Below are 272,413 nucleotides of genomic sequence, written 5' to 3' on the forward strand. Positions count from 1 at the left end.
AGTTTGCAAAATATGAAATTTGTTTTTTTGATGTTCTTTTATGTTGGTTATTTAATTTAAAGTATAAGAAAGTGCACTTTAGAACAGGTTCAACAATTATTACAGGACCTTAATAGGACAACACGAGGAAAGTAAGGTAGAGGTGTTTCATATTTTGGTAACTTAAACAAAGCATTATACTTTCACTTTGAAATTTGTTCTTAGACCATAAGAGGCTATTGTTCCAAAATAACTTCCCACATCTTTTCTGCAATCTTCAGACTGCAGTATGAACAGGAATCACATCCTTATTCAGTCCATACTAGTCAGACATATAAATTTTGAATTTTTCAAAAGTTAATAATTTCAACCTATTACATTTATATTTCCAGGGAATATCAAAAAAGTCAAAGTTGTGTTGCCAATATAATGTGTGATTAGGAAATTAAAGGACAAGCAGTATATGCAGTTCAATGGAGTCCTTGCAAAAGTCAAACTAGTCATAACTTGTGTTGCCTCTTTTCAGACATACAAATAGAATGGATTACAAGGCTATTTATCTGAAATGGATTCATAAAATTCTGAAATGTTATCACTACTTCTGATATGAAACTACTCATTGGTCTGGTAGAACAGACTTACAATGCATGCCATGCAAGTTAATTGACCTAGTGTCCTCTGACAGTCAAAAACTTCCATATTTCTGAATAATTTCCTGTCTGTTCTGCACTTGTCTATTCTGCATGGATTACTAAAACATGCCACACCATTCAATATAATGGCACTGCTTAGGATAAAACTCCCCCAAAACCACTGATAACATAAAAATATTAAACCTTAGCTTATACTATTTATACTATACTACATTTATACTATACTTATACTATATCACTTAGGGCACAAGTGATCTTCATTGTGGAGAGGAAACAAATGGACTTACCACACAAATCCAAACTAATCTAAACCACGTTTATGTCCTAGCCATTTAAATTAAATCTGCAATATTTTGAAAGCTCAGATCTATTCTAACAAGAAATTCTTCTGCTCTGTTAAACTTCATGTTCCCTGTGCAACTCTAGTACATGCCTTTCCTAATGTATTCTTCCTGCCATTTTGACTGTAAGTTTGGTTGTCCAACATGTAGTCTTGCTCTTCATGGAACTTCCAAATAGTTCTTCAGATTTGCAAAAATATGACAGAAAAGAGGAGGTGGGTGAGTTGAGTAGAAAGCAAGAGAGCCTAGAGACACTTCTCTCTGACATAAAAGGAAAACAGGAAAGCACAGGAAATTTAAAGATACAGAAGTAGTGCACAGAAAAAAAAAAAAAAAAGGTACAGATGATGTTTCTCTGAGCTCCTCCTAGGAGCTCCTTTCAGGCTGTAAAACCTCAAAACAAAGGCTTCACATGTTTAACACAGAACTGCAGCATTAGACTCCTCTCAGTGAATGTAGAACAATATAAGTAGTACAGAACATAACAAAATGTTATACTAAAGCATTTATTTTATGATTATATTAATAATCATAATATATTAATAATTCCAAAGAAAAAAATTCATAGGGTTAGAAGGAAGGAGTTATATTAAGCAAAGAAAAAATATGCACTTTGAGAAGATCCCTTATATATGCTATATATAATTTCTTCTTTTTTATTTAAGTTTTTGGTAGGAAAGAGTAAAGAGTAATAAAAATGGGCAACTTTTTATGCCATTGGTACATCCCAAGTCATTTCAGCAGGACAAATGCTATAATAAATTCTATCAGACACTCAGAGTACAAAGCCCCCGTAACTAGGACAGCAATATAATACTTCCTGAATACCATTTGGACTTGAGTCACAAAACATTTATCTCCATTCATTTCTGTTAAAATCTGCACATACAGACAGATATAGAATTCTGGAAATTAATCTGGTGGCTATGTAATATGTTCCCTTTCTATCCTAAAAAGTAGATTACAAATCAATAGGGGGTTCAGTCAGAAGGAATAGATTCTGCATAAAACAGAGTATGATAGTGGATTTATTAGATCTGGTTTAGTAGTAGTAGAATTTTGGTACATATTTTCCCTTGACAAATCACCTTGACAAATGACCTGAGAAGAAGACTGATCTATGTGGTCACCTGCTAGCTTGAAAACATATGTGGAAGTCAACATTTCAAAGAAAATTACTAGTGTTAAGCATACTCAACACTTTCAGCTTATTTAATGGGAACTTGACACTGTACTGAAAGCTGTTCCTAAGTCTTTTACACCAAGATTTGTACAACCATATCTGTTTAAAACCAAAATGTGACTGTGGTCAGCAAAGTGGCTATATACAAATGACATCTTCCAACAGCCTTACTCCTGATCTTCACTTAGTCACAGCTGCTTTGTCTTCTTCTATTTCTCTGTGATTAAAACATATTTTTTCACAATTTTTAATTTCTGCTAATTGTGTAGCATCAACACAGCTGTGAGAGAACAAGCTAGACACTTTTCCATTTACGTTTAATAAGTAGATTTAGAAAGTAACCTGTGATTCTTTAATCTTTATTATCTGTGGAATGGTCTGATCATAAAAAAAAAAAAAAAAAAGAAGAAATCTTTGATTTTAGAGACCAGATTAGGTTGTCAGGAACTGCATTAGACAATTTCAAATTTTTCAAAATAATATGTGCATTATAGAAAATATAAGAGATAATGAAAAACACAACCTTCAGTACTGTATAGTAATAGTCACTAAAAAACATATTTTTGTAAGATTTTCCAGTGTAAAGTCTGTTTTAAAAATCATAAGTATTTGGTACCTGCAATGCTCAATTACTGGACTCATCTAAAATGTATTTTTTTTAAGTACACACATGTTTCACATAGTCTTACAAATCATGGAAATAATGACACAAGAAGAATGGAATTAAGGTTTCCTTTTCCTAAACTTTGAAGATTTCATTTTCTACTTGAAGAAAGATCACTTACTAAATATCCCAGACACTTTCAAAACAATCTGGAGAATAGATGCTGAGAGTAAAAGGACTTGACTATATAAAACATTTAAAACAATATAATCTACAAAGAGAAATGAACCAGCCTTTTGGTAGCCTTTTCAAGAAACACAACAAATTCCAAAATGGGCTGAGAATACTCCTATAAGTTGTCTATAAGATAGGAGTTGGAAAAAAAAGATTTGATTTATAAGGTAGGAATACCTTCAGCATCCATAAAGAATGCAAATAAGGCAACTTGGTGCTATTCCTTTCTGGAACCAATGACTGGTGATTTAATTTTACATGTCTTTGTTTTACATCTTCAGAAAAGCTGAGCAAAAGGCCAGTGCTAATAGACACTGTGCTGCAAAATGAAGTGGTCTAATACTTAAACACCTAAGCAGACCTGCCAAACTGTATAGAACTAAATTATACATGGGCAGATGAATGCCCAGTAGACAGTGTTGTACACATAAAATGGCCTGGAAACTAACAAAATGACACAAAAGATGTGCACTGAGTCACAAAGACTGAAAGAAACAGGACCTAAACCTGTATGTATCATGAGTGGTGTGCTCAAAACTGTATCAAATAAATAGGTTGAAACAGGATGGCTGAAAAACCATGAGACTTCAGTAATGATACCCCTTTCTTCACTGTATGCTGATAGCTTGGCTTCTGCACCCAGGCTAACTACTTTCCCCAATAATACAAGAGGCAAACTTTCCTGCCTCTTTCTGCCTGCAACAAAGTCTCTGCAGAGACACTAGTTCTCATTCACCTCTAAAAACACTTTCATATCTTATGAGGAAAAATGGTTTACATGCTAGGTATTATAACTATGAATAGAATTACAGTGAATAAACCCACAATTAGCCAGGAGAGTTGGTTATTAATCATCAGATCACCTTTGCTTGCCTGTTTTGTGGTACGGTGTATGCAAAATACTTGTGAGTGTGTGTGCCTGTGAACATGTCATGAGAGAGAGGGACAGGAAGAGAATATGTGCATGATAGATCTCAATGAAAACCGGAAAAAAAAATCAATCTGAGTTGCCAAGAGACCTAATATTCTATTATGATCAAAATAATGCCAAAGGAAATCGAGAGGTTAAGCAGCAGCAGCAAAAATTCATCATCAGTCAGGGTACAAAGATCAAAAATAAACTCTTCAGAATATTGTTTTACAGTGCAGAGGACAGAGTCCAGCCTGAAATGAAGCCAAGACACATTCTTTGAAAGATATTGCCACATTTGCAGTGTGCTACAATCACAAAAAAAACAAAACCAAAAAAAAGAATGATGATTGAGTATTACATGGCAACATGCTGGATCTTCTACTGGTAGCAGATTTTTTTTCTTAAAACTGGACTGATAATTGTTTTACTTTGTGTCATTATTAAGAAGTTCCCCACCATCAAAGAAAGATTAACAACGTGAGAATCCAGTGGGATTAGAGAATCAAGAAAAACTGTAACTGTTTAGACCAAAGATTTGGCAAAACATAATAGTGCCCTGAGGTGTTGGAGCATAAAGTGCCAACAGTATTTGTAGCTTGAGAATTTTGACAGGCTCAAGATTTGGGATTACAGAATTGTTAGTGTTGGCAGCTTCGTTAGAGGGCAGCTAACTCACAATGATCTTAATTTTGTTCTCAAAGTGGGATGTGAACAGTTCACAAAGTTCTGTTGATGGAGGAAGAGCCAGATTAGTCAGCTTCCCTGCAATAAAAAGTTACAAGAGAATAGGGCAGTCTGCCCGTTCAGCAATTAAGTTGGAAAAATAAGCAGATCTGGCTTGTTTCAAAACATTTCTGTACACATTTATATAGTCCAAACTTATAAGCGTATATGCAGTAAAGGAGTCCTCAAACAGCATTTAACTTGCAGCCCAGAACATTCACTTTTGAGTACGTCTGCCAAAAAGAAGTGTACAGAAGTGATATGCCCTTCAGGACATTATGAGGATGGTTCAGCTATTATATATTTAGAAGAAATCTGGAATAGCCTGAAGGAATCAGTAGTATAAAAGGAAGGTGTTTTGGTCAGGTAGACAATTACATTTGGTTAAAAATTAATAGCAAGCTAGGATAACATAGACCTTTTTTTTTTAGTTTTACTCTGGTTTTATTCCATTAAATAGTTAGGGAGGGAGTTGTTTGTTTGAGGTTTTTTTTTTCTTTTCTGAGTGTGGGTGGGTTTTACTGGGGTTTGTTTGTTTGTTTTATTTGTCCAAGAATAAATGCTAGTAATATGTAAAAAGAAATAATGGCAATTAACAGCTCCTTCAGAATTTTTATCTACAAAGCATCTCTTATCAGCATCACTAACATAGCAGATGGCTATACTCCAGATGAAGAAACCATGCCAGTGAAAAAATTAGTCTTGATCCTACATGGATTAAATATGGCTTTAGACTTCATACATAAAAATATATTCTTTGATATCAGTAGAATAAATGTCATGTGAACAGCTAAACATTCAGAGGAAAGTGGTCCAGAACTGAATGTATTTCCTTTGCCTGTGCCCTTAAATTTGATGAATACAGCCTCTGGTAAAAATACTGAAAGTTCTATTTGTGGCAGATAGATCACGGAGTACAGTGTTGTTCTTGGAGCTGATTCTGAGAATGGGACATTTAAGATTTGGGGGTTTAACTGTATAGTCCAAAATATTTCTTAAATTGCCTTCACATCCATATAGATTTTGCCTTATTTCTCTTACACTTTTTCCATATTAATTACTAACAGAGAATTCTTCAGTTATGCATGATGAAGAAGAGGCTAACATGTTGCTGTTTGTTCTATTTTAGGAAACTGAGCAATTTGCTTCACCCTCAATGCCTTTAGTGTTTATTTTGGTAAGATTAAAGACAGAGTGCATATGGCAGTAATTCTGGTATTCCTTTTTGTGGATGAATCATACAGAACAGTCAGACACATTGGGAAATCATATTACTCTGTAATTTATGATCGGAAAGGGTTGTAAGCAGTAAATGATAGAAGTTCAAACTCTCAGTAAAAACAGGAGATTAATAATATCATGAAGTAGATATGATGGAGGTCATCAGGTCCAATGCCCTGCTCAAGCATAGACACCTACAACCAGTTGTCCAGGACTGTGGCCCACCAGTTTATTAATATCTCCAAGGGTGGATACTCCACTACCATTATGGGCAACCTGTGCCAGTGCTCAGTAGTTCTCACAGTGACAAAGTGTTTCCAGATGTTTAGAGGAAGCCTCCTGTATTTCAGTGTGTGCCCATTGCTCACTAGGAAGAACTGAAAAGCATCTAACTCTCTTTGCACTCTTCTTCCAGGTATGTATATACATTGGCAAGATCCCCCTGAGTGTTCTCTTCTCCATTATGAACAGCCCTTCAGTCTTTTTTCATAGGAGAGATGCTCCAGTCCCTTCATCATTTTCATGGCTGGACTCTCTCTAGTATGCCCATGTCTCTTTTACTGGGGGGTCATGAACTGGGGTCCAGTCATTCACTCCAGAATTAAATAAAACTTTTAAAACTAAAAATAAGCCAAATAGTAGCTGGTTTCTTGATTAGGTGTGTTAATTAGTAGAAATTAATAATTTTTATTAATTAACTTTATTAATTAACTTTAAGTGATGTTACTGCGAAGAGTTCTGAGGAAAAAAGCAAGAGTGGCAAGAAAGTTATTCGTAGGAATTTGCATGTGTGAGCACAGTTGCATGCCTTAGCTCAACTACATAAATGCTGTGATCAAGCCAAGCCCAACAGCATTATTTACCACCTAGATGGCTCTTAACCTTTTTGTCTCAGTCCTCCGTTGTGTGATAAAGAGGATTCAAAGCCCACTGCAGTCAGCCCTGTTCTGCAGGCCTAACAAGACACCAGAAGTGGTACATAAGCAGACAGAAGGAATATGGCAAAAGCATGGGAGTGCTATGTAGGCAGGTCAATACCAGAATCTACAACAAATCCTAAGAGGAACTGTGTTGTTGAATTAGTCAACTGCTTTTGCAATGTTTCAGAAAGAAAAATCAAAAGCATTCTCTTCATCTATTGGGAGAAGAGGAAATAAGTACAGAATGGTCCAATGGACTATGAGTTCCTAGAACTGATCCTAGAACTCCCTGTCCTAAAGAGCTACCTGCTGTGTTTTAGGATGCATCTATGTGATCTGTTTAATTTTATATAACAGCAGGTAGCTCTCACTAAACCACTTTTCAACCTTCTGTCTTTCCTTCACCAATGTAAAACTGGATCTATTAATTATGAAGCTTTAGATTGCGGTGTTCTGGTTCACTGACCCACCAAACAACAGATCTACAACAAAGATTACATTCTTCACCAGATCAGCATATTTATCTGACTTGCTGCATATCTGTATAAATATTTCATGTGACATGAAGGACCAGACAGAGTTTGCCACTTGTGATGCACAGGAAGAGAGAAGAAAAAACGGGATCACCTCTATTTGGCAATGGCCCACAATTAAGTCAGATTAGCTACAACACAAAAGGGTCCCCTCACAGAGCAATAAATGTGTTTTCTGAATCTGGTTTGTCCTGTGGCACCCACAAGGACTCCCATTATTTTGGCATCTTTATACCACATCACAGACCCTGCCTCCCCTAGAAGCTTTATCACTGATAGTTCCATGTTATGGGCTATGTTAGTCCCTGCACCATCTCTGAGTCATACACGCATATCAGTTCCCCTTTTCAATGACTGGGGAAAAGGCCTTGAAAAAAAGCAAGATGAAATAGTGGGGACTGTGAAAGAACAAAACACATAACTACAGTTGTAGAGAAAGAGGACAATCTTATCAATGTTATTAATCGTTTTTCCCTCAATATCATACAGTAACGTGCAGAGACAGAATGTCAGATGTGGGGCTAGTATTATCATTAGTGAATTACTCAGACTTGTTATTTTGCTCTAGAATTCTAACTACTGCAGAGTTCTTCTGTAGAAAACTTCTCAGTAATTACGAGTAAATAGAAAAAGTCTTGATCTTGTAATGCCCCTTTCTCTTCCTCTGAAATTCAAAAGGAAATGCTCCTTCGGATGTAATGCAATAATGAGAGCCTTATAACTGCAGCTATGTTAAAGTTACGTGTTGGGCTGATCAAACCATGAAGACGTCTGGGAGCTCTCATCTTGCTAAATAATCATGATTCTTGGCCACTAGACATTACATTCAGGAAAGAAAAAAAGGGGTCAGTAAAAGCAGTTGAACTCCCTATCTACAATACTAATCTCTCAGGCTCCTGTCATGCCATACTGTGAGAAGAGGAAGGTAGCTCTGTTATTAGCTTTTAGGTGTCTCTTGACTTCTGAAACACCTTCTTCAGTCCTTCTGTAGAAAAAAAAATCCTTTGGTAACCAAGGAGTGTTCCAAACTAATCAAAGAGATTTCTCCCTATTTCTCTACATTTTTCTCAAAGTCCAGAAGTGCTACTCCTGTTTCCTATGTGGTTGAATCAAGGTAGGAAAATGAAATTAATAAAATTTAAAATAATGCAAATAGGCAATCTATAATCACATTTACAAAAAAAGGTTATGACTACATGGTTCATACCAAAAATTCTTGAGCATATTAATTTCTGATACTGTATGAATCTGTTTCTTCCTACAGCAAAGTACCTCAGCAGTATTCTGTCAACTAGAATTTCAATAAAGACTGCATTTTATGTCATCCCTTCTGATACTTACTCCTTTCAGGTCAATCGTAGTAGCCATAAGTGCTACGTGTTGTCACTGGGAAGCTTTAATAACACTTTTTCATCCAAGTGAAAATGGAAACAGAAGGCAGGGCTGAAAGAAAGTATTCCTTAGTATACTTTGGTCTTGTTCTTATTACTTTGTGCTGTTGGTATTTCTTAGGGGGGAAAAGCCATACAAAATAAACACGAACTACTTGTCTTTTCACTGAGTCTTCTCTTCATATTTGTGCCTTTATTTCCAGGGTAAACAAAAGTCTGTTCTCCAGGTTCTATTGAATTTACCACACCAATCATGAGATGGGGAAAAAAGTGTTGTTAAGTCTCTAAGTACCCAGTATTTGATGTAGGTGATTATCATCTTTGCTAGTGTTGTGGTGATACTAGTATGAACTAGGTCAGCATGCATCTCTTGACACCAGACTTTTACTCCTGATTCATGGCCTTCAGAGGTAATGGTGGCTTTGCTGTCACCTGAAGTCGAGCCAGGCATTCACAACTTCTCTTCGCTCACTCAGTCTACTCCCATGTGTATCTGCTGGCTATGTTTTTTAGACAATTTCTTTCAGAGTTTCCTGCAGCGCTTTCCAGGTTGGTACATAAAATTCTGACTCTGTTTTGAAAGTCAAATCCTGCAGACATCAAACTCTCTTTTCAACTGCCAATATTTTTTATAAGACAAATGGAACTACGATGAAACTTCTGTGCTTTTACAAGTAGCTGGGTCTGGGTTAGGGATATCTGTAACAGTGTGCAAAGCCTTTTTCCTGCTTCCCCAGTCCTCTTACAGGATTATAATAATTTCTCCTGTTCCAGGACTGGCAGCTGCCAAAAACTAAGGTCTGGTAAAGTTTAAAGTTTAAAGTTTAAAGTTTGTAGAGACAATGTTCCTGATAAAACAGCAAACAGCTTATGACCTATAGCTTTCTATGATCATTTCTCCTGAGAAGGGAGCTATTCTTTAAAAGACATCTTCTTCCCTCCCCAAGCCAAATTTGAAAAACATCCCCTTTGAAAGCCAGGAGTTCTGTTAACAAACAAGTCTATTATTCTGAAATACAATGCCTTCCAAACACATCTGTTATTCACAAAGCAAAATACAGATAATTTGCAAGTTGTTAGTAGACTACAATTTTAGAATCAAGTAAGTAATTTAATTAATTCAGCTATTTGCCCAGAATACCAAGAATGTGCTCAGTCTTATAGACATCACCTGCATAATATTACTGACAACAAGTGATATTCCTCACAGCAGCTGCAATTGCTCATGCCAAAATACTGGTTTATTTTGTTGCTTTCCCCATTACCCCTCACAAGGCATCACTTTAGCTTCTGTAACTTTCAGTGCCTATGAAGATCCTCTGAAAATATGCTTTCTATTAAATTTGCTTGTCTTGCTGACATTACTGTTGGGTTGACACATAAAGGCAACATTTGCAGGAAACAAAAGAATGAGTTTGGGACAACTGCTTTCTACCTCATTCCACTCATTGAGACAATTCATGACTTTGAGGATGATTCTGCTGAAAAAGTGGATGCAAAACTGGATCGAAGCTCAACGACTGATGGGTTCATCACAGCCTCAGCCAGCCAGCTTCCACTGAAGCAATTGAGATTGTTCAACATCTCAGCAAAACTCACTGCTTGCTTTATCAGCCCAGCAGGGAGAGACAAAGTCTCCAGGCAAGATAAATGTTAAATAAAGCAGTTGTAGATACTGATGTTACCTGATTATCCAGTTTCAGACAGGATGCCAAGGCTTCACTCAGTGACACAGAGCTTTGTATACTGCTGGAAATGGTATCATCTCAGACAGGTAGTCAAAGCAGCATCTCAGCACAGTTTTGACCTTACTGTGATACAGGATGAGCTAGTTGCACTTGATTTCTTGTCAGCATCCTGTCTTAATAGATGAGGCAATAGCATCCACCGGAAGATGGAGACACAGTTGTTGTGGTACTGCTGGAAGCTGCTTCAGAGGGGACTCATCCTTTTCTCTCCTAGTGATGACTTCTGAAAAACACAGATGGTGCCTGCAACTGATCCACTGATTAGTGTGTAGCAATGAAGTAGTGATATAAGTCACTGTGCAGACAGATGAGCTAAAATTTTTTGTAAATCTCTGAAGAAGTCTGTGGGAAAGGAAGAGAAAAGAAGGAAAGGGAATGTGAAGCCTTAACTTCATGTTTATATGAACTTGTGCTTGTCTTCTTAGCTGTCCTTCACAGATGATCTGCTCCTGTTCCAGCTTCCACGAGTTCTTTCTAATTATTTTATCTGAAAGCTGTGGTCATCTTGTTTTCCTCTAGAAACCAGGATTTCTCACCTATCAATTTTTCTTATTCACATCATAGCTGAAATATGAATTGTGGTTGCATCTACAGTCATATAGACCTATTGCAGATGTGATGGAAGAAGTATGAATCACACCTCTATCTTTGAACTGGCAAGAGTTCAGACACAGAGATGGATAAGATTCATTTAATCAGATCATAGCTGTGAAATGTCTCTTCTACCACTCATACCTTCTGGCATAAAAGACCACATGTGGACACTCTTAGTCTCACTAGAAAAAACATCCTTAGTCAAGTTGATCCTTACAGGCTGCCAAATATATAAATCTTACACTACCAAACGTAAAAATCCTACTCAGACAGAAAATGCAATTAATGGGGAAGCATCACAGACAGAAGACAGAGAGAAGAGAAGGTCAGCCAACAAGGACACCCCTGCTGGAATGCTTCACCAGCAAGCTGTTCCTGTGCTCTGGAGTATCCTGCTTTGACAGAGGCAAACACCACTTTGTAAGAACTGAGTTTACACTGACGTTAAAGAGGCAGAATAAAGATCCAAGTTCTAATTTACATTTCACTCACTTTTGCGGTGAACTCATTTTGCTTTTGTAAATAGTTTGAATCTAATTTTTTAATGACATTATAATTTATGAACCATGCCATTAAAAGACAACACTTTAGCTGTGGATGACATTGTTTATCCTCTAGGGGAACATTTGCTGCATTAGACATAATATACATAACCAATGTGTTTATGAAACAAGTACCAATTTTGTCTTCATGTTCAGGAAGATTTACTGGTTCAAATTTACAGATTGGTGCCCTAAGTGTGAAAACAGTAGTTTGCATGTCACATCACATATTGGCCTATTTTTATAGCAATGTATAAGCACAACAGTTGTGAATAAACTCTGGATTTACAACACTACTGAAGTCTTCTAAAAGAGATACATATAAAGCTGTCACTTCCTTGCCTATGTTGTCTGAAGTTAGAAAATTCTGACACAGAGCATTGCTAAATCTAAAAAAGTCCTGGCTTTTCTGTCAATGGGGAGAATGAAATAGTCCCAAATAGGAAAAAAAAAAATTTAAATCAAATTTTAAGCATTCGTTGTAATCCCTTGTCATCAGAAGCAGCCACAAGTGGCAATTTTAGGGCTGACTTTTTTCTTGCTTGTCAGGTTGATGGAAGGAAAGATGTGAAAGAAGAGATCTGTAAAAAGTGAGTTTCCTAGAAGCCTGCAGTGCCAATGAAATCATAAGAATGCTAATGTTTAAAGAAGCCTGAACATTTTGGAACAAAGCAGTACATGGACTTTATCAATCTGATGTTTTAATGAGAAGAAAAACGCCACCAGTAGTTTGCCAAGCCAAAATTTGTCTATTTCTAAGAATACCATTGACATATCCTTAGATACAATCGGAGTAACATCTGCTTTGTTTCTACTTTGACGCTGCTTCTGCTAGAAACCAAGGCCATATTTTCAGATATGTAAAAACTGACATAAAAATAAATCAGCTTCCAGGTAGCATTTGTGGGATTCCATTTAAATCCACCAAGGTCTATTTTGAACTGAAAGCCAATAATCAGTGGGGCCTCTAATGAGGATTATCTAGAATTTAATGCATTAAATAATATAAATGGGACTCTCTAATCTGTTTTGCCATCCAAATCATTAGTCTGTCAATCAAAACTCTGTGGGATGTGCCATCCAAAACATTATGATATTAGGGTACGCTCCCAGACAGAGAGAAAATATGGCATCCAGCAAAGTATAAGCAATCTAAAGACTGAAGGAATAACAATTGTTTCAGTGGTGTTAACAGTTACACTAAGTATTTTGGCACATAAAACACAATGTGAAGTTATATTTCTGAAAGGATCTCTCAGTAAAATTCTATTAACACATCTGATCTTTAAGTTATTTATCCCAGGTTGCTTTGCTTTCAGTCACAAATTTGATTGCTTCTCATAGAATCATAGAACAGTTTGGGTTGGAAGAGACCTTCAAAGGTAGCTGGTCCAACTCCCTGCCATGAGCAGAGACATCTTCAGCTAGACCAGGTTGCTCAGAGATCTGCTCTGTTTCTTCAGACTAATTTAGATTTCCCAAACTGTTCCCACTTTTTCATGATATGTTACAGTGCTTCATATCATTTGGCGACAAAACCAAAGATGAGAAAAATACTGAATCACAACACACCAAGAAAAAAGAATACTTACACTTAAGACTTAGCAGTCTTGCTTCACAGGAAAAATGGCAGAGTGGTAAGGATGCTATCAGCATCTGTTTCTGATGAATTAAATATTGAGAAGTGACAGCAGTATGAGCAAATTTTCATTCCAGACAATTGCATTTCCATGTATTATGCATATTCTATGCATTTCATAATAAATTCTTGTTTTCAAATGCTTTGTGTAGTCTTCAGGGCTTAGGGGGGGTTGCTGACACTTCAAAAAATCATTAAACCACTCCTCTCTAACTAGCTGTTATAGAACAGTGAAGTCTGAAAACAATACTGAACATTTCCACAGTGACTGAAAGCTCCCTTCCTAAAAGTAAGCAAGGTGTTTAAAGTCCCCAGCTTTTCATGTCAGATCTCTTGGTCCCTCTTTTGGTAACAGGAATTCAATGCTGAGATTCCTCATGTACCTTTGAACATCAAAGTTGTAAATATATGTGTGTGGGGCCTGGTTGAGATGGGGTTAATGTTCCCTCATAGCACTGTGCTGTGCATTGGTCCCTGGAAAGGTGTTGATTACACACTGGTGCTCTGGCTCCCATAGCATCAGCACTGTCTCCAACATTCTACCTCCCTCAGCTGCAAGCAACTGATAGGCGTACTTAAGCCCTAATTCCCAGGAAGTGGCTGGATATTGCCTGCAGATGAGAAGTAGGGAATTAATCTTATGTTTTTCTTTGCTTCTGTGCACAATCTTTGCTTTTGTTTTATCAAACTGTCCTTATCTTAACCCAAGAGTTTTTTCTCCACCTTATTTTCTACCCACTCATCCTGCTGAGAAGGGCAGGGATAGAGTGGCTTGATGAGCATCTTGTACCCAGCCATGGCCAATCCACCACACAAAAGGGTCCTGCTGTCGTCAATGCAGCCCTCCAACACCAAGAATCAGAATTATTTCCAAATTACCTGGAGTTCCTTTATCAAAAATAACACACTCATGCTACCATTCATTACAAGCACTAAAAAAAAAAGTCTATGATGAAATATAAGGGTGACTGCTATAATAAGTTACTGGGCACAAAATGTAGAATTTGCAATTTTCTATAAAATAAATTACTTAGAAAAAGGAGAATCAATTTAGCATAGACAATGGTAAGGGGAAGAAGAATGGTGTTAATCTGAAAGTTGCAAAAAACACACAAACATCACTAAAATGTCAATACATGCAGAGTTATTGTATAATGCTCATCAGAGTATTACTTTTTTTTTTCCCCAGTGGGAGAAACCATCACACTCTCCTAGATACTGTGACATGGAAATTATTGATGAAGATCAGTGTACAGTGTGAGTGACTGCAATATTGTACAAAAAAAAAAGAGAAGACACTAAGTAAAAACACCAACTATATATACTTGCTAATAGCATTAACAATTTAATGCTCATCTTGTAAGCAGGACTAGCGTCCTTTCATAGATCCTTGCCTAATCCTGGTAGATCCTGTAGTTATTGCACAGATTTAATGTACAAAAATCTATACAAACTTATTTTCCATATAGTCAAAGGATTGTGTTGTGTATTTCTTAGAAATTTGATCACTGATTGATAACATCTACAAGAACAATATTGCAGCTCTAATAAAGTACTTTATTTACTTCAGTGCATATTATAAAGACTTGAAACATGTAACAAATAGTGTGGTATCTAAGTCAAGTGTATGCAGTCAATTGTATATACAGGAATAGCCTCTCAATCAAAGCTAAAAGTAAATATGGAAGTGAAGAACTGAACACAGATTTTTATAGGTAGCTTAAGATATTGTTTTTACATAGTGTAGTCTGTCAGATAGCAAATGAATACATCTTTTCAGTAACACTGCATCTTACTGATAAGAAATCAGAAGGAAGCTAGACAGTTGAGGTCCTTGACCAGACACTACTTTTAGCAGGTAATAACAGTACAGAACTTCAGGGACACTGAAATTACACATATCCTTTTTCTCTGTATCTTCTAACCCATATTTCCTGTACTAACGAGGCCAAGTTTGTACTTCTGTCAGCACAGCAGGCTCCAGAGTGAGTTGGAGAGAGAAATATCATGTATCCTCACCTTTCACTCATCTTGAAACAAACCACCAACATATTTTTCTCCATTTAAAACCATCCTGGCAGCAGCTTTCTCTGTTGTTCTAGATACTCAGAACTTTTCTAAAATTATCAGTTTTCACATAAAAGATCTCCAAATATCTGACTGCTTTCATTATGATTTGTAAAGGAAAAACTCTTGTACTTATCATTGCCACTTTCCTTTTGAATAGCTGCAAGTTTCATTTTCCCTCTTGATTACTACAATCTCATCTTCTATTTGTAAGGTGAGGACCAAACCCATCCACATGCCTTGGCAATGCAGAGTATGTTCATCATCTTCTGAATGTAACTTCTGGGTTGTTATTTATCTCCTAAATAATCAATGAGCTTTCATTGTTTCACTGTTTTTATTTCCTTCTTTCCCTGCCTTTACCTTGGTCCCCTCCTCCACCATCACCACCAATAACAATAACAATAATAATTGAAAATCTCACATGAAAACAACAAATCCGTATAAAATCTTCACCATAGTCATATGAAGGGATGCTACTTTTTCAGTTTCCAAATTTTATTTTTAAGGAAGGAATTATGCTTTTTCTTAAGAACCAAGAGACCTGGGCTGCGTATTCTGATTTGCACCTCTGGTCATTATCAGGCTAGAAGTATCAATTACTGGAACCTAAATTTATTGACAAAGGCGTATTTTTCAAACACCTACGTATTTTCCTTTAGGTGTGAGTAGTTCCATGAAAGAGAGACCACAGCCGTAATTAAGAGATGTGAAATAGTGCTTGGAGAACTAGGATCTTTATTGTAAGTAATAACCAGGGAAAGAAAAAAAAAAAAAAAAAAAAAGGAATTTTAAGATGCTATGCAGTTTTAGGTTTTTTTCCCCCTTCTCCTAAATTTTAGCATTTTTGCCTTGAAAACAAAGAAATCTGATACTACATTTCCTTACAGCTAGGCTTTACTGCTAGTTCTTAAATTTTCCCCTAAGAGATCCTGTGCAACCACAGATGCTATGAAAAACAGGCTTTAAATGAAGGACTATGTGCTAAATGCTCACTGCAGTGAGATGTGCAATTACAGATAGCTCTGATATCCTGTAAACATATGTGCTCAAAATGGTGCTGGCTCCAGCTGCACTATTTTGAAAACACATTGCTGGTATCACCTAAATAAATGCTTTGACCATTAGAGTGGAAAGGGTGACACTTCAAATTGTGTTTGGATACAAAATTTGAAAAGCTTAAAAACTATTCACCAAAAGGAAGACACTTATCCGGAGCATAGGACACATTTATTTTGCATAAGTGCACCAGATGACAGGAGAAGTCTAAGCCATTTTACAAGTGGTTTAATAGAAGAGACAGCACATACAATACACTCCATCTTTCTGAAGTCACACAAAGGAAAAGACAAAAAAATACAAACAAAACTCCCCATAAACCTCTTTCTTCATTATTCATGAATGCCATATACAGTGACTTACAATTTGTGGACCTCAAATTGTTTTTTTTAACTGTGGTATCTTAGAACCATATATAATCACAATGGCCTTGATATTTCATGGCTTTTAACCATTTTATAATTCAGCTGATGTTTAAGATGAAGTGGTGGCATTTCTGAGTCTTTCTGGGATTAAAGTTTGGTTTTAAACATATGACTTGATTCTGCCAGTGATACATTAAAAACCCAACACAAGTAACACGATGGCAATGTGAAACTGTATGGACAAATATCAAGCCTGAGAGGGATGATACACTTTCAGTGATTCAGGCTCTCATTTCAAAGTGAGAAAATAAAAGTAAAAGCTCAATTAGAGCACCCTTACAAGACACAGTGCTTAGTCCAATTTTTATCCTGGCAGCTGTCAAGCAGTTAACATCAATGAAAGTGCCTATAGAACCATAAAGCATTATTATTACATATATTGTGGCCAGAATTCTTCTTACCTGTATAACATGATATACTAGAGCAATCTGGATATGAAATATTTCTGTATCACTACAATAAATCATAGCTCCTACCATGCCATAGTGCTGAAGGGAAATGCTAGAATTACTGCCAATGGTAGTGCTACTAGAAATCAAAATCTGTCAAATGCTATAAGCTCCATAGATCTCTCTTCTGCACCCATTCTAAATTGTAAAGAGCCCATCAGAAGCAATAAAACATCTCATTACAGACACTATTACTTAAATTGAAGACTGTCAAACAGTTCTGAATTATTTTTTTAAAAGCTTGGTGACTTCAAAAGACAAGCTCCAAAATAATGTATGTCTGCTAGCTCTAAAATAGAACGTGTGTTACAAACACAAGATAGCCTGAACATATTCTTTGAATGGGCTACATAGTTTTTGTCACAATAGCCTCATGTCACTTGATCAACTTTAAAAAGGATTAAAAAAAAAGGGCAAGAAATGACAAAATGCGTTTATCTGTAGCTTCTACTCACATTTAAGGACAAAGATAATATTTCAGCTGAAAACTACACAGCCAGATGACGCCTGCTCTAATATTTGACCCATGTGGCAAGACTGAAGGAATTGGGGTTGTTTAGTCTACAGAAAAGAAAACCGAGGGGAGAAATGATAACAGTCTTCAGATCAGCTGCACCAAAGAGGTGAACGAATTGTTCACGGTTAGGGAAGATGGAACTGGAAAGTTTCGTTTTCGGTTGTAGAACCTCTACTGATTTTGTACCTTTTTTTTTTTTTTTTTTTTTTATGATATGTAGAAGGTGTCCCTGTGCAAAGCCATAGTGAATTCAGTGTAGTTCTCAGCAGACTGTACCCAGTTTGTGTAAAGAGTTTGCAAAAACCTCCAAAATCTTCAAGATAATTATGAATAATTAAAGCGGAAAAACAAAGAGTTTGTAACAGGCTTTTGCATATTGTTCCCTAATTTCATTGTAAGAAGTTCGTTCTTTTCACAGCTAGCATGAAGTCTACTGTTTGTCTGGCTTGTATGTACTTTCAGTTTGACAGTCATGATATCAAATTCCTACAAAAAAGAACAAGTACTTCTTTCAGCATCAGGAAGAGATTTTCTGTGTAAAATTGAGTTTTCATTGAACATATTAAGTTTCTGTCTCTTTTCAAGATTTCCTCTTTAAACATTGTTTTATCTTCTTCCAAAAATTATTTAGCAGCATCACCAGTGTGCATAAACTTTCCAAGATAATGTAAACCAGATCCTGTCTCATCTTGCTGTTTTTAAATCTCCTCGGTGCTATCAGCCACTACTTTCATTCTTCGTGCCTTATACTGCCATCTTGTACATGGATGAAACATATTTACACTTCAATAAACAGGGAAGTCATCCCTGCAAACACCAACATTTTTATTGAGAGAGAGTGAAAGGGAACTCCGGGGGGTACTGTGGCTAGATAGTATTGTTCAGCATACCTACACCAAATAGGCCCTTCTGTATTAAGGAGTATTAAACCAAGGAGGTGCCCAGACAGATAATTTTTTGTGTCTTCCCAGCTCCTTGCTCGTTCTTCTGCACCTCATGATTTGAATCAGTGTACTGCTCTGAATTAGTCTGAGTCAACACAGTCTCATCAACCAGCACTTTCAAATTCAAATTCAAATTCAAATTCAAAATTTAGAATTAGTCATGGCTCCACCTTTTTGCATATTTTTGTCAACATTCACCTAGTGACTTGCATGCAGTTGAAGTATCAAAAATATGCTGTCCCCTTCACTACAAAACTATTTCTTTCAGAGAGCTTTAACGTGCCCTCATATATGTTTCAAGAGGAACTTTCCTCCATTTTCATCATATTCCCCTGAACATCCCAAAGTCTGCTTGATTTCTTGCTTAGTTTGAGGAGAATGACTACAACATCAGGTCTGACAAATACTGGATCTGTAGCTGTAAGAAAGGTAGACTGTAGTGACAGGACTTGGGGAATGTTTTCAAACTAAAAGACTAAAACATTTAAATTAGACTTTAGGATGAAGCTCTTCACTGTGAGGGTGGTGAGGCACTGGAACAGGTTGCCCAGAAAAGTCATGAAAGTCCAGTCCCTGGAAGTGTTCAAGGTCTTGTTGATAGAGCTCTCAGCAACTTGATCTAGTGGGAGGTGTCCCTGCCCATGGCAGGGGGTTTGGAACTGAATAGTCTTTAAGGTCTTTTCCAAACCAAACCATGCTGTGATTCTATGATTCTCTAAAAAGGGACAGAAATGGTAAGTTTACATCTTCTGGGTTTTAACTATTGCTATTTAGGTGATTAGGTACATATGTGGACTGCAAAATTTTTCTGTAAGCATTTATATAAAATAGTTGACTATTTTAATCCTTAACTATTTTCTAATATATTTCTGAAAAAAACCCAGACCTTTTATACTTTATTTCCAAGTACTGCAACAAATCAGTAAAACTTTGTCACATTTCTGCCATAAATCTTTATTCCAGAGTTAGTCAAACACCATAATTATGTGTTTGCACTGCAGGGAAGGTACTTGAATCATAATATTAAATTCTCAGTACCTTATCAAAGTGTCAGAGAAAATTAACACATACTCAGTTTACTCTGAGTAAGCTCTCATACTCACGTACTCATTGAACGTGCACTGACATATCAAAAATATATCAAGAGACAGTAAAGTTTTGTGCCTGTTTTGATATTTAAAGAAGCATGTGACTGTGAAATATGGCGCTCATCAGAGAAGTGCTTTAGCCACCTCTACAGACATGAATAGTTTTGATTCACTAAAACAAACAGATCTAAATAGCTGCAGGATAACTGTCTTGAACCAGGCCCTGAAGCTCTGTAGCCGTCAATAACCACAGTCCCCATTAGCAGGGCTTAGGTAAAGCCTTCCGTTTCACAAAATGTTTTACAAAAGTTTTACAAAAGGCCAGGACACAGATGAGGTGTCAAAGTTAAGCCCTAGATTAGTTCAGGTGGGTCTTTGACTCAGGAGATACGACTGCATGTATTTTACACCTCTTAAGGGAAGAGGATCTATTTGTATCAGTCATCAGTTAAGGAAGGTGATCATTTGGTGTTTCTGCTTATGTGCCAAGTAATGTAGAATCAGTAACTGCCACTCTCTGCTCTGCCTGTGAAATTAGTTTTTACTACAAGCACCTGATGAGAAACCTCATTGCACTCAGATATGCTATAGTAGTGTAGGCAACGTGAGGCAGAATGGAAAAGAGTAGAAAAGTGACATCACCTACAAAAAACAGTCTGTGATCACCCTATATGAGCTTTAAGGTACACCTATGTTATGTTTTAGATTGGATGAATTTTTAATTTTTTTTCAACATGCGAACTTACTGTGTTTTGGTTCGTATTACAGGGAGGCCTTGCCATGCCCAAACCACATATCTGTCAAATGAAAACTACACCAGAGAACATGTTCCACATGCATGCCCAGTACTCTTCAACTGCTACTATGCATTTGATCAGCTGGACAGACCACACGAAAAGCAAACAGTGCAGACATTGTCTGTCCATGGCTTGAACAGGTGGTGCACCCTTTGCTGGGAAAAACTGGCTGGATAGCCAGACCCAGAGAGTGGTGGGGAATGGGCTTAGATCCAGCTGGTGGCCAGTCAGCAGTTGTACTTCCCAGGACTCAGTACTGGGGACAGCCCTGTTCAGTATCTTTATCCATGATCTGGATGACAGGATCGAGTGCACCCTTTCTCAGTTTGCTGATGACACCAAGTTGGGCAGGAGTCTTGATCTGCTGGAGAGTCGGAAGTTTCTACAGAAGGGTCTGGACAGGTTGGATCAAAGTGCTGAGGTTGACTGTATGAACTTCAAGAAGGCCAAGTGCTGGGTCCTGCATTTGGGCCACAACAACCTCGTGAAAAGCTACAGGCTGGGAGAGGAGTGTCTGGAAAGCAGATCAGTGGAAAACGACCTGGGCGTGCTGGTTGACAGTGGCTGAACCTGAGCCAGCAGTGTGTCCAGGTCGTCAAGAAGGCCAAAGGCTTCCTGGCCTGTATCAAAAATTATGTGGCCAGCAGGACCAAGAAAGAGATTGTCCCTGTTTACTGGGCACTGGTGAGGCCACACCTCAAATCGTATGTCCAGTTCAGCCCTTCATTACAAGAAAGACATTGAGGTGCTGGAGTGTTTCCAGAGAAGGGCAATGAAGGTGGGGAACAATCTGAAGCACAAATCTCATGTGGAGAGACTGAGGAAGCTGGGGATGTTCAGCCTGGAGAAAAGGAGACTTGGGGGAAACCTTATGGCTCTCTACAGCTACCTGAAAGGAGGTAGTAGCGAGATGGGGGTTGGTGTCTTCTCCTAAGTAACAAGACATAGGACAAGAGGAAACATCTTCAAATCATGCCAGGGGAGGTTTAAGTTGGATATTATGAAAACTTGCTTCCTGGAAAGGGCTGTCAAGCACTGGAACAGGCTGTCCAGGGACGTATTTACATACATCCCTGAGGTATTTAAAAGATGTGTGGATGTGGCACTTAGGGACATGGTTTAGTTCTGGACTTGGTAGTGTTGGATTACTGTTTGGGCTTGATGACCTTAAAAGCATTTTCCCACCTAAACAAGTATATGATTTTATGGTTATCGTGTCTACTCCTTGTGAACTGAGGCACAGACTCAAGCTCAGAGGTTCAGCAGCAATGGCAGTGTACACACGATGGTGCAGAGCAATTCTCCCTTGGGCACTGCACCTGAGCTCTGGGCTGGCTTTGCAATCAGCACCAAATGCTCTGTGCATGCTGGAGATGAGGTAGTTTATGAGGAGATGGAAAGTTCATTTGAGGAGTGGAAAGACGAAGGGAAAAGAGAAGAGTGTTTTGACAAATGGAAAACTAGCATCGACAACACCACCACTGAAAACAACAACACCAGTGTTTAAAGACTTTGTTGTGGCAGCCGTGTTAAAGTTCTAAAACCTATTCATAGGTTAACTCCCTTATTTTTGTCTCCCATCATGGACTTTCTGCCTGACAGGCATGGAGACAGTTCCTGATAGGTCAGTGTACCATGAGGTACTGACCAATCATGTTCTCCCTGGTTAACTCCTCCCTTGTTAACACCTAGTCATGTTTATTCATGTACCCTTACCCTATCACTGTTAGCAGATTTGCGTGCTCCGCCCAATCTCCGCCCTGTTTCCAGAGCCTTCTTCCCATAACCCTATAAAACCCACCATTTTGTCCCAAGAAAGTTAGATCAGCTCTGGCTGTTCGAGTGTTCACCTCTGTCGTGTCTGCCTCTTCATAGGTGCATGCGGCAAGGGGAACTTAACTCTCAGCCACTGCCTATCGCCTTTCTAACACCGAGTCTACAGGCTAGGCAGAACCCTGACGCTGGTCTGGTCCTTTCCCAGCACCGAAACTGTGACAAATGGAGCCCAACTGTGGGGCTAGCTTGTAGACTCTCTGTTTTAGGAGATTCTACACGGCTCAAACAGGGGTGTATGAGACCCTGCAGCTTCGGCAGTTTCCCCAGATGAGACTGGACTTTGCGTCCCCCTCACTGGCTACAATGCAGATGTCTCGTCAGGAGAGGTGAACATCCGGGGAATTCCCTACCTTCCTACCCCTCTCCAAATTTCCCCATTTTATTTCATTCGCCTGTTCCTTACCAACAAGATGGGCGCTTCACTGTCCAAGCCAGAAAAAGCCATCTATAAGCGAATCCGTGCCATCATAGAACTTCAGGGACATAAATATGATAAGGCGTCCTCGAAAGCGCTGGCTACCTGGCTTCATGTACATAAAACCTGTGTCCCTGAAGAAATAACTATTACACAATGGGACAAAATAGGAGCTGCAATGTGGAAAGCAGAGAAAAAAGGGGATAAATTGGCTGGAAAGGCTTTAATTGCCTGGAGACTCATTCTCATGCTTCTACAAGCTAAACATGATTCTGCTGACCATAAATCTGTCACAGCAGCAGTTATCCAACAATCCCAACATGGCGACAACTCCAGTTTTCAAGCTACACCACTCTCCCCTTCACAAGTACCCAAAATGGCGAGGGAGGACACTTCAAGGACAGAGGGACAAGATGGCGAAGGGGCGGAGGGACACTGCATGGCTGCTGACGATTTGTCATGCGGCATGAAATACCACCCCTCTTGGGACCAGCGAATGGGAGGACTGATGGGAGGAGCTGTGGGAGGAGCTGAAGGCGGAGACATCTTACTCACCACGAGGGCATTACCACCTCAATACTCCACCCACGTCACCGCGTCATCACTAATCTCCTCCCACAATGACATCACCAAAACTCCCAAATATGACATCAAACATAGCCCTTCTGCCCCGCCCCCTACTTCTGGGTTAGGCCCTCAAAATATCTGGTGTCATGGCGGCGCCCATGCACCTGGGCCTAAGGACTCTGAACCGATAGCCTATCCCTCTCTACCATCGCACCACCCAAGGCCTAAGCCCTTGCCTGACCACAAGGCCTACATCTCCTTGGCACCACCATACACTGAAATGCCCTCTGCTCCTACCTACCTTCAACCACCATCCACCACCCCACCAACAGTGACCGACACACCAAGCCTACTACCACCTGTAGCTTTTCAACCTTTTTCTTTCAAAACTCACCAATCTCAACACACATTCTCCTCTATTACTTCTGCTTCTACATACACATTGCCATCCAAACAACCCTCCACAATCAATACATCTAAACAACTATTAACATCCTCTACACAAACGTCTAATACACAAACACGATCTACACTAACATCGAGTACACAAACTACATCTACGCAACCATCCAACACCCAGATGTCCTCTCAAGAGGACTTAACAGAAGACGAAGATATATCAGTCTGCACTACTCAAACACAAACTGACTCCATAACACCACCTCCTATCACAGTCATTATTCATAAAGCCAAACAAAGAACTATCACACCTACAAAATCACTATCGTATAAGAAGTCTTCTGTAGTTACCTCTACAACCCATGCATCTGTCACATCCGGTACTCAAACATCACCCACATACAACACTCAAGATAAAAGCACCTCAGGTTCTTACCGCTCCCTACCTTTTAATGAACCTGAAGATACACATGTTTTTGCAGCTGCCACACCTATCCAGGACCATTCCACACCAGGGCCCTGGATAGATATTACACACCAAGTAGTAGAAGCCCATGAGTGCGCCTGGAAAACCTTCCACGACCAGGCCACTCTGGCTGGTGACCTAGAGATGCTACAAGCCTTTCCCATTTACAAGATCGGAAGGCAGGGCTCCTGAGTGGAGACCTTTCATGTACCCAGTCCTTAAAGATGTCAAAAAAGCAATAGTTGATTATGGTATCAGCGCTCCTTTTACCATGGGCCTTTTAGATTCCTTTTTTCAGGCATACACTTTAACACCCAATGATATCCGACTGGTAACAAAAGCGTGGCTTCCTGTAATTCAATACTTGGCTTTTGGGGCTGAGTGGAAGTCCTTAATTAAAAAATATGTGAAAGAAAGGGGAGATGTGAGAGGCATGGCACCAGACTAAGCCATCGATAGGTTATATGGTGAAGGGAGATACTCCACCAATGATGAACAAGCTACAACACATCCAGACTTACTACACAAAAGAGGCGATTTAGCTTTCAAAGCTATCCAAACAGTGGCAAAACCAACAACAACTACCCCCTCCTACGCACTTATATTTCAAGGAGTAAAAGAACCTTTCCTTGATTTTGCCACTAGACTAAAAGAAGCAATCATAAAACAAATAGGAGATGAACGGTCTCAGGAAGTTCTATTTAAATCCTTGGTGGTGGAACGGGCAAATGAGGAGTGTCAGAAACTCCTCAAACCCCTAAAAAATCCAACCTTATTAGAGATGATTGAAGTTTGCAGAAATGTCAGTTCAACCAAAGAAAAATACAAAATGTTAATGTATGCGGCCCAAGGGAAGTGTTTTAAATGTGGACTATCTGGCCATAGAGAAGAAAAATGCCCAGAAAACAAGCCTAATTGGCAACAGCCCAAATTTCCTTGCCAGCGTTGTGGACGAGGAAAGCATTGGACTTCCCAATGCCGGTCCACAACAGATATCAATGATCAACCATTACCGCCAAAATCACCAAGTTTTCCAAAATCTCCAAATTTTCAACATAAAAAGAAAGTTACCTTCTCCACCCCTCCGCCATCAAGGAAAGATTATACACACAATCAGGGAAACTTCCAGGGGAGCGCCGGGGGGGCGCTCAGACAATAAATTCCTCTCATCCATGCCTGTGCCAGAACCCCTTACTCAGGACACAATCCAATCCAGAAATCAACAACAACATCGAATAAACACCTACGGTAACATACCCCTCTACATATGTTCCCCATCCTTGACCTTCAACACAACTGAAAATACTGTAGCAGTCACACCTAATACATTTTTGCACCAAGATCAACAGTACTTACTTCTACCATCTCAAGAAGCTACTGAAAAAGGAGTCATCGCTGACGCAGAACTTATCACAGACTTTACTAATACTGACATTTTCGTAACTGTTCGTGTTCCATTCCCACCTGCTGAGATCTCCTCTACAGAGCCCATTGGCACCCTCCTTCCTCTGCAACAACTCCAGGAAAAACCTGAAGACAACATTCAGGTGAACTGGACACAGACTGTCCAGACCGCTCAACCCAAAATGACTGTGATTGTTGTTTCACCCACAGGAGAGGCTACAATTACAGGACTTCTGGACACGGGTGCTGACGTTACAATCATTGCCTCTCATGACTGGCCAGTTACCTGGCCTCTGGAGAACTCTTGGTTGAGTGTGTCAGGGGTGGGGGGAACGCAAAAACCTCAAAAAAGTAAATTGATTATTTTATTCACTGATCCTGATGGGAAGACAGCAAGCTGTAAACCTTTAGTTCTACCACTACCTATGACCTTATGGGGAAGGGATAGAATGTCACAGTGGGGAACAAAAATTGATACAAATTTATAAGAATGGCCACTGGAGAGTAGCTGCTACCCCCATTAACTTGGAAAACTACAACACCTATCTGGGTAGACCAGTGGCCACTACCATCCAAAAGGCTGCTCGCCCTCCACCAATTGGTGGAGGAACAGTTATGATTGGATCATATAACCCCCACTGTGAGTCCCTGGAATTCCCCTGTTTTTGTAATACAAAAGTCATCTGGAAAATGGAGATTACTCCATGATCTCCGTAAAATCAACGACGTCATTGAACCAATGGGACCGCTCCAACCAGGCATGCCATCACTATCTATGCTACCTGCGGAGTGGCCCCTGGTTATAATTGATATAAAAGACTGCTTTTTTCAGATCCGGTTACATCCCAATGATGTTGACAAATTTGCATTCACCATCCCATCATTGAATGCGGGAGAGCCCAGCCAGAGATTTGCCTGGAAGGTTTTACCCCAAGGCATGAAAAATTCACCAACTCTCTGCCAATTGTATGTCTCCCAAATTCTATCTCCAATCCGATGCCAAAATCCTAATTCGATCATCTATCATTACATGGACGACATTCTAATTTGTGCCCAAGTAAAACTGAAGTTAAAAACACTTTGGAGACCACTATTTCAACTCTCAAAGCCTTCCAGTTGCAAATCTCTGGTGATAAAATCCAATGGGCATCTCCCTGGTTTTACTTGGGGTGGAAAATACCACAAAAATCCATCACTCCTCAGAAAATTCATATCTCTCATGACGTTCAAAATCTTAATGACCTTCAAAAATTATTGGGGAATATAAATCGGGTAAGGCCTCAGCTAGGCATCTCCACAGATGAACTCCATCCTCTCTTTTCTCTTCTTAGTGGAGATGCCGATCTTAGGTCACCTAGATCATTAACACCAGAAGCTGAGGCCGCCCTTCAAGAAGTGGAATCTAAGATTTCAAACATGCAGAGTAATAAGAGAATCCTGCGACTGCCAGTAGTCCCAGCGGTCCTTCTTGGCCCAAAGCAACCTTTCGGTCTATTAGGCCAAATTCAAAACCAAAACAACGACTTTATCCGGTGGGAGTGGATCTTTCTCCCTCACCAATTCAGAAAAACCTTAATTACTTTACCTGAACTTATATCCAAAGTTTGTTTTAAAGGGAGAATTCGCTGCTGGGAAATGTCAGGGGAGGAACCTGAAACCATCTACCTTCCCCTGACATCCAAACAGTTAGAACAACTGCTGATAACTTCTTTAGATTTTCAATTGGCTATTGCAAATTTTACAGGACAGGTGAAATTTCACCCACCCAATCAGAAAATACTACAGAAACTTAAATTAATTCCAATTGAGCCGAAATTCATACAGTCTTTAGTACCACTTCCAGGAGCAATTACAGTCTTCACAGACGGATCTGGGCGAACTGGAAACGCTGTGATAGTCTGGAATGCTGCTGGAACCTGGGAACAAGACATACATAAGGTAGAAGGATCTTCCCAAGTTGTCGAGTTGTCTGCAGTTGTCCGAACTTTCCAAATTTTTAATCAGGAAGAAATAAATATTGTATCTGATTCGGCTTATGTAGTGGGCCTGGTTCAAAGAGCAGAAAATGCATACTTAAAACATGTAACTAACCAACAATTACTTCTTTTGTTTAAGCAACTCCTACTTTCTATCCAAAAAAGGGAGCATGCATTTTTCATCACACATGTCCACTCTCATTCTACTCTTCCAGGTCCTGTAGCTGAGGGAAATCGCCATGCTGACTTTCTAGCAGGTATGTCTGTTGTCCCTAAGACATTGGAGCAGGCACGCATCTCCCACGATTTTTTCCACCAGAATGCTAGAGCACTACAAAAACAATTCCAAATCTCCCAGAATCAGGCCAAAGAAACCATCAGAGCTTGCTCTGATTGTCAAAAAGTCACCCCTCTCCAACCTGCCAGAGTAAATCCTAGAGGATTGGAGCCCCTACAAATCTGGCAAACAGACATCACTCACATTCCTCAATTTGGAAAACTTAAATACGTACATGTATCAATTGACACTGTCTCCAAATTCTTAGTTGCTACAGCACATTCTGGTGAAAAAAGTCGAGACGCCAGAAAACATTGGCTACTGGCATTTGCACAAATGGGAGTGCCACATCAAATTAAAACAGACAATGGACCTGCATATGTGTCTTCAGGCACCAAAATTTTTCTCTCTCAATGGGGCATCAAACATACTACTGGCATCCCTCATAACCCTACGGGACAAGGAATAGTAGAACGGGCCCACCAATCATTGAAAAACATGTTAAAAAAGCAAGAGAAAGGAGGGAAAGATCTCACTCCCCAGGAAAAACTCGCTAAAGCTACGTACGTACTAAATTTTCTTAATAGACAAGATGATGGTTACACCCCCACACAGAAACATTTCTCATCAACCTTATCCCCACAAATTACTAAGGCCAGAATTCTTTACAAAGATCTGATAACTAATGAATGGAAAGGTGTTGGTGACGGGGTCTACGAGAGCATGGATGAATGGAAGAGGAGCAGAGAAAACAACACCAACTTTGACGCCTGGAAAGTGCAAAGAGACAACATGGAAATGGGACCTTGAAATCTGCCTCATGGACTGTCATGCAGTAGCTCGTGTTTTACATTCAAACCTAATGTTAGGTTGCCAATCCTCCATTTTCCCTTCTTCTCCCCCCTAGCCGATAAGCCCTGTCAGGCTTGGCAACACTCACCCCATTGGTCGGTGTACCATCAGGTACCGTCCAATCAAGTTACCCCAAGTTCTCTCCTCTCCAGTTGACACCCAGTTATGTTTATGTATTCTCCTTTATCCAATAGATTGTAGCGGATTTGCATGCTCTGCCTAGGTACTTCCCCCTTTCCAGAGTGTTCTCTCCCCGAGGGTATAAAAAGCCCTCCATTTTGTTCAATAAACGGATCAGCCTTGGCTTCCTAGGTGTTCACACCGTCTCTGTGTCTTCCTTGCGGGTCCCAGCGCGCGTGAACCTAACCTGAAAGCCCTTGCTGCTGCCTACCACAACCACTCACAAAGCAGCCTGCAAGAACCCCCGTCGCTGGTCTGCTCCCTTCCCAGAAAGCAAGACTGTGACAAATGGTGCCCAACGTGTAAGGTTGCTTTGTGAGATTTTCTTTCTGGATCTTCTCACGTCAGCCTTCACTGGGTAACAGCTGCGGGAGTGTCTGACATGCCGCAGTCCAGCAGTCTCCCCCGGCAGAGACTGGACATCGTGTCCCCCTCATCGACGGAGCAGGCGACCGCCGAGAGAGGTGAGCTGTCGGGGAAGTCCCTACCCTTCCTAACCCTTCTCTAAACCCCCGAATTCGGCGCATCTTTACAACATGGGATCCGCTCTCTGTAAGCCCGAGCGCCCAATTTACAAAAAAATCAGAGTGGTTATCGATTACCAAGGGCATAAATATGATAAAGCTTCTCTCAAAGCCCTTGCGACTTGGCTGAATGCCCATCAATTCCACATCCCAGAGGAACTTAACATCGAGGACTGGGATAAGCTTGGCGCTACCCTTTGGAAATCAGAGAAAAGAGGGGACAAAATAGCGGCCAAAGCATTAATCGCATGGAGACTTGTCTATATGCTGCTCCAAGACCGGCAGAAAAGTGGACTTTGTGCCCCTGCAGTTAACTCTGCAACAACCCAAGATGGCGGCTCCAAACCTTCTCCCCCTGCTACTAACATGGCGGGAACAAACACCAGGCGGGATGAAGGACAAAATGGCGCGGGGACACGGGACCACTGCATGCCATGCGGCGAAAATGGTGGCGTTGGGAGACATCTCGTGACGTGGGACCACGAGGGAGGGACCGTAGGCGGAGCCGAAGTCAAAGAATTCAGGGAGGGACCACCACACTACACTCCCCCTGACATCACATCCTCGTTTGTCTCCGCCCCTCATGACATAATGGACACTCCCCAACATCACCATGTCATGTCTCCGCCTTCATCCCAAGACCACACCTCATTTCCGGCAGCAGGCCCCGCCCTTCCTGATCAACATGGCCAGCGCCCATGACATCGGGCCTAGAACCTATACACCTAATGCCTATCCACCTTTACCACCTAGGCCTGTGACAAAGCCTTCCACTTCACTGCCACACTGTCCATCATACCCCACAGCACCTGAAGAGCCACACAGGCCTGAGCCCCTGGCCAAGGCTCAGGTACTGCTTCCACCCGTGGCCTTCTGGGAATTCTCTTTTAAATCGAAACACTCTCGCCGCACTACTACACACATACCTACCCCTCACTCACAACACCGATCTCCTTCTTTACCTCCAAGGGAACAACATCTACTTACCGCCAAGCACACACAATCACCTATACCACAATCACCACCTGTTTCATCCGAAAATGACACCAATTCCGAAAGTGAGGAGGAAGTGAAACCACCCCCCTCACTCAAATCATAAAGACAGCCAATTCTAAAAAACCTAAAGATAAAAAACATGCATCACAACCCTCCAAAACATCCACTCCTACCACATCTACATTTAAATATATGACAACTTCAGGGGATGCTGGAGATATATACACCTTTCTGGCTACTGCTACTACCCAAGAACCTATAACACCAGGCCCTTGGGTAGATATCACCACATGAGGTAATAGAAGCACAGGAGAAAGCCTGGAGAGTTTTCCACGAACAGGCATCGCTCGCCGGCGACCTGGAAATGCTCCGGGCCTTCCCCATTATTAAAGAAGATGGCAAGCCCCCACAATGGAGGCCAATTTCCTACCCAGTCCTCAAAGATATTAAGAAAGCAATTACTGATCATGGCTTGAATTCCCCATATACTATAAGTCTTCTCGATTCCTTCTTTAACTCTTTCGATCTAACACCTAATGATATTAGACAGGTAGCTACTGCTTGGTTACCAACACTGCAGTATGCTGCTTTCGAGGCAGAGTGGAAATCCCTGATTAAAAAATACGTAAAAGAGGGAGGAGACATCCGTGGGATGACCCACGAACAGGCCATCGATAGGTTATATGGGGAAGGGGCTTACACATCGAACGCCAGGTAAGCTATGACACATATTACATTAATACATAAGACCAGTGAATTGGTGTTCAAAGCCATTAAAAAAGTGGCCAAGGTCAGCACTACCACTCCTTCATATGCTCTAATATTCCAAGGCCCTTAAGAGCCTTTTTTCGACTTCGCCACACGCCTAAAGGAGGCGATTGTTAAGCAAATTAGTGACGTTACATCACAGGATATACTCTTTAAGTCACTAGTAGTCGAAAAAGCAAATGAGGAGTGCCAGAAAATCTTACGACCACTAAAAAATCCCACGTTACTGGAAATGATCAAAGCATGCCGTAACGTGGGATCCACTAAAGAAGACCTAAAATTGGTCATGTGTGCTGTCAAAGGCCAATGTTTCAATTGTGAGAAACAAGGTCATCTAGAAAGACACTGCCCTGACAATCAACACCCACAACCAATACCTACTAGAAATTTGCCAAGATTTAACTGCCAAAGATGCGGGAAAGGAAAACATTGGACTTCTCTATGCAGATCCGTGACCGATGTTAATGGTGACCCCCTTCCACCAAAGTCACCTAAATCCCAATACAGAAAACAGGTCACCTTCAACACCCCACCTCCACAATGAAAACTGGAAAGTGACCAGGGAAACTCTCTCCCAAGCGTCATGAGGGGCGCGATGACAACAAATGCCTCTCCAACTACCTCACAGGACCCAATCAGAGCCAAATCTCCACTAAGGACAATACAGTACATTGCACTTTATCCCTCTACCTCACCAACCACCTTGACAGGGGAAGAGTGCACAATCACCACTACACCTGACAAAGCTTTAAACAAAGAAGAGTGTTATCTAGTCCAACCTACCGAAGAAGCCTCTTCCAAGGGTATTATAGCCCTAACTGAACTTATCAATAACTGTGACACTAACACCTTTAGTTGCTACAGCACATTCTGGTGAAAAAAGTCAAAACGCCAGAAAACATTGGCTACTGGCATTTGCACAAATGGGAGTGCCACATCAAATTAAAACAGACAATGGACCTGCATATGTGTCTTCAGGCACCAAAATTTTTCTCTCTCAATGGGGCATCAAACATACTACTGGCATCCCTCATAACCCTACGGGACAAGGAATAGTAGAACGGGCCCACCAATCATTGAAAAACATGTTAAAAAAGCAAGAGAAAAGAAGGGAAAGATCTCACTCCCCAGGAAAAACTCGCTAAAGCTACGTACGTACTAAATTTTCTTAATAGACAAGATAATGGTTACACCCCTACACAGAAACATTTCTCATCAACCTTATCCCCACAACTTACTAAGGCCAGAACTCTTTACAAAGATCTGATAACTAATGAGTGGAAAGGTGTTGGCGACGGGGTCTACGAGAGCATGGATGAATGGAAGAGGAACAGAGAAAACAACACCAACTTTGACGCCTGGAAAGTGCAAAGAGACAACATGGAAATGGGACCTTGAAATCTGCCTCATGGACTGTCATGCAGTAGCTCGTGTTTTACATTCAAACCTAATGTTAGATTGCCAATCCTCCATTTTCCCTTCTTCTCCCCCCTAGCTGATAAGCCCTGTCAGGCTTGGCAACACTCACCCCATTGGTCGGTGTACCATGAGGTACTGTCCAATCAAGTTACCCCAAGTTCTCTCCTCCCCAGTTGACACCCAGTTATGTTTATGTATTCTCCGTTATCCAATAGATTGTAGCGGATTTGCATGCTCCGCCTAGGTACTTCCCCCTTTCCAGTGTTCTCTCCCCGAGGGTATAAAAAGCCCTCCATTTTGTTCAATAAACGAATCAGCCTTGGCTTCCTAGGTGTTCACACCGTCTCTGTGTCTTCCTTGCGGGTCACAGCACGTGTGAACCTAACCTGAAAGCCCTTGCTGTTGCCTACCACAACCACTCACAAAGCAGCCTGCAAGAACCCCCGTCGCTGGTCTGCTCCCTTCCCAGAAAGCAAGACTGTGACAAATGGTGCCCAACGTGTAAGGTTGCTTTGTGAGATTTTCTTTCTGGATCTTCTCACGTCAGCCTTCACTGGGTAACAGCTGCGGGAGTGTCTGACATGCCGCAGTCCAGCAGTCTCCCCCGGCAGAGACTGGACATCGTGTCCCCCTCATCGACGGAGCAGGCGACCGCCGAGAGAGGTGAGCTGTCGGGGAAGTCCCTACCCTTCCTAACCCTTCTCTAAACCCCCGAATTCGGCGCATCTTTACAACATGGGATCCACTCTCTGTAAGCCCGAGCGCCCAATTTACAAAAAAATCAGAGTGGTTATCGATTACCAAGGGCATAAATATGATAAAGCTTCTCTCAAAGCCCTTGCGACTTGGCTGAATGCCCATCAATTCCACATCCCAGAGGAACTTAACATCGAGGACTGGGATAAGCTTGGCGCTACCCTTTGGAAATCAGAGAAAAGAGGGGACAAAATAGCGGCCAAAGCATTAATCACATGGAGACTTGTCTATATGCTGCTCCAAGACCGGCAGAAAAGTGGACTTTGTGACCCTGTAGTTAACTCTGCAATAACCCAAGATGGCGGCTCCAAACCTTCTCCCCCCCCTGCTAACATGACGGGAACAAACACCAGGCGGGATGAAGGACAAAATGGCGCGGGGACACGGGACCACTGCATGCCATGCGGCAAAAATGGTGGCGTCGGGAGACATCTCGTGACGTGGGACCACGAGGGAGGGACCGTAGGCGGAGCCGAAGTCAAAGAATTCAGGGAGGGACCACCACACTACATTCCCCCTGACATCACATCCTCGTTTGTCTCCGCCCCTCATGACATAATGGACACTCCCCAACATCACCATGTCATGTCTCTGCCCTCGTCCCAAGACCACGTCTCATTTCTGGCAGAAGGCCCTGCCCCTCCTGATCAACATGGCAGCGCCCATGACATCGGGCCTAGAACCTATACACCTAATGCATATCCACCTTTACCACCTAGGTGTTGGCGACGGGGTCTATGCAACCATGGATGCTTGGAAAAAAGATAGAGATAATAACACTAATTTCGACGCATGGAAGGTGCAAAGAGACGACGTGGGACCGAGACTTTGAGATTTACCTCATGGACAGTTGTACAGTGGCTCGTGTATTGAACTCAAACCTATTGTTAGGTTGCCTACCCTCCATTTTCCCTTCTTCTCCCCCTAGCCGATAAGCCCTGTCAGGCTTGGCACCACTCTTCCCATTGGTCGGCTTATCATGGGATACCGTCCAATCCTGTTACCCCAGGTTTTCTCCTCCCTAGTTTACACCCCCTTATGTTTATGTATCCCCTGTTACCCAGTGAAATGTTGTGGATTTGCATGCTCCGCCCGGTTACCTCCCCTTTTCTAGAGTTTTCCCCCCGGGGGGTATAAAAAACCCTCCATTTTGGTTAATAAACGGATCAGCCCTTGGCTTCCTCGGTGTTCACATCGTGTCTGTGTATTCTTTGCGGGTCACAGTGTGTGCGAACCTAACCGGGAAACCCTTGCTGCTGCAAACTTCACGAAATCTCACGAAGCAGCCTGCAAGAACCCCCTGCGGCTGGTCTGCTCCCTTCCCAGCAGACAAGGCTGCGACACCTAGGCCTGTCACAAAGCCTTCCACTTCACTGCCGCACTATCCATCATACCCCACAGCACCTGAAGAGCCACACAGGCCTGAGCCCCTGGCCAAGGCTCAGGTACTGCTTCCACCCGTGGCCTTCCAGGAATTCTCTTTTAAATTGAAACACTCTCACCGCACTACTACACACATACCTACCCCTCACTCACAACACCGATCTCCTTCTTTACCTCCAAGGGAACAACATCTACTTACCGCCAAGCACACACAATCACCTATACTACAATCACCACCTGTTTCATCCGAAAATGACACCAATTCTGAAAGTGAGGAGGAAGTGAAACCACCCCCCTCACTCAAATCATAAAGACAGCCAATTCTAAAAAACCTAAAGATAAAAAACATGCATCACAACCCTCCAAAACATCCACTCCTACCACATCTACATTTAAATATATGACAACTTCAGGGGATGCTGGAGATATATACACCTTTCCGGCTACTGCTACTACCCAAGAACCTATAACACCAGGCCCTTGGGTAGATATCACACATGAGGTAATAGAAGAACAGGAGAAAGCCTGGAGAGTTTTCCACGAACAGGTATCGCTCGCCGGCGACCTGGAAATGCTCCGGGCCTTCCCCATTATTAAAGAAGATGGCAAGCCCCCACAATGGAGGCCAATTTCCTACCCAGTCCTCAAAGATATTAAGAAAGCAATTACTGATCATGGCTTGAATTCTCCGTATACTATAAGTCTTCTCGGTTCCTTCTTTAACTCTTTCGATCTAACACCTAATGATATTAGACAGGTAGCTACTGCTTGGTTACCAACACTGCAGTATGCTGCTTTCGAGGCAGAGTGGAAATCCCTGATTAAAAAATACGTAAAAGAGGGAGGAGACATCCGTGGGATGATCCACGAACAGGCCATCGATAGGTTATATGGGGAAGGGGCTTACACATCGAACGCCAGGTAAGCTATGACACATATTACATTAATACATAAGACCAGTGAATTGGTGTTCAAAGCCATTAAAAAAGTGGCCAAGGTCAGCACTACCACTCCTTCATATGCTCTAATATTCCAAGGCCCTTAAGAGCCTTTTTTCGACTTCGCCACACGCCTAAAGGAGGCGATTGTTAAGCAAATTAGTGACGTTACATCACAGGATATACTCTTTAAGTCACTAGTAGTCGAAAAAGCAAATGAGGAGTGCCAGAAAATCTTACGACCACTAAAAAATCCCACGTTACTGGAAATGATCGAAGCATGCCGTAACGTGGGATCCACTAAAGAAGACCTAAAATTGGTCATGTGTGCTGTCAAAGGCCAATGTTTCAATTGTGAGAAACAAGGTCATCTAGAAAGACACTGCCCTGACAATCAACACCCACAACCAATACCTACTAGAAATTTGCCAAGATTTAACTGCCAAAGATGCGGGAAAGGAAAACATTGGACTTCTCTATGCAGATCCGTGACCGATGTTAATGGTGACCCCCTTCCACCAAAGTCACCTAAATCCCAATACAGAAAACAGGTCACCTTCAACACCCCACCTCCACAAAGAAAACTGGAAAGTGACCAGGGAAACTCTCTCCCGAGCGCCAAGAGGGGCGCGATGACAACAAATGCCTCACACGGACCCAATCAGAGCCAAATCTCCACTAAGGACAATACAGTACATTGCACTTTATCCCTCTACCTCACCAACCACCTTGACAGGGGAAGAGTGCACAATCACCACTACACCTGACAAAGCTTTAAACAAAGAAGAGTGTTATCTAGTCCAACCTACCGAAGAAGCCTCTTCCAAGGGTATTATAGCCCTAACTGAACTTATCAATAACTGTGACACTAACACCTTTACTATTTCCCTCCGAGTTCTTCTTCCACCTGCAGAGATTATGCAACAGGAACCGGTAGCGACGTTAATACCTGTGTCTCAATTAACTCAACTGACTCAAGAGCAGGATCGACAAAAGGACACCACCAAGATTGTCAACCGGACTACCACACTCACGGATGCCCAGCCATTAATGACAGTCAACATCTCTTCACCTCTGGGAACCATCTCAATCAGAGGTTTACTTGACACAGGAGCAGACATTACGATAATCGCTACAAAAGATTGGCCAAAATCCTGGCCTATTGATGAAACAACTGTAAATGTGTCTGGGGTGCGAGGCTCTCAGAGACCTCAACAGAGTAGGCATGTTATAACATTTACCGATACGGACTTGAACACAGCCACTTGCAAACCCCTCATTCTACCCTTACCAACTACGCTTTGGGGTAGAGACATACTGGTTCAATGGGGCACCAAAATTAAGACAAATTTGTAACATCGGCCACTGGTAGGGAGCTGCTACCCAAACTCAATTGGCTTACCCAAAAACCTATCTGGGTAGACCAGTGGCCCCTTCCGAACGAAAAGCTGCATCAATTGGAAATGTTAGTAAACGAACAATTAGAGTTAGGACATATAGCCCCATCAACCAGTCCCTGGAACTCCCCCATTTTTGTCATCCAAAAAACATCAGGCAAGTGGCGATTATTACATGACTTGAGAAAGATAAATGACATTTTGGAACCTATGGGTTCCCTACAGTTGGGAATGCCAGTGCTCTCCATGCTTCCACAAAATTGGCCAATAGTAATTATCGATATCAAAGATTGTTTTTTCCAGATTCCCTTACACCCAGATGACATAGATAAATTCGCCTTTACCGTGCCATCCAGGAATGCCAGAGAGTCCAATAAGAGGTATACGTGGAAAGTTTTACCTCAGGGCATGAAAAACTCGCCCACTTTGTGTCAATTATATGTATCCAAAATATTATACCCAATTAGGCTCCAAAATCCATCTGTCATCATTTACCATTACATGGATGACATTTTAATTTGTGCTCAATCTAAAACGGAAGTCAATCAGGCCTTACATTCGACCGTAGCTGCTTTAAAAACCTTCCACCTCTATATCTCTTCTGAGAAAATCCAGTGGGACTCTCCGTGGCATTACCTGGGATGGAAAGTCTCCAATACTTCTATTACTCCCCAAAAAATTAAAATTGACCATGACATTCGTACACTCAATGACCTGCAAAAGCTTCTGGGAAATATAAATTGGATCAGACCACAATTGGGAATATCAACAGATGATTTAAGTCCCCTGTTTGATTTACTTCAAGGAAACCCAGACCTTAACTCCCCTCGATCTATGACAATGGAAGCACTGGACTCCTTGAAGATCGTTGAGTGCAAAATTTCTGACATGCAAACAAATCGCAAACTTGTTGGTATTCCCCCCGTGATTATTATCCTGTTTGGTCCCAAACAACCGCTCGCGGTTTTGGGTCAAATTACGAATAACTTTGATGACTTCCTGATTTGGGAGCGGTTTTTTCTACCTCATTGTTTTAACAAGACTATAGTGGTCCTCCCAGAATCACTTGGTAAATTAATATTTAAAGCAAGAATACGATGTTGGGAAATGTCGGGTGGGGATCCTTACACTATCTTTATCCCCCTGTCTTCGGAACGTTTCAAGCAGATGTTAGTTCTCTCCTTAGATTTCCAATTGGCGATCCAAAATTTCAAAGGTCAAATCAAATTTACAATTCCAGGACAGAAAATCTTACAAAAACTCAAATTTATCCCTATCACACTCAAATTTACCCAATCTCTAACACCAATTCCTGATGCCATTACAGTCTTCACAGACGGCTCAGGACGTACGGGTAAAGCTGTAGTAACATGGAAAATCGATGACAAATGGCATCATGACTGTCACGTTACTACTGGCTCTTCACAAATTGTCGAACTCTCAGCTGTTGTCAAAACATTCACCCTTTTTTCCAATCAAGCCCTAAATATTGTTAGTGATTCGGCTTACATGGTAGGAGTTGTACAAAGAGCGGAACACTCCTACCTAAAAAATCTGGCTAACAAACAACTCTTTTCATTGTTTCGGTCTCTAATTACACTGATTGGACAGAGAGAGCACGCCTTCTACATCACTCATATCCGCTCACATTCCACTCTCCCTAGTCCTATAGCGGAAGGAAATCTCCAAGGCGATCTTCTGGCAGGTGTGTCTGTTGTCCCCAACCTATTGGAGCAGGCACGCACTTCCCACGATTTTCTTCATCAGAATGCGAAATCCCTCCAAAACCAATTCAAAATAACCCGGAATCAGGCCAAAGAAATAATCAGAGCTTGCCCTGATTGCCAGAAAATAACCCCTCTCCGACCTATAAGGGTCAACCCCTGAGGGTTGGAACCTCTCCAAATCTGGCAGACGGATGTTACTCACATCCCCCAATTTGGCAGATTAAAATATGTTTATGTTTCAATTGACACTTTTTCCAAATTGCTAGTAGCATCTGCGCATTCTGGGGAAAAAACTCGCGATGTTAAGAAACACTTCTTAATGGCTTTTGCCCACATGGGAGTGCCTCATCAAATTAAAACAGATAATGGTCCTGCATATGGGTCTTCAGGCACCCAAACCTTTTTTCAAGAATGGGGCATCAAACACACCACTGGCATCCCTCACAATCCTACAGGGCAAGCGACAGTGGAACGTGCTCACCACACCTTAAAAAATATGCTTAAAAAACAAGAGAAAAGTACCAATTCCCTTACCCCACAGGAGAAGCTGGCCAAAGCTCAATACATTCTAAATTTTTTAAATCGCCATGACGGGGATCTCACTCCGATTCAAAAACATTTCTCCGGATCTCCCAACATGATTTCAGAAAAACCTCAGGTTCTCTGTAAAAATTTGGAAACTGAAAAATGGGAAGGCCCTTTCCCCTTAGTAACATGGGGAAAGGGATATGCTTGTATTTCAACAGATACAGGAATCAAATGGATACCATCTCGACGGATAAAAGTCTTCCTTGGCCCTACGCCTTCCTCTCCTCACCATTGTGATCATCTCTCCGACTTCACAACGTCCTGTTCCCCAACCTCCTCCCATATCACCTGCGGGATCACCTTTAAGAGGCAACGTGTGGGTGAGGCTTGCTGATGCTATAAAATCAGACAAACTCTGTCTCACAAACCATAACACTGATGACCCACTCAAATCACATGTAATTGCCATATCAGATAGTTCTAAAGTTCAAAACCTGTTTAATAATTACTACTTCACCTCCAAAATGGATTTGGAACCCCAAGAACTGAGAATTTTAGGTTCATTTAAAACCAAACTTGGCTTCAACTTCTACAAATCCACTGAAAAAATTAAACACATACTTACCCCGGATTCATCATTCTATCGTAATGCATCTTCATGGTGCGAAAACCCGAACTTCCGAACTGATATGAAATCCCATTACTATCCTGAACCAAAAGGCTTTCCTAAAGGGATATTTTTAGTCTGCGGTGATAGAGCATGGGCAGGAATTCCATCTCTTCCTCAGGGAGGCCCATGCATGATTGGCAGATTGGTACTTCTCGATCCGGCTACCCCATCGACACCCAAAAGAGTAAATGAAAATCCTGATCCCCTAAACCTGAAAACAGAAATTATCTCTCTCACATCAATTAATCTGATACAAAATTTTAATCTCTTAAGCCAATTAGATAACCTTACTTTTAGAAATCAACCCAACTGGGCATTAGTGAAGCATATCGACCCCGTAAGTATCGCCTTACAAAACATTACTTTAGACTCTTCTGTCTTTTCTCATATTTCTCCAAATTATCGTGCTGCTATAGACCATTTTATGCTTTCTCATACCATTGGATGTTCTGAAAAACCAAATTTGTGTTGCCTGAATTTCCAAAATTACCCAAATTCGACTAAATACGCCTACTATAGTATCATGGAATTAAAGAATCTACTCACCGCAGCTAAAGTACCCACCAATTTCTATTCTAAAGATATTTTTGAAAGCATAAAAATTCCTTTCCTACCGAATTGGTTCAAGCAAATATTCCTCATATGCTTATCATCAGCTTTTACCTACTCCCTCTCCTACATAAAAGATTCTGTTATTAAGCGGGTTTTCCCTGCAAAATTACAAAACAAAAAAGGAGGAGATGTTGGCGACGGGCTCTACGAGAGCATGGATGAATGGAAGAGGAACAGAGAAAACAACACCAACTTTGATGCCTGGAAAGTGCAAAGAGACAACATGGAAATGGGACCTTGAAATCTGCCTCATGGACTGTCATGCAGTAGCTCGTGTTTTACATTCAAACCTAATGTTAGGTTGCCAATCCTCCATTTTCCCTTCTTCTCCCCCCTAGCCGATAAGCCCTGTCAGGCTTGGCAACACTCACCCCATTGGTCGGTGTACCATGAGGTACTGTCCAATCAAGTTACCCCAAGTTCTCTCCTCCCCAGTTGACACCCAGTTATGTTTATGTATTCCCCGTTATCCAATAGATTGTAGTGGATTTGCATGCTCCGCCTAGGTACTTCCCCCTTTCCAGAGTGTTCTCTCCCCGAGGGTATAAAAAGCCCTCCATTTTGTTCAATAAACGGATCAGCCTTGGCTTCCTAGGTGTTCACACCGTCTCTGTGTCTTCCTTGCGGGTCACAGCACGTGTGAACCTAACCTGAAAGCCCTTGCTGCTGCCTACCACAACCACTCACAAAGCAGCCTGCAAGAACCCCTGTCGCTGGTCTGCTCCCTTCCCAGAAAGCAAGACTGCGACAGAAAGGTCCCTTCCCTCTAATCACTTGGGGAAGGGACACGCTTGCCTTTTATCAGACGCAGGTCCGTTATGGGTCCCTTCAAAAAGAATAAAGATCTACAACGATCCTGTCCTACCATCCAAGTCTTCATCTTCGTCATCCTCATCACTGTCACCTTCCTCACCTATGAACGACTGCTAGAAGACCTACCGCCATGGACCACCACTTCCATCTTCCTCTTTGCAGTCTACGACTTATCCTCCTCCAGATGCCTATTGAAAAACCTTCCATCGTGGGTTTTCATCCTCATCATCATCATTACCATCATCATCCCTCCAGCTTGTGCACAACAGTTGAAAAATCCCATGCCTTGGACTGTGTCCAGGCAAGGGAATGTTTGGGTAAAACTAACTGAAAAACTTGATACTAACCTTCTCTGTTTACCCACTTCAAATGTTAATGATCCCCTAAAAACAAGTTTAATTGGCATACCCATAAGAGAACATACCCTACAATTCTTACGAACATTTATAAGCAGAAATTCTGAACCTTCAGAGATAAATATCCTAGGAACTGTAAAAGCTGACAAATGGTTTAATGTTCAAAAAACGACCCTCTGTGTACACAGAAAAACATCAAATCACACCATTTTCTTCTGTTTATAGAAATGCATCCTTATGGTGCAACGAAATCTCTATTCTTTACACGGATTATGTTAAGGAACCTTTACGCCTCCCGAAGGAACAGTTTTTAATCTGTGGAGACCGGGCTTGGTCCGGAGTCCCAACTTTACCTTTGGGAGGACCGTGTACCATAGGGATGTTAACATTTTTCAATTCAGCTAAATTTATTTCCACTCACCATCCACCTCCCACATTAATTACAGAAATACTGAATTCCACAAGGTGTAATCCCCAAATCCCAATTCCCCTGAACATAGATTCGGTACAAAATCTCAATGCTCTAGAACGTATAAAATGCCCAATTACAGGAAAAACTTATTCTATTAGTATTACCCTCCATGATTTGGCTGAGAAATCCCTGATTGCAGGAATGTCCTTAAACTATTGAGCAGCTGTAGATTTCTTTCTACTAACCCAAATCCATGGTTGCCAAGAGATTAACAATTTCTGTTGTTTTAATCTTTCTAATCCTGCCCCATCTTCTCAACACTATGCTTTCTATACTATTTCTGGGTTAAAAAATTTGTTTAGTGCAGCAAAAGTGCCTTCGAACTTCTATTCTTCCGATATTTTTGATGGTTTACGTTTACCTTCCCTTCCCAATTGGTTAAAACAAATACTTTTAGTATGTCTTTCTGCGTCTTTTACATATTTTTCTTCAACTCTAAAACAAATTATTTCCAAGCGTGTTTTTTCAGTTTTTTAAAAAACAAGAAAGGAGGAGATGTTGGAGCTGACGTAGTTTATGAGGAGATGGAAAACGCATTTGTGGCATGGAAAGATGAAGGGAAAAGAGAAGAGTGTTTTGATGAATGGAAAACTAGCATTGACAACACCGCCACTGAAAACAACAACACCAGTGTTTAAAGACTTTGTTGTGGCAACCGTGTTAAAGTTCTAAAACCTATTGGTAGGTTGACTCCTTTTTTTTTGTCTCCCATCATGGACTTTCTGCCTGACAGGCATGGAGACAGTTCCTGATAGGTCAGTGTACCATGAGGTACTGACCAATGATGTTCTCCCTGGTTAACTCCTCCCTTGTTACCACCTAGTCATGTTTATTCATGTACCCTTACCGTATCACTGTTAGTGGATTTGCATGCTCCGCCCAATCTCCGCCCTGTTTCCAGAGCCTTCTTCCCATAGCCCTGTAAAACCCACCATTTTGTCCCAAGAAAGTTAGATCAGCCCTGGCTGTTCAAGTGTTCACCTCTGTTATGTCTGCCTCTTCTTAGGTGCGCGCGTCAAGGGGAACTTAACTCTCAGCCACTGCCTACCGCCTTTCTAACACCGAGTCTACAGGCTAGGCAGAACCCTGACACTGGTCTGGTCCTTTCCCAGCACCAAAACTGTGTCAGCTATCGTGTCTACTCCTTGTGAACTGAGGTACATACTCAAGGTCAGAGGTTCAGCAGCAATGGCAGTGTACACCCCGTGGTGTAGAGCAATTCTCCCTTGGGCAGTGCACCTGAGCTCTGGGCTAGCTTTGCAATCAGCACCAAATGCTCTGTGCAGATGCTGTGCCATACACCCAGAAACACAGTGCTGCTGGGTTTAATCCCGACTGTGTTTACATAAACCACTGCCAGCTTTCTGCTTGCAGTATATCAGTATACATAACCTCTCTTTAATATAATGGCATTTGAGAGGCCACAGAATTTCAGGGTACGCTACAGTTTGCAAAATTTCTAAGGACTGCAGGTCATGAGACAGGTCATGAATGCAAACGATTTTTGAACAGAGAAAGTAGCAGGTCAAAGACAATTTGCTAGACTGGGATCCCTCCTCCCCATCTTGGTAGGTAACGGCTTGGGAGAGACGTTTGTGTTTGATGAATTTCATTAGTATACTGCTGCTTATTGTTCAAAGCCAGGGATGCTGACGTGGATCCAAAGCAGTGCACCTCCACCACTAACACAAATGAACCCAGAAGCATTACAAGTGCCTCACAGGCTCCTGTTTCTACTCAGCACATTAAATACACCAAAGACTAAAATCACAGAATCACAGAATGTGTCAAGTTGCAAGGGACTATAGCAGGGCACCCGGTCCAAGCTCCCTGCTTAAGCAAGGTCATCCTAGAGCACATGGCACAGGATTTGCATCCAGATGGTTCTTGAATATCTCCTGTGAGGGAGACTCTACAACTTCTCTGGGCAACCTGTTCCAGTGTGTGGTCACCCACATAGTAAAGAAGTTCTTTTTCATATTCATATTCCTGTGCTCTTTGTCTCTTGTGCTATTGCTTGACACCACTGAAAAAGCCTGGCTTCATCTTCTTAGCACTCCCCTACAGATACTCAAAGACATTGATGAGGCCCCCTTTCAGTCATCCCTTTTCGAGGCTAACAGGCCCAGCTCTCTCAGCCTTTCCTTGTAAGAGAGATGTTCCAGTCCCCTTATCATCCTTGTTGCCCTTTGCTAGACCCACTCCAGAAGCTCCACGTCTCTCTTGTACTGAGGAGCCCAGACCTGGGCACAGCACTCCAGGTGAGGTGCCACTATGGCTGAGTAGAAGGGTCACCCGAATGGTCGGTGGCTCCCCCGGGATGGGTGAACTCTCCCGCCGGGTGGTCGGTGGCTCCCCCGGGACGGTGCTGCCGGGTGGTCGGTGGCTCCCCCGGGACGGTGCTGCCGGGTGGTCGGTGGCTCCCCTGGGACGGTCCTGCCGCGTGTTTGGAGGCTCCCCGGGCTGTGTCACGGCTAACTCTGCCGCGTGTCCGCCCCCGGGCCCCCCTTCTCCGGGCCGGGCGGGGCCGTGCCGGGCGCAGGCGCCTCAGCGCTCGCCCATCGCCATGGCCCGCGGGGCGCCGGCGGCGCTGATCGGCGCCGCGGCCTGTCTGTGCCTCCTGGCCCCGGCGGCGCAGGCCTTCAGGAGGAGGGGACCCAGCGTGACAGCCAAGGTGACTCTCGCCCGGACGCCGGGATCGGTCGGGGCCCCCACGCCGGGGGTGTCCCCGCGGCCGCTGCCCGTGCCGGGCTGGGTGGCGACCGCCCCTCTCCCACGGCCGGTCCGGCGCCGGCTCCCTCCGTGCCGCGCCGCACCCCGGGCACGGAGGGTTTGGGGTGGTCTTGAACGAGCGCCGTAACTTTATTGTTTTGTAAGGGTTGGGTTTTTTTTCGTTGTTTATTTTTTTTTAGCCCCTCTGGGCACGCCGCCTTTCCGTGGGTGCTGGCACATCGCGGAGTTCGGGCTAGCGAAGCCTCCCTCTATCTTGCAGGAATGGAAACCTCCACATTCCTTCCCCCACCAGCGCTGCTGCAGCCGCTGCTGCTGCCGGGGGCAGTTCGGGGCTGCTGGCTGTGCCAGGCTGCCTCAGGCAGGGGCTGTAACCTGCTGGGGCTCGGGTGTGCAGTGGGGCGATTTCCCTCCTCCCTGCCCTCTTTGCTGAAACTCCTCGAGCGGGTCCAGCAGAGATCACGAAATTGATCAAGGGACTAGAGCATCTCTCTTAAAAGGAACGGCTGAGGAAGCTGGTCCTGTTCAGCCTCTATAGGAGATGGCTTAGAGGGATCTCATCAGTGTCCTTAAGTATCTGGGGGGGGATGTCAAGAGGATGGAGCCAGGCTCTTCTCGGTGGTGCCAAGCAATAGGATGAAGGCAGAAACGGGTGCACAGGAAGTTCCACTTGGATATGAAAAAGAACTTTACTGTGGGGCTGCACTGGAACAGATTGCCCAGAGAGGTTGTGGAGCCTCCTTCAATGGAGATATTCAGGAACCATCTAGACACAATCTTGTGCCATGTGCTTTGGGATGGCACTGCTTGAGTGGGGAGCTTGGACCAGATGACCCACTGTGCTCTCTTCCAACCTGACCCATTCTGTGAAACGCTTGGTGTTGAGAGCTGAGACTTTATTGCCCCATTTCCTGCTCCCTTGACATTCCTGCTGGCGATGGGCTTGGAGTGTGCTGCCAGCAGAGCCCTGGGCAGGGCGTTGGTGAGGCTCCTTCTTGGCAGGACAAGGCTGTGCCCTAGCGGCACACATGTCCATCGCAGATAATCGCAGATTATCCTGCAGATAATGACAGGAGATGGGCTGTGGTGCCTGCCAGCAACGTGGGGATGCACCTGTTATTGCAACACGCCAGCATCTCTTTCCAATAAATCTTTGCTTGGTGCAGGAGATGGGATGTCTCATCCAACTTTGGACAAAGCAAGGATTACGTGTTTTTGCCCATAAGTACCTTTCCACCTAGACTCGAGACTGTGCTCCCAATGACACCTGCAGCCACGAAAATGTAACAGGGCAGGACAGGGGCAGAGCTGTTTCCTCTGGCATGGCCTCAGCTTCCTAAGTCACGGACTGTGCCTTTGACTCTGAACTTCACTGCCATTGTTGTCTACACCTGGGACAACAGACCTTCCTGGGATATAATTTTATGTCCTTTTTTGATTGTTGTGGCACATCAAGAATCCCAGCTGCCAATTTTCCTTGTCTTAGGCAGTGGTAAATTTACAAAGCTCATCAAATCACACCAGTTTCTTATCTTCCATCTTGCATGTCCCATCTTTCTTCATATAAAAGGTATTCCATATCTTTTGGGCATCTCTTTGGCTCATTTTTCTACATTCTTTTAGGTTGGTTTTATCATTCTGCAGTAGAGAAGCAGAATTAGATGCAGCACTCAGGGTATGAACGCACAGTACAGATGTATGCCATGGTGTAATTATGCTCATCTGCTGTCTGTATCCATTTTTCATTATTTCTAACATTCTTCTCTGACCTTCACAAGCTAAATTTTTTATTAAACTGCTCAAGGTGACTCCAGATGTTGTTTTTGACTGGTAGCTGATTTTGGACCCCTTGTTGTGGCTGTATACCATATAGAATATTACTGCATTTATCAGGAGTTCATTTGTCATTATATTACCTGGTCTGTAAGAATCATGAGATTTTCCTTTCACAGCCTTTTATTTTTTCCCCCTGAATAATTGAATACTCTAGTCCATTTTTTTCAGTTGGATGTATACCATCTTGTGTAAGTTATATATGAATATGTTAATGAGAACCAGCCACCCTTACTGGTGCATTCTTTTTTCATTTCAGTCTTGAAATTCCTAACAAACAAATTGTAAATAAGATTAAATATTTATATTTAATATTATATTAAATATTTTAATATTTATATAAATATTAACAAGACTGAAAATTTGTGTTTATTTCCTTTTGGAGTTTTTGGTGAAGAATCTGGTCAGCTGTTTTTTGAGATTTGAAAGTGCTGTGTTGACCAGCTCACTAGTGTCTGTGTGCTTATTGACTTTTCAGAGAACTTGAGGAAGTGCGCTTAAGAGACCATGGCTTTTCTAGGCAGAAATAGTTTGTAGGACTACCAGATGCTTCTGTACTTGATTTTGTGGCCAGAAATACGCACGGACACATAATGTGGTGTGTAATTAAAAAGCGCGTAAATTTCAAAAAATCGCCGAGTGTGTAAAGCAGGTTTGTGGTGTGCTATAACAGGAGGCCTGGAACTTGCTGTTTGTTATCAAATGCTTGTTATCAAATAAGCTGAAGCAATGCTTTTTGGAAGTATTGTGTTTGCTGCTTAGGCGAGCAGCAATGCCACGTGGGATGCTTTCTGTTGAGCTGGGCTTACAACATGTGACGGACTTGTCTCCGTCTGCTCTGTGAAAGTGCAGATGTTACTGATACCTGGGGTGATCATCTGGTAGCCTCAGTTGTGATACTTACATATCTGCTTATATATTTCAGGCAGTCCTACCAGAACAACATTTTCAGACATAATAGGCTGCATTTAGAAAATGCAGGCAGGCAATATCCCTTACCTAGATAACCCTGGCAGCAAAATTCAGAGAGGTTTGTTTGTAAAAATGTTAAAAAGTTAGTGAAAGTGTGCTGTTAGTACTTTAGGAACCACATATCTAAGGAGTATGTTATTCAGTGCCAAGTGCCAAGGAAATGAATGAGGTGTATCAAAAAGAATTTTATTTTCTTTTTAGTGCTTTTGTAGCGTTAGCCAAAAGTTCAACAGTCAAAACCACATGGAAGATCAAGAAACGGTAGAAATGTTTAGTAGGAGAGCGTGAAAGAGGCATTCACGTTGGAGAGACTGTGGTCATTTATTATCATTATTGGACTAATTTTTTAGCATTGCAGACAAGTAATACTTGGTTGAGTGCCACAAGGAACAGCAAATACCACATCATAGGAATACACATTGCTGTTTCCTAGAAGTTGTAATAGCCTTTATGTAACTTTTTCAGAACTTCAAAATGCCTCATTTCCTGACAGCTGTTCCTGTTTTCAGTAATTATTGGAACATTCTTGCACATTCAAATATGCATTCACAGATGCTGAATTATATTAAAATGCCTTATAACTCATTTGCCTTTCTGAGCTTGCTTTTCAGCAACATATACATTGAAGCTTTTAGGCATTCAGCTGAATAATTTGGCCTGGTTATTTCTCTGTCAGGTTTGAAATTCATATTTAGGAAAGCGATGGCTTGCTTGAGCCATAGGATTTTCTTTCCACTGTTTGCCAATTTAAAGAAATTTAGGCTTATTCACATACAGGAGATGAATGAAGATTAGGAGTGGGTAGCAAACTATCATTTGTGGGGAGTGTCAGTACTATAATTCCTCGTTATTTTTCACCACACAGGAATATCATCACTGTTCTTCCTTACTTTCATATTTCATCTTTTCCATACAGCTTTAAAGACATGCATGTCTGTGAAGAATCTTCAACACTACCTTTGAACTGGTGATAAAGCAGTCCCACCAAACCTTAAAAGCAGTAAGAATCAAAACATAGAGTCACCAGTTCTCAAAAAGTTTTCTGCATAATCTGATTTTGGTGGCTCTGAAAGGATTCTTCTCAAACAGCATCCTTAGGAATCAGAGGATACTATTAATACAGAACAGGCAGAAGTAGTTCCTTACCACCTGGTGCTTTGAAAAGCTTGGTCGTTTGTTGCACTCACATTTGTATCACTTTTGTTCTCTTCACAAAAACATTTAGGTGTTCTTTGATGTGAAGATTGGAGACAAAGATGTGGGCAGAATTGTAATTGGATTGTTTGGAAAAGTTGTCCCAAAGACCGTGGAAAACTTCATTGCGTTGGCAACTGGAGAAGTACGTTTGTGGTTTTCTTCCACTGTGTACTCAGTTATTTTTGGATTGGGAAGGCAATGTGTGTATAATCCTGTTTCAGTTGTGAACTGTTGATCTTATTTCACTGGAGACTGTGCAAGAGTGCCACCTCCAAGGCTATGCACTAATGTGTGTCCTCCCAGGTCCTTGGTTCACAAGACGTAATTATGATATGTTGGATATCACCATCTCCATCTGTCCCTGCCTTGCAGATCTAGCATGTAAAGTTACTGTGGTCAGATACCAGTCAAGTAAAGACAATGTAATACCTGCTCTGTGGCAGTGCGGTCCAGCTGCATCCACCTGCACCTCAGTTTAATGTGTTTCTTGCCAGTATTATGTCCACTGCTGGCATATTCTATGAAATCTAGCCATTCACAACTTGTGTATTTCCATATGCACTGTAAGAACTGGATGTTGTATTCATTTAAAGAATTATTTCATTTTCTTAGAGAGGATATGGATACAAAGGAAGTAAATTCCATCGTGTGATCAAAGACTTCATGATTCAAGGAGGAGACTTTACAGCAGGAGATGGATCGGGAGGTAACATGCTCAGTATCTTCCAGGTTCCCTTTTTTTTGTTCGAATGTCTGCTGAAAAGACGGGCAAAACAGTATATTCCTTCATTCTTTCAGCTCACATAAATTAAAAAAACCCACCCCACCTTTGTTTTAGAGCATTTAGTACTTTTCCAAGCATCTTGGAACATAAGATGCAGCTATTGGGATTATCTGATTATAAGTGTGTGTAGCTCTTCCTTTGTCCTCAATTTTTGCAGATAGCTCTTTTCTCTCTGTGACTTGTCCCCCTTCAAGAAGCATGGCTTTGCGTGCTGGGCTGGAGCCACGTGACCAGCTGAGCTGCTCCTACAACTTACGGTCTCCAAAAGATGGATGTCTCCACCCTTCCCCTGCTCTGGCTTTGTGACAGCGCTCCTTCCCCGAGGCACTCCCTGGTTGCATGTATACAAGAACCAGTCCAAGTCATCCAGCAGAAATCTAATCCGTGGTGAAACAGTGAAAGCGCGTAGAGGGAAGGCAGGTAGGGAAGGAGGAGGCTGTCCTCACTGCCCTCAGCTCAGCCAGGTCTGAGGAACCTTCTGAAATGTGCTGTAAGAGGGAATTTCAACATAGGGAGAGAAAAATTAGAAAACGAGGGTCATGCCCTCTCCTTTTTTTCTCTTACCAGAATTGAAACCACAAACTCACTGGTGGTATGAGTCCTGGCTATGCGTGTCAATTCTCCCTCCTGAGCCTCCAGGAGACCAGTTCAGTCCACTGAGGAGACCAATCCTAGCTCAGCATCTCTTGCATTGCATGCACTCTGGCTTCGGATTTCTTCTCTTCCTTTTCATGCACATTATTCATGTGCTATGAGTTGAACTGTCTGCATACAGTACAGTGATTTCCCTGCTGGGGTAGAATGGATAAAAAACATTCCTCTTCCTTGCAGCCAGCAATGGGGAAGACTAAAATACCAAAGACACAGTTTTAGCATAAAAGATAGGCAGTGTTTATTTTCCTGCTAATGCAGTTCACCGGGACAGTATTTGATGGTGTTGGAAGCAGTGTCCCCATTATGCTAGGTACTGCACAACTAAAGAATGAGGCAGGCAGCCTTCTCTTTTCAAAGTGATGGTGTTTTAAACATGACTGAAGTGTTTTCTCTTCTAACCTATTATAGAAACATCAAAATCTTTATGTCGTGGTTGTACGAAGCCACACCAAGTATTTTAGTTTAACTTCCATCTGGTCTTCCTATGTTTCTAAACGAGTCTGAGGCAACTTCTTGTTAGGAGGAAAAGGGATAAATACTAAAATTGTCTCAAAACATGGCAGCCATAATATTACTGGCCGTAATTATGTAATTTAAATTTGTTGAACAGGATGAAGTATACAAATTTTCAGTGGTGTCTGTAAGCACTGAAGATACTCAGCTTGCTTGTTAAATTGAAAGTATAAAGCATCATCAGCTTTAGCTATTCTCTCCTTATATGGGGTGGTTTAGCTTACCTTTTTTTCTTTACAAGCAAATTAGTTTCAGTTATCCACTGATGATGGAACAGTGATGTTGCTGTAGTCCTGAATTTATACTTTGTTTTTCCCGTTTTTGAACAAAAAAGGCTTTTTGATTGTTGTTTGGCCTTTTTTTTTTTTTAAAGTTTGCTTGCTTATTTTTTGTCATAGGAAGAAGCATCTATGGAGAAAAGTTTCCAGATGAGAACTTCAAGCTCAAACACTACGGAATTGGATGGGTTAGCATGGCTAATTCTGGCCCAGACACCAATGGATCCCAGTTCTTCATCAGTGTGACAAAGCCTTCCTGGTTAGATGGAAAACATGTAGTATTTGGCAAAGTCCTTGATGGAATGGTAAGTTGAAAGTAGTGGCAAGGTTAATACAAAAAAAATCTGGACAAATTCTGCCATGTTGTATCTGTACTACCGTAACTTACACAATTGTGGTTCAAAGCTTTTGAGTGTTCATCTAATACATACGTGGTAGAAAATTATTGTGAAGAGCTCCAGCTGGATAATTTAGAACTGAAACCAAATGCTAACTGCAGAAATGGAAACTTTAATCATGTTTTTGGCTTTCACAGCCCTTGTTTCGGACCACTAGCCACTGAAATCCACAATGACACCTTTACAGATTACAAATGGAGTAAGTTCAGGTCCTCCTTTCACTAACACTGTTAGCCATGAAATAATTGTATTTCTACAAGCTAAAATCTGATGTGTTAGCTATGGGTAACACTTTAACTGTTAGGGTTTTTAGAAGCATATGAATATAAAGTATAAAAACACATATATTCAGAGCTGTTTAAAAAGAAAAAAAATTTAGTTAATTCTCTGAAACTGTACACAGCTGCAAAACTGATGAAAGGCCAGATAGAATTTTAAGTTTAAAAATGGTACTTTCAACTGAATATATTAGTCAGATTTTCCTTTTAAATTACTCCTTTTTAATCAGAGTTTTGAAATTAATGGGGAAAATGAGCTCCTGGACAGAACAGTTCTTTGAGGAATCTGAAAATCTCATCATAACACTTGTCCCCCTCTCCCACATTCACATTGAATTCAATTTTCATGACTTACAGTAGTAGCTGCAAATTTTTGAGGAGAGACTTAGACTAAATTTTACTTTAGTCAGATTGATGGACAAATATCCAAAGCTGGGTAGTCAATATACCTAACTGAATTTTGTCCTTTAAAAATGTTGGTGGCATGGTAACATGCTTAAAATCTGTATGTATGTGTCATATGCTAAAGGTAAAAGCAGTAACCAGATTTCTGGAAGCACAGTTATGCTGTACAGTTAGAAATCATCCTTACAGTTAGATTATCCTTTCTGATCTCTGGACTCACTTTCTGCTCAAAGGCTACAGACAGAACCCTGTATGTGCTAGGTGGGCCTTCTGAACCTAAATTTGCACTTGCCCCTTCATAATGCTTTTGTTGGCTCAAAGCTTTTCTAGAGGGCAAAGAGCCTTCCCTGCTGACTGTGTTTGAGTTGTGGAGTGGCATAACTGTTAATGTGGGGGAAAAAAAGCCTGTGGGAATTCAACAGGGTAAAGGTCCTTGTTCATAAGTTGGTTAATAAACATCAATGCTGTGAGCACTTAGTTGTTTATGTGGTACAAGCCTTCAGCCACTGGAGTTTCCTTGGCTAAACTGAACTCTTCTATTTGTTTGTTTGTTTTTGTTTAACAGTCTGTGGTGCACTCCATCGAACTCCAGCAGACAGATGAACATGACCGGCCCCTTCAAGACTGTGTGATTGTGAACAGTGGCAAAATAGCTGTAAAGGAACCATTTGTAGTTGAAGTAGGTGACTGGTGAGACCAACAGTCAGAAAGAGAAGTAAAACCTAATCACTTTTCTTTAACACCTGTTTTTGACTGAATTTCCACTATCCACTGAGTTTTCTCTTCAAAACATATGAGGCTATATTTAGGCAGTACTTAGCATTTGCTGAATACATAAAAGGTAAGACTATTTCTATAACAACTTGATGGAGCTGTCACTCTTTGAAATTCAAGACATATCCCACTAAATTCTAGATCTTGCAGAAAAAGTCTTTCATGAAAAAGTATAGCAGTAATTCTGTTTTCTCAAGGCTTAAAATACAATCTTTTGTTTTGTTTGGAAATTTTAGCAATATTTGTTTCCGTCTTTTCAACTGAAAATATGTTCTGTAACAGTACCAGCATTTTTAAAAGTTAAAAAAAAAGTAAAATACAGAAGTGTTTTGAATAAATAAACTTTGATTTCAAATAAATACTTGAAATTCATTTTTTCTTCCTCCCCCCACCCCAAGATCTTTTTTCTCATCTTAGCTGACTCTGCAAAATATGCAGGGGGTTCCACTCTGGAGGAAATAGTTATAAGGTTAGAGTAGGGATGGTAAATTTACCTAATCTTAACATGTCCCTGTTAATCTTAAAGTCCCTGCTGTCTTTTGAAGAACCAGAGTATTCAGATACCATCCCGTAATCAAGAAAAGAGCAGCTTTTCTGTTATTGAGTAACATAATCAGTTAGAAACTGATGAAAACAGAGGAGTTCTTGTTTTATAGCACAGTCAGTTTTGTAACCTAGCTGATGTTACTTATTCCAAAGCTTAAGTGCTTTTTTTTTAAAGTTTTGCTGTAGGTCAGAGATGCAACTTTAGGGTTATTATATTTGTGATGCTTTTTAAGTAACTTTTAAGCTGACAACTTAACTGGCAGCTTTTAAACAAGGTTAGTGTAAGGTAACACTTTGAGACACCTGTGTCAGTGAAGTTCTTTAATGAGTTACATAGTACTCTACAGGACAGAGATGGGTTTTTTTTTCTCCGAGTTGACAGTGTTTTAGAACTTGACACAGAAGAGCTGCTGCCAAATTTCATGAAGGACGCATCCATCTGTGCAGAAGGCAGCACACTGTTGGGGAGCCCAGCTGGTTCTGGGCTCTCAGTAAACTGAGATACTGCAGATGGAACTTCTTACACCTGGCAGAGGATTAACCACAGTGGGGACTGTGACACAGTGGGTTTCCTGTGAGGAATGTCAGCCTATTGTGTTAGGACATGTGGCTGTATGTCCAATCATGAGTTGTTATGAAGTGGTAAACCAATGCTGTGTGTACATGTGTCACCCCAGAACTGTATAAAGGTAGCTGGAGCCCCTGGTGGTCTAGTGGTAAAGGCGCAGCGCTGTCACTGCCGAGGCCCGGGTTCGTTTCCCGGTCAGGGCCACTCCCGGGTAGGTGGAGCTCATTAGCCCTTAAAGGCAACCCACCTACGTCCTGAGGACCTCGCTGCCACTGTCCAAGCTCGCTTGGCCCCGGCAGATGAACCTTAGGATTAAAGGGTGGGCTCAGTTCCGCGCACACTGTGTCTCACCTAAAAAATCCAATGCGCAGGCTGGAAGGTGTAAAGACCTTCCCCGGATCTTCACTCGTGAAGACTGGCCATTATAAAGGTAGCTGCACTGTTGCAATAAAAAAGCTACGGGTATCCTGAAACCCATGTCGCCTTCCCGCCTCGACCGCGACAGCACACCACTCCTCTTTGCAGTGACTAGTTTCCTGAAGCGTGTCCTGGAGTCCATGTGAGGTATCCAGACCTTGAGTGGTGCAGCATAGGAGCTACAGCACAGAGTTGTACCTGCTGACATTCCACCTGCAAGGAAATGGGAAACTACTGGCAGGGATTTACCCCACGTCCTCCTGACATGTAATTTGCAGTTACAGGGATGTTCCTGGTTCATCATCCACTGCTCTGAGGCCTCTCCTGAGGGTAAATACTGACACTTCTTTTCAGAGACCTGTGAAAGGATCACTGTCCTCTTTAAAAACACCTAGAGGAGAACTTGGTGAGGGCCTCTAAATTTGCCTAGTGCTAGGCAATCAAGACTTCCCTTTTACCCATGATAATTTTTCTTTCTACTAACTGTTTAAAGTAAAATTCTCTGAAAAGGAGCACTGGGAAGCAGGGTTAGGAAGTAGGAGCAGGAATGCCTCAGACTCCCTTGCCCAAACAGCTTTCTGCTAGTAGCTGAAAGCTTTCCTGGAGGTTGATCCTGCGGACAGCATAGAGTTCTGCTACCTGATCAAGTGCTGCAGTGTGACATGTAGTCACAGGCCTACTCTCCCAAGTGCCAGCTTTTCACTCTCCCCAGGTGGCTTCCAAACATATTTAGTAGTCTGAGGAGACAACCCTCCTGTTTGTGCTTAGCTTTGCCCTTGCTGCTTTTGTGCAACACTCCTTCCACTGATGAGCTCAGTGACTAACTGGCTGTTCAATTACACTGAATTGTTTTTGCCACGACATAACACTTCTGTAAGCCTAGCATGTTCAGATGGTGTGGTGCTAAGAGCTTTAAATGAGCACACACAGAGGTATTTTCTCATACTTCTCATGGAGACATCTGTGAGACCCATTTCTGGTGGCAGCAGCTCAGAGAAATGTTTTGCTTCAACAGAAAAACACAAAAAAGACACCAAAGCAGTACATTCATATCCTAGTAATTTAATTTGTTATGTCCAGTAGTACACATACAAATTTCCAGTTAAATCTGAACATATGTATCAGTTTTAGTTTGATCATAATCTTAGTCATATTCTTGCTTTACCTTACCACAGAGTTGTATGCTCTGTGACATATAAAATGTTAAGATATGGAATACAGTCTGCAAGTTGATGTTGAGAGTAAACATACACATGGGTTAGATGCTGTAACTGGAGGGAGATTCATAAATGCCACATGAAAGTTCCTGGTAAGTAAAATAACTTCAACTGAAATCTAGAAAATTTCCTCAGAGAGTGCCATGTGTTTCAGAATGTGAAAGCATGTTTTCCAATTCCTCACACACTCTCTTCAGTGCTTTTAATCCATCCAGTGCCAGCCATGGGTAATGCGTTGGGAAAAATTCTGGTGCAAAAAGGTTTAGTGTTTGCTTTGATAAAAATTATAGAAATAATTAGTAAAACTTTTCAAAGGTTAGCACAATTCAGTGTATGACTTAGAACATTTAGTGTTAAATAGTTAGAGCATGTCAATATATATAAGGTATAAATAACTTCAATACTGTTGTTTCCAGATCTATTTTTTTAAAAGCAGCAACTGTAATGACAGTGATTTTATTTAAAAAGATACAATGCATGAAATTATTCTGAGGTTGTGCCTCTTGCTTCTGAGCATAATTTTCACATCACAGAATTTTACTCTTGTTAATTCTATTAAATGTGACTCAGAGACTTGCTTCAGCTTCTTCTCCCCACACATCACTTCTACCTCGGTAGTAAATGAGGATAAAATATTCCATGTAGAATGCCATCTATAACTACGTTTGGAAAGTCATCTGAAAAAAAAAGAAAAAGAAAAATGAAATAAACTTACTTTCTTATCCATATCAGTATAATATAAATGTTTTTGTGGAACTTAACTAGGTAAGGCCTCCTACACTTCAGGTTAATGTTTATCCATGTTGGGATGTGCTATTAGTAATGCTGTTTCAGCACTAAAGCCACTTTAGGGTAGCACTGGGCATTGCATGAATGCGCTGCCAGATTTGTAGCTTATTGATTTAAAGGGATGTTCTAATACTTAATGCTGCTAGACTCCAGCTCTTTATCTGAATCTTTTCTCACAAGGAAGATGGATTACACTGGCAATTCAATTTCTAACAAAATCTCAATATACTTGAAGAAATTTCAAGATTGCTACTGGGAATACTTCAAAGCTGTTTTTTGATTGTGGTTTACAGCAATGTTTAAGCTGAGAAGACAGAGATGATTATTTGAGGCAGGAAATTCTCAGGTTGTCCAATCAACATAAAATGTCATATTACAAAAACTCATCCTATAATATTTGAAGGAAAAAAATCCCCACTATTTTGTTATCACAGATGCAGAGGAAACAGGCAGTTAATTTTCATGTTCAATTTGACATGAATTACCTGATAGAACAAAGTAATAGATCCAAGCAGAGGAATGGCAGGATGTATATTACTGAAGTGAAAAGATTTTTGAAATGCACCTGAGTTTTTAATGAAGAGATTACTTAAATGACCAGGCATTAATAGTAAGAATTTCTGATCATATCTTACAACCTTAAAATTGCTAGTACACTAGGAAAATAGGTTTGCCTCTAAGAATAGACTATTTCTGATACAGAACTTTCCACACTAACCAAATCTTCAACTATCAGGTGACCGGAAATTCACAAAGAATCATTAGATACTAAATATATTAGATCAACTAATGTGGATGGGAATTAGGTTTGACCTCCAATTTTGGAGGTAAAAATACTGAGCAAAGAGTAGCTTTGGACTTTATTTACAAAAAAAAATCCTTATTAGCTTAAATGTGTTATTTCATTGGTATTAATGAGGTGATTCCAGAATATTACAGATGTTACAAACAGATATTTTAGGATGTTTTAATGAACTGTAACCTCCACTGTAAACAATACACACATAATTCTCCCCAGTTTCTCATAGTAAGTCAAATGACTTGTTAATATTTTGAATCCAATACTGTTTCCTCAAATCCTGCAAGTTCAGCTGTCCTAAATTACCCTGGAAGAATAACCCTATGCAGTTGTCACAAATGGTATTAAAAATACACTTGTAAAGGCAATCTGATGCTTTCTTTCTAAAGTAAAGGCTGCAGTTCCAGAAATCAGTTTTTATTGGTTCTTCTATAACATACAGTATACATAGGAAAATAAAGATTGATTTAAAAAATTATACACCTTTGCAACATTATAGTTATTGTGATTCTGTGCTGCTTAAAAAAATCAGGCACATCAGTTCAAGTTAAACATATAAATACATCAAAGCACAGTCTTGCAGATCTGTGATATTTGCATGGCTTAAAGAATCATCAGAACAACTTTCAAACAAGTGACAGTAAATCTCAGATTCAATTTTTTTAAAGCTCCTGAGGTATCATCTTCAATTTGCAGACTAGGTTTTTCCTTTATTTTTCTCCCCATACCCTTACACAAAAAGTGATGTGCTCCCAGACTGTCAGATACATCATGAAAAAGGGAATCTGGAAATCAATGAGGTTTGTAACCGTGAATCTTATTTTTGGAAAGTTGTTTCACAACTCAACAGCCCTTAAAGCTTGGTCATCAGCATAATGGCAAGACTATATTTTACAAAGACAAGTAACAGTGCAATGAGAGGGTAAAAAGTATTCTTTGAGTATTATTTTCCAGAAAGAGCTATTTATTTTGTTTAAAACTCACACTATTTCCTAATCTATGGAAATATGTTAACAGAGGCATTCTTGTATCCAGGAAAGACTTCTGATTGAAAAAACTGTTCACCTTCTTCTAAGAAAACATACAACAAATAGTTATTTGTTAATAGACACTTACTTTTGGTCATAGATTGAACAACCTTGGCTGTTTTTACAAGGGAATCAGAATCTGTGAAAGTAAGAACTGATCTGAGAGGGAAAATTTTAGAAAGCTCATCTATATTTTCTCTGTGCTGCAAACTAAAAACAAGAAGAATTAAAGGCAATGATAGTCATGTAAAAACTGTTTTTTTCTAACTAGACTTAAGTCAACTAGTAGAGCCTCTAGACTTAAAATTTGGTTTTCTTCCTCCTTTTTTAAACCACAACTCACTTTCTAATTTGTGTTTTAATTCAATATGTTAAAAAATGACTTGCAAATGAATTTGATGTTTTAGGGTTTTCAAACACAAAAAATATTCACCTGCCATATAAAATTCTAAATATTTTGATTCAAGGCCAGAAAATGCCTTGGCAAAAGTCAGAAATGTCCATTGTTTCAGATGTCATTAATGAGGCCAACTTAGTGTTTAAACATCTTGCACATTAGAAGAAGCTTTTATCTTAATCCAAGAAAAACACTACTTAAAAGAATAGTTACAAAATGAATTACAAAATTAAGTTCCTCATGATTTCAAAAAGAGGAAGCTTAGCCTTCCTCGGAGTACATGTTATGGAAGGAAGATAAATACCATCACAGAACTGCAAAATCCTGAACAGAAGTCTTACAGCAAAATGTTAACAGGTGCACTGGAAATATTAAGTACCATCGCACTTTTTCAGGATAACTGTATATGAAATCCATTTTATCTCTTCAGAATGATAGGGAATTAAATGATGTTCTCAAGGAATCAAGTATACCTGTTCTCAGGGAATCAAATATGCAATTAGGAGGAGCACTAAACAAGTAAGATTAATACATGCAATGTGTCTCACTCTAAATACAAGTAACAACTTTTAAAAAGAGGTAACTCTGTGGGTGCTTCTTCATCACTGCTGTCACTTGGGTCAGAAGCGGCCTTGTGAAGTGACCCTCTCTGTGCTTCAATTCACTGAGTTTGTGATTTGCGCTCCAGCCTCAAATGGACATTCAGCAGTGTGAGCAGACTAGTGCTAAGTCAAAGTCAAAACTAAACAACCCTGTAATGTGTCTTCTGTGGACCTGGGTCACAAAGGATTGGCCAGACACCTCTGCAGTCTCTCCAGGGATGGAGACTTCACTCTGGGCAACCTATGTTGGTGAAAAAGTGTTTCCTGATGTTCTTGATGTTCTAGTCCTGTCACTGGGCAGCACTGAAAAAAGACTGGCTTTGTCCTCTTTAGACCCTCCCTTCAGGTATCGATAAGCATTTTGAGAAAATCTCAAGGAAGTTCATTCCATTGGTTAAGAAACTGCAAGCAAAAAAGCATTTGTTCATAAATTTAGTCTTAAAAATTTAATGATTTTCAAGGTAGTGCAAGAATCTCTCTATTGATTTCTACACAGTATTTTGTAAAATCAAACAAAATGCCACATTATAAAAGAATCTTAATGTACAGCTCAGGGAGAAGATTCTCTCTTGAGAGCTATTACAATTTTAATAAAAGATTTAGTAGAAGTAACAGTTCAAACAAGTAAAATGACAAAAGCAGGAGGAACACACTCTGAAAATGGTATTTTTTTTCTGCACACATTTAATTTAAGAGAGGATAAGTTTTCTGAATTAATAATTCAAATAACTTTTTTTTATTTAAAAAAGGGTTATAACAAGCTATTTCAAACACTCTTTTGAACCACTCTGTATTATGAGATGAATGCTAATGTAAATGTCCTGTGAAATGCATCAACCATACTTTCAGTATATGTAGTTTTTTTTTGCTGGAAAGAGCTCTAGATGTTATAAATGATAAGAAATAGTAACAATCCAAATGGAAATACAAACATTCTTGCAGAAGATCGACTAGTGTTTAGGGAAAAAGCACTTGCAAAGGACTAGGCCTCTAAGTTCAAATCCTTCAGGCAAAATAGCCCAAAGGGTCAATAAGAAAAAAGCAACATTCTTCATCTTTTGATTTCTCAGTAGGTTTGTCTGAGGGAACAACTGGGGAAGAAAATTCCAGCCTTTTATAAATCACCCGTCCCACTTAGTGTTTTAATGGTTTCTTACACAAGAACTATTGTTTTATTGGCAGGTTATAAGATTTTGGACCAGTGTCATTTGACTAGGCCGGTATTAATAATAATGTGGTTTGTGCGGTGCAGGGTCAGTAAAGTGCTGTTAACAGATGACAGGTTTGATTACCGTTGGCTTTAGGCAAGACATATGGATCCCTTAGGAACAGCAGCACAGGCTGGTGGGACAGTTTGCTGGAAAGGTCAAGAACAGGGATGTCAGTATCGAGGGACAGCACACAGAATATTCTACAAACTAGCTTTGATAAAGTGAGGTGTCTGAGCTGCGCAGGAGCCATGCGGTGCGTTTCCACACACCAGCACTACCCAGCAGGGCCAGCTCCATCTTCGGGAAGCAAAGCTTGCTGCTCCTCTGCCACACAGTGAAGTTGGACGTAAAAGGGCTGCAATATGGAAGGGTGGCTTGCAGTTGGCTCTGAGACCTCCTGATCCTGCTCTGCTCCCCAGCACTTGGCGTAGCACAGGCTACAAAATCATCTGCAACCAGGCTCCATGTCTACAGGCTCTTCAGGACACCAAACAGACTCAAAGTGCCACCGTGTTCTTGCACCCCTAAAGCAGCAGCTGTACCCCTCACTCACAGAGAGAAAGTCCTTGTAAGCCCTTCACAGGCCTGACTCCCACCCTGGTCATGGTACAGCCTCCCTCTCCCAGCCCCCTCCTCTCTGCTCGGTACGCATGCCAAGCAGTGCAACCAGATACATACAGAGCTCTATCTAACGCATCGGGGACAACCCAAACCTTTAATTTCTTCTGCTAAATCTTCTTGTTAAGAAAAATACATTCCTAGATATATTTCAGAGCTGGCAATATTCTATTAGTTTTGCAAGGAATTTCTCAATACTAGCATATGGATGCTCAATTCACACTACAAATGGATGGATCTAGCAAAGCTGATGAAAGTAGCCGTAACATTTAACAACCACATCTAATTTTAATGCTAAACTACTGCTAATTCATAATCTGTGAGGACCAAATACAGTAACCTCCAATAATTTCAAGTAATTTGATAATCAGGTGTCCTAGAAAGAGTAGGAATCAAGCTCACCTTGATTCTTCAGATTCTGTTTCATCAAAAGAGCTGCAAGTAAAGTGAGAGGAAACTTTGGTTACAAAAAAATTAATTTTATAACTAAAAACCCTAAATTCTTTAAGAATCACCAAAGGGAGTGATCTTTATCTGGTCATTGGCTCTGTGATTCAGTTTAATGAGATGAATGTGGGAGATTGTATCATTTTACAACCACCACTACTTGAAAATGATAGGTCCATTTTACTGTAACAGGTTCACAAGCATTTCTATCTATCTGTCTATGAAGTGTTGGGGTACAGTCCCACTGAGGATACTAGCTGATGTCATTAACTACAAGTGACAACTACAAGTCTGTTAGCTTCTGAATCCCTCTGGACAATGCCCTGGGTCATAGATTCCTCCAAGTGTAAGAGGGCCTCAAAATTATCTTCAAGTCAATCAGCCTTCTTGCCACTGCAGACCTAAAGAGCCCCCTGCTAAGTGGAAGAGAATCATGCAGCTTTCTGGGGAGTAAGTTCTGGTAACACTTCTGGACTACTAAACACAGTTTACATAGCAGAAAAAAATTCTCCTTACAAAGCTCAGAGCTGCGGAGGTAACAGAGCTTCCAGCTACACTGTTTTGGGTATTTCTATAGTCTTTACTCTCATCATACTAAGGTCCCCTCCTGCCACTCTGATTAAGAACCCTTCCCAGGGGAAGGGCAGTTGGGTCATTGGGGTAGATGTCATCAGAAAGGTGAAAGACCTCATTTTCAAACACTCAGAGAGAGATCATAAAATGATCACAGAACAAACTTCTATTTTGTGCAGATACTATGACTCTAAAACACATGCAAATGCTTCCTATGCAATTTTAGTGAGTGTTCGTGAAAATCTTACATTTCAGTAGATACTTCAAGATCTATGAGAAAATCATATTTTTCTCATCTAAACTCCTTTGCTTTCCAAGAATATTACATTAAACTTCACTTCTGTCTTTGAACTATCTGGATTTATTTTATGACCTTTTGGGGATATATAAACATACTTAACATGAACCTAATGCCCATTTATTTTACAGTGTTAGAGTTGGCAGCAAGACCATTTTAAGTCAATGGAATTGCATCAGCACTGAGTGAATATGGGCCTTTTGGCCTCCATGTATTTTTCAGTAAATAAGAGCTTACCCACAGCTTTCTGCTTTTGGCAAGGTAGGTACATGGCGAACGTTCAGAAAATCAAGAAATATTTTAGGGAGCTCTTCATTTTCTAAAATGACTGTCTGTAAAAAAAAAAAAAAAAAAAAAGCCAAAAAAGAAATATGCATTTTAAAAATATTTTAAATATTGCACACTTCCATTCAAGTTACCAAAACATTTCACTCTTGCAACACTTTTCAATTCTCCATTTTTTTACACCTATTTTGGAATGCTTCATTTCAACAGGAAAACCACAGTTCTTGATGAATCACATTAAAATACATTCAGCTTATGCTAATAGATTCTATTTCACCTACCATCACTGGTGCCAAGATAGATGCCTCTCAAGCAGAGATGTCTGATTCTGGAACTAAGTTACTGGCATGCTCATTTGTGAATAAAATTCTATTTATTTAAAAGATAAAATAAAGCAGCCTCAGCTCAGTGCTTCCATGCTCACCTCACAAAAGACTCCCCTCTGGCATGTGAGTGGAAAAAGGAAGTCTCCACTTTGAGCAGTTTTATTAGCTCATGCCTTGGTGAATGACAACAAGGGGAACTCTTTGCTTCGCCTGACAGGTCAGCTTACAGTGTACTCCTTGTATCTGCACTGTGGCTCCTAAGGACAAAGCTCTGACCAAGGAGCTGCTCACCAGACCTGCCACATCCTTCCATACCAATGACAGATGGCCACATAATGGCCAGATGCCATCCTCTGTTTTTTCACTGGTAAGATTATTTACAATTTTCATAAGACAAACAAAAGCAGTTCATAAATTCAACCAATGTCTCACCTGAAAGAATAAGCACCTATTTCTTTACTGTTCATACTGCCATACACATGTACTGAAAACACATGTACTTCACATGCAAATGAAAGCCACAAGCTCTTCAGTAAAGAGCTTTCCTTCATGAAGTCCTGACCCAAAGTGACTGTGGGTATGGAAGAAACTTCACTGGATTTATAAACAGATCGACTCTTGCAAGTAAAGCTATCCATGTTCATCCTGTTCACTTTCATACCCTATGTTTGAAGAAATTCACATAGGAATAAATAAGTCTGGTGATGGGAAGAAACATTACTCTACTTACATCCAGGAGGTAACTTATCCTTCATGTGTATTTTTCTTACATTAGAGTATCACAAGGGAGACACAATGATATGTAGAGGATAACCGGATCATAAAAAAAAAAAGAAGGTTGGAAGAGACACCTAGAAGTCATCTAGATTTTATAGCAAGTTTTACACCAAGGTTATTGGTATGAGGAAAACCCACTTAGTGTTAAAAATACTTAAGAAGTGAATGGACTTAAAGAAAAAAATGCTTTTGAAAACCAAGATATTTCAGAACCAGGTTTTTTTTATGTCTACACTTCCTCAACAGCTGAGGCCATCACTAACAAATTTGAATAAAAGAACAGGGGAAAATGCAGCTTTTAAACTTTTCTGTTCTGGATTTTAATGGATGTAATGAACAAGGAGGTCTGAGGTGCTGGCAAGTGTTAAGCCTTTCAGTTCACCTCTATATGAAGATGCATTAAAAAATGCCACTTCATTTGCATTCTGCAAAATCAGCACCTTGCTGCTGCAAAATTTGTCCTGTTCTGCATTCAGGTTATGCACAAAAGGAGGGGTGGAGGTGGATGCATATTCAGAGGGTGCGTGAATTGCATAACAATGCATATCGTTGGCTCAAATAAAACCATCTTACTAATTATATGCAATAAAGAACCACAAAAAGTTGTATAAAAATGTTTAAGGGCGTCTGGTGTTTATATGCAACCTCATACTTACACCTCCTGACAGTTTTTTCCAAAAGTTGAGCTGCCTGCTGAGGCTGCTGAACAGAACAGGAAAGAAAAGAAGGATACATCATTGTATAAAAGGAAAACTCCTGACAGCTCTTACAAGCCTATTTGCTTCTACTTCCACTTACTCCAGATTAGTACCTCATTCTATTTATTCTTTTCCTTTTTTTTTTCCCCATACGTATTAAGTCAACACAGGCCCTGCTAATCCTGGCCTTGCTCAAATATACTTCAAAAACATGTAAGCAAATAGCATCTGCTTCAGTGTGTTAAGCCATAAAGTTTATTAGCTATCAATAACACTGCTTTGATGATCACTAAACTTGAAGATGTAGAATTTGCAGAGAAGCAAAGGTAATTTTGCACTCCACTGTATTTGTATGCCACCTCTCTTAGTTGTGAATTTTACAATTTCCAGAATTTTATGAAGGCAGTAATCACTGCACTGAACAGAGGAGAATTTTTCAACTGAGGTAATGTAATGTGACATGTACTTTAAACATCAAAAGAAAAAAGGAAGATGCAAGTTAATTATCCTAATGAGGGGGCAAATTATCTTCTGGCTTGACTACATTGGCTTTGATACAACTAAGGCCCAGAACATAATCTTGCCATGTAAAATACATGGTGGAAACCAAAGGAAAGGGGAAAAAAAGCCCTGGGAACAACAACAAAAAACCCCAGCCAACTGGATTAGGTGTGTCTGTCCAGATACATTTCCTATCTCTGTGGTGGCCCAAAGTGGACATTTGGAAAAAAAAGTAAGCATTCTCAACTTCCTATTTAAATTGTTGCAAAGAATACTCTTACATCAGAAAGAAATGTTACCACAAGTGGCTTAATTTACCTGGAACAACCCATAACACAACAGATTTTTGATTTCTGTCTAAAAACTTCTAAGAAATACATATTTTGCAAACCTGATATCTTTAAATGATAGCTGAGGAGGAAAGGAACCAGCAGGAAAAGTCTCTCAACCACTATCTTGATTTGTGATGTAATATGCTCAACTGTAGCACTTGTTCAAGTGAATATATGATGCTGGTTTGTAAGTATGACTACTAGCTTGTTTGCTCTGCCATTAGAAATTTAAGAGATAGAATAATTTAAGAAAAAAAACCCCAAGCATGTATATTTCCTTCCTTAAATAAATAAAAAAACCCCACAAGTAAAACATCTAACACAACCTCCATCAAATGATTTGGGAAATGACTCCAGAAACATGTTTTTCAACTCATTGATTTCAGCTGAACTAAGAGTATAAGTGCCATATTTTCTTAGAAAATTGTAAAGTGTGTTTATCTGTTACTGTCACACTTTAATGAACTACTCTGTGCTTCAGGAAAAAAACCCCACAACACAACACAAGGGAGAGCCTGATGTTTACATCAGCAGAAATGTCTTTTTCATTGAAAGGGTGCAATTATTATTATGTAACACAAATAACAAAATCCTCAATTTTTCTACCTTATCAGTTTCATAAAATCATGTTCCCTAAGGATGTAATTGATTAGTTGCACATGTTCTTTCAGTGACATCTGAAATACTTAATTGTCGGTTATCTTTTCTCCTTCAGTAAGTAAAATATAGTCACAAAATTGCAAAGGGACTTGTTCTGCCTTAACCTTAGCTAGATGCCATCATGCAGTGGAAAACAGTGCTAAAATATCACAGGATAATGCTCTCCAACAAGGGAGACATATAAACAGCATAATGATTTCCCACGAGTTTCCTTTTTAGAAAATTGTCACTAAAGCCAGGGTAAATGGTGACATATCTTCACAGAGGACACTGTGAAATCGAACACTGGCATTCTAGTTAGGCCCAAACCTACTCATCAGCCAATTATAACAGTAACTGAACATCTTGCTGAAAACCTGAACAAGACCACTTCCCTAACCTTCAGAGATCATGCCACAGGAATGCATCGTTTCACATCGTTTTATTGTTGTTGTTGTTTTTAATGAAAAAAGATTTTAAAATCAATTTCTTACAGTCATCTATCATACTTTCTTAAGGTTGCTGGAACAGCTGTTGGAAAGAGAGAAATGAGACTGGGGAGCTGAGTTACAGGGTCCTTACAGACTTTTCCATTCAATCGGGGTTTAGTTTGAAATGCAGTACTGTTAGGGTGAAGAAGTTCATGACAGTTTTTCCTCTCTTCACAGGGAAAGATGCTTCACAATACCTAATTCAGTGGTGCAGCTAAAATGGGGGAGAAGAAAATCAATACATTCCAGCTACAGTAAGTAGGCTGGAGTGTCAGTCTCCACTGGGACCAGAATCCACATCTTTTAGAACATTTTAGAGTCTATATTCTTCTATTAACCTGCTTTTCCTGAACTGCTTTACACAATCCCATGAAATGATATAAAGGTTATCAAAAGAACACATTAACTAAAAACCAAGTAGACAAAGGAACCAGACTTCTAACAGTAAGCTTTCCTTTTTTTTTTTTTTAAAGTAATAGCAGATAAAGTAATATTTTATATTATCCATTGTGAAGAACTATGAAGAAACTAATTCCCGTCTTCAATAAGGGTGTTATTATAGGTTATCAACTAGAATTACTTCTAAATAAGTTGTTGCCTAAGCTGTCATAGCAGAGACTTCCCACTTTTCATTACTACCAAAAATATTCCCATTTGTTAGAACAGAAGGAGGCTATCAAACATGCCTGAAATTCTGTATAAAGACACAAGAAGCATGCAAACACACATACCACAACACAGAAGTGATGCTCCATATGAAGCACCACCTAGCTAACAACACTCCCTTGCTCATATCAAAAGGAAGTCAACAGAAAGAGTGCCATCCACACAGTGGAGCTTGAAAGGGAATAAATATTGACTTTAGGTATTATAAGCCAAAATACGCCCAATAAAGATCCAGAAGTTCTGTCTAAACTAACTGAAAGTTAATGTAAAATCAGAAAAAGAAAAGAAAAGAAAAGAAAAGAAAAGAAAAGAAAAGAAAAGAAAAGAAAAGAAAAGAAAAGAAAAGAAAAGAAAAGAAAAGAAAAGAAAAGAGAAAAGAAAAGAAAAGAAAAGAAAAGAAAAGAAAAGAAAAGAAAAGAAAAGAAAAGAAAAGAAAAGAAAAGAAAAGAGAAAAGAAAAAGACAGAGGGGAATTGCACCTCTGAACCTTAAGACTGAAGAATAGTAAAAAAATTCCTGCACCAACTTTCAGATCAATTTGTTGTGACCTTAAAACTTACCTGATAACTCACGAGTGACAAATCTATCACAGCATTCTCAAGCTACACGATCATCACTGGAAATGTATATGCAGATATTCATGACAGTGTCTATAACTTGTTAACATTTTTACTTAAGCCCTACCTAACCTTACGGCAAAGCAGTTTACTCATTTTGATCAAAAATATCACACAGGTCTTAAGGCAGAGAGCACTTCAGTTAGAAAGCTTGTTAAAAACACATTTACAATTCCAGCTAAATGCGGAGTGGACTGACTTGAGGCTAAATGCACAAAAATAAGCCACTTGATGTGAAAAATAAAATATTGAATTTCTTTTGGAAATCTGGGAACATAAATTAGTGGGAGCAAACAGTGAATCCCTCTTCAACAAAACAAGAGACTAGCCTTGAAAGACTAGAAACAAAGTGTAACTATTGTTCCTTTAAAAAATAAAAATGAAAGGAAGCAGTCAATATAATTTCCTGAGACACTGCTCAAAGGATTGGAGGTTAAGACAAAGACGGATGAGAAATGAAGAAACCAACAAAGCAAAAGGAAAAGAAGCAGAAGGGCAGGGCAAGTTAATGATGATATAAGAAGTTAGTAGGAACAAGAAAGGCTTTTAAAAATAAGTAACAGGAAAAACTAACATAAAGAGTAACTAGAGCCATTAATGGCAAAGACAGACACAAAAGCAGATGCTGATTTCAAAATGTCTGAATTGAAGTGTCTTTTATAAGTCAATGGACCAGTAAGACAATGGACAATTAACAAGTAATTAAGACCATGTCAATAATGCTAGTGATAACAAACAGGTGCAGGAATACCTTAGACAATAATATAGATATCAATCAGTCGATCCAGAAAACACACATTCTACAGTGGTACAGAAATTAGGTAGTTAGGCTTGGAAAAGTCTTCTCAAGAGTACAGGGGAAGAAGGTTTGTAAAAAAGCAACCACATTTATAATCACAACACAACAGTAACCTGCAATACTGTTTTCTGAAAGCTTAAAGGAACTAAATGCGAATATGTTGTAGTGAAAAAAAACACCCATCATTCAGGGGAAGCAAGATGCCTCACTCACCATGCTCTCTGCCAGTCCCTCCTTCAGGGAAAGCTCCAATGGGCAGTGTCATGAGCACCAGCATGCTAACCTGAGACAAGCAGCGTCTGAGTTCCTCTTACACCACCCCTCAGACCAACATGGCCACTGGAAAATGCCAGAATTTCCTCATAAAACACTGTAAATACAAAACAGCCACGAGAACTGCACACAGTGCAATTCCCATATTTGGGAAGTTTCTGTTGTCCACTATCAGAGCTTTATGAGACACCAATTGTCCATAAATTACTGTTTGAGAAACATTAAGGAAAGGGACCTCTAAGACAACAACAACAGAAATGCAATTGCAAACTACAACACCTGGAAAGTAATTGATAGGTTTTTGTTTTCTCTCACAGTCAGATGCTGCCCTCCTTCTATGCTGATCCATGTGATCCTTGTGCACTGGGAGGAAGATTGCATGGGAAAAAGAAACAAAACCCTGCAACAGAATGTGATCACATAATCAAATATGGTCATAAATACATCATCTACTTTATGGTGGATAAGCTGGTAGTGGAAATGTGAGTTCCAGATTTTCCAAATTTGCATGCCCTAACCTTCTTTAAACATCAGGGTTTAGTGTATGTTCCTGTCTTCCTAGTATGCAATAACCCTTTCTTGGAACTGTAAAATCCTTTAGGTGGGAAAAGGCCTTTAAGATCATTGAGTCCAACTCTTAACCCAGTACTGCCAAGGCCACCACTAAATCAAGTGCCTAAGTGCCACATCTAAATGTCTTTTAAATACCTCTAGCGATGGTGACTCAACCGTTTCCCTGGACAGCCTGTTTCAATGCTTGAGAACCCGTTCCTTGAGGGAATTTTTCCTCTTACATAATCTAAACCCACCCTGGAACAACAAAAGGCCAAATCATCTCATTTTGTTACTTGTTACCTAGGAAAAGAGGCTGGTCTCTACCTGATTACAAGCCTCCTTTTGAGTAGTAGTAGAGAGTGATAAAGCCCCCCCTGAGCCTCCTTTTTTCCAGGCTAAACAACCCCAGCTCCCTCAGTCTCCCCTCACATAATTTGTGCTCCAGATCCTTTACCAGCTCTGTTGCCCTTCCCTGGACATGCTCCAGCACCTCAATGTCTTGTACTGAGGGGCCCAGAACTGGACACAGGATATGAGGTGTGGCCTCACCAGTGGCAAGTACAAAGGAACAATCACTGCCCTGGTCCTGCTGGACATGCTATTTTTGATACCAGCCAGGAAGCAAGTCTTGGCCACCAGGGCACATGCTGGCTCATGTTCAGCCAGCTGTCAACCAGCACTCCCAGGTCGTTTCCCACCTGGCAAATTTCCAGCCACTCTGCCCCCAGCCTGTACCTCCACATGATTTTTTTGTGACTCAGATGTAGGATCCAGCACTTTGCCTTGTTAAACCTCACATAATCAGCCTTGACCCATCAATCCAACCTGTCCAGATCCCTCTGCAGAGCCTTCCTACCCTACAGCAGATCAACACTCCCATCCAACTTGGTGTCACGTACAAACTGACAGAGGGTGGACCTTGATCCCCACATTCAGATCATGGACAAAAATAGTAAACAGAGCTCTCTCTGATACTGACCCCTAGAGAACACCACTGGTGATCAGACACCAACTAGATTTAATTCCATCACCTCTGCTCTCTGGGCCCAGCCACCCAGCAAAGAGTACATCCATTCAAGCCAGGAGCATTAGGTCACAAAATACATAGAAGTGTATTTGTTTGTTGCAGTAACAAGTCAGCAGGATCACACAGTATCCCTTCAAAACCCTAAGAGAACTGAACTGATGGATTTTCTGAATTAACAACTCTGTACACCATACTGTTTATGGCTGCGTTACAACCAGAGAACGAAAAAATTTATAATAATGATGATGATGATAATAATAACACCAACAATAAAGTACCATGAGAGAACTGGCATGCCTGTACCAGGGAAGTTAGTAACAATTACAAGAAGGAACAGAACTATTGGGCATAAATATAAACATATCTTAATAGGGCTACTGAATTAGAAATTGCCAAAAAAGAGACTCTGTTCAAAAACTTCCTGCAACCCCTTAAACAATCAACAAGTACAGATAAAGGTGGCCCAGTTGATAGAGCCTACTTTCATTTCCAAAAGGCTTTTGACACTCCCTCCTCCTCCACCAAAGACTTTAAGGTAAACTCAGCAGTCATGATCCTTGTGAAGAAAACTAAGTTGTTACAATTCCTGAAAGAGAGGATAGGAGAACACATCTCCAAGTGATGCATATTGGAAAAAAAAAATATAAAAAACCAATGGTGGACTTTAGAATGACCATTAGTAATTGGAGGACTGAGATGCTGGGGGCTACAATAGCATTTTCACTTTTTTTTAGCTTCATAGGATATCTCCCACAGCTCTAATTCATGTTGCTGATTTTGCTGAGAAAAAGGAGAGAGTCAGATGGTTGATAAGGTGTGAGGAAGTTAACTATGAAAAGAAGTCTTCCTCTCCACAAGGATGACAATTTCATGGAAAAGTCATATAAAAATTTAGAAATCATCTGAGGATGCTTTTCTCATCTGCATTGTTTCCACAAGTTACTGTAACAGAATGCTATTCAACTCCACAATAACTTCTTATTTTGTCTCTCTGATATTTTCTTGTCAGATGTTTTGGGTCAGAGTAAACTCTTGAGAAATGACTCGACATTCCCTCTGAAACTAATTAGACTAAGCAGCAGGTATGCACTCCAAAGTCCAAAGAAAAGAATGCAGAAAGGACAGGGAATTCACTGCATCTGGGGTTAATGAACTCAATTGTGTAATTTCTGAAGAGGTAAAGTAGGGGTAACAGAGCTGGCAAAATATATTTAGATTAATACAGTGGCGATTTTTTGGGGCTTTGTTTTTTAGTTTTGAGTGTTCACAGCCCTTTCAGCACAAAATCTGATGTTGAATAAGGACTCTAAGATATTTTGTAATGTTGGAAGAGTAATTGTGAGAAAACTGTTAAGCTTTATTTTAAAACTCTGAAGCTTACTCAAATTTTAATCAGCTTTATTTATTAGCAAAAGAAAGGTAAAAATCTGTGTATAGGACTGTTTTGGTTTTTTCCCCCAAACTGTTAACATACTAGCAATTTACTCTGATACCCTAATCTGTACTTAATGAGGTGGTTGCTTACACAATGGCAAAGAAGCACAAAGTAAGTTTTGACCACTAACAAATACAGAAATGACAGAGACAGAGGGGCTGTAGAAAACTATAGTCAGTCCTAACAGGAACAGGATAGATACCACAGGAATAGAACATGGATGTATTTGTTTAAATCTGTTTAAAGCAAAGGGCTTTCTCGTAGCAACACTCTAACAGAAAAAAACCATATTTTAAAACATATGCTTTTCCATGTTTCATTATCTTACTCCTGTTTGTAAACATTCTTATGTTTAAAACATTTTTCTAGCCCCACAGGAGAGCAAGACCAAATCAACTTGGAACAATGTGGTAAATGTTGTGCTGACAGCATTAGCCATTGATTAAAAAGCATCTGTTTTCTGAAAAAATCACCACAGCTTGTTTGCTTTGAAATACACTCAGAAGAAATCTCTAATCTGGATGAAAACCAACAGGTTAAAGTCAAAGATTCAGGCAATCTCTTCTGTCCTGCTTATGCCACAGAAGCAGCATAACAAATGGTCGAGATGTAGGGACACATAACAACATGGATATTAAAAAAGCTTAGACAGCATTTCATAAATTACACAAGCAAGTTAAAATCAATGTCAGAAGCAGAAATTTGAATAGATGAAGTAGGACATTTTTTAACAGATGCTAATATGCACGTTTAAATTAAATTCTTGATAAATAAATAGCTACTAACTATGCTGTGACAATGTTTTGCCAGGGGTCATATCTCATTTACTATTTTCATTAAAAGGAACACCATATAAAGAACACGGAGGACAGCAGGGCAGTCATAATGCAGTACCCTATTTTATTTTCCCAGATAACATAAGAGCAGGAAGATGTTCAAGACTGTTAAAAAATAACAGTAAGCATTTCTGGCAGAAAGAGTCAGTGCAGAACAGTCAGGTGGGCAAGAAAGGCTTTAATATGTGTTGTCAAAACACTTAACGGGTCCAGTTTTGTCATCAAGAGTCTGAATTTGTTAATTCTCATACTACCCCACTTGTGGATCTTGACAGATAGGTTATTTCTGTGTCCAAACAGCCTGACTGAGGACTGCACACCGCTCCTCAGTAACCCCCACCATACTACCCTTCCAGAAATAAGACTTTGAATTATCTAAAATGTTTTGTCTTAGAACAAACATGCCTATACTCTATTTGCTGAAACCCTCTTCTATCACATATCTATCTGCATTTCATTCAAATCTGCCAAACATCTTGTTCATGCCAAAATTCTGCATTAAACACCCTTTCACATAAACTTTAAGAGAAAGTTGTGTTTGCTCTGTGTGTGTGTATGTGTCCCATTACAGGAGAGATACAGAAGTGCATTATTAAATTCTGTATTCTTCAGTGAAATTAAGTGTTTGCAGAATCAAGCCAACATATTGCAGAATGATTTTGTCTTGCTAATGAATCAGAAGTAGGAAAAAAACCATGTAGAATTAAGAAAACATAGCAGCTAGGACTTGTGGTATAGAGTTTGTGGTGCTAAATTCTGGCTGTTTTTTACAATTCTAAATACTTGCTTGCTCCAGACTCAATTTGCATCAATAGCTACCAGAAGTGCTAGAACTGAACAAAGTAATTTCCCTTCTCTGCAAACACAAAAACCCTCCTATCTGTTTGCACAGAGTTGCAAGGTTTTCCAGGTTTTTTTCTTGCAAGAAAATGTAACCCCCAAACAGTCCCCCTCCAAACCCCCCATCCTTCCTTTTTCACTCCTGCCACCCTGGCAAAAATCTCACCTCTCTTTCAGAGAAATGAGCATGCCTTGTTACATGCTGCTCTGTAACTATAGGAGCAAATCAATAGCAGCTGAATGCCATCTGCTTCGGGCAGCAGAACAGCACCAAAAGTGTGAGCAATGCATCTTCCCTTATTGAAAGGTTATTTTATGCAAGTAAACAATTCATCGTCTTCTTGCACGCTTGATGCTCATTTACCACTTTTGATCAATAAAATATGCAAAACAACAAAAAAATTGAATCCTAAGAGTAGTTCTGATGCCAGTGTGATAGGTAATCAATAACAGGTCTCTGTTCAGTAAGGCAGGCAGTAGGGTAACTCCTTTATTGTATGAACCCAGGAGAAAGTGTGGAAATGTGTCTCGTTACCTATAAAATGCAATAACGGAGTGAGAAACACAACTTCTATCCTGTAAATTTTTTAAAAAAAGCGCAAAACAGGAAGCACTATTTTAATTGTATTTTCCCCCTAACTATGCAAAGGGTACTAATGCCAACTTGCTTGATCATTCGTTGCAAAAAATCTGCTGTTATGCTGTTAATAGAGCTATTCTATTATTAACATAGATATTTGGTTAAATTATATTCATTATAAGACAAACTTTGGACAACAACCCCAACCTGTTTCCTTTTGATGCTGCTCTATCTTATTAAGCCTCAGTTTTCAATGTATTTATGTTTCAGGTGAACTCAGTTTTTCTGTTAAAAACAAACTGCTATGGGAATTTCTTTTGCACCATGTTTCTTTTAGTCAGACCACAAACTGCCTTATTACATTAAGCCTCCTGACAATTGATTCAAGTAGAATACTTCTTTCCCAACAAAGAAAACTACACCATTTTAAGAGATACTGCAGAACAAAACCTCCAATTTAAACAGTTTCCTAAAATAACACAAAATACTTGAAATAATAGTTGCTACTCACAAAAGCTCTCTACTCTACTGAGCCAAGAATCCTTATTAAAAAAAACCCCTTACTCTCCTTTGAACAGCAATTTTGCAGATTGTATCACAAACCCATAAATTAAGCTGCACACCGTATGTTCTGATCTGCACTTAATACTGCATTTTCTTCAATCTTCTTTCCTGATGGTTTCTAGAAACAAAATTATTTGCGTATGTGGCCTTTACATACTTTTGGTTATTTGAATTGAAAAAAAGCTTGGTATTCCTCTGTAGAAGTATATCTTATACACAGCTTCCATTTTAGAGAACTAATCAGTACAAGACTTAAAAAACAACAAAAAAACCCAACTCCCCCCCCCCAGTTTTTCTTTATATTTGCAATGCAAAGACACTTTCCAATGTACTGGCCATGGACTTTGAGAAAAGATTTATTAAAATGAAACCAAGCAATAAGGAATAAAACCCAATTTCACTATAAGATTAGAACCAAACACTAACTTACAGTCAATCAGCAGCACTTCTACACAGGAAAGGAAAAAAATCTCTTGTTCATGGTTCAGTTCTCATAATACTTGCAAAAAAAAAAAAAGACAACTCGAAGAGCATATCTATAAATCAACTAGTACAGAATTTTTAATGTACTTATTGGTAATTAAAAAACTCCATATTTGTATATATGGAAAAAGTCCTTCTGACCAACCAATGAAACTTAATGAATGTAAGATAGGTTTAGGTTTGGGATTTATTTAAATCTGTGAATTAGAGGCAGATTTGTAAGCAACAGTTTAATAAAATTTTTCCTTTATAACCCTGAAAGACCCCAAGCATTTGTGGTTCTAACAGGGAGCTGCCCCTGCTACATAACATAGCTTGGATCATGCTCCTTCTGCGTCCCTTCTTCAAAAATGCTTATGAGTTTATATGAACTCCAATACACAGTTTGAACATATTTATAGAAGCCAAAACAATTTTGATCAAATTAATAATACAGAACATAGTAGTGAAAGTGCAGTAGCTTGGAGTCAATGACCCAACTAGCAGCAAGGGTATAATTTAAAGTCAGAAATTTCCAGTGCATGCACCGTTAGCCACAGTGAACCTGTTACTGCTCTAAAGGGAATTGTTTGCCTCTTATTAGATTTTCTACAGCACAGCCATAAGTGATAAATGTACTGCTGTACTCACTGTCAAGTTAATCAATGCTGCCAAAGTTTTGTTGACCTAACAGTAATCCATAAAGTGAGCGGCATTTTCTCTATCCCTATGACATCTCAGTCCTCAGTGGGGATACAAATCTTACAACAGCTTCTTAAAAAAAAAAAAAAAAAAAGAAAAAACAAAGCAAAGCAGGGGAAAAAATGATATTTTCAAAATTCTGTCTTTAAATTAGCTGACTGTGAGAATGCCTTGCTTCCCTGACAAATTGCTTAAAAATGAAGCCCATGCAGTGGATTCAGTTTGATGGCTAAAATACTAGCAAATGGATAACTTCACAGAGGATAAAGTCTTGCCTACAAAAAAGAAGGTAAAATACAGCTTCAGGAGTCTTTCAAGGAAACAGTTGTGATCAGGATTTACATGTAACTATAGATTAGTGTAGTGGTTCAAACAAAACACAGTGTAGCAATTCTGAAGACAGTAATGTGAAAACAATAATAAAAAATCACCACCAATAAAACCTGTCTAACGCTGTGTCTAGCTGTGATTCACAGTCCATGAGAGGCATCACCACTGGAAAGAAGAAAAAGTCAGGAAACAATCCCTGCTAAAACAAGCTGCTCTATAAACAAACTGCTGCCATGCTCTCACAAGCAATTATAGACATATGAAATATGAATTGCCATTGATTTTTCTTCTAGAGGTCACTCTGCTCCATGTTTTACGAAGTCTAGGCATTTATTTGGGTGGCAAACTGACAAGTTTTTACAGAATTAACGGAGCAATGTAATCCTTGCTCAATTGCAGGTACTTCATTATGACTCTGTTCCTTGACACTTGTCCCTCCCAAAACTCACTAGCAAGGGAGTCCTTGATAAAGGTGAGGAACGATGCAATTACTTCTGAGGAGAGACCATCCTAACCTGGTCAGTGAATGCTTATTTACCTTTTCCGTGCTGATGGCAGACAAGCAGCATCAGCTGGACGGCTGCATTTGTCACAGCCATAGCAATTCTGCAGACAGTGTTCTGATCTGGCTAAAACCTCTCCACATTACCGCTGTTGAAAGAGTGGTGACTTCTCCAGGATGGAGAAATGAGATTGTAATTTAGCTTGCTAATGGAAACTAAATAGCTATCTGTATTTCTTTGAAAAAATTATCATAAGATTAAAATAACTGCAAGAATGCCAAGATGCTCTCTATAAATCTCATATTTTTGAAGTTATATTCACACTTGGCAATTGCTTGATGTTCCTCACTCAGCAACCAGAGAACTACTTAATTATGGTCAGTAAACTCCACAAATGAGGTTGAAATTGAGAATCATAGATTCATGACACATATATACTGGCATTTTTAGACAGCAATCTTCTTTACTTCCATTATTCATTTTGGCACAAATATTTGGCCTCTGGGTTCCCCATGCAAGAAGAATTTGGAAAAAAGGCTGTGTTGCACCCCTTGGTGCAATGGTTACTCTGTCTCTGAAGGCTCTGGTTTACTCTATCAGAAAGCCTTGGCAACTGAAGTTAAGGTTAAATTGTTATTTAAGTCACATTTCTCGGTCCTTCAATGAGAAGACAGAATAGTACTACACTACTGTGGTACAGAGAGCTTAATCAGACTCTAGACCCTATGATGAGCAAATAAAAGTGAGTAAGCCATTAGTACAAGTATGTCTGGAGTATGGGTGCCCCAAATTCAAGACATATGAGGATATAATGTAAAGGTTCAGAAAGGATTTACAATAGAACTGAAATCTACAAAAAAACTTTCATTCTCTGTTGACTGGCCAATGAGACGACTGTCAACACATGACCATCAGAAGACAACACTATGACTGATATGAAGATTGAATAAACCAGTCAAAGGGACAAAATTTAAATTTTAGGGTAAAAAACAAAACAAGAAAAAGTTGGAAGATGCGTAGTTGAAAGAATCTGAAACTGAAAGAATATGCTATATATAGAGAGAGTATAATATGGTAGTTAAAACCAGTAAATATACTACAGGGTAAGTAATCTACATGACTCCATCCACACATTAACAAACCCAGCTTCTCCACATGTCCTGTCTCATGCTGGACTTCTCTCTGATTTCTCGGTCAACATCGCCACTTTGTAAAACTGGGCAAAAATAACTGACTAAACTAGAGAAATTTCAATTCTTTTTGCCTTTTTTTTTTTTTTTTTCTGCACTAAATTTTGTTTCAGATGTTAAGCCTGGCTGCTGGACCTTTTCACCAAAGTGCTGTCTCTACTTGCACATTAATAATACTGTTCCTGAGTATCTGCATTGGACCACAGTTATCAAGAACCTCCTACATCATTAGAGGGCAAATTCATCACAAAACCCACTAAGCTTTATTTCCAATACTATAAAAAGACACCAATATATTATGGCAACTTACTCTTGCAGTCCATGTCCTCATGATTCCCACATTTAAAGCTGAATAACTAATTCAGGTCACATAATTAAACTTGCCTGAATTAGAATAATTTTTTTAAAAAATCCACCTGTGAAGCAGGTAAGCACTATTGCATGGCATATAAATACAGTATCATTACAAAAACACAAACTGATTTTTAATCCTGAAGTTATACAACTACTGCTGTTCAAAACTATTAGCATATATCACTGCACGATCTTGACTGAACTTAAATCCTGGTGGCTGCAAGATGCAGACTCTGAATCCCGTGCATGGTCTTTGCTCCTCTGTAATCTCCTCTGGCTTTATGAGTGCTTTTGAAATGTTACATGAGGAACCTTCTCCACTGAACCAGGTGTGAGAGCTAGATCCCACTCTGGAAAGCTCACTTGGAGATCTGGATGCCTTCACATCTTGATTTCTTAGGGATATTCAGAATATTCTTCAGAAGCCAGCATTACAGGGAAGTTGCTTGGAAAACCAGTTATTCAGAATACAACTGTGATCTCCCAGTGGCTTGCCAGTAAGGATACAAAGAAAAATACTGTAAATGGCCTGTGTTGAAAGTGTCTGCTAAAGCATGTCTGTTATCATCAGTTCACGATCTGATATGACATCATACTATCACAGATATGAATGCTGAATTTCTCTAATGATGATGATATTCTGGAAACAAAAAATATGAAACTCAAAAAATGGAGGATGAACTTCCCCAGTCAGATACACATAACTGGAATGACATTTTCTCAGAAGGTTTTATTGGGAAAGTTATCACTGACCTTTTCATTTTCCTAGAATAGACATACCCAGTGGGTTGCAACAGCATAAGAAATAAGATTTTTATCCAACCATTTTAAAACTGTAATTCTACAAAAGCAGACTCCAGCCGCAGTGCTGCCATAAAGGCCAGAGATGTGCTGCACAAACTGACGTTCTAAGAGAGAAGTTTTAAAAGTGGTGGCAGCTAGTTTATTTGTGCTGTCAGTTTACGTGAATGCACAAAGAGCAGCAATACAACTTACCTAGTAGCCAAGGTAGCTCTGTAAAAACTGACTCGAAAATTAGTCTGCTTAGTGTGTAACAGAATATGCATATCCCCTCCTGCCTTCTTCTTGATGGAGCACATTACTCCAAAGCAGAATATATAAACCACATATCAACAGCAGAACCACCATATAATATTTTTTGGAACATATTAATACTCAAAGCCTATAAGTTTATTTCAATATCTAAGGGGACAGAGGGGCATTCTCCTCACGGTGATGCACGCACTGTCAAAAGGCAAATGCTGGCACTTAAAGAGAGAATTCAGGTGTTTTTTCTGTTTTGTCATTATGAGAAATATATGGAGGACCCACATGCAGAACGATGTTTACACGACATGGAGCAATGCAATTTGGCATGCACAGACAGCTGGAAGAAAGGAACACCCATCAAACAGGTCTAGATACATGACTAGCACATCCACCTTAAAGAGGAACCAAAATCCAGTGCACCAGGGCTAACTCTCTACCAAACACAGCGGTTACTGATTATTAACATAAGCACACCACACTGAGAGATTACGATGTTTAAAGACTCAAATGTTGTACTATATGCAGGGCTTTCTTATGCTTTAGATGCAATTAAAGTAAATCTTTGATTGGCTCTGAATTGTAGGATCTGTGATATTTCCCATGTCTTTAATTTTCGTATCCCAGACAAAATTTTCCTTTGTGTTTAGTGACTACTCTCAACTCTATTTTGTTGCATCAGTGCTTCTTACTGCTTTACGTAAAATTTGCATTCATTGATAATGTTGGTTCACTCTGACTGTTACACTGAGCTTTGAACTAATTGCTCTCAATTAATCTGTTCCACTCTTTGATAGCTTATTTATCAGATTGGGAAAGATGGATTTAATGGTGCTTGCTGGAAACAAGTTCTTTAATTGGAAATACCTGAGTGCTTAGCTCACTTTGTGCTCTAGCAATTAAGGACAATTTGGAAAAGCGTTTTTCCCCCTACTATTGTCTTCTTGATTAGATATCCAAAGAAGCAGACAAAACAAATGACAACACCACCTAGCAATATTGGTTCAAATAAAAGCCCTGCAGCTAAATTACTTACTATGAGAAATGTGAACCATCCCCATCAATTCCAATGCTGTGTTACATTCATTTTGCTGTATCTTTGCCTCCCAAGTAGGTAAATGGCAAAATTTCTTTCAAAATGCATAGCTCTATGCTTGCCTCTATACAATTATCCCTTTCCACAAATAAGCCAAATCAACAGAAGAAATTATTTTTCTTGATTAAGCTCCCACATTTCTCTTGGGATGAAACAAAACAAACAATTAATCTTTCCTTATTTGTTCTCAGAAGAACCTGCATCCCTTAAATGTACGATACCAGGGTACCTGTGGCAGGCAGTCGGCAGCAATTAGGCTTGTGCTGAAAACGAATGGACTAGAGTCAGAATGCCTAATCTGCTGAGAGTTTCTACAGGAGGGCAAGGTTAGACCAGGAAAATTCCCTTGTTGTGGAAATACTGTTAAAAATTACCACCTGACTTCAGCATAATTAACAAGGTTTGGGAATTTATATGAACTGAGTAATTGAAAAGAATTAGCAAGAGATATATACATTAATCTTCACCAGTTACAACATGCCTAATGAAATTAAAGGTTCTACTTCTACTTCATGCTTTGTTTTGGCAAACTTTTTTCATCTACAGAAGAAGTATATTAGACAAAGACAGTGATAATTACAAGAATTAAAAAGAAGAAACTGCACTACAAACCTCAATTTTACATCAATATTCTTGAAGATTTTCTTATGTATAATTCACAGTATTTACCATAAGCAACTCTATGAGTTTATTTTGATGTCCATGTTTTTAAAGTCAACAGGAAAAATCCGTGTCAGTTATAAATTTAGCCATTATTTGGTAATGTGTATTTGTTTGTAAATGTACCTTCACAAAAATTCAAGTCTGTCTCAGTCAAGAAATTCTACTAAGACTGGTTTTAGTGTAAAACAAGCTTTTTTACATTTAACTAAATCCACATTATATTCAGATTACAGACACAATAAGCAGGTGAAAAGAAAAATAAAGACAATTAATGGTGACGTGTGGAGATAGACAACGTTAGAGAAGATAACAAGCATTTATTATTCTCCTAGGCTACCCATGAGCACAGGACCTTCTCCCCTTAGTTCACTCTGAAATCCTTCAACATATCTTTCAGAAAGGAGTCATGCAAGATTGCATAAATGCCAAGAAAAGGCAGCGCACACACATACACACGGGAATTATGTCTAATGCAGGAGAGTCCAATTTACTGGAGTACCAAAGCTCACTGAGCACCCTTCCATAACCTGAGGAAGACTAGTTACTAGTCATCTCCTCCTCTGCTCACCTGTCCCAGCTACTGACAGAAGCTCTTCTTCCTTAAGCAGCCCTTCTCACAAAAAACTTCTCTGTTCCTATGCTATTTCCTTTCAACATCTCTAAAGCAGAAGGTCAAGAATTACTTATTTCAGTATCTTTCTGGTAAACCCTTGTGATCAGTTCCACAGTTGTTTTTTTTTTTTTTTTCTTCTTTTCATGCTAAATGATACAATGTTAGACAAAGTTATTATGGTACACTACAATCAAGCTTTAATTCAGCTTCTCTATGTATAAGGATTGATTTAGTGTTGCTTACATATGTAGCATGATCCTATACTATTCTTTCCCCCAGAATGAGTTCTTCATCCAAAGCACAGAATGGATGGTTCAGCATATATTATATTTTGTTTTCATCCTCTGGCTTCTGAGTATGGCCTGTGCCTTATGTGCAGATTCAAATCCTGCTGCAAAAACTGAATTCTTCACTTCTTTAGGAACTTTTTTTCCCCCGGCCCTCATGTGCAATTTATAAATGTGTAAAGAATATTTATGGTTGATCTTTACTTGCACCAAGAGGATATGCAGAATAATACTACCAGATTGTATAAAGTCACTCATTTGGCAAACCTAGGTCTAAACTATGTGCTAATTTAGTGCTGTACACTACTGAATAACATTAACAAAACATAGTGTATTACACCACACATGCAACAATAAAACAGTCTTTCACTAGAAAGTAAGTTTTTCCCTTCACTGGCAATTCATTAAGTAACTTTAAAGATTAATTTTGAATAAAAAGCCCATAAGATTTAACTTGCCTTAAAAGTCCAATTTAAAAAAGCAATAGCCATTTGCACACCAAAATATAAGAATTACCTTATGATAACATAAAATAGGAACTGAAAATGCACTTGAAATACCACGGATTGATTAAAAAGGTGGGGAAAACTTGAGTCTTTCTACCGTACTTCAGGTGGTGATAATAAGACTGCAGGAATTACAGCTCCCTCCTTCTTTCTTCACTATAATGGACAAAAATTTTTTGACTCCCCTCTGCCTTCCCCAGAGAAGTTCAAACAAATCTATTAAATATCAAGGAAAAAGAAAATTTAATACCTGCATATCAAATGAGGAGCTGCATTTAGGATAAGGAAGGTAATCACTTTTTCCTTCATAATGGCTAAACGAAATAAGTATCTCATACTTTGTATGGCTCTAGAAGGAATCATGGCTATTAGAACAGTTGGTCATCAGCAAACAACAACAGCGTGCCAGCACTTGGGTTTTAATATCCTCAGCTCTGCTTTAACAGGCTGTGACTTCCTAGACAGATAATTTCTTTCTCCCTCCTAAAATATATTACAGTTATTCTGAGCATATGCAGGTCACGAAAGAGACCATTTTTCACTCTACAGAAGTGCACAATTAGTACAGTTTGATGTTCATCTTAACTTGGGCAAAAGTATGTCATACAATATCATTATGACACACTCTTAATGAAAAGAGAACAAGCATTTAGATATGGCTTCTAAACCTCTCATGACTTCCAATGTAAATTCTGCGTTTAACTGAGTAAAATTTATTTTGATCAGCTCTAACATGTAAGACCAAAATGAGAGAGAACATGCAGTGCAGTTCTATATAGCAAAACCAAACAAATTATTGAAGATGAAGGAAAAAAATTATGAATCATAAATCAAAACACAGCAACACTTGAAAAGTAAAAAAAATTAACTCTTAAAACATAAACCAGGTAATTTTCTAAGCATGCATGAAAAGTGCTTTGAATACTTATTCAGGAAACATCTCTGCAGACAAACAATCTTTATAAATGTCTCTCCTTTAAATTATCTACAAGTTTATTTTCTGTTCTTGTTTTCTTTTGCTTTTTGCTTCCTCTTAAGAAATATGCAATCCTGCATGTGTCAGGCACAGTTGTTTAAAATCTACAGACATCTAAAACCAGCTATGTATCTGTACCACCAAAGAAATACGTATGCACAACAGAATCTTAAAAAAGCTGGTAGCAGCAATGATGGATTTAAGTTATTAACCGATCAAAAAAAGATGGATGGTGGTCTGCTTTTCTTAATCTACATCATCATCTAGATCTATTTAAAGATATGTGGTACACTAACAAACTTAGTTAAGGTTTCGATAAAATCAGTAGAATAATCTGCCCTGTTACATTGAGACTGTATCGATCAATAAAATCACTTGTACTAGGAAAGTACTGTTAAGTACTGACAATCCCAGCCATTAATATTATTTAACACTCTGCTCACAATCTTTAATGAGGACAAAGAACATTTTGTCTTTTTATACTTATCATACCATTGCTTTTAGAACTCCTTACAGGTATGGTTCAACCCTGATTACTGCAGATGAAATGGAATTAGAGAAGGAAGACACTGAATAATTTTGGATAATAGAGAGAATTTTCAATGTGATTAATAGATGTGGGTGATTCAACAGACTTCCCAGTTAAACATCAGTTAAATCTTATTTCACTGAATCCAACTTTTACTTGCAACTTTCTAATGCTAGACTCTTTCTTCCCATTGTATTCACTTGCACCTAAAATAAAACTGGTTTTCCCAAAGAGCAATCAGGAAGATAAGCATCTGTTCTGGAATTGATGGGATTTATTTTTTTTCTTCTGCATATAAGCCAATTTGGTCTTAGTTAGAAATAGATCCCAACAACGAATGTGCACATAGGACAAAGGAAAAGACTGCCTCTGTAGAAACCTTTGTGGTGCCTAATGAATGACAAAAGGAAGTCAAAGTGCTTTCTATCCAGTCCCTGCTCTGAGATGTGGGGAATGGTCAAACAGAAGCCTAGTGGGAAAAAGCCCACAGGTCAGGCATGCACAGAAAAAGGTGGAGAAGAACAAAAATAGGCCCACATTTTGCACAAAAGTTTTATAGCTTAAAATTTCAACCTCTGAATTCAGCTTTTAAGTATATAACCAATTACCTCCCATGAGTAAAGCATTTACTCTGAAAAGGTATTAGCCTTTACAAGGGGCTTTGCACAGTGGTATCTGACCTGCATATCTCTTCATTATATATATATATGTGTGTGTGTGTGTTCAGCCACATCTTCTCAGCCTTACGACTTACTCCTTTTGCCTTGACTGAAACAGAATACTGATACTGTTCATGATACATATAGGGTTTAGGTTCTTGAAAACACATTTATGCTTAAACAAATATAATAACAACCTGAAACACAAATATGTGTCTAACTATTTTAACTAATTATTTTAAGGATTATATAAGAAAGGTCATAATGGTTCAGATCAAAGATCCATTTAGCACTGTATCCTATATCCCAAAATGGCTACAAGTGGATACCAAGGAAGAGTATAAATGAATAAGACTAACATATGGACATTTTTCTTCAAAACACTAGCAGCCTTGAAGGTTATTTCCAGATAGAGGACCTTCTATGCTTGATACAAACTCCTCCAAAATTTTGAACCAACTAAAAAATTTTGCATTCACAACACCCTTTGGCAAAGATACACAGGCATATAGGAATAACAAAATGCTTGATAGAGAATGCATTTCTGAGAGTATAAAGGAAGAACAATTGTAATGAATATGAACACTGACAGAATGGATAAATGTGATGAATGCGAACTGCACAGAAATAGAATTTAAAAAGCTGAATGATCATTGAACAGTTTTAAGATCATTTTGCCATTGCATTTCCAGAATTAAATACTAACCAACTTGATTTATTTTTATTGGGAAAAAGCAAACAAATGTTTCACGAAAGTGCACATATCACACACAAAGATCTCAATACTTCTAAACAGCTCCAACAGCACCAGTTCAAAAACTGTCACCTCTACAGACATTACACTTTTTTTCCTTCTTTTATACTAAAAATGGCACATCAAGAACTGTTCCACTTAGAATGTACTTAACAGATTGTTTCTGATCCTAGAGAGCTATATCAGCTTCGAACAAGCCACAAATTAAGATTTCCCTGTCCTTATATGAAGCCCTAGTTTTTGTTCTGCTAGCAGAGCTCAGGATAACTTTTATGTACTACCGTGGGACATTTTTTCCTCCACTTCACAAAGAGAAGAGAATACAGTGAAAAACCATGTACATCGCCAAGGATTTCTTTTCCTCACATTCTGATCCTACTCCAGACAAGAAAGCTCTGGAGCAGGATTTCAGCTACAGTTGCAGAACAGGCCATTGAAAGGCAAAGCTCTAGCAAACATACTATGTGGAGGGTGGAGTACTTGTAGACCGGCATCAAGAGCCATCTCCAGCCTTCTTGACAATGGACGAGGTTATAAATGGCTGAGTTCACGTTCCTTCTTGTCACCCACAAGGTGACAGAAAACTCTTTTTCTTCACAATTAGATAAAAAACCCTGAGAAACCAAATTAACTCAGTTCCCAGAATGATAGCGAAAAGGGGCAATGAATGACACTCAAAGAAAGCACAAGATTCTTATCCCCAGATGCAATACAAAATACTGTACTAGCTCCAAAATGCTCTGCAAGAGAGTTTCCAAATCAACAAACAGATCCTTTCAGTATTTTTTTAACTGAACTCAAACCTTTCATGAAGAAACATCACAAAATTAGATCAACAGTACAAAGGCTTTGATCATACCTATTGTCCAGCCAGAAAAGACTATTTATTTATTTATTTGTTTACTGAGGTAATTAAAGAAAATCATCATGGCCCATGAAGAAATGACACTCTGGGCCATATTTTCTGTATGATAGTTTTTCTTCTGCAGTCATTAACTACAGAAATAGCACATTTGCCCTCATTCTTTTCCAGTTGCTGTTGAACTGTTCTCTGAAAAAAATTAAAAAATGCAGTATAATAATGGGTGCTTTTCTTCTTTATATTTATATTTTATATTTATATTTCTGATGAACTCACTCGTAAAGGAACTACACGCTAGTCATTACTCCATTCACTGTTTTCCTAACTCCACCCAGCTGGAAACTAAGAAAGCTAAGAAATATAGGATCGGATTCTAATTTCTTAGGAGCAAAATTGTAACAGATATGGTTTTAACTATGTTTTTCAGGAAGGATTGGTAGTTAAAATATTGTTAAAGAGAATTGCATTTTGAAGAATACTGAAGTATAAGTCAAAGTGCTACTCAGATTTCCAGATTCTTTCCTTAAATGGAAAACAAAACTCTAGTCCAGTTTCATAAACGCCATAATTCATTTTTAAGATCTGGATTCCTGAAACTGCTGGAATGCTTAAGTTCATCAAGTCTTCAAGTCTCACAGCCAAGCAGCACTTTAACCGATCTTATCTCCAGGAATCAGGACTGTTCTCTTTGTAAAAAGTTTAAGGATAAATAAAAGGCAAGTATGTTTTCTTGACCTCGGCCAAGAGAGAAATATTAGCTCTACATATTAACTCTGGTTAGAGGCATATGTACATATAGACCCTACATACGTACAGAGCACTTCAGAAGGTCTACAAGACTCTGTTTTATATTAGAGCCTTGCCAGTCACAAGAAGAATTTCTCCAGGTCACCCAGACCACATGAAATGAGTTACTGTACTGAAGCTCATCAAAAATGGGCCTCCTTCAATATCCCTCTTTGTAAGCAAATCATTTCAACGAGGACTAGCAGCAGCCACACAGTCTCATGCTGAGATGTGGGTGCAACTTCACAGTGAATCTGCTAACGATGCCTGTTACCTTGTTGGACTGATGATATCAGCAAATGATGTGATTTCTTCTGCCCAAGGGGGCTAGAAAATATCTATTCCATTGAACTTTAAAAGGCAGACCCGTCAAAGGGCAAGTCCCTGGGGCAGACAGACTGGATGGCAATAACATCCAGCATCAGCTTACCAGGACAAGAATATGACCTAACTTCAAATCAGTAGAGAGCAGGTGGCTAGATCAAATTCTTCCCCATTACCAATTCACTGGAAATAAGCTCTGTAAAGACTGCTCTTCCAAGAGTACATCATATAAAATCTATTTGTAACAAATACTGATCCAATTGACAATGCAGCTGCAGCTGCTTTGATAACCAATTGGATAAGGTCCCTCTAGTGCCACCCTTAGGAATTCCAACAATATCTTCAATATCCAAAACAAAATTACCTGTTCACTTGGTCCATCCACAAGATGACTCACTCAATTCGTACCCAATAATAATTGTGGAAGAGGCAGCTTTTCAAGTGATTTATATCTCCTTTAAATACACTTCCAAACCAAATTATATTTCTCTAAACAGTCAGTCCAAGATTATACAGTGGATGAAAAAATCCAAGCAACCATTGACCATCCAGAAGCTACAATGCTGATTATCACTCTGCCCCATCATCTCCCACACTTACCTTCACCTTCTGGTACTTTCAAGCAAATGTAATTTTCCATGCTTACTACTACCAGGAGTCACAGATTTTCAAAGCAGGTCCATTTGGCAGCCCTTCTCAAATTATAGGTTCCCTATAAAACGAGCTACTTAAAATCAGTACCTTCTACCTTTCCTCAACACAAAGCTCTTCAGGAAATGCATCAAAAGAATGTGTTTCTAACCATAAACAAATATTATCTAAATTCTAATCTTGTTACAATCTAGAACTACTATAAGAGAAATTTTTATCAGCAATAGCATAATCCAATCATTCATTTTACAAATTTTAAATCAAAACCACCTGTATTCTCATCTCTGCTGTATGGTAAGCTACAAGCTCAGATGTACAAGTAAGCAACTACAAAGTTACCTAGCTGATGGCCACCACAAGGTAACTAGAGCTGATTAAGTGCTCTTCCACTGTCATTAACAGGCATTTGGAGAATAGGGGACTGAGGGGAGACCTCATTGCAGTCTTCAGTAGCTTTGTGAGGGGAAGGAAAAGGGCATCTCTTCACTCTTGTGACTAGTGAGAAGACTCGAGAAAATGGCATGAAGCTGAGTCAGGACAGGTTTAGGCTGGATATCAGAAAAAGTTTTTCACCCAAAGGATGATTGGGTATTGGAACAGGCTCCCCAGAGAAGTGATCCCAGCACCAAGCCTGACAGAGTTCTAGAAACATTTGGACAATGCTTTAAGGCACATGGTGTGACCCTTGGGGATTTCCCATGCTAGGCTAAGAGCTGGACTCAATGACTCTTGTGGGTCCCTTCCAACTCAGGATATTCTATGATTCTATGATTTTCTTATTTAGCAAAGACTAAATCAGCTCAGCTTAAGTCCTGTGTGCTGTAGTTCACAGGATCACGCACAGACACATTTACCATGCTCAGGAGAGGAGCAATAGCTTATTCTTTCATACTAATTTGCTTGAATGTTTGGGGCCTTACTCTGTCATTTACTTATCTTTGCATCTGTTTCCTCATTAATAAATTAAACATAATCCTTCTTTCCTCTTGTCAGTCAGTTGATTGTTCTCAGTATTCACAAGGGCTCTGTATATATTATCATACACGCAGCTGAAATACTACACATATTAGTGCTTCTAGTCAATTGTTTCACAGTATTAAAAACAAAAGTTGTAAATTCCAGTCAAACTTGTAAAATATGGAAGTCACAAAAGAGTACAGATAAATCATTCTTTCACAATTCCATGAAAATTGGATTACTATAAAAAAATCCCCACACAATCTTTAAAGAACATAAGTAAAATACGCAATCTGAAGAATATTAGTTGGCAGTGGATACTGATAAATGTAAGAAAATGACTCTTTGTAACTTATAATTTAATAATATTTGCTTTTTTTCATAATTTTGCTACTCTTCAGAAAGATATAATGAAATGTTTCTGAGCTCCTGCCTATCCACCACAAGAAACAAACAAGGTGTGCTGAAAGGATTTAAAAGGGCGGTTTCATCATGAAAAGGTCACAAAGAAGTAACAAGGTCCTGCCAACTGCAGCACCTTCTGGCTTAGGCAGGGGAATTTCTTGCTTTCTTTATTGCTTGACAGAGACTGATTCTACTATTCTCATTTCACATAATAATTTTTGTCTGCACTTAACTATAGAAGACTACTTAATTAAAAATATATTAAGAACTCAACACGATTAGACCATGTCAGGTACAGGTCTGTAACTGACAGCTATGTGCATAGCATTTTACCTGTACAGGTTTTCAGGGTGCAAAGTGCAACAGTAAGAAATAAAAACATATCGCATAAAACAAATTCTTTGAATGTAACATTTGTGTAATTGTTCGATCTTTGCATGAGGTTCTGGTTGGTTTTATAAAAACAGTTAATGACTGCCATGGCTTCATAAGAGTTTACCAGCTGCACAAATGGCTGGCTACTACTACCACCACTAACTAGTGACAGCAGTAGCCAAGCTGCTCCTACAGAATAACTCTCTATAGTACTACCTGGAAGTATGTTTGCAATATTTTACATACGTGGTGTTAAACTAAAAACTGACCATGTCTTCTGAAATTGTAGCATGTTCCTACACTGTGTCTTGGAAAATGCTTGACAGTATTAAAAAAAGTCTGGTAACTGAAGTACCTTAAAATGAACTTTTCATTGTCTAAAACAAGGCTCTAATTATTTTAAAAGTTAAAATTTCATTGATGATTAGTTCTGCTTTCTGTTAGTAGACACAGAAATGACTCTTATAAAAATATTAATGACTTTTCCTTGTTTTAATTAGCATGCATGTTAGTATGGATATAACTTAGATGCTTGTCATGTTTTAAACATGGGGTATGTCCAGCAGTCCCTTTCAACCTAAAGCACTGCATGTTCCTGTGACAGCCAGTGGTGATAGAAGAGAGGATGAGTTAATTAAATGCACAAGACGGCACAAGAACAAGAGTTGACTAACTCTTCCAGTAGGGGGGGATGTTCTTTTACAGTTTATCAGCAATTAAAAAATTATAACCAAATTACATCTGTATCTTTTTAACAAAATCAACTGCATAAACTGGTACATGTGCCTTGGTAGCAATTATCTCCAAAAGAAAGTTGCATGAAAATCATTAAAAAAAAAATAAAAAAATCACTGCAAATGGTTGATATGAGTAAAAATACAATATTGTTGCTCGTCTTCCTCCCCAGATAATTACGTTTCGACCCAGATAATTCCTTCATTTGGCTTTGTCACCAGAAAAACAGCTGTGAATCTACACCACAGGGCATTTTTTAAAGCAATCATGGTGACAACAGAAATTCTGCTTATTAAAATGCATGGGATTTACTACTGAGATATTTAGATATCTATACGACTGAGTCATTCCTCAAGACTCCTTTTATGGTCTTTATTAAAATCAGAACTCATCTAGGTAGAGTCTAAGACTTAAAATGTAAATTTCCAAACCAACTGAGTTTAACATGGGATGAGAGGTGCCCATTTCAACTAGATGAACAATTCACATACGGGCATGTACAGTAGAGGGATATGAATTTGATGAGGTGATTCTTCCCAAGTCTGTCTACACAGAGGTGGGTTAAAGCCTCCTTGTACCTCCTTGTACCTAAAGGTACCTTGTACCATTCTTCTGCAACACTTGATCAGTACAGTCAGGACGACTTTGAAAAGAATAACATTATTTTCCCCATTTTAGGTAGAGGAAGTACTAGCAGGTTCACCAAAGTCAGTCAGCAGCTTCCACAAGAATCACAAAAAAATCACAAAACAGTCTGGATTTCTAGCTGCTAGCCTCGCTAAGTGAACAGAAATCTTTACTGCTGGCTAAGTATCCAGGTCACTCTCCACCTCTAAAGCTGCCCATCAGTAAAGCACCACACTTCATACCTTCTAATGCTTTGGACACTAGCACTCTGCAAACAGATGCCACTTTTACTTTAATAGGGCTGTGAGGAGACTCACCTGCAAGTACAACTCCAAACCTTGTCGTCGCTGCTCCAGGACCTTGGGGACCCAGTTTCTCACATGCTTTGAAGGTATCTCTGGAGTTCTTATGAACTTCTTGAGCTACAAACAAAAAGAAACAAAGATAGAAACAAATTATAATACTGCTCCTTCGAAGTAACCATGTTTATGTTAGAGATGAGGCAGTGCAGGTGAAATAACCATGAATAAAGGACAACAGCACGGAAATGAAGTTACTCACTATCAGTTCTCTGAAGTAACAGCAGACATCATACCTACAAGAGCGCAGCTAAAAATCTCCACATCTAGTTGCCCTGGACAGTGAAGAGGAACCTACTAAAAATTTGTTGTGACTGGCAGCCTGAAAACAAAACGGCAACAACTAAATGAAAATACTTGAAATTTGAGTTCCCCATTAGCCAACCAGGGATAATATCTCACATCATCACTGCAACATACCCAGACATTAGTTGCTAAGTGCAGTGACAACACACCATGACAACTTCTATCTCCAGACTTAGGCAACTGTGATCAGGTGTGAGAAGTACAGGCGGTAGAGCTAACCATTTCTGTGGAGAGCTGGCAGTAGAGCTAACCATTTCTGTGGAGAGCTACTAATCAAGTGAGCAAAATATCTGTGCTCTCAAATTACAGTAACAGATTGGCAGCCTGTGCTTAATATCCTATACAGAGAAATAGCAAGATTGCCACTGAATATATTTCTAAGAGAGCTCCCTAACTATTCTTCTAAAGATAACCACAGGAAAGCTTTTACATATATATGCATACATATGAGTGTATATAGATGGACACAAACATACAACCTGATAATACTAAAAATCCTCCCACTGAAGCAACATACATTTTCAAAACCAAAACATATTAATGCTCTCCTTAAAACTACAGAGCAAAAGTAATAACTGAAATAGTCTCCATAACATTTTAATAGAAGGTGGCATTAGACATTCTTTCTGTTGGATATTGCCTCTGAGTAAATCTGAGGCAAAGAATGCACGGAAAGAAACTCAAAATTGACTTTGACATGCATACCCATGGGAGACTAAGAATTTACATTTCATCTTCGAGCTTGCTGAGATGTCACTATAGGAAAAAGCAGTGGCAACACATCAATGTCTCCACAATCACAAGTATGGAAGCTGCAGCAGGGGAACTTCAATTGCTCTGGAAACATTTTGCAACTTCCTTAATTCGTAACAGTGCTAAATCACAATTAAAAGTGAAGTGAGAAAAACAACACTCCGAAACAAAACTCCAAACCCATGTACTTTAACTGACTGATCTTAAAGACAGAATATAACTACCTCTAAATTTTCCCTCTAAATTGGTTGAGGATCTTGAAGAAACTATGGTCGCTGCTGTTGCAAACTGTGACAGCGCCTGCAGATGAGGAACAAATGAGGAGAATGTTCCAGATGAGCAGAGACAAATCTGATACTATACAAGGATCCACCAAGACCTTACTGCTTATAAGATAAATAATCTGTGGCTGGTAACTCAGCAGATAATTAACAATCCTTTTGTGCTCTGTGGCGCTGTTATACGTAAAACATCCAAAAAACAATTACTTAATGTGCAAGCATATGTACTATGTGTGGGTACAGAAGTATAAAAAATATATTAAAAGCCCACTTTCTTATGCTTACAGTAATCCAATAATAAATACTGCTGCAAATTATTATTACAATGTCAAGAAATATTAAGCAAAACTACATAAGCATTAGCTGTATTGCTTCAGACTTGTCCCTACACAATAAATATTTATCTGAGGACAGGTACTGCCTATAATACCTTCCAGACCATACCACTGACCTAATGCTTGTCAACATCCTGTAGTTTCTATTTCTTGAAAAGATGGCTTAAATTATCAAGTGTAGAATTATTTGTTCAACTGTGAAAAGTTAATATGATTTAGTGTATACTAATTATTTTAAAATTATAAACAAATTGCAAAACAAGATGTATAAAACTTCAGATTACTGCACATTTCACTGCAGTAGTTGTAACACTGTCACCTCCTATCTTATTGTACTTAAAAAGAACTATCAATATTTAAAAATGTATAGGAAAAGAAATATAAAAAAATATTTGGGAATAAAGATGGACGAACAGTTGTATTTTTCACTGTTATACATCTAGAAAGAATTTCTTTCTAAAAATCCTCTCCATATAAGAATAATACCATTTTTGTTCAAACTTAAATATAATACTGTAATGTGTATGGTGCATAATCTGATAGGCAAGGTTTGTTGCTCATAATCAGAGAGAAGTATAATGGCTTATGAAAACTAGTTCAAAGATGCCAACAGCCATGGATGGTTTCTGTCAAGGGAATAATTTCCACTCCTGGTGTAGCATGGGAGATCTTCAAAAGGTTTTAAACCTTTTCCACTACTGCCAGATTGCATAGGAAGTGAGGCTTTACGTTTTTACATGACTGGAACCTACAAAAAGTTCAACCCAGGAATGGGGCAAATCCAGGTATGTTCTTGGAAATGGCTTTGTTTAAAAAAAATAAATTAAGAAACCCCACCAAACCATAGATTGGCATTCTGATGAATGAGTAATGCCTTATATAAGCAATGGAGTACTCCTTCCTCTGTAGAATGCCAGTGAAGCATGTTCTTCTCCAGTGAAAGGCACAATCTCCCCATCAGCCTCTATGCCTATTTTCTACCACAGCTGTTCTCTACAGAAGCTTTGTTTCTCCTACTCACTACAGATATCTCCAACACTAAGGGCACCTTGAATATGCATTAAGTCTGAAGAGCCCTTTCCAAATGCCATGTACTCACAGCAATTTAGAAGGAAACTTACATGTTAAATTAAAGGGGAAGAGAGGAAAAAAAGATAAATGCCGTATTGGCATGCTGAAAGCAAACTGATGCAAATGTTTTCTCCAGGATTTCTGTAATACTGAAAGCAGTAAGCAAGGTTCAGAGCATGAGCTGTTCAACCACAGTTAACGAAATTTTATTACAACTTCAAAAAGTAAAACTTCAGAAAAAGGTATCTTGTTGTCCAAATATGCTGGACGCTTTGCATTTGTACAGGGCACAAGTAAGAAAGTCTCCATCTCTTTGCAGAGTAATAAGAACAGACAGCGAGAGGATGAAAAGATGAAACAAACTGAAGAGTGGTGCAAAGTGCCTGGTTACAATACCTGTTCTTCAGGTTTGTTTTACTGCTATTTCTGCAGAGAGAGAAAGGGAGCATCATTTATCATTTTTCTGGTGTTCTAAGGAGAAATCTCTGAAAGGGAAGTTACTTCAGAGGAAGTAGTGTACAACAAGACAAATCTGAGAGCGAGATTGCAATCATTCATGACTTTGATGTGTAGTAATTGTGTAACTCCAGAAATTACAGTGAAGTTGGACAACCACTGTCCCATCTGCCTGGACAACTGGCAGGAGGTCAGTTATGTGATGCCATGCCTCCACCACTTCTGCTCCCCATCCATCCTGCAGGGGGCTGAGTGCCCTCTTTCCAAGAGGAGGATATTATCAGTTCTGCAATGTCACATCATCACACCATCTATGATACAACCACGAGTCATCTGCCAGGCAGAAGCAGCTCCAAGATATCCAACTGCCCAGGACCTCCATCATCCTGGAGTACTGCAAAGGTGGGCTGTAGAAGGAGTCTGTGGTGTCCTGTGGGGGGCATCCAGACCCTGAGCCAGATGAACCATGCAGTGGTCATCCAGACACTGCAGCCCTGGATCCATCAGGAGATGGAGATGTTTGGCACCAGTGTTGGAGGCAGTCATGGTGGAGGATACCATCCCAACCAATCACAGGTGGGATGCAGAGCTGCTGGGCAGGATACTGGGGCTGCCCCTCCAAAACTGCAGTTACACTCACGCAGCAGTGTGCACAGTGTCACTGTGCAACACAACAGCAGAAAGGCTCCCTTCTCTGCTGCTGTTGTTGGTGGGGTTCTGGCAGCCACGCCATGGCTCCCAGTGCCATCACTGCAGAGCAAGAAGAGGCCCAGGAGGAGCCAGATGAGCCTGTGCCCAGGCCCTCCACTTCCAGATGGAGCAGTAAACGCTCCCATGATGGGCCACAGCGAACCCTGAAGAGAAGTGAAAGAGAGCCCCAAGCCCTCTCCAGCAAACAAGAGGCCAGTACCATGTTGGTGATGTTGGAAGGCCTTGGGATATGGCTAAATCAGGACTGGGCCATCAGCTGGGGCAAGTGTCAGCCCTCAAAGCTCCCAGCCCTAACTATCCAACTATCCAAATAAATTAAATGCACAACTACAGGTAAAGTATCAGTGTTACTAACAGTAACAAGGAGTGCAGGTGGCATTGCTGTCTTCGCCCTTTTTGTCCTGGAAGGATGGGATGTTAATGCTGATGGGTCCTTCTGCTCGTGCCAGATACTATTCCATTGCTCCCCTAAAGGCAAATACTGCCCAGCTCCAGGCCTGCATCTCTGCAGGCGGTTCTGGGACAAGATTTTCTCATGGGGGTCTCTAGGGCCAGCCTGTGCCCCACTGCTTACCACTTCAGGCGTGGTCTCCTCTTTACCACACCCTCTGCCCCATGTCCCTGTGCTCTGCTCTCCTACCAACCTGCACTGTCCAGTGCACCCTCGCTATGGTGGTGCCCAAAAAACTCCCTAGTGCCCAGAGTCAAAATCTGGTGCGGCTCTCTACATCACCCCCAGGACCATACCCTCTTAAGGCTGGATCCCCAAGAAGGGGAGTTGCAAAGTCCTACCCTGGGAAGGGACAACCACACGTGCAGCAGCTGCACAGAGGGTGAACAGCCTGGGAAAGGTGAAAAGGTTGCTGCTCTCAACCACTGGTTTTCTTCCCCCGCTTCCAGATCCAACCTTGGTGCTGGCATTTCTTCTCCTCTGCTTGTAAAGGAGCCATCTTTGGCATGTGCTCAGCAGGTGGATGCCAAGTAGCTGAGGACACTGGGCTTGCTTAGTTTGGAGAAAAGGATGCTGAGAGGTGACCTCATTGCTCTACAGTTTCCTGAGGAGGGGAAGTGGAGAAGGAAGTGTTGAGCATTTCTTCTTGAGATCCAGTGACAGGACATTTTGGAATGGCTCAAAGCTGTGCCGGGAAGGCACAGATGGGACATCAGGAAGCATTTCTTTAACATGAGAATGGTCAAACACTGGAACAGGCTTCCTCAGTAGGGGGTCAATGTCTCAAACCTGTCAGAGTTTAAGGGACATTTGAACAATGCCCTTAATAACATGCATTAACTTCTCATCAGCCCTGGATTGTATAGGCAGTTGGACTAGATAATCATTGTAGGTCCTTGCTAATTGAAAATATTCTATATTTCTAATTCTAATTCTAATCTAAATTGCATTATACAATATTATACTATTCTAACAAGAGGAGACTGTGTCCTTGGGTTAGATAGATTTTAAGCACATAAATCCTGATTTTTCCCTCATAGTGTTTCCTAACCTATTTCATTGTACGAACTCTATTCATCTGCTTTACTTTCAGTTGCAGGATTACTCTCACCTGTAAAATAAAGCACACATATATTGCAAGTCTTGGTGGTGGGTGAGTGAGTTATACTACTGATTCTGACACTGTTGCTCATACTTTCTTATTCAGTGTTAACATGAAGGAGAAAGTATCTGAGACAGATCTGAATTAAAACAATAAACAAGGAAATAAGTATTAAAAAGTGGTAGAGGATACCACTACTGGGGCAAGAAACACTAGTACATCTTAACTATAGTGCCGTAAAGCAAAATGTCTTTGGACTTTTGAGGGCCAACAGAGATGGGTCAATAGTTGCCTTTCCTTCAACGGAGTTTGCTTATACCTATACATCTTAAAAGGCTGTCAGAATCATCCCCTCTGGCACCATGATAATGTTTCTTCCCTGAATGAGAAGATTCCTGAGATAATTCAGGACCACCAGCAAACATGCTGGTGTGTATAAACTCCTCTGACATTGCACTGGCAGAAGCTGTAAATACCTGTGCCTGTCTCTGTTGTTTGCAGAGGAAGTTTTTCCATACTGAAGACTAACACAATCAGTCAGAGCAGTTGTCTGTGCCCACACTGTACTGCCACTGAGACCTACACACCAAGAGGTGTTTTAGTTCACACAGATCCTAGGAATGAAGACTGAAGCTCTTCATTGCAGCCCCACTGCTGTTAACAGGCTGCAATGCTCTTGAAGAATTTTCCTTCACAATACCTGGCCTCCACCAGGCAGGAAAACTTAAAAAAGTTGCCTTTCAGGAGCATCCAGTTCAACCTGGAGAGAAGAAATCATACTTTTCCTTTAAAAGGGATCAAAACAATTTGAAGAACAATTAGTGGATAACTAGCCTTGAAAGTACTGAGTTCCTGTCTATATTTACTAAGATGATTCAGCAGAAAGGTTATGAGACATTTTATATTATAATAATTGTATGAAATGTAAAAGTGAGATGTTTACTCAGTCTTTTTCGTATCTAGTTTCTTTGTGTACACAACTTGTTCCTCAGCTCTACATATGGCAGGTTAGCAGCACAATTTACAGAACTAACAAATAATTGGATTAAAAATCCCACTGCATGTATTTGCTGTAGGAATGTGTCTTATTTTGTGACTTTACAAGACAAAAGCATACTACAGACAGTTAGCAATGTAGCATGTAAACAATAACCAGAAAGGAGAATTAGTAACATGTGAGAAGTCATCACCCCTTTCTACAAAACACAGAAATCTGAGTAAGTTAGGAATTAATTTCTAGAGACGTGAATCACAAGACGTATTTAAGATAAACCATGTATAATAATAACAATTACAAGAGAGAGGAAAATGTCACAACTGAGGCAAAATAAAGCCACATATTATAAAGAAAATAATCAATACCTTTTTATGAAGTGCATGGAATTCACTATACCTCTTCTCCACAAAATGTTTCCTTCCACTCATCAACACTTCTATTTTAAAGACCTGAAAATTATAAATAATAAAAAAGAGATTAATGTTACTAGCACAAGCAGTTTTGTGGCATGGCTGCGACGGTGCATTTTACCACAGTCATTCTAGTAAGTGATCCCAAAAAATCCAAGGTGTCTCAGGAGGATGTAGAAGTACAACACTGATTAATGTAAGTACGGCTCAATCTTCTATTAACAAGTTTGTTCAACAAACATACAAACAGACAGCTTAAGGTTGGACTGTATAGTATACATTAGAAACTAAGCATTAAAGTACTTTCTTTCAGAAATATTCAATACACTTTGAAGTAATTAAAAAAAGAAAGAAAAAAGAATGGTAGGAACAGCAAAAAAAAAGAAGACATAGTCTTCTTTTCTTTAAATCTTTTCCCCTTCTTAAAACACAGCATACTAACACACATGCTTATTCAGCAACAACTGGATAATATATGCATTATGTTATGTATGCAGAGGAGAAACAAATGCAAACACTATATTGTAGGTTAATTTCCTCCTAAACTACAAATTCATCTACAGTCTCAAGTGAGCTTGTGTCACTATCTACACCCTAGGAAAAAACAAAACAAGATGCAAACATGGCAAATGCTTATTTTCTTTGTATGATACATGTGACAGCTTTTGTTGCTGCCTCCGGAAGGTTGAAAGGTCAGGAAAAACAGCTCTCTGGACCCACTAATTAGTAGTCACTAACGTGACATTTTTTGAATTCTCAGGTCACCATGTCAGTTCTGAGGGCAAGTGATGAGAAATTTTGAGGTTCCCAAGAACACATGGTCTATTAAATGAAGACAAAATCAGCAGAGAACTATTACAGAAAAGGTGCCTGGTCTACCTAGGAGTTCTTTGTTAAAAATGCTGGAAATAATTATTTCCAGGACAATGAGAAACAATGCTCAGCACAGATGATCACATCAAGACCCAAACCTTATGCCAAATAAAAGGTTCTTTGAAATAAATTTGCAAACAGTGTTTATGCTTGAATGCAGAAAAAAGGGTTTTCTGTCACAACAGGCCCAGGCTAGCACTGATCAGAGCAAATATACAGAAACCACACAGTATAAAAACTTCCTATTGTCCTCTAGAACCTGCCTTTCAAACAGGTCAAAATGCTATGGTCTCCACTGGCTAGCCAAAACACATTAAAAATAGACAGCATTTTATTTAATCCAGACTGAAATGCTTCTACCTTTGAATACAGTATGGATAGGACTGCAGTCATTTCACACCAGTGTTTACATTTCCAAATTTAGTTTGGATCACTGTAAAAACTTGTGCTACATTCTACCTCTTTGAATAGGACAGTTTCTGTGTCCTAATCACTGCAAGCAGATGACCTTATTTGGGTGCATTGACTTCTTTCGTCCCTCCTATCTATTTGGAGTATCCTGGAAGAACAGCCAATGACTATTAAACAATTTTCCTCTACACATGAAAAAACTTCAAGGCACCCTCAGGAATACGGTGTAAGTTCAGAGTTGTAAAGAGAATCATATGCAAGGGAAAATCGATGTAGGCTTTTTTCTTTTGTTGAGACTTAACAACCTAATTATATGAGAGGACAACATTATTTACATCTCGTATTCTACACTCTATGACAGAAACAGTTCTGCAAGGAACAAAATGCTCTGGATTGCAGAGGAAAGCCACTGCATTGAATGAATTTCAAGGAAAACTTTTTGGGGAGAATTAACAACAAAATATAAAATAAGTTAAGTTAGAAGTGACCTTGAGTCTCTAGCTAAGATGTGCAACAGTTCTGAATTTACTAGATATTAAATCTCCAGGACCTACGAGCAACTCATAACACCCAGTTACACCTCAGTCAGCTAAGAGCGCCCCCCCAGTTTGGCATCTCTGTTTGCTGTAGGGTTTGTCAAGCAATTTGGAGAGTCTAAGGGGCTCCTGCCTCAGCTGTGAGCACTCCCTTGACATTATTTCATATAACAACATGGCTTTGTGTGAAAGACAGAAAGATACATTAGGTTTTGAGAGAGATAGGATCTCTTCATGGATTCAAAATAGCTATAGGCAAATCTCACACAAATTTAACTGAGTAACTACAGGCCCTGACAGAAAAACAATGTAAGGAAACGGGTGAACATAGATGAAAGTGCCAAAATAAAGACGGAAGAACTATAGGGGAAAAAATGCAACACTGCTCGGAAATTACTTTTCTTGTAAAAATGTTAATGTTCTATGAACAGATAACTCTGAAAAGACAGATGACTTATTATAAGTGACAGATAGTTAAATGAAAAATGCAAGAATTAATCTCTGAGTAAGACAAGCAAAATACTTTTCCCATAGTCACTGAAATACCACAAATTACAGTGCACTGAAAGATTTGGAGTTCATCCTGACTGGGACACAAGGGACAGCACATATGAAGACACCAACTAGAAAACTCTGCAAGTATTCTGCAGCTAGAAACATCTCACCATTCTCGGTGGCTGTCACAATAGTTATCAACAATCTCTGCAAACAGCCAGAAGATAATTATCCATTAAAAGCGTTCTTCCAACACACTTTAACCCATACAAATGATGCACGGGGCAAAAATCTCTGGATTGGATATCAGCGAATAATGCTGATCTTTTGCCTAGCAGAACTGCCGATCTGCCACTGCAATTCATAACCACCAAACCTGTGAAGGAAATTTCAAAAAGAATTCCTAAGATTTCTTTTAATAAAATAATAAAAAATTTCAGGACCAACTACAAAACAGATTTATGTATAATTTTTTTCCTCTCCACTACATTCCAATTATATGGATTATTTTCAGACCCTGGAAACCATTTTCTTAATTTCTTATTTTTTCTTTCCTTATTTTGCCTTTTTCCTGAATGTATCTCATCCTTAGCAAACCTTTAAATTTTCAAGAAGAACACACCCATTTCTTTTCTTTCTGCAGAAACTGGGCAGTACTACACAGTAACTAAACTGAATTATATATGGGCAAACAATTGGTACTGTATCATTGTGAATTTTAAAGGCAGAAAGCATAAATGGAAGAAAACAGGAACCAGCATGATGTACCAGAACTGCCCATGGTGCCCAATTGTGTTGTAAGTGCACACCAAGAACTGTGTGGTGAGTAACGCTGACGCTGCCCCCCTTCACTTCTTACCGATGTCACATGCGTACACTGGATACAAAAGGATATCTTTTATCTGATAACCTGATACAAAAATATGCAGCTTCAGCAACTTAGTCTCAAAAAACCTAAGTAGGATCAGTTTAACAACAACAACAACAAAAAAAACAGATAAGAGTGAAAAACGTCCATGAGTAGGGACAAAAACTAATGAGATTAGTAACATCTTAGCTTTGTTTTCTATTACATAAGAAATACACAGATGACTCTGACATTCACTCATGGAAATTACATTACCTACATAGTTTATAATTACGGTAAGTTAATACTATCATATTGTGCATATTTACACAATGAAAAAATGTATTGCAAAACTTCTGAAAAATTATTTACAAAAACCAGATATATTTGTCTAACATTCATCAGAAAACACCACAAAATTTTATTGCTGTGCTTTTATCTCTCAAGACCAACCTTATCAACCCTAATTCTATTTAATATATTACTTACAGAAATAAATACATCCCCTTCAGATGCTTCACTATACTTGACAGACTTGTGTTTGAGGAACAGCTAATGCATTCAAAGTGTCAAGAAAACTCAACCTTAAACCTTTGTCATGGCTGTATGGAAGGAATTCCAGAGCAAATGAAATGACAGCTACGGTCCATGAAACACTAATAGGATTTCCACGTGTTTAGTGTCTCATTATTGTTCAGACAATCGTACATTTTCTGTCTCAGTTGTGCTACAACTACTACTAGAACGAGACTGCAGAAAACAGCAGAGATTAAATGATAAATTTAAGCCTATTTCCATACTACTGTTCCAGGGGAAAATAATATTCCTTACAATCAGTAAGAGCACGTTGGTGGCGGTGGCAACCAGAGCTGCATGTAGCTGCAGCAGCAATCCGGCATCTCAGGGGTGTAAGTGCCTCATGGCAATGATCCATACTCCTGAATGCCCTCCACAGCAGAGGCGGAGACGAGGACAGTATTCAGAGCCAACTCAAACTTCAGAGCAGCCTTGATAAAACTGAATCTCACTATCCCCTAAATAAAAACAAACTCACTTATTCTGACTTCATCTTTTGGAAAGCAGGCTAGCAAAACTCAGCTCTGCAGCAGGCACAGGGCAATTCAAGGGCACAGAGGCAGGCTGACATGGGTCACAGAGGCAAGGCAAGGCAAATTTCCCTTCTGCTCTCCAACCATATTTCCCCCCATTCTAGTTCTCCTTTGTCTAACACCCAGTGTTTACTTTGGGTTACCCCCACCATGGTCAGTAGCTGAGACTTAAGACCATCTATTTCTTAAGCAGGTTGCTTATAGTCATATTTTGTGCCTCCTCTTGCTCTTCCCCTCCTCCACAAGCAGTGCTAACGTGAGCTCCTGCATGGTCCGCCTGTGAGGAAAGGGCCCCCTTTCTGCTGCGGAACTGGGAGACGAGTTGGGCCACAGTAAGGAAGGAAGCAGTATCACCCTGAAGAGACCAGTTTGCTCCGTTTGGTTTTGATGGGGTCTTAGGAAGATATGAAAGTGTCTGTAAGAGGCAGTGAAGGAAAAGAAGAGAATGCCTGAGAGGAATCAGAGTGCTGGGAGGCTGGATGAAGTCAACTCAAAGGTTGGGTTAGACCCAAAAACAGCCCCTTCCCTCCAGCCCAAGCACTGTCACGTCTGTTATATGAAATCAGATTGTTTCACTTAGCCCCAAGCACAATGTACAATATTAAGCTACAGCACAAGGAAAAAAGTATGTATTTTTATTGACTATTGAAATCAAAATTGATGTTATGGAATTATGACGTTGCTTTCTCCAGTCTGTGAAGGAGAAAGACCATGACAGAAAAGTGAAACGTTCACTGCAGGATTTCAGAGAATATTCCTAACAGCTCCGGCCTGGGTGAAGCAGTTATCTGACCCATCCTGGCCCAGAAAAGCAGCCTTACTGTTTTTATAAGACAAAAAAATAGATTTTCTACTGTAACATAAGCCCATTCAGAGGACAAGTATGTCATTTTACTGACTTCTGTTAAATCTCATGTTGCTACAAGCTAACTTGGGCTTTCACAGATTAAAAAAGAAAAAAAAAAAAGAAAATGCATACATAAGAACAATCACAAGCACATGTTCTTACATGCTTTTATAAATGTAGCTCCTAATTCAAATGCCTCCTTACAAATTTATGCAACCTGCAGCCATTTATTTACTGAAAGATTTTTCTCTTCCCTAACAGTTACCAGTATTACTGATACCAGTATCTACATAAATCAGATCAGTGTCTCTTCAAGAACCTTTCAGCGTGCAGTTTGTCTTTTCCACCAATAATACAAAAAAATTAAGGATGTTCCATCTCCTACATTCTTTTGGGGTTCTCCCTGTCATAAAATGGCACAGTGTTAATAGGAATTATGTTCAAAAAGCATTCATAGGATTCAGGGATATTCTTTCTGAGGATGGCTTTTTAGAAGTGTATGTCATATTTCTTAAGGTTTAGAGGAAGAGGTAGTAAAACAATTTACACTGCAACCCAGTCAGGCGGTTTTGTAATTCTTATAACATGGGAAGCTCAAGGGAGGCTTCTACAGAGCTGCCACTGTTGAATGAAAGTAGCTGACATGTAAGAGTAAGTAGTTTTCTGATTTTTTCAACTCTCTTTAAACCAATCTTTTCCAAACACATGGTTCATAAAATCCCATAGGAACTTCTCTGTCATTTCCTGAAAAATAACTTACTTGGTTTTCCAAACTAAAAAGCCTCTCCCTTGCCAGCAATACACTGGCTATGGAAATCTGATTTGTAAGCAAACCAAGATGCTATGAGATCTGACTTGGTTTTGGTATTTTTCTTTATTGGCCCTGCAGAGAACAACTGTTAAATAGATGACAGTCTTTTAGAATCTCATTGTCACTGTGGTCACCTATTTGGCTTCCTTACAATCAAACTTAAGGAAAAGTGTGTTGATCTTTTACTGGAAAAGGAAAAAGTTTATAACTCACGTTAAAGCCAATGGTTATACAGACAAAAAAAAATCAACTTGATCTGTTCTATTTGTTCATCTGGATCATCTCAATGTCTCTTATTGGAAATGTTCTACTAATAAAACCACCATGAGGCTTTTTATGGAAAAGATGAGCTTTCCAACAGAAATGGTACATTGGGATAAAATACTAGAATACTGCACAAAAACTGATGGCAGAAGTATATTTACAAGAAACAGATTAATTCTAAGTTGGATAAAATATACAGAATTTTCTGTTTTGTCATAAAATCCTTTGCTATTTTATCTGGAGAGTCTCTGACTTCCCAAGGCAGGATGCAAATCCTGACCACAATGAAAGTGCCCTCAATATTGCAGCCAACTGGCTGCAAGAAGCTCCTTGTTGTGAGAGGCCGGACATCAGACTGTTTTTTTCTAGGAACACTGAGTCTGTGTTACTCTGTTTGCACTTTTATCTGCTGTCTGGAGAACACCTGGGTGATTTAAGACCTCCAAAGCACAGATGTTTTGTTTACAAACAAAAATGTAAATGGTGTCAAAGAACACATAAAAAAGTATACAAGCAGCAGGGTGATGAGCATTTCAAAGGAGCTGACTTCCTACTGTCTCTTTTTCCATATTATATCACTGTGGTGTATGGATTCAGCCTTTTCCTTTGCTAGTGACTAACAAAATACATATGAACATCAAACACAACAGTATGTAGTCAAGATATCATACATGCAAGCTGTTAAAAACCAGCTCCACATTCTTCATGGTGATTAAATACCAGGGGAAAGAAATAATGTATATCCACCTTGCATCATCTCTTATTAGGATCTCTGCAGTAATCCATCAAGAAGCCTCTGGTCCTCTTTAGCTGTCCACATAAGTAGTTCATCCAAGTAAATTTTTAAGACCAGTAGTCAAAGGAGGTAGCTTTTCTAAATGTCTGTGCAGCTTAGCAAAGATCCTTCACGTTACATTTAAATATTGGGATTAGCCTGTCTTCAGCCCCAAAATGGAGGATTCAAATGCTATTCTATTAATAACAAAGATGAGCAGTCAGGATCCATGTAACATTTTCAGGCCCTTCCTTTCAAGGAGTTAAATCATCCACACTTTCATTAAATTGGCATTGGTCTGCCTTCCAAAATGGAAACCTCATTAGCTCTCCTATTGCCTACCATCTGTGTTATATTTGTATTCAACTGACAACACTCTTTCAAACAGCACTTTCTACTGGAAAGAAAAGTCATCATATCAATTTACCAAGGAATGCCATCCTGCTGACCAAAAGTTTCCCTTGCCAGGTCAATCTCTTTGGAATGGTAATTCAAAGTGGGACAAAGAAATAAGATCAAATAGATATAAGACAATTTCATTTCTTACTGGACTAAGTCTACTGTGACTGAGACAAGATCTTAAACAGGTTACCAGGATATGGTTATTGATGGATCCAGCTGCAGAAAACCAGATCCTTCATGTCCATGGAAGCAAAAAACTCTGTACAACTACTGAAGAAAATGCAACAGCAGCTGCCACAAACACTGCTCAAAAATAATAATATATTATTGTGCCCAAATTAGGATTTACATTTTTAAGCTTCTGAATTTACACGCTGTGATTAACAGAGCATTTATATTGCAGTTGGCTACAATATAAATAGTTGATCTACAGCGAATGTAGATATTCCTGAGCCAGATATAAGCTAGCTCAGGTTCTGGTGGCAACATTAACAACAGCAGCAGCATGGGTAGCACACACTACAAAACTTGTGGCAAAGTTTGGACAAAGCTCATTGCCAGCCTGGCTCTACCTCAGGTACTCCTACAGGAACTGCAGTCAGCAAGGTACAAGTATCCTGCAAAACGAGCAGGGTGAGTGTAAAGTTCAGAGCAGGTCTCGGATTTGACTCGAACAAAAAGGAATAACACAGGGAAGAGAGCAAAATATTTCCTAATTTATTTTCCTTTGAGTTACAGTATAGAACACAGCATGTAGGTAAATCACAGACATTTAAGGCAGAGAACTATACTGGCAATAGTGGAAGAGTTAAGACAGCATAGAATTTGACTTAAACAGCCATGCCTGAGAAAGGGCAACATTTAAACCACTTACAGAGACTACCTCCAGTACAATTATGTCAACAGATTGAACAGGCTCAAAGACAGCAGAAATACTAACACAAACCAATATCCAGTACAATATATATAATTAAAGCATCCTATTAGCAATTTTGCAATACAAGACTGAACAACCTATCAGAGAACACTGGTTGTACAATTATATATTTATCATTTCAAAGACATGAAAATTGATTCAGTGAGAATTATGTTATTTTGCAACTGGTCTCTCAATCACTTGGAAGATGGCAAGACAAACATCGAGTAATTACATGCCTGCACATGTATTCAGCCAGATAAGATATTATGTATCCAATACATTTCAGAGAGATTTTAAATAAGTTATGAGTCTGATGCTGGAAAAGTAGAAATAAACGCATGCATACTGCAAACAAAGCAACAGGACACAGATGACCGAAAACTGTGCTAAATGTTCTACCTGCTGTTTGCTGCTTGAACTGAAGATAACACAATGTGCCAATCTCTTCAAATGTTAACTATAAGCATCAGAGCCAAATAATACTATTCACAAGTCTAAAAATCCATGACTGCCTTTTATTCAATGAAGAAAAAAAATACAGACACAGCCAAGCACAGATGACCAAGGAACTAACTTCACTTGAACACTCCAAAAAAAAAAAAAGCTTGTAGATTCCTAAACACAGCACTGCAAGGAAACATTATCCACATACTCATTTTAGCTGAAATATGAGAGTCGCATTTCATGTCCTGGGTTCTTGGGTGTAAAAGAAATACTCATTTATTGTACTAGAACACTCTTGATGTTCATCACCTACAGGTACCAACCAACTCACCTATTTAAATACATATGGACTTAAAACCCCTAAATTCAGTTGGACAAATTAACAAATGCTATCAAAGAAAAATATTACAGATACCAATAAGAAGTCTTACAGGTACAACATGATATTCTCACAGGTATCACTTATTCTGAGCTTTCAAATTTTCTTTTTTTTTTATTATGAACTTAGTGATAAAATTTCAGCATTTTCCTGGCTCTGACCTTTTGCACTGAATAGAAAAACTATTGCCATTTCTAGTCACACAACACAATGCCATAAATAACTTTTTCAAATATTTCTCTTTTACAAAGGCCCTATTATTGTGGAACTCCAGTGCCTCCCTGCAGAAGGAACGCAAACTGCTCAGTTTACTCTAAGTTCCTAGTTGCAGCAAAAATTGATTCTCCTTTGTATTTATAGAAAGTGTCACTTCTCTATTTACAGGTTAGAAAAAAATGTAACTGACCCTATCCTACATGTGACTGAGGTTTCATTTTATCTTCAAATGCCTCAGCAAGCAACTGCTCATCTTTCTGTAAAGCCTCTGTCTCTACTTACCATTTCTTTCACTCACATATTTTTCACAGGTAAGAAATCTAAAGGAGTAATGAAGGGGGACAGTCACCTTGCATCAACTAACTCCTGACCCTCCTGCTTCATGCTGCAGCTCAGACACACTACTGTTATTTATTATTAACATTTCCATAACATCTAAAGAGGACCTGAAATGGAGGTAATTTAATAAAATGCATTATAGGAGTCAATGGCAGTGCCAGGAGCAATTAGAGTAATCTAATATTTTCCATTACAAGACTGTTCTCAGTTACTTATAGTTTTGCCAACCTTTAAGTTTTGGGCTTAGATTTTCTGTATCAGGTATGTGATCCAGAAAGAAAATATTTTTAGAAAGTTACAGCTGAGACAGTCCAAACACATACTTAAAGAAAAATATATTTAACTTTACCCATGCCAAAAAACTCAATCAAAAACCCAAAACGCAATCCAAAACAGAACCCAAACCATTTCACTCAAATTCCTCCAAAATGTGGACAAGAAGACCAGGAAGACATCTGGGAGAAAAATCTGGCCAACTCATAAACTTCTGGAAAACTGCCTAACTCCTAACAAAACTTTATACAGAATTATGTGCATAATGCAGGTTTTCCAATAGTATCAGCACTGCTGGTGCTCTGTTATTTTGACAGTGTGTCTGACCTGACCGAAAGTTTAAGGGATGTCCACAAAGTCAGGGTAAATTTCAGGCCTAGAGAACACTTTTTCTAGAGTTCAGGAGCAACTATGATGTTAGGGAGCAGAAAACCAACCAGAGGACATTTTAAAGTTTTTACAAGAAAGAGATGCTGGACAGCACAGGGAAACAACACCTGAACACACCATGCTGCATTACTCTCAAAGTAAGCAGAAAGAGCAGGAGGAAGGCCTTTTAGTGTGAAGTACTCCTGCTACTATAACCTTAAAGGGAATACACAATTTTATTGCATATGAATCAGAAACGTGTGTCACTGCATTCGCTTGCTCTGAAAACCCATTGGTAACACACAGCATCCCTCTCCCTTCCTCCACTGCTGGTTGGGCAGCTGGATGACAAAACTTAAGCACCTCTTAGTCTAGAGGTGCGTATTAGGGACCTAAAAGCACAACATCCATTGGTCATATGTCTGGGGCAGTACTTATACATATACTTTATTCCCTGTTCCTTGATCAGGGTTAAAAGAAGAAAAAGGGAAAACCATTAGGAAACAACGGTTGTGAATTTAAATGTCCATAGTGTCATTTAAGCTTTTCACACAATGCAACCCAGCATCCCTGCACATACCCACTTGGAGCATCAGTCACACAACCCTTTTCCCCACTGAGTGTCCCCTTCGCTCAGCATGGGGGACTGACAGTGCTGTAGCAACAAAAGAGCAAAGGGGCTCAATAACCTTAAGGGCTCTTTCCAACACGGAAAAAAAAAAAAAAAGGCAGGAAAACCACATGTACAGAAAAGTATGGTATCGAGATTAAGCCAAATAGTAGCATTATGGTCACTTTTAGATCCAAAATCCGAGTACTTCGCAATGTTGAACAATGTATTTCACACTTTTCTCTAGAAAAACCTATTTAGAACATTGTGATTGGGCTAGACTCAAAGGCCTGAGGTTAAAAGCCCAAGCCCTATTCCCACATATTTTTATTTTAATATTCAATTATTCTATTTCTTTGCACTGAAAACAATATTTTTGCTATCAAATCTTCCATCCATTCCTTTTAAAGAACCAATAAAAAAATTACTGCATGCAAAGCTCACTCAATTTTTACAGAAAAATAAGACTATCATTAGATCTAGTGCCAAATTTGGCCTATTTAATAGTTTCATCAGAAAGTGTATATTACATAAACACTGGAGCCAGGGCCCCAAGAAGGACTGGAGAAAGCCAAAACATGATAGGACATGACCCTGTACAATCTGATCTACAATGGCCCTGTTTTGAGCATGAGTGGTGGGGGGAGTGTGCCTGGACCTCCGTGGGCCCATGCCAACCTAAATGACTCTATGATCCTAAGAAAGCTTTTTCCGAGGCAGGAGGAAAAGTAAAAAGATGGAAAAGAAAATGCTTCCTTTTCTATGCTCATTTTTGGAAGACAGTTAGAAGACCTGGTTATATATTCATGACTTTCCTGTCACATTTTGCAGTTTTGTGTTATTGAGCAGCAATTTCCCCTTCAGGTTTGTAGAGCAACCACCTTGAAAAGTTAAATTTTTTCTAATTTATCAAACGAGATCCTGAACCTGCCATTTATGTGCAGATCCTGTTGCAATATTTTGAAGAAGGCCATGGGATGGGTCACAACAGATATCCCCATTAACTTCACGCCCCTTGTCTTTTTAAGAGGCTTTCATCTTTCGCACCGGGTACAGGAAAAAAATTCTCAGGTCCAAAAGTTACTGTCCAAACAGCAATTTACTCACAACTGACAAACTCCTCCCAAAATTACAAAAAATGCTGGTTTGTTCATATGGAAATTTCAGGGACCTAGGAAGGAATCTTGAGCATGCCTCACCTTTCTGATTCTCTCCATTTCCTCTGTAATGTTCAAAGTGATTTCTTATACATTTATTATTTCCATTCCAAACAACGAAAATATTAGCTTTTATGGGTTCTACAAACAAGAGTGAATTTCCTTAGATTGCTGGTGATCTAACAGTGTCTTCATTGCTCTTATCACTGCACAGTACAGCACACTGCCTACAGCACTACCAATAAGTGGAGCCCTCCATATGTCATAAAAGTCTCTGGATTAGTCAAAAAGTTTATCAGATTACCAGCATTCATTAATCTTGAACTTCAAATTACACACTGATTAATACATGTATATAACACAACAAAAGTTACTATTTAATCCTATTTTATGTGATTAGGACTTAAGGTGAAGTTTCTAGAGATGCCTTTTTTATGCTCAGAAATCCGTCAAGCCATCAACCTATGTTAAGCTGAAAGTTCAGCAACATTTCGCAGCAAAGTGAATTTAATATCCAATAAACAAACTGTGTAAACTTACATAAGGAAAACTCTCTTTTTCTATCTATCGAAATTGGTCCACGGTGTAATAAAAATTACAGGATCTATGCTCCACTGATGCCCACCAATCCAAACTGCACAGACTCATGCAAAGCTCTTCCAATTCTGTGAATGCATGCTAAAAAGCAGCAGAAGAAAGCATTACTCTGTGAAAGCAAACTATTATTAAATGTGCAGCATGTAAATGGAACTGTACTCTTGGTTAAAAACAAGGGTCTCAAAAAATGCCGAAGATGTTAAAACAACCTTTGTGAGGCCCAGTGTCTATTTAGCAGATGACTGAAGCAAAGATCAATTTCAAAACACCACAGAAGACCCAAAGATATATGAATGATCTTTATCATCAAGAACCACCTCAGTTACCAGATGAAAAAGGAAAGCATGTGAGAGATGGAAGAGTAAAGCAACCAATCTTGTAAGCACAAGCTTTTACATCCAACTAACAATATACAACTGTGAGATGGCAGATTTATGCTGCCAGATCTGTATACATTTCAAAATTGTTTAGTTTTTGGGTTGATTTTTTTTTTTAACTTTAAGGTACCACAATAACATCTTGTTATTAATGAACACATTGTGCTTAATACACAACCAAATCAATCAATAAATATATACATTGTCTGCTTGTAATAAGAGGCATTTAAAATATTCAATATAGCGGGAACAGAATAATTTTCATGTTTTAACTTGTTCTAAAAATGCAAATTCAAATGCCTTACATTTTTGGTGAAAAATTCCCAGTAATGACTAAACAATGATCCAATACCTCTTGTCTTCCATCCACTTCATAGAAACTGACTTGCAGTGCTGTCATACCAACCTCCACAAATATTCTTCCACAGATTATGGTCCAGTCTAAAATAAGAACCTAAAACATGTTTCCTCTTCCCCCACCTCGCATTTCAAGCTATTTTAATCAGTGAAAAGTTAGTACTTTCTAGACTTTTAATGTGAAGAAAAAGGTTCTCTGACTAAAAAAAACCTCAAGTGACTTGCTTCCAAATCAGATTTCTACTGTCCCCTCTCAAGACACCTATTTACATGAAATCTCTTATAGTTTCTCTGCCTGTATAAAATGCAGATGCCACTGCACATCAGGCCTGTGTTTGCCTCTTTGCACAGACAGTCCAAAACAGTTTTCCTGATCTGTTTCAACTTGAAATGTTGTCAATATATGGATTGTCTTGCTTTCTAATTCAGTGAAAAATCTAGTTTTCCATTAGTCTCTGCCTTTCTAATTTTCGATACAGCTTTACTAAATGTAATTATTAAAGGCAGATTCAAGAAAGCAATTACTGAGCTACTGGTTTGTATCTCTGAAGTCTTAATAAGGAACAAGAAGCTGAAGTGACAGAAACACTGCAAAATCTGTAAATTAAAAAAAAAAAAGAAAAAAAGAAAAAAAAAAAGAGCCAACAAAAACCCAAACCAAAACAAACCTGGTTATGTGTTTACTTTATTATGTACAATATAAGAGAGAAAAAAAAAAGAATACTATGGAAGACTCCTGTATGTTTGAGGCAAGCACACAACACTCTGTTACCACAAATGAGTTTTAATCTTTTTTTTCACTGAGCAGGGTATTAAAATTGCAATTGTATTTCAGAACTGTTACAGAAAGAGCTCTAGGAAGAATCTTATAAATATCAGATCAAGAACAGGATTGTGAACAATGGAAAGTGGCATTTTACCCTGTTCATTTGAGGATTTTCAATATATTCTGGAGGTTACAGTACTTGTAAGTGTTGTACTGGGCTATGAGATACATAAACTCACTTGCCAGTATAAAAAAACTAAGTATTCAAAGTAAAACAAAGTTCATTTTGTAAAAATAAATAAAAAAAAAAGAGTAGAAAATACACAGTAGATTGGTCTACACCTATAAAATATTCTAAAGCACAGGCAAACACTAAGTTGCAGTAGAGCCCTCTTGCTAGCTTCTAGAGAATTTCAATAACCATTCATAAGGTTTAAGTTCAGACACACAAGACTGCATATAGAATATTTTCCTCCCTTTTTCGCCCACAAAGAAGTGGGTAATATCCTGGTCACAATGAAGTCAGTTACCAAAGTCCCACTTAACAGCTACCCCTTGATACCACTCCTTTTATGACAATTATTGTAAGCACACTAATGCTGTTCGGTAATTTTTTTGTATCAGAAAAAGTGACAATGGTTTTTATTTGCAAGCCAGCAGTACTGGCCCTGAGAGACTTCATAAGCCAAATTAAAAATCAACTCAAAATAATTTTCTTATTTAAAATAAACATCATCCCACACAGAGCTTTCCAACGGCCTCCCTTTCATAAGAACATAATACACAGTAAATTAGTTGAAGTATGCTAGCAGAGTAGGGATTCATCACTTAGCACCACCTACTTAACATTCCACAGTACTTGTCACAAATTTACAATGGCAGATAAACACCTGGCCATTTCCTGTATACAACACAAAGGTAAGCCACCCTAAATAACAAACAATATAATGGAAAGGTGCAGGCATGACCTGATGTCTGAGAAGTCAGGGAATGCATGTAATTTCAAGTGGTTATGCTTGTCTATTCTTGAGCAATACTCATGCCAGTTTCAAGAAACTGGTTCTAAGTGTTCCAGCTGAGGACAACTGTTGTCTGAAAGCCCTGTAGAAAACCCTTTAGAGATGCAGAGGTGATGGTAATCTGAGAGCCCAGACTGAGGACTCCAGAAGTCATCGGGAATTGTGACACCTGCTCTGAACCCAGGCCTTTCAGCTGAGACGTTGTGGTCTATATGAACAGGATGGCCAGTGACTGGTGAAGACCCAATCTCCAATACCTAAGCATTGACCTCATGGCACATGCACAAAACCTGACAGAGCAGAAGCACAGTATTAAATCTCAGGGTTCTTGAGCTTTTCAGCATACAAATTATGCTCTAGTGCAGTGGATAAGAACACTAAAGCACAATAACATTATTAAGGTAGCAAAGACTCAAATGGGTATCACAGAATCAAAGAATGGTTTGGGTTGGAACGCACCATAAAGATCATGCAGTTCTAACTTCCCCGTGGGCAGGGACACCTTCCACTAGATTAGGTTGCTTGGAGCCCCATCCAACCTGGCCTTGAACACTTCCAGGGATGGGGTATCCACAGGTTCTCTGGGCAACCTGTGCCAGTGCCTTACCCTCTCACAATAAAGAATTTCTTCCTTATATCTAATCTAAATCTACTCTCAGTTTAACTCCATTGCCCCTTGTTTTATCACTACACACCCTTGTTAAAAAGTCCCTCTTCAGCTTTCTTGTGGGCTCCCTTAAGGTACTGAAAGCCTGCAATAAGGTTACCCAGAGCGTTCCCTTCCTCAGGCTGAACAATCACAATTCTCTCACCCTTTTCCCATAGGAGCAGCGCTCCATCTCTCTAACCATTTTTGTGAACCTCCTCCAGAGTGGCTCCAACAGGTCTGTTGTGTACTCCACAGGTCCTGTGCGAGGGACCCCAGAGCTGGATGGAGCACTGCAGGTGGGGTCTCACCAGAGTGGAGCAGAGGGGCGGAGAACTTCATTCCACACCTGTATACACATCACACAGGGATAACACTCCTACCTCCTCAGCAGTCCTGCCAAGGAGGAGAGCAAGACGGAGTACACCCTGGTATCAGTGACATTGCTATCACAAGTAGACTGGAGTTCAGATCTCCCTGTTGACACATCAGCAGGTATTACTTTATATAACTAAAACCATTTTTTCTTTTGAGAAACAGATTTCATTTTACTAATGCACATTTACTTTCTTTTTGAAATCATGTCTTCCACATTTGCTTCTTATATGGCAGCAAATATGGGAAAGATATTTATACTGCAGAGGAGGGTTTAAACCAACCTTCAAAGATAAACAGCCAAAGACCATGCTCCTGTTCAAACACTTGAAATGTTTATCTAGCCCCAAACACCTATTACAGAACCCTCCTCTCCTCCCACAAAACCGTGTTTTGGAACCTGTGTTGTAAACTCCTTGTGGAGTATGGTAGAATTAACAGCTATTTTACCTATTGTATGCTGCCTAGGAGAACATTTTTAATATTTACATGCTCTTTCTTCATTTTAACATCAAGTAGGAACTAAGATTTAGTATGAAAAGACAAGAAAAAAAAAAAAGGTAACTTGTAAATGGGCCATTCTGTTCAACCTTGTCCTGTAATATAAAAATACTTTTTATTCTCTTTGGCCTTTTTGAATGATTTGACTTGTACAAGTCAGAGTCATTTTGTTGCACGCTTATGAAAAATGAAAAATCTTGTCTGTAGCAATATCAAATCATTTATACACAGCAGACATCAGCTGTCATTTCTGTCTATCCCAGCAGTACACCCCCTCCTCACAGTTCTCTCTTTAGTCTAGGTGAGCTGTCAAGTTTCTAGTTTCTGACGTGTATTTACATCATTCAATGACATCTGACAGTAGTGAAAGGCCACAGAAAACTGCTTATTGATCAGAGCAAAACTAGTTGACGGAACAGATGAGGTTGTATCACAGAAATGCAGCCACACTCAGGTGATGACATTTTGCTCCCTTGTATACAAGTGCTTAATGGAATACAACTTCATTATATCATGCCACTAGTGCTTAAAGAATTGCACAGTTCTCATGAGTGTTTTGTCTATGCGGTGATGAGGACAATCTATTTGTAGTGGTACCAATGTATTACTAACCTGCTTTGCTCATGAACACTTGCAAACTACCAGCCAATGTGTCCTGACGAAAATAATAAGAGACACTGAAGACTCAATCTTGCCAAAATCTAATTGAGCTGACCTTTTAAAAAAAGATGGAATTACCATTTAGGGAGCCAGATCTACTTGAGATTTAGTTCTGCAGAATTCTGTGCTGCTTAGTAAAGACATTTTAAATGACCACTTTTATGCTTGGGACCAGTACAGTTTCCCAGTGGAAGTGATAACTCATCATTAGTATTTCAGAGGTTATTATATCAACTTGTATGAGAGTTTTTCAAACGGTATTGATTTAAATGCTGAAGAGTTCATGGGCAGAGGCTCTCCATACAAAATGTCCTGCAGCTAAAATATTAATTTTCTTATTTTCATTACTTTTCTCTTTTGTTATCTTGAGTAGAAAACTCGTTTTCCACAGAGTGACCTGTAAGGATATAATTACAGTATGCAACCATTTCTAACAGAATCTATGTTGGCTTCAGCAGTCTAACTGGAAAACTCAGAGCAGTCTCAGTATGAAGTAAACTGCAGTGATTCAAAAAAAGCCAGTATGTTACAAGTAGTACCCGAATAACTTGAAATCGTGAAACTTCTACAGGTACACTGATCACAGCACAGACCTCAAAAGAACTTGCTTTCCATTTCATATCTGACAGAAGCAGTAGGATTTTATTTAAAAAAAAAAATCCATAAGGAGAAAAGATGCCAATGGTCTAAAAGTTTGCTCTTCCCAATGGGTAAGTGATGCTCAGCCTTTCTAAGTTAGGCCTTGCATTCAGGCTAGCTACTTATAAATGAAATACAGTTTTTAGATTCAAAAAAACACGTCTTCACCATCTCAGAGACTCAAAAAATTCTTTCCATTTCAAGGGGAAAGAGCTAAAAGACTCAGTTCTCAGAGAAGGCATTTCCTATCCTCTGACTTAAGCAAGCAGCATGAAACTGGGGTTGACTAAATCTGAATCCCACACAATTAGAGAAATCCAAGCTTTAAAAGTAACAGAGAAATGCACATGAATAATTTCTTAAACAAGGAGAATACATCTTCTGCTATTTCTCAGTAGAAACAACGTGGACTGATCTATACAGACCTTTCAACAACAAAGGAAAAAGATGACAGCAGTCTTGCTATTTTCAGTTCAATTGTATCACTCAAGCTTCTTTCAGACAAAACCAGTAACTGTTAAAAGTGGTTTGTTCTCTTCTTGGTGTTCTTGTAATGCACTTACTGCAAAAAACCTAGAAGAATTTTGCTTTCTGATTCAAATCTTGGGTAAACCAAGATTTTCAGAGGTCATCTGGCTAAGTTTGGAACAAGCTACTGGTACAGAGCAATTACTTATCCCATTTCATTTAAACTTTCCAATTTCTACTCTAAAGAGGATGGAAAAAAAAAAAGGCAGCACAACAGTTACAAGGCTGAATTTATTTTATTAACCCAGGTAAACCAATTTCTTCACTTCGTTCTTTTTTTTCCTTCTCAGAAGCAGATGAACTAATCTCACTGAAACTTATGAAGAATTTCAATGTGTACTAATTACCTGTGATGTCAACCTTCAGCTTAGAAGCCAATATTTACAATGATTCAGAAAAATGAAACCAAGAACTCATTCTTAGCAAACAGCTTTCAAATTTATCTTCAACATTTTTAGATGTGAGCTAGCTGTGGTAAAAACTGTGTCCTCTCAGATGCTATGGTTAGCTGTCAGCATTTGTTTGCACATACACGAAGCCATGCATATTTAATAGGTACAGATCTAAGGGGAAAATGGAAGATAAAGAAACAGTCACACAGGCAATGTATGTGATGCCAAATGTCTGAAAAGCAAACTTTCTGTAATCTCCTTGAAGTTAGTGGGAAGGGAAGAGGAAGTACTCCAGACAATGGACAAGTATAGATAGGATGCTATTTTATGTATATTTAAGAAACTTATTTTAGCCCTGAGTTTTTTTTAAACAAAGAAAACAAAGAAGTGTTCTGCATTCTGCCATGAAATCTTTTACTACATAAGCTTTTACTCATAAGAACTCAAAATTATCAAGAAGAATATCTTTAGACGAGAAGTTGAAGACAAATTACATTTTGTTCCTTCCAAGTCTGGTTCTTGTACTTTGTGCTTTTACAGAAAACAGGAAATTCTCTTCATCTCAGTTGTCTGATACGCATAAATATCTGGGCTCAAAGCCTTAACACTGATACTGATGATGGCAGCAATTCATAACCAATTATGAAAAAAAAGAACCAAAACACTAAGTGAGCCTACTTTTAGTTTAACTCTGGATCTAAAAGTATTTGTTTTATTTGAAGTGCAGAGTATCTGTCCAAAGCACAAGAAGCATCTCTCTCCATTCAATGAAGTCACCCTGAAAATTAAGGACACACTACTCAGTACTAATAATTCCCAAACTGTCCTGAAACCTTAGAGTAAGTTTCTCAGGAAAAATATGAAGCAATGCATTTCCACTGTAACAGAATAGAAGCCAAGAGAAAAAAAACCAAAACAGACAGGTTTCTGACACAAGGATGCACAGAGGATATGCAGAGTTTGAAAGTGAATTATAACGAACACACTTCACTCTTTCAGTCTTTACATAGCGTAAAGCAACTTTCGCATCTAATAGTGTTACTACATTAAACCTTTAAGATTCCACTTTTATTTTCCAAAGGCAGACCCTAACTGTAGCATGCAATAATCCAAATTACTTGGTCACATTTAGGGCAGCATTTCAATATTCCATTACAGAAAAACATACATCACAGGCATTTCTTTTTGTTTCAGAATAGAGAGAAGATTTTTTCTTCCCTGTGAATAATTCACAGAAAGCCACCGTCACTTCAAAAGAACAGAAACTGACTCTTTATGACAGGGATATATGAACTGGGTAAATGCCCAAGTCATTGCTCAAAGCATGCCTGTAGCAGTATCATCGCTTCCTTCTAGACAGGCACACTTAGCTGAAGCAATGACTTTTCTGTTTTCTTAGTTAAACTCAATGGAGTTAAAGTCAAAGTCAAAAGAAAAAACTAATACTTGGATTCATTATGCATTAGAGGCATCTTTGTTAGTGGATAAGCATAGATTTTAGTGCCATAGACTGTTGTCTTATAAAAGGTTCACAATAAACCAAGAACCTAACATTTCTAAAAGGGGTCTTGAAAGACTAGAAGCAGCAAATGCATGTAGTCACAAACACAATATTAACTAATTTGCAGTAATTTACAGTTCTGTTTATGTAATCTTGAATCCCAAAGCATGAAACACCACAATTTGCATCAATCACATAACCAGATCTTTTAACTGGAAAACATCACTTAGGAGAGCTCCTTTGAGCAGGATTCATCTTTGCACTGAAGGCAGACCATTCCAAAGGGTCCCACACTGAGGATCTATGACAGCTTCTGTAGTGCACTTCCACATCACTTTTTGATCCCTCCTCCAGCTTCACTCTTCTTACTCTGCTCCTTGGCAGAGTAATTACCAATTTCTGTTCTGTACAAAGTTCAGTGTACAAGAATTAACTTCTAAAACCAGTATCACATTTACTTTTCTTTTGTTTGTTTTGGTTTGTAGTGGAGTTCTTTTGGGTTTGATTGTGGGGTTTGTTTGTTTGTTTTGGGGTTTTTTGTTTGGTTTGGTTTGGGGTTTTTTGTGTTTTTTTGCTTAATTTGCTTTGTTCTTTAAATTGTTTTTAAGTTTTAAAGTTTCTTATGATAAGTACAATACCTGAATATATTGAGTTTTAAAAAGGTAAATTGATACATCTGTGAATTAAAAAAAGCCCAAGCAGGACCAAAATTTACAATGTACCAACAAAAAACGACTACAAAGAGAAAAAAGGAATCACATGTTTGTTTTAAACCACAGAAATACTGTTTCAGTCAATAAAGTAATAAAATATTTTTATCTTCTCAAATCCTGGAACCTGCTCCCTTCTTCTAGTCTGAGCATACTAGTGAACATACAACTTTGGTGATCTTGTCAGCATACTTTAAAAAACATTTTTTGGATATATTTTGAAGAGAGGTGAATCCGTGTTTGCCCTATGCATGAAGAAGGGATTGGCTTTTTCTTGTGCTCTCCTGTCTCATTCACTGAGTTGCTGTTTGAAAATATAGTTCAGTATGGTGATATTTTGTCATATTCCTAATTCATATCAAACCCCTGAACCCTCCAGGAAAGAGTTTATTCCATTCTGCCTCAAAATGGATAGCTTTTTTGAAGAAAAAGGTGCAAAAATTAATACAATTAATCACTGATTAATACAACAATCATTTGCTGTAACCAAATACTTCTTTAAAACAAACAAACAAAAAAACCCCAAACCTATAATCTCCTAATTATCAGTACTCATTTATCATTCACCATCAGAATAAATAATTTGTAGGTCATGTTAAGCAATGTGCTATGGTAAGTATTAGCATTACCTAACTGAAAGCAGTAATTTCTGTTGCTACCATGTGAGAAACAATATTATAAAGCTGCTGCGGAATTTTGCTCATCAACCAAAGAGGTGGAAATACTCGTATGTTCAATCTTTTTAAGTTATAAGAATAATAAAAGATAATAATGTGTATTTGAAATAAATTTGAAATAAATTTGAAATTAATTTTGATAGGGATCTGAGGTTAGATAACTAACCATGCTGTGGGACACTGGGCTAAATGGAGCCGGGTTTGATCCCCGCCACCACCTTTGCACTCCTCAGTGCAAGTGGCACAAGGAGTTCCTAGAGTGATCAGGGGACTGAAGCATCTCTCTTATGAGGAAAGGAGCTGAGGGAGCTGGGCCTGTTTAGCCTCAAGAAGAGACAACTGAGAGGGGATCCCATCAATGTCTATGAGTATCTGAAGGAAGGACGGAGCCAGGCTCTTCTTGGTGGTGCCAGGCAATAGGACAAGGGGCAATGGGCAGAAACCGATGCACAGGAAGTTCCACCCAAACATGAGGAAAAACTTCTTTACTGTGAGGGTAACTGAGCACTGGAACAGCTGCCTCAGAAAGGCTGTGGAGTCTCCCTCCCTGGAGACATTCAAAGGCCATCTGGACACAATCCTGAGTAATGTGCTCTAGGGATTCTCCTTGAGCAGGGATGTTTGACTAAGTGACCTTCAGTGGCCCCTTCCAACCTTCTCTGATTCTGTGGTTCTGTGAAAAGGACAGCAAACTTTTGTCTCAAAGATCAGTTTTGAAGAAATAAAGGGTACATATAGGGGTGTGAAAATATGTTAGGCTTACATGACCACAACAACCAATATACCTGAGGACAGAGAAAAATCAAGAAAAGCTGTGATTCATTTAAGCCATAATGACTTCACCAAAGATGCAGAGAACAAACACTGCAAGAAGGAAAAATAAGTCATCTCACTAAAAAATACTTACACTAAAGCAGAAGTAATTTTGTTAATTCAAATTGCTGAAAAGATGTTAATAGTTTTTGTGTTACGGGATTACAAAATTTGTTATTCTATTCCAATAAAAAATGCAGCATATTCATTTGAAGGCATTTTTGAGCTTGTAAGATACCAATTTTTAGACTACTTAAAGAAGCAAAGTATCAATTTTATGAAATAAGAATACAAGGAAAAGATCAATACTATTTTTTACCACTTGTTTCTTCACCATTCTTTCTCTTCCCAGCCACATAACTTAGTGAAGAGACCACAGTTAAGGAATAGAAGAAACAAAGACACTCTTTGCTATCATGCAAAATTACCAACGTAACTAGAATTTCAACAACTTCACCAAAAAGAAGGAGACAGATACACGCTTATTCAAATCTTTGATTCTCTTGTTAGACTGCAATGTGTGCAAAAGAGATCAGCACAAGTTTTCAGACGTTCTCATCAATCAAATTAACCAAATCTCAGCAGAAAAACAAGCAAATGCTGCTGCTTACCAACTTGCTATTACTTGTCTTCTGCTCCCATCTGCTCTTGTACCAATATTACTGAAATAAATCACTTTATCCTTACAGAGAACCTCTGAAGCAAAGATCACAAGTATTATAAATATGCTCCTACTCTCTATCTCTGTTTCACCTGACTCACCATGGTTATTAATGCATTTCTGAAGCAAACTATCACAGACCACTGAGACTTGCCTGAATCAGAAACTGAACTCTGAGTTGTTGGATCTCAGCTAGGCCACGAGGCCAGGGTGGTTTCTGCTAGAAACCAGGGCTTTCTCCAAAGACTTACACTGTAGATTCTCAAAGGCTTCAAACTATTTTGAAATAAGGCTTGAGATCCATATGTGAGCACAACTGTGGCACAGAGTAACACATGTACGTGTACTACTGCAACAAGTGTGGAAGAGGAGATCATGGGAAGGACAAGAAAATAAACAGCATATTTAGTTCCTTCTATGTGCAATGCATCCTTACATTAAGAAATCTCAGCCGAGAAAGTATTGCACACCACAGAGCTCAGTCTTCATATTTAATTTAAAACTGGATAAACACCCCATTCAAGAAAGTATTAAGATGCTTATGTTCTTTCATCTTTCTTCAATCTTATCCAGAAAACATTTTAAATCCTAAGATATAGATTTCAGGAGAGAGCAGGAGGGAAAGACATATTTCACAACATTGCCACTGCAGAAAAACTGGAAACAGATGGATCTTATATATTGGTTTGAAGTGACTGCATTGATCATCAACTAGTTGCACAATTAACTGCCTGACTTATAAGAGCAGGATATCGTCAGCCATCTATTTCATTTAATAGATGCACATTTTAGGAGGAAAAAACATGCTTAGTATCCTTCTGCTAGGTTATGTAAAATGGCCTTCCAATTCAAGATGAGTTCTCTCTTCCAGTGAGATATGGAAGAAAACATTATTGAAGCATTTCTGTGGCACATCAACCTGCCTCACCAGACTTTCCAGCCTCTTTCCTTGTGTTAGGGCATGGAAATATGGTACCTACAACCAAACCCACTTTGTTTTCAGCACACTGTGATTTCAGTATGCTGTGAAGACTCTCAAAAGACCTTCCTGAAGCTGTACCATTAGAAATCCAGTCTGTGACACAGCCATGCTTCACAATTAACTTATAATGTTAACTATCTTGCATGTTTTGTACAGGCACTCCGAACTCAAAGAAAAAAAAAGGTAATTTAATAAAAAAAAATAGAATTATTCTCTAGGATTTTTTTTTTCAAGCGTGCCAGTATATACAATTAAAAGAAGTAATTAAAACTACCTTCATATTTCCTAAATACAATGCATATAGTGACCCCTACTGGTCTGCTAGGCACCCCAGCAAAGATACAAACCGACAAGAGCCACCACTTCAAGGAATGAACCTGAGCTACCTTACATGGCCACGCTTCAGACTGAGCATGCATACCTTATTATGACTAATATTAATAACTTCGGAGAGGCAAAAATACTCTGGTGCTTTCTATGGACTTTTATATGTCAACTCCTCTTTTTATTGTAACTAACAAAATTATCAAGTGGATGGCTTGTAAAGAACACTTACTATATACCAGTATCTATAGCTGAAAACCACATTATGAAAAATTTCAATTAAAAAAAAGAAAGGGCAACTTAAAAAATGCCCAGGAGAAACAAACTTCAGTGTACTAGAGGTTTTAAATGAGAAAAATGTATACCTCCTGTACATTTCCAATTAAACATGAACAGCAATTGTGACAATAAATCCCCATGAATCAGAATGTGTTCGCTAATCTTTAAACATAAAAAGCAGGTCACAATACTATCTAATTATTTGTTTAAATACTGTCTGCTGTAATACACAACTAATAGGCAACCAAAAATGTGCTTCATAACAAACACACCTTAGCACCTAATACACTATTTTATTAATTTAGTGTTGTAGGAGAATCAGTTCAAGACCCTAACATTAATATCAGTACTCTCAAAGAATAATTAAAGACGACTATGGCTGCTTACTTGAAGTACTGAATGTTCTCTTATTTTTACAAAGATATATAAGACACACAAAAACACATTTATGTTGGATCAGTACTCAGCTAGAATCAACAACTAGAAAACAGCAAAGCTTATGCTAAGTGTGAGTTCTAAATCCATTTCTTTGACTGTTGGACTTCCTAGTAACATTGGATTACAACATAAAGTGCAGGAGACTGAACAAGTAAAACAAATATTTGCCTCCTGACTTCATTTCAGCCAGGAATGATCCCAAGAATCTAGTAAGAGAAAGCATGGCTAATTCACACTTCTGAGAAAAACCTTTGCTTAGAAAGCTTAAGCAATAGAAATAGAAATTCACTCTTCTCTCTGCTTCACAATTCCTGCAAATTACAAGGAATATTGTGTAGTGACTACAAGTTTCCACTGTGTCTAAACCAAGTCAGTCTGATGTTGCTCAGTATGGGCTCACACTGGGAGCTTGTAAAAGAGGCTGCTCAGGAGCAGCTGGAACCTGCAGGCAAAGCCTGGACCTCGGAGTGTTTCAGTGGCCACCAGCAGGCTGGCCTGCACCCTGTCTCTTACTTCTGACCATCAGTCAAAGTTGTTAAAGCAAGTAGGTACAGTCACAAGTTATTTTTAAAATGCATTCAACCAGTTCTAACTTAGTACACCGAATCCCTGGAGCCTTCAACAGGAGCTCAGCATTTTAGACAGATTTTATTTTTGGGAGCCATATTTAAATATTTACAATGTTACACAAAGGAGAATAAAAGGGAAAAAAACCCCAACAATGACATGCCATAAAACATTTAAGAAGCTTGCAACTCAGCTTATTTTTTTTCCAACACTATACAGTGAACTTTGCTATTGTTTTCACTGAAATACTGAATATTGCAATATTCACTGTAAAAGTATAAATTTATTTATATATTTATTACATACATTATTATGTAAAAACCCCCAACAAACCAACAGAAAACATTGAGGTTAAAACTCAAGCACTACAAAGTCAAAGAATCCAAGAAATAATCTTGTCTGTGTACAACTTAATCAAGTTGTACAGAACCAAAAAGCCCAAAACTTTTGGGCCTGCCTGAAGTGATAATTAAAAACTTAGTCCTCAAGATCTTCACACTATCAGTGAACAAGCATTCTACCTTTGTTGTAGTCAGTCTTGCTCATGTTTGATCCCAGGCCTTGTAAGTGCCATCTAAGCACAGAACTGAACCAAACACTGAGCTGAGTGGTGCTGGAGAGAAGGGATGTCATCCAGAGAGACCTTGATAGGCTTGGTAAGTGGGATCAGGTGAACTTCATAAGGCCAAGTGCAAGATCCTATATGTGGGCTGGGGCAACCAATACAGACTGGAGTATGAATGGCTTGAGAGCAGCCCTGCAGAGAAGGATTTGGGAGTACTGGGAATGCAAAGTTAGACATGAGCCGTCCATGTGCACTTGCAGCTCAGAAAGCCCATCACACTGAAAGCAGCGTGGCCAACAGAGTGAGATTCTTCCTCTGTGCTATCACAGGATTCCACCTGGAGTACAGCATGCACCCCTGGGGCCTCCAGGACATGAAAGACATGAACCTGTTGGAGTGAGTCCAGAGAACAGCCACAGAAATGATCAGAGAGCTGAAATACCCTTGCAGTGAAGACAGGCTGAGGGAGTTGCGTTTGGTCAGCCTGAGATGAGAAAGCTCCAGGGAAGACCATTTTGTGGCCTATCAATATTTAAAGGGGCTTTTCAATATTTAAATGCTTAAATAAATATAAAGATTTTTAAAAATAATTTTAAAATAATTTTTATTTAAAAAATAAGACTAATTTTTACCAAGGCCTGTAGAGACAGGACAAGGGGCTACATAAACATTTAAACTAAAAGACTGTAAATTTAGATTGAAAATAAAGACAAAATTTTTTATGATGAGGGTGGTGAGACACTTGAACAGGTTGCCCAGAGTACCTGCAGATTATCCCCGCACTGGAAGTGCTAAAGGTCAAGTTGGACCTAATCAGCAACCTGATCTAGTGAAAGGTGTCCCTGTCCCACAGGAAGGGGGGGATTTTTAAAGGTCCCTTACAGCCCAAACCATTTTGTGATTCCATGCAGGAACATTTTACAATTTTGAGCTGTCTACATCAGAAAAAGGGCCCTTGGTCTATGAGAAACCTCGATTCCCTCTCTGTGGTAGTAGGAAGTAAAGTAATGCCAAAGTTATTGCCCTGCCAGCTTCAGTACCAGACGTACTACTCCGACAGAAGGCTGCCTGATCAAACTATGGCTTTTTATCTATATTAGTTTCAAACCCCTGATCTCTATACAGCAGCGAAAAGCGATTGTTTGACTGCATGGTTGCAAGAACAAATTTGGCTGACTTGGGGATGTCCCCACTCAGCTCCTTCTCAAGAGTATACTCTCATGGCACCTTATCTCTTCTGCCCTCCACCAGCAGCAGAGGAGTCCACACATGCACAGAGCTCTCAGGTTAAAAACATCCAGGAGGATATTAGCCAGTAATCAAAGTTAAATCTTGTGTTTCCAGTGCTAGGGTGATCCAGCACTGGAGCCTCCAAAAGGCTGACAGTCAATATATCAGAGCCATCAGATACCTGGCTACTAACTCGCATTCCCTGGGAAATGATAAATTAGTTCTCAATGTTCTTCTGCAAGTCTGCTCATAATTTGCAAAAGGAACCATCCTTTGCTGTGTACAAACAAGAAATTAAGAACTGTTGTAATGCAGGAAGTAAAAATGGGTTTGCAACTGGGGACTGAGAAAAAGTTGACTTATGTTGCCTGCTTATCACACTGCCCACCATAACCTCAGCCTGCCACCTTGAGAAATACAGAAATTGCCTACCTGAGCCGAGAGGTATAAAAAATGTTTACTGTAATCATATTCCTTGTCAGTGACCATAATTCTTGAATACTAGAGATATTTATATCAATTAGCATCAAACATCCTACTAACACCAATGACAGCAGTGAAATATAATATTTATGTTTTTATATATATTTATATTTAGCATTCAGGACAGTGGGACATCACCACACTGATGTGCATACAATATTTTCCACCAAGCCTTCCACTTTACTCTTGCAGAAGTTACAGAAGATTCTTTGATAAATTCCATGGTGTTAAGGGAAAAAAGCTACATCTGCACATGAGCAATGAATGAATCACATACGTCGAGAATCAAGTGAAGCTGAACCATCTGTGTATGTCTCTGGCTAAGAGGAGAGGACCGGAGTGGCAGGTGGCAGAGCACTACTCCACTGCATTGCTCTGTCTGCAACTTCTGGCAGACCACGTGGTCTGCACAGCAATGGATCATGTGTCAACAGAAAGCACGTGGGAACAAACCAGAACTTAGTACCGGGAGCCACCAAAAATGCCTCCTGCATCAGGGCAGAGACTTTGTGTTACCAGTGAACAAGAAACACCAGGAAATTGCTATAACACTGATCTTTGAGTACATGTTGACAAGCAGCTGCTCAAAATATGTGCCTAATTCATTAAACAAATACAAGACCAGGTGATACATACAGCAAATTCTGCAGGTATGGTATATGACTTAGCAAAAATTGTTGCATTATAAATCCCCCTGAAATACTATTTTTAAAAATAAAATTATTTTATCTGCTCCTGACGATATTCAGGAGTAAGTGGCACAAATCATTCCATCTTTCTTCTGTTATCTCTGTCATTTAATAAACCTGAAGAGCCTTCTAACCTGTACAGCCTACCTTCATGCCTCTTCAGAGGAGATAGGACTGACCTATTAGCTTCAGGAACAGCTCCTGCATGGCTCTCCTCTCCTACAAAAATGTGCCTGTCTCCCTTCTGAGCAGACATATGGAGACAAAGAGCTGGACTGGGGTTGGAGACCCCGAACTCAGAGAGGAGTCCTAACACTCCCATCCCAGTGCTGCTTTCTGCTTCACAGCTAAGCCACCATCTCTTAGAAAACTACACATCTAGGAATTCAAACACTTAGAAAGCTTTCATTTTAAGGCAAATATTATACACAGGAAGGGCTGTATTGAACGAGGTAAGAGTGGCAGTGCATTTTTGCAGTTTCTTGACTAGCTTATAGAGGGAGGTGTTGTGCCTAATGTTCTGCCCCTCCCTTCATTGCTATGCACATTTGCAATTATGGAACCAGATACAGGCAGTCATATTCTGAAGTACTAAACGGGATACACACTAAAAGCAAATGGTTTACTGAAAAATATTAGCTGTGTTCAAAAGCATGGGGGAAAAAAAAAAGAGACAGAGAATTTTATCTCCTGGGAAGATCTTACAAAAGTCCCTACTGGACAAACTAACAAATTATTTTTTCATCTCCTGCATGCAGAAACAGAGATGAAGAAGATTATAGTTGTTTCAGCAACTGTTCCACTACGAGATGCTTCTACATTTCCCAGAAGAGAAAGTGCTACTTTGAGGGGACTCTCAAGAGTTACAGAAAGCAACAGATTTTGTAAGTGATAAGCAATTAGGGGTTAGGGGATAGATATAAATTAAATTTTTGGAGTAATGCAAAGAAGGGATGGCTGCCAAGTGTCAAGGGGGGCTCACAAAAAGGTGCCTGAGGAAGAATTTGATGGGAGATGGCCAACTGGGCTTCAGAACATCCACATAATTTGGTTACAAAGGTTTTATGCATATTATCTTCCAGTACTGAAAGACCTTAGGTCTATTCTGGTTCTTCACTTTCTGGAGTTATCTGTCTCTCCCTGCCATCTCCAGGCAGGACCAACTATACTTCTTCCTTTTGACAGAAATTTCTACGCCTCATACAGACAAAGCTTCCACACCATGCTCCTGAATGGTGTTCTAGTGCTGTAATATCGTCATTATTCGGCACCATTTCATAATTAGCCCTGTACTTCTAATGGATAGGACAGATAACTGCACTGCACAGGGCTATTGCACTGCACAGGGCAGCAACACTTCATGGATCAGCTGCCTCCTTTTTTAAAGAGCTTTTTGTTGCTGAGGATTTTCATGTAGCTCCTATCCAGTGTTTTATTTTTGACCTAAGGAGCTCCTGCTGTATTTCATTCTTCACACTGGTCAGAGATCCAGAAAGCAATGGTAACTTGTCCTAGGTCTTCCTACAACGTCTTTTTTCCATAGTCTCACATTTCTTAGAACGCAATACTTAAAACTGAACACTGCACGCTGTGTTTAGTGTACATGCCACATTATTGACCTTTTTATTATATTCATCCTTTGAAACCCCAACATGCATTTGCCTCGTGACATGGCTGCCTTCTGATGCACAATAACACCCAGATCCTTTCAGGAGCACCTGTAACCTAATCTGTTGGGTCTTGCTCCATGTTACTGATCACCTTTGATTAATACAACATTTGATACCTGTTTCTATTGAATTAGCACCTCAATTTCCTTTCCTTCCAATTCACCAAATTTATTTTAAAATCTGTTCATGTTCTCCAGAATGTTCACAGCCACATCCACCTTGGTGTTGATGGCAAATTTAAATAAGAACATTCTTACCCTATCACCCACATTGCTAAAACATCAGGGCATACTGCAACTCAAACAGACCCTTCAGCAACACACCCACCCCAATAAATCCTTCCCATACTGACACATGCATGTGCTTCTGTGTATCTGTGCCCAGAAACATACCTGTTGTGTGAACATGCCTGTTCTACCCCGTCTGAATATAAGGATATTACACTAACCGCAGTACTTTGTCGGTTTTGATGTATGCTAATGGCAACTGATTTAGGCTGCCTTCTGCGCACAAAAAACCCTGTGTTAACAACACACTCACTGGACTTAAGTAACTTGTACACTCCACAACCAACCACTAGGAAATAAGGCAGAGCTGCTTTAGGAAGCACAAGAACATACATATAGGCGAGCACACTGCAAAAATCTACACTGTTTTAGGAAGTCATCCTACAAAAAAAACTTCACCAAGAAATAAAAGCAAGGTATGCTTTCAAAAGTTAATGTCAAGGTTAAAAAGAAACTTTACTTTTTTCTGTTTATGTGCAATAGTAAACAATGAGTTCCGATCATAACACAGAACTTCTCTTAGGGATTGTATAAAACAACAGTATTTCTGAATGTATTGGGGAAAAAAAAGGAGAAAATGCAGGCTCATTAAAAAAAATTTGCTTAGCTATGCAAAACTGCTAAGCAAATGTGGAAACTACAGCGGGAAGGAAAGTGGCAGACTTGCAGACTTGCTAGCGGGGTGCTCAGAGTTACACTGCTGTCAGAAATTCCCTAGGTAAACCTAAAAAGAAATAGTTTGTGCTGAGGCATTTTTATAAATTCCTCAGAGATACCTTAAATATTAATATGAACATATTTTAAAGCAGTCTTTTAAATCTTAAGGCATGTGTTTGTATGCTATATTAATGTAAAACTGAATAAAAACCAGTTCTTCCCACAAGATTTACTTATTTTTAAAAAATTATTATTTTTTGACTCTCCAGAGAAATCCCTGTTAACCAAAACTAACATGTTCAAAATAGCAAAATTCAATGATCTGGCAGTTTTTGAGAACAGATTACTGACACGGTTTTGAATGTTTCTTAGATGAAATCACAAACTAACACCTTCACATTAATCGATTGGTGTCAGCAGAATTCTGGAGAGCTATGCTGCAGGCTCCAAGACCAAAGTAGTAATCAATTAAGGAAGTCAGCTGAAAAAAATGATAAAAAGATCAGAGTTGTCAATGGCAAAATAATCTCATCTCAGTAGTGTCAAAGGAAGAGTAAAAAAATGCCCCATACTTACTTCATAATGTAAGAAAACAATTTCAAACAAAGATTTAGTAATCAAATAATTGTCAAATAAATATAGCAATTAAAATCTATGAAGAAATTCTTCAGAAATCTATCTCCTAGGCCATATTTATGTAATTTTATAAAAGATACGTGTTAGTATAAATTGTACAGGTCTTTTTTTTTTTTTTTACAGTATTAAATAGTATACTTGCTAAAAAAAAAAAAAAAAAACCACCACGAAAAAACCCCCAGTGATTTTTATTTAGAGAGCACTAATACTCCAAACAATTAATACAAAGTTAAATACCAAGACAAAGATATATCCAGCTTAGTCCTTGGAAACTAACCAATATTTTTACACATCTTACACAATTTTCTTTTGGAATAGGGATAAAAAAACCCACTGTTTTTCTGCTTTATGTTCCATCCATAAACAACTCTGAAGCACAAATAACAGTGCTTCGTTGAGCTCCTAAGTTCTTGAACGTGCTGAGTTAGCAAGAATATCCACAGCAGGGTGTTGGGAAGGGGAGCCTTAAACACCACTCAAAATAGGATTCTCATTTCTCCATACTCTTTGTTTGGCTATCACCATCATGAGGGCCTCTACCACGCTACATGCCACAGAAAGCTACCTGACACAATCTGTAGTGCATTCTTTACCTTCCACAAGCAAACCATCAGAATCTATTAAAATTACTTTACGCCGATAGCACTAGAGACATGACAAATCACAGGCCAAGAGTCAGATACCAAAGAATGTGTCTCAGGGCGTTGGGGCCAGGCCTATTTGCAAGCAAATGATATTGTGCAAAGCTGGCATGCTCAGTGCATGACAAACTGATGCAATTTCAGTACTGTCGGAGAAGCTGGGTGAGATTTCTCTGATGCTGGCTATGGTTAGTGTACAGAATTGTGCAGAGTTCCCAGATTTGAATCACTTGGGGCCTGAAAGGGCTTCACTTGACAAGCCACAAATAATTACACTACACTCCTTCTATTGTACTCTATTACTTTGCCTCTTATCTCTAGGCTTTGAGCACTCATGAACAAGCAAGGTCGCTTCTATTTTGACCATGATGCAACAAAACATTGTTCTTTTGTGATATGATAAATAAAACACAGCCCTGCAGACTAAACATTTTTATCAGGTCCATTTTCCACTTTTATAAACAACAACAACTTTGGGAGCTTGTTAGAAGAGTAGAGGTTGGAAATAACCATGCGGGCAAGTTCATGAGCTTTTCACTTAGGAGTGTGATACAGATATCTGGTTATTGTAAAAACTCATTTGAGAAATGGGGCATTAAGTTCTTAGCCTGTAACAGATAACAGTTGTATCTGTGATTACTTTAAGCAGGTTTTTACCCCCTTTCAAATCATCAATTTTTGACAACTTAGTTGGTGAGTAGCAAAAAATAGTTTGAACATACAGCATGCTACCAGCTCCTTCCTAGACACCAAATACAATTCAAAATTAACATTTGTGTATTAGCTCACAAAAGGTATTATTTAAACACTTAGTCAGTTAGGAAACTTCTGTATTAGTATTATCCTGGCTACTGCATCAAAAAAGATGATACTCATAACATTCATACTTAGGAAAAAAGAAAGAAAAAAAGGCAAACGAAAAAAGAGTGGCTTTCATGGTTTAAGGAACTAACTTCTAGTCAACTTTTCTTAGTTTACAGAACAATTTCTTTCAGAAGAAATTTCCTTTTTTCGCTCACTGGTTAGGCAAAAATCAATCTTTTAATTTAGAGTTCCACAGTACAAACTAGATGGTACCAGAGTTTTTTTCAGCCTTAAAACTATGTTTAGAGGTTTTCTAAAGCTGCAATTAGATACGAACCAGGAAAGGAAAAATTCGAATATGAAGACTAAATACATGTAGACAAAAAAATTATTCTTTCCCTCTTCCCAACTGAATTTATGGTAAAACCTGACTGGCTGATATCAAAACATTCTGAAAAGGGAAGGTAAAACCGAAATTATGAAAAGAATAGATTTTGACATAGAGGACAAATATAGAAATGAAAAATTTAATTTAAAAAAGGCCCCAAACACCTCCCAGAAATGCCAAAAAACCTCAGCCGTACTTCAGAATATACTTGACCTTTCTAATGTCTGTGTCAAACAGAGGAAATAGTGCAAAGATTGCATTCCTACCAATTACTCAACTACATCCACATTCGCTCTGCAAAAGGCATTTTCTATTCAACACCAATACTAAATGTTTTCAGTATTTACTGACTTTTTAAGCTCCCTAGCTACAACATAAAAAAAAGCTTTTAGCGGGAGAATGAATCTCTAATCAGAAACCAGCTTTTAAATGTTCTCAAAATTCTTTATGAGAATGGAGCCTTTTGAAATTTTATAGTGAGTATGTCAGCTCAGGAAATAGTTTTTCTTACAATTTGGAACAAATCACAAAAATAATAGGCTAACATATTTTCTGATTCTATCATGGCATAACTTTCAACTCCAAAGCTTGTCTGATTTTTTCCCCTAAATATCCATTTCTTCACAAAATTGAAGCAAAGCAAATATTTTTCTAACATTCTCTGACATTATTATAAATGTAGTGGTCCATTAATTCATTAGTAAACTGAAGACGTGTTCCTTTTTTTCCCCCACATCTTACAGGAACAAGAAAGTTAGACTGAAATTATCATCACAGCTTGACTGCAAGGAAGACACATGACCAGGGAGCCCTGTTCTTGGAAAGAACTTGACCATCCTGTGTAAAGTGTACAGAAGGGAACCTATACAGAAAGAAAAAGAGTCCTGAGCAAAACCAGAAGTAGAGGTAGCTGGCTGAAGTATGTATTCCTCAACACACACGGTCCCTTTTCATAAAAGCCATTCATTGTAATCAATACAGACTTGCTGCTGAACAACTGATTGTTTCACTACCTAATCAAGATTCCTTATTTGTCCTTACGTAAAAGATTATAAAGAAAGCTTTAGATTTCATTATTTTCCAATTTAGAGATACTGCAGCACTTTAATACCTTCTGCCCTGGTATAAAAAGGGAATTCAGTTTTTAAAAGTGAATCAATTACAAGAGAGACGAAGAATAAAAAAAAATAAAATAATGAAGAGCAGTGATTCTTATCTCACCCTTTTCAAGATAATGACTGGGAGAGAAAAGTTTCACAGAAGTTTTATACTGTTTTCATTCTGTTAAAGAATTAAGCACTCAAACAGTCATAATATCATTTTGGATAGATAATACTTTTCACAGCACATCATCAGGCAAACAACTATTATCTAGTGTAGGCAACTTCTTTCAAGAGTAATTCTTGAAACTCTGTGTACCATGTTCATTATTTCACAACTGTCATGTAGAGGCCCTGATCTTAACTGGGACCCACAAACCCTGAGACATACAAACAAATAAAACACGAGATGTAAGTTGTAATGGAGGTTTGTCTGTCACTTCTCATAAATTACTAAATTGTAGCTACACTGAGGGCAAATTCAACATCCAAAATCATTCTCTGAGATTTCCTATTTATATTCTTTTAGAACTGAAGGTTTTTTTGAACAGGAGGTGGAGCTCTCACTGCACCAACAGAGGAGGAATGAGAAGAAATAATTGTTTCAAACCTGGCATGGAGATGGTGCTCCTTTCTCATGGAATGCTCTCTCATTTCAATGGCTAAAAGTATCCAAGCCTTACTGCTTTGCCTCAAATACTTTATTTTAAAAAAGTCCAACACTACAACATTTACTGGTTTGTGGAATGTGAAATATTTATATAGGTTGAAATAATATTAAAAAAAAGACTGTTCACAGAAAGAGAGTAGCCATGTTCTAGCTGCAAGACCTTTATCATCAGGACATTTAAGAATAAAGAAGTTTGCTAAGACTACATACATTTCTCTTTTCATTTCCCATTAAAAATACAATGCCACTTTCAAAGGGAATGACAACACTTCTGTTTTGTCATCAAAATCCCCTTCTAGAATGCTCTACAGTGTTATTTCAGTCTTCCCCAAGCCACAGAAAGTTCAGGCTTAAAGAAAACTGAAAATGAAACGTTGATACAAGTCCTCATATAATTCCCGTAAACAGGAACAATAATGGTTGCTTACAATGAGTGTATTCAGAAAATGGTAGCTGGGAAGCCTCCATTAGCACGCTACCTGAAGTATTTCCACTGTACCTAAATGCAGCACTGAAGTTCTACCACCAAGCACTCTGCCACACAAGCATCTCTTAGGTATCATATATGGAAATTCCAAGATAACGACATAAATGCTATAAAAATGGTGACTAATTACCAATTAAACCTGGAATGAATTATATCAGACATTAAAAAATTCAAAGACCAATTAAAATGTGTGCTGCAATAATAAAAAACGGAAAGATCTCTTACATTTTCCTTCATGTTGCATTTTAAAGCCTAGTGTGTTCTCACTCCTGGTAAGTAAAAAATGTACAAAGGTTTAACACTATCTTTATTAACAAGATTTTACAATTATCATAACTTGATGCCATATGGGTAGAAAACATGACCAGGAGCAGTCAAGCATGGATCCTCTGATGAAATAACTCCACTGGTGGTATTATATTATTAACAAAATTTTGTCACCAATAACCGTCAAAATTACAATGGAATTCAAATATCTCTATTGTAATCCATGTTTGAATGACCCACTAATCCCAATCTTTCTGAAAAGGTAACTTCCTCATCAAAACTGCAAATCAATAGATCTTGGGAAGGAAATGGATAATGGATGCTTTGCAGTTGTGTTTAATGACAGACTGTCTCAACTTTTGGTCTTGGAGAGGACAAACTGATATATAGGTGATCACACTGCTGTTTCTGTATTAACTGCTGACCCTCATATCAGGAATACAGCAAAAGGGATTTCCTGCTCAGAAAAATCTTATGTGGGCCTTTGAGCAACTGCACAACAATTAGAGAGCACTGGAGCTGTATGTCTCTGTCTAACCCATCCGCACTCTGGAGCAGATTAAACGCAAAAGAGAGGAAACACCTTTAACTGATTGCTATGTACACATTCAGTCAGTTTTCTCTTTGGTTTTACCTTTTTCTAGTTTCTGCCTTAGCTGCCATCAAGCACCTTGCAAAATTCTTTGTGTCTTATTTTATACACTGCATACAAAGTGGTCACAGCACTGACAAAGTCTGTCAACAGGAAAGCTGACTGGAGGAAAGAAATCTAATCATCACTGCTGACAAATGCATAAGTTACCACAAAAAAAATTAGTTATCAGGTCTATTCCCTCTGCTAATGCATGCTCCTTCATTGGAACTGAAAAAAGAAAAAAAACACCCAAACAAAAATGATCAAAATAGCATTTTTCTGACATTACAGAATCTGTCAAATTATCGTCTTCGTCATCCCTGTAGGAGAGAAACACATCTGTACAGACCTACTCTGGCTCCCTTGTAGAGTAACCAGGACATCTGAAAATCCTCTGTGAAGACACTAAGACTGTAAAATAATCTAATTAGATCCAACAGATATAACACTTCTGTTTAACTTCCTTGAACTTGGAGTGACTGGTGTGTCACTGATTTCAACAGGACTTGTGAGACAAGGTTAACACATGGTGAGCTTCTACAAACAGACTGGTAAGCAAGTAGTCTTCACACTGGCAGATTTCATACTCAAGGCACTCAAAGCTTGTTCAGATTTTTTTAAAACTACCAAATTTACACAGTCCAGACACTCAGCGAAAGGGTTAGAATAGCAATTCTTCGAAGTGTTTTTACATACACTCATAATTACTCCCTCCGTGCTTTGTAACTACAATACTTACAAATAATTCCCCCTTTATAACTTGCTATTGGGGTTTACTTTTAGGCTCCATATGGAAGAACAAGCAAAAACTTCTCTTTTTTGACTCTATGTACATTTACTTTAACAGTAAAGAATGCTGAAATACATAAACTATACCAAACTTCGTGGTTTTATACTTCCATAGAAAAATACCATACTTCACTGAGATATACTACACCCATCCCCTTTAATTGAAGGTTACATGTCAAAAAGACAATACTTCACAGTGGCACTTACTCCACTTAACTTTTCTAATTCATCAGATTTAGATAGCACAGAACTGGTGAAACATTTGCTTAATCATAAAGACTTTATCACCCTGCAATTCCCAAATTTTATGGTGGTACCTATACTCCTCCTGGCTGTTAACCCCCACAAGAATGATAGCTGATGTGGTATTGACACAGAAACATCCACAAGCTCCAATCACCCAAGTGAAACCACTTTGTTCCTCAAAGCAAAATCATTTCTATGGTAAATATGTAAGAACATATATCCGTTTACACAGGATCTTCCTAGCTAGTACAGAGCAATATACTAGCTTTCATTAACCTCAGTTTTGCTGGAAGGAAGGCATATAGTGTACTTATTTGAATTTCTGTACTTGGAACAATACTTATGCAAATTATTTAGCAACATAACAAATGGACAATTACATTGGCATAAGCTTTCCTCATGCATAGCCCATAAGCTCTTTAAAACATAAAGGAAATACACAGTGGCATTATCATAACAGCTTTCCGTATCCTATCCCACAAGCATGCCTGGTCCAGACAAACTCTAGCTACCACTTCTAGTACAGTTTCATGGCCAGCATACAGCACGATAATTTTTGTATGGGATGTAGTATAGAACCCTCTAATCTGATTGAAAAGACAAAAGGATCATGCAGGAACAACTACCAAAATCTGCTGAGCTACAGCAAGTTTCAGATCCATGAGTTTGACTCATCAACAGAGTCTGACTCAAGAGGAAAAGTGCTGTACAATCAGTGTTGTAATCAAAAGTGCCGTACAACAGTGTTGTAATCAAAGATTTTCACTCACAAGATAATTTTCTTGAAAGACTTCTAGAAAAGATACAGTTTCATTTCTGATTTCTTTGAAGATTAAAAAACTTAACATTTATGAAATTTAAAAAAATGAAACCCTCTAGATAGCAGGATTCACTGACAGAATTACAATTAAAGAAACAAAAACCACACTAAAAACAAATACTAAAAATAAACACTGCTATGAAAAATCCTATTTGTGTAATACGTGCAACTTAGAAATCACTCTGTCCCTTCCAACTAACCTGCTCAACTAGGACACGGTAGGATTAGTCTGTGCTATTGTAACCACACATAGCAAAATGTTTTAAAGCCAGTTTCATTCCCCAAAATCACAAAGATACATTGCAGGGAACCACTTACATTTAAGTTCACCTAAGAGACAGAAATATTAATGCAGTTACACTCCTACATTAATGTATCTCAAGTGGTTTACAGGGCTCACAAACACTTGCAATTAGTGAGGACCAAATAATCTACAGCATTAAGAATCAGGCAGATGCACTTGTTTCATGGAACTGTGCCTACATGGATCAACTTTCCAGCAACTCACCTGGACTTGACTTTTTCTTGGTATTTCTTAGCAGCTCCAAACTACTGAATTAATATGTTTAATAGAAGAAGCTAGCCTTGAATATCCACATTCAGTCAAATCCCTTGGCTTTTGATCCACAGCCTCCCATCTCTACCCAGCAACATGTGGAAGTGTTACAGTCCAGCAGTTTTGTGGGATGAGAAAACCACTGGGAACAAAAAGAACCTCTAAAAACTGTGCAGACTAACTTGCCTGCTCAAGAAGGATCGGCTATACAGCAGGTTGCCCAGGACCATGTCCAGGCAGGTTTAAAGAACCTGCAAGGATGGAGATTCACAGTCCTCTGGGCAACCTATGCTTGACCACCCTCATGCTAACAAACCAGTCTTGTCTTACATTTATATGGTGTTCCCCGTGTCTGATGTTTGCCCACTGCCACGCATACATCACTGGGCACCAACAAGAAGAGTCCTGCCCCTCAACTCTCTTCATTCAGATCATTTGTACACATTGATATAATGTCCCTGTCCCATCTCTTTTGTGCATCACCTCAGCTCTCTGAGCCTTCTGTCATGCAGGAGATAGTCCAGTCCCTTCATGATGTTTGGCCCTGCACTGGGCTCACTACAACTTCTTTTGTTGGGAGCCCAGACATAGACCCAGCATGTGCCTCTCTCAGCAGGGAGCAGCTGCCTCTCCCCTCTCCCACTGCACCAGCCACTGCCCTGAGCACAGAGCTCGCCTGGGACAGTGGGAGCCTGGCGGGCTGGCAGCACCTTCCTGTGCAAGAACAGGGCAGGGCAGCGATGGATGGGATGGGATGGACAAGGCTGGGCTGAACAGGGACGGGATTGGGATGGGATGCAATATGACCAGCAGGGCTGGGCTGGGCAGGGCTGGGCAGGGCAGGGCTGGACAGGGCAGGGATCGGTAGGGATGGGCAGGGATGGGCTGGGCTGGGCTGGGCTTGGGATGGGCTGGGCTTGGGCAGGTCAAGGCAGGGCTGGACATAGCTGGGCAGTGCTGGCCTGGGCAGGGCAGCGATGGGTTAGACAGGTCAAGGCAAGGCTGGGCAGTGCTGGGCTGAGCGATGCGGCCCCCCGACGCCCGGCCCCCCGGGGCAGCCTTGGCTCGGCGCCGCCAGCCGTCGGTCCCGAGGCGCAGCTCACCGTGTAGCCGCGCTCCAGCTCGCTCTCCTCGTATCGGAAGGACGGGATGAACACCTCCATGCCGGCGCCCTCGGCGCGCCGCCGCCATCGGCGCGGTCACGTGACGCCCAGCACGTGACGGGGGCGGAGCCGCCTTCGGGCTGGCCCCGCCCCCCGGGCCCCCCAGCGCGCCGGGAGCGGCGCGGGGTCCTCGGGAAGGGAGGGATTTAAGGAAAGTGTCTGCGAACATCGGCTTTCGGCACAGCCACAGCTGCAGCGTTACGTCAGAACACGGAAAAATGAAGGGGGAAAAAAAAAAAAACAACTCCCAGAGGCATGAATTTATCCGGTTCTAAATTCGCAGCGCAGCTCAAACCAGAATCACCGAAAATTTGGAGTTAGAAGAGATCTCTGGGGATCATGAGGTCCAACACCCCTGCCACGGCAGGGCCACCTATAACAGGTAACACAGGATCGTGTTGAGGTGGATTTTGAATTATCTCCATAGGGGGGAACTCCACGACCTCCCTGGGCATCTTGCCACCCTCAAGGTAAAGAAGTTCTTCCTTGTATTGGCGTGGAACTTCTTGTGTTTTGGGTTATGGCCATTGCTCCTTGTCCTGTCACTGGGCAGCACTGAAAAGAGTCTGGCACCATCCTCTTGGCACCTGCCTTGGAGAAATTTGTATGTATTGATGAGATCCCTTCTCAGTCTTTTCTCCAGATAAGCAGGCCCAGCTCTCACAGTCTTTCCTCATAAGGGAAATGCTCCAGACCCCTAACCATCTTCGTGACCTCGCACTGAACCCTCTCCAATACCACCTTGTCTTTTCGTGCTCTGAGGAGCCCAGAACTGGACACAGCATGCCAAATGTGGTCTCACCAGGGCCAAATAGAGGGGGAAGATCACCTCCCTCTACCTGCTGGCCACACTCTTCTAGGATACCATTGGCCCTTCTGGCTGCAAGGCCACACTGCCAGCCCACGGTCAACTTGTTATCCACCGAGACACCCAGGTCCTTCTCTGCAGAACTGCTCTCTAGTAGGGCATCGCTTAACCTATGCTGGTAATTGGGGTTATTCGTTCCCAGGTGCAGGACCATACACTTGCCTTTGATGAACTTCATTAGTTTCCTCTCTGCCCAATTCTCCAGCCTGTTGAGGTCCTGGTGAATTCTGCCATGACCAGTTTGGTTAACAAACAAATACAACACTTTTCATAATGCCTGTTGCAAACAGACATGAAAACAAGGCGGGGAGGAGGGGAAAACAGCGCTGCGGAAAGTTGCCCATGTTGTGTCTGTTCCTGAGAAGCCACCTCTTAACTTTGTTATTTAGTAGAGCAAATCAAACCATTTCAGAGATACACAGATGATTTCTAGCCATTTGAGAAATTAAATAATATTTCTCACTGTCCAACGTAAGTAGGTGTTCTGATGGCTTAAAGAGCAATGGAGCAGAAACAGAAGGTGGAATACCAGGTGCATTTAGTAGGCAATACTGTTGCACGGGCAAACACTCCCACCTCATAAATGTGCTAACCCCAAGCTTCAAACCATTTGGAAGCACTGCAAAATGACAACTGCAGCTTTGTATTAGATATTGCAGCTGAGTATTAGATAGCCATATCTTAAAACTCACCTTGTAAGGTTTTATGAATGATGGAAAGTCTCAAGACACTAAACGGGTTGAGATGGGCAACATCACCATTCAGTTCTTACTGAACTTTTGCAGAGCAGCTACCATTATAAATTCATGTGTATACAGGGTTTGATTTTCCATAAGCAGAGTCAAGTATAATAACATACATCAAAACAGGACAGAAAACAAACTGTGATGTCTGTGGTTACGCTATCGGCTCTTTGAAATGTCTTTTGAAAACTAACTTGCTTCCTTCTAGGTTATTGACAGTGGGGAGGGAAAGGAGAACATTACAAGTTCCTTTTCTCTCCATTTCTCTTTATTTTACTGGCAGGTAAATTTAATTATATTTTGATCTAAGCAAACACATGTGACTTTAAGAATTCAATACAAAATAGACATTGTCTGAATAAAACCAAGAGGATTAAAGAAAACTAACATGAGTTCACTTTGTTAATCTAAAGCAAAGTAGCAAACAAAAATAATAAAAAAATAGCTGTTTCTGCGCATCACCGCTCCTATGCCAGTACCCTCAACTGCTGATGGCAAGCAGGACAGTCCAAACACTACTTTGTGGCAGAGGTGACAAGAGCAGTGTTTCCAGTCCACGTGTGTGTCCTTGGACAGAAAGGCATGAATAAAAAAATCCCGTTCTCCCCCAAAGCACCCTCTGATTAACACATTATAGTAATCCCAAGGAAATACTAGCCATACAGTGGTAGTCTTATCAGCCTGGGAAATATGGGCATGCTAGAGAATAATTATCATGCTATCATAACTGTTACTTTCTGGGTAAGAATCCAGTCTTTAGGTTTAGTTTCTCTTCCTCCCCTAATGCAAAACAGATGGTAACTCTAATGACACCATTTGTGCCATAATGCATTTATGCTGATGAGAAGCTAGTATAAGAATTTCACAGGAGCACTGTTTGTGGTTGTTTGCAATCTAATAAGCAATAATTTCAAAAAGCTACTTTTCTCCTTAATATCATATAATTTATTAACAGTGAAAAGTTTTAGACATTAATCTGGTTTCAAATTCAATACAATATAATGGAACTTTTGATGGTGCATCAGCCAAGAGGAACAAGGAAGATTACATGGTGAGCTGAATAAGTCAATATGTTTTGGAATGTTAAATACTTAATTTGCACAATATATCATCATTAGTTGGCTAATCTTTAAAGTTACATTAAAAAAAAAAAGAATTGTCTTTATGTCTAACAAATTGAGGATCAAAAATTTAAGAAACATTAGTTTATAAAATACTATCAAAGTGTGTTCAAAACCATCCAGGAGTCATTTCTGAAAGCTAACTGCACAGATAACACAATGCTTCCCACAAACAACAAAGCAAGGAGAATGTATATTTTAAATGTAGCTTGACTTGAACTGGTGTATTAAAGCTATGTTAGTAATCTTAAAAGCAACATTGTAAAAAGGTTGAGCTGTACTGGTAACAGTGACACAAACTGTATTAAAATTCATCTGTTGAGCAGGCTCCCAAAAGGACTCTAGGAAATGTCAGTGTTGGTCTTCAGTGCTGGGTGTTGTTACAGGTTGTTACAGGTATCAGTATCTTGCATTATATTCTTAAATTAACCTGATCCAGAATGTAAAATAAATTAATAATATACTCCCTCCAGTTGTTAACTGTTACCTGTCATCATATTCTACCTTAACCTTCCATGATTACTGAAATGAATCTATGAATCAACAACTTCCCCCTTTGTTGGCCACTTCTGCATTTCTTTTTTTCCAAAGTAGTCACGATGCAATTCCTCATACAGGGAGGAAGGACTTAGCACTCATCATGTTAGAATGGCTCACAGGAGAGAAACAGGAATGAATACAGGCAACTCTGAAAACTCAGTTTCCACTAATTCTTATGATTCAAAGACTTTCTAAATGACTAGTTTCCAGACTAGAAGCAAAGAAATCCATAAAAAAATGACAGCAAAAGTAATAAGTAAAATACACATCAAAACAAGAGGCCAGAATAAAAAAAGTGGTAGTCCTAAGTTTGTTGATTTTGCAGCTGCAACGAGTAAGGCTGGTTTTAAGTAAGCTCGCCAAAGTCAACAACAGATATATGGTTTATCTCAAGTCTTTTCTTGCCCTTCCATTTCCATTGCATATTTCTTTTACTTTAGTTTTCATATGAATATCCTGCTAGAAGGATTCTGCCTAAGTTGCTTTGTGTACATTTTGGATATGCTCCTTCTTAATGATAGACTTTCCTAATGATAGAAAAAAGATATGGATTTATATCCCTTCCCTGTGTTAGTCCTTCCTCACTGATCTGGGGAAAAAAACAAAAAAAAAAAAGAAAAAATAGTGTTTACCAGTGAAGTCAAAAGATTATTAGCAAGTTCACCCCCAATTTAACCATGGAAGACAAGAATTAAAAAAAAAAAAAAAGTAGAATCATCTTAGCAGGTAACAAGTAACATCCTGAGCAACCTGAAACTTCAGCTCCTCACCTGTTACAATCCTGAACTTCTTTCTTACATGATTGTAGTGGACTCATATTTTGCCACAGATTAAAATTTTTCCACAGAATGTTCCACTCTAAAGTGGAAGAAGAAAATGTACAGGTTTTTTTTTTTTCTATTTGTTTTTCTTTAAGACAGTAATTTCACTGTACACATAATTTTAATGGATGTTTACTGTTCGCTTAAATGCACAGGCTATACTAACCAGCAACCCATCTCTGCAGTTTGAAAGAAACTGACATGCTAGTGTGTCTTCTGTGGTACACTGCCTGGAGTTTCAAGGAAACACTTTAATTCAGTACAATGTGCGGGAGTGAGTTTCACAGAGGAAGTAGTTCAGCAACATCTCCATACAGCTGGGTTGAGAAACATGTGCTAATGCTAGGTGTTAATTGTACTAGGAAAGACAATAAGCAAACCTTCAATCTTCATAATGAGTTGGGAGATACACAAAATAAATTAACGGATTCTTGAAACAACCAGAATTTTATGCTAGCCAAATCTGACAGTTGATCTGGATCTTCTATTCAAGCTAACCTCGTGATGCAAAAAAACCCTACAATTTTTTGTATGAGCAACCAGCTCTCTGTGACACTGAACTCCAGAAATGCCATTATCCTTTTGTTCCCCAAGAGGTTTTAAGAAAAGAATCTACACAATCCATTCTTGTTTTCAGTTGTCTAGTACACAGTCACACTAATCCTTGCTAGAAGACCAATAGGAAAGTACTTTGGTATTCTCTCTTCACAGAGAGAAGAAATCTGATCCATAATTAAACTGATAATAGCAAAAAAAAAGATCATGAGCTAAGAAAGCTGGATAAACATACAAAAAAGATCGTGAAAGGATATGCTTGCAGATTTTGAGCTCTGCATGTCCAAACTGAGTCTTTAGTTCTGGAAATACAATTTTCACTCTAAATGGAACAAACCTGAAGTATAAGATGGAGCTGTTCAGGTTGTTGTTCAATTTTCATTAGCAAGCAAGCCAAAGTCAAGTACATCAAACATTTAACAGAGTGTTATGCCTACATCCATTTCTTCATCATAAACATATTGCATACTTGAGCTTTTCAAAAACCAGTTACAAGATAAATGACTGAACAAACACTGATGCATAAGATATTACAAGCTTAAGGTTTTAGCATTTAACCATTTAAAAAGATGCTTGGTAAAGGCTTAGTAAGGTTTCTTTTGTGGTTTTGTTGTTGGGTTTTGTTGTTTGGTTGGTTTGTTTTTTTCCCCTTCTAGTTTCTTTGAAGACTCCCAAAATGCTGAGTCAACAGAACTATATAGAGAAACAACACAAGACACTAATCTGTAATTAGTTTACCCTAATTTTGTTGTAAAAAGTATATGATCTTCCAGCTAAATTCAGGTTTCCATCTGTTCAGATATGGTATTGGTTTTTTTTTTATTTGACCACAAATAATACAAATTCATGGGCTCTTCCTGCAATCTCATGATTAGCTGAAAGCAACTTCTTCTCCTGCCTTTTGTATGATTAAGATTTGTCTACAACTGGTTATATTAATCCTAATACATGGCACTAGGAAACTCAGGGTATTGTTAAAATGACAGTACATCCTATGTTCATATTGTATATTTCATATTGTATATTTAGCTGCTCTGATTTCTTGCAGAAGGAATCACCAGTCCCTGCAAATGTATTTTCTACTCAAGAACATCCAAGCAGAATGCTAGTTCTTACAATTAACTTCCATACAGGTGAATTACCTACTTTTCTTCCTCCCTGATTCCCAGAATTATTGCAAATTTTTTTTCTTTTTGTATCTTAAGACCACTGAAGACAACTGCTGAAATTTACCACGTCCAGTAGTATTTGACCATGCAGGTGATTTTAACTCTGCAGAAGCTTTGTAAACACTTGAAGATTTCACTCTATGTCTGTCTGCTGCCCAAGCATCAGTCTTTGGACACTATGAGTATTAATGCATTACAGATTGCCAAGGCAGTGACAAATTCATGTGAAAAGAATACCTGTAATGAAGAGATTCAGAATAAAAAACAGAATAGTTTACCACAAATACTTATTTGTGGATCTTTAATACCCTTTCCAGCACTCTTTACTAAATGTTGTTTTTTCTTGGATATAATTTCAATTTATGCTGAACAGTAAGTATCCAGACACAAAAATAGAGTGTTTAATGTTTCACAAGGTACATCCCTTTATTATTGTAATCACAAAAACATGATTTTGTACAGGAATGTTTAAGTGAACATTAATCGATGCAATTAAATTTGTTTCATAAAGATCAGGTAAACATACTACAGAACATTGTATTGTAAAGAACAAAAATATCAGCTTTCTGGCCTTGCAGTGCACACTTCTGTGCAAGTATTAAGACACAATAGTGTTCAATTCAGCAATGTATTGCAGAACATCATGCCACAGTCCACTTCAAAGAGGGTCAGGACATGCAGCTTGTTAATAAAATGCTGTGGTATATAAAAAAAGCCATATGTTAATTCATAAAATATATAGTGGTTTATTTGGATGATTTAAAGTGATTTCACTGTGGAATTTAGTTTTATCCAGGACAAATATCCAGAGTGTCTTGTCATTTGGAATATTCTTCTTTTAGGCAATGGCTTTGGCTTCAGGTAGGAATGCCTCCCAGTATTTTATTAGCTTGAAGAGAAAGGAAAAATCACTCATTAAGTACTAAAACATGGAAAACACAACACATACCTACCTCTTCTTGAGGTAAACTTGCTTCCACCAGACAAAGTACGAACATTAGTGCTTATTCGTTCACGTTTTTATATAGTGCAAAAAACCCCACAAGTAATAAATATACAAATATGCTTATAGCTATAGATATGTTACCACATGTTTAGCACAATGCTATAGAATATCATTATACAGAATTTTTATGAAAGCTCAGTCTGCTATTCTTCCCTCTAAGGGTAACTTTTTTTTTTTAAAATTAAACAGAGCTGGAGGGTTATATTAATGGAATGAACAAAAGAAAGAATTCAGACACTTTTTTTTGGAACAAGGCCTACTTCTGAGACACTGGAAACTGTATTAAGGCTTTATACTATTCAATAATATTAGTTCATACTTTTATAAAAAAGCAATAACATTTAAGTATCAAAGTTTCTTCAGTAAGTGTAAGTACATACTGATTACAATTTACTCCAATCTGTAAGTGGAAATACTGCTTTGGTTTGGGAAGATTATAATACACTTTGCTTGCCTATATCCTTAAGGGGGCTCTTCCCTTGCTTCCCTGAATTACAGCTCTGCAAGGGACTATAGCAATAGTTGGGAAACTGTGATCATAATGTCATTCTCCAATACAGTACAGACTAGCAGTTATTTATGTTTTGGAAATTGCTATATTTAAAGCCCATCTTCTTCTAAATAACCTAATATATTAAATATTAACTTGTACAAAACTTAAAATTTATCTTACCTGCTGTTGTGTTTGCACTAACGACTCTAAGTACTCGATAATAACAGTTTTAAAGTCTTTCACTCGTTCCTTCTGTTGATAAATAAATTATGGCATATTAACCTCTAAACAGATTTTACTTGGAATGTCAATATTGTCTAAAGTAAAGCTGTCATTTAGTTGGACAAAATTATACATGCCTCAAATCTTCCCACTTCCTTGCGAATGGTTTTGGAGATCTGTTCAAAATCTTTTTCCCCTTGCTGAACTTTTGTCTCCCACTGGCAAAGGAAAGATATGCAGAGGTAAGAATTTGTGTTGTTCATTCAGTTTACCAGTATCTGAACTTTCTTTAGCATATTGATAGTCGCTTATGAGCTAAAAGGACCTGCTTGATTTTTTTTCTGCCTACTTAAGAGAAAAGTCTTACAATAGTTTCAAATTTATGAACTAGGATGTTACAACAACAGTATCTTTAAGTAATGCTATCTGTAGATAAAATGTAAAAATATCTTAGTATGGCTATTAAGAACATTTAACATTTTAAAAATATTCTTTAGAAAAGAAAACGGATATCGAACGCTTTTCTTGCTGTTCTTGCTATTTGTAAGACAAATATCATATAAAAAGAATCTAAACCTGTCCAATCCAGCATGGAACAATCTCAAAGGTTAGTTCCCTGTGCTTTCCTGATTCCAGAAGAGAGGATTAAATCTTCATGTTTGCCTACGAGCAAGTATGTAATTATCCTTGTCACATTTGTGTTGAAAAGCTACTGAGGATGTGTTTATTTGCTTTCCAAACAGAATATACATTGCTTTAGGAAGCCAAAGCACAAGCCTTCTTTTTTAGTGGAAGCTGTTTTCATAGAAAGCAGGAATAGAAATATTATTGCAGATAAGAAGATCACTAGAGGAAAATTCAGAGGAAGAGACGTTTCTTATGGTATTTTGCCATATGGGGAGCATGTCATTCTTGTAACAGTGCCTGAGTTTAGGCTGCATCTTCATTTCTGTGAAAAGACACGCAGCTAGACAAGAAGAGATCATCATCTTCTACATTAATCTGTAACTGCTTTTACACACCTATTATTAAGTTTAAGCTATCTGTGTAGATATACTGTAGATACACTGCAGACACATGCAGGCTAGTAGGTATTTAAAATGCAACCCTATCTGTTCATCTCAACATAATACCTGAGTCATGGCAATATATTCATTTATCAGGGAAGCAACATGCATCACTGTAGCATAATCCTGTTAGCAATCCAGTGGTGCTACTTATTTATAAAAAATCATTTGGTGATGCAGTGTCAAGTTACTATTGGGATACGACATAAACATCATCTATGTCCCAATAAACATCTCTGTATTTTTAATTTTTGTTTATATTTACTCAGAGTCCCCTTATTGTCTTTTTAGATGTACATAAATAAGCAGCAAGTCATAATAGGAAGTCCTTCATGGAAGAATAGCCTAACGAATTATTAGATAACTCAAACAATATAAAACACAGTTAAGGAAAGGCAAATTAAGACTACCTGTGCCTTCATACCACACCAGCTAGAAGTGCCTGAGGTTTCTGTGAAAGCCTCTATAGGCCTAATGGATACAAAAACATTCCAGTTTCATCATGCCCAAATGCCAGGTTCTATGTGAATTATCAGGATAATGATTTGCCATCCTATAGTATCTAACAAGGAAAAGTTTCTCATTCATTAAGGTGTTTCTAGGACTGTTCTTTGCCCTTTTATCCATGAAAAAAACAACTGAGTCATGGATGACACTCAAGCTGCGTAGGCTTCCACTTTGCAATTTCTCTGCCAGAAGGTCCACTATTACAGAATTCAGCAACTCTGAACACATTTCAATGGCAGCAAGAACTTTGCACTGACACATTTAAAATGGGGATTTACTAAAAGCCTTCTCTAATCATCCAATAAAGTAGGAAAAAATAAGTCCTTAAAAAATTTATAATTTATTATTTTAATATTGGGACTGAAAAAGGATCACTATTCCCTACTACTTCCAATAATCAGGAAATGTATTGTGAATGGATGGGTAGCATCAAAAGACGCAACCAGCAAGAATGTGGCCACACAAGAGCGATACTAAGTTTTCTCAATAAGCAAAAGCCTTTTTTAAGAAAAAGAAAGTCAAGTTAATGAGTAACTTTACTACTGGATGTGAAATATATTGAAGGGCAAAAAGAACAAAGGAGCATGTGGTTAGTGACCAATGAGGAAGCCAAACAAAGCAACTGTGTAAGAGAGCTTGAAATCTGCAATAATGTTCTTCTGTTATTTAATGGAGAGTACTGGAGCATAATTAGAACACATTAGTGTTAAATAATTAAGTTGTCCTACCTCCTCAATTTCCTTAGTGAAGCATGACAGAAAAAGTGTATAAATTATGACACTTCAACATTTTAGATTTATTTTCACTGAAATTACACCATATATACATGCATATCTATATATATGGGTAGATATGCTGCACACTTAAGCAAAACATGGGAACAATTCTCTATTAGTTGCCTTTGCTAGACTTAGCTAAGTCATCTTAGCTGTAGGAATGATGCTCCGCTGCCTGTCCAAGATCTGTAAAAGTTAAAAGCATTACCTTGTACGTGTTCCCCTCCTTCCATCTCCCAGACTCCGTAGAGACAGTATAAGCTGCCTTACAGATCTTACAACGAGTAACAATTACACATATTTAGTATTTTAAATAAATTCCTTCTAACAATTTCAGTAAATATGGAAAACGGCAAATAAGTAAGTGATTTGTAAATAAAAATGGTATAAAGCAGCATTAATGCAGAATGAATGAGCTAATGCAGCATGTCTGATCTCCAAAATAATGTTTGATAACATTACCTCTTTTATCTCATCTTTAGCTTGCTGCAATTTATCAGGTTTGTTGGCAAGCTGGAGCTTTGCTTCAGCTTCACGTTTTTTTTGTAAAGTGACCTGAGCATCTTGCCACTTCTGCCAGCATTTCATTCGATGGTCGAACACACCCTATAAGAATAGACAAATTTATTAAACAACTGGAATTGTAAGAGCTATCTAGATTCCCAGTAGGAAAAAGTAATTCTGGATAGAGCTGGAGACTAGCTCAGTTGGTTAGAGCATGGTACTAATAACGCCACGGTTGCTGGTTCCAACCCTGTGTGAGCCATTTACTTAGAAGTTCGACTTATGATCCTTGTGGGTCTTTTCCAACTCAACAAATTCTCTGTCATTGTGTGTGAAGTACACTCAGAAAAAACTAGCGTGTCTCCTGTCATTTCATTCGACAGCACGCTTGCACAGCTCAATACCTTCCACAAATAACAGTATTTAAGTATTAATGTGCCTCATTCCATCAAAACACTACCAAAACAACCGCTACAAAGTGTTCTGTTATGCAGACAATTCTCTACATGCAGATTCTAGCAAACTTTCATGCATATGGATTACATGCATATTCAGCAACACATTTTTGTTAGCAACAGACTGCGGTAGCAGAATGAAAATATAAATATCAAAAAAAGAAAAAAAGGGAAAAAAAAGAAATAAAGTAAAAAGAAAAATATGTACTCCAAACAACCTGGCAAGTTTAAGGATATTCCTGTAAAGAATTCACAGAATCCCTTCCCATGTCAAAACCTAATTATACTGTGAAGCATAGCTTACAACTAAATTGAAATTTTCTTTAATGAGATGCAGATCTACAAATTTCATTTTTTCCTTATTTACAGAAACTATTGGCTGAATTATGTTCTGGAAAATTTATGAGCATAGCATACGAATAATCTGAAAGAAGCCAGTATAGTATGCCTAAACACAGTATAGTTCAGTGTCCCCAAATACTGTATGCAATCAGTACTGCTCAAAGTGGATCTGCATTTTCTCTGGACCTTACTACTCTATTCACAGTTTCAATCACAACTATTTTTATCATTGGAATAGCTGATCATGAATGCATTCATTTTACTCAGCTAGAACTTCAGGCAAAGAAGACTTAGGACTTAACTGTCTTAACTTCGTGATGACATGCAAATGCACACATTCATTTGCCCTGAATCTACAAGTTGAGGAATGTGACTTCAAAGACAAAATCAGCATTTTTCCTAGTAGTACTCACTTTTACTGCAGCAATCAGACGAATGTAATCCCCAAGCAGCTCTGAGAACACATAGAAATCAGCAAAAGCTTGTTCTTGATGCAATTGATCTATCTTCTCCTCAACCTCTGCAAGCTGAGACAAAGCTCTAGACAGAGCAGTGTGGTCCTCAGAGTTACCTAACATGGCAGCACTTTTAGCAAAGGCAGCTGTGTTGGCTGAAAGCTCTGAAACACAAGAGTAATGTTCAGTAAAACGTAGTTAATTTGTTATGTTACTCTGTAGCATAGATCAGTGGAGCAGAGACCTCTGCCTGATCTCAACCCTAACTTCACCCACAGAAAAACAGAAGCTAAAGATCATGATAAAATACACAAGGAGATCACAATGAAACCACATTTATGCGAAAGACTCCTGTGCAAAAAGCTCTTGATCAGTAAATGTTCTGTTGAGTTTGTTAATCTCTTAATGTCATGCTTAACCTGTCAAGCAAAAGACATGGAAAAAATTGTCACTTTAGTGCTTTCCAACTGCCTAGCTCAGAGAAAATGCAAGCCAACAAAAAGAAAAGCCTAGTCACCCACAGGGCAAATTCAGAACAATTTAAACAGGTTTACAGCACAGTTATTCCATTAAGGTCAAAGACAAAAAAACCCAAGTCTTTCACAAAACCACCATTCTCATGAGTGGAATTTATTTCTGCTGGAAGGTTTTACTGACTGTTAAGTAACTTCTACTGTGCATAGTGTAATGTATTGCCACATTCTGACATGCCTTAAAATAAAAAAAAAAAAATCTTCACATATCAGCATCTGTGGAGGTAGTTTTGAGCTTATTTATTAACAAATACTGGCACAATTGTCTCATCAAATCCTATGTAAGTAATCCCGTACAAAGCTAAGTTTTATGAAGGACCTTTGAACAGATTACTTCAGGATTAAAAACACAGGTTTGTTTGCAGCTCTGCTACTCCTGCAGAATCATCAGAACAACAGAAGTGAGTGCAGAAGGAAAATGTCTTCAAATATTTGAAGCCTTTACAATTGAAACCAACTCTTAAAAAAACCAACCAACACTTCTTCAAATTTATAATCAGGTGTCAAATCAACAATAAACCAAGATTTCCATTTTCCACTACTTCTTAAATACTCCTTAGCCTTGAGGACAGCTGGCTAAGGATTTTTTCACTAGAGAGTAACGTGTGCTTAGAAATATGAGAAAGCAACTTATGACATTTTCATGAACTTTTGAAAGAGCCCAAAGGTGACACCATATTTTAACATAATACAATAATGTCAAAAAGCACACTCATGGTCTTCCCTGAACTACAAATCAAAATTGTTGTGTGTTGGTTTGTTTGGGTTTTTTTTGGGGTGTGTTTTTGGGGGGGGTTTGGAGGCTTTTTAAAATCACGTGATAGAAATCCATCTTTGACAAAAAAACCAGCACAAGCTGCTTTTAAACTTATAGGCTTTGCTTCTCTCTTTAATAAGTAAACAAAAAGCTTATATTCTGTGACTACTTATCTTCCCATAAAAGTTTACTTGAACAGCAGCTTGATATATCCTTATGTGGAACCAAATTTAGAATAGCACATTCCTGTGTAAGAGCGTAAACTCAGTTAACAGAGCAATACTGAACCAAAAGATGTTTAAATGGATTTATGCAGCCACTTTTTGTTCAGAAAGAAATTACTCTTGCCATGAGACCTAAATTTATGGATGTCTACTGTAGTGGAATCTACTTGGTACAGGTGTGGTACTGAAATGATGCAAGGGAAAAAAAAATACGCTAAATCGATTAAGTAGCAATGACAGATATTCTGATTAAATTCATGATTAAAAAGATATACAAAAATACTAGAGCAGTTTAAAATAAAAGGTACTAATAGAAGATCTGTGCATTAAAATATATTGCATAACTATTAATTAGTTAAGAGCTCTGACATGCTAAGCTCTTGTTTCATCACCGTTTCCCAAAGTTCACGCAGTCACATAAAAGTTAAGTTACCTTTTCTGTGGCAGACTAATGCTTCAACGCTGGCATGAAGTTTCCTAAGTTGCTGATCCAGATTCTCAAATTGCTGCTGCTTTTCTTCAAACCACTGACAAAAGATGAAAGAGTCAAACATTACAAATTAGATTACCAACATTTCTGGTTCTAAAGAAGCAAATTATCCAGGTACTGCCAGGGTGGTCAACTGATACAGCTAAGAATTCAAGCCAATAAGCAAATTAATAACCCATTTTCTACTTCTACAGCTTTAAAATGCAATTGTTGAGGCTCATTAATTCGTCTCATTATTCAAGCCGAAAAATCAGCTCTTACTGCATCCGATTCATTCATCTTGATTGTCATTTTGTTGACAGCATCGGCAGCCTTGTTCACCATCCTCAATATTCCTGCTCCACTCAGAGCCTGGGTGTTAACCGCTCTCGGCAGCTGGAATTGAATGACAAATAAGGGCAAACAGACTGGTTAAAAGGATGGAGGTTTAACTGGGCACAAGGGGGAAAGAAAAGGATATAGTGTTTTCTTTGCTCCTGTGTGTTTCAATATAGTGGAATCTAATTCCTCAGATTTACTACTTTTACATTCTCAAGAGGAAAACTTAAAAATATAGACTATTTACTTTTCTTCTACTACTTTACATTTAAATGGAACAAACAACCCACTTGTCCAAAGCTGTTACGAACTAGCCAAATGTCCTAACTAGCCACCTCTACACTACAAAGAACAAACTGCCAGTACAGGAACAGAAAACCTTATATTTAAAACAGATTAGAAAAAAACCCCATTTAAAACACTTATCTGTAATGCAAGACATGCACTATGTGCTGATTATAAAAGGTTGATGGTTTCTTGCTTTTCAGTTTAGGGTGGATCTCAAAATCTACCTCAAGTGTATCAAGAGAACTGTGTTATCTGCATAGGTCCTGAGAAATCCTTGGAGACAAGTTAACAAACTTTAAATTTCATTGATATTATTACTCAGCCTAGATTGAATATGCCATATGCCATACAAGGTGGCCCCTGTTATCAGACCATCTACCCTTTATACGATGTTTTGTCCATCAGCAGCATTGACAAACCCGCTGTAAGTTATCTATTGATGCTTTTGTCAGTCATGAGGCCTCTGTGACTTATTAGTATAACTAAGATACTGACATTAGCCAATAGACAGTTCAGTATTACAGTGAAGCCACTATGCATATTTATAAAGAGATATCATGTATCTTTAACAATATTTGTAATACTGTGAAAGGTGCCAGATTGATAGTATAGGGAACTGAAGTCCTCTATTCACAAAACTCCCAGCCTGGCCAGCAGCAGTGCTAGCATTTTCACATTATCCTACCAATACAGCTCACGAACTCCTCAAGGCAAGAGAGCTGCTTCCAAGGCAATTTAATTCTTGATCTTAATTAACAATCAGTAACATCAATTATGGACTTTCCCCATTTATGACAAGTTTCACTCAGAACTGGACAGACCAACTCACTTGAAAAGTCACTGTACAGCAAATAGCTTTTTGTCACTATCACTAAGTTTTTTGAGAGCCAGAGGCACACCATTACTGAAGTAGGTTACCATATCTAGAAACAAATAGGAGAAATTAAAAGAACTGAAATACCTCAGAACTTTCCAAGAACTGTCTTAAATCTGGATCCTGTAGCAAGGTTGGGTGCTTTACTGTTCGTTGTAGATATCTATGATTTAAAAAATTAAAATATTAGATAACAAAACAGATACACTGTGCATGACTGAAAATAATACAGTGCCATGCACTCCATACCACAGCATAACACACTAAAGGTCAGACAGTTTATGACAGTTCCTTTAAACCATGAAGTCCTTAAGGTGGGACCTGCCATAACTGTATGTTGCACAGTGGTAAAATATTATACTTCGTACTTTCAACAGCTGAATAAAAACCCCCTCCTTTAATAGCATCCAATTTACACCAGAAAAAAAATGTATAGTGCAGTGGACAGGCTTTTTGTTACAGGTAATTCTGGTATTTAAAGGAAATCTCGGACAAGTGAGTTGATTATGATCCAGGTATGAACTATTTATATGTTGGACAGACTATAGTCATCAACACATTTAGTTCTAAAGGACTGATGCACACACATACAAAAGTAAAAATCAATACAACACCTTGAAGGCTTTTTTTTTTTTTGCATTGCTGCTTAGATACAAAGTGTAATTTTTTATCCTCCATTAGGTATGACCACCAGATCCTTATTTTTCATCCTATAGGAGCTAAGGGTTTCAGTGCAACTGTTTTACACACTAGATTACTCAGCTTTTCTTTCCTTGTTCTATATTCATATCAAGTACAAGTTAATGTGGTAGTATACCAGGAACAGAACCTTTCCATGATGAAGACACCTGAACAGTATCAGCTGTATGTCCGCACTGGGTGACAGAGATTTATATCTCTTAAGCCAAAATCCAGCTAGTCAATGTCATCAGTGTATGTAATCAGAAGGCCATTTGTTTTTCAAGTGACTCTTGAACTCATCTCCCCGCCCAAGAGTTGGTTTGCTATAGAACAGATACACTGCTGTAAGTGCCTTAATTCCTTCAACCCCAAATGTCGAAATAAGGTGATAAAGATAGTTTTACTTACTGAATCTCTACAATCTTATTTTTAAGTTTGAAACAAGTTATCCATAATCTTTTCTACCAATAAACCTACATTAATGGGGATTATTTAATTTCTACTCCAAAAAATTTGACTAACTGTATACAGCCTCCAGAATTCATCTAAGTACAGATGGCCCATGTTCCAGTTACAGAGCCCACGCAGTATACTACAAGTAATTCTAAGCCTAAATAAATTTTAGTTAGATACAGACATTACCTTTCTAGAGCAGCTCTTCTTTTCTCTACGAATTCAGTAGATGAAGAATCTTCTTTGCCTACTTTAACCTTGGTCATGCCTTGAAGAAAATGGTATCATATTGATTTTAATTTAATCATTAACATAACTGATGTGATTAGAAGATAAAGCTCACCTATGTTTACATATTTAATTCAAATTACAATGAAAAATACTACACAGGAACAGAAAAAAACCCAAAACATCAACACTTCATGCTACATGGTTTTGTGGAAGCAGCTCTATGAAATATGTGATTTCATGTAACATATTAACTGTGACTAACAATTATGCAAAACCATGTTAATTTGCATTTATGAAGACAATTTAAATGTCAGTCAGAGTCTTACTGGTAACTCATGCTCTGAAGAAGAAAACAGTTAACCATATAAAGCAGAATAGAAAAATAAATCTTGGGCTGTAAGCCTATTCCTTGGTAAGCTTATGACCAATATTTTCATTCTGCTCTTTTTCCAAGTTCTAAAACCAGTAATTTTTTAGTCAACTCAGGCAAGCTAAAAAGTTCTGAAAATTCTAAACAACTACAAACTGAATGAAGAATAAAATTTTACAGTGCTTCCTCTGACCACTGAGGATGAGAATGGCCAAAATACTATGATGGGGAGTCAGTTATTGATGTGTCATGGTATGGGAAATACACTCAATCTCAGCATCAGAATTCTAAAACTATCAGACTGAGGTCACTATTTTTCATGCTAAAGACTTAAACTCAGAGCGTTTAGCAACCTGAGTCCTATTAAAAACACCACAAAACACTGGACATTCATGTTTTTATTTCCCATATATAGTGAAGGTATTTTGTGATAACAGTCCAGACATCTTATCACTAGCTGTAGTGTATTTCTGACCTGTTAGTTCTGTGCTTCTCACTCTAGAAGTTCTACATATGAGATTCTGAATATGTACTCTTATGACTGCCAGGTCAACAGCTCCCAGTATTGTTCCTCGTCCCATCTCCCTTCTGGCTTTACAAACTTTGCATAGTAACCCATGAAGGGGACAAACAGCATCCTTACAGAAACAAGGGAGAACCCTTAAGCTCTCTGTGGAGCCTTAGCTTTTCCTTTCTCTGCAACATCATGAAAATAAATCCGATAGGCACTTTTTTCAAAGGTATACTAAACTATGTAACTGTAAATCCACAAATTTATCTGTAAAATCAAATATGTCTTTAAGTAAAAGGATTAAAATATTCAAACAAAGTTGAGGTAATTCACATGCCTCACCGTTTTGCATTAAAGTATTACTATACATTAATATTTCACTGCAGAAAGCAAGAAATTCTGTGTTTAATACAAAAGATCATTCACCTTTGAAGTTTGAACAGAAGTTCATAGGGAAAAAATAAACACATAATTAAACGAGTGGTATGAGGAACTCTTAATCTGTGATATTGACAGTTCATGCCAGTTTTCTTTCTCCATTAATATAAGCATATTTAAATGTAAGTGTAAAGGCTGATTCTCTAGCCCAAGCACCCTTCTAAATCCTAGATCCATGACTTAACAGATTATTTTCTTTAAAAAAGAAAAAAAATGTGACTTTCACACACGCGTATGTAAGTAATGAGGTGGTTTGGATGAATGCCCAACTAACTCACCACTGACTCATTTTTATCCTTTCGTTCCACAGTCAGTAATTCATCACTTGAATTTGTAGCTAAGATCTAAAATTCCTGCCCCTCCCACTCATCACCAAAATAAAGCTGGAGCTTAAAACTGCATGTGTTATCCACATTATAACAGAATGAACAGACCAAGGACTTTTGTACAATAGGCACTGCATAACACTGAATGTGTGCCATTATGCAGTAAGACTTTAAAAATGAACACATGTGATGTAAACACTACATATCAGCTTACTTTCAGCTGCTTTGTCAGCTCTCTGCTTTAAGATAAGTTATTTTTAAATGCTCTAGAATCAGTCCCTTCTTCTCTCCAGAGTTACACAATCACAGAATTATTAGGGTTGGAAGGGACCTCTTGAGATCATCTAGTGCAATCCTGCTGCCAAGGCGGGGTCACCTAGAGCAGGTTACAGCGGAACATGTCCAGGTGGGTTTTCAATGTCTCCAGAGAGGGAAACTCCATGACCTCTCTGGGCAGCATGTTCCAGTGCTTAGAAAGGTATTGACTACATGCTTTTGAACAGAACCAAGTTAAATCCAAGCAGTGAAGTTCAACTTTAAAGACAGAGCATCATGCTCTTCTGAAATGTCCTACAGAATCTGTGAGTTTCCCCAGCCTACCTGTAGCTTAACACAGTCTCTATACAAGGATTGGAAGCAGCAGCCCATACTTGGTTACACTGCAGTAAGTCCCACCTTTTTAGAGACTTCCAGGTGTATCAATTTTAATGCCAGTTTTGTTCAAGTGGCACTTGAAATCCAGTCTAAGCTTTATCTTACAGGTGATTCTGACTGTGATGCAAGTGCTACATTTCCATGTAAATGCACACTATCATAAATGCCTTAAATGTTGCATCATCCAAAGGATGTGACCAAAAACATCACTCCATCTTTAAGCCTTGTTAGCATTTGGAGTTAAACTTATTTTTGCTATACGAAAAACTGGTTATTACAGTATCACATATTTCTTTCAAGAACTACCAAAAATTCAGGTCAAATTTTCAGTCTTACAGACTTCAAAATGCAGTCCACAGAAGTGTCCATAAAATGCTTTTCTACAGAAGTAAAATCCTTAATTTCCCAAGCCTTCTGCTGCCTACATCTACTCAGTCTGCCTACTACTGCTTATGTGAGAAGCTGCTGCTCTGGTTAGCTTTACAGACTAGATTACTGAAAAAGAAGTCTCTCTATTCTCTACATATCAAACAACATTCTAGAGTCAAATCACCTATTTATATGAGTAACGGAAAATACTTCAACAGGTTTTACTTTTTAAAATGCTTAGTTAGTTTGGAAGAACTACTACTTATAGATCATAAAACTGAAGTTGTTTTAATGCATTAGGCATGCTTCTTAGCTCATGGAGAAAGGATCTGATCCTTCAAGGCATTTATGAAGACTAGCATCACTCAAAAGTAGGTTTTCTTTAAAACCCTGCAGAATTAATGAGAGGTTTTGCATTCACCATGATAAAAAGAAACAGACAGTATTAGAAGGTGGAATATGTATGAAGCTCTGTATGCTGCAGGCAATTGATAACAGCTCAAGTTAAAAATAAAATTTTTAACATCTTTGTTTCGATAGACTAATCAGCTCTTGAAGGGCAACAGCAAAGAAAGAATCATAGATAAGAAATTCAAGGCTATGTAGTAAAAGATACGTCCTTCTTATTATCAACACTAGTCTGAGTTAGGAAGAGGCCATTACATACCTTTGCAATTTAACCTAAACTTTTTAAAAATACAGAACACAAAGAACATTTGGACCACCTGAGCAGCAGTAAGCAGTATTTGTGCAGAAAAGTAATTCGTATTACAATACTTAAGCATCACCTTACAGGAACTGCACTTACCTACAATACTTTTTTCTGGAGCTGGAGGCACAATATAACCAATATGCATGTACTTCGTTGCTAATTTGCTGTGCAAGCCAAGAAAATCACTGAATCTTCTTTTAACAGAGAACTCGTTTTTGTGGAACATTGAGAGCGATGTCTTTAAAAAAAAAATTGTTATGAATTACTCATCCATCTCAGCTATGACACAAAGTTATCTGCAAGTATTTGTTGCACTAGTTACCTTTGTTGTTACTCTGTATGCCATATAAGCATTCATGCCATCTCCTGTAAGAAAATTAAGATACTTATCCCAGGGCAAGGTATGGTTATCCCGCCATACACTTTTTATTCCAAAATATACATTAAATAGTTTTCCATTTAGTTAATAATAACTACCAAAAGACAAGTGAAGAAGAAATCATGCTCAAATATATCAATAGTCTTCAGAGAATAAGACAGTCTGAAATGCTAGGCTCAAGGAACTTACCAACTTTCTCTGGGTCTGATACGTTGATTTCTATATCAAACAAATCTCCATTTGCTTCCTCTTCAATCTAGGAAAAAGATTTGCCACATTTAGAAAGGTAACATGCATTCATCTTATATATGGTTACAAGGATAAGAGTACAGAGAAAGGAGGAGAAAAAGTCAGTATGTATAATTAAAAAACACTTCCAGTCTCCAACGTTCTATAATTTCTAACCCTGACTGTGACTGCAACTAAGTTCATGTGGTAAACTTGGCAGTGTCGGGTTTAGACTCAGTGATTTTAAAGGTCTTTTCCAATCTAAATGGTTCTATAATTTTAGTTTTAAGGCCTCCTAAAAAAGCTTTTAGTATGGTAGACTCAGAAGTTGCTGGTCTAAAAACTTTTAGTAAATATTTAACTTAGGGGTATGCTCATTTTATGACCTACAATGATACTATGGCTCACAACCACTCTCATTTGCAATGTTTCTATGTGTCTTTGATTAAAGGACAGTCATTCCTTTTCATTAATGATATCTGTAGCAGAAGAGCTTGGGAAGGGAAATGCAACAGATAAAAATTTTTCTGATACTTAGTCTGAGTTCTAATCTCCCAGAATTTCATTATCTTTCATGTAATACACATAAATATGAAAAAAAAAAAAAAGAGAGAGCTTAAGAAACACCATGGCAGAAGGAACAGTGTACCAGGGCTAAAGGGGGCAAAATCTGAATCAAATGCCATCCTGTGGTATCTGGGGAAGCAGCCATCATCAAGTCACAGGTAGGTCTTGTCAGCAAACTCATTTAGCAAAGCCACTGTCCAGAAAGAGAACTCTCCAGAATGAATGGCATTCAGCAGTGGCAAGGTTTGACTGGAACACCAAATGTACACAGCAACGTTTAAACTACCATTATCCTCAGCTGTATGTTGCTATGCAGGATAATGCTAAAAACTGCTTCTTCCATTTCCCCATGAACAACAGCTTCAGAAATCCAAGTTAAAACCTGTAAGATGCTAGTAGGAGTTATTTTACATTATTAACGCTTCTCATGTATCAAGCTCATAGCTTACTCCTACACATACCTTTAAAATACCTGTTCTGAAGGAACAGAACTTCTTACTCCTTACACTAGAGATCTCCAATATAATCACCTAAGTAGTGAATTCTTATGGTATTTGCATGAGTCAAATTCACAATAAACTTCATATGCAAAATAAACAGAATAGGTTTTCTTTTACATTCCTGTCCTTAGCAAAGAATGATGCTATGAGGCAACACTGAGGAACTGGCATTTTAATAGAAGGTAAAAATTAAAATACCATATAAGACATTTCCATAATTTAGAAGTTTACCTCTTCTCTGGATCTATCAAAAATCACTGGAGCTGTTATGTTTTTTGATTCCATTCTGGGAGCTACTAATGTAGTAGGTGTTACAGGAGTGATTGCAGGAGTAGGTTCTGGTGAAAGTATTGGATCCCTCTCCGGACTGTCCAATGAAACTTCTTCTGTTGCTTCTAGAGAAACATTTGAGTAGATAAATATTCTGAGTTAGCAATTAAGTTCTTGTGAAACAGAGATGGATAAGCATCAAAAAACAAAAAAAACACACGCTAAATGGTGATAGAAGTTGATCTGTAAATAGCATTCATTTGTGCAGGATAAATTCTTTCAATACATGGAAGAGGAGACATTTGAGCTTGTAGTGCAGAGTGGGTTAAAGTAAGATTAATACTGCTTTTTTTGCCTTTTTTTTTTGTATAGTGTTTGGTAAAGAGTCTTTTAAAGCAGTCACAAGTCACAATTCATTTATTTCTGCATAAGATATTGTGAAAACCAAAGCATTACTTTTTTTTAAACCACAGCTCTTTTTCATCACTGTTTTCCTGAAAAACAGCTGATTTAGTCATAGAGGATGATAACTGAGCAGACCATGAATGAAGTCTTGAATGAAGTCACACAACCATACTACACCCCGACCACTGCCAAACCTTACCACAACCTGTAAAATAGCAATATTAGCAGGTGAGACATTCTTATTAGTAAGGTTATCTTTAGTCTCTGTCTCTAGTCTCTCTGGGGCTTAAAACAGTCCACTAAAAACTGAGTACTTTCTTCACTTTATGGACAGTTCACCCATCTTTAAAGAGGATGTAAACCTTGGCTTTTCAGTTGCACTTTTCCTGCACTAACTGGTTTTGACCACTGGCGATCCACACACTTCTGGGTATAAAGAAGTTTCTGTTCTAATTCAAATAAATTAACAATGCTGTGGTTCTCACTGGATGAGCATTTTCAAGAATTCTAGTTCCTTAAAAGATAACATGGACCACAGGACAGTCACTTGATACCAAGACTGACTTCCCAATTGATCACAAATCTTTTTACAAACTAGACTTCCTGTGGAAAGTACTTACCAAGCAGGGGGAAAGGCATTACAACAGATCCACTTCAAGGTACACCAAGTTACAAAAAAGGTTTATTCTGCAGTTTGGAAAAGACCTAAGCTTGCAACTTCTGCCTATATGAACCACTGAATTTTCAAAAGAAAATAAATGCCATTCTTCACAACTTTTTAAAGCCTTGTGCATAAAATGAATATAACTAGTCCTTACTTAACAGTTAAAAGGAGTTTTAAACATCAGATCTACTTTAAAATTTGTGGAATCGTTCTACTGCATATAAAAAAGTCCCATTTTTGTATTACATAGGATTGTTTCCTTCTCCAAAAGTGCCTGTAATCTATTAGTAACATAAAAATAGAATTGGAAATAGCATCCAATGAGACATAATTTATTACTGAAAAAGAAATATTACTATCTCTCATAAGCCATATATCAAAACCATTCAACTTTATCCCTGCTGTCACTTAGAGGTATTCTGTTAGTCAATGTGTTTCCCACTCTACTGTAACACTATTTTTGCTAATCCTTGATAATTTTCATAAATGAACAAAATCACACTTCTCTCTTTCAGGGATGATGACTGTGTGCCTAAACGACTGTGTTTGATACCAAAAATCAAAATAAATTGAAGAAAAACCTTCAAGGTTAATGTGCCTTAATCTGGTTTGAAGCAGATACTCATTCTGGCTCGAGGCTGCTAAAGTTTCCTATCATCATTTTGTTTTGGAGTATATCACAGAATTGCTGAGTTTCGAAAGGACTTCCAAGATTATCTAATCTAACTCCACTACTTGAGCAGAATCAGCTAGAGCAGGATGTCCAGGTGGGTTTTGATCATCTGCAAGGACAGAGAATCTACCTACTCCTTGAAAAAAACTCTTAGTTTGTTTTTCTTGCACATTATCTGTATTTCAATGTGTAGCCTCCTGTCCTGTCAGTGGGCACCACTGAGAAGTCTGGCTCCCTCATCCATTTCCTACCATCAGGTATTTATACACATTGCAGGGTTCCCCCCATTCCAGGTGGAAACAGCTCTCTCAAACTCGACTCTTATGCCATACACTTCACAGCCTCAAACATCTTCATCGCCCGGCACTAGAGTTACTCCAATCCCTTGCATTTGGGTAGCTCAAACCTGGATTCAGCACTCCCAGTGTGGCCACAGTTGAGCCCAGGGGAATGATCAGCTCCCTGACTCTGCTGGCAATGCTTTTCCTAATTTCAAATTACAGATTTTCATAGCATTTTCAAACTAAACTTAAAAGCAAGCACCTTTTTATATTTTCCATTTTTAATATGAACAAAGAATATCTAAAGTCTTTCTTTGAAAATATTTATTTTCCTAGTATTGCTTTATTCTTACTGCTAAAGATTGAAGACCTTAAGCATTTGCTGATGATTCCTTTCCTCAAATGCCATAGGAAGGACATTGCATCTTAAATCAATAAAGAATTTTAATTCGAAACCTAAGAGCAGGTGGGAAGTCATGATGAAGCTGTTGCAAGAAAAGCTTTTAGACTGGTACACCATTTCAACTAGGTAAAAAGGCATGGTAAAAAGGTGTGGCTAACAGCATTCAACATACTGTTACACAAATGACTATTTCACAGAAATAATTATCAGAAAAATATATACATACATATGTAATACAGTATGTTATATACATGATATAATGTAAAGTATAAAATATTTATAAAATAAAGCAATTCCACTTCAATTGTCTCTTTTTTTTTTCCTATCACCAGCTATATTCCAGCACATCTGTGGGAAACAAACAATTAATCACCACTATATACTTCTCTGTACTTCAGATTTTAGCCAGGTTTATAAACCAAGCCATTAAAAAATTCAAAGCATACAGATTTCTTGCTTACACTACTCAAGAATACAATCCTGCTACTGTAAAGTATGACTTCATGAAAAAACAGTGAATTTAATGTAACAAAGTAGCACTGCTATTAGATGAAACAGCAGCACTCCTTCCCAAGTACTCTTCTTCAGACTTGTATCCACATACTCGTAAAGTGATCTAGGTCGTGCACCAAAAGAACTCCAGCCAGGATTAGCACTCTGTTTCTGTTCAGCAGATAGCTGAGGTTACTGCTGAGCTGGTACATTATTTACACACACAAAAAAAGTGGCAAGAGCCAGCAGATGGAAAGGCAAGGAGGTTTCCCTTCTGCAGGATCAAAACCACTGGAGTTCGTCCACACCAGTCTTTCTAAGGCTATGGGACCTCAGGTTGGTTGAGCAGGAGCACATTTTTATAGCTGCTGCCTACTAACCTTTCTTTTCTATTTTACCGGAGGAACTGACCCAGAGAAAATAGTATCTGTTTGTTTGATGGCCGCAAATCAGTTCTTTTAGGAAAAAAGGAGAATTTATGCTCTCTCTTGCTACCCCTCACCCATAAGTCTGCATGCAGGTATGCACTGAACTTTGGGTCAACATTTTGGAAGACTAGTTTGATAATTAGTTCTTCACTGTGTAATAGCAACTTACAGACAAGCAAGTTTTAAGACACATCCCAAAATTCCTTAACATACACTTAATACTACCTCATTTGGACACTGACCATTATGTCCTCTGCATAAGAGCTCTACAAGGTAAGAAAGACTAAGGGTTTTTTTTCTAAATAATCAACTGACTTTTATTCTAAGAGTGAAAGTGCTTAAGTGGGTCTAGCAAGACAGTTTGCTTTGTTACAGAACCAAGAACCACAACGCAGCAGCAAACTTTACTGGTCTCTGATGACAGCTAGAAAACTCATTTCTTCCACCTTTGAAACCTAGCTTTAATAGTTCACTTATGAATTGCTAGAGGCAAGGTAATGAGTATCTCAACTATTTTGTTGCAAATACTATTCTGTAGCTGCAACAGAAACATAACAGCAAAGGGGGCTTAAATATAATTTAAAAAGCCAAATAAATCCCAGGTTCTGTACTGCATTAAAACAGTACAGAAAATTTGTTCTGCTTCTTCTCCTGTTCCACTAGGTTGCATTAGTAGATGGAATAATGAAAAATATTTTTAAAGTCTACAATAGCTGTAGACTATTGTAGAGGCATACTATCACATTCCTTTAGAAGTCTAAAAAACTAGAATTATTTCTGACCCCTAAGCATGACTGTCCCTCCTTTCAGGAGAGACAAAGGATTTTCTTTACCTGGATTTTATAGTGTCTAGGAATTCAGTATGAAGGAACAACAGAAGTTACAAAGCTGTGGAGTTTCATTTTCTTCCCTCCAGTTAAGTGTTCTATAAGCTGTGCCAAGATAGGTTTCTCTGGAATTCCAACATGTCAAAATAAAAAAACAGTCACACTCACTTTTAAATTAAGTCCTGCTTTCACAGAAAGCCAGACTTATGCAATCATGCTGAAAGCAAGAAAATAGGGATCTTGTATTGCCTTTCTCACATTTTTTTCTACATTGTCTAGCAAAACAGTCCTAAGAAAGAAAAAACAGTTACACCTGTGAGTGCCCAGCACTGGAACACAAATCAGACATAGTTCTTCTGAATGTCATTTCAGAATGACAGTCATACGAAGACAGAAGTTTATCACTTGGACTCAACTGCACTACACAAACTACCTGCTCAGAATAGGAAACTGTGAAAAATGTCATTTTCTGTCTCAGGCTCCATAAATCACACCTGTTTTTTTCCTCTATTTGAGAGTATGAGCCTCACTCTGTATATAAATTGAATTTTTAAAGACCAGTCTCAGCTGTGTTAGGTGTGCTGTATGCTAGACACCTTCAGTTCAGTGCTGCAAGCATTTAAGAGAATGTCCTACATAGCAAAGCTCAAACTCATTAAATCAGTTTTTCTCTGTGTTTTTCTCACAGCATTTATTTCAGTTGAAACAATCTGGCTGCAAACATTTGTTCCTTCTGTCTGGCTCCCCTCAATATTTACTACAGCCACCTTTTTTTCTTAATATTATCCAAAGGAGAACTGGCTTTCCTAAAATATACATTCCAGATGGCTCTATGGTTATAAAAAGCTGGGTTTATATACTGAAGCTAAATAACCAAATTACTAACTAGAAAGCTTCATTGCTAAAGAATTGATGGTCTTTATAAATAAGATAAGCTAAAATAAATTTAAAAAAAAAGTAAGATCACCCCTCTATTCCTTTATTCCTTTTTTCTTTTCCAACACTTTCAGACCGTTAGTAAATTAGTGAATACACTCTAACAGTGTCATGAGCAAACATAATTTCAAATATATGGAAACACAAATTTAGGAAGTTTAGAACAGAGGTAATGAGCATGTGTATACACATATTTATGCAATAGCCCAGAACTAAAGTCTGTGAAGTTTTTTTTTGAATGACTACATCAGGTAATCAATGAAGATGAGATGAGGACTGTATTCAAAGCAGACTGCCAGCTGACTCACTCAATATGTAGTCACATGGAAAATACTAGCATTGAGATGCAACATTCAGAATCATCTTTTGACATGCATAGTAGATTCCAAATATTACACCTCCTTTCTTGAATAGTTAATGCTCCGACACCTGTAACTGACAGCAACAATAACCTCCGTTAGGAGAGTCAAAAACCAACACCGAAGTAGCAACTGAGTAAGGAAGCCTTAGAAATGTACAGTCTTAACAGATTACTTATCAGAACTTTGAGTACTATCAACTGCCAGAGAGAGAACCATACACTACTGAAACGATAGGACTCGTCCCATGTGCCAGTTTCTTTTTCATTAAAACAAGAGTTTTAAGATGAAGGAAATACCCTTGAGTTGGTATTATTTTTTGAGTTATCTCTCTTTGTAATTGAAAAAAAGACTGGCACAGTTTATGTATACTTATTAAGTAGAAAACAAGAATGCAACTTAAGTCATGTTTTTTCACGCAGATTTGAACATTTTTAATCACAGAATGGTAAGTACTATTATTACTGTCAGCAGAGCAGGTTGGTGACACTAAAAACACTCCCACTCTACGCACTGACAATACAAATCCCTGCAAAACTTGCATTTGGTAAACAAGCTAAAGTACCACAAGAAAAAAACCTGTACAACACTGTCAAACTACTTAGAAGGTTTCAACACTCCCTCTTAGAAAACCACATTTCTTTCAGTCAAGGGCAAAAGAGTTTGTGCAGGCACATTAGAAGAAAATGGTAATTACCAGCAAAGAGGTCTTCTCTGTCACCATCCAGCATGATTTCTGCTGGCTTTGGACCATTGGAGTTTGTGCTCAGGTCTTCTGCAGGAAGACTTGCTGGCTCAGGAGATGAAGGACTTGACTTAAAAAAAAAAAAAAAATTAGCAGATAACCAGTTGCCATGTGTCAGTATATAAGAGCTATTGCAACAAACATTTTTTCATTGCAAAGAAACAAGACAAGATGTACAGAAAGGAAACTGTGTCAGCTATTTCTATTTCCCACTCCCAGTACAGGAACAATGAACAAAAGATATGAGTTAGTCAACAACTCTCAATTTCTTTGTCCAAGAGAAAAACAAGTATCATAAGTTTCCTCAGGTTTAATTAACATGAAGCAAAAGCTGCTACCGAAATATCTAGAATAAGTTTATTAGTACTGCCAAATGTAATTTTATTATTAAGTTCCTTCTGGAAAGGCTTGGATTTAAATCTGGATTTGTACATAGCCAAAAATTAATAAAGAAATCTCCAAATGCTCTGTATCAGTTTTTCAGAGACAGAAAAAATGCATTAATACCATCCAAATAATTAATGGCTGCCTGGAGCCTTAAGATATTTTGATAGCTTTGCTAATGGATTACTGCCACAGAGGGTCACATAGTACTGTACATGGAAACAAGGTTTGCCATAGATACAGTTCTTTTAATTTGTTGAAGATGAGAACTTGCTCTATTGAAGACACTCAGGAAAATTTAGGCAATATTGAAGCTGGGTCACCAAATGTATCACTTGTTTACAAAACAAATACACACCTAATTGAATTCAGTCTTTCATTTAGAAAATCTTCCTTGAATAAGTATCTACTATGATTACTGCCAATAGGAGAAAATTTGCAAGACTCACTTCTCCTCTCACAACTTCACCCAAGATAGTTAGCTAGAGAGGTTTCAACAACAGCATCTTTATTCATGGCTGCGTGCATTTTAAGGAGCATCTGTAAACTGTGCCCCTACTTGCCTCCTAGTTTTCGCATAGAGTGGTCATAACTTAAGTTCAGAACTAGTACTCAGAAAAAGATCATAAGTGTTTCACTCTATACTTCAACAAACAGCACAGACTAAAAAAATTTTTAAAAAGACTGAAAAATACAGAAATATCACTGAAAAAGTCTGTCCAGATTGTATTTTCACATTCATAAATGCAGTAGAGGCAACAGCTGTAACAAACAGACCTTATGTTCTGACCCTCACATCTATCCAGACCTCAAACAGCTGAAATTCTAGTACAAAAAGTAAGCAGAAATAGTAAAAATCCTGCCAGGCAAATTCATGCACAATACAGAAAAGCTTTTCAAAGGAAAAATGAAGTATGAAATCAAGACTTGATTGACCTGGAAAGGATTTCCCTGATGAAGACACAAGGAAGATACAAGCAAATAAAAGAATACCAAAAAATTCATAATCCCTAAACCAGTGTAGTAGTTTAACCTCAGACAGCCACCAAGCCCCATGCAGACGCTCACTCATTCCCTCACCAGCAGAATCAGGAAGAGGATCAGGAAGAGAATTGGAAGGGCAAAAGCCAGAAAACTCATGGGTTGAGATAAAAACAGTTTAATAAGGAAAACAAAAGCTGTACACACAAGCAAAGCAAAACAAGGAATTAATTCACTGCTTCCCAAGGGCAGGCAGGTGTTTAATCTTTCCAGGAGAGCAAGGCCCTATCATGTGTAGCAATTACTTGGGAAGACAAACACCATCACTCCAAACATCTCCCCTTCTCCAACCTTCCCACACTTTATATCCTGAGTATGATGACATATAGTATGGGATATTCCTCCAGTCAGTTTGGGTCACCTGTCCCAGCTTGGTGCTCTCCCAGCCTCCCATGCACACCCAACTTCCTTGCCAACATGGCAGTATGGAAAGCAGAAAAGGCCCTGGCTCTGTGCGAGCCCTGCTCAGCAAAGACAAAACCAACCCTGGGGGTTTATCAACCCTGTATTCAGCACAAATCCAAAACACAACCCCATTTCAGCCACTGTGAAGAAAATTCATGTGACCCAAAGCCAACACAGCCAGATTATGGTTGCAACAATGAACATTCAAGCAACAGAAGAGGTCATATCTCCCTCCCTTTGCCAAACGCTGCCCCTCCCTAAGAAGCCCATATATAACATGGGGAAACCAATAAACAAACCAAAGTGACGAACAACAAAAGGAGCAGTATCTCAAATTTTGGCTGGATTTTGCCCTAGAGCCTGGAAAGAACGTCAAAGAAGGAACACTTGGTAAAGAACATCAGTTTAGAATCCTACAAGGAACCAATCCACTCGTCACATGAACACATCTCATACTAAATGAATGCCAAAATGTCATCTCAGGAAATAAGAGTGCTCTGGGGTAGTAAAGGAGTATTTGTCCACTCTGTGAAGACTGTGAAGTATCATAAGGAGATACAACTCCTTAAGTTGTAGCACAAGACTTGCAATAATTTAGGTGAAATGAAGTAGGAAATTTAAGAAAACCACAGTGCTTGACATGCTTCAATGTTCCATAACTGATAGTATAGATAGTACGTGTTATATGTAATAGTCAAAGGTTTTAAGTGGTATCAGAACTCAGAAGTAGCATAATTTAGAAGAAATGGTGTGTCTCTCCAGACAGAGCTGTGTAGAGTTAAGAGTTCAAGATCCTGTACTTCAGCTAAAACAGCAGAGCACGGAAATGTTTGATTTTTCTGTGAGGCTCAAGAAGTTTAAAGTTTAATCCGTAAAAGTAGTTTTTCACAAAAACATTATAGATACTCATTCCAAACCTGTTTTGCTGGTACTCAACTTTGAACAGCAACCTACTTACTTTTTGATAGATCTGAGGTTTAGGACACAGAGGAAGCCTGTAGAGGTTTTTCCAAACCCCCACCCTCCAACCCCAGGGGTAGAAATAGTTTTTCCAGGTAGATTTCCGGAGAAAAGCCAATCAAAAGTTTTAGTAATGCCTCTGACAATTACATATTTAAGAAAACGGAAGAGAAGGTGGTTGCACAGATGAAATTGTAGCCATGTAGGAGAGGCGGTAGACCCCAAGTGGGCCAGGGCCCCCTCTTCCACCCGGCCCTGGGCCAGGGGCAGGTGTGGCACTGAAGCCCAGCTGACTAAAACATGTAAACAGAGTAGAGAAAAAAAAAACTTTAGAGAAAGACTGACTGCCTGGACAAGGCTGCTGCAGAAGAAATTCCAGGCAGAGATAACAGGCCTTCCAGGTCAAAGCTGGCAGCTGGAGAGAAGAGAAAAAGACACAAAGTTGGGGGAGGGAAACTTCTCTCCCCCTCTCTCACTCTCTCTCTCCTTCAGTAGGGAAAAGACTGAAAACTAAAACCCCTGCCACCTGTGGAAGATTACTGGGGTGATGAGACCCTCATGCGGCTCATAGATGAGCTTACACTGAAGCAAGTGGATGCACGAGGAAGCTCATGGAGAGAGACCTACGCTGGAGCAGAACGGCTTGGGTAGAATGTTGGGATCTGAGTGCGGGATCCATGCTAGTGCAGCTGAATTTGTGACCCTGAAGGAAAGCAGAGAATAGAAGACCTGTTGTCCGAGGGATGGACCTATGTTGGAGAGGTCTATCAAGGACTGTTCTCCTGTGGGAAGGGACCCCACAGGTAACAGGGGTGGACTCAAAAGCCACTATCCCCTGTGACTCTGCAGTGAAGATCCATGGTAGGCAAGTGTCCCCTTGCAGTCCATGGAAGACCCTACAGGGCCTGGGTAACCCCCCAGCCTCTGGTCTTAGCCTAGGAGGGGGGTAGGCCCAGCCCTGAGGCCGACATAGAAGAGAGAGAGAAAGAGAAACAGTTCCAGCTGCGACGAATCAGAGTTGTCATTCTAGAGATAATAAAAGAAGAACTTTAGAGTGCTGCGAAGTTATTTAAAAGACCTGGAGCTCCAGAAAGAGAGCAAGAGACTGCTCCTCCTCCTGGACTGATACAAAGAGGGGAGGGGTATTTCTGTAAATATATAATACTTTTACCTAATTAGAATTGTTGTAGATATAGTTCTTTAGTTTTTATCTTGCTAGTAATAAATCCTAATATTATTCTTCCCAATCAGATCTCTTCTGTCTGCATAAACCTTCTCTCAACTTATAGCAATTGTGTGGGGGGTAAGAGAAAATTGGCCCAGAGAAAACCGATGACATTTTTGGTGGAGAATGCGAGCAAAGACTGCCCAGAGAGGCAGTGGCTGGATCAAACCACGACAGCGCCCCACACTACCACAGATGCAGAACAGCACATAAGTTTGTGGTTGTCAATTCACTGCCACAAAAAATAGCTCTAATACAGCCAGGTACAGGAAACAAAAGCCTTCTACTTGTTGCACATAAGCAGAGAACTTTCTGCTTTATCACTTCATTGTGCTCCTGATTAATGAATGGTGGAAAAGAGCCCAGGGAGAATACTCACACCTTCAAGCTATTCCCTCAACCTATCTTCTCAGTTTTATCTGAGGTAGCCATTTTAGTTGCTAATGGTTACTTTTTGACTATACCTGACTTCTAATCACAAAATGAAATCCTATCAGACAAAAATTCACCTCGAACACTTAAACCTGATCAACACACTGTATAATATGAAATACCAAATATTTACATGCCTAAAGCAACAATTTAACCAGAGGTCAATACAGAGCTATTCCCACTTCTAAAAAAGAAACATATTCCTCCTAGGAATGGTTATAAATACATGTATCTTTCTGTTACTGATCTGGGAAAGATCCTGTCCAGTGGCACTGTTAAAGAACACCAATAATTCTGCACTACACCAGGTTTCACAGCTGAAGTTAGTATAGCAGCTACAGACAGCTTTTTCCAAATTTCATATGAGAATACTTGCAAAAGGAGAGGACTCAAATAGACCTTAAGGGTACCTCAGAAAGCTCATGAAGCAAAGCTTATTAATGCAGCTGGTATAATTTGTATACAAGACAAAAAGTCTAGAAGTGACCTTTATAGGAACATTTCCAGTGAAACTGATATTCTGTCTGTGTGTTATTTGTTTAATAATAATAATTTTTTCATAATAAATTTGCATTTGTTATAAATGCAAAGTTCTGTTTTTAAGAATAGTAGATACTAAAGTTTAGTTTTGCTGATGATTTACGGATAAAGTGAATTTTCAGCTGTGTACTGGTTTTGGCTAGTATAGAATTAATTTTTTCATAATGGCTTGTAGAGTTCCATGGTTTGGATCTGCAACCAGTGTTGACAATGCAGCCTTGATGTTTTGGTTATGGTTGAACTTTGCTTAGGCAGCACAAAGGCTTTCTCTATTACTCACTGCCCTGTCAGCAAGTAGGCTGAGAGTCCACAAGAAACAGTGAGGAGACACAGCTGGGACAGCTGGTCACAACTGGCCAGAGGGATATCCCATACCTTGTACCACCATGCTCAGCAATAAAAGGTACGGGGAAGAAGGAGGATGAAGAGGATGTTTAGAGTTACAGCATTTGCCTCACTAAGTTACCATTAGGTGTGATGAAGTGTCTCCCTGGAGATGGCTGAGCACATGGGAAATGGTGAATGAATTATTACATTGTTTGTGTGTGCAGCTTTTATTACATCCCTTAAATTCTCTTCATCACTACCCACCCATATTCTAATTTTTACCCTTCCAATCTTCTCTCCCATCCTGCTGGGGGGAGTCAGTGAGTGTGTGGGGCTCAGCTGCCAGATGGAATTAAACTGCCACAAGCTGACAGATGAACAAGGTATCTCCTGGTCTATTAATCTTTCTGTGGCTCTTTGGTATTTTTAAACAGCTATCATTCTCAGACAAGATGAATTAGGGATGGAGTTAAATATCTTCGCAAACATTTGGGACTTTATATGAAAAAGACAACATATAAAAACTTACTAAAAATTATTCATGGTCTGAACACTACATCAGCTTGTTTTTAAGAGCTCTGCAATGAACTTTAGTTTTTTCTCTTCAAAATGCACATAGCCCTCAGGGAACTATGAAAACCCAGCAAGACACAGCCCTGAATGTATCAGAAACCAGACTCAATAATTCCTAGTAATCTGATGATTTTGCACAGCTAGTGGGTCAGAGAGTGCTATTCAGCCTCTCAAAAACCGAAAAATCACCCATGCATGCATCATCATCAAAAGCAAAAAAGCACCCATCAGCATATTAAGCTATTCCAGTTACAGTCTTCTACATATGCAAGCTAAAAGACAGGACCCCAACTGTGCCTTTTTAGCTCTACAAAGTACAGCTAAAATGGCTGATTAAAATGACTATCAAATGAGTTAGTAGCTAGTGTTGCGAAAATCTGCATATCAGACAAGAAATGGAAGATGAAACTAACATAAAACCTCAAGGCCCAGACAAAAAGTATAGCTGTTTAGAAATTTTAAAACTTACTTGACACCAAGGATTCACAAAATGTCACAAACGTGTCCATTTGCTGAAATGTACAGCCCCTGGTGGTCTAGTGGTAAAGGCGTGGCGCTATCATCGCCAAGATCCGGGTTCGATTCCCGGTCAGGGCCACTCCCGGGCAGGTGGGGCTCGTTAACCCTTAAAAGGCAACCCACCTACGTCCTGAGGACCTCGCTGCCACCGTCCAAGCTCGCTTGGCCCCGGCAGATGAACCTTAGGATTAAAGGGTGGGCTCAGTTCCGCGCACACTGTGTCTCACCTAAAAAATCCAATGCGCAGGCTGGAAGGTGTAAAGACCTTCCCCGGATCTTCGCTCGCGAAGACTGGCCATTACATGCCTGTGAAATTTCTGAATGACCAGTGAGCTAAAAATTAAGTGAAGCATTCAATAACCAAGATACCAGATAGCCACAACATCCAGGTATGTAGGACAGTCAGCATATTGTGTTGTTTTCTTGAAAATAAGTTTCTGGTGAGAGGCCCATGGACTCTTTCCAATTTACAATGGCAATAACAAGCTTAATTTTCTTTTCTTTTATTGTTCATTACGTTTGGAGGCAATAACTAAGCATCTTATAGCTCTGACTTATGAAGAAACAAGAACAAGTTCTCACATTTTCTGCTGGCTGAAATTATAGTTGTAAATGCTTGGACATCCTCCCTCCTCTTAATCGTAGGGTTCACCCCAAACTAGTTTAGCTACTTGTCTGAATCTTACCTAGCCTCCTTCAGTCAAATTACAGTAGGCTGACAAAAGGTGACAATCATATTATAGTTGTTCTGGTTAATACAGCTCATTGTATGAAATGGGGTTACAGGAGCTCTCGACTCACAGCACGGGCGGAGAGAGTAAGCAGCCATACAGGAACAACGTCTACGTGCTTCCATTACAGCCTGGATTTGACATCAAGCAATGAGACACACACTTCCACTACAATTACACCAATTAATCTTGGATACAAACTCAGCTTTCTGCAAAGATACAGGACAGTATTGAAGGACTTAGTATTTTCCCCTCAGATATTCCAATGGGGTCTTTACTGTTTCCTCAATAATCACCACTGTTAAACTGAATGAATATCATTAACGCCATCTGGGCTTCTGTGGTTATTTAGTGTTTTGCCTCCTGTGTAAAAACCAAATGGATACTGCAAATCTTTGACATACACCAATAAACTGGCAATAAGATTACACGCCCTGCCCTAAATGACACCCTTGATAGATTACCACATCTACTGCTTACTGATAATTTTCAAGTTCCTCCATATATTTTTCCATTACAGAAAATCATGCTAAAAGCAAATGGACAGCTTCAAGATGAACCAGTTGGGAACCCTTTCAAAGTACCACAGCCTTTATGCAAGCTGACTTTGGACCTCTCTCTCTCACCACACTCTCACCCTTGGTATCAGCAAACAAATACAGGACCAACTACAAAAACTGTGATTTTCCTGTTACAACAGAACTCCCACTGCCATTTATGACTAGCTGCTTTAAGAATATTTACCAGATTAAAGTAACATTCAAGACAGAAGTTTAACTAGGCCCACATCATAAGATAATCATTATTCTCTGGAGTGTACTACCCTATAAGCTGCATTCATCAATCCACGTTCAAGCTAGTGAGAAGTCTAAAGTCAGTTTTCATGACCTCTTTCTTACAAATTTGCTGGAAAAATCACAGGATTAAGGCACTTCCTCAAATGTTATAGCTGACTAGATGTCAAAAAAAGCTTTACTGACACAGCTTTTTAAAAGCTTCTCTTCAAGCAAAGAGGCTTCCCATTTCTACTTAGGGACTGTCTTTCAAATCGACTGTGTACAAAAACACAGCAGCAAACTGGAACTGTCAGCCAAAACAACTGATACAAACAGCTTCTTTGCCAGTTTTTGCAGTTAGGAGAGTTTTCAGTAACTTTATAATCATGAGGATGAGGACTCTCATTGTTACTGTGATTTAGACACTAAATTTATCTTATCTCCTGCAGCTTTACTTCTAGATCACATCAATGAAGATGTTGTTAATGTTACACTGCAGTCTTTCTCAGTGCACACAACAAGACTCCAGCAATACACAATGTCACACAGAGATGCACAGAAGTCTACTCATGCAACTGCAGGTTCACACCATTTCCTATTCCTTTACAGCATTTTTCCACTGATCTTTTTCTATCAATGCACAGATTATGCATCTATAAAAAGAAAGAAAGACGGTGGCTTGAGAGAAGGCAAGTGACTTTAAAATCCATTTAAAAAGCTTCTTTGTACACTGGGGTTTTTTTTGTTAAGGACAGGCAACAGCCAGAGTAAAAACAAAGAAACATGTACTGATCCTATTACTGTAAAGGTCAGGGACAGAAAATTCTTCAGGAAAACAGGAAGAGAAAGATTTTCTTTTTAAATGGGCAACTGTGTACAGGAAAAACCAAAGTTCTTCCAGAGGATACTGGCAAAACACACGGGAGAAACGTGACCACAACAACTCGCCAGGGAAAGTTCCCACTGTAAGGAATGAACAGATAAAGGATTTCTCATGTCTCCTCACGCTCCTTTTCCAGCAGGTCCCAGCAGCCGCCGCAGCCCACAACTGCGCCGGCTCCCGTGGAATAAACCTCAGAAAGAAATAAGTTTTTGCAAATTTTCGCGAACTGGAAGAGGGTGAAGCCTCGGAAAGAGGCCAAACAAAGAAAATGGGCTTTATTAATCCCCTCAAAGTCCAAGATGGGAGGGAGGGGACGGACACATATAAACTAGAGAAACTGGAAAGAGGAAAGGGGGGAATATTTGTTACCCCGGCAGCACAAGAGGGGGCTAGGAGGAGGGAAAGCGGCGGCGCGGGACAGCGGCACTCCGAGACGAGAGCTGTGGGTTTCCTTCGGCAGGAGGAGCCCTGAGGGGATCCCCGCGCCGGGAGGGACGCGCCGAGCGGGCACTGCCGGGGCAGGAGCGGAAGACCCGGCCGGTGAGGGGCTGCGGCGGGGCGTGGGGCACGGGCAGGGCGAGGAGCAGCGGGATGACAGCGAGGGGACGGGACGGGAGGGGAGGGCCCGGCGGGCGCCGGCCCGGCTGCGAGGCTCGGGGCGCGCGGCGGCGGGCGGCCTCTCCTTACCTCCAGGGTGGACACGGTGCTGGTGAAGAGGTCCTCGCCATCCTCCAGCTCCTCCAGGTCGGCGGGCCGCGCCTCCCCCAGCGGCGGCGGCTCCCGCTCCGCCGCCATCTTCCCGTGCTGCCCGGCCCGCGTCACGTGACCGCACACCGCCCCCGCCCGCACGTGACCGGGGCGGGGGCGGGGCCGGCGGCCCCTTCATCCCTTACCAGATCCGTGCGCGTTCCCGCCCCAACCCAGTTCCCTTCCCAGCACCCTCGTCAGCCCTTCACCATCGTCTTCCCTACCTCCATCCCCATCCCTACCGCCTTCCCTATCCCCTGCCTCCTCTCCTTCCCCTTCCCCACCACTTTCCCCATCCCCTTTCCCATTCAATTCCCCTTTCCCATCCTCATCCCCTTCTCCATCCCTTTCCCCATTCCCTTCCCACCTTTTTCCCAGTCTCCATTCCCTTCCTCTCCCCTTTCCTCTCCCCATCCGGTGTAGGACCTTGCACTTTGCTTTGTAGAACTTCATGAGTTTCGCACAGGCCACCTCTCCAGCCTGTCCAGGTCCCTCTGGATGGCAGCCCTTCCCTGCAGTGTGTCGACTGCACCACTCAGCTTGATGTTGTCAGTAAACCTCCCGAGGGTGCCCTCAATGCCACTGTCTGTGCCACTGACACAGATGTTGAACAGTATCAGCCCCAGTACTGGCTGTTGGGGGACACCACCTGTCACTGGTCACCATATTTATTTCCAGAAAGTTGTAAATGCGTAAACAGAAATACACCTTGAAAACACGTAGAGTACTGTGCATAATTTTGACTGTATTGCCTAAGCTCAGGATGTCATAAATTGTGGAGAGCTCTCTCCTGAGAGATGTGGACTGCTGAGTTAGGCCCTGCCAACATCTGAGAACATTTCATGCCTCGGTGCTTTGAGTGAGACCTGGCAAATTTCCCTCTCAGGAGAACTAAATGAGTGTTGAAGCTCAAGAACTCCAAGTTTCTCATTGCAAGTAGCAAAGAAGTTACCAAACAGAGGAGACTTAAGAGTAAGAATTACAATAAATAAATAAATAAGGACACTATCTCTTCTTAGATGTATAGAAGTAGATGGAAAAGGAACAGTCAAGCTTTCTCATTTTCAAATCAGAAAAAGTTATCTGCTATTTTGGTAAAAGATGTATTTTGAGACCAAAACAGCTACAATATTACCGTTACTAAAAAGCTGTACTAACTCCCTTGTCTTTTACCAGGTTGGATAGCATTTTTAGGTTTCAGGGTAAACAGAATATTTTGCAGTATACTGGTGTTTCCCTTTTCTGTATAAAACAAGATAGCAGTGCTGCTTAGCTTGTTTGTCATGACTGTCTGTGAGGTGAAATATACTCTGTTTACATTTTTACTCTATTCTGAAGCTCAGCCTATTGTTTTCAATACGTCTCTAAATAAGATTTAGATGTCTTTTAAGGTTTAAAAATTCAGAGTAAGCAACTGAAAAAAATCTATTCAAAATATATAAATATTTTCAATCCAGAAGTGCAGTTCTCTGGCATTACGTTTTTGTGGATGACACTATGAGTATATTCTTATGACCTTTCCAATTTCTTGTGGTATTCCTGTTCCACTATGCTGTTCCTAAAAACTTTTCAAATAACTGACATGCTCATGCTTCATCTAGATACTGGGATTGAATTACCCCAATAATAATTTGTCTTTATTTATTCTTTAATTATTCCAATAATAATAGTGTCCTCTGACATTATACTCTTAGATATATCACCATAATTTTATTTGTTGTGATTAGAAAGATCATAAGATATACATTTTGTATTTTTTTTTATATTTCTGGCTAGTGTACTAATCTAGCATAGTACTTAGGTGTTTAATAGTTTTCCACTAGACTGACTAGTTTTCTGACTTCATCAAAATTCATACCTATATCTTTAACACTCATATACCTAGGCTAAAAATCAACTCCCTCATACCTTGAAGTAGTCATCTTTCCAACAGTTGAGTATGTGACAGAAGCAGAATAAAATGAAGTGTAAGCAAGAAGTCACCTGTTGGTTTGTTTGTGGGTTTTGTGGTGGGTTTTTTTATTTGGTTGTTTGGGTTACATCACTCATTAAGAAAGATACATAAGAAGTTTAGTTTCTCTGATTCAAAATAACATTGTAATTACAAAGCAGGCTAAAGAGATCTGTGGCCACAGAATCTATTATAGATATTTATCTCTTGGGATAGAGGGATCAAGGAATAATGTATGGATAACTACAGGAGCTGGATTTTTAGCTAATTGAGGTTTAAGTTTGAAAAACTGGATTGGTAAATCTTTGTGGGAAAATAATCCAGATTAGACAAAAGCAATCAAGAAAATAAATTAGAAAACAATGCTGCAGGAAAATTTAGGGTGAATGCAAAAAACCAATGACATATGAGATTGTGATGTGTTACTGAAAAATCAAAACCCCAATTTAAAACCAAGCCTCATCCTTGTCAGTGTGAGTAATAATGTGTATGTCACTCAACAAATAGAAAAGAGCTGTCAATGCTACTCATGCTATGAAGTCAGAATCTAAGATAGAGAACAGGAAACTACCCACGTGTCCTAATGGAAATTGCAACTATCCCTTCCTTGCAGCCAATAAATCCACCTCTGTAATGCTATGTGAGATGGATATGAATTAAGTCAAGACCTCCAACTGTAGAAGTAGAAATATCAAGACTAAGTTTACAACATGGAACAACATGGAACTTGTGTATATGTCATGTGCCTGCTTTAATTACCTGGTTACATGATAATGTTCCTATAGGAGCCCTCTTCCTGAGAAACACTGACTGCACAGTTACACTGGTTTTTCTTATTGTCTCCTAACAGCTCTGTTAGGAGCATTTGTAATACCCACTTCCAACCCTACCCTGAAAATAAAAAGATTTGTCTCTTCACAGGCATTTCTCTGGGGTTTGTCACTACCAAATCAAAGTGTTTCACAGGCACTGATGAATTTTATCTTCAGAGGATTTCTGTGGCAGTATTACACAGGCGGTGAGAAGAAAAAATTTAAACCTAAAGTGTTCACTAATTTGAATGCCCTAACTGAGGCAGCTGGGAATTGGTTTTTTTTCTAGAATACCTAGCATTTCATCAGTTTCTTCACATAGACAACATTCTCCAGTATCACAGTACTAGCCTTACCCTCACCCATTTTTAGGAGTGGCCTTTTATGTCTTTCCTTCTCTATTCTGTCCTTTACTTTCCCTTTATTGGCCCTTGTCAAGTCCCATACTTTCTTGATTAGCCTTAGGAGACATTGAGAACCCTCCAAAAATGCTAATTTCTGGTTTTGGCCCATCAGCCACTAGTTCCTCCAAGTCAATACATCTGCCTCACAAATACATCTGCAGGGAGCTGTAGGAGATTATCTAGTCCATTTGCCGAAAAATGTTTGTCAAACTTTTTCTTCAGCAGCTCCAGCGATGAAGACCCTGAAACCTCTGCAGGCAATGTGCTTTAATGCTTTGCTCTCTAGAATCGGAAAAGATATTCTTCCTGCCTAACCTCATGCTCTGTCACCACAGTTAAACATCCTCATATGAAGGATGACTTTCTAGCAACATGACACTGGGCTTGTGATTATATTCAGAACTGATATTGGCCTCATTTTGTATCTGTGGTTCAGTTGGACTTTGGATAAAATCTCACATTCCCTATGGAATTTTGTCTTTCTTTTTACTGGCATTTACTTCAATCTGTTTTGACCACTTTGAATTCTCTTGCTATGCTACAGCAGTTTGATATCACTTGCAAATGCAGTATGCATTCTCCCTGTTCTATTACACATGAGAATAATAAACTGTATCAGGCTTTTATAAAAATGGTAATCACTGAAAAATAACTTCTGACTTGGTTTTCTAAACAGCTTTGTACCTAACCTATAATAGATTAACATACAATATTTCATTAGCTTTCTTATGAAAAAAATCATAAAAGATAAATTTTCAGGAAATACTGAAGGAATATTTTCTCATTAAGAGATATTGCAAAAAAATGGCTAAGTACAGTGTGCTTAGAATTAGAGATGTGGTTTTGAGATTTTATTTTTCCAATGTATAAAATATTGAAGAAGGAATATTGTGTTATTTTGTAGTGACTGCATTAGCACACAGCAGTAAAGCCTTGCAGTGAGTCAGCCTTCCTAAGAAAAATTTACCGTATCTGTGCATTTGATTCATTCGCCCACTCATTCAGTCAGCCAAATGAACTTTACACTTCAGATCAGGATGACTGTTCTGTGAAATATACACCACCTTTCCATCTCGGTATTTAATGGCATATTTTATTAAAAAATTATTTGTTTCATCACCTTTCTTTGCCAGTGAGTGGTCAGTGTTTTCTTTTATTACAGAAAAATTTTTTTTTAAACATGTAAAAGAGACCGGTTCTTTTATCAGTCAGATGTTTCATTTGCCTTTGGACTAGTGATGGATACTGGCCTCTATCAAACAAGGAAATGGGAGTTTCTGTTCCCTAGTTAATCTAAATAACACTTAAATATAAAGCTCTATAGCTCATCTATATTAGCTGTATGTTTACCCTGTTTCAACAGTAAGATGATGTAGAAGAGTAGTAGTTTTTTCCATCTTGATAAACACTAATGGCAGGTGAAAACTAAGGAAGAAACATTGATTACTGTGACATACATTTATCTGCAATTCAGATTGTCCTCCACCGTTTATGCTTTACAAGAGAGAGTGGCTTCCAGCAAAGTTTCAGTTTTATTTTACACTGCTAACCTTACATCTAAACCAGGCCATTGATGTGAGACACAGTAGCATCTGAGATAGCCTGATTTGCTTTTGGCTTCAGACGCTCACTCCCTAACAGCTGCCTGTCAAATCTCATGGGTTGTGACCCAATACAGGGGTCATGCTGGAAAGAAATATAAGGATATGGTCAGCAGATGGTAGACCTGAGATGTCCCTTGCCGAAATAGAAGGCACATGTGTAAAAAGACTGATGATTCAGAATGGATGGAGACAGGACAATACCTGGATAAAGCACTTACCTGAAGCTAACCCTTCTTCAACCACCAGTGTACGTCCACAGAGAGAAGCATAGTCTTAATCACATTAAAGGGAGTTAAGGGTTCCTCAATGCCAAGTAATTAATTGTTCAACTTCAGCCCAGCAAAATTTTTGGGTCATGTACTTTCAAGCCCATGCTCCATGACTAAGTCAATTTTATACATTTCTATAAATACAAAGCTGTCTTGACCTGTTTTCCTCTTTTCAGGGAAGGTAAGGAAATCATTTATGGTGTGCAGTTGGTCCCATGTAAGGTATGAAAATTTGCAGAGTTTTATTAATCAATTTTAACTCATTTTGTCAGAGTTTTGTCATTGTAACTCATTTTGTCATTGTTACAAGATTTCTTACGTCAAATCACTAAAGCCAACATCTAGTTTTTGCTATTCTCTAACTTGCTAGGACTTTCAGCTAAAGGTAAAAGTATCAGAAGCCATCAGTCTGCTTTAAGATTCATATGCGATCTTAAAGGCTGTCTGAGTGATACTTGTATCAATTCATTTCAGTGAATATTCTTTGACTCCTTTTTTAGAGCTATCTGTTTATGTCAATGTTTTGAGTTGTCTTAATTCTTTCATCCAAAACTGCATGACACGAGAAAAACAGAGCAGTGGGGAAAGGAGGCTGGACCTTTGGTACAGTGTCAGAGATAAGTCACTGCACAATATCAGTTAGTGCTGTCCCTGTGTGGCACATCAAAAATTACCCTTTGAAAATCCATCTGGTTAGAGAAAAGGTTTCATGTTATGCAAATTTTCTTTAATGGATTCCAGGTTTCTTCAACTGTAGGTCATTTACTTCAGATGGGTAGGGTTAGAAGGTTTCTGCAGCTTATTTCTGATACTTCATTAGGAACTGCTCTATGCCTCCTAACTCTTACCATCACTGATTTACCAGTGATGAATGTAACACTACCATTCAATTTTATCTAACTTGTCCAGGGAAGATTTAATCTAATGAGAATATTAGAGTCAGAATGAAAACAGTTTCAGAGAAAAAAATCCCAAATCAATCAAACAAACACACAAAAGACCAAATTCCCCTCAGAAAACAGAACATTCCCAAAACCCCCACACAAACCAAAACCAAAGACCCCTCCCCCCACCAAAAAAACCCAAACCAAAACAACAACAAAACCCCAAGCAAACCAACAATTAATTTTTAAGTGTCCATTTGTAGAGGAATTATTACCAAAAAAAAAAATCACCTGCTGAAAACACACACAAATTCCTGTAACCAGAGTCACGTCAGTGTACCTCTCTCAGCCAGCAGTACAATCTCTATCCAGTGTAGAACTTACTAAGATGAGAGCTTGAAATAGTTTTGTATTGACACTTGGTAGGTGAAAAAAGTTTATATTGTCTTTCCCTTTCAAAGAATTACAATTCTTGAGCTAATCTTAGTTTAGAAAGTTTGAGGAAGGAGCGGGGAGGATGTGAATGAAGCAGAAAGTTTTGCTTTTTTTGTGAAGAATTATGGCAAAAGCCTGAAGGTAGAGAAGATGGCAACATGGAAGAAAATGGAAGTGACAAGCATCAAAAAATGATGTAACAGCCTTCCCAGTTCACCACCATAAATTTAGAAGATCTGCATTGTTCTACCCAGTCTCGAGCCTGTGGGAAGGAAGCTTATTTCCCTTCTTGCTTGGCACAAAGCAGAGGCTGTGTGACAATCAAACACACCAGCCTACTCCTCTGCTGCAGAATCCCAGTAATGGGGGCCTTGTTCTGTCACAAGGTGGCTAAGAGTTTTCAGTTGTTACCATGGGAACAAAAGCAGATTTTACCAATCCCAGTACTTTTCTAAAAGGTCTGCATTCTTAAAACATTAAACTATAGCACTGGTTAATTAATTCATTTATAAAACATGTATACAGTGAAAGGGAAACATTGCAAGAAGTTCTTTGGGATAGATAAGGGCCAATATTTCTTATTTATGTTCCAGACACAGGAGGCAATGCATTTTGTATGTTCTCATAACTTTGAAGCCACTTCTAGGGAGACACCAGTAGGGTCTCCGAAGACGGTCAGGTTTTTGGTTTCCAACTATTTCTCCACTGCAATTACACATGTACAAAAGTAAGGAGGTGTTGCATCTATTCCTGTTTAGTGTTTAGTGCTTTAAAATAGTTTTCCCCTCTCAATCTGCTGAGTGCAGTTGATTTGAGGTAATTCACCTAGATTTTAAAGCAGCAAACAAAAGAATGGAAATCTGCTCTCTGAAACCTGTGTTGGAATTTTAAGAACATGCATATCCAACACATGGTTCCAAAACCCTTCACTTCACTTCTCCCTTAGCATTTTCATATGCATTTGGGTAGAGTTTACACCTTATAACTTTAGCTAGCTAAAAGGCAGCAATCTAATGAAAGCTATTTCAGCTTAGTTTGTAGGCTGTTGAAGGAGATAGTCAAAGAAGAAGATGATTTCTCATGCATGCTATCTGTGTTAAGCTCTTAAGATAGGATGGATTGGCTGATGAGTGCCTATTTCCATTGCCAAGGGAGGATGCTTACTCCTAGGTAGATGCTTGATTTTAAAATAACTGTGATTAGGTGAGAAAATCTCATTCAGCAAAACATATGCATATATCCTAAATTATAAACTGACTAAATTAATGAGCCTTAATCTTAAATGCAGCTTTCTGGCTAATCACAATATTTATCATAATAAAGATTATAAAGTGGCTGTAGAATTAACCTGAGATAAAATATTATCAATAATACTCTGACCAAAATTAGCCTGAGAAAAAATTTCTTCCCTGCCCTCCGGACACACTGGTGCATGTCTGCTGCTGCTTTAGAAAAACCAGAACCCTAAAATTAAAGAAAACAAAAAGCACTCTCAAACTTAAAAATATCTCTCAAAATGTTTGCATTTGCATGGATTAAGAGAGCTAAGCAACGGAAAAAAAATTGTTTCAAAATGTCTCTGGTAATTTTTTTCAGAGTATAATCTCCAATCCACAGAGATTTTTTTTCCACTTTGTGAACATATAAGATAAGGGCATGTGAAAGCAATTTTTCATTGAAAATTTCTCAGTGGATATGCATGAACCAGAATTTGCTTTATTTCAAAGTTTCACAGCCCAAATGCAGCTGTAATTTGCATCATTTACAATTTTACAGTAAACTGACTTGGAACATCTGTCTACATTATAGCCAGACCAGGAGAAAGATAAGTAGGAAAAATGAAAAACTTCTAACAAAATTGATTTCCACCAAATAGCACTGTCTCTGGCTGTTATAACAATTTGTTTATCAATTTAATGTTGATTATGGCTTTCCCAATAACTAACAGGAAAACTTGCAAGCATCCACTGAACAGCAGTGCAAAAAATTCTGGCACTGTTGCTAATAGGGCTGATACAGTATTTAATACACATACTTGTGTATCTAATACATATATTTATTTTTCTTTGAGATCCTTGCAAATGTGTTTATCAAAAATCTATCTTTATAAAATAGTTCTTCTTTGAGAAAATTTATTTCACTGTACTCTGTCTAAATTTATCCTGTGGAGGCATACATTTGGGCTTGGAAAAATCTATTTCCTTTAAGTTTGTGTTTCAAGTGATAACAGTTGCTAAACACAGAGTTAGAAAAAAAAAGATTAATGTCCCAAGAGTGTTGAGAAAGCAAACAACATATTGTCTAAATACATTAATAATGTTTTCAAAGTTCTTAATAAGAATACAGTTTCAAGAGCTCAGTGAAGTCTTTAGAGGATGATGCAGTCGTAAGATACTAAGGAATCCATTGATAAAGAGGTGGGAACTTCAGTAACAAACTGTTGATGTCTCAGAAGGGTTTTTTTAAACATTTGACCTGCATAAACTACAAATTTAGCTACAGAAAAGTGTGTGTGACTTTCTAATCATCTATTTATCCAGTTTGTGTTGTATCCTACAATATATTTTTTATTTACTTTGATTAACCTAGAGTTGTATATGGCAAAAAATGGGGCATCAAGCATCTCATTTCAATACTATAGGTTACAAGTAAATTCTGCCAGTAAGTTAATTAATGAAATCAATTAATCTGCTCAAGAATAATTTTGTATAAACTGAAAGTGCTAATAATAAAATTAATCATGAGCATTCCAGAGTTGATTGTTTAAACTTCATCTAACCAGTCCTTCTTAAAAAACTAATATCCCAGTAACAAGGGATGTTCTATCCTAGGCAAGTTTTCACTTTCATATAAAGACAGGCAGTAAAAAGCTTTTTCTTACTCAATTTTAAGCATGATATTGAATTTCCTGTACTGTAAGCATCCTCATTTTCATGTTCCCCATTTAGTTGGAAGGAGATACATACCTTCAAAGAGGAATTACAGGTTTTTTCTAGGTCACCCCCACTTATCTCTTTATCTCTTCTATTGACCATATAGGAAACTTACAGAAAGTCTTATTTTACCTTTGGCCCTTACCTTGGGCAATTCAGGTAGATGTCTGATTTGACATAAGCTACATTTTAGCTTTGTTTGTTTTGATCTTTGATCTTCAATCTATTACAAAAATGTGTGTCTCCACATGGAAAAAGCCACCATAAAACCATATAAGGAGAGTGAAAGGTTAGGGAGGTAAATGCATATCACTGCATATGGGTAAAGTATTTATGTGTAGTTATATAATCTATATACGTGGCATATAGATACTATATGTATTCCCTATATAGTATACAGTATATTTACACTCTCCAAATATATTCATTCTCTGTGTATCTCTGTATACTCTATCTTTATATGAAATATAATGTCTACAGTGTATATATATGTGTATATTTTATATATGTATAAGTACAAATATAATATTTGGAAACAAATATAAATATTTGAGGAAAAATATAAATGTTTATCTATAACAAAAACAAAAGGTTTGTCCCAGAGATCATTAAGTTCTCTTCCTGTGATTGCTAGTATACTGGCACATTAGTGTAAGGATAGTGGACTGATAACTCAGTTCCTCTTTTTTGCTTTCAGTTCTACAGATTAAAATGGGAGAAGGAAGAACAGTCTACCACTTCCTGCCTGACTCTAGGAATACAGATCAGAAACCGCTGACATGCTGATTTATCCAGAACATCAAATACAACCTCTCCATGGAACTAAGTATTTCAATATATTTGAACTTCTTGCACTGTTTTGAACATTTTCCTCCAAGAAACACACCCTCCTTTCTCTTCATAGATCAATTAAGTTTCTACAAAATATGTGCTGTTTTGAAGCATTTGTTTTCAAAAGATCTTAAAATTTATGGCGTTTCAAAGCTATTTTCCCAGCTGCTCGCCTGAGAGCTGTCGCTGCCCACTCACCTCAGTGGAGGTGTGCCAGTACTTGCTTGTGCCAGTGAGAGTGATCACTCTTGGAAGCCATTGGATGAATGGCCAAAATTATAAGAACAACATGCTGGGAATCACTTGCTGATAAGCAGTTTAGTACATAGGTTGGGAGCAGTACCTGCTCTGTGAAGATGTGTCTTTTGGCTCAACACAAAGTCTGGTCCAGTTCCCTCTGTGTTAGCTGAGAGTGTGATTGTGTTCCAATTTTTGTTGCCCTGTCCTGTGGGAGGTTATTGCCGTGCTGATCTTCCAGCTCACCAGCCGAGATGCACCCTCATAAGTGATTTTGCTAGCCCAGGCAGGATCCAGCTGGGTTTGCTGAGCAGCCTAGCTGTTTTTGTCCCAGGTGGTCTAAAAACAACTCCCACTTGTGCTTGGTGACAGAGACACAGGTCTAAAAATATAAAATATTTCATCTATGGAAATAAGTAATGAATAGCACATGTGAGAAGTGGTGAAGTAAAAAACATGATGGTTTTGGAACAACAGTTAAAAATTAGGGTTCCTGTTTAGAGAGCATTTATTATGTCATACAAAATGATTGAACTACTATTCATTTGCAGTATTTTTTGATATTTAAAAATTAAATAAATCTGGTTCAGTACTAAAATCTGGATGTAGACATGGTAGTTGAAACCTTCAGAAATGCTTAGATATTTATATGTTGTTCTGTCACTCACAGTTAAACTAAATTAAATATTTAGAAGTTTAATTAGTCTTCAAATTTTAAAATATGAATGATCTCATCCTTGATATTTGGAAGATTAACTATATATTCATTTTTCTATATGGGAGGGCAATTTTTCTAGTGGTTGGGATAAGACCATAGTTTTGCTTTGTTGAAGCTATTTCTCTGATCCTACATTTGGCTAAGTTTTGTCAGCAGCATAGATAGAAAGGCAATGCATACAGCTTCATACTTTAAGTTACCTACAAATTTACTTCACATCTCTAGGATTCTTCAGGTACCTGTTTTCTAATGAGACCAAAAGGGTTGGGTAAACTCACCTGTGTATTGAGCTTTAGTTATTCTTTGACTTTTAGCTAAACATTCCAGAGACTTCATAAAAGTGCATACTGCCATGTTAGCAACAGGTGCCTGCCGGGAAGGTGCCAGCCTCCACTGAGCTAAAAAATCCACTTGGAATTCTCAGTGAAGGAGGAGCAACAGCCAGAGTAAGAGGCTGCCTCCTTTTCGCTGTCTGGAGAAGAAGAGGTGTCCCATCCACTTCCCAGAAGACATGGCTGATTACATGGAGTAGAAAAGGATGAAGCAAAGCCAATGCAGCAACTGGACACGGTCTGCCCCTACAGGAGAGGGTGTTGGTGTCTGTGGGTGGGTCGTTCAGAAACAGACTTCATGACAGTCTGTGTGGTCCTCACTATCCCTGCTGTCCCTGACAGCACTTTATCAGGACTGTACATCTGCTGCATACTATTTGTTCATTTTGTTACACTGGCATGTGTATGTATTCTACTACTAATTTCTATTACTAATAGACTTCTATTCATCGAGGAAGGGCTGAAAAAGTTATGCTGGCACATACTTCTTGTGGAGCAGACTGCTGATATTATGGGGCTTGTCCCAGAGGCAACATTGTCTGTAGAAATGGTGTTAACTGGCAGAACTGAGAGAAATACAACTGCAGTCCTGGCGCTAATGCTTTTGCACAGGTGTTTAGGCAGCAGGAATCTATGAAGACAGATGTTTGCTGTGCTGTGCAACCTGATACAAGTTGTTAGGTCCCGGCACCAGCTGTCTGGTCATGGAGGAAGGGTGAGGAAGGCTGAGCATCTCTCAAAGAACTGGATCCTACCCCTGCTCAGCAGGCTCAGAGACACAGTGTAGCTGTGGCCTTTACATCCCTTCACTGGTCACAGAGGAGTGGATGGAGATTGAGGGAGGGTGGCATATCTTGAGATGCTGTGTATTCTCTCCCCTGTATTCGTGGCATACTGAGAATACAGCTGGAGCATTCAGAAAGTGTCTTGAAAACTGCCAGTGAAAACATAGGCAGGTGTATAAAGATGGCTCTTTCCTTAGTTTTTGCATGTGGAATATAGGATTCAGGGTAGAATTAAAAAATATTTAATATGTATTTCTGTATGATTTAAACAACTTATGTATACTGGGTTAAGGTCATGATTAGTGCAATCTGTTTTAATATTACATGGGATAAATTCCTTCAGTTGTTTTTTAAGGTCTTATATATTTTTACTAAGCCTTTTAAAAGAGAGGAAATTAAATTCTTTGAGGTTCTGATAGATGGAACACTTTAATACTGATATTGTGCTGCTTATTAGATCCAAGTATTAGCTTATCCAAATAAAATCAAATGGAAAACATTAGTGGATTTGTACTTATGACTTCAGTATGATGGGAATGCATTGTGGGTTTTCTTGTTTAGAGAGCAAATATTTTTCAAAGCCATTTCTTTTAAAAGATCATGAACATATACCATCAGCATTAGGAAACTTCCATACTAATTTCTAACTAGAGTATGAAAAAGGAAAAAAATCTTATTTTGGACTAGTGAACTTTTTGTTCTCTTATAATGGCTCTAAGCTACTCCCAAGAATATATTTCTTTTTGTTAACTCAGTATGTTGACATGGAACCTGTTATTTTAGGTGAGCATATTACTCTTGGAAAAATTAATTGGTCTCAGTTTAAGAATTTTATATTTTTCTTCCTCAAAGAAAAAAAAAGCATTAGATTTCATTTTTATTAGACTTTTGTGTCAAAGCTGGCATAGGTGGCATGTTACTTCATGAATTCAGTAATTTAAGAGACTTTGACATTCTTTTCCAACAGAGATGCTTAAACTACGCTTGGTAACACAGTTCATATCCAGAACATGCTTCAGTGTTGCCACTTGTGTCCTCATACTCTGTATTCTTGGACTTTCTTTGAAAATTTTTGATCTGAAATTGTCCTTTTCTTGTGAGATTACAGGGTATTTTGTGTTATATTTGGAGCTAGGTAGACTCCCTCTGGTGGCAAATTCAAAACTCAGCTGTCCATGGACTGCCATTTCTTTACATTGGTCAAGTAGCTACACTGGCAGAGAACTATGTGCATTAAAACTTACTGAGAAAATAATGTGATTGGAGCCTGTCTTTGTGCTTATTTATGAAGTGGATAACAAAAGTCACAGAGATGTACTCCAGAAAAGCATAACAAAACCTGTAAACTAATTAGAGAGGTAAAAACTGCTTCAAGCATTGTCCACCCAAGAAGATGAGGATTATACTAATAAAAACAGGAGTAAGAAGTAACTTGCAATATTGAGAAATACTAATCTACTGAATCAAAACCATTACATGTTACTGAACAAAAACCCTAAAGTCGTTTTTGTCTTTAGAAAAACCATTTCCCTTGGTAGTTTTGAGTAATTACCATAATACACATTTTCAAAGACATATCTGCTTCCCAGAGAAGCTATCTGAAACTGACGGGAAGCTGTTATCTCATCCATCTACCATAGCAGGGGGCCAAAAAGCCATGTCAAAAAGGAATAGTCAGTGCTTCACAGCCAAAATCCAAAGATGTTGTAAGTTTAGAGCACAGGTGTCTATTCTGAGTCAGTCCTTCAATTGTCATTTACTTGATAAAACAAATTTAGGCTTAGTAAACTTATATTTATTCTATAGATAAGTGAAAGACTGAGAAAGGATTAAATTCTGAAATTAAAGAATTTGAGAATTGTCTGTTAGAATTAAAAAGATCATAGGAAGCCGATATTAAACACACAAATACAACACAAGGACTGTTAAGGAAACAAATCTGCATTAGGAAATTAGGAGTGTAGAGTGAATCACAAGTTGATTCTGTCGGTATCACTGCCAAAACAGATAACTTTCATTAGGGTGTTATTAACAGGACAATTTTACACAGAATCCAAAAGACACAATTTTTTTTTTCTTACTTAACTCAATGCTCAGACCCCATACCAAGAATATTGTATCTGCAGAGAACAGTAAATAAGATGTAGACTAACTAAAAGGACTTCAAGGGGCAGCAGCAAGAAGGATAAGAGGTTAAAAACCATGTCCCGTGAGGAAAAGCAGAGAAAGAAATGAGGGACATGATACTAATGTAATACATGAGAAGTCCTAAAGAATGGTGTACAAAAAAAGTGACAGTTAATCATTCTGTATTTCTCTCGTAATGTGGTAAGAAATAAAGGCTTATTTGCATATGGGAAATTTCGGGCAGATAGTAAGAAAACTTCCTAATATATGCGGAGTTGATCAAGTGTGGATCACCTCTTCATGAGACATTTTACAGTAGTTTGAACATTGCCTTTCAAGAGTGGTCTATGTATGCTCCTTAGGACAAGGAGCATATTGGGCCACTTTCTTTGTTCCAGGTTACAGGGTGGCATCTGTTAATACTACACAGTTTCTGCAGAGTAATTACTTTTGCTCAGTTTTAGACTTCCATGTTTAAAAGTAGCTATGAATGCAAGAAAAAGCACTGAATTCTCTCATTCCATTGGAGATATCCACATTTTATGAATTATTGAAGTGTGCTTATCAAGAGACACAGAATTAAACTATCATTTTTTCTTGCCTCAGAGTTTTCTTGAAAAAGGTGACTAGTGTGTAATGCTTGTTGTAAAACTTATTTGTTATGTTTGGCATCTGCTGCCACTGAATGGTACCAGGGAGTCTGGATCTGTTGTTTTTCCTCCTTCATCCACACTTCACATATTTTTTTCAGCTTTATTTATATCTGAAAAGAAGCCACAGGGGATTTTTTAAGAGGGAAGAATCCAACACAAACAAGCGTTCCAATTCACGTGAAGCAAGATAGTAATCCTGAAACATAAACCAAAATCACTTAGATCATTCTGTCACAATATAAATCCTGTACACAGTATTTTCTTAAGAATTCTTTAAAAAATGATCTTGCCTCTCACATTTGTTCAAACCGATCAGTTATTTTTGTCAGTTAGGTGTATGTCTGTGGTAACGTTATGCCTTATCATGGGATAATAGGAGATGGAGTTGGAACGGACATCAAGAAGTTTCTGGTTCATCGCATTGCTTTATGTTCCTCTGTCTCTTATCTGACAATATATGTACAGGTCCATTTTTAGAATATACAGTTTTTTGGTTTTCATTCTAATTATTGAAGCAAACTGATGTGACAATTTAAAGGTAGAGGGAAAAGCTCTACATACCATAACAGAAGCTGGGACTCCCTGTCTGCCTTTCAACATTTGGCTCAGTCAAATGTGTATTTTGTTTTCCTTTTACTCTTTATGCTATTTTACACCTTAATTTTCTAGAATTGTTGCCTTCTACCTTGTGTCTTTCCATGATCCTTATTTCCTGTGTTGCCTTCTCAGATGATGGTGCAAAGAGAACTCAATGAAATGACTTGTTACAGAAGAGCCATCAGAAGCACAGTACCTTTTCACTGAAGAAAATGGAAATGCAATAAACACAGAGATTATACGGGTAATTGTTGAAAATCATGTCAATATTTTGCCAGTCCATTTTCCCTACTCTGACTGCATTTACGATTTATGCATTTATGTTGTGATCTGGATATGCTGCATAAAGACACAGTGATTACTCAATGTTACATCCAAGCAGTTCATTCCCTCCCTCAGTTCTCTGGTAGTTGCTTGTTATTTCCTCTGGACATCAGAGTCCCTTCTCCACTCTTTCAGCATGGACCTGATGCCAGTAACATGACTAAAATCCAGACAAAAAGTGATGGCCGACCTTCCACCTGGGTACTTATGGGAATCTGATCTGTTGGAAACAACCTTCTAGTGAAAAATCCAGACTGTTTCTTGGGAGGTTCTTACACCCAATGCAAATCTGAAGGCAGGAAATAATTCTGTAAAACAGAATAGTTTATAAAATCAATGGAAAATACCTGGAGAATAGAATCATATCTTTCTGAACTTCATGGTAATGCAGTACAGGCCACCCATGGTTTAGATATGTTTACTGTTTAGTAAGTACTATTTAGATATGCTAAATTTGGAATTCAATAATACACATTTTTACAGAGTTTTTTGTAATCAATTTGCAACCTCCTTTGTGTTCTGCACCCCCCCTTTACTATTTTCCAATTACTGTTGCTACATGTGAGTTGTTCTGAAGCTTGTGCCACTGTCAGATTAGGGACCAGCTGGAAGTACCAACGACATTCTCTTCTCTAGGTGACCTGCTGTCCCTTCAGGTTCTGCTCTGGAATGGATACCCAAGGCTAGCAACTGGATTGTGAAACTCTAGTTTATAAAATCATGATTAAAATGAAGAAGAAAAAAAAAAGTCCTTTATGTTTAATTTTATACTCTATTTGCAAGACAAAGACTTATAGTAGTTGAGAAGCATGTTGAATTTCTGAATGCCTCATAGAAAAGATTCCTCTGCTCTGAAAACTGGGAAGAAGAGTGAACTTAAGGCACATACAGTATCTTGTTATGTGGCATGGGCTTGTATAAATGAAAGAAATATGTTGATTTGTAGTTGTTGCTGTTGACTAGGAGTTGTCTGGGTGACACCCCTCTATTTCAGTGTGTAATCTGGGAAGTACCCACAAAGTATTGTGAGTTCTGTAAGGTATGTTTCTTTTCTGATGGCAAGAAAAGTGAGATGCAGCAACAAGAAAATCTAATGGTTATTTACCTGAAAAAAAGTATACAGATCCTTGAAGAAGACAAATTGAGAAAGAAAAAAAAAAGTTTTCTATGTCCATGATTAAAAAATTCACAAGAATTCTGTGTATACGCAGGGGCTTCCACCATTCTTATGAGATAGGTGTGTTTCCGATACGTTAGCCAGCTTTGATGCTGGAGAAGGGTTCTCACCAGTCTTATACTGTCCCCACATCATCCTAAAAGGTCTATTGATATATGAGCTGAAACACAGATGAAGAGGAATAAAGAAGTTTAAGGCTTCACTGATGAAACTACTAAGCTAGTTCATCAAAGAGCAACTAGAAATCGAATTTTTAGTGAGTCTTTCTCTAAGAAGCACTATGAGTTTACATGGTCTGTTCCTCAGGACATTTACACTACCTGTGAATCAGGGTTTAGTTTGCTTATGTTAAAGTTCAGTCAAGAAATGGACTCCATCATTCTCTCATTGGACATCGTGGGATATATATTTTATATTATGCAAATAGTAAAATCTCCAAGAATTCATTAATTGATGGTCTAAAGGCTATGAAAAAAATGTTACATTATAATTCCCAGAGTAATAGGGAGTTAAAAAATAATGCCAGATTTGGCTTTCATGACCTGATTTTCCCCAGCCATATTCTTACATCACTTTCAGTTTATTTTTCCAAGTCCTTGAGCATGATATCTCTTTGCATAACTTTAACTGTTATGAAACACAGAAGGGACTTAGGAGGACCCTATAGGCTGTGTTCTGCCACATCCACCATGTGTTATCTGTGAGAGCCCTTTCTTAAACTGGCTGGATCCCAGCTCACTGGGAATTCAGAAACATCTGGACAAGTCTACTAGTATTGCAGATTGTTTCCTTTAGTTCTTGTAAAACCATCATCAGGTGATAATGTTTAACAGCATTCCAAGTGCCTGGGAGTACACTTCGCAAAGACTGGGGGCATACACTAGTTTTTCTTACCTTGTTTGTCTTTGGCTTAGGTAGCTTTATCCCTCACTCTTAGTACACTCTGTAGGATTTTTTTTTAATATTCTAAATCCTTCAGTTATGCTTGGATTTGTAAAAGCACCACAGAGCTGAATATTTTGCTTTCATTTCATTTATGAGGAAAAATACTTGGACTTCATTTTGGACTACAAAAATTTGATCTCAGAGCAAGAGGGCAGGCAAGCACATGCAGAACATATTGATGCTCCATAAAACACAAAGGGAAAAGAGCAGCAAGTGGAGAAGATCTGTTCAGGCACAATAAAATAATGCATTTCTTTCCTGGTAAAATAATAGTAAACACTGCCTGTCTAGAGCTCAGTGAAGTCAGTCAAGTTTCCAGGGAGTATGGCACTATTTGTGTGCTACAAGAAGAGTGAAACGGGATTTGGGTGCAGTGAAAAGGGATGAATACACATTTTTAAACTTTTTAAGACATTAAAACCTTCAAACCTAATGTCAACAAAATAATTAATTGAAGGACCTGCAGATAAGAGAAGACCTCAGATACTGGGCAGCATCTAAAACGTGGAGCTGACTGACCAAGTTAGTACCTCTATTTGTGTTCCATCTTATTCTGTATAAATACCTTATATGAGGTAATGTTGTTTGTCACAAAACTAAGGAATGTGTTAAAACTCAGGAAAACCATGTGATGCCTGAAATTGCATAGACATATTGAACACGGCCCATACATTCCAATAATGAGAAACTCAAACTGATACCCTAAGATGTTCCCAAACTGATATCTGAAAAAAACCTCAACACTGTTTTTCTGCCAGTCTAGGCTGGAAAGCATCAGGATGTACCATGCAAGGACAAGTGGTATTTGGAATGGCTGTGGGAGGAGTCCATTCTGGGCAAGCACAGAAAAGGTCAGCATGCCAAGGCCCCTGTGGTATCAGGAGACCACCGACATGTTGGATGGTGCTCTGGACAGATTCGGCAGGGAGCAGTTGAGTTGGATCAGTGTAAACACCTGCACTCTATCTGAGCTGCTTACTTCTAAAGAGGAATTTCTCCTAATTGGCCCGTATAAGGAAAACTAATGTTAGGCAGGGGAAAAAAGCATGTATTGGTCAGATAGCAGATAAGAACCTCAGTCTGACCCAGCTGTGTCTTGTCTGTGACAAAGAAAAGTGAAATAAATTGCAAGGTCATTGCACCCTGCCTGTATCAGACTGTCTTTCATATTCAATAAATGATGTGTGATTACAGTAAGCAGCTAGCTTTGAGGGAGTATATTTTGGCAAAGCCTCTCCCCTCTCTCTTCAGCACTGGTGCTATGGCTTTTTGCCATGGTATCCTCCTACCTGTCAAAATACTTCAGTGTGGATGCACTGACTGCTACTGAGTGAGGAGAAAGCCTGGAGTAAAGCAGCCACCTCTGGAATGCTCACCGTGGTGAAGTCACTGGGCAGAGAGATTGCTCTCCCCATACCCACAAGGGTCATTATGATATCTACAGGACTTCCCTCTCAAACAGGGAAAAGTGGTTTTAGGAACTAACAGGCTATTTTGTCTAGGTCTGTGGTTTGTGGAGGATATGGCAAAGTGATTGTCTCCTTCATCTATTTTTCCCTTGTTCCCTGTGGTGTTTTTTTCTTGTTTGTTTGTTTGTTTGTTTTGGTTCTTTTTTGTTTGGTTTGGTTTTGTTTGGGGGTTTGTTTTGTTTGTTTGGTTTGGTTTGGTTGGTTGGTTGGTTGGTTTGGTTTTTTGTAAATAAGTGTTGTTTTTTTCTCATTACTTTCCCTCAAAAGCTCAGCATTTGAATTTGTTTCTTTTATGAGTAGCATAAACTGAAGACAGATTTTGTTTGCTTCCCCTTACTGAACTTCTCTTGTTAAAAATGACTGATGCTTGTTTATCCTTTCTTTTGTGCCTTGAACAGATATCAAAACCCATGCTTTGAGAAAGGAATATAGAAGGGGATCATGGATTCATCATCATTCATCATTCACTTCAATGTGCATGTGTGTGCCTGCACTGCAAACTAACACTGCAAAAAAATTCATTTGTCTGTTTGCAGTGAGCTGTAATTAGAATTCTGACTAGGTGGAAAGTGACTATTCATTACACTGCAAAACTACACAGCTAGATTAGCTTTTTCTAGAGGCTTTTCAAAAACACCCTTTGCACTGAATGATAATGACATACTGCAATAGCTTCCAAGTATTTTGTAATGCAATGTCATATATGAGCCCATGTCATCAACTGGGAGCCCACTGGGTTAGGTCATGTACAAACACCATTTGTTTTGGCACCATCCAAAAGGTCTTACAGCCTAAGTGAGCACATCTGAACCTGAAAGAACATTTTTCCTTTACAAGAGATGTCTTTATTGCTCCCCCCAGTGCAGATGGCTTCCTAAAGGCACAAGTGGAGAGCCCTGTTGCAAGCAGCATCTGGCAGCACAGAGTCAGTGGAGAAACTCTGGTGTCAGCCTCTGTCTCTCTAATGGCACACAAAGATAGCCACTGTTTGTGCCCACAGTCTTTGGACACAAACACACATCTTCATCCCTAAGGTCTGCTAAAAGCTAAGTCAGCTTAAAAAAATACTGGGAGAAAAGACTGCTAGGTACCTGATCCAAAGTGCCAAAGTGTAGAGGCTGCCTTAAAATGAGACCACCAGCCCCTTTGAACCAGGGAGTATGTACTTCAGTCACAGCCAAGGATTTAGACCTGTCTATCTAGTCCTTGAAATGACACAAGTAACCTTCCAAGCCTGTGCTAAATATAGCAGATGCAAATATGTATTCCCTTGATATCTGCAAACATCTTGGAGCAGAAATTCTTCTAGGATAAATAAAGTACTTAGCAGCCTTTAATTTGAGGTGTATTTTCCCCTGTAAGTATTTTCCCCTCGCAGTTGGTTAGAGCATGGTGTTAATAACACCAAGGTTGTGGGTTCAATACCTATATGGGCCATTCACTTAGAGCTGGACTTGATGATTCCTGTGGTCCCTTCCACCTCAGAATATTCTGTGAAATCTCTGAAATACGTGGAATTCTTACCTTTTAGGCTGACATATATTGCTCTCTCATGAATAGTCAGTTTTTCTTGGAAATTGGAACAAAATCAATGTATGCATTTTTAAGAAGAGTAAAATAAAATAGCATTTTTGCTGCTACTGTAAAGAAAACACTAGAGTGTTCTTTCTTACCAGCTTTAACACTGAAGACTAGAAAGTGAGAAAATGTACATCTGGATTAAAAGTGTCTTTATAATTCTGGTAGTCACTTTCAATGCTCAGATAGAATTCTGTTTTGATTAGTAGAGATACAATATTAAACATTTTTGTGTATATGTGAAACACAATCAGCGGGGAAAATTCTTTAATTCTGTTTTCCTTGTGATGCTTGTTTGTATAAATACATTGAATGAGTTTTGAATTATACTAAAAATCAATACATGGAAGTTTTGGTTCTCAGTGTGTAACAGCTTGTGTCTGTGTGTAAATGATTGAAAGAATGTAGAGAATAAATCAAGCTTTCTAAAAGAAGGGAAGCTAGAGAACAGCCATAATACCTTAAATGAAACCTCAGACTTAATAAAGTCTGCTCTTCTTTTGAGCTGATCCTTTACTCTTTCTTGGGCCATCAATTCTGTATATTGCAGCACTAGCCCCTTGACACCACCCAGAGCGGTATTTTTGATGCCCTAAAGACCTTCAGAAATAGAGGTTTTTAATGTTTCTATTTCTGTTTCAATTTTTCATATACAACAGGCTTACTGTACCATTTCATTAGCCTCTTCCATTTGTTTAAACTACCTACTGTTTCTTGTCCTGAACTGTAAACATCGAAAGGCAGTGGATGCCCTTCTGTGCTGTATATACTCATTAAGTGCCAAAAGAGCTGTGACTTGCTGTCTATGATGGGCACCCAAAGTACTAAAAGATACCTTTACAGAAGATTTGCTGTGGCCCAGATAGAAGATATCTGATTGTTACAGAACCTTCATTCAGAGGTTCTACACTCTGGTAATGACTCCTTCCATCCTGAAAATTCTTAAAAGGACAGTCAAAACTATTGTGTTGCCAACTTTACAACTTGGAAAAAGAGCTTGAGACCCATTAAAAAACCTATACAAATACTGTGATTTCTAATGGAGAAGAACTTACCATACTATGCTTGCACTCCTATTGTTTAGTACAGGAATGAAATCCTCTAAAAGAGGGTAAGGTATCACCGTGGAGAGAAACACTTTATTAAAAGCTTGTTAGGGAGACTGGGTGTTGTAGAGCAATGTAGAAATACTCTCTGGAACCTTTTTGAAAATTTTGGCCACACTGAAGTAGAATTTGAGATGGACTATATGACATAGGGAGAGTCAGCAGGAAAGAGCACACTGATGAGAAAGTGGACACATGAGAAATTTACATGCTGTGCCCTCCAGAAGCTACAAAATAAAATGTGCTTTAGAAGTTTTGAGGGAAAGATCCTGAATCCTTTTCTGTCAGTTTTTGAGAGCAGCAGCAGCAGCAGCAGCAGGCAGAGGTGTAGTGATAGCCTACCAGGAAGGGCCAGACTTTACATGGGGCCAAGAGATAGCAAGCTGCAAGACAGCACCTACAGCTGCTGTTAAGAGTGCTCTGTTGTGGTTTAAAACTTACTGACAATTAAGCACTCCCCAGTCACTAAGCACTCCTGCCCCCAATGGGGATGAAAATAGGAAAAGGAAAAAATAAACCTTGTGAGTTAAGATAAAAACAGTTTAATAATTGAAATAAAATGAAATGTAATATCAATATTAATGATAGTAGTAGTAGTAGCAGCAGCCGCTGCAGCAGTAGTAGCAGCAGCAGCAGCAGCAGCAGCAGCAGCAGCAGCAGTAGTAGTAGTAGTAGTAGTAGTAGTGAAAACAAATGAGAAAGAGGAATAAAACCCACGAGAGGAAAGTGGGGCACAATACAATGCTCACTACCTGCTGATCAGTGCCCAGCCCATACTTGAGCAACTTTCAGTTACTCCTGGCCAACTCTCCCCAGTTTATATACTGGACATGACATTCAGTGATATGAAATATCCTCTTGGCCAGTTCAGGTCAACTGTCCTTTCTATTTATGCTCCCTTCCAGCCTTTTATGCACCTGCTCAGTGGCAAAACATGGGACATCGAAAAGTCCTTATTTTAAAGTAAGCACTACTTAGCAATGACTAAAACATGATTAACATTATTATCATACTAAATCCAAAGCACAGCACTGTACCAGCAAGAAAATTAACTCAATCCCAGCCCAAACCAGGACACACTCCTTGGCGGTGCAATGTAGATGCGTGCCTCCCAGATGATCGTGGGAGCAGTGACCTTAAAAGAATTTCTTTCTTCAAGGAGTTTCTACCAATCCATTTATGATTAAGAAATTATGAAACTCACTCAAGTAGGGAGTTCAGTGTTTAAGATGCCACAAATGGAGCAAGTAATTGTGTGCATACTACTGGATGCAAGCAAGCTTTATGCAACTGATTATTTCTCTTTGAGGAAGAATAGTAATTAGGCGTAAATTGCATTCATAGATGATAGAGATAGTAGGAATTAATACATCTTTATTTCCTTTGTTATAATTGGTCAAATAGTGAAATCTAGAAGCTCAAATTCATAATCTTTACAGATTTTCCACTGAGCCTGATCAGAATGGGTTTCTCGTTCTTAATTTTACTGTTGCTAATAACTTACTCTGTGATTGGCCTATACATACAACATAAGATAATGTTACTCCATACCATCACTACAGTAGAGGTACCATTTATTCCTGTCTCTCAGGAACGACATTAGAAGTGGTGATGCAACATAAGCTTGAGCTCAGTCACATGAGATATGCTTATCTGATAAATCACTTTATTTGTCAGTAGTTTAAGCTAACACCCTTGAACTGAAGCAGGGTCTAAACACTAAGACGGTAAGAAACTGTTCAGGGAGAGCTCAGGGAGCCCTTTTTACCACTACTGAGCTGCCAGGTGCCTGTGCAGAGGACTGCAACTTGCCAAAGGTCGTCTGCCAACCTCAGTCTGTTTATAGTTTTAGTTAGAAATGTAGACTTGGTTTCTCAAACAGAGCTCTAAGCTTAATCTTTTTGTACAGCTTTATTGCAGCTTAACTACAGCTTGCACACATACAGATTGTCTTAGATATAAGACTTACAAATATATTGGTACCAGATCTCAATGACCATATGGCCATAACCTGAACAGATCAAGTAACCGACATTACTTTAAATAAGACTTCTATGTCATGGATTTGATACTGATCTTTAAACTTTTCAGTGTATGTACCACTCTTATTACTATTTTGATTCAGTATTCTTGGAGAAATCTTTGTATATTCAGAGAGAATGTTAAATGCCTTTACCAAGTGGAAAATTTTTCTCCCTATACCTAGCTTTCACAGCCCCAATTTTTTTTAATCTAATTTGAATAAGAATCAATTTCTAAAAGACACTTTGCCCTCTTCAGGTTCAACTGCACAACCAAATGAGGGTATGACTGTAAGTTGTGGTAGTTTTTCCACACCAACCTCATAGAACAAACACTGACAACATAACAATCATTGTAGCAGGGCAATCTTATAGTGTGGTATCAGAAGATAAACTCTCCAGGGACCCTTAGTTAAATTAGAAGCAGTATAGTAGGATATGGTACAACTGCAGTTTCCTAGGCAGATATATCTTTCTTTTCTCATCAACACCACCAAGAAGGTTAGGAACACAAATCTTTATTGACCGCCAGTAAAATCTGTTATACTAACTCATTGAGACACTTCATAAGTCTTTCTTAACTTATCTTTACAGGTTATATACAACATAAATATTGTTCTTCTGCCCATCTATCAATCAATCAACTAATGAGGTGGTTTGAGCTAATGGTTAACTAACAATATGCTAATAGTTCCCTCTGAAAGAATACAGTATATTTCAGTGTTGTAAAAATAATAGTTCCTCCCTTGCTCTGAATTTGATAAGTAGGTAAAACATACTACATGATACTACGCTCTATGAAAATAATATTAACTAATTCTGTATTAATAAGGGTGGTTGTTAACAACAGTCATCTGCAATCATTTCTCTTGCCACCTTTCATTCTACTTTTATGAGAACCAGCAAATAAGTGTCTGACATTCTGATAGCAGTCCAGCAGTTACTGTGGATCTTTGCAGTTACACATTATAGTCTATAGGAATTTTTTTTTAGTGGCTCTCTCTGTAGAGAGCTTGGATTTGTATGTATGTATGTAGGTAGGTATTTCACAATAATTTCTCTAAGTTTGGCCGGCATACCTTCTTTTACATATATATTCTTTATGGCCCTGAGTTCCGGTTTTTGCTGGTTCAAGATAATATGTTTATTTCTCTTCCTTTTGACAGCTCTCAAAGCCTCACATAAAGACATATATTTTAAAAAAGCTCAATAATTACTGATCTAAGGTCCAGAGAGGTTGAATGACATACCTGTAGGAATTCTCTGTTGCAAAGAAATTGCAATGCAGAAAGCCTTTAAAAGACTTTTCATTCTTAAAAAATATCTCTAGGTATAATGCATAAGCTGCAGACATGCAGAATAATCCTTAGAGGAACTAGTGAGTAACATTATAGACTAGAGGCCTAAATGAAATAGGATTTCACATTGTCTTTAAGAGCTGATGGTTTTGTCTAGAACATGCAGAAAAATCAATCTGAATTAACTTTTAAAATAGATTGGCTAAACCACATTAAATTTCTGTGTAGCCAACTCTCATTTAGAGTGTATTAATTTACTTTGGAAGTAAATGTAGTTAAATCAAATTAGGGCCACTTTAATTTTGAATGAGAATGTGCACATAATGCAGTTAAAGTAATCACGACTTTAAATTCACACCTTTAGTTAATTTGTACTGGTTTTCTTGAATGTTCCGAGGCATATAAACTCTAAATCTTACTGAAGTCAATAAACATTTCTTCAGATGTGCATTGTTATGTATCCAGATAAAGAAGAGCAATCAAGACAGCCTAAAGGAGCATGTCCTGACAGCGAATAATGCTGCAGACGCACGGTGAAGGTAGAGTTTCCTATCTAGTAAAAGCTGTGGTGAAAACAACTGTCTCTCATGAGCGGTATCATCCAGTACCTGAACACTGAAAACATTTAAAGCTGCCTGCTGTCAACATTTCATTTTATCTGTGATAGCCAAATTTTTGATAGGGAAATAATGTTATCAAAATTGACTGCACTGGGTTGCTACCACTTGTCAGGCAACATCACCTATGACAACTGAGAGGCATTTAATGAACCGTGGGTGTTGATTGCACATGCCAAATTCCCTGCTCTCCCTGCAAAATGCAAGTTAATGACCTGTTTTGCTGTATACCTGATGGCCTCCCGCTGCCGGTTGTGTTTGCACTATGTACAGTTTGCTGCTTCCTTGAGAAGCTGCAGATGGCAAAGTCTGAAAGAGCATTTATTTGAGCTATTGAAAAAACAGTGGGAGATGTGAAGGAAGAAGACAGGGATAATACAGTCTCTAATAAGGCCCCATCTTTAGTCTTACAGTGCAGATTAAAACTTACATGACAATAATCAATGTGCCAAGTGAACGACAGGATTTCTGCTGAGAATCTCTGTTCAAAGGTAACAAAATGCAATGGCTGCAGGATTGAGAAATGCCAGGGTATGAATATGAAGCAAACCAGTCAACAATAACTGCATATAGCTGTGTGGACTGTGCTGAGAAGTGAGAGAAACCATATGTCTGGCCTTCAGAACTTAGTTGATTGAAATTTGCTTTTATGCAGGCAAACTGAAAATACTGTGAGACTATGAGTCTCAAAATTAAAAAATTAGAACAGGATGGTTTGCAGTGAATTTAGCTATCTTTGCTATTTCAATAAGAGATACAATTATCAAAGTACCATTAAATAAAAATTACTGGGATATAAACACTGGTATCACAGATTTTTTTAGAAAGAAGAAGTTGAAGATATAAGCAATTCTGATTAAAATATTTTCAGCATAGCTGATCTGCTTCATTTCAGGATCAACTTACTTTTAAACGTTACCATTTAATTCAGATAGTCAAACAATTCTTTCTAAGAGATGCATCAGATTAACAATGCAGAGAAATTTTTTTAAACTGTACTAGCTTCTGTCTTAATCCTACATAATATGAAACTTAAATACTGATCTTTCAAATTTTTAATACATATAAAATCACCTGAAAAATTGAACTTAACATGAAACTGTACACCTGCAGTTGAATGAAAATTTATAGCAGGTAACTGTATAAATAAACATAACATTTTAAATCCCTGCTTAGACATTTAAATATAAAACAGAGTGCTTTTGGAAGGGTAACACTGTCATATTTTTAAATAAAAAATCAAAGAGTTTGTTATTCACGGGCCTATGAAGGACTTGTTTAAGTGCATCAATCTTTCTTATGTAGATAAGGTATTAGTGAGAGACAGGAAAAGAAAGAAAATACAGCCAATAGAAAATAAAGTGTTTAAGTGTAATACAGTACTGATAGATTTTTTTTTTGCATTTGTTGTCAAATTTTTCAATTTCCACTAAGGTGTCATTTTAATTATACTCGGATTCTAATAAAGTTCAAGCCAATAACAAATTTTTCTCAGCAGCAGCAAACAGATTCAGGACATGAACTGCAGGCAACTTGATGCTGTTGTTGAATCTTTCAAATCTGTGATCCTATTTTACAGTTCTAACTGAGTTTAAAGTGTCTAATAAATTGTCAGGAGTTTTGTGTGTAAGGTAGTATGAGCTCCAGCCAGCACTGAGCCCACAGCATCCTTTCACAGGTGTGCCTCCCACTCTCTGCCATGAAAGCTAGCCAGTAGAATTGATCCTCCTGAATTTCAGTTCAGCAGTGGAAGTGAAACACAGTGTCATAGAGATTTCCCCTGATTTGACTAAATGTTATTTATGTCATCTTCCTCTTGTAAGCAGTTTATCAGAAGAAAATGTTCAGCAGTCTTTTAATTCAGAAGCTGCATCTCAAGGTTGAGGAAACTTCATGTGCTCTGGGGCAAATCATAATGAAAATTCCAGGTTTAGAAACAACACTTTAATGCCAAAATACTTATTTTATTCTTCCCTATTCCACTGAAGCCATGGGCTTTCTATTATGATTATTTATGGTTATCATTTTGGCTGCTCTGAGCAGCGGTGTCTTGGCTTAGTTGTCTTCTCTGCTCAGGATGAAAAATGAAGTTTGAAAGAATGTTCATTACCTTCACGGCATGTGTTGACTGCACTGATTCTTCATCTGCCAAACTGCATATGCTGGCTTCTGTCTCATCTGGAGACCTCTAGAACTAAAAGTAATTGATCAAATTAATTCTAATATAATCCCACACAGACCCTGCTACCACTGCAGCTTGTTAACCTTATATGCAAACAGTTTATTTAAACTATCTGGATGACATAATGAAAACTACCTTCAATACATCAAAAAAAGAAGTATGAAATGAAAGCCCATTTCAACATTTTTTTTCCAAGATATGACTTGTGTTTCACTGCTTCTTTTTTTAATAAAAAAAAAAATTTGGAACCTCAGCACCTAATGAATTAATTTCAATTAATTTTGCCATACTTCCCAAATTATTGGATTTTCCCCATCTCTTAAAAAAACCTAACCACAACAACTTTCAAATTATCAAGTTCACCCCAGTAGCCTTGTACTCAGTATAAAGTAGCAGTTGAAGAATCCTAGTAGCAACTTTCTGAACTGTACACTCCCTTTTATTTTGTAGAATCACAGAATGGCCTGGGCTGAAAATGACCTGTAAGATCATCTAGGTCCAACCTCCCCATACCATGGGCAGGCTGATGATTCTCATTCTTGCATTTTGTGGACCTTTACATGCAAGGCAACTCACTGACTGATCTCTGTCATCCCTTATGAACTCCAGTCCACCCACTGCCTCCCTATAGCAGCTACAATTTCTGGTTATGTGAAGTATCAGAGCAGTTCTAATAATCACCTTTGCAATTGTTTCCACCACCTCATGTATTTAGTGAGGAACATAAGTATGAACATGACTGGTGGTGATTTATAGGTAAAAATGTTCCCCACTGCAACTAGAGTCGCAACTAGACACAACATGGTGAATTAAAGATAGCACGGCAGACTCAGATTCAAAATTTGCTATAATTTATCAATGTGGCCCAAGCACACTGATATATATATGACGATGTCATGTATATATTAAATTATTTTGCATAATATTGGAAAAATTCTGAAAATCAAGATTAAAATGTTATAAAGATATAAAAATATAAAGTAGTATCTTCCGATCATTTACCCTCAAGAGTAGTGCTTAGAGGGGTAGCAGCTAAGACCTGTTAGACCTTCCAGTACTGGTTACCTCAAGGAAAATACTTAACACTTATTAAACTTGACTTCTGAATAGGAAGGATGAAGACTATCATGAGAGCACTCCTAAAACGATAATGGATTATAATCATGTCTTGTGATTATTCTGCTACTTAATAAGCAAAATTGTCCTTTTCAGATAAGATGGACTCTTTCTCACAGGCATTCCTGGCTCTGGACTAGTAGTTTCCCCAAAACACTACAGTTGTAGTAGAAAGGATATAACACTCATGAAAGTTGATTTCTTCTAGAATTGCTCTATACTATATACTACATTCTGTATTATAGATAGGGTTAAATTACAAAATTTCAGTTAAAGATTTTTCTGAAAGCAAATACTGAGATGCAACATTTTTACAAAAGCAATATTTTTTTCAGATCTAGGATCACCAGAACTGGTTTGTGTGCTAGTGCTACCCTGTTTTTGGTTGGTTGGGTTTTTTGTTTGTTTGGTTTGGTTTGGGGTTTTTGTTTTGTTTTGCTTTGTTTTGTTTTTCCCTTTTTTTGATTCAGCTTCAGTAATAAGAAATTAACACATTTTCCCCACAGACCTTTCTCTAAACACAGACATTCAGAGTAGCTGAGAGATCCTTAGCTGAGTGGCTAAGACTGTTACTTAGGGACAAATGCTCTGAGACAATACCTTAAGAATAAAACATATTTATCGACAAGCCTGGTAGATTGCCTTCTCTGAAACTCTTGGTAATCACTAACAGTGATCATCCATTATGCAAAGAGGGAAGTGTAACAACCTGCCCTCACAAACAGTTAGGGTGGTTAAAAAAATATATTCCTCAAGCCACAAACCCAAGGCATTTGTAGCAAAACTGTGTAAATAAACACCATCTCCCACCTCAAAGATCCATACAAAGGCCCCCCCTTACAACAGCAGGGGTAAATCAGGCTGAGGTGGAAAGCATGGAGCACACTACGACTTACTAGCCTGTAGGAGAAGTGAATCTCACTTCAGTCTTACAAACTCGACAGGTCACTCTATCTGTTTTTCAGCTGAGCACACGCACAGACTGGCAAAGTTCCCTGCTCGCCCAATCTTTCTTGATTTCTTTCCACACAGCCTGTAATTCTACATTAGTCTTTTATAAACAGTTCGTGGTAGGAACAGCCACTTTCTGCTTATACCTAGTGATTCTTAAATGTCATGTGTATGTATGAATTCCTCTCACTTTAAAAATTTTGAAGGGGTAATTAATCCTGACAGAGATATTACTGCAATAAAAAAAAAATAACAGAAGGTTGTATTTATGGGCATATCAGTTTCAAGTTCTTCATGGATTAATCAAGAAAAATGTTTGCAAGAACTGCAAGAAACAAAGAAATAAGATTATATTTTAATTTTTTCTTTAGTCAACAGAAGCAGTATAGACTACTTGAGAAAGTGCCACTGTTTTATGCATTATTGCAGTTAATAACTTATTCTGTGTATTAAATCTGTCACATTCCTTTGACTTAGAATAGAATTGAAGAATTTACAGTCAGAGACCCAAATCTGACCTAGCAATTTGAAAGCATAACTGAGATATGAATCCAATTTTTTTCTGTCCAAACCCTGACACACATACCTTGTATCAGAGAGACATCTGAACAAGTCATATTTAATATCAGACTGAAATTATTACAAAAATGAGAGCATAAGGATTATTAAATATTCATTTACTCAAGAGAATTCACTCCTGAAAAGACACCGTCAACAGGCTTTAGTTGATAACGTTAAGTGTCTTTCACAGGACAATAAATTTGGTTTCCTCTTATTTCTCACATTCCATACCCTCAAATTTTTAAAAATGCCTTTTTTTCCCAGCTTCATTTAGAAAACCCTAATATACTCATTTTTGCAGATATCTTTGTGACAGCAACATTATTAACACTATATTAGTAAGATCCAAAGGTTTACTCACAAGCATGTTTTGTTAATTTGGGCGTTTTGGTGGGGATGGGGTTTTGTTCACTCGGTTTGGTTTGATACTTTTTTTTTGTTTTTTTAAGATTGCTGGATTCTGTAAGGAAAAAAAGAAGAAAACACAACAGTGGAATCTTCTGTTTCTACTGTTTTTTCAAAAGATTTACAGAACACCTCTTCTTCTTCTGGGTTTACCAGTTGCAACAATGACTTAGATCTTACAAAACCCTGAAAGCCAAAGTCTTCTCTTGAAGATATTAAAACATCAGATAAGAGATGGAAGACTTTTCTGCATAATAATATCAAGTAAAGGTGAAATTAGATGCATGTGAAATGGCATTGAAACAGGGAAATAATATACCAAATGATTATGATCACCAGGGATGTTATGCTCAAACAAGTAGGAACACAAAGAACCAGAGGAGTCTAATGAAGGAGTACATGTGTGGGTCACAAAGGCCAATAAAGGCTTTTTGAAGGTACAAACTTACTTTCCAATCTTTTTCTCAGGTAAGATTTTTCCTTCAGGAAGGTGGAAGTGCTCTTGTAAAAAATACAGGGTCAGGCTTTCACCCTCTTCCCAAAGAGCAATGGGAGATATGGCTGTGGCAGTAGCAGGGAGCATCTCCTCCCACTGCATACTTACTGGGTAGTCCCAGCCCTTATCTCTACCCCCAGGCCATTCCCGCCATCCATCAGCCCTTATCTCCCTGTGGGCCCAGCACTGCCTCACGCCCTTACGATGCCGATGGGGCTCCAGGTCGGCAGTGCCCTGTGGGGCAGTGGGGGAAAATGGATGTGGGGCAGCTCCCTGTGGCCTTCTTCCTGTGGCTTGAGCTGGCTGAAATGTCAGTGCACATATACAGGACAAGCCCCCTGAAAAGGGACAGCAGCTGAGGACTTAGCCATGTTGCAAGCACATTTAGTTTCTATTTCTTTGAAGCTGAGATGGGCATATCTAATCTCTCAGGACGTCTGCACATTTTCCTCCACCAGCCGAATGCTTTCAGGGTAGTACATCATCTCGTGTCAGAGCAGGGATGTTAAAAGCAGTAAGGATGCCAACCTTCTCTGTGTCCTCATGGGCCGATATTACAGTATCTCTTTATGAGAGCTTCATTGCAGCACCAGGGATGGAGTGGTTTGCTCTTCAGCCAGTCAAATCATACCACTCAACTGAGACATAAAGTGAAAAATTCTTGATATTGCTCAAAGAGGGAGCAAAACCTGGAAAGAGACTATGTTTTCAAATTTCAGACTCAACTCTGCAACTGTCTGGTTAAGTTGGGAGCTTCGAGTATGGTATAAATCCTTAGAGAGGCAGCTCTTAGATTACATGAAAGTTGGAAGATTTGGTGACTAAATATCTATTCTATTTTCCAGACATGGAAAAAGGAGAGGGAAGGACAACCAAAACAACAGCCAGGGGTAATTACAAAGCACTGTAAAGTGGAAAAGGAGTACCTTTACTCCCATGGCTGGGAGCAAGACATTTCAGCTGCTAGCTATGACTGCAAAGGAAGAAGTTGAGTGTCAGGTCTCAGATGTGTGTACACAGCCTATGAATCCCTTGGTTTCCAATATATTAGCCTTTACCCTAGCACAGTGCAAACAATTCAGCTAGCTTTTTACACTTTGAGAGTTCTGGTCAAATATAAGGGAAATATGTACAGAGCAATGAGGAATTAGACCCTTAAGAATGTACATAATTTTTCATGACTGCTAAATTATAATTGAATTTCATTTTCAATGTTAAAGCTCAACCTTTTGACACTTCCTTAGACTCCTCTACAGGATTATTAATTCAGTCAGTAAGGCAAACTGAAACCATCTAAGCCAGAGCTTCCCAGAACACAGGTCCTGAAAAACCATTTTTGAGATCAAAAGATGATACTAGTATTAGACTAGCTAAAAATATTAATAAAAATAAGCAGAAAAACCCCTCACTGTTACCTATGGGAAAGGTGAAGCTTTTAATTATTAACTTAATTCATAAGTGAGAGAAAATATGAAGATTCTATCAGAGAACAATATTATGTGGCAATATTAGGAAGGTTGCATGACACAATACCAAAATACAGACATTGACAATAATAAAATGCACTATAGAGTAAAATTGCTTAAAAATTATTTTTCTAAATGGAAGATGGAAAATGGATGAAAGCAACATAATACCAATTTGCAAGTGATAGTTATTTGACCCGAGCACACTACAGTACCCCAAACAGGCAAGTAAATATTTTGTGTAGACAATATGCAGTTCAGTGCTGAACAATTGAATGTACACAAGAAGGTACGCTTTTGACACTTAGAGGGATTTGGAATTTCTATGATGTGGGATTAGACTGGTCCAAGGCAGAAGCACAGAATATCCAAACACAGAATACACATTATAAGACAATGTTTGGCCGATGTAACAGCTGCGTTAGAGCCATTTTTTGCAACTTACACAGAAGCTGAAGAAATCTTGGGGCAATTTCTTGGCAAAGAATAGCGGAATGTTAATACAGTCTTCCTTTTGCTGATACAATCCTTATGAAAAGCTGTTACACCAGCCCCAGCAAGGAACATGTGGACAGCCTTCACCTTTATAGAAGCAGTGTGCTTCCCCAAATTGGCAGTGCTAATGAGAACTTATAACAGTAAATTCACTTATGAAAACATATTTAAGGGTAAGAGACAAGAAGAATAGGGAATGTCACTGCCAGTCTTCTATGATAAACCCTGAGCTGGGAGAACTCTGTTTAATCTTTTTGATTCACTTCCAGAGCTAGGCTTGAGGAAGAAACAGATTTAGATGATGAATATTTTCTAAGTACATTAAGACTGATGACAGTCTAATAGACTTCTATTGTGAGTTTATTGATAACATACTACTAATGAAAAAAAAGTAAAAAATAACTACACTATGTGCAGCTTAACTTGATCTGTGTCTGATTACTGGGATTTTTTTTGCCTTTACTGTTTGGGTTCATGGATTGGATTATTCTCAGCTGCACATTATTTTCTGAATTTGTGAATAACAGGGGCTCTAGATTGAAGGGATCTCTCTGGATTTCACTTTTCTTTGCAAATACATTTTAGATGTATTCCTAAGATCACTACCCTCTTGTGCACACAAAGTCTATGGTCAGACACTGCTATTTCCACAGACACGAGAAAGGTTTGTGAAGTGACAAGCTAGCTTCATACGTGCCCTTCAGTCCATAAATAGAACGAAGATAGGTATTGTAGGGGAAAACACTGAAAGACAGCCAGATGGCAAAGAGGTCTCAGTCCAAACTCTTCCAGCATTTAGCATAATGGACTGACAAGGATATAAAGTGTCATAGGGCAGTTTACCTTCTCTGTCATCTCCTGTCAATGCTGTACGCTGAAGACAGCAGTGCTTAACAAAATGTATGGTCTGCATAGATGTCTATTACTAAGTAATGATTTCTTATGTAACACTATATACGTGATTTAGCACAAAAGAAAGAGATAACTAAAGTTATAACTAAAAGCTCAAGCAGCAATTTATCTTTTGACCATTGCAACCTGGCCAGATCCTCAAAATAAGCCTGTGCAAAAGTTAACTTCATTCTAGGTATTAATGTGTTGTTATAACTCAGTTTACTTTAACAGTTATGGTAGTTGTATCATTACTACTATAGTAGTAGTCAGAAGGAAATTATGTGAGACACAGGCAAAAAGTGGGAAATAGTAAAACAGAGACTTTATACAACATGTGTCTGGCATGGTTTTTTTGATGGTTTGTTGTTGTTGTTTTGTTGTTGTTTGGGTTTATGTGTTTTGTTTGGCTGTTTCTGTTCGTGTTTTTGTTTTGCTTTGTTTTTAAATTTTATTTTATTTTCAGGACTGAAAAAAATTAATTTTTGTTTGGGTTTTGGGAACATTGCCTAAGAAAGTTTTTCCCTACTTATTGGGTAAGTTTCTTCTCAAAAGGATACTGAAGCTATAAACATGTGAATAATAAAAATAAAATTACTATAAAAGCTATTAAAAATTAAAAATTTCTAAATCTGATCACTAAGTCACTGTACTTGGTTGACTGAACTACCTTGATAGAATTATAGAAAGCTAGATGCTCCTACTCAGATACTCACCAGAGTCACAAGAGTACTTGCTGTCAGAAAAGTGAATAGTGTCTTAAGTGGAAACTTGTTGTTACAGATTCTTAAAAAATAAAGCCCACATCAGCCCAATTGCTATTTCTGCAAATCTGAGGCTTGTTTTGGGAATGAAACACACAATATCTGTATAGATTTTGTCGTGCTCATTTTATCCCTGCAGGAAATCTCTGACAAGGACCCAGCTCATGCCCACAAGCAATCAGCACTGCTCTGCGGGAACTGCCCTCTGGTGCCTGCTCTGGGTGGCTGCTTGGTGACTGCACTTGTGAGCTCCTGCCTCTCAGAAAAAGAAAAGGAGAGGAAGTAACCCTTCTTTATCCCTGGGAAATACCAGACAACACAGATAGCCACGGGGTTGTGATGGTGAGGAGCACTGGTCTCCGAGCTGTGACAAGCTTTGCAAGGATGGAGCAGAAATGCAGTCCTGACACCAGCAGCCAGTGTCTCCTTGAGCAAAAGAATGGGTCAGATTGATAATTGAGAAGTGCCAGGAAAGAGTCACTGACTACCAGGAACAAAGACAGGATGTAGGAGCATAGATAAAATAAAGAGATAATCCTGATCTAATGTTATATTTCTCACCAGGTCAAATGGCAGTAAAAGATCCCCTGGCAAAAAGATCAGGAATGTGTGGGGTCTGGTTACACCAGGTGCTGCAAAGCATCCTGGGAGTTGTAGTTCTAAGTACTCTCACACATGCTCTGTTAAAGCTTGTATGGGATTGGCTTAAGAAGTTACCTGTGTGACGTGGCAGCATTTGAAACTGCTATATAAGCTGGGACTCCTTGAATAAACTCTCACGCGCTCTCTTGTTACACATCACGTTGGTGTCGCTATGGTCCCCATGGGACTTATTATTTATTATATTAATAACTGCTACATATGGCGCCCGGAACAGGGACCTAAGCCTTATCCTGAATCAGGAAGAAATACGGACCAGACGTCAGGTACCAGCCTATATTTAACGCTGAGGGACGTCCGCCGTGAAAAAGAAAGAAACGCCAGGTACCAGAGGAAAGGAAACTCTGATGGGCGTAGGCGGGAGAAACCGCGATTGAGCTCGAAGAAAGGCCTGAATTCGGTAGGAAATTGCCTACGTTTTGAGAGGACGCTCTCGAGAAGAAAAATCTACGTCCCAGGTGAGAGGGCGGGAGAAAAAAGAAAAAGAGAAAAAATGAAAACTTTTAATTCACGTGAACTGCAGAATATTGCAAAAGCCTTAAGCTTAATATTGAAAAGACTTTGGAGACAAGTTAACAAACATAAAATAGCTGAACTTTTAAAATTGATGAAAATAACTGTTTTAGGACTGCTGTTATTTACAATTCTAAGTAAAATTGCTTGGAAAGAGGGGTGGAGAAGCAGAGAAAAAACAGAAGTAAAAAAGGTGGACACTTTAAAATCCTCGCAAGAGAACTCGTCCGCAGAGAGAAACTTTGAATCTTCCCCTCCCCCAAACATTGTAAAGCATGGAACTCCACGTGCTACTGCAATCTGGAAAGGGGGAGGGGGTCCGAGAGTACGAAAAAAAAGCCTTAGAATATACCTTTTTGTGCTGAATTTTCGCGGATGCGTGAATTCCGGGAAGAAGGCGCGTGTCGCGGATTGTGTAATTGGTAAAAGGGAACAAACTTTAAATCCCCAAGCCATGGCAAACTTGCAGACACGTGGAGACCACGCCAAAGCATGGGCGGCGCCATCTTGCCCATGCCGGGAGCAGGAGGTAATGCCTTCTCTTCCTGTCTCCTGGCCATGTTGTGAGCTACCTCTGCTGGAGGCACGCATGGAACATGGTCCGTGCTGGGAGCCGGTAGCTAAGCAACAGCTGCTGTGCCCACCAGCAACAGCGGAGCGATGTTTAAAAAAGATCCGTGATAGCCGCTCGACGTTGCGAGCGGCGAGGCCGGCGGCGGGCACAGAGCGCGGGGCTGTCGAGACGCTCAGCAGCCGCAGCGAGTCAGGCCGGGGACGGAGCTGTGCACGGCTCCGCAGGACTGCTGGCGGCGGGCGGCGGCGACTCCGGCCCCCCCGGGCCGGGCGGCTCCGGGACGGGGCTCGGCAGCGATGGCGACTTCATCTCGCGGTGCCGGCTGGTGTCGACCAGGCTGCGGCGGCGGTTCCTGCGCAAACCCAGATGGCAGCGGCGGCGGCACCACCGGGAGCGGCGGGCCCGGCGCACAGCGTGAAGGGAGCCGGGCGGCCGGAGCGGCGCCGCCGCGGGGCGCCTCTGTCCGGAGCCCGCAAGCGGGCCAAGGTCCGGCCAAGGCACAGCCGAACGGGAGGCGGTGACCCGAGCACGGAAGCCCCGCCGCAGCTGGCGGTGACTCCCGCCGGGCCCCCGACCCGCGTGGAGCTCCCGGCGGAGCTCCGCGTGGAACCCCGGGCCGGGGGGGCGGCCGCCGTGCCTGAGGAGAAGCCGCGGGGCGGCCCCGCGGCTATCCCGGGCGGCCAAGCAGGCTTGCACCGGTACTGTGGTGCAAGTTTGTAAATGCGCCGAGGGCGGCGCGGCAGCTTCGGCGAACACGTGTCGGCGGCGCAGAGCTGCGAGGCTTTCGCCGCCCGCCTGCACTTGGAACGCGGGCAGCCCGTGGTGACGGCCGGGTCGGGCCGTACCTGGAACTGACGGCCGCGTTCCACTACATGAGCCAGCCCGCCCGTGCCGCCTCTCCCCTGAAGCGGACCACGCGGCCGCAGCAGCGCGGCCCGGAACAGCCGCACATGCGGCACAATGCGGCGCCGAGCCGAGCCGAGGCCCGGCGGCGATGACCAGCGACATGACCCCCACCGTAAGCGGGCCGAGCCATGGCCGCAGCCACTACGGCTCCTCTGGGAGCCTCAACAGTGATAACACCGCCTCCCCACTCCCGTGAGAGGGGCGGCGGCGGCCCGGGCAAAGACCCCGGCTGGGACCAAAACTGTACAGACACTGAATTTACTGACTGTTTTTACATGTTTTACATATAAGCCTTTAGAAATTATTACAAATGTTTTTGTCTAAAGTAATTTAGTTAACTGTCTTTAGTTTTCTATTTACACTAATAAGAGAGAAAAATTCAACATTGCCTTATTAATACATTTTTAAGTTTCTAATTTCCCTGTAGGTTTGTTTAAGTTACTAATAGTCACATTTACTGAATATTGTTTAAAATTATTAAGTTCTTAAATATATCTAAATAAGTTTAAGTTTGTAACTATCTCGTTTAAATACTAACTAACATCTTTAAGAATTTCTATTATTATTAGTTAACAAATTATAATAGTAACCTATTCATTTCTGTAAGTACACACTCAAGAATGTACACACTGCTTATCAGTATTATACCTTTAAATTCATTAACTTTCCATATTCACAACAAAAGAAGGGGAGTAGACAGAATATGCATGTAATTAAGTAAGTAAATCCTGAGTCAAATGATTTTCATTCTGACCAAACACTACATAAAAGTTTAAGTTGTATAGCTAGAATATGAAGATAAAATAAAGATTACATGTATGCATGAATGAAAAATGATTGGGGTGGCCACCCGAACGAATGAGTAAAAGAGATTGTGTGAATGTATGAATGTATGTGAACCATTTACACCTTATACAAAATATCTAAAATGAACACACACAACAAACACTACCTCTAATACATCGCCTTAATAAAAGGCAACTTGAAACATGATATTCCTCCTTTAACCTTTCCCTTATGTTCTAATAAAGTAAGTTTTCCCCAGTTATGCATAGACCTCTTAGATAAATAAGGTTTTTAATTAATAAAGTTTTGTTATTATATAGAACTCTTAAGTATATAAGGTTTAAGCAAGAAATAAGTTTACTATGTCAAGTGAAAAACGTTTTGTTAAGAATTGCACTGTTTTTTGAATTTACACTGTTTTGTATCTTGTTATTAATAAAAATGGGGGAATTGTGGGGTCTGGTTACACCAGGTGCTGCAAAGCATCCTGGGAGTTGTAGTTCTAAGTACTCTCACACATGCTCTGTTAAAGCTTGTATGGGATTGGCTTAAGAAGTTACCTGTGTGACGTGGCAGCATTTGAAACTGCTATATAAGCTGGGACTCCTTGAATAAACTCTCACGCGCTCTCTTGTTACACATCACGTTGGTGTCGCTATGGTCCCCATGGGACTTATTATTTATTATATTAATAACTGCTACAGGGATGAAAAGGAAAGCTGCTCAAAATGACATCTTGTCCTAGAGGAAAGGATGACATGATAAGGAAAAAAGTCCACTGCACAAATACTTTCTTCAGAAGTGGTCCTATTTGGCAGACAGACCCTCCTTGGGCCCCGAGGCACTGTCTTTTCACAATAGGCACTGCCATGACTAACAGGAACTTTAAACCAACATGAAGCAATTATGTATCCTCCAAATTTAGTATTAATGAAAAAAAGACTCACGTATGGAAGGTCAAAGAAGGCTATGAGAAAGAAGAAGAAAAAAGGATGATAAGAAAAATGAACAATAATATGGGTAACAGCAGAAGTCTTTCAGTTAAAAGCACCAGCTAAAGGGATGGATATAATTCATTGAAGAATTTGAGTGTGGCCAGAGAGAAATAATTGAGGGGTTTTTATACTGGTGCAAGAAGCTCAGACAGTGTGCTGCAAGAACAACCATTACCCATGTGAGAGATGAAACAATAGAAATGGGCTGGACTAGTCATTGAGTTTGCAGTACTTAAGGGGGGTTCTCTGCTTGGGGAAGAATTAAACAATAATTATAAAGGCTGGAGAAGGCAGTAGCCTAATGTTTTAGAAATTATACTCTCAGATTTGTGCCCTCCATGGCATAATTTCTTATATCTTTAGGACTGGTTACCAAAATGAAAGCCAAGTGCAGATAAGATTATTTCATAAATACAGCTAGGTAGAAACACCCTATGAGGGAGAACACCTATCTAAGGAGGGTATTGATACAAGGAAAAATAAATATGGCCTGGCAATAAATAAACAGAGGCTGAAGTTCTGAGTAACATTTCTGTCAGAGCAAGGAGGCCCAGAAAAAAAGGCCCAGAGTGTAATGGGAGTAAGAAAATGCTGCTTTAATAAACAACATAAAATCCTATATAACCTCTAGCTTTGTTTAATACTAACTTGCCATATGTTCGTGCAAAAGGTTTTATTTTTTTTTAATTATTTATTTTATTTTAATATATTTTAGGTACTAACAATGAAAATATTACAACTATATAGAAACTGGCAGAAACATCGAATACCTTTTACTGCTAAATCACCTGACTTTGGAGAAAATTACAGGAAGAGGCAGACAAACTATATTAAGATGCTTCCCTACTAGAAAAAAAAATCACCTGCTAAAGAGGGGGTTGGGATAGGGACCGAGCTAATACCACAGGCAGGTAGCAATAGAGGAAAAACCTGCTGTGAAGTATTTCATTTTTGTGATTCTTTAACAATTTACAGTAGAAATGTCACATAATAGAAGTTTGGCTCTCTTTTGGGAGTCATAAATAAAATAGAGCTGTAATCAAAGGACAGAAGAAAAAAGACTTTGCAGATATTTAATTCTTATTTATGCTTACTTCCATAACTTATGACTTGAATGTAAATGTGGAAGGTTGTAGCATGCAATAATTTAAACTTTTATATGTTCTCCAGCTGCACCCTGCCTGCTAAGCATTTCCAAAGCCTGAGCTTACTGCTTTGATTTACAGCTTTCTACCCAGTGATTAGAGAAAGGTTTGAAAAGGTCTCCAGGAAAAAAAGTGGTGAGCTATCTCTAGGATTTGTTACTGTAGTCCGTTCATCTGTGATCAATACTCTGTAGCCGTCCGGGTCTCTTCCATGGATAACCTGCATTTCAGCCAAGGAAACTGCCAGAAAGCAGCTTTCATGCAGGCACACAGATGGTTCATTTTCTTCATGCTGGATTTTCAGAGTGTCTGGAAAAATTAGGAAGAAATAGTGTTTCTAGAGGAACTGTTAGTACGTAATAAAATATTAGCCAGCAAATTCTGTCAAATGTGATTTAAACTTAAATAAGAAATCTGTCCACTTTATTGATATACCTTGTCAGAAGCAGACTCAGGAGCCATAAATATACTGAGGAAATGACAAGCTTTGCAGGGATAAACTGTGAAAAACCAACTGGATTACCCTAGATGTATATCTAAATGTAGTTTGAGTTCTGTATGTTGCATAGAAGACTGGACTGTAAATTGTCTCCAGAGTATTCCCTCATCCTTTTAACACTGAACAGAGAAAGGGAGGGCTGGGGGAAGAGCTGAAGCCTGAGGGATCTGCTTTTCTTCGCTCATCTCAAGCCATAGCACTCTCAACATTGTCCCAAGACTGAAAACAATCTCTGGAATCAGCAGCCAGCTGGAAGTTTCCTGAACATGAAATTAAAGTCTATTTCAATCTACTCTGAATCCAACACATTCTTTACATTCTTACAGATGAGCTGTCAGATGCACTGAGTCTGCTGGCACAGCTCTGCTGAACCTTTCTTCTCTGCAAAGCCAGACATTCTTCATGGCAGCACTGTGGCAAGTTTTACCCCTTGCTACAGATGTTGTGAGGGCATGGGAACTGTGTGGGACAAGAACCTAGGGATGTGCACTTCCTTCTTTTCCTTCTGATACTGTAGACCAGTGCTCTTTGTTTTAAAGGGGCAAACTCTACATCTTTCTTACCTATTATTACTCACCACTCAGTGGCTGTAGTAAGACACAGGAGAAATTTCCTTCCTAAGGTCATAACAAACAGGCACATTTGCTTAAATCCCTTCAGATTTAAAAAATATTTTTCCTCACTTATATTTCATACCTTACAGAGATCACCTCCTAGACAATGATGGCACCTCTGATGTATCTCTTAACTCACTTCAGATAGGTCAGTCTGAACAAACCTTTTTTCAGAGTTACCTCAAAAATCTTCTTTCAGTATTACATGTCTCATCTCATCAGTGGCTTTGCAGTGCCCTCAAGGCAGGTGAAACAGCTGTGAAAAAGAAAAATATGGCTTTGGAGTGATTATATTTGTTGGGCAGCCGGTGGAAAACTGGGACCAAAATGGCATTTCAGCACCTGTGGTTAAGAAAGAAGATAGAGTAGCCCAAAATGAGACTTGTTTAAAAATGCAGAATAGGTCAGTGTCTTCCATGCTCAGCAACAAAGCTGCAAGATGTAGATGAATGCCAACTTAGCCACCATTGACTGTGATTAAGTGCGTCACTGCCACTCCAGTAAATTCAGATGTGTGGTCACTAATTTGTCCCTCTTTTCTCAGTCCTTGCTATACAGTCCTTATTCCATTTTCTGTATCCATGTCCTAGAGTCCCTGGGTGTTGATGTCAGAAAGAAACTGCTGTGTGACACTTTTTTTCTGAGGCCACATTTTACCTCTCAACTCCCAGGTGGTGAATGCCACAGCCAGGTTAAGAAATACTTTATAGAAATATTGTTACTGTATTTCAAAAATGGAAACTTTTGCAGAATGAGACATGAAGGAATAATATCTGCAGCATGACTGACTACCTTCTTTTCTTATGTGATGGGAAAGCATCAAGGGAACATCCCTATACAGTATATCTTTACTTCACATGGAAATGTCTGTGCTCTTTCGCAACAGAGCAATAATTATTCTTCTTCTCAGAACCACAGGCACTGTTATGACCTGTTGCACCCCCAGATAGTATAAAATACTCTCTTTTTGATGGCCACTGAACTGCTTCTGCACCAATGATTCAGAACTTGCAGTGAACTTGCAGGGAAAGCTGCAGTGATAGCAACCATTACTGCTTTGGGGAGGGTCCTTCAGCTCATGCTTGTGAAAGGCCTTCTTTAGGTTATCCTATGGAGCTACAATAAACACTATAACCACTGGCAGCCAAAGGCAACATTGTGCAAGAATTTGTGCTCCTTAGCATAAAATCTTGGTACTGAATACTTAAGAGATTAATCTGCACATATGAATATGTTGAAATTATATTAACCCCTGAATAAAAAACCTATTTACATTTCATTCCAGCAGTCCACTGGTGAAGTCCCTGTTCTCTGCACACAGAACTACTGTAAAGTTTAAGCACAATAATGGACAGTACCAGAACATATGTGTAAGTGAAGGAGGATGCCCTGCAGTGTACAAAGTGGATTATTTTAGCAAATGTACATAGAAGAGGCAACTTGCCCTAGAAAGGCAGCTGGCTCATTTTTATCCATTATGACAATTTCTTTTACCTTTTCTTTGTCCATACAGAAGCCAAGGCTGTTCTGAGATAGCAGTATTCATTCCTAGTCGGATGTGTGGCCTGAATGTGAAACAGATGGAAGGTATGATTAGTTTATATACTTAGGGTATCTTAAGTATACTGAAACAGTCCCTTTAAAAATAAACAAACAAACCAATCCTAACCCCCCAACCCCCCCCAAAAACATCATCACTGAAGCAACGCAGAACAGACAGCATAGCGCAGGTTTTTGTTCACAGAGAGAAGCCTTTTTGTATTTTGATGAAGTGTGTAGACAGCATTTCAATCATCAAATTCCAGTTGTCAAAGTCATCAGCAATCCAAGATTCATGATAATGACATACTGAAAATGTTGGTCCTATGGAGTTATATGTAATAATTAGGAGGCATACTAGAGGTCTCTACAAGTGTCAACTCTGAAATAGCTTCTAGACCCTGCTGCAGCAACTGTCTTAGCTAATTTAAACTAATGATGTCAAAGATATTCAATAAATATGTACAAATCAAGCCTGATGTGTGATTCTCTAAGACTAAGATTTGTACTTGAAAATTTCCATATTTTGTGTTACTTTTCAAAACAGACCACAACTTACTTAGACTCGTGTAGTTTTCTACAATTATCAGAGAATTTGGTTTTGAAATTTTTGTGTAGTTTGCATCCTATGTACACAAAAAATAATAGGTCTTTATTTACACACCAAAGCAGAGAAAATAACTTCTCTGAAAAGGAGGGTTTTAATTGTTAGTACAAAGACAAAAAGACAAAAAAAATAGTGATTGGCAGATTACAGTAGGGAGATACTTCCAAATTAGAATATATGAATGCAAACATCATTAATGTAATTTTTAGGCTTTCTCTAAATTGGAGACCCGTGCTCTAATAATTTTATTTCTATATATAAAATGACAACCCTTGGCCTTTGAAGAATCCAGGTTATGTATTGGCTTCAAATAACTTGCATGGATCATATAATCACAGGATAATTGAGGTCAGAAGACACCTCTAGAAGTCATCTGCTCCAGCTCCCCTGCTCAAGGAGGACCACCCAAAGCCAGTTACCCAGGTTTTGAATATCTCCAAGAATGGAGACTCAACCACTGCCTTGGGGAACCCTTGCCAGTGCTTGGTCATCCCCAACAGTTAAAATTACTTGCATTCAGATGGAATTTCCTGTGTTTCAATTTCTGCCCACTGCCACTGGTTCTGTCACTGGGCACCACCAGAAAGAGTCTAGTTCCATCATCTTTCACCCTCCCTTCAAATATTTATGTATTTGTTAAGATTCTCCTGAGTCAACTTCCCTTCTCTAGGTTGAACTGTCCAGCTCTCTCAGCCTTTCCTCATAGGGGAGGAGCTTGGCCTTTGATGCATTTCTTCATTTGAGACTTTCCATGTGAAGCTCAAGGCTTTCAGACTGATCAAATAAGAAGCAAATGATTCAGCTGGGTTAAGTCTGGAAGATAAAAGGTGATTCATACCAGAATCACATATTGGATGTGTTCAGAAGCAACTTAGGTACCTTCATAACGCTGCGAGCTTTCTGTGTGCTGGTATTACACCTGTCCTCAAACTACAGAATTTACTATGACTAACCATGATTGAGGAATCAGCTGATTTCCAACTCAGGTAGTACTGATGGGTTTTCAATGAAGGGGATCTCTCTTCCTAACATTAAGGACAAAAATAAGTGAGATACTACAAAGCTACGATTTCTAAAAGATTGTTTTATTTCAAGAAGATAAACATCAATTAGTGAACAGAGAGCAGGCAGAGGAGTAGACACTGGTGTAAGACTGGTATTACCCCTGTGTGCAGCATTGTTAGCTCTGCTAAATGCAGAGGAATGAAGAATGGAGTCCTGTTTATTTACATTTGTTTTCTGCTTGAGAGACAGCACAAGAAGTAAAATAAAATGAGAGCCTACTCAAATACCTGCTATGCTTCCCCTTAAATTGAATTTCTCATTTTATCAGGAAGCAATACTTGCACTGATGTTAGACAGGCAGCTAAAAGGTCAGCAAGTTCCCTTGGTTGCCTTTTGTCAAGGGTTTTTGACTTGTCTGTGAATAAAGATCTCCCAGGAGGAAGGCAGACCTGGATTTCCTGTCATCTTGAAGACAGCAATGAATTTGAAAATGTTACAAAAAGCATAAGGGACTTGAAACACACCTTCAAATGCACTGCTGATGCCAATAGCTTCCCATGTAAACATGCACACAGAGTTGTTTTGGATTTGTTCTGTCAACTTTTTGTTGTGAAACAAATTGTTATACAGCTGCTTACCTTGAATACTGAATGGATCTGATGGTTTCATATTACTGCACTATGCCTAATCGGGACTACAATCTCTCTGGATTAGCTGTGGTGCTGGCACACTCCCAACAGTGGTGGCTGAACCACTTTTCATTTTCTTGCCTAGTATCTCATCCCTTCCTGCTTGCTTGCAGCTCTTGTTTTTTTTAAAAAGTGCCAGGGGTTAAGAAAGTCTTAACAGGTATCCGGGCAAAAAGAGAAAGCTCTCTTACTCATGAGGTGCGTTAATCGTTCCAGAAAACACGCACGTTTCTCTCCAACAGACCGAGTTACAGTTACTGCTTTTTCTTAACATTTCTGTGGACATGCTTCCTGTTCTTGTAGTGTTGATGGGGGACAATTTCTTAGCATGTACTTCAGTTGTTAAAGCCTCTAATAATATTATTGCTCTCTTAGCTTAGTTAGTGAAACACATGAAATGTCTGTGAACAGTATACTTTAATTGCCTACATACTGCATAAGAAAAAAAGCACTTAAGAGGGTGAATAAATGTGGTATGGAGAACCAGCTTGTTTTTCAGTGGTATCATGCAGCTAATAGTGCAGAAAACTTCTACTTAGTTCAGAAATTCTGTGTGATACTAATTTTCCAAGTAAGAAAATGAAAGCCCGACATAAACAGAAAGGTACCACAACGTTCTCAGGATCCTCAGGAAGTTGCTGTATCATGACTACTGCCAAAATGTTCGGTCTGTGCTGGTCTAGCTATTTACAGATGCATTCTTACTGAAAACAAACTACTACTTTGAGGTAATTACTGCCTTCCTGAGTTACTGATAAATCCATTATAAGCTGCTATGAAAATAAAAACAAGCAGCAATTAGAGGGTTATAAGCTATTACGACGTATTCACATTTTTGTATTTTTGATATTCTCTTCTGATTTTTTTTTCCCTTCAAAAAACTATATTTCAGGATGGGTCCACAGTAAAAATAGGCTACTCTTTGTTGTGCAGTCTGGAAGATTTGCAGAAGAAAGAAAACTCTAATTTACATAGGAATTGTGAAAGTTTATGTCATCTGAGAATCTAATTATTAACATTATAAAAACTGTTAATTATAATGGGAAATGGCTTTCTTTAACATAACTGTTTATTTAGAGTAACCTCTAAATATGCTTGTGGCAATTTCAGGCAAGTGTAACACAAAAAAATGCTGAGGCCATGGCAGAATGGGAATAACCAGGGAATATGGAGGTTTGCCACTCATTTCCCCCTATTTTATAATCATATAGAGTATAGAGAAATGCATATGAAAGTAAACACTTTTCACAAAATCACTAATGGATTTTCAAAAACTCTAGGTCAAGGATGTACAAAGTAACTTCTGAGTTTTAGAGATTAAAATTACTTTTACAAGTGACAAACCCGGGTCTTCCAGAATATGTACTCTGAGAACCTTCCTCTACCCTTGTGGATTGCATATAATGTGAGATTATACTACTACTGATAGTTACATTGTGTAGATATTTACCTACAGACATTAACCTGGTGCTTGTCCCAGTTAAGACCTTTTAATATCTGGAACTTTGCAGTTGGATGTAGTTCTAAATGCTAGGCAGTACCAAAAGAAGTACAGCAACAGAGACTCCAGCCAAGTGATTTTAGGTCCTCCAGCTTCCTGATTCTTCTCTAAAGTTGAATGGTACTTTAAAGGACATTTAATGTTCTTTAATTTGTGCTGTCCTACAGATTACAAATGATTCTAATTCGCAGAAGTTATCTCCTGTTCTTATTTTTGTTTGGTTGTAAACAAAATGCAAAGCTCAACATGTTAATGGGATTCCCATAAGAGAGAAAAAATAAACAAAACTATGTAAAAACCACAGAAGTAATTTGGTTTAATTAAATAAGGCCTAACATTTTTATTTCCCTGATGGATGCATTAACTGAATCAATAGGAATGTGAACACACTAAGGACAAAAGAGTACAAATCCAATCACAAAATCTTTTCAGTATTGTAATGAACAACTAAAAAACAGATCAACTGTTAGCATTTTCAATTAAAAATGCCTAATATGAAGTTCATGTACATCTACAATGAAAGGAAATGCTAAAAAAAAAAAAATCTGTGTATAACTATAGAGGGTTGAGCACTGCCCAGGTCCTTCTGGCCACACTATTGCTGATGCAGGCCAGGATTGACCTTCTTGGTCACCTGAGCACATGTTGGCTCATGGTCAGCCACTGCTGACCAGCACCCCCAGGTCCTTTTCCACCAGGACACTTTCCAGACACTCTGCCCCCAACCTGTAGCATTGCTTTGGGTTGCTGTGACCCAAGGGCAGGACCTGGCCTTGTCTCTTCAAGAGGCCCCGCAATAAGAAGCACTCACTCACCCATCCACTGTGAGCCAAAGGGAAAACAAACCCAGCCTGAGATGAGAGGATGTTCTTTCTACCCAGTTCACACTACAGTTTTGCCTGTCCCACAGGTAAAGCCACCACCCACCACCACCACAGTGAAGGCTGAGTACCTAAACTTTGAAAAGAATGAGCATAACATTAAAATAGTCTTACCACTGCCTCCAGTGCCCCAAAAGAGTGTCCAACCATCCAGCTGGAGAAAAGGAAAAACTAAGCCGCTGAAGCTTACTCCAGCAAAGGAAGAATACTACACATTTTCTTGGAGTCAGAACAAAACTGTAATCTTATCCAGTGCTTATATCAGTTGTGTCTACATGAACACTGTGAAATAAGGTCCTAAAAATCATCCTGGCAGTTTTTTAAACAAATAAACTAAAAGATTTTATCCATTCTGTAATTTTATCTGCTCAGGTGATAGATTTATTGTGTTAATACAAAACATGACTTTAAAAAATTGTGATTCCTTGTAATCTAGCCACTCTTGATTGTATCAACATTTTGCTGTAAGGCAAAAATGTGACTCTGAAAAATATCCTGATCTTGTGCAATCTCAAACTTACATAGGAGAGATGTTATCAGGATATATTCAAACATTAGTCACAACTCAAAAAAACCCCAACAACCAACAACATACAAACAAAAAAACAGGGAGAGAGAGAGTGAAAGAGAGAGAGAGAGATTTGTGTGGCAACACTAAACTGTTTAGCTTCCTCAAGGTGTGGACTCTAGACAATTGTCTCATATATAGGTTTAAAGATTAGTACCCAGTATGAGAAACATATGGTGTGCAAGAAGGTTTCTTCAGGCCTACTCTCCCGCTATTTCTGGTCTTTTTGTGTGAAAACAATTGAATTAAAATATTAACTCAAAAACTGTTTGTATATGCAGACAGATTCCTTTATATTAAACATTTCTGTAACTCCAGTGACTTTAGTGTAGAGACTTACTTTAATTTGGCTTAAAGTAAATCTGCAAGTTTTTTCTTAAATTAGAACAAAGGTCAGAAGGGAAACCTACTGAAGCATCTATCATTAGAAACGTCCAACAGTTCCATAGGAAAATACAGGACTTTAAAATCTATGAAATCCTGGTAAGTGAAGTAAGAAGTTAAAAAGATCCAGACCACAAAATGTGTAAGAAAAAAGATGATCAGTACATTTGTAAACCAGGTTTTTAAAGAGTCTGTTTATCTAGAAACTATCCTGCAGTTCAATATATCTGGTAAATGCCATACGTTAGTCTACTCCCTTTGGAATTGTTACTACCCTTTGGTTACTTAGAGATCAAATGTAGGTAAATAAGCTTTTAACCCATGCTAACATTTTCTATTTTACTTTAAATAGCTGAGATCATGCAAATGCAATGAACTTACAAAAAAGTAAAAGATAAACTTGGATAAAATGTTGGAGAAAACCATGTTTTGACAGCTGATCTCTTAACCCTTTTCATACTAATTCCAAACACCAACTTTGTGGTTCATTGTGGTTGTCTAGCTAAGTTTGATCACAAAACCACTTACTGGTTTGCATAAAGACATCAGTGAAATAGCTCCAGAGACACTGTGTGTATGCAGATACTACTGAGCACTCACACAAAACTGCCAAGTTTTCTCTGTAATTGGGCATAATTCCTAGTCCATCAGAAGGCATGTACTCCCTCTAAACTTTTAGTCTGTGGCACTTACTTTAAACACATAATTAATATTTCCCAAATATTAATTACAAATAGCTTAAGAGTGTGTCTCAAGAGGATAGGTCTCTGTGGTGCCCAGTGCCAGAACAAGGGGTAACAGGCACAAACTGGGACACAGGAAGTTTCATCTGAATACGAGGATAAACTTACTGTGAGGGTGTCAGAGTACTGGAACAGGCTACTCAGAGAGGTTGTGAAGCCTCTTTCTCTGGAGATTTTCAAAACTTATCTGCACACAATCCTGTGCAACCTGCTCTAGATGAAACTACTTTATCAGGGGAGTTGGGTAAATTGATCTCCACAGCTACCTTCCATCCAAACCATTCTGTGAAACTAGCAGAAAGACAGCGTACATTCTTGTGCCATTTTTGAGCATTCCTTGAAATAGCTGTTGAAGGTGGTCTTGCTGTATTGTAGCCTCTTGCTCATAGCGATCTGCTCTGGCATACTTGGAGTCTGCTTCCTGCCTAGGGATTTATTTGATTAGATATGTGTAATAAATATATGGCAGATGGAGCTCGTTAACCCTTAAAAAGGCAATCCATCTACGTCCTAAGGACCTCGCTGCCACCGTCCAAGCTCGCTTGGCCCCGGCAGATGAACCTTAGGATTAAAGGGTGGGCTCAGTTCCGCGCACACTGTGTCTCACCTAAAAAATCCAATGCGCAGGCTGGAAGGTGTAAAGACCTTCCCCGGATCTTTGCTCGCGAAGACTGTCCATTATTATTATTTATGTGTATTCTCCAGGCTATGTTTGTCTTCTGCTCACAATGCTGCTGTCAGTGATTGCAAACATGACCATCAGCAGCAGGTAGCATGTTTCCTCAGATCTCCTGCCACACCACATCTCTGTAGGCAGGAGAGGGATGGGTGGTGATTGTAGTTCAGGTTACGAGGTGGGGAAGATCATGAGAAGGTATGGATGTTCACAGGGAGGGAGACAGTATTCACAGTGTTTCTACTGTGCCTGGCTTTTGTATGTTGCATCAGTGAACGAATGCACTCTTCCCTTACCTGCAAGGAAAACCAAATTGTCCTAGATTTTAGTCAACTTCTTCTGGCAGCTCCAGCTTTCTTCCTGAGCTGTTTGGAGTAGCAAGGTCATCACTTCTCCTAGTAGTGTGTGAGAATACATTGCTTGGAATTTGCACTGTCTTGATGCGATACATGTACCAAAGCAAGCAACCCTGCATGCATGGTCTTTAAAGGCTGCACCAGACATATGTTCAGGATGCTAATCTCTGCTCTCCTGTGAGCTGTACTTTCCCAGCATTTCCAGGGTATTCTTGCATTGAAGAAGTGGATCAGGGCAGTAATATCACACATAACCAATTCTCCTGGTGAAAGAAAGAAAGAATAAGAAAGAAAGGAAGAGAGAAAGAAAGAGAGAAAGAGAGAAAGACAGAAAGAAAGACAGAAAGAGAGAAAAAAAGAAAGGAAGAGAGAAAGACAGAAAGAAAGAAAGAGAGAAAGAGAGAAAGAGAAAGAGAGAAAGAAAGAGAGAAAGAGAGAAAGAAAGAGAGAAAGAAAGAGAGAAAGAAAGAAAGAAAGAAAGAAAGAAAGAAAGAAAGGAAGAAAGAAAGAAAGAAAGAAAGAAAGAAAGAAAGAAGAAAGAAAGAAAGAAAGAAAAAAGAAAGAAAGAGAGAGAAAGAAAGAAAGAAAGAAAGAAAGAAAGAAAGAAAGAAAGAAAGAAAGAAAGAAAGAAAGAAAGAAAGAAAGAAAGAAAGAAAGAAAGAAAGAAAGAAAGAAAAAGAAAGAAAGAAAGAAAGAAAGAAAGGGAACATTGTTTTTTGTTGGAAGGGAATGTGAAGATTTAAACCACTACTCCATTCCCCTGCCAAGACTTTTATCCCATCTTTAAATTTAGTTCTTTGTAACACTAGTTACTCATCTCAGTTTATTCAGTTTTATGTCTACTATAATTTAGCAATAACAAGATACAAAACACAGATGGAATATTCTGTCTAAACAAAATATATTGATATTTGTACTGTGTTACAAAAAATCCTTCTAATATAAATGCCTTGTTATTTCCATTCAGCTGTGTTTGATTTTCAGTGTTAAACTGTTTCTATGATTCATTAATAGTATGTCCAAAATATATTCCAGCTGAAATATTTAGGTATACTTTCATGATATATGTTAGCTTATACAGCCATATCTTGAACACAAGAAGAGTAACTACTTAGTCTTGAGGAGTGTAAAGATCCAAGAGAAATTACCTACCATACCTGTAATTGGAGTTCTCTTAAAGGTCATAACCCTCTATAGATCCACACTTACCCTCCTTCCTCCTCTTGGGATTTGGAATACATTAGGCTTAGGATGGATTGTTTAGTTCTCTTTAGACCATAAAGAAACTGATGAAGAATAAGTCACATGGTGCTCCTTGTAAGACTTGTATATAACTTAGCATATGTAAGTCAGTCTGACAGATGGCTAGAAATAAGCTTTTCAGTAATCACTCAAATATTGCACTAAGAATAATCATGATCTTCAAGTTTTCAGTTACATAAAAGTAATTCAATTTTCTTCTACTGTAACAGCATCTACCAAGCCTCTTTTAAGGCTATCAGAGTTTGTTTGGCTAATGAAAAATAACACTATTTTTGACTGAAATATCAAACAAAAAAAATCCCATATGTTTTTTCTTTTATATTTGTATATATGTATATATATAAAAGGATTACAAAAAAATACTGTATAAATTCTTGTTCTCAGTTATAACGACAATGAAACACTTTATTTATCATATAGTTATAGCTTTCAGTCTAGATGTAAACTGCTGTATTTTAACTCTGATTTCATCTTGAATATATAAAAATGCCTACTTTTTCACAAAGATTGTTTTCCCCCTTTACTATATTTATTTATTTCAGCATCACATAGTATTAAAATGCCTACATAGAAAAGGTCATTCTTTTTCCTTTCAAAACATTTCTTTGTGGTTTCTGTTCCCAGAGGAACACATAGAATCAACAATCGATAAGAGAACATCACATAACACTTTGACTTACCTTTGAGGAATATCAGTTAGGTCAACACATTTTAGCGGGGAAAGACTTTTGCAGACAATCATTTTGCTTTTAATGATATTTTCTAATCACTAGGTAAATTTTCCTGGAATAACAATAATACAGCTCAGTTATTCAGTTTGATCTGAAAGCACAGAAAGACTTCATTCTGAGAAATCCTCTTTTCACAATTGCAGTCAGGTTTTTATGAATTGACATCCTCCCTTGTTATAATTCTGAGCATTCCTGAAATGGATAGAGCCTTGATTTCCTAAAGGACAGCTTAGTAACTTTCCACTGCACTGTATAACCAGCAGAACAATCCTGACAGTGGTGTCCTGGATTATTTTACCATCTCTGAAATCTTGAATTTGAGTGGAGAAAGCCAAATCCGTATAGTTCTGCTACTTAAGAACAAGAATGTATTTAAAAAAACCCACTCCTGAAAGTTCAGGAAGGCTTTCTGACCGTGGTGATATATCTTTCAAATCACAAAGCTACATAGAAGACTTCTTTCAGAAAGTGTGGTATGGGTTGCTACCAAACCTAAAAGCTGCATAAAATAGTTAAGCTTGTCTCTTTTTCAGTTTACGGGAAGACAACAGAAGATACAAAAAAACTGTGATTTTGGAATCATCTTAATCATGAGGACATGTATTGAGGCTGTTGATTTCGAAATAATAGGAAAAAATAATTTGGAAATATGTATTAATCAACCACTGTAGTATTTGGCAATTTCTATGATCTAAGTTGTGCTTTCCAATACAGTATGAACAAACATTGTTTTCCATGGAGACATATGTGAAAGCCATTTAAAAAACAAATACCATATTTACAAACTGTCTGTTCAGTTTCTGTAATGAAGACTTTGCAGACTGTCAACTTTGTTGAAATTACATTGTGTTTGAGTGGTGCATCATGCTTTCAAAAGTCTAATTTAACCAACTGCAAGGTTGTGCAACCATTCATATACATTAGGATCACATATTTATCATAGGTTCATTTCATTATTCAGTAATAGAGAAACAGAGTATGTTCAATATTTTATTTTGTCTTCATTATTCAAAGTATAGCCCTACGCTTAGGATACGTTTCTCACATCCTTTATTGGATTAAAAAAGGCTAATTGCCTCATGAGCATTTCTATGCCATTTGCCAGCTTATTCAAAGAATGTAAATAAACTCTAACATGTAGCATTATATTTGCTCTGATTTCTTCACTTGTTCTCACACAGTGCACAGTCGTTTAGAGGAAGAAAAGATCAAGAATGTTGGATGCAACTAACAGGAAGAATATGAGTCATTGACGCTTGGTTGTGCAGCAGGACAGATAAGAGACAAGACGGATGGGGATGAAAATAGTATATGTTTAGTTCTGGAAAGACAACTTGTGCTGTCCTTGGGAAGCAGTTGCACAGAGGAATGAAGTTGTCCAAGCAGCACAGAGCACCAGCTGCAGATCACATACCCAGATGTAACTTCAAATCTTCACTTCGTGACTTGGCACTCCACTGAGCTGGTGCTGTACTAAGAATAGGTTTGAGGAGCCTAAAGGTTACTGTGGGTACTTGTACTGCTAGTAAAATTTTAGTGATGGAGAAGCTCACATTCCTGCTTTTTTTTTTTTCTTTTTTACCTTGTGGCAACTAGTTCAGAGACCTTGTATTGTAGCATTTCTGTACCGTGACATCCAGACTCAGTTTGCAGATCCAAAAGACCCCATAATGCTCATCCAGTGGGGAGCCAGGCAAAAACAGGGGGTGTTGACTCAAAATGATATTACTTGTAGATCAGTAAATAAATAAATAACCCATGGCAATTTTTTTTGGTCAAAAATTATCTTAACAGTATGCTGATAGAATGGGAAAAGAAAAATTAGTCGTATCTTAATGACAACTTCCTTTTCTTCAGTTCTAGCTGTGCATGCTAGAAGTTCAGCATGGTGCGGGCCATGTGTATAAAGTTTAGTGCTACTGTAAGTCATATCTAAATAAGATTAAGAGTGTCCTACTGTCAGTAACTGACCTGTCAGTTAAGATTTGGATGCAATATCTAACATAAGATGTTTAAGAAATTTGGAAGAGGCACAGGAAACTGTCTAGACTAGAGAAACAGGCTTTATGCCATTGCTAGTGCTATCAGGGTCAGTATAGAATTCTTAAATCTAAATTTGTTTGGAAATTGGAAGAAAATAATAAAAATCAGTTGAAAATACAATGAAGACATTTAGCAAGGAGTATCTAAGAACAGGTTCAGACATCAGCTAAAGTCTTTTGCATTTATGCCTATTGTGAGCATTCCCTTTCCAAAGAAACAGATAGCAAGGGATAGATGGATGCCATAATGAACCTCTCTGGTTAGCCAGATGGTTTCTGTGAGAAGAGGTTTTCCAGATGAGCTTTTGGAATCAAACAAAAACTGAGCAGCCAAAGGGTTGTGATGCTAACTCTGAACCTGACTGGTTACCTCTTAAAGCAAGGATGAGCAAGTACCTTTTTGTTCAGTGCTGTGTGCATATTGGAAACCATACAGAGAAGGAAGAGTGCTGTGCAGGCCAGTTTGCTGGTCCTGTGTTTGAAGATATACACATGGAAAATGAAAGCATTTGATTACTTGTGTATTCAGACAGCTCAAGGGGCCTCCATGAGTTGTCTAAAGAACAAAGAAAGCATGACAATAAACTTGATGCACCTTGCTGTCAACTCGCTGGTTTAAAATATGCTTCTCCCTGCTGGGAGGTCTTCTAAACTCTGTAACTTCTGATGAAGAAAGGCAATTATTCAAGGAGATCAAGCATGGCAAAAGTGTTGGTGAAGAAGGAAGATTTCAGCTTTTCTTCACTACTTTTATCACTTTTCTTTTTCAATGGAGATGGGCAATGGCAGGATCATCTCAAGGGAAGATTTTCCATTGCTGACTACTTGGGTTATGTTTGTAGAAGACAGAACAGAAAAGGAGAGAAGATGTCTTGAAATGGTATGCTTTCCTGCTCCTGAGGCCCATGCAACTTAGGAAGCAAATACAGAAATTATCTTTCATGTACAGCAAAAGGCACTCAGGATCCAAAAAGGGTTGGCCCTGCGTGAAAAATGAATTTCCTTGTGATCATAGAACAACAAAGTACACAGAGTACAGCATAATTTTTTTAGAGGTTATATTTTTCAAACATACTTTATTGGACATAATATTTAAGACAAATGGCTTTGGACTTACACCATGAACAGAATCAGCCTGCAAAGGTAGCAGTGATATAAAACTGGCATTTTAAAATATGTTCTCATAAGTGATTCAATTCCGTTTACAAGATAAATCTTATTTTCATGCAAACAAATCTGCAGAGAAACCTACTTGTTCTAAGGCTAAAATGATGCAAGGGAAAAATATATGTCATATTGGTAACTCTGTGCTCTCTTAAAAGACTATAAAATATTCAACTAAATGCAGTTGAAAAGTGGCTTGAAAAATGTCACCCCAGACACAATTCTTTGGTTTCTCTAGGAACTTGTAAAGCACTTTGTTTATTGTGAGCAAAGAACATTGGGAAGGTATACTGACAGTATCAAATTCATCTGGAAATATTTACATTAGCATAAAGGATGCCTTGTCCTCCCCCCAGCAACGTGTCTGCCTCTTCAACTTGGCCTCTTAAAAGATGGGTGGAATTGTATTTGGTGCATTGAGCCTGTTGGAATTACACAAGTCTAAAGAAAACTACTCCAGCATCTGTCTTCTTTCAAGCAGATTGTCAACAAGAGGAGGGGGCAAGGGAAGAAGGGGAAACTTTGAAAGGATGTTTTAAAGCCTCCAGATAAACTGTCGCTTTGAGTCTTGACAGCTCAAGAACTTGACACATACGGCTGCTCCCTGGAGGCTGTGCCCTGCATGCTTGGCAAGCTGATCACGGCTGCTGAGCTGTGACGCCACAGCGCTCGCCTGACCTGACATAATGGGCAGCTATTTACTGCAAACAAGGTAGATGGAAAAACATAGACTTAAATGATGCTCTGGTGTAAGAAGGAATCCACCAGGGCCCCCAGTCAATCTTCAGGGCTTTTTTTTTTGTTTCTTCCCCTTCTTTTTCTGGGATTGTTTACTCTTTCCCCAAGGAACAGGTGACTGTGTCACAGTTCTAAGCTTCCCCTCCCTGAATCAATAGAAAGAGCTGAAGAATTTATTTCAGGACAATAAACAGAAAGACAAAATTTGCTTTGGATTGCCATACCAACAGTTTGCTTTCATAGTTTTTCATCTATTACTGCGTAAAGTAAAAACACAAGCCCCTGCAGGGCCTTCGAGAATGCTGTCAGCTTCATTTCGATGTGGAAGCATACTTCATAGGTGAAGAGCAGGTGTTGAAAACTAGAGTGAACCCTTACAAATATTATGTGTATTACATGAATCTAAATGCATCTAGTGTCAAGTATTATTTGCAAACCACACTTTCATTCAGCAATGAATGTGTTCAGGCAGATGTACCCTATATTTATGCTGCCCACTGTGGCAAGAAAGGTAGTGAGCTGAAGAAAACACTAGGTCTTTCCTTTTAGCATGCCAGCTGCATAGTACAGACAGTATTCTCCACTGATGTAAAACACTAACAGCATTGATCCAATATGCTGGTTTAAATCAGATGAAAAAGTCATCCTACTTGGCAAATGCAAGGATACACATGAACATGGTGATTGAACAAAGTTTAGACTTACATGACATTGTCAGTCATAGCTTCAGTAAAAACTGAAAGGTAAGACAACACACCGAAAGCCTTAAAGTTGTTGTATTTGTCCTGACTTTTCTCTGGTTTTGTGATGTTGGTAAATTTCATTTTTCTGCACAAATGACTTTGTTTTTTAGAATAAGTTTAGCAAAAAAGTGTTAGGATATCTATGCAAAAGCTGTTCTTTCATTTATTTACTAAAGAAGGTTCTGGTTTTACTGTGGATTTTGGCAACTGCCAGCATTCATATAAGCCACATTCACACATTTGCATATACATCCATGCACCTGCCTCACGTAGGAGTGAAAAAGAAGAAATTAAATGTTTTGATGGGTTTCAGTCTTTAAATACCACAAAACAAAGGATTTTATACTGCAGGTGTGGTGATCTCAGAATATTTAATCCAAGACTGTATTAAAAGTATTGCACTTCCATTATATTCTCCACGTGTATATATTATTTTATATATACTGCTCTTTGACATATTTAATTCTTCCTTAATGCACTCTCCAGACCTAGATACTTTGAAGCCTTATCAAAATTTTGAGCTAATGGACATAATGTAAATGCTAATTATGAAATAGGGAAGGACACTGCTTACTGATAAACTCTATTAGAAAAGCCTAACTACACAGGCATTTCAGTAGTGGGTATATTTAAAAAACCAGCTCCCATAACTTTTACTGCAAGAAAGTTGAGTCTAGGACCACATTCAGCTGCGGATAGGAAATTGAAGAAGTGATGCAGTGGTGGCTTCATGCAAACACCTGGGTATGCAACAAGGTATTAATGATCTGGTGGACACAAGGTTCAGCTACTCCAACCTTCTGTTGACATAAAGCTTAGTTTTGCATCCACAATTTCAGTGGATGCTTGTCAGGATCACATAGCATCTGAAGACAGAATTTACCTATTGAAGATCTAAAATAAGCAATGTAAAATATTAATTGGGCATGTGCATATGGATTAGGTTCCTCTCTGCCCATGGAGGAACTGGTCTCTGCATATGCCATAGCCAGTACAACAGCAAATTCATCTAAAAGAGAAGTACAGCTTTCCCATTCCTGCAAATGTGACTAAAGGGTAAATGGACAAAATTGGTTTGGCACAATGACCAAACACAGATTTGCACTTACTCACAAATAGAGCGACAATTAAATACAATTGTAAAGAGATTTGTAGTTATTTGACATGCACCATTATCCACCTACACATTAGTTTGACATACTTACTATATGCATCCAAAAGATACTATCAAGGAGTATGCAAATGATGGTTTGGAGATAAAAAAAATGTTGTTGATCAGAAACTATAACATCTATGATTAAGCATGAAGGAACCGACTGCAGCGTGAGACTTCATTCCTCAATACTGCCATGAGGAATCACACATGGGGGTTTTTTATACTGGAATACATACACTGCAGCCTCTATTTTCCTCACTATTATTAAGATACGGCTAAAGCACATACTGAAAAGCCCATGAATAAATGGCATATTTTTTCATGTCTTCTGTGAAGCAATCAGTATACATCAAGAAGAATAATAAATATAATAACAATGCATAGATTTTTTTCAATGTGTAGTGAATTGAATGATGATGAGCTGTGCTATGCATTAGTGAGCTTTCCTAATGGTTTCACAGTTTCCACAAATGACAGCTTATGGAATACTTTAGGAAATGCTTTGCTTTGAATTAATTCCATCTTCCTTACAATTTTTAGTATAATAATTTCTACTTGTCATTTTTCTTATGGACTTAACTAATTACCCTGCAGACAAGCAAGAATAACTGAAAAAATTGTCATAATGAAGTTAAGAAGTTCACTACCTCAAGAAGAAATACAGCTAATTGCCTTTTCTGCTTTCTCGGGTTTTGACTGAAAATAGAATCCATTCCACTGTGAAGACATAGCAGATTCTAGAGCCACATTTCCCAAGCTCTACTGAATTCTATCTTCCTAGCACAGAGGAGTATTCCAATGTCATAATGAAACACAGAAAGTATGTTGGCTACAGCTCACACATTGTTGCCAATGTTTTGCATGCTGCAAATAATTACATTGGGAGAATTAATGAGAAAAGAACCCCAACACATCTGCAGGGAGAAACCTCTACACATTTGTTTCACACTGTTTGTAAGAAGACTGTGGAGTAATTTCAGTTTCGGGAATGTCTGAAAATAACTACCTCTCTGTTCCTATGAGGGCTATACAGGCTAAAAATCTCCTCCTGAAATGGAATAAAACATTAACTGACAGATTTTTCCAGTGATTCCAAGCCATGCTTCTACTTCATATAATGACACACAACACAAAACAGAAACATAAATCAATACATATATTGTGATCAAACTGCTGAAGGACTAATTTTAAGGTCATCTCCAGTGTGACACCAGTGTTTCCTGAATTATCTGGAAGTGATGTAAAGGGGAAAAATTAGTGATAATAGAAATTTTTCTAAACCTTAATTTCACTGGTGCATGACCAAATCATCCTTTCTCTGTAGGTCCTCATCTTTGACAGACCTGTGTTGGTGGACTTACAGCGGAGTTCGTAGCACAGGTCACCAGTTTCATGGCATCTTGCAAAAAATCCACAGTTCCCCAGTTTCCGCTATGTGGTGCTTTCTCTGGTGGCAGAAAAAGGCTTTTTACACATTTTAGAAGGTACCTCCTAAATTACAAGAATAATTCCTAAAATACGAAGAACTGTGTCTCAGATGTGATTCAGCAGTTTGCTGTGTATGTTGTCCCCAGCAAATCACCCTTTTGTGTCATACTCCACATGAATATGGAGGATATGTTTTACATTCTCAAAAATTACAGGGGTGTGACTGAAAGTTTATTGATATTAATGGAATTTGAATATTTTTATATGAACTTGACATCAAAATTGAATGTATCATCAAGCAGTTTCTCTTTAATCAGAAGAATTTTTTAACTTTCATGCCTTCTTTCAAGATATTGAGTTTTTGCTCGCTCAGCATTTTACAAGTTCCCACATGAGCAGGAATCTTCTCATCTTCTCAAATGTGATTATGATTATGCAGTTTACTTAATGAAACTACTCCAGAGCTGATGTCCTTCAGGAAATTGACTTTGATGTCTGTGTTAACTCAGATCAAGCATCTGCCTTCAAAGGCAAAGCTATGCTTCTGTTACCACACTTTTGTTGTCTCTGCACTCAGTCACATGCGCGCGGGGGTATCTCCTTCATGCTGGAACTATAGTGTCCTCTGTGGAAAGCTTTGAGGCAGAATAATAAATGTATGTGTGATTTTGCCAGAACTCCCCCAGCAAGGCACAGGATAGTTACTACGTGGCACTTTGAATCCAGGGACCACCTACACTTGTATTCTGTGCAGAGCTGGAAACCAGAATCTAGCTGTGGTGACTAGCTGTGGAAACCTGACCTTTTCTACCACCTCAGGCAGGCACTTAGGTTTCCAACCTGAGTCTGGAGATATTTAAGGAAGAACCATTTTAATTTTAATTAAATATACCCCTTGAACAGATGTAAGGAAAAGGTAAATCTTGAAGGTTCCAATACAACGGAAAAAAAGGGAACAGAAACATCAAGGCAGGAACATGGCTGTCCTGAGCAAAAGCCTGTCCCAAAGTAGCATCCTTTTCTCAGTCTCTAGTAATATCCAGCTGTGACTGTGAGTTCTATAAACCTGGTCTGCAGGTGCTTAAATCTTCATCTTACATTTTTACTGGTTACATTCCTAGTGCTTACACAAAGGCAGAGTTTATGTTAATGCCCTGATACTTAAAAAAAAAAAAAAAAAGTAGTGATCAGTATCCATCATCTTTCCAACTGCCTTGTCACTACATCAATTAATACAATTGAGCAAAAAATGTCACAAGCCCAGTGGAAAAACCTTTACACAGCCTTTCAGAGGGAAGTTTACTCCCAGCTTTTTTTCCCTTGCATTAGCTCCTGTCATCCACAAAACAACAGAACCCAGTGGTGTCAATTATATTTGATTGACTGAGTAAAGCACACACACAAATAAGCAAAAACAATGGACACAAAAATCTATATATGACTCCCCTTGTCAGTGAGAATGCCTGTCTTCTCCATTTTCATGCTGCACGGTGTCCTGCTGCTACAGGCTTAAATGTTTCCTTCAGCCCCCAAACTATCACCAATTAAGTTAGCAGGGTCTTCAAAGGTGTCAAATGACTCCCTGGGCAATTGGCTGTAACTGCTGTTCAATAAATGAGGTCTAATTTATCAGTTTAACTTCACTTTTAAAAACCTAATGTCTCCTGGTACCATGTGCCATTTGCCCAGAGTGTGAAGAGATGCCTGCCACGTCGCATTTTGAAAGTTGTATGAGCTCGTGTTAGCAATCACGTGTTTTGTCTCTCATACCTTTTCTCCCAGCTCGAAAGATGTATTTAAATAAAATATACTTGAGCGGACTTGTGCAGTACGGTACCCTGATAAACCATGCCTAGAAAAACAAATAAAAGGAATACACACAGCTCATTTCTGGTTTTGGTATAGGAGGGGTTGATTACATCTTAAATAACAACCTCTTCTTACTTTTCCTGCAATTCTTTCACATTGACCCTATGTGGAAACAATAGAAGCTGTGTTAGAGATGCAGGAGTTCTGTGGCCAGCAGAGGAGATGCTCTTTCAAGGCATAAGATGCAGTGTATGATTGGCCTACCATCAACACTCTGAAAGTATCAGCCCTTACAGAAAAGTAATGCTTTTCTGGCATTAAGGGGTAAAATATGTTTTCACTATAGACAAAAGATCACAGCACCAAGCCTGACAGAGTTCAAGAGGCATTTGGACAATACTCTCAGGCACAGGGTGTGATTCTTGGGGATGGTCCTGTGCCAGGAGTTGGCTCAATGATCCCTGTGGGTCCCTTCCAACTTGGCATATCTTGTGATTCTGTGATTCTGTGAAAGCTTGTTCTAGGAACAAAAATATTGCCTTCACGTGTGTCAGCAAATTATATACATCAGTAGAAACTGAAATGCTGATAACACAGAGCAGCTTTAATTGTATATTCTAGTAAAACTGAAGTGTAACTTTTATGTGTTTGGGGTTTTTTTATTTAACTACCAAAGTTGCTCAGTAAGGTAAAGACATTTTCATGTGAGTTACTGCTTCAGTGTGATTTTTTTTTAATCTATCTGACCTTATACAGGATTTGAAATCTATGGAAAAGATGTCTTGCACATGAAATAAAACCCACACACACTACACTACACGCTGGTCACACCATGGGACGACTGTAATATGGTGCTACCTTCTTAACTTGTCACCTTCTGTTTTGATTCAAAGGTATCTGCAACACACCTACTCCTAAACAGAAGCTATCTTCTCATATAACATAAGAACATTAATTTAACATCAAGGTTCATTGTACAACTGATATTAGCATGGCACATGGGAAACATTATAGACTCTAAGCTTATAAGCAGAACAATTAGAACCAGTCTGGCAAAAGCAAGAAGGCACTTCTTACCCACATTGAGAGAGAAGATACTAGTGGAACTGGGCTGTGAAAGACTTGATGACAATCACAAATTCACATAAAAAGAGTCACCTGCTATAACATCAGAATGAGTCAAAAGAACATAGGAATTCCCTTCACCTTAAAGACACATTGAAGGGAGATGAGTAGAGCAGAATAACTTTGCAATCTACTCGTTTTATCTGAACATCTTTCTCATCACCTGCAGACTTCATTTATCTTTAAAAGACACTAAAATTTTCTATACTGTGTACGTCCTCATGAAGTCTAAGCAAGTTTTTGTGCAATGTTGCTGCACATTATTTCTGTTCTATTATATCATCATTGCTTTTTCTTCTTGTCCATAACTGAGGACTACATTGCAAACCATGATTATTGCTGTTTCTCTCCCTCTTTCATTTCCAAGTACAAAGCCTCTCACTCTGAAGCAGAGTTTTTTACCAGTACCAACATTATGAACCTGATTATTTTTATGATGAAGTTTCCTTTTTTTTTTTCTGTTACTCTAATCCTCACTGTTATTTGTTTGCTCCTGTGGGACACTCAGATCCCCTTCAGCTGACAGTTCCTCTCCACTCTACACCTTGGAAAACTGCAAAGGCTACTAAGTAATATTGCTACCCATAGTGTCTTTTCACAAACTCCAATTGTAACCTTAGAACAGGTGTTTAATCCCCTGTTCAAAACAAAACTGCTACCGCCTCATCTTTAGCCAATTTCACATTTGCAATAGTTGTTATGTTTTACAGTTGTTATGCTAATCTCTACCTTAACTGATGATTTTTCATGTTAGACGATATCAGATCTTTTAATAAAAGTCCAGCCAGCTTTGTTTCATCTTCTTCACAAAATCAGTTACTGAATAATGGCATTGAACTTTGGAAGAGTAAGTTGCTTGGATCTTACCTATAAGTTGCTAGTTATGAACCTGTAATGTTTTCTTATAAACCCTGCCTGACTTGTGCATTTATAAACCAGAGCCTACGCAACAGTCAGACAGAGATTATTTGTTTCCTCTAATTAAAACTCCCATTGAACTCAAAGAGTTAAATGTAAATTTGAGTTTCACTTCCATCTTGGATATGATCCCCTCACTCAATGTCCCTTTATATCATGTAAATAATCATATCTTAAATTTTGTTCTTATTAGTAAGGAAACATGTCCTGTTGCTCCAGTTAGTGGTTCAATAAAGGAAACACTAAAGTTTAAATGTTTTTAAAAGAATGCAAAACTAAACCCAACTAAAGGGAAAAAACCTCCAAACCTGGACTTGTATCAGATTTATTTGTACACAACCTGAAGCAGACAGCCTCAAAGTGTTCATTGAGCAGCTGTGATGATGTTATTTATGTTAATGGTAGGTAAAAGGTCTTATACCCATAGCACCCCTGTAAAACTACAACAAAATGGAGCAATATAGTGTCCACTTTGAAAACTAGTGTGGGAAGGAAAGCCCAGAAATAGCCCAGTAGCCAGTTATTTTTACAACATGAACAAATAGCTACAGGAACAGGAGCATTTGGTCATAATATCAATTTGGGGACAATTAAAAAACCCCATATATTTAGATCTATCTGTGTATAGTGAAGTAATTTTTCATCTCTCACCTCTTTGAATACTAGATGGGTGGCTGATTACTCTTCTACTGCTTCTTACAAACTTTTCTTCCCCAGAAAAACCTAGGCAGGCAGATGTGGCTTTTCCTTGACCTCAGGGAGAGAAGTGGTGCCAGCATGTAACATCAAACACAAAACAGTGACAGACAAATAGACAGCTTCAGTTTCCTTCCCACCCCTTCTTCCCTCCCCTCCAACTCTGCCTTCTGTCTATTCAAGTTTTGTTTGCAGCCTGTTTTGCTTTGCTGATCCTGTGATTAAACTTATAACAGTATCAGATGAAGTTACCTCTGCTCAGGGTTGGAGCAGGACAAGGAAACCTGCTCTGTGTAATGGGAGAAGAGGTACAGTGCCAGCAGGGACAGGGTGGGCAGCAAACATCTTGGTGAGGGATTAAAACAACTCATGGGCTCCAGGTAGTAGCCAGATCCACTGTAGCACTGACCTTCTGAGAGAAGCTTGGGAGTGCTTTCTGATATTACCAGTGATAGCCAGAGTGGGAGCGCTTTACTTGAAAAACATACGCCCTAGCAAGTGCATATTTCAAAAAACAATGATAATATTAAAGAATTGAATAGATATTTTTGTTCTGAGGTCAGAGTCAAACACTATGTTGCATTATCAAAGCTGTGCAAGGATGTTTGCAGCTTGGATTATGCTTGCAAGAATTCCTGTCTTCCTAAAATGTGAGAAGTGTGATTTTTTTTAAACTAAAATCAGAATGGTCATACGTTTTTATACACTTGCCTTACTTACCTTAAAGCTGTTAGTAAACACCCATGAAGACTTATCCAAATTACACGACCTTTCTGGCCTGCTTTCACAACCTATCTTCTCCTCAATTATATTCTATTCTGCTTGTCCTCTAGCCTGCCACTGAACTCACATTTAACTCTTTTCAGACTCTTTTCAGCACTTTTTTTTTTTTTTTTTCAAAATAGACCCATACTCTATTACCAGCTGGTCTTCTGGCAGCCCTGGCTGCATGTTCCTGCTGGAAGTATCAAGGCAGCTATTGGAAATACCTTTTTTTTTTTTTTTAATGAACACCTACATACCCGTCGTGCTGTGGGCTATTGCCCTCTGGAGTTCAAAGCTGGGATGAGAGCTTTCTCAACGTGCCTTTCAGGCAGAAGACTTTGCACTATTTGCCTCTTTCCCCTCTGTTGAATGAGTTTATAGCTAAGAAGGAATTTTACTGGCTTTAGCTCAACCTAATCGAAGCACATAGAGAGTTCTGAAATATCTACTCCTTGCTACTCTTTTTCTTCAGGGCCCAGCCAGCAATGGTGCTAATCTTGGTTAATTACATCATTAATGCTTATCTTAACTTTATAAAAATTTCAAAGTTTAGAAGTCTTTGACATTTTTGGGCATGAGTGGTTTCTTGTTCCCACACATTGCCATTAATTATGGAAGTTACTGTTCCAGCCCTAATAGCCAGTCTCAACTATCACAGCAGTGTGTGTGTGTGTGTGTGTGTGTGTGTGTGTGTGAAGAAACTCACCTACCCTCTTGAAGCATGTTTTTTTAAGAAACAGTATATGAAAATCAAATTGAAAAAAAATTATAAGAACTCCCGTGGTGCTATTGTATTCTATGGAAATTTGACTGAGCCAAAGGGGTTTTTTTGTGTTCTGAGTTGTGTGAACAACTAATTAGCAAAAACTCTGGTCTAGAAATACATATTCAAGAAAGAATGGGGGTTTAGTCATTTGGCTTTTCCTACATCTTATGGAATCATGCCCCGTAAATATATCAGGTTCACCTGTAGTACCCCATAACAGCATTTGAACCCTTGATTACACAGAGTTATGGGAGTTGCAGGGCAGGTGGTCTGAAAGAGAGTTAAACTCCTTAGGGTTTCATGAAAACAGACGTCAAGACAGGGCATAGAGACTATAAATAATCTGACAAAGGTAATGGCTATGCCAGACACTTTACTTCTTGAACTACTAAGTAAATCAACCAGGAGGTACATACCCATAGGAAATCAGACTACTGAAGTTCTGATCATCCTGAAATTAGCTATTTTTAAATTAAGATTTAGTGGGAAAGTGCTACCCCTAGCCCAGGTTTAGAAATGTTTTCAGAATATTTAGAATATGCTTAACCGGACTTAGCTGCAGACTGCCCTCTAAGATCTGTAGACATGTTCCCTCTCCTCAATTTCATTTCCTCTAGCTGTCAGAAAGGACTTTTCATTTGCTTTGGTTTTGGTAGGGTTGTCTGGTGGCGAAATTAGGCAGTGCACAGCCTCTGCCATCAGGGGTCTGTGGAAGTGTGGGCATGAGGGAGGCAAAATCTCTGATGGGATTTCCTTTGGGGGAGCGATTGAGGTAGCGACCCTGCTGTCACCCCCCATACAAGCAGCTCCACTGAACAGAATGACACCACTCACAAACAGGCAAGTCAGCAGGACATAAATGTCTAAATAGCATTGGAATATCCATTCCTTAAAATCACTGATAAGGAATACTTTACTTGAGAAGAGCAACATAATGTAATCCGTGCTTTACTGTGCCATCTGAATAAAATTGCAGTTGGACACTGTTGTTAGCACAGTTCCTAATGAAGATATACAGGGCTCTATTTTTGGAGAGTTTATAACAGGTCTTGTGACAGCCCATGGAGATTTATACTACAGGATGTCCTCAGATATCTGCTGGCTTTCCTCACACAAAGGTATTCCATGGTCCTACAGACTTCGTTCTGATGCATCTCAGGAGAGAAGGCTGCTTATTAACTCATCTAGTGTGAAGCATTAACTGATGGCCTTGCACTATGTTTTGTCAGGCATTAAGCTTTATACAGTCACTTAAAAAACCAAATCCATGCTCATATATTCTGAATTCTTAATAGATACTTTAGCAATAGTAACAGGAACATTTCTTGGCTTAACACCAAAAAAATCAGATTTTAAAGAAGCTGAAATACTAATCGATGGTTCTTTAGTCTGGTTTGTTTTTAGACTACATTAAAAAAGTTCTGAAAATGCTTGAATCCCCCAAAGTCTGTTAAAAAAAATGAAATCTTCTTCTCCCAGACCACAGTTTGGTGAAATAAATTAGTATAATGATTTATGTTTACGGTCTTAGTCAATTCTGATAGAGATTATAGAGACAAAATGACAAACTGCCTTAGAGGTAAACTTAAATCATGTCAGCCAATCTTTAGTTTTTCCTTACTCTAATTGCTCCTCTTGTTCATTTATCTTCCTAGGCAATCTTTAGAAGAAATACTAGTTTAATCAGTGCATGTGCAAACCACCAGAGATAAAAAGTTTAGCCTAATTTGTCTCACTAAATTGTAATGCCTCTAGTAAACAAATCTTGCCTTGAAAGGAGACCAAGAAAATCTAAATAAACACCCTCCACAAAATGTTTCTCTACTCTTCGTTACACATAGCAGTGCTGATTTTTTATAAACTTTTCCTTTTGATGCAAGTAAAACAAAAACATATGCATTATATACTTTTGCAGTTTCCTAGGTAGCTCTTAAACATAAGTAATTCATATTATTACAGAGAAGTAATGCAAATAATTAAATGCAGAATAAAATATTATATTACAACAGCTGCGCAGTGTATGATCAAAAGAAATTAATTTCAATTTCTCTCTCTATGCTTTTGAAGCCAGTATAATTTTTCTGCTCATGTCATGCAGTATTTTTTAACTTGGTATAGTTTTGTTGCTCTTAATCTTGTCTTCCTCTCACTCGAACAGTTTTGCCACTCACTTTGGGAGAAGTAGGTTCAGCCCATTAAGCTCTGTTCCACAAATGTATATCCTTTTTCAGTGGAAGTGTTTGGCATCAAAAAGCATGCAAATGTGTGAATCTTTGCAGAGCAGAGGAATAAGACAATAAACAATCACTGGGTTGAAAGTGTCCCTGGTATAAGTTAATTCAGACAATTTATTTAATTTCTGTGAAGTTAAGTCCCTTATTGCAGACTACACTTGCTTAAAAAATCCACAGCTCTAATTCTCCAACAATAAGCAGTGGCTCAATTTTAGAGGACTATTTCAGTGGCTACATTTTGGTTGTTTTTCTAAAGCAAAAGTCCTATCAATGGGAGAAATCTCATTAGAGGGAATTTTGCCCTTATAAGGTCTCCAAGATCCAGATTTTCTGGGCATCTCAGATTAGAATCTGATCTCAATAGCTAGGTTTTTTCAAAATACATGTGTGTGTCATTACTCATAAAACTAATCCCAGCAACTGAGACCATATATGTGAGAAAATGAGCATGTATTTTCAAATTCTTGCTGGATTGGGCCCTAATCACTCTTTTATTTTTTCCTCCTAATCATCAGAATCCCATCAGATTTTATGTCTAGAAATTTTTGTTATATATCACTGTATAAACCTTAATCCTATTGCTCATGCTCCACAGGGAAGAGAGACATTTTTAAGCAAAAAAAGTACAGCAGCATCTATAATAAGGTTATTGGCTGAGATACCTTGTTATTAGACAGCATCCTTGCCAAATATTTATGTACTGGGTGGAAAATATGCTTTCTTCCTAATTAAGAAATTAGAAAGTAAAGATAAAAGTAGAACATCTCCGTTTCTGGACAACAGAGACATAACTCATGTCAGATGCTACAATTCTTATCACTTTCTCATTATACACATTTATCATGGTCATTCATCTACTTATCAGGTCTGCATGATGGTACAAACATCAAAAAAGCACAAACAGCCAAAAGACCTCTAAAGGAGCATGACTTTGTGCCTGATGTTTGAAAATATATCAAAAACACTTAATATTCTGTCTCACAGTCAGCAAATTATGTAAATTTTAAAGATTAAAGACAAGCCCACAGAATATATGTGTGTGTGTATATATATATTTATATATATATATTTATATCAGACAGTATTATCAACATATTTTTAATGCTCCATGTCTCTTTTTTCATTGCTCTGCTTGGTGAGCCAGCCTCTGAAATGTTTCAAATTGCCATAGTTCCTTACTAAAGCAACTTGCAGCTGTGCCAGTTTACACAAACTAAGGATCAAACCCACGCTCATTTCTGAGAAATAGTTGGTCTGGACTGGATTCTGTTGTTTCAGGGCTTGAAAGGACCTAACTACACTCTGGGAACAGTATAACTACATCAGAGAGAAATTGGAAGCAGGTCCTCTCCACATCACCTCAACACTAGTGGAAGTACAACATTCTGTTTTTGTGTGTCTCGCAGAGCCTTTACACGGAGGCTCATAGCCTGGCTACATGGATGACAGGATAAAAGAAATGTTTCTCTCTGTTAACTTTGTCAAGTGATCAGCAGGTTCAATAAATCAGAACAATATTCTCTAAGAAAATCTAACTCCACTCCCAGAGCACATTGACAAGCTGATTTTTATAGCTCTTCTTTGTAAGGATGGCTGTCAGAAGAGCAATACATAGAGTATAATTAGGAAATACCAGTCTGAGACCTGTTGGTTGCTGTTACTGAAAGCTGGTGGAAAGTGGAGCAAACAGCTGAGCTCCAGCAAGCTGGTGTCCTTGTATCCATCTCATACATCCTTTGATCAGCTCCTGGGGGAAAGAGAGGTAAGGGCATCCTGTCTCCTTACCTCGAAAGGCACAGGAAAGTAATACAGCACAGAAGAAATACTGTAGCAGACAGCTGTCCACCCTCTCTGGATTAGTCCTCACATGTCCTCAGGATCTCACCTTGATAGTTGTCTGCCAAGGGAGTACGCTAGGTATGGGTAGTTCACGTGGGCCCCCAGAAACTTTCTGACTGCTTCTGAGTACCTTTGTACAAGTTTATCTGAATGAGAAAGAAGAAACAAAATACTGTCCAAGCATTCCTCCTACAGCAAAATTTAACAAATACAAGAAGGCACTTGACATGCTGTTCATTTCTATTTTCAGTACAAAGTCAAATAGTGATCATGAGACCTCAGACATCATTTTAGCTTTCTGGGTGTGAATTACAGAGGATTAAACTGAGTGTTGAAAACAATCTGGCAAATGCAGCCTTTTAGTGAGATATTTAAGAATAGATCACAACTTTACAAAACAATAATTTCAATTGTATGATGAATTGTTATTTTAGTTGATTTAAAAGAAGTGTCTGCCTACTTACAGCTCTTGCTGGAAATGCCATATTACTTGATATACTGTGTCACACTTTTGATGAATGGTTTCAGCATCATACTCACAGTGAGTACCTGAAAAATCATGAGGAGTTGGAAGATGATCAGACAAGAACAGGTAAGGTCTCTTTTCTTAAGCACTGCTTTAACTTCCAGGTAGCATAGAAATATCATGTACCCTTGCAGCTTAATGGTAAAGGATGTTGTGCTACAAGTTGTGCCACCTATCTAAATGGACAGTGGTGTTTGTGGTCCTAAAAATCATAATTCCAGATGGGAACAATGTCACTGGGAGCTCCAGCTCAGACCCCTTTGATGTGGTCTCTTGAAGATCCTATGTGACACCAAACATACAGCTGTTCTCAGCAGTCCCCAGTGAGGGCCATAAAATTATATGGGATGTCTGACCCACAGTGGAGAGATGAGGTTGAAACAATAAACATGAAGAAACAAAGATGGTAAAGTGATGGACTTGGAAATCACCAAAGAAGGGTAGAGAAATCCTTTCCCATTGATCTGAGATTCACAGAATGTGACTTATCAACCTCTCCAGTTTAACAATGCTGCCCTGCAGGAACTGCCTTTGTGAGAAAGGCTATATTAACAACCTGTAGAGTTATTAAAATGCAGACTTTATTTTCCTGAGAGTGACACCAAAAGTCTGAATAACAGTGGTCATAGTTTTGCTGCAGGGATATTTGACTGTTGCAATCAGAATGCAATTATAATGTCATGTTAAACAGGCCACCAAAGACCTACTCTAGAAAAAGGCTGTCAGTGGCAAGTGAAGGCACACCACAAAAACTGTGTTTCTGTTACTGGTCCCTTGAGATTACACAGCCCATTGTTTCTGTTTTCAATGAACTCTTGCTGGGGCTCTGCAAGGATTTACAACTTTAGCACAGGATAATCAATTCAAAACTGAAGCACAGCTCTGAAACTATCCAATCAAAACCAAACTGACAGTGACAAAGAGATAAAGCATGTGTTTGGAGTCTGCACACCACATTATCAGAACTAGACAGAGCAGTGACATTGTAGCACCAGGCAAAATCAAAATGTATGGGCAGAAGACAGACTATTAATGTGCACAGCAGAAACTGATTAAAACAGAAAGATGACAGGCTAAATATCACTGTTTTAGAGAATAAAGGCTGGTCGGGTGATCCTTTTGCATTATTTCCCACATGTAGATAATAAACCTGAAGCCTAGGGAGAAAAAACACCCCTATTTTGCTGAGATTGTAATATAAGTTTTCCTCTTTGCCCCTGTTTGCTAGGTTTTGGTTATATTGCCAGAGCATGTCACACACAACCTATTGCATTTTACAGAAAACTGAACAGGTTAACTTAAAGGCCTAATAAATTATACACAGTATATTCTGAGGAGGTTTAATGAAGAAAAATATACTTTAAAGTTTAATTCACAGCCAATTGTTGCTGTTGCGGGTTGTTTTGTTTGTTTGTTTGTTTTTTTGTTTGTTTTAAGGCAGACTTAAAATCCCAAACGCCTATAAGCAGAATATTCAAGCCCTAGTATGGAAAATGCCATGCAGGATAATTGCATAATCTGACTTCAGTGATGATATTAAGATGACCTACTGGTATTAAATATGAAATCTTTTGTGAATCTCAAGCCTAATTTTGGAGAACTCATTTACTACTATTTTTGTACTGCTGTGAGGCGTAGGCTGCATTACTTAGTTTTCTGCTCCTAAAATATTTACCTTTCTGGAAGGTTAGCTCTCAGGATAAGCTAACTTGCAATTAAGAGGATAGTCTTATAAGTAATAAATTTTAAAAGGAAGGGATTGAAAACTGTTGTGTAACAGACCTGCTTCATAGATAAGCAAAAAGGAACAATTCTAATAAAGTAGTAACTTCTGCAGCTTTGTACAGCAATTAAACTAACAGAAGATGCACATACTGAGAAAACATTCGCAATACTTCTAGGCAGATCATTGGCAACATTTAATCAATCAGAACAAGATCTGTTTGAGTATGAAATTTTAAACACACAAAATTAACACCTAGAGATCACTATAGGAATATATAAAACATAGAGTTTAAAAATAAATGCTATCTTGGTCAGTGACAGAAACCCTCAGTTGTATTGCAAGCTGCAAAATGGTATAAGCAATATAGACAAAGCATGATGGGGCAATAGATCACAGTAATAACATTTGCAATAAACAATAACAGAACAAAGCAGACATCTATAAAAATCCCATGAGGAATTTGCCTTATCCGTAATTTTTTTTACATTTGAGAAACTGTGTCAGGAAAGGCCATTACAGCCAATGGCACCAATTAATTTCTGCAACTTTTAATGACACGTTTCTGGGTAAAAACCTCAGATAATACCCCAGGCTCATGATTGATAGAAGCCCACGTTTGATTTGTACCAGACTGTTGATTTTTTAGTATTTTTAAAGAGTCCCAATGCAGCCAATCAAGCAATCAACATGAAATACTCAGATCTTCACTTGTAAAGTACAAGAAAACAGAGAGACAATGGGGTTTTCTTGATGGTGTTGACAGAATGTTGGTGATTTTATTTCAGTAACTCTCCAAATGACAAATTACCCAAATTTTTATTCCAGAAGCAAATGATAACCAAAAAGAAATGTCTGATTCTCATGCCATTCTGGATATTATTTTACCTTTGGACGGGCTATTGAAATGCAGAAGAGATAAAAACAATTGATTTTGAGAGGTGAAACATCAGAATAAATGGATTTCATGTTTGGTTTTCTGGTCTTCAGCTAACCAATACATTCAAGCATACAAAAAAAATCCAGCCTGGGGTTCTCTCTTCTTAAATACATGGAGAGCTTAAAAAATGCAAACACAATTCCCTATTATTTTCCAGAAATGTTTAGCAACATTTCTTTTATACTTTGAGATCAATTGTAGAATTAAACTGCCTGAAAACAGAGGTAGGTACATCTTTCCTCTCTAGTGAGCTTCCTGCATCCATCGCAACAGGTCCTGATGTCTCCATCTCTGTAACAGTAAGACAAATATAACCACTGTGATAGTTAAATAAAAACTCTCAATGTAAACATGGAAAAATCATGTGTTTGTGGATTCATTCTACAGAGCAGTTGAACATGCAGGAAAAATGTTCATACACGTAACTTTTTCTGTGTGTGTGAGTGCTTGGGGGGTGATACTTGGACACCACAGCTTTTAGCATGAACAAAAACCACAACAGAGAAAGTGACAGGGGCTGGTTTTCTTAGCTACCTGCTTAACATGTGAGTGCTGTAATCATCTCATGCTGTTCTCATGGATAGCCAGCCAGGTCTACAAGCAGCAAAAAGATATGGTGGACAGTCCTGTGAACTCTGGTTTATTGCACTGATGTAATCATGTAAGCTGGCAAAGGGGTATGGCGGGAAAGAAGCAAGCCACACAGCTACAAAACCCTTAGGCTTGTGAGAGTGCCTATGGAAATTAGACTGCCAATGTCCAAGAGTTCTGATGGAGGCTTGGATGTGTGTCCTGCACAACTGCTCAGGCACTTTTTTGATTCTCTGTGGTGGCCTATCTGTATCTGTTGGTGCCTGCCTTCTTGACATGCCTTCTTAATTGCTGTAGATGGGATCTGTGTCCTCATGGAGCATACACCACAGGATGATTTCTCTGAGGCTTAGCTCTCAGGACAGTCTAACAGTAACTTTCCTAGTTATGAACTCAAATTAATTTCTGAGATCTGGGGCTTTGACATTTGATGACTGTTAACTGTGTGTAAATATGCAGTGGGAGCATGGATCTCATTCATTAAACGGCCTGGAAGGGTTCTAATGACTCATATTTAATTGATTTATTTAAAATATTTTCTGAATGTTAGAAAGTTTTGAAATACTATAAATGAGAAGACGTAGCATGGGCAGAAAATAATAGATCTCAGTGGTGCATTGTACTTCTCATGATTAGTACTTGTGTTGGTACCTTACTACTAAGTTAATAGTTACTTTACACCCCTCTTACTGCCAATTAAGAACTCAAACTGCAGGTACAAATGGTAATAAACGGTCTAGCTAAGCCCTCTCACCTAGATTGCCAGGAAGGATTGTACCAAATCATGAAAACGGGCTAATCTTACCCAATTTAGTACATTAGTGGGGAGTTCAGAACTGTAAATCCTATGAAACAAATATATTTCATTCCTAACAAGATTTGTATGTACATTATTAGAATTACTCCTTTTTAAAAGACCCCTCTGTCACATTAAACTGATTTTAGTCACTACTCCCAAGCTCTTGAAAATGAAAATGCCTCTCCCTAAAAACCCCGATTTTCTTTTACTGTCCTGGTTCATATGAAAAAAAATAAATTCTGGTCTTTCAGTCCCTCCCTGCCTTAAAAGCTATAGTCTGTCCACAAACAAGCAAAGATTTCCTTATTTCCTTTGGACAAAATAATTTTCCATGACAATTTTTAGTAAATACTTCTTTTATTACAGGAAATCCTTGTTATATTATCCATTATAGGGGCCAGATGTGTTATCATTGCCTGTAATATAGCTGTCATATAACTATGAGTGCAATAGAGGTTAAAATTTTACACTTATCATATGTATTCTTCAAGTCTTCTTGTCCCAAGCATTGACCCTTTCAATTTTTTTTAATTGATTAGTACTTTCTCTTTGAAGAATAATTATCTACCATAGAAAAATAGTGTTCGCTCTCATGTATATCAGATATGACAAAGTCAAAGGTTACAAGTATTAACAAACAAATGTTTACTTTTATTGGCTGAGCTATGCAAAAGAATACCTCAGTAATAGAAGTGCAGATATTATATTATTGTGTAAAGATCAGGAAAGAGATTTTGGAAAAAATACCACTGGATTTTGGAAGCAAGTACCCCTATTCTTCTTTCCTGTTGTCTTTGTGACAACTACTGGGAATACTCAAACTAAAAAGTGAAATATGTCACAGATGACTCAAGTAAACATGTGGTTTGTTTTGTAAAAAGACGGGTGTTTCATCCCAGAGCCTAATTCAGTAGATTTATCTGCTACAATTACAGTGCTTTGATCACTCCAGAATAGGTGGTGTAGTGTGGGGTGTAGCTGTCCTTTTCCAATTCACTCTCCTTATCAGGATACATGTCTGTTGATTTGTGGGAAGCTGGCTGTTTTTCGTTCCTGACAAACTCCAGTGATTAAAATGTAGTGGCTTGCTCTTGTTCCCCTGATAAAGGTGACAGCTGCAGAGTTTCCAGTGTTAGTGGATATGGTCCATGCAGATTGCTTTTTAATGAAAGCAATATATTATCTTACCTAGAGACCCTGCAGCCTTACCTTGTTAATGTATTCTAGCTTGGCACCACATTCATCTGTAAATTAGTTGTATTAAACATGCTTCTTACTATTTATCCAGTCTCTAAAGAGCTGGGGTTGTTTTGGTTGGGGTTTTTTGTTTGCTTTTTTTGTTTGTTTATTTTATCTGTAACTTTGCTTTATACCTCCTCCAGCAACACTATCATACACACAATGAACAGTGGTGTACAGTTTTCAGAAAAATATTGAACATTAAATAATATAGTCACAGACACGCTTGTACTCCATGACTTGATAATCCTTCACATTTAGCCATTAAAATGTGAAGTAAAGGATGTGGAATTAACAACACTTGAGTATATAAGTCACAGCTGCAAAAATTTTTCCCTTTAATTTTAAAATCAAGATGATTGAAGTAATTCGTAAAACAAAACAAATCCCAGGTTTAAGCTAAACTGTCCTTTAGTTTTGTAGACATATCTCTTTCAAATTGTCTGAAACACAGCAGATTGATGATTCCAGTTGCATTGTATCCTTTAAGAAAATCTTGCAGGTCTCTGGAACATTCAAATACCAAATTCATTATCACCAAGAATAGTCTGTTCTTCAGATATAAGCACTGCATTCATTGTCAATAATTTATATTATTTCCAGCAACCTTCATCTTGAACTAAATTTTAAAAAAGGACTGGACTATCACTTAGGGACCAACTTCTTCTTCTACTAGAAGTATTTTTCTAACAAAAGATAAATATTTAAAATTAATTTCTCTCATAAAATACACGTAAAAATATAAAAGTTAAATTACATTCCTGTTATTTACTCCCAAATTATAATGAGAATTTAGTACACTGGTATAATTCAAAGGTGATCATTCCATTATCTTTACAAATCTCTTGTATCTATCATAATAAAAAAATAAGAAGTGGTTCAATAATTCAGAAATATATGAGCTACTGACTACTGTGAGAATGTTTTACAAATCTTACAATTTATGCCATGGTCAGTGGTGAGTATTCTGCATTTTGTACTTGAAATATTGGAATTTAACTTCTTTAGAGTGCCTGCATGTTTTTGCTCTGTTTGTATCTTTGCTAACAATGCATGTACAGTAAGAGAGATAAGTAAGGGATTAGTAAGGGATTAAAGGAAAGCCTTTAGTTTATATACGCTCTGAACACGGCCTCCACAGTTAATTTTTTGAATTTTTGCATTTTGTTGGAAAGGTAACAAAATACTGTACCTGTTTATTTCCTCCGCCTAAACCAGAACATTTATCTCCTCATTTCCTTAAAAGTGCTTTTTGTCTTTCTAGATATTTTATTAAAATAAGGATACTCCTGAATTTTTCTCAGCAGCAGCTTTGATGCTAAAGAATTATATTAATTGCTTTTCTCTCCTGCTTTTGTTTATGTTATAAATTTAAAAGTCAACCAGATTTGGCATGTTTTCTTGTTTCAAGTGAATAAATTGCCATCTTTTGGTTAAACACCTAGCATCCATTGAGCCTGTGAATGCAGAGATAAAGACAGAGAAAGAAAGCATGTAAACCTGTAATTCTGAGAAGGGCCATAAAGGCTTCTGGTCACTTAACCCGGAAATACCAGTTCGCAGCTGGGGTGGGAACTGCACTTTCTCATGCTCCCTTTTCTCTGGCAAGGTTTCTTTCTAAAAATAGTTTCACTTTTTCTCCATGACTAATATGTGAGATGTATTAAAGGTACAAGTACACCTCATGCAATATTGCACTCTTTTACATTCTCTCCAAATCCCTTTAAAATTAACAAAACGCTCCAGATTCCCAAGTTACTTCAGACACCCGTTTGCTCCTTGTTGATAGAAATTATTTACTTTTGTTTTCTTTATAACCATCTAAAGTCCTGATTATACTATGCTGACATCTGAATCATATGTATAATAAATAACTGCGGTCATAGTGAGAGATTTAATGCTTAAGCTGGTGAATTAATGTCATAGGTGAATTTGAGTCTACAGAAGACCGTTTGATTTTTGCTATCATGAATTCATACAGATCCAAAACTGAACACCACCAATTTAACACTGTGTTTATTCCCTCTGTAGTAATCTAAGAGAGCTAATTGCATGTACTATACATCATGATTCAACTGCTTGGTACTCAAGTTGATTATCTGAAAGAGTACCTGCCTTAGCAGAATTGGTTCTAATAAAATGGAAAACACTTTAGATGAAATTTTCTTTTAAGCATTAGGGGTGCACTTACAGACTGTTCTTTCTATTTTATATGATAATATTGGTATTGCTGTTACTCCATTGCTGTGTTTTCTGGAGAGGTCATATTTTATTTTGTTTCATTTCAGCAAATTCTATTTTGCTTCTCATAAATAAAGAACTCAGTAAACGATCAGTGAAAGAGCTTGTAAAACTACGTATTATGAACTGAAGAGTTTGATAATCATGTAGAAAGCAATCAAATGAACCACTAACATTCTCATCTCATTAGGAGATATTAAGGACCGCACTTAATGTGCTTTCTACATCTTGTCTTTGGTATGCATACATAAAGCCGTGAACACACAGCCTTGTCTGCTTAGGATATATTCCACCCCCTTTTTGTTCATCAGTTGTGAATCAGGGGCACATAGCCACCAAATCAGACAACAACCTCTGTACCTCCCCATTCCTCAGCAGCAGTCTGTGTAGTGGGGAAAGGCAATAGCCAGGCCCTGTACTGTTTCTGTGCCTGGTCCCAGAAAAGGTTAGGAAGGTGGGGAGCAGATATGATGTTCCAAAGACAGAGGATATGACTCCACCATCAGGAAAGAGAAGGGAAAAGTACAAAGGCTCAAGAGTGAAAAAAGAGTTTTAATTTTGTCCCCATTAATCATTGAGACAACTGTACAAGCCCACAAAACATACACAAGCAAACCCAGAGAGTGCTGATTGCAGCATTTGTTCTTTACTTATAACCGACCATTGCTTTGCAAATTGGTTCCTCTGATATATTTTGCCATAAATAATCTGCTTAGAGCAAGCATTAGATACACTATATGGGTTGTTCTCCACTATCTTTTTTGTATATTGCTGTTGCACAAAGAGATTTTGATTGACAAAATAACACACTGGTATAAAACAAGCAGAAATACCATATCATAAATCACAACAGAAAGAAAAGAGATTATCAAACAACTAAATAATGCAACCCACAGCAAAACATACCAGTAAATCATACAAAGCAGGGTAAATTAGATAACACTGTCCATATACAATTACACTGGTTGGCTCCCACGACAGCCTTTAAATGTGACATGTTATTTGACATGTATGCAATTAGGGCTTAAAATCAATTTTTTTATATTCCATTTAAAATAAAAAATGTGCTATTTTGAAATCAAATACTACCTTTTTAGTCAAGATGGACAAGAAATAGTATCAGGTAGCAGCAGCATTTCAGTAGCATACTGCAAGCTGGAAAAAGATGGTTTTCCTGAATACTGTGAAAGATCATATCTCAGGTAATTATTCACACACGGTAATTCATGCTTATTTATTATTCCAAATTCCTTCCCTCCCCCTCCACGCATAGGACTTACTGTAAAACCAGGATCCACTGAAAAGTAAAAACTCCAGAGCACAATTATATAGATGACAAGTTAACTATCAAAGAGGGTTTAGTTGTTTCCTGGTAGATACTCAGAGTAACAGAGCCACAACATCTCTAGTGCTCAGTGCCATGAGAAAGTGACAAAAGGGACACCCTGGTACAGCACTGAGCACTGATCTGGGAGAAGGGACACAGCTGATGGGATGTATCAAGGCTGTGAGATTCACATAACTACTCTGCCACTGTTCTTTCATCAGAAAATACAGAGAAACAGTGCTTTGCTTCCTTACTCAAATAAGCATTAGAAGAATTGACTGGTTTCAATGAGAGTTTGAGAAGGAAAGTCAGCAGAAACATGTTCAATGTTCAGCATTATTTGGTGATAATTGCCAGCCCGAGCCCCAGCCTCCTTGTGTTTTTTGGCTATCCACTGGCAGCTGGATATCCATGCTGTACTGTGAGGTGCAGTAGACTCATGCCCCAGCTGGTCCTAAGCAAGTTCAGCTTGATGCTACCTTGTAATCCCTTCCCAGAGATGGATTTGCTGCATAGCTCTGGAGAAGATAGGTAACTTTGATTTCAAATTCTTGATTTGTATTTTTCTTCACTTTTACCTGCCTACCAGTCATTAAAAGCTAGTAACTTCCTGTGGCTTCTCACTGTTGATCCAAAGGAGATTGTGTTGACAGAAGGACAGTTTTGACGGTTTGAGAACCCCATTTGAACCATTAGTGCATCATTCTCTCTGTCCTCCCTTGTTTTGGCAAAGAAAACAAACCTTTCAGATCCTCCAAGGAGCAAGATGACAAAATCAATCACACAAGAAATTATTTTAAAAATATACAGATATTTCTCTTCTACTTGGAAAGTTGTATTCCATGAAGATCAACTGTACAATACCTTTGACATTTCTTGTAAACTTTCCCGTAGAAAAAGAATACTTCAGAAATGCATGCTATACATAGTTTTAAATGATCAGATGACTATGTCAAAAGTATGAAAAACCATATTAACTCCTTTATATAAAACTGATAATAAAATAGGATTATGTATATCATGGTGCTTTTGGCTCTTTTTTCCCCTTGCAGTCTATTTGTTATCCAGACACTTTAAAAAAAGGTAATAAAAGAAGTGCTTTACAATTTCCACACAAATTATTTTCCAGGCCATCCCAAAAGTTTTGGCTCATTTGAGGAATCAAACACAACACATTACACCTGAAGACAGCCCCTAAAAGTGAGGCAGCTGGACTAGGTAGTGTCGTTGTTTGTGAGGACGACCAAGTAAATAAAACTGGGCATTCTATGATGATGGCCTAAATTCAGCTTTTATTCGCTTCATCCAGAATATTACATCTTGTTCTTCACACAGCTGCACTCACACCGCCTCCTGTAGAATCTTATATACTAACACTATTCTTAGCTTTATTATCTATAGTTTTCCACTAGCCTTCACATATGATTGGATGTTCACCTCTTATTTACATTCTTTTCCATGGTGCTAGGCACTGCGGCCTTGCTGCATCCTCTGACAAGGTAGAAACCCAGGGAAAGGCTAAACATCACAAGAAAACGTTTCTTTCCTTTCTATTTCTGTCTTGTCTTGAATCATAAGGCTGTTGCAGCAGGAACTGATTGTACTTTATGCCGAGGTAAATAGTTCTTGCTTATTAAATACAAATGGGACAAGTATGAAAGACGCATAAAAACTCTTTTTTATTTCCACAGAAACATGAAACCTTATGAAATAGTAATTACTAAAGCAAACTGTTCTGCAGTGATAGCTGTAATCATGGTTGTACTTTATGACATGATGCCCTTATGAGGTTGCGAGCTGTGCTGGCGGTGGCATATGCCTCCGGTAGGGTCTCCCATGCCAGACAGGTCAAAACTGAAAGGTCAAATGTGTCCGTGGGCAGGATGAGCTCACTAGCCTTCCGGCAGTCATCCTAGGAGAAGGACAACTCTAATTTCAAACCCGGGCAGATGGAGCTCGTTTAGCCCTGTAAGGCCATCCATCCAAGAGAAGGATACTCTAATCAAACCTACGCCCTGAGGACCTCACTGTCACCGTCCAAGCTTGCTAGGCCCTGGCAGATGAACCTCAGGAGTAAAGGGTGGGATCAGTTCTGCGCAAGCTGAGCCTCACCTAAAAAATCCACTGCGCAGGCTCGAGGGTTATACCCACACTTGTAAAGTCCTGCAGCGACAGGTGAGGGACGAACCTTTTTAGCCATCAGCGCGCTTGTAGCAAGCGTGGGTAGAACCCTTTCAAATCTTCGTTCGCGAAGCCTAGCCATGATGATGATGATGACTTTATGACATGGTATTGAAATGAAGTTCCCTTGAATACTTCTGTGCACTGTCCCACTGGCATTAATGCTCTGCTGTTGACTCAGACCCACAGATAAAATTAATTCTGGTGATGAGCGCTAAATCAATTTTTCATTACCTTTCCTTTGATTCTATGTGTGATTAAAAAAATGCTGCCCTGTTGGTGAAAACTCATTTTGTATCTTTTTTTACCATTTTCATCCAGTACACTTGATAATCAAAGGGCAAATATTCTGGAGTGTCTTCATTTCAGACTCTTGGTTCATGACGGTTGCAAACAAGTGCTGTTGTACATTCCTTTCTTGAAAAAACAGACAGGATTGAGGGACTGACACCCAGGGAATGACCAACCCAGGCTGGTTTTCCTGAATACAGAGAAAGCAACTAAATCTCACTGGAATTCACTTCAAGACCTACCCATACCGAAAACATGCAAGACCAGACTGTTCCCTGATAAATGGAGCAAAAATATCAGATGTGCTTGTACTAGTCACCAGGGCGTGTTGGGGCAAGGCATTTTCTCGGGTTGCCTGCTGCTGGTGGAAGGAGGATTGAGGCAGGGAGCAGGAAAAGGACACAGCTGCCCAAGTAAGGCGTCCCCTGGGTTGCTAACTTTAGTTTTTCAGAGGGCGAGCACGGCACAGGAACGGTCCAGCGCACCCTTTAACTCAGGGGCAGAACTTGGCAAATTTTATTTCCTTCCTCCGCTTCGCTCCCTCCCCACTGGCGGACGGCAAAAGCAGCCGGAGAGGGAGAAGGGTGCGGGGCCAGCGCATCCCGGCCGGCCGGCGGGCGGGTTTCCGGACCCCTCCTGCGTCTCAGGGGGTGCAGAACGCTTCCCATGAGATGGAGACATCCCTGCCAGCCACCTGCCCCGCTCTCACTCCGGCCCCAGGCGTCGCGCCGCCTCTCACCGCGGGACGAGGGCCCCCTCTGCTGCCTTCCTCGAGGAAAAGTTTCCAGGGAAAACAGCGCTCCTGCGCGCGGCCGGCGGGATGGGCTCTAAAGCCTCGCCTATCACCTGCTGGAGGGCTGCCGTAAGGTTTGACGTCTCTTCTTTCCCGCGTGGCTGAGTGAGAAGAAAGGGCTGATTAGATCACATCACAGGCTATTTTCTCTGCCTGGCCGTGCCCCAGTCTGGTGCTCTATCACATCAGATAACTGGGCATTTTTCTTCCCCCTGCTGCTACGAATGCCTGGATGGGAAAACATGGTACGACACTCTTCGGGTGTAGGCAGTCCCTTATCTTAGCTGTGAAAAAGTGGGCAGATTTACCGTCCTTATTTATGATGTTATCAGTAAGCCAATATACCATGCAATCAATACACAATCAATTTTCGTTACTGGAGTCAGACAGAAGGGCAGAACTCAGCAGTCATCTTCTCATCCCTACAGTGACGAATGACTGTGTGGCACTTATGCTTAGGAAACACTCCTGGTGGATCACATAAAAGATCAGGTCACCCACTTCGTGCACAAGAAGGAGCACTGATCTTACTACAATAAAGCAATTCTGGGGCAGTCTGCCTCAAGTGCTGTGATTGCAGCTGTATTTACTCAGAGGGTAAAACAGCTTCTTATTGAACCTCCTTGCTTTGTTACTGCCTTTTGACAAGTTTATCTTCTTCCAGTGTCTGCCTGGGTGTCTCACTGCTCATGGCTGTAGTCAAGAAAACCACAGAAAACAGTATAAGAGTTCAGATAAACTCTTACCAAGTATTGGAAATGCATCCACTTCTCACTTTTACTCTTTCATCTATCAGCCTGATTGGCAGCTGCAGATCGTCTGCTATAGGAAAGGGTTGAGCTCACAGACTGATGGGAAACAGAAGTTCATCATTCCAAACAACAAAAGAGCAAAAGTAGAGTTAATCCAAACTCAAAGTAAAAACCATCACATTACAGAATACCCTCCTCACCTTTCTGTCTCCTAAGGTCTACTCGAGGTGTTCTCTGGGTTTTAGCAAGTGTTTAATTTAAGCTTGATGTATTCATAAAAGTACAGCAAGTGGAAGAACAGCCTCACCTGACTAAAGATATGACAAACAAGCTTGTGAAGGCTTGCAGTCAGTGCACAAGCAGTAGCAGAGCTGAGGCGCTGCTGTGACAGAATTGTTACTACTTCTGTGTTTCTTTTAAGTAGCAGTGAAAGAGGAAAGGTGTTTTAGACTGGATCAGTTGTAGTAAATGCTTGGTTGTCATGTGCTAATGTAAAAAATAGCATTATGAACACCATGGTCCTCCAAGCTGATTCCTCTGTAACAAGTGGACATGAACTGATTCTTCTGACTGGTAGAAGAAATCAAACCAGGACACTGTCTTTTCCTCTACCTGGCCTGAGAGAGAAATGGTCTTTTCCAAAATGTGGTGGTTTTTTTCTGTCATAGAAATAAAAACTGTCTGTTCCTACTGAGATATTCTGTGAATGTCATTTTGTAACAGGTTTGGTTATACGTTTTAATGTACTCTGACAAAACTCTGACATTTGGGTGTCATTAGTCTCTAAAAAAGACTGAAAGCAGAAAAGCAAGAGCATCTCCAGCAGAGGCCAGTGTATATTTCAAAATAAAACATCCTGCCAAATGCTGTTTCAGAGACCTGTATAGGTATGTTTCTAGAAGTGCTCTCAGCACTCCCCTGCACCAGGCACAGGTATTCCTATGTGGTACCACCCCTCAGTGCCTTGTTCATCATTTCACAGTCCTCTCAGCCAATTTCTTTCTTTTCCTGCAGTTCTGCTTTGCACTTTATTTCCTGACACCAAGTTTTGTATTTGTCATAAATAGAACCAGGATTGTAAAAATATTCTGCTTGGCAGCCAGGCTTGGCAGTTCCAATCAATTAGGACCATAAGTCATGATGGGATGGAGAAGGCAGCCCAGGCCCAGGGTGTATAAATGTTCTCATTGCCCAAAAATTCTCCTGGCAAACCCAGCCCCAAGCAATTCAGTCTGGTTAAATTACTGCTTTCCAGAGTGCCTGTGCTGTTCTAGTGTGGTTTGCCTCATACTTCTGAGGTGAGTGGTACTTCAAGAATTGTTTCTGTGATGCTGACAAAGCATCTTCTTATCTTGGGTCCCTTGGGTGAGCAGCAGGGATAAGAGAGGTGGTAGACAGGTCCTTGGTGAACAGTTCCTGTGTATGTATATGGGCAGCCTGAAGAATACGATAGGAGAGGAGCTCCGCAAGCACCCAGCTTTCTGGATGTTTTTCTGTGGTTATGGTCAGTCTTCACTAACATGATGAAGATGACACTTCTATCTCAGCTTCACCTGCAAACTTGTTCAGCTTCTGTAGTGAAGTATAGCCCATCCCAGACAAGAGAAATGATCCGTAAGACATACACTAAAAGAAAGAAACAGTGGTGGCAGTCCAACCAACACTCACCCTTCCCCTCTGACTACTCACTGAACAGTTTTTAGCACTGATTTTAGGGTTATGTAGTGCAAGGAGTGGTAAATTAATGTTAGCTGTTCCTCTGAATTGTGCTGACATCCACCACACAAGTGAATTACAATCAAGAGAACTTAGCTACATGTTCACCTACATGCATGTACATATTCAGCCACAAGGATAAAAGGTGTCTCCAACAGCTACCTGTCTGTCCACAGCTGGATACATGCATTGCAACACTCTGTTCTGTTAGTTCATCTCAGCTGTTGGGCAGAGCACTAGGAGAAACCAGGACCCAAAATAACTGCATTACCTCTGCAGCTATGGATTCGGTTGTTTCTCTTGGCAGCAGATGCACCTTGTGAAACATACGTTCAACTTCTCCCATGTGGGCTGCCTGGCCTAATACCAGCTCTAACTGAGTACAGCAGTGATTAAGGAAAGGACAGAAGAACACAAATTCATCAGCTGGCTCAACAAAGAGTTTAGTTTTGAATTTAACATGGTCTATAGTCAGCAAGATAAAGCAAGCATTCCTTGTTGCAGCTCTGTCTGTAGTACAGTTGGGGGTACCTGTGTACAGCACTGATTGTACACTGTACACACAGAGTTGTGCATGTTATATACATGTGGTAATAACTGATTTTTTCTATCAGATCATAAAATGTTAGTTTTGGAAAATCATTCTGCTGGAAATGGTGCTCTGGTTTCAGAGCTGAATTGATGAATTGATGGTTCAAACGTTGTTCCTGTGGGCAGATTAGTCTCAAATCACCAGAATAGTCAGACATGACTGCATCCTGATCTTCTCTGCTGCCTTTCTCAGTCCAGTAGTTTCAGGCAGCTGTTCTCCAGTTGTCAATATATTTCCTAGAGTTTCCATGTCCAAACAAGCCCATTACCAAAATTATAATCACGGGATCTAGGCAAGAGATTTAGATAATCTCTCAGACTAACCGAAATGGAAGTTCAACCTCTTGGTTGCTGACTGCAGGCTACCTTGTAACCATCTTTTGTTAAAATTCATAACAGACTTATTCACTGGACTGTTTTTTTTTTTTTTTTTACTCTGGCACTGTAAGACTTATTTGACCTACATCTTTCCTGTCAAGAAAGTCTACTTTGTGTCCACTCCGCTGTCCTCTACTTTTAGTCCCTGTACTATGAGTATTTGTGTTCTCTGTTAGGCCTGGTTTAAGCTTCACTAATCACTGGATTGCTTACTTACCCAACAAATATACAGGTCTCATTCACCTTTTACAGTAACCCAAACTGAAATTATTGATTATCTGTTTCCTTCAGGACATGGTGTTAAACTGCTTTACTTCCAAACTAGAGAAACTGCACACAGCAGAAATCCCCCTGAAAATGTAAAAAGGTCAGTGGTGTATTTGATGACATGAGTGCTTATGAAGCCACATAATTCATCATTTGTTACTACAGAACTTGTTCCTAGGGGGATTAACGTTTGCCAATAAATATACCATATGCTGGATTCTGTATGGAGATTTTTTAAGCTACCTTACTAAGTCATTAAGGATCTCCCATGACAACTATGACTAAAATGGGCCAAACCCACCAGGGTTCCCTAGACCAATGAAGCATGTAGGTTAAAGGATGAAGTCATGTCTCATTCGTGTACCAATTCTTCAGTGAGACGTTTACAATTAAATAGTTTGGTTGTGACTTGTCTTTTGGGGAGAACTATTACTCCTCTGTGAGGATGTGGACTTAACCCTTTCTTCTCTCTAGAAGAAGAAAGGCAAAAGAACACAGAAAAAAGTAAAATAGAGTTAGTATATTAGTAGCTATTAGTGGCTAGTGAGGTTTAGATTCCAACAAGAACTGTGGATATTGAAGAAAGGTTATTAGTACTTTCCAATTACTACTGAATTGTAACTTATTTTTTTAAGTCAAACGACTAAATAAAAAGAATAAAACTAGTTTTCAGAAGATGGCCTTTCATAGGAAAGACTTATGTGTTTCACCTTCCTTCTGTCATGGTCCTTCCTTTAGCAAAAAGTTGTGTGAAACTGCTAAGAGAGAAAATGGGCTTTCCAGCAACTGCAGCAGGAAGCTCTATGAGACAGACACAAGCATGAGCTCACTCAGGGTCTGTAGCTTCCTGTACCAACCAAATGAGAAAAATCTTTTTGCAGATGGTGAGAAAGCATCGAATTGCTTCTTTGGATCTCAACTATCTTCCTGACTTTTGTGCCAAAATAGTTAATATTTCCGTTGCCTCCAGTCAGACTCTCCCGTGTTATGCTCTGCCAGTAAATGAAACAATCGCTCTTTAAGACACACAACCTGTCTTTGTGCATGTTCAGACTTAAGCACTCACACAAAATGTGTTTGTTTTTGGTATAAAAACACTATATATTCACTCTCCACACTGCATGTGCTGAACTAAAACCTAAATCCCATCACTGGAGCCAAATTCTTTGAAGAACTAAGAATGACTCAGGGCAGAGCAGCATGTGAGAAACTCTGAGGATCTCTGGAGATGAAAGACATTACTTAATTGTAAACACTGGGGAAAATTCCCAGTATAGCTGAAAATTAATGACAAAATTCCCAAGGAAATTCATTAGAAGGAATATTTGTGACATAGAACAGATGGCTAAATTTATCATGATGGATACAGTGTAAATGATTAAATAAAGGAGGAAAAGACATGATGAAATAAAAACAATAGTAGTGTATATTTTCTCAAGTGATCTTAAAATGAGTGCTCAAACATATATAATGTTAGGCTTTTGCCTTCTTGAAAAACTTTTTGCCCTGTTTTAAGTTTCTGTTTGTGCTAACAGAGAGATTTCCTGAAGCAAACCATGTTGCACTAGCAGAGAAAGTTCCAGTTCAGGTAATATTCAATATGAAGCAGAGAAGTTCAGGTAATATTCAAGTGAATGGGAGTCCTACTTGTAGAAACATATATGGCTTATTTACTTTACCCACTGTCCAGAATTCACATGAGAACCAGCACAAACTTTGCAAATCTGAGAGGAAACAGAATACGAGAAGAAAAGTATGTATCTGCTTATCTGTTTAAACTTACTCTTAAATGTGAAAAACTTTCAATAAAGCCAAACCCAAGCAATTAACAACCAGGTAATCCTGTTGACCTGACCAGTCCAAGAATGGTTTTATTTCAGTGCTACCAAAGAAGTTGTTCATAGAACTGGTATATGGGACAGTTTTTCCACACTAAATTTAAAACGGTTGCAAATAGCCAAAATGAACCAAAGCCAGAACCATACACGAAGGTGCTATTTTGAACAGAACAAAATGAGCCACCTGATTAACAGAAGTTTTATTTGCCTTGCCATGCTTTGGGAGCTGCTGTGTCTTTGTTTCTTCTCCAGTACACTTTAATTAATTGTTCATGTCACTGTGTTTGAATACATGAAAGCTGTACGTACTTTGTAACTTAAAATGAGTGCTGTGTAAGTGATCCATTCCTCCTGCAATCAAGGGTTTTACACAGAAGAAATGATAGATTTTCTGTGTGTGTTTTGGAATACAGAGTACTTGAGAGTTCACATTATCCTGACCATTACAAAATGGTTCTGCTCCAAGACATGTCAGGGAAATGACACTGAATGAGTTTTCAGGGAAAAACTGTCTGACAGCCTGACTACCTGCAAATCATTAAGTTGCCAGTTTTTCCTTTCCTATCAATAAAATAAGATAGAAAGCAGAACAAAGTCATTTAGCCAGATAGGCAAATGCAAGTTCTTGAGAGCAGAGGAAGTTGATTAGCTGTGGGACCTGTGAGAAGCCATCTCAACCAGGTAATTATGAGGCCTCTGAGACCTGTAGGTCTATTGCCTAGAGCAGTACCATGATTTTTGGCTGCTAGGTTTTTTTTCCAACAGTCATTTCTACGGTCACTGTAGACTTCTAAATCATTATTTTGGCTGATGAAACAGTAAAGGCTTGAGTTCATCATCCACAGGCTGGTCTCACTGATTTGAAGGTGTCAGGCTCTGATGCCCAGGCAGAGATGATCTCTGTTGTCTTTTCAGCCATGTTGTAACACAGTTTAATTAAAAGCACTGTGGTTATAAAAGAGAATGTACTTTTACTCCTAGTGTTGTCACCACCAAAATTTACATCATCATTAAGAAGTTTTCAAACAATTAATTATCCTTGTTAGGATAATTAAAAGACACAGCCTTTGAAGCAACACAGGTTCTGTCTGGCTTGAGGATGGGGTCTCAAACACACTTTTGATTCTCTCTCAAAAAGGCTGCACCCGTAAAAGCACACACACACATGCTTCTGTGTTGATTTTGTCAAACTGTTTGTGTTTATATATTTCATTAACTTAAATAATAATAAAAAAAAGATGGCTAGTGAGTCTGCTTTTATTTAGGAGTATTTTGTCCTCTGCTAGTATGAAGTTACTCATCTCTCTGCTCTCATGTGCATGTCCACCCTAACGAAAACAGAGTAAAGCAGCGTCAGAACAAAGAAGTCTCATTATTACACATATCTGTCACTGTCTTGGAAACTTGAACAATTTTGTGCTACCCTCACCCTGAGCACTTTCAGCACTACCCTGAAATGTTACACGCTCTGTCTCCCTCTGGTGATCAACAAGGCCACATGGCAGTGAGCATCTCCATGATGCCATGATTTGTCTGTCACTGCTTCTCTGTGTCACTTGTGCTCCACACGTAGGCTACCCTTCAATTGCCACTCAAAATCCAAATGATTGTATGCAAAAAATATTTGCATTCTCATCCCCATATCTTATAGTTTAACAGCTTACACTCTGCAATACTGCAAACAGTTGGATGAAAAATGTTCCTGTAATACATTAGTGCCAGAAGCTAAAGACTACATTAAAGACCTGTGCTTTAAAACCTGCAGCATGCTGCACTTAAAGTGGCACAAAAAAACCTATCTGGAAAACAGACAGTAATACTTTCAGCATAGTTCCTAATTGGATGATCATACTACTGATTCATGATTTTGCAGTCAGTGAGATTCAAATTGCATTTCAATGCACACAGTTTGAACTTATCTTCTAAAGTAAGTAGTCTGTAAAATCTTTCCAAACTATGTTGAATCAAGTTCTAAATATATCATTAGGAAAATTTTAGCTCCTAAAATGTTTTTATGTGAAATATTTCTTAAATAACTCCCTAGTGCCTTCACGTTGTACTTTCAGTGCTTCGAAATTACCATTATTCTGAATAGGTAATGTTTGACTGACTTCTGTTCTGCTCCATAAATACATATCAGGAGCACAAAATACCAGACAATATCTGTTAATTTAACAAGTAGCTGCAAAGTTATATCTCATACCTGTGTGATATCTTATATTGTACTTATATATACTTATACATTTACATATACATATAAAAGAATATCTATCTATCCACATCCATTCACATATCTCAAGGACAAGGGTAGAAGTGAAAAATCATTCTCCATTAGAAATGGATTTCTCCTTTTTCTGGAATCCTCTACTCTCTTTACTTTCATAATAAATTAATTCTATTTCATACTCGACTTAAAAGTCCTAAAGATGGTGACTTCCAACAGCTTTAAAAGGTGCAGTTACAGAAGAAGCATGAAGTGGCCTCTTGACTGTCAGGAACTTCTCTAAGAGATAGCAATGAAAATCTCCAGTGGCTTAGCTGCTTTGGTTTTAATCAACAATATTCTTCCCCTTATTCTCTGCTGGATGTGATCTGGTCCTTTTTTAAAGGCTCTTCAGAACAGATAATAGACATGTTAAACACACAGACTCTAAAAATTTTATGTTGAAGTACAAATACCTCCTGTCTTTCTGTTGAGAAAGGCTGGGAAGCGATGAATAATAGCTCCCTATAGATGCCTACTTGTCATGTGGCAAATTTTTTTACTCAAGGAAACCAGAAATTCCAAAAGAGCAAGTTCACTGCTTTTCCAGTAGTGGATTTTCATAGGTAAAACCTCAAAATAAATTGGAACATACAGATGCATTTAACACTCAAATGAAATACGTGCCTATTTTATGTTTGTTGTAAAAGTATAATAAAAAGCAAACTACAAGAATGCCTACTGTTGTTTTTTTTTAATTGCTACAGCATAGAAAGGGTTTTCTCCTTGTTTCTTTTCCTGCAGATTCTGTTTCACCATTTGCTTAGCTTGTTCCTATGAAGATAGCAAAAGCTTTCAGTGTGGAATGGGATTTCATGTAAATAATCTTAGTTCATAATTTCTTTTAATGCTTTGAAGTATACTTTAAAGCACTTGCCTTCAGGACCATCAGGTTTGGTGAAGACACAGTACAATTCTACTGAAAACAGTCAAAAATTATATCCAGTCCTGACAATGGATGTCACTGGATGGCAATTTTCCATCACAGAATTAGAGTTGCTTGTGAATATGGTTGACTGTTTTTCAACTATTTCATACTACAGAGGGAAAACAGCTTCAGAAAAGTGACTTGGGAAAGCAAGCCCAGGAACACATCAGGCAAACACAATTAAGACAGTCAGACATCCAAGTGACTTTAGGTGAGAACAGTCAACACTTTGCACACAGCAGTGCTCTTTTTTAAAGCAATATATTTAAAATTATCTCCTGCAAATGTGTTCCCAGGTAATCAAGAAATTATAGGCAATTGATTTTGAGGATATTTCTTTCTTGTGTTACGATTTTATGAGATCAAAGTATAATTTTGATCTGTAACATCATCTGTAAGGAATGCTCAAAGAGTTTTTAATTGTCTCAGAAAGCAGTTCATGCAAATGCAGGTGCCTCAACCATGGTTTTGGAATGTAAATCTTCATGCCAAAGAACCCAGCCTTTATCACTGGAATGACAAAGGTAAGTTCTTCCTGTGTGGTTAGGAGAAGCCACCTTTATCTTGTTGATATCTGTAAGATGCTTTTTTATGCCTATCTCCAGCAAGGGAAAGACAGAATTCACATTTGAGCATCAAGAAAGCGAACTGAATGCTAAGTACAGCACAGGATCACTCCTAGGATTGCCATTGGGCAGTGGTAACTTCTCTTCACCAAAAAGGGCACCTTTAATTACTGCTCAAGATCCTTCCTTTTAATTAAAGCTGGACTGTTCAGCTGCCCTGAGTCAGCAATCACAGAATCACAGAATCAGACAAGGTTTGTTTAAGGCTGGAAGGAATCACTGGAAGTCACCTAGTCCAACATCCCTGCTCAAACAGTGATCCTTAGAGCACATTACTGAGGATTGTGTCCAGGTGTGTTTGGAATATATCCATGAAGGAGACTTCACAACCTCTCTGAGCAGCCTGTTCCAGTGCTCAGTCACCGTCACAGTAAAGATATTCCACATCGCTCCAAGAGAACTTCCTGTGTTCCAGTTTCTGCCTGTCATCTCTTATCCTATTGCTTGGCACTACTGAGAAGAGCCTGCCTCCATCCTCCTGACACCCTGCCTTCAGATACTGACAGACATTGATAAGAGTCCCTCTCAGTCATCTCATCAGCTCCCTCAGCCTTTCCTCATAAGAAAGGAGCTTCAGTTCCCCTTTGTAGCCCTTAACTAGACTTGCCTGAGGAGCTCCATGTTTCTTGTCCAGAGGACCCACAGCACTCCGGGTCAGGCCTTATCAGAGCAGAGCAGTGGCAGGATCACCTCCCTCAACCTACTAGGAATGCTGTTCCTGATGCAGCCCAGGATGCCACTGGCCTCCTCAGCCACCAGGGCACACTGTGGCTTCTCTTCTCACTGTCTCTTCTCTCACTACTGCATGTGTAGTGAAGACTGAGAATCCTGTAAACAAACCTTTGCTTATAGCTCTGATACCTCACGCCTAGTGAAAAATAACATTGCACTGAACAAAATGATTTTATCTGTTTTTCAAAAAGAACTGAAGTATATTTTAGAAGCTGTCATAATTTGGGTAGACATTTTCAAGGAAACCTGAAGTTAAGCCACCTATTTGATTCCTTAGCAAACCTGTACATGGATATTATTTGATCAGTGTTCTCAGATAAAAAATGCCATATCATGGACCTCTGGCAGAATGTTGGTTGACTTGACAATATTATAAAAGCCACAATGTGTTAAGACCTCACTGTTTTCCCTCTTAAGCTGATTCTGTCGCAATTGAATCACAGACCCATTAAAAGAGAATTACCTCAAAGGGATCTCAGGAGGTTATCCAAGTCCAACTGCCTGCCTCGTGGCATTTCTCATGGTTGCTGCTAGCATGTAATTTCTGACAGTTGTTTTGCCAACCTGTTCTTAAAATGCTCCAATTATGGCTCTCACATCTTCCCCCAGCTATTGTTTCCAGTGCTATCATTACTTGTGGAAAGTTCTGCTAAAACATAACCTCTACCCCTTTGCTACAGCTCTGTATTCACTGCCTCTTGTTCTACCCACAGCAAGCAACGTGCAGAGCAAAAAAGGGAGGCATTTATCCCCATTCTCCTTTTTAGCTGTGTCCTGTAAAGACAGTTGTCTTATCTTTACCATCTGCACGCATACACAGACACATAAATATATGGCCAGGCCACAGCTCTCTTAACTGAAAAACCCCTGAATTGGTCTCTATACCGCACTTTTTCCAGATTCTACACATATCTATACACCATCTACATGTAAGTTTATGTTCATGTCTACACAGGAAAGAGGGCAAACTCCTTTCAGGCCTTTCCTCTTCACTTCCAGACCCACATGATTTTATTTTCTTTTCTCGGAGCAGTATTTCCAACTGGCAAAAGAGATAAGAAGCTAGCTCTCTGTTCTAACAGAGCCAGGATTTCTTATCAGTTTTCCAAATATACCCTGAATAATTATTTTCCTTCCTCCTGTACACTGTTTGCCAGTAAGCACACTGGGAAAACACCTAGAAGTTTGAGTAGGAAAGGAAGTGACTCTGCAGATGTTGAAGAGTAACATGTTCTTCAGGAAACAGATGGCTTGAGCTATTATTTATAGCTGACCATATATGTTAAACAAAAGCAGCCCATGTTACAAAATCTGGAGTATCTGGAAAACTGGTGATGCATTATTAAATGTGTTCAAGGAGGACTGGGTGGATGACGCTGTGTATGTAGCCCCTTTATTTGGAAGAGGTTGTGTGGCACATTAATAAACTACCTGATTTCTCCTGGCTGAAGTCTCTGATACTTGGGTCAAAGCTACATATTGAGTGGTCAACATAATGAAGAAAAGATGGGTACAAACAGTGTGAAGTATGTCTGCTGTATGCAAGAAAGTGATAGGGCAGTGATAATGTGCAGAGACAGAGGATGAACTGCAGGTTATGCAGTGCTTGGACTTTTACGTTTGGGCAACTTAGACTCAGCATAGTTCAGTGTCTGAAAGATATTTTGTTTACAGTGCATGTGCTGGACTTCTCCTGCACAATCATGTACTTAATTGCTACTTCGAAATGCATTTATAAACAGAGAAACAAGGTTATACAAAAAGGTAAGTATGTAACAAGCTATACATGAGCACAGCTGATGTACAGTTTGAAAGACATTCCTAAATAGGAAATGAAATATAATTTGAGAAATTATTCTTATTATGTCATTAAAAGCTATTTAATGACAGATAATTAAGCCTTGCAGTTTGATGCAGGGCTCTGATACAGGAACTGTATTTTTCACAAATCTTTCTGTTGATTTCTCACCAAATGGGTTTTTTAAAGGCTAAGAAATATTTCAAGGGTATGAGGAGGTAAATCTTAGTCTACCTGCAGACAAAAGTTGTCTTATCATAAAATCTGTTCACTAATCCCTTAGTTCATACACAGCGTGTGATGTGCTGACATTTTAACTTTTAACTATGTTGAGTGACCCTATTCTGACACTGCTTGTGATGGTAGGTGATGAAACATACAATAAATCAGCTCTCAGAGAACATGTTTCTGAGACAGTTACCATTTTGTTACAAATAAGTGGATGTTAAAGTGTTTTTTTACTGTTATGATGTGAATCATATTTTGTTATGCCATTGATCTTATGTCAGCTTGATGTTACAAAAAGGTTTCTGAATGACAGTTACAGTGAAATGAATGTTTCTCTAACTTGTCTCTTTCATCTCCTTCCCACATCAACTATGCTGATTGTAGTTATTTTATTAATTATTAAATTAGTAAACCAGTGTCTTCACTC

At 38.8% G+C, this 272,413-nt stretch overlaps 3 protein-coding genes across 4 annotated transcripts; 1 reads left to right on the forward strand and 2 right to left on the reverse strand.

Annotated features, from left to right (window-relative positions):
- Positions 1–44,817: 44,817 nt before the first annotated feature.
- On the forward strand, positions 44,818–53,470 carry PPIC (peptidylprolyl isomerase C). Its single transcript, XM_050330217.1, has 5 exons — positions 44,818–44,969; positions 49,056–49,169; positions 49,640–49,733; positions 51,377–51,561; positions 52,903–53,470. The coding sequence occupies exons 1-5, from the start codon at positions 44,862–44,864 to the stop codon at positions 53,029–53,031; spliced, it is 630 nt and encodes a 209-aa protein (XP_050186174.1). The 5' UTR covers positions 44,818–44,861; the 3' UTR covers positions 53,032–53,470.
- A 2,218-nt stretch (positions 53,471–55,688) lies between these two features.
- On the reverse strand, positions 55,689–139,213 carry SNX24 (sorting nexin 24). Its single transcript, XM_050330218.1, has 7 exons — positions 139,094–139,213; positions 98,442–98,525; positions 91,572–91,676; positions 62,859–62,953; positions 61,706–61,738; positions 60,767–60,831; positions 55,689–56,536 (listed from the first exon to the last, which is right to left on the reverse strand). The coding sequence occupies exons 1-7, from the start codon at positions 139,151–139,153 to the stop codon at positions 56,466–56,468; spliced, it is 513 nt and encodes a 170-aa protein (XP_050186175.1). The 5' UTR covers positions 139,154–139,213; the 3' UTR covers positions 55,689–56,465.
- Positions 139,214–145,370: 6,157 nt separating this feature from the next.
- SNX2 (sorting nexin 2) lies at positions 145,371–176,797 on the reverse strand. Of its 2 annotated transcripts, XM_050328839.1 has the most exons (16): positions 176,667–176,797; positions 167,136–167,253; positions 160,932–161,095; positions 159,595–159,661; positions 159,349–159,392; positions 159,123–159,264; positions 155,605–155,683; positions 154,369–154,444; positions 153,063–153,176; positions 152,745–152,838; positions 150,756–150,961; positions 149,504–149,647; positions 148,994–149,005; positions 146,829–146,909; positions 146,650–146,721; positions 145,371–145,859 (listed from the first exon to the last, which is right to left on the reverse strand). In XM_050328839.1, the coding sequence occupies exons 1-16, from the start codon at positions 176,772–176,774 to the stop codon at positions 145,809–145,811; spliced, it is 1,572 nt and encodes a 523-aa protein (XP_050184796.1). In that variant the 5' UTR covers positions 176,775–176,797; the 3' UTR covers positions 145,371–145,808. The 2 variants fall into 2 exon arrangements, with proteins under 2 accessions (XP_050184796.1, XP_050184797.1); XM_050328840.1 differs by lacking the exon at positions 148,994–149,005.
- Between the last annotated feature and the right edge of the window lie 95,616 nt (positions 176,798–272,413).

This window comes from Myiozetetes cayanensis, unplaced genomic scaffold (assembly GCF_022539395.1).
Source record: "Myiozetetes cayanensis isolate MyiCay16 unplaced genomic scaffold, myiCay2020 scf4, whole genome shotgun sequence".
NCBI classification, from domain to species: domain Eukaryota; kingdom Metazoa; phylum Chordata; class Aves; order Passeriformes; family Tyrannidae; genus Myiozetetes; species Myiozetetes cayanensis.

Bases quoted from the DNA above. Each gene is read 5' to 3' on its own strand.
- PPIC (XM_050330217.1), top strand. From the start codon at position 44,862: ATGGCCCGCGGGGCGCCGGCGGCGCTGATCGGCGCCGCGGCCTGTCTG. The intron at 49,734-51,376 runs GTAACATGCTCA...TTTTTGTCATAG, and splicing joins AGCAGGAGATGGATCGGGAG to GAAGAAGCATCTATGGAGAA. The intron at 51,562-52,902 runs GTAAGTTGAAAG...TTTGTTTAACAG, and splicing joins GCAAAGTCCTTGATGGAATG to TCTGTGGTGCACTCCATCGA.
- SNX24 (XM_050330218.1), bottom strand. From the start codon at position 139,153: ATGGAGGTGTTCATCCCGTCCTTCCGATACGAGGAGAGCGAGCTGGAG. The intron at 61,739-62,858 runs GTAAGCTCTTAT...CTTTACTTGCAG, and splicing joins CCAAAAGCAGAAAGCTGTGG to CTCTTTTGATGAAACAGAAT. The intron at 60,832-61,705 runs GTGAGCTTGATT...TGACCTTTCCAG, and splicing joins ACAGAATCTGAAGAATCAAG to CAAACTGTCCCACCAGCCTG.
- SNX2 (XM_050328839.1), bottom strand. From the start codon at position 176,774: ATGGCGGCGGAGCGGGAGCCGCCGCCGCTGGGGGAGGCGCGGCCCGCC. The intron at 155,684-159,122 runs GTAAGTGCAGTT...ATTTTCTTCAAG, and splicing joins TCCAGAAAAAAGTATTGTAG to GCATGACCAAGGTTAAAGTA. The intron at 152,839-153,062 runs GTAAGAGCTGAT...ATCTTTTGTCAG, and splicing joins AGATGAATGAATCGGATGCA to TGGTTTGAAGAAAAGCAGCA.